General features: G+C 47.3%; 10 protein-coding genes across 10 annotated transcripts in view; 5 read left to right on the top strand and 5 right to left on the bottom strand.

The window, feature by feature from the left end:
- SHISAL2A (shisa like 2A) overlaps window positions 1–14,852 on the top strand; it is a 20,232-nt gene extending 5,380 nt beyond the window's left edge. The window contains exons 2-4 of the mRNA XM_009908043.2: window positions 954–1,093; window positions 9,484–9,562; window positions 14,716–14,852. Coding sequence (XP_009906345.1) covers window positions 954–1,093; window positions 9,484–9,515 — 172 coding nt within the window. The 3' untranslated portion in view covers window positions 9,516–9,562; window positions 14,716–14,852. The remainder of the gene's footprint in view (window positions 1–953; window positions 1,094–9,483; window positions 9,563–14,715) is intronic.
- A 47,247-nt stretch (window positions 14,853–62,099) lies between these two features.
- Window positions 62,100–64,159, bottom strand: LOC104307054 (cytochrome c oxidase assembly factor 7). The gene is made up of 3 exons (XM_054165328.1): window positions 64,025–64,159; window positions 63,805–63,945; window positions 62,100–62,976 (listed from the first exon to the last, which is right to left on the bottom strand). The coding sequence occupies exons 1-3, from the start codon at window positions 64,128–64,130 to the stop codon at window positions 62,528–62,530; spliced, it is 696 nt and encodes a 231-aa protein (XP_054021303.1). The 5' UTR covers window positions 64,131–64,159; the 3' UTR covers window positions 62,100–62,527.
- A 4,335-nt stretch (window positions 64,160–68,494) lies between these two features.
- On the top strand, window positions 68,495–99,846 carry LOC104307053 (protein zyg-11 homolog B). Its single transcript, XM_054165314.1, has 14 exons — window positions 68,495–68,561; window positions 76,808–76,973; window positions 81,777–82,531; window positions 87,021–87,161; window positions 89,031–89,207; window positions 89,983–90,047; window positions 90,654–90,753; window positions 90,835–90,885; window positions 92,300–92,461; window positions 92,800–92,847; window positions 94,259–94,456; window positions 94,552–94,604; window positions 95,376–95,473; window positions 98,252–99,846. The coding sequence occupies exons 1-14, from the start codon at window positions 68,559–68,561 to the stop codon at window positions 98,440–98,442; spliced, it is 2,208 nt and encodes a 735-aa protein (XP_054021289.1). The 5' UTR covers window positions 68,495–68,558; the 3' UTR covers window positions 98,443–99,846.
- Window positions 99,847–103,370: 3,524 nt separating this feature from the next.
- ECHDC2 (enoyl-CoA hydratase domain containing 2) lies at window positions 103,371–114,430 on the bottom strand. Its single transcript, XM_054165316.1, has 10 exons — window positions 114,201–114,430; window positions 112,407–112,474; window positions 111,736–111,823; window positions 110,932–111,018; window positions 108,870–108,962; window positions 107,127–107,183; window positions 106,579–106,766; window positions 106,150–106,200; window positions 105,523–105,570; window positions 103,371–103,618 (listed from the first exon to the last, which is right to left on the bottom strand). The coding sequence occupies exons 1-10, from the start codon at window positions 114,322–114,324 to the stop codon at window positions 103,541–103,543; spliced, it is 882 nt and encodes a 293-aa protein (XP_054021291.1). The 5' UTR covers window positions 114,325–114,430; the 3' UTR covers window positions 103,371–103,540.
- Window positions 114,431–114,535: 105 nt separating this feature from the next.
- On the top strand, window positions 114,536–144,522 carry SCP2 (sterol carrier protein 2). The gene is made up of 16 exons (XM_054165315.1): window positions 114,536–114,608; window positions 119,307–119,361; window positions 121,333–121,404; window positions 122,048–122,179; window positions 122,938–123,002; window positions 124,564–124,690; window positions 126,362–126,425; window positions 126,669–126,755; window positions 128,023–128,173; window positions 129,858–130,005; window positions 134,404–134,511; window positions 136,926–137,079; window positions 140,551–140,644; window positions 141,114–141,243; window positions 142,770–142,849; window positions 143,861–144,522. Exons 1-16 carry the CDS (start codon window positions 114,567–114,569, stop codon window positions 143,954–143,956), a joined length of 1,605 nt encoding a protein of 534 aa, XP_054021290.1. The 5' UTR covers window positions 114,536–114,566; the 3' UTR covers window positions 143,957–144,522.
- Window positions 144,523–150,651: 6,129 nt separating this feature from the next.
- PODN (podocan) lies at window positions 150,652–177,690 on the top strand. Its single transcript, XM_054165317.1, has 11 exons — window positions 150,652–151,414; window positions 153,700–153,953; window positions 155,531–155,624; window positions 157,668–157,732; window positions 162,605–162,714; window positions 165,767–165,923; window positions 167,466–167,581; window positions 170,306–170,963; window positions 173,653–173,801; window positions 175,623–175,830; window positions 177,155–177,690. Exons 1-10 carry the CDS (start codon window positions 151,378–151,380, stop codon window positions 175,795–175,797), a joined length of 1,815 nt encoding a protein of 604 aa, XP_054021292.1. The 5' UTR covers window positions 150,652–151,377; the 3' UTR covers window positions 175,798–175,830; window positions 177,155–177,690.
- Window positions 177,691–189,647: 11,957 nt separating this feature from the next.
- SLC1A7 (solute carrier family 1 member 7) lies at window positions 189,648–257,560 on the bottom strand. The gene is made up of 11 exons (XM_009908041.2): window positions 257,103–257,560; window positions 255,971–256,050; window positions 235,277–235,492; window positions 220,529–220,571; window positions 219,448–219,667; window positions 215,131–215,230; window positions 212,932–213,165; window positions 201,531–201,725; window positions 196,733–196,867; window positions 192,599–192,698; window positions 189,648–190,195 (listed from the first exon to the last, which is right to left on the bottom strand). The coding sequence occupies exons 1-11, from the start codon at window positions 257,241–257,243 to the stop codon at window positions 189,959–189,961; spliced, it is 1,701 nt and encodes a 566-aa protein (XP_009906343.1). The 5' UTR covers window positions 257,244–257,560; the 3' UTR covers window positions 189,648–189,958.
- A 1,308-nt stretch (window positions 257,561–258,868) lies between these two features.
- Window positions 258,869–265,426, top strand: CPT2 (carnitine palmitoyltransferase 2). Its single transcript, XM_054165729.1, has 5 exons — window positions 258,869–259,094; window positions 259,920–260,000; window positions 260,116–260,222; window positions 262,382–263,686; window positions 264,595–265,426. The coding sequence occupies exons 1-5, from the start codon at window positions 258,961–258,963 to the stop codon at window positions 264,924–264,926; spliced, it is 1,959 nt and encodes a 652-aa protein (XP_054021704.1). The 5' UTR covers window positions 258,869–258,960; the 3' UTR covers window positions 264,927–265,426.
- Window positions 265,427–265,883: 457 nt separating this feature from the next.
- Window positions 265,884–273,267, bottom strand: CZIB (CXXC motif containing zinc binding protein). Its single transcript, XM_054165730.1, has 8 exons — window positions 273,061–273,267; window positions 272,892–272,975; window positions 272,230–272,286; window positions 271,480–271,561; window positions 270,958–270,989; window positions 270,455–270,532; window positions 267,335–267,400; window positions 265,884–266,548 (listed from the first exon to the last, which is right to left on the bottom strand). The coding sequence occupies exons 1-8, from the start codon at window positions 273,064–273,066 to the stop codon at window positions 266,471–266,473; spliced, it is 483 nt and encodes a 160-aa protein (XP_054021705.1). The 5' UTR covers window positions 273,067–273,267; the 3' UTR covers window positions 265,884–266,470.
- Window positions 273,268–274,216: 949 nt separating this feature from the next.
- LOC104307016 (mago homolog, exon junction complex subunit) lies at window positions 274,217–276,452 on the bottom strand. Its single transcript, XM_054165265.1, has 5 exons — window positions 276,337–276,452; window positions 276,128–276,186; window positions 275,822–275,932; window positions 275,467–275,549; window positions 274,217–274,379 (listed from the first exon to the last, which is right to left on the bottom strand). Exons 1-5 carry the CDS (start codon window positions 276,422–276,424, stop codon window positions 274,280–274,282), a joined length of 441 nt encoding a protein of 146 aa, XP_054021240.1. The 5' UTR covers window positions 276,425–276,452; the 3' UTR covers window positions 274,217–274,279.
- Window positions 276,453–281,160: the final 4,708 nt, after the last annotated feature.

Here is a 281,160-nt window from a genome sequence, read left to right as displayed (position 1 = left end):
ACACAAAGGCTCAACAGTGTTCACAGTCTTCCACCCTGCTCCACAGAGCTGCCAAAGGACTTGAATAACATGGCTTGCACATCTTGTGTCCTATTTTTAATGGGCATGTCATCTTTGGTGAGAAGTCTGTGACAAATGTATTCTTTGCTTGAAGTACTCTTAACAGGCTCTTCTTGCCATCAAAATGGCATTTCAGCCTGAAAATCCAGCTTTTGTAGTTGTGGTGTTTGAGGGAAAAAGGGCTGCCTGCAGCACTGGGCTTCATCTTTGTGTGTGTGTGTGTGGTAGTAATAGGATTATTTCTGTGATTGTGTTATGCTTATCAGGCAATATGCACTGCCTTGGAGAAGGTTTTGATCTCACTGGTGCAGCTACTGCATGGAGCTGCTTCTGGTTTTCATAAGCAGTTTAAATCAGAGCACTGTTACTTCTGATCTTCATAAACACAGTTTAAATCAGACTCAGGAGTAGCATTCTGAGGTCACATGAAATGACAGTGAGGGTCAGCAATGAAATCATTCCAGTTTCTGCAGTTTAAGTATTAGAATAGAATAGAATAGAATAGAATAGACCAGGTTGGAAGAGACCTTCAAGATCATTGTGTCCAACCTATCATCCAACACCACCTAATCAACTAAACCATGCAACCAAGCATCCTGTCAAGCCTCGTCCTGAACACCCCCAGCGACGGTGACCCCACCACCTCCCTGGGCAGCCCATTCCAATGGGCAATCACTCTCTCTGTGTAAAACTTCCTCCTAACCTCCAGCCTAAACCTCCCCTGGTGCTGCCTGAGACTGTGTCCTCTATTGAGTTCTAAACTTTTGTTTACAGTACAATACAGAGCGTTTCCCCCACCTGACTACAGGTAACCTCCAGGCATCACCCTGACCGTTGTTTCAATGAGTGCCTCAGGCTGTCTGTAGCATCCTTTCTTTGTTTTTCTCTGGCAGTGTTGGAGCACTGGTGGGCCTGTCGATAGCAGCAGTGGTCCTCTTCGCCTTCATCATCACTGTCTGCGTTCTCTGCTATTTGTTCATCAGCACGAAGCCACGCAGCAAACTGGATACTGGCTTGAGCTTACAGATGACAGGTGAGTTGTTACTGACACACATTATCTCCTGCAGAGGAAAAGCCTTTTGCTGTCTTTCAGTGGATGTGGAGGAATCCAGCAGCATTCATTTTCTTTCTAATGGGGGCCTCAAGATACAGTCAAGTTACCCTGCTGCTTTACCTCCTGAATGAAATTTGTAGCAAATTCAAATGATAAAATGAAGACAAGCTCAGTATATTTAGTGGCAGGAAGAATGTAAAACTTTATGAGACTAGTTGAGGATGCAACAAAGAAGTCCCTTTATCAAGAAGAGGCAAAATGAGTCAGTTGCTTGGTATTGCTTGTCAAGGGTACATCATAGAATCACAGAATGGTCCAGGCTGGAAGGGACCTCCAAAGGTCATCCAGTCTGACCTTTCCACAGTCATCAGGGACATCCCCAACGAGATCAGGTTGCCCAGGGCCTCATGGAGCCTCCCCTTGAATATCTCCAGGGAAGGAGCCTCAAGCACCTACCTGGGCAACGTCTTCCAGTGTTCCAGCACCCTCATAGGGAAAAACTTCCTGATATCCAATCTAAATCTGCCCTTTTCTAGTTTGAAGACATTGCCCCTTGTCCTGTCACTGCAAGCCTTTGCAAGCAGTCTCTCCCCATCCTTCCTGGAGCCCCCTTCAGGTGCTGTCAGGCTGCTATTAGGTCTTCTCAGAGCCTCCTCTTCTCCAGGCTGAACACCCCCAGCTCCCTCAGCCTGTCCTCATAGCAGAGGTGCTCCAACCCCCTAATCATTTTTGTGGTCCTCCTCTGACCCTGCTCTATCAGGTCCATATCCTTCCTATCTCGAGGGCTCCAGAGCTGTACACAGTACTCCAGTTGAGGTCTCACCAGAGCAGAGTAAAGTGGCAGAATCACCTCTCTGGATCTCTGGCAGTGCGGCTTTTGATGCAGCCCAGGCTGTGATTGGCCTTCTGTGCTGCAAGCTCACACTGCCTGCTCATCATAGTAGTGCCTTCATTCTAGCAACAAGAATCTCAGAAGATATTTTAAGGGTACTTTCTTGTGACAGGGAGAGATCATTCTTTTTTTTCTTCATGTCTGACTTAGGTCCAGGCTTTGAAATCTGGTAACATTAGTCCCAGCAGTCCATTGCCTTGTGCCAAACTGTTGCTGGCAGATGCCTGCAGGAACAGTGCTTGTAGCCAGCCCTTGCCCACTGGTGTGGCACAGCCTCTTGCTGCTCCTGCATTTCATTACATCTGTGAAATTTTGCTGCAAGTTTTGGTGGTGGTGGTGGAGGGTGATGACTTTGCTGTTTGTTTTCAATTCCCTGAATGTTTAAATGTGGCTTCAGTAGTTTAACCACTAATGTTGTAGAAGGGAAAGGGAATGTTGTACTTATTTAGGTCTTGGAAGTTGAACAGGTTAAGAAAGGGGAATAATTTGTGGAAAGAAATCCCCTCACCTCAAACTTTTTATTTTTAACCACTTCTGCATGGCAATCAGTCACTAATGAGTTACTGTAATTATAGCTTGTTACAGTGCAGTGAGCTCCCTCCTGAGTGTCTGGATAACACAGTCCACTTCATACCAACCTCCCAATGTCTTGTTTTGCTCTCCAGAGAATGAAGGCTTTGGTCTAAAAGTGGCTATGGGGAAATGCAAAGCCTCCCTTTGGAGCTACATAAACTAGGCAACTGCCAAAGTGAAAGTCACACATTCAGCAAACTGCTACTAAACTATAAATTGAAAACTTCACTCCTGTCCGGTAGAGAGAGGGTGGAGATCAGACCTGCTATCTAGAACAGCCTAAATAAGCCCTTGGGTGGGATGAACAAAATGCCTAGTGATCTTCTACAAGATGGTTGTCTTCTAATTCTAAACTGGCATTGTGCATTTGAGTGCATGGCTGTTTAACTGCTTCCCTCTGGTTTTCCTGCTATGGCATCATCTCTCAATCGATTGCCAGAACAGCAGTGCTGTGTTTCTCATGCTTTGTATTTTTGTGCCAGACACGTTTGGCATATGAGGAGATGGGAAGGGGGCAGATGCTACTGCAGTGCTGCTGCCAAGTGATTCCATCTTTCTCTACAGACCTGCACCCTGCTGCAAAGCCACATCATGCTTGGGCATTAGAGATAGTTCCTCTCTTCCTGTCATGATGTGAACAACATCCTGAGGCCCCCACTGATGACCCAGTGTTCACATAGCTGTCTCTCTTCTCAGTCCAGGTGTTAGGACGACAGGAAGCTGAGAGATCTTTGCTTATTCCTAACCATCACATGTGTGTTTTGAGCTTTGCTCAGACAGCTTTGCTTTGTTTAAACTGTTTGGACTTTGTTCGCATCCTGTGTTTTTCACTTCTATTCTTCTGCTTCTTTGAGTGCTCCAAATGACAATTACTTTACACCTAAATTCTGATGGCTTGAGCTGTTGATGAGGTGAGTTGCCAGAAATGGAAAGCCAGTTGCTTTGCCAAGGTTGAGAAACCTTTGGAAACAGTGAAGGATTTCATTGACAAGCCTGAATGCTTGTCTTCATTATACTTGGATTTCTGCTGCATGGAAGTCATGCAAGCTCTGGGTATCTTATGAGATGACTGGTTAGCTGCTTGCAGGCCTGGGGGACAACAGAAACATCTGCTCTCCTCTTCCAGTTGTTCTGAGATTTGAGCATGGTTATATAGAGACAATAAAAATGGATTAAAATATTGGAACAGTTTTATGAAGCTTCAGAAAATGTTAGACCATGAGCTTTAACTGTGAACAAAGTTCAGCTCTGCTTTCTGAGCTAGCACAGTCTTGCCTTTAGATGAAGGCTGTGTAACTTGTTTATGAAAGCAGCATTTTTGTGTTCAATTCCACCATAATACATCAGCTCAGCTGGAGTTTCGTATTTCATTAGGCATACAATTGGTTAATGTATTCCTTTCCTCCCTTGTGTGATAGTAAAAACTGGTCATCCAGTGTGGGCTCATTCTAGAGCTAAACATAGAAATGAAATTAGTTGAGTTTTCACAGCATGTTAGGGGCTGGAAGGGACCTTAGAAGATCACAGAATCATAGAATTACTGAGGCTGGAAAAGACCTCTGAGATCATCAAGTCCAGCCTAGGACCTAACACCACCACAGCAGCTAAACCAGGCCACCACCTGCCACATCCAAGCTTTTCTTAAAGACCTTCAGTGATGGTGACTCCACCACCTCCCTGGGCAGTCCATCCCAGTGCCTCATCAGCCTTTCTGTCAGGAAGTGCTTCCTAATATCCAACCTAACCCTCCCCTGGCACAGCTTCAGGCCATGCCCTCTTGTCCTGACAGTGGTTGCCTGGGAGCAGAGTCTGACCCCCACCTGACTACAACTTCCTTTGAGGTAGTTGTCGAGAGTGATAAAGGCCCCTCTAAGTCTCCTCTTCTCCAGGCTGAACACCCCCAGCTCCCCTCAGCCTCTCCTCATCAGGCTTTCCCTCCAGCCCCCTCACCAGTCTGGTTGCCCTCCTCTGGACCTACTCCAGCACCTCAATATCCTTCCTGAAGTGAGGGGCCTGGAGTTGCGCACAGTGCTCGAGGTGAAGCCTTGAGCCCAAGTGCAGGGGCAGAATTACATCCCTGTCCAACCCCCCTGTCAGAGCAGGATCACCTAGGAACACATCCATGTGGGTTTTTAATATTTCCAGAGAGGGAGACTCCACATCCACCCTGGGCATCCTGTTCCAATGTTCTGTCACCCTCACAGGGAAAACAAATTTCCTCTTGTTTTCATGGAACCTCCTATGCCTCAATGTAGAATCATAGAATCCTAGGAACAGTCAGGGTTGGAAGGGACCACAAGGATCATATAGTTCCAATCCCCCTGCCATGGGCAGGGACACCTCACACTAGATCATGCTGGCCAGAGCCTCATCCATTGGAATGGGCTGCCAGAGGAGGTGGTGGAGTCACCATCATTGGAGGTGTTCAGGAGGAGACTTGATAGGGTGCTTGGTTGCATGGTTTAGTTGGTTGGGTAGTGTTGGATGATAGGTTGGACACAATCTTGAAGGTCTCTTTCAACCTGGTCTATTCTATTCTATTCTATTCTATTCTATTCTATTCTATTCTATTCTATTCTATTCTATTCTATTCATCCAGCCTGGCCTTAAACACCTCCAGGGATGAGGCCTCAACCACCTCCCTGGACAACCCATTCCAGGGCTTCACCACTCTCACGGTGAAGAGCTTCTTCCTCACGTCCAGTCTGAATCTCCCCACCTCCAGCTTCATTCCATTCCCCCTAGTCCTATCACTACCTGATATCCTAAGAAGTCCCTCCCCAGCCTTCTTGTAGGCCCCCTTCAAATACTGGAAGGCCACAATAAGGTCATCTCTGAGCCTTCTTTTCTCCAGACTGAACAGCCCCAACACTTTCAGTCTGTCCTCACAGGAGAGGTGCTCCAGCCCCCTGATCAGCTTCCACCCATTGCCCCTTGTGCTGTCATTGGGCATCACTGAGCAGAGCCTGGCTCCATCCTCTTGGCATTCATCCTGCACATCTTGATAAATATTAGTAAAGTTTCGTGTGTTTCTATTTGTAAGGTCCAAGTATGGGGTGCAGAATGGCTCCCTTATGAGCAAGACAATGTGTACAGGCAAACAAGAGCATCCCATATCATCTGGAGTTTCCAGTCCAGTTTCTTACCAGGTCTAGCATTTCTCAATAGACAGCAGCAGTGGTACTTCACCTCTTTCAGTGAAATCCTTTCCTTCTACAGACAAATTCTTAGCTCTTTATACTCTGTTTTCTTGTTTGCAGTCTCCCTCAGAATGCGGTGTTCACCTAGGATCTGGCTTGTGGGTTAATGGTGTGCCTTACTTCAGTGTTGAAGTGCTTCTCAGTTTTACCTCTCTTTGTCCTCTTGCTGCCTTTCTGAAGTGGGGAGATGCTATTAGCCACATCTCAAAAGGAGACAGAACAGCAGGGAAGTGTCATGGTTTTCAATGCTTTGTGTGTCAGCAGAGACATTAGTGTCCAGGGGAATCTTGAAAGGACATCACTACGCTGAAGACCTTTGTCCTTTTGCTAAACACATGGCTCTAAGACTAGCTGAACAGAAGGATTCTCTGGTACAGAACTGAGCTGTGCCTTTTGAGACCAAGGTGGAATGCAAGTCATGGGAGCACACTTTTTCTTAGCAGAGAGAATTTGCTTTTTAATCGTCCAAACTGCTCAATAAGCTCTTCCTGAAAGAAAGGATTTTTCACTGAACTCATTGTAAGTGTTTCTATTTCTTCCATTTGAAGGCTGGAGAACTGCATAACTGTTTCTTGGTAAATAAAGGCCCCAAATCAATCCAAGCTAAGCAGACATGGATTTTCCCAAAGATTAAAGGGTTTTGTTTGTATGCTTTGTTCTCCTTCTAACCTTTGTGCATGTTTATCCTCTTCTAAATGTGGGGAACTCAGGAGTCACAAGATTGCAGGTGTTTTGTTAAGGCTCAATAACCAATGCTGAAGCATCTAAGGGAGATGAGGAAAACAGTAAATCTTGCATAATTGTTAGGAAAGGAGCAGTAGACAAGCAGAAGGGGAGAAATCTAGAGGCATATCTGCTGCTCAGCCCTGGGGGGAGATGAATGTATGCTTCCTTTGACCAGCAGTTGAAGTGAGAGGTTATCTCTACTAGCCCCTCAGCATGAGTTTTCCAGCTTGGTGACCCAAGCAGTATGCAATCACATTTTCTGAGTTGCCCCTGCATTTCTGCCAGCATTAATTTGGGAAGAGCTCTGGGGCAAGGTGTCCTCATACCACTGTGAAGTGAGAGTAGCAAATAACATACCATGATGGCAACTAACATTTCCCTTTAAGGCTTAGCACAGGAATACAGCTGAGTATTCAGAGTCAGACAACAGGGATGTTTGGGTTGCAGTGTGAAGAGAACTGTGACCTTGCAAATTACTCCTAAGTGCTGGGAAAAAATGTGCTTTAATAGAAGAGATTAATTCCTTCTTCTTCCAAAGCAGTGACACAACAGTATGCAAAAGTTCATGGTTTCATTTCATAATAAGGAAAAACTCAGCTGGAAAGAAAGACAGGTGGCCTTCCTGTCCCTATTTCTCTCCTTAATTAAAGATTCCTCATAGGGCACTATTCAAATATATGAAACATTCAGATATTTAGTGAAGAAAGCACCCAGATAGGATAGGATAGGATAGGATAGGATAGGATAGGATAGGATAGGATAGGATAGGATAGGATAGGATAGGATAGAATAGAATTTAACCAGGTTGGAAAAGACTTCAAGATCATCAAGTCCAACCTATCACCCAACACCATCTTATCAACTAAACCATGGCACCAAGTGCCTCATCCAGTCTCCTCTTAAACACCTCCAGTGATGGTGAGTCCATCACCTCCCTGGGAAGCCCATTCCAATGGCAACCCACTCTTTCTGTGAAGAACTTGTTCCTAACATCCAGCCTAAACCTCCCCTGGCACAGCTTGGGACTGTCCTCTCCTTCTGGTGCTGGTTGCCTGGGAGAAGAGACCAACCACCTCCTGGCTACAATTCCCTTCAGGGAATTGTAGAGAGCAATAAGGTCTCCTCTGAGCCTCCTCCAGGCTAAGCAATCCCAGCTCCCTCAGCCTCTCCTCACAGGGCTGTGCTCCAGACCTCTCCCCAGCTTTGTTGCCCTTCTCTGGACATGTTCAAGTATCTCGATGTCCTTAAATGAAGGAGCCCCGAACAGGACACAGGACTCAAGGTGTGGCCTAACCAGTGCTGAGTACAGGGGCACAATGACTTCCCTGCTCCTGCTGGCCACACTATTTCTGATGCAGGCCAGGATGCCATTGGTCTTCATGGCCACCTGGGCACACTGCTGGCTCATGTTCAGCTGCTGTCAACCAGTACCCCGAGGTCCCTTTCTGCCTGGCCGCTCTCCAGCCACTCTGACCCAGCCTGTAGCTCTGCATGGGGTTGTTGTGGCCAATGTGTAGAACCCAGACCTTGCACTTGGTCTTGTTGAACCTCATGAGGTCTGCTTGGGCTCACCTCTCCAGCCTGTCAAGGTCCCTCTGGATGGATCCCTTCCCTCCAGCATGTCTGCTGCACCACACAGCTTGGTGTCGTCAGCAAACCTGCTGAGGGTGCACTCAATGCCACTGTCCATGTCACTAACAAAGATGTTAAACAAGACTGGTCCCAGCACTGATCCCTGAGGGACTCCACCTGTCACTGGCCTCCACTTGGCCATGGACCCATTGACAGCCACCCTTTGGGTGTAGCCATCAAGCCAGTTCTTTATCCACTGAATGATGGATAGAATGAATCCATGGAACCCATCCTGCACCAGCCTGGAGACCAGGATGTGGTGTGGGACAGTGTTGAAGGCTTTGCTCATGTCCAGGTAAATGATGTCAGCTGCTTAGCCTTCATCTATTAAAACCCCAAACATTTCCTTAGGAGAGAAAGAAAATTCCTGGTTTGGAGCTGTGAATTCAAATTTAGTGACAGTGTATCATTAGCTCAAAGTTACATCACTAGGAAAGATGAAATTTGGCTGTGTTTAAATTGGACTCCATAGCTTTTTCATTTCCCAAACTTTCTTGTAGCAATGAGGGTTTTTTTTTTGCAGCTGATGAAGTCAGGTTTTTTACTGCAAAGATACCCAGAGGTGCTGTAAGCTGGTTAAGATAAGGAATCTAGACAGGCTTCAAAATCAGAGTGCCTTCCTCTACAACTAATCAGGAATGTTTGGGGTTTTTTTATCACTTTTTTGCTCCTGTTATCCCTTTAATGCTTCCAAAAAACAAGGGTGACACTTTTGTCATGCAAAGTAGTGTGTGATCCTCATGCAGTGCTTTGTGATCCCTGGATGGCAGGGGCAGTGAAGGAGGTAGTGCCTGGAGATAGTGTTTGGAGAGGGGTGAATGTCACAGAATCACAGAGCATTATGAATTGGAAGGGACCTTGAAAGATCATCTAGTCCAACCCCCCTGCCAGGGCATGGTCACCTAGAGTAGGTCACACAGGAAAGCATCCAGATGGGTTTTGAATGTCTCCAGAGGAGGAGAATCCACAACCTCTCTGGGCAGCCTGCTCCAGTGCTTTCTGAGGTTTCTGCTCTGTTTTCTTTAATATGGGAACATTTTTGCCATTTCTTTTAGGGACACTGATTTCCTACTATACACCCTACTTACACCATAGTGCTGCTACCTCAAACTACTCTTCACCTTGATGTTTATTGCTTTGTAACACAAGTAAGTTAGTAACTGCAGCTTCTCAGAGGCTCAGGAGTGGAGAGTGGAATGGCTCTGGTCTGTCACATCCTGTAAAAATTGTAGAGGACAATTCCAGGAACATTTTTTCTTGTGCATGGGGCACGTCTGTGGATTCTTACTTGTAACTAAAGCAAGAGTAATCCTGTTGGTTCTACTAAGAATGCTTTTGTTTTACAGACAGTGAGACCAGAGGCAGTTCAGTATGTTAAAAACCAGAGGGACTGGATGGATTCTACCAATGCTGTGATGAAAATAGGTACAGTGAGAACATTTTTGTCATCCTGCCCTGTCGTATTTGTACACTTGCTGCTCTGTTTTGTACCTGGTGATGCATTTTCAAAGTGCCATGGTTCTTCATGTGGGTTTTTAGCTTTTTGAAAAGCACTAGAAACCCCTCTCTGGTTTACTGACATATGCCCTGATGCAGCCCTTGCACAGGGAGGTATCTACAGAGACTTACCAGAGTCCTTCTACAGGGAAAGTTCTTCTTGATTTACTTGTATGTACTTGTACTTTGATTCTCTGGTGGAAGCCCCATCCCTTGAGGTTTTTAAGGCTAGGCTGGATGTGGTTGTGAGCAACCTGATCTAGTGTGAGGTGTCCCTGCCCATGGCCAGGGGGGTTGCAAGTTGATGATTCTTGAGGTCCCTTCCAACCCTGACACTTCTGTCATTCTGTGAATGCTTCATCACTATTATGAGCCAGAGAGGAAGACATTCATTCCCCTTATGCTGTCTTTGTCCTTTCCCTAATGCTGTCTAGGATGCACAGAGCTTGCTAAGGAGGCAGCCATTGCCAACTTTTCATTTAAAACTTCTTTAGTGAAGAGGTGCTAGAAGGGTTCTGTGTGACAAAGGGTAAGAGCAGTGAAGTATCTGGTGGGTAGCTTAGTCATACTCTGTTTCTTGGAGGTGCTACCTTCTAGTGCTGAGTCAACTCTGGTAGAGCTGAGGAGAATTATCTTGCAAAAATAAAGTTTCTTGCGCTGGTTTGATTGACTCTACAACTACCTGAAAGGGAAGCTGTAGTCAGGGGTCAGGCTGTTCTCCCAGGCAATTTGTCACAAGATCAGGGGGCATGTGCCAGGGGAGGTTTAAGTTGGATGTTATGAAGCACTTCCTTGGGGAAAGGGGAATCAGGCACTGGAATGGAATGCCCAGGGAAGCGGTGGAAAGGGGAATCAGACACTGGAATGGACTGCCCAGGGAAGCAGTGGAAAGGGGAATCAGACACTGGAATGGACTGCCCAGGGAAGTGGTGGAAAGGGGAATCAGACACTGGAATGTACTGCCCAGGGAAGTGGTGGAAATAGGAGGAATACCAGGGAAGTGGTGGAGTTGCCATCCCTGAAGGTGTTTAAGGCAAGATTGGATGTGGCACTCAGTGATATGGTCTGCTTGCTGTGGTGGTGCTGGGTCATAGGCTGGACTTGATGATCATGGAGGTCTGTTCCAGCCTCAGTGGTGCTGTGAGTCTGTGATTATGCTGAAATCATGTTTAAAGGTCAAACTTCCTGTGGCACAGGCCGTGCAAAACAGCGTTTCAGATGTATGCCAGTGCAGATGAATTGTACTGCAAAGGAATTTATGAAGAATGCAGAAAACTTCAGATGGCATGAAACATACATTTGATGTTCTGCAGGGGAGAAGAGTTCATGGCTAAGCCCCCACAGAATGTGAAGATAGCCAGAGATCAGCAGTGGCTGTCTTGGGGGGAGCAAGGGAAACCCTGGGCCTGTTTGCTCAGCAGTTACTCTTAGTTGAGCAGGAAAAGAAATGTGTCAGAGTTCCCTGCCTTGTGTCTTTTCTCTTGTACCCTTCAGAAAACCAAACACCCTGTGCAGGGTAAGTGCAAACACATCTTTCCCAGCCTCCTTATTACCAACATAACAGATTAGGTTGAGCTGCTTGTCCTCATGGAATTACTTCAGTTTAACAAAACTCACTTGGAAACTCTTAACCACCTCCACAGTTGGGTTTTTTTTCCCCCCCTTTTTCTGCTGTTGCAAATGAAGTGGCTTGTGGAAGGAAAATGCCATGGGAAGACTAAAAATGATCCTGCAGTCAGAAAGCTTTCTGTAGTGAGAAAAGCCAAAAATACCTGGGAGAGGTGTTAAGCACTGAGATGAGACCCCAGCTCAGGTCTGTGAGTGTGGCATTACTTTCTGAAGGCCATGAACCTCTCATCTCTTCATGCTTCAGTTCACCCACCTTCCACTGTGTTGCAGACACTCATCTTTGTGGAGTGCTCTGAAGTGTAGCCTGCTGAGCACTGTTGCTTACAGGAGGAGAGAAACAGGGAGAGATATGAAAGGCCAGCTGCAAAGGACTTAACAACCTGTAGGGATTGAATCCATGCAAATCCATACAAAGACCAGGAAACTGAGAAGCTTTTTTGAGGGTGAATTAACCAGCCTTGGGTTAGGGATTTTTGGGCAAAATTGAGTTGGCAGAATCATGAAGACTCAAAGTACCTGAGACCTCTTTTTGGGCTCAACCCAGGAGATCTGTGTCCCCAGTCTGTGAGCATTTTTGCTTCCAGATCCAGAATGGAGCAGCTGGGAAAAGTGAGACAAGGATCTTCTCTGAAACTCAACAGATAATGTGGTTAAGTGTAGGTAGAAATTTCAGGGGTTTAATTGCTTTTTGTCCTCTTGCTTTTGATGTTCTCTGCCTGTGGCAGATTGCATGCCCTCACTAGGGAGCTAGTTCACAGTGCAGTGATAAGCCAGAGAGTCTATCACTGGCTTGCAAACCTTCCACTGGTGTGAGGAAGCTACATGTGGCAATTGGATTTGATTTAGTGTGCATACTTACTCAGACAAATTCATTGGGTTTTATTTAGGAACAGGACCCCCTACACCCTTGCAACTGATGTAGTTCAGCATCCAGTTCAAGCTTGTTGCATGCTCTTTTCCAGACAAAGGGCAAACATAGCTCCCAGCTTTAAAAAGGGAAAGGAACTAGGTAGCTGGGGGTACTGCTTCAAGCTGGAAGTGATAATGTATCAAACCATTAAACAAGTAGAGTTATGTGTGAAAAATCTGACACAGATTTCTGGAACAGGCTGCCCAGGGGGATTGTGGAATCTCCCTCTCTGGAGATACTCAAGACCCTTCTGGATATCTTCCAGTGTGATCTGCTCTAGGTGATCCTGCTCTGGCAGGGATATTGGGCTGCATGATCTTTCAAGGTCCCTTCCAGCTGTGATTCTGTGATTTCATGAAGACAAGTCATGACAACCCAGTCTAATTTCTCTTTGTCCAGATAACTGTGCCTGTCAAGTAAGTGGGAACAAGAGGCTATGGCTACAGGTCTGTTGGAAAATGCAAAGTGGGCTTCAGTGGTTCATTCTCAGATGTGATGAGGGAAGCATGTCTACCTCAGTTTTGTCCTTAGCTCCTCCTCACAGGACATGCCTCCCAGCCCTTTCACCAGCTTTGTTGCCCTCCTCTGACCACATTCAGCACCTTAACTTCCATCTTGAACTGTGGGGCCCAGAGCTGCACACAGTACTCAAGGTGCACCCAGGCTAAATGCAGTGGGATCACTTGTCTTTTGACCAGCTGCCTATACTGTGTTTAATGCACCCCAGCATGCTGTCTGCCCTCTTGGCTGCCAGGGTACACTATGGAACACTAAGAGGTTGCTCAGGGAGGTGGTTGAGGCCCCTTCCCTGGGGATATTTAAGGTGAGGCTCCATGAGGCCCTGGGCAACCTGGTCTAGTTGGGGATGTCCCTGCTGACTGCAGGGAGGTCAGACTGGATGACCTTTGGAGGTCTGATCCAGCCTGGACCATTCTATGACTCCTCTTGAGCCTGCTGTCAGGCAGATGCCAATTCTGGGACAGAATACAAATCTGAGTGTGTCTCCTATGCTTTGAGTTCAGGTGGTGAGGAATATATAGCTACAAGCATCCTCAGAGCCCTGAGCAGAACAAGATCCAGCATCTACAAAAAGTATTGCTGGCAACTTAGCTGAAGTGTCACTCAGTCAAGCAGTACTGAAGTGATGTTCTTTGCTGGTTAGGCTGCTCTCTGCTGCTAGATGCCATCTGCCTTGAAATGCAAGATTTCACACTTCAGAACTTCTGTGGCTGAAGTAGCTGAGATTTTCTGGCCAGACTTCAGTGTGTGTCCATTGCTTTTTGCCTGTTCAGACAGGCATCTGCTGCTGAACCCACCTGCACCAGCAGCTGCTGTGCTTTGCCTCAGGAGCCATCCTATTTTAATGAGCAGTGATTTCTTTGTATAGCATTTCTTGGAGAGCGGTTTGGGATGTATGTTGGTATCCTTCATGATCAAAGGCACACAATGTGAGTATGTCTGTAACTAAAAAGGCAAAATGGACCATTTTACGTAGACAGTGTTTGTGCATTTTCCAAGAGACATAGAAGTGTTAGGTGAATGACTCTGTCAAGGATCTGGACATGCTGGAACCTGTCCAGAAAAGGGCCACAAGGATGATCAGAGGGCTGGAGCTCCTCTGCTATGGAGACAGACTAAGGGATTTGGGGCTGTTCAGTCTGGAGAAGAGAAGGCTCCAAGGAGACCTTGTTGTGGCCTTCCAGTATCTGAAGGGGGCTACAAGAAAGCTGGGGAGGGACTTTTTAGGGTGTCAGGGAGTGATAGGACTGGGGGGAAAATGGAACAAAACTAGAAATGGGTAGATTCAGATTGGATGCTAGGAAGAAATTCTTCCCCATGAGGGTGGTGAGGCACTGGCACAGGTTGCCCAGGAAGGTGGTGGAAACCTCATCCCTGGAAGTTTTTAAGGCCAGGCTGGATGTAGCTGTGAGCAACCTGATCTAATGTGAGGTGTCCCTGCCTGTGGCAGCGGGGTTGGCACTGGGTGATCCTTGAGGTCTTTTCCAACCCTAACAACTCTGTGATTCTTTTAAAAACCAGTTCAAACAAATTTGGCTGATTGTCCCCATACACAAATATCTGAGGCTGGCAAAGAGAACATCAGCCTGGCTGGGGCAAGTGTAAGGCCAGCCCCAGAGAGTGGCAACTACTAACAATTCTATAATTGTGTGATTCTATCTGCTAAGCCTTTTTGGTTCTGTTTTAGCACTGTTGAGGCTTGAGTCTTTATCAGCTGTAAGGTGAAATCCTCTCTTGCACAGCAGAAGAGCAACAGCAGATCTGCCCATCCACATACATCCACAAGGAAGCATTTAGTTTTTCATGCCTCCAGTGGTGCCCTTCAGAGGTGTAACTCTTCACATCATAAAGGCTAGCACTATAATGAGATGCTTGAGAAGAAGTCCTTCCAGGGAGGAGCATTGAGCTGTGTGGTATGTTCTGCATTTGTTTGTAGGTTCTCCTTACCAACTCTGCTCTGCAGCAGAGGACAAAAAAATCTTCCTCTTTGATGCAATTCAGAACTGTGATTGGTCTTTTGCAGATAGAGCTGCATCCTTCATGAGGCCCTCACTGAAGCAGGCTGTTGACAGAGCTTCAAGACATTTCCTGAGCCACCAGGATGGACACTGACTGTGAGCCGCTGGAACCTGACACACTTCTCCAGAGGTGGTTCCTGGCCTTTACTGTGGATGACCAGAGGCCAATCTGCAGCTGTGCCAGGAGATGTGTTTGTGTGTGCTTACTGTTCTGAGCAGTGTTTTGATTTGCACATACCAGCTACTGCTGCTAGTTATTTTCCTGTGAATTGTTGCTTTGACTCTGTGCAGTTCCAGCGAGAGGACAGAGTTGTCAAGCAGAGCAGATATTGGCACTCCACATTGTCCAAGCTTTATTTTAAGCTTTCTCTGTGTGCCATCTCAATGTGGTGTCTTCACATGCCAACTGTGGTTGTCTTTAGCCAAATGTGATTGTTCAATGCACAGTGCCTCAATAAAAGCTGGCATTTGTTTGTGTTGGATTCTTCTCAGTTTGCCCTGTTCCCTCCCCTTCATTTCTTCACAGCATTCTCACAGATCTTAAAATCATTTCAATGGAAGAATTTTCCAACCAAAAAGTAAAGTCAGTAAGGAGTGGGATAGGGAAGTTTTGACTTCAGTACCTGTTCTCATAGGAAACAAACACTGAAAGGAATTGAAATGAGCATCCTAAAACTTTGGCAGATTCTATGCTAGAATCACAGAAACATTCAGGTTGGAAAAGACCCTCAGGGTCACCAAGTCCAACCCAGAACCTTGCTCTGCAGGGGTCACCCCTGAACCAGATCCCCAAGCACCACATCCAAACCACCTTTAAACACATCCAGGTTTGGTGACTCTACCAACTCCCTGGGCAGCACATTCCAATGCCTGACCACTCTTGATGGGAAAAAATTCTTCCTAATGTCCAGTCTAAACCTACCCTGTCATATCTTGAGGCCATGCCCTCTTGTTCTGTTCTGTTTTGTTGAAAAGAGACCGGCACCAGCCTCTCCACAGCCTCCTTTCAGGTAGTTGTAGGGAGCCATGAGGTCTCCCCTCAGCCCCCTTTTTCAAACTAAGCAGCCCCAGCTCCTTCAGTTGCTCTTCATCAGATTTATTCTCCAGGCCCTTCCCCAGCTTCCTTGCCCTCCTCTGCACTCACTCCAGCACCTCCACATCTCTCTTGGTTTGAGGTGCCCAAAACTGGACACAATACTCAAGGTGTGGCCTCCTCAGAGCCGAGTACAAGGGGACAGTCACCTCCCTGCTCCTGCTGAACACAGCATTCCTAATCCCAACCAGGATGTCGTTGGCTTTCTTGGTCACCTGAGCACACTGCTGGCTCCTATTCAGCTGCTTGTCTGTTTAGAGCCCCCAGGTCCCTTTGCCAGGCAGCTTTCCAGCCACACTGCCCCAAGCCTGTAGTATTGCTTGGGGTTGTTGTGACCCAAGTGCAGCACCTGGCATTTGGCCTTGTTGAAGCTCAAATGCTTATTTTGAAGCAAACTTTGAAACTTCTCCAGCAGTGCTCCAGTTTGGAGCACTAATTTGGGAGTTGTTGAATTTCCTTCAGGTAATCAAGAGCTCCAAGCACAGCTGATTTCCCCAGAAATCTTAGGAACACAACCAACATAGCTTTAACTGTCATCTGAGTGTTCAAGCCTTCCAAGCTTTCAGCCTCCACGTGGTGAACATCAATGATAATGATTTCTTTGATCTTGGAAAACCCTCACAAGACAAAATGATCAAAAGAATTTCCAAACTACTTAAGCACACTGCTTCTGTGCAGGCAGCAGACAGATTCAATCTTCCATTTGCAAGTGGAGTGCAGCATATTGTCCTACCTGCTTCAATGTTTTAAGGCCAGGTGCCTGTCTGCTTTTTTGGGAGTGACATGTTTGTGTCTGTTAGTGCTTGAAATTTGAAATTGATCTGCAGCTGTCTGGTATTGTGCATCCAACCCCACCCCAAATCTTAAGCTTTTCTTCAGGGTGAAATAATGCACCAGTGCCTCCAAAGGAAAAAAGGAATTGCTGCTGTGCACTTCTAGAAACTAAGACCACAGGGGGTGCACAAAGGAAATACTTCTTATAACAACAGAGCAAAAAGCTGAGCCCCAAGCCTCATAACTTTTTTGATTGGAGCTGCCAGAGGACAGAAGGGAAGATTTATGGTTTTTTGTTGTAGATTCATAGAATGGTTTGGATTGAAAGGGACTTTAAAGATCATCTAGGCCCACCCACCCTGCCATGGACACCTTCCGCTAGACCAGGTTGCTCAAGGCACCTGTAGTAGTTTGGAAATAAAAAAAGGGAGAGCTATTCCCCAGAATTTATGGCATTCTGTGGCTGTAGGGTGTTCTCCCCTCCTCAAGCTTCAACCCATTCCCCCTCATCCTACCCTTACAAGCCCTTGTCCAAAGTCCCTTCCCGGCTTTCTTGTAGGCCCCCTTCAGGTACTGGAAGACTGCTTTAAGGTCTCCCTGAAGCCTTCTTTTCTCCTTCTGCTTTGCTCTGAGGATCCCAGCCCTGAGGTACACATTCTGGAAGCATATTCCTCATTTTAAACCACCAAGAAGAAACTTACAAGCCATGAAAAAGGGAATGGTTTAAGTTCTTTCAACTTCATACAGACTTGAAGCAGCACATTAGTAGTATTTAAAATGTAAAGTATTCTGGTTGGAAAGTTGCAGATCAAAATAGCTTTGATTTTTGTCCCTTGGGCAATCTCTGAATGTTTGGTTCCTCAAGTGCTGAGGTTATTTCTCCCTTTGATATTGGGCCTTCCATTAATTATTAATATTTTAAGATACCAAAGTAACAGAAGGAAAGCAAAACTGGAATGTAAGAAAGTGCTTCCAGCTCGTTCCCTGTGTCTAGTGCCTATTTATGTTTTCTGGTGGTGTTAGGAAACCTCCTAACTTCCTCCACCTGGGTCACAACAACCCCTTGGTAAGCTACAGACTTGGGGATGTGTGCTTGGATAGCTGTGACTCAGAGAGGGCCCTGGGGGTTCTGGCTGACAGTGCCATGGTCTAGTCATGAGGTCTGTGGAGACAGGTTGGACTCGATGATCCTCGAGGTCTCTTCCAGCCTTAGTTATACTGTGATACTGTGATTAACTATGAGCCAGCAGTGCCCAGGTGGCTAAGAAAGCCAATGGCATCCTGGCTTGGGTTAGAAACAGGGAGGGCAGCAGGGACAGGGAGGGAATCATCCCCCTGTGCCCAGCACTGGTGTGAGTGTTGTGTTCGGTTCTGGGCCCCTCACTACAGGAAGGCTATTGAGGGGCTGGAGAGTGTCCAGACAAGGGCATGGAGGCTGGAGAAGGGCCTGGAGCACCTGGGCTGGGGTTGTTTAGCCTGGATAAGAGGAGGCTGAGGGGAGACCTCATTGCTCTCTGCAGCTCCCCGAGTGGAGGTTGGAGCAAGGAGAGGGCAGCCTCTGCTCCTTGGTGGCAAGAGGCAGGAGCAGAGGAAATGGTTCCAAGCTCCCCCAGGGGAGGTTCAGGCTGGATGATAGGAAATACTTCTTCCCACAGAGGGTTGGAATGGTCTGCCCAGGGCAGTGCTGGAGTCACCACCCCTGGGGGTGTTTAAACAGCCTGTGGAGCTGCTGCTTAGGGATATGGTTTAGGATTAACTGGGTTGAAGGCTGGACTGGAGAAATTTTGAGGTCTCTTCCAACCGGATGTTTTCTGTGTGATTTCTGTGCCCTTTCAGCTCTCTATTTTGTAGTGAAGGGTTCTGAATGTTGCCAGAAAGTGCCTCCCACGCTGGTTTGATTGGGCTGTTAGCATGCTGCCCTCAGCAGCTTTCAAACCTAATGTGTGGTCACCACAAGTGTGGCTCCTGTGCTTAAGAGACATAATAAGGCTTAATGTTGTTGTTAGGCACAGCCCTATCTTTTGCCCTAGCAACATTTGAAGTTATTTAAATGCCAGTAGGAAAGCAAATGCAGGGCTGCTCTGCTGCCAGCAGCCATGCAGAAGGTAGAATAGAATAGAATAAACCAGGTTGGAAGAGACCTTCAAGATCATTGTGTCCAACCTATCATCCAACACCACCTAATCAACTAACCCATGGCACCAAGCACCCCATCAAGTCTCCTCCTGAACACCTCCAGTGATGGTGACTCCACCACCTCCTCAGGCAGCCCATTCCAATGGGCAATCACTCTGTGTAAAACTTCCTCCTAACCTCCAGCCCAAACCTCCCCTGGTGCAGCCTGAGACTGTGTCCTCTTGTTCTGGTATTGGTTGCCTGGGAGAAGAGACCAACCCCTTCCTGGCTACAACCTCCCTTAAGGTAGTTGTAGAGAGCAATGAGGTCACCCCTGAGCCTCCTCTTCTCCAGGCTAAACAATCCCAGCTCCCTCAGCCTCTCCTCATAGGGCTGTGCTCAAGGCCTCTCCCCAGCCTCGTTGCCCTTCTCTGGACACGCTCAACCCTTCCAACTCACCACAAATTGTTCAAAATCTATTAAAATATGAAATCTATTTACAGTTCTTCAGGTGAGGAGAAAGTTCTTCACTGAGAGAGTCGTTGGAATGTGCTGCCCAGGGAGGTGGTGGAGTCACCATCCCTGGAGGTGTTCAAGAGGGGATTGGATGTGGCCCTCGGTGCCATGGTGTAGTCATGAGGTCTTGGGTGACAGGTTAGACTTGATGATCTTTGAGGTCTCTTCCAACCTTGGTGATACTGTGAAGGCAGATCCTCCCTTGCCTCCCACCAGGGCAGAAAAAGGAGACTCAAACAAACAGATTGCAGAAGTGATGGAAAGTTTAAATGGAAAAGCAGTGAGTGCTTCACGGAGAACCACAAGCACAGTGACAAAGGAGATCCCAAAGCATACCCAGAAGCCTCCCAACACTCCCCTCTCCTCACCTGAGGGTACACCCAAAACCCCCAGGGATCTTTCTTCCCCCCCTTCACTGTTAGGCTAATCTCAGCTGGCCAGATCTGAGATTGCCCTTCCCCCTTCTTGGCATTAGGCCTAGCCAGGCCTAAGAGGCCTTGAGATAACTGTCCCTCCATTCCCCCATAGGGAACATCTCCCATGGGAGCAGTGAGGGTAGAAAGAGGAAGTGTGAGACCTTGCTGATAGATTGATAGGGAGCAGGACATTATGGATATGAAATGCACAGCTTCCTGTGTGGGCTGGACACCCAGGGCACTGCAAGTGTATCTTATGTGGCAGCAGCAGCAGGAGGCACCCAGCCTAAACTGCCACACAGTTGAATCAAGATTCATTAATGTATTGCAGTAAAAGCAGAGGATCACAGGGTCACAGGAGGTTAGGGGTTCAGTCAGTTCAACTCAGCAGTGTGCCCAAGTGGCCAAGAAGGCCAATGGCATCCTGGCCTGCATCAGAAATAGTGTGGCCAGCAGGAGCAGGGAAGTCATTGTGCCCCTGTACTCAGCACTGGTTAGGCCACACCTTGAGTCCTGTGTCCAGTTCTGGGCTCTTTCATTTAAGAAGGACATCGAGATACTTGAACATGTCCAGAGAAGGGCAGTAAAGCTGGGGAGAGGTCTGGAGCACAGCCCTATGAGGAGAGGCTGAGGGCGCTGGGGGTGTTTAGCCTGGAGGAGAGGAGGCTCAGGGGAGACCTTATTGTCATCTAGAGCTACCTGAAGGGAGGTTGTAGACAGGTGGGGGTTGGTCTCTCCTCCCAGGCAACTGTGAGAGGAGAAGACACAGTCTGAAGCTGTACCAGGGGAGGTTTAGGCTTGAGATGAGGAGAAAGTTCTTCTCAGGAGGAGTAATTGGCCATTGGAATGGCCTGCCCAGGGAGGTGGTGGATTCACCATCCCTGGAGGTATTCAGGAAAAGGATTGGATGTGGCACTGGAAGCCATGGTTTAGTTGTCAGGAGGTGTTAGGTAACAGGTTGGACTTGATGATCTCTGAGGTCTTTTCCAACCTGATTGATTCTATGATTCTATGAAGGGACCTCCGGAGATCATTGAGTGCAACCCCCCCTGCCAGAGCAGCACCACAGAATCTAGCACAGGTCGCACAGGAACACATCCAGATGGATCTTGAAAGTCTCCAGAGAAGGATGAGAGAATTCTGCAGTGGACAGGATTTTGGAGAGTTGGTTCCCAGCTTTATGATGCTGTTTATAGCTCAAAAAAACCCAGAGATCTCTGCTACACAGAGAAAATGAAGAGTTGCAGCCCTGACCTGAGCAAGCACTAGGAACTGTCCGAGTGCCCAAACGTTTATTTCTGGAGCAGATCTTTGGAGACAGGATGCTGGTTTCTGGTGGCTGAAGAGATTATTGTGCATAGCTTCCCCTTTCTGTCATTCTCTTGTTCCTTAGGGACCATGAGAGTGTTATCTGCAGGTAGCAGTAACTAATACATGAGTGTGTGTGACTAATATATTCAAATTTCAATGTTAGTTATGCTTGCCTTTGTTATGTTTAGTTATGTTGTACTTTCAAACAGCTTGTTGGTCTTCTCCATTATTGCTATGTTTGTTCCAGTCCACATCCTGTAGAAAAACTGCTGAAGGTCCCTGCAGAGAACATTTTGGTGGCAACAGCAAGCACAAAGTGCTGGAATTGCTTAGTGGGAACAGCCTAAGCACAAAGAGCTGTTCTGGCAGCTGATGTTTCAGGATACTCTAGCACCTTACCAAACTACAGCTTTCCTTTTTCTTTTGTTAAGAAGAAGCTGGTGGGGATAAGAGTTCAAGGACCAGGATATTTTTCTTTGCACCATCAGCATTACAGCAGCTGGGTCCTGCAGTGTCACCCAGAGATGTTTGGAGACAGTGGGTTGTTTAGGCTTTTGTGGGTCGGACAAAGCTGCACAGGGGCAGGGAGGTGTTGATGGAACAGCATCCTGAGCCCTCATGCACACCAAGTTCTTGTTTCATTTCCCAAAGGGTGTGCAGAAGCAAGATCCAGGATTGGAGGGAAGCAGCAGGGGAGAGCAGGCATCTGGCTGAGGAACATTTTATGTTGTCAGTTCCCATCTTTACTGTGCTCATCTGGCTTCCAGAGACAGCACCTTTAAAAGATGCAGTCCTTTGCCATTTTCTCTGCCTCTGTGTTCTCCCTCTGCTTTCACATAGTGTATAGCAGAGAGAAAGCTTTCAGGTGTTTGTGAGGTGTCAAGAGACTGCCAAAATGGTCACTGTAGGTGACCATAAGACTCAACTCCATCTGAGAACTAGAAAATCCTTGGAGAAACCATGCCATGGGTTAGAACTGTCCCTGTCCAAAGTTGTTACTTTCTCTAGGTTGGGGAAAAGGACCTGGGGGTCCTAGTGGATGGGAGGTTGACCATAAGTCAGCAATGTGCTCTTGTGGCCAAGAAGGCCAAGGGCATTCTGGGCTGGATTAGAAGGGCTGTGGTTAGTAGGTCGAGAGAGGTTCTCCTCCCCCTCTACTCTGCCCTGGTGAGGCTGCATCTGGAATATTGTGACCCGTTCTGGGGCCCTCAGTTCAGGAAGGATCTCAGGGAACTGCTTGAGGGAGTCCAGCACACAGCCACAAATATGATTAGGGGAATGGAACATCTTCCTTATGAGGAGAGCCTGAGGGAGCTGAGGGCTCTTTATCTTGGAGAGGAGACTGAGAGGTGACCTCATTCGTGTTAATAAAGATGTGCAGGGTAAGTGCCAGGAGGATGGAGCCAGGCTCTGCTGGGTGATGCCCAATGACAGCACAAGGGCCAATGGTGGAAGCTGAGGCAGAGGAAGTTCCATGGAAACAGGAGGAATTTATTTTCCTTGTGAGGGTGGCAGAACACTGGAACAGGCTGCCCAGGGGGACTGTGGAGTCTCCCTCTCTAGAGATATTCAGGACCTGCCTGGATGCCTTCCTGTGTGACCTGATATAGGTGATCCTGCTCTGGCAGGGGCTTGGACTGGATGATCTTTCAAGGTCCCTTCCAGCCCCTGAAATTCTGTGATTCTGTGCTCTGATTCTCATGCTCAGTTTATGCCTACAGTACAATAAATCTCCTAATTAACTGCCAGATCAGTGTGGGCTAAGGGGTGTTTCCTTCCAGTTCTCTTCTTAAGCATTTGCAGCATTCCTGCCTCCTGAAAACCTGTGTAATGAAAGGCTGTTATGTGTCTGCACCGTGGGGTCCTGCTCTTCCTAGCCATTAGTCTGGAAAGCTTGTGTGTTAACCAAGCATTTGTTAAAGCACCCATGCTCCAAAACGGTTTCAAATGTGCCCTACAAAAAAACTCAGAGGAGTTCAGGTTCTGGAAGTTACCAAGGATCAGTGGAACATTTTGCAATGAAACCCCAGAGTTTCAGGTGCTGAACTGAACATGCTCTTCCTGAAAGAGAAGGACAAACTCAAAAGTGTGTTAGGGGAGGTAGGAGCCAGAAGCCAAAACTCCCAGTACTTTTCCCTGAATCCTCTTATGCTGTGAGGCTCAAAACTTCACAATCGCTCCTCCTTCCTGAGGCAGAGGCAGGAAGAATTTGAGATCTGTAAGGCTGGAAAGACCTTTCCAGAGAATCTCCCTTACATTTCTGCTGCCATGTTAGACACTAGAGAAATTACAGACGTGTGTGAACACTTGACAATGTATCATGCTGTGGTGTGACCTGCCTTCAAGAGCAAGTCCCAGAGGTGACTGAGAAGCAAGCCTTGCTGAGTACAGCAGCGTGAGCTCTGCAGCTGCTGAATGATAATATGAAATCAACCTGCACCAAATTCTGTTGCTACAGCAGCTCATCTGCATCCCCTCTGGATCACTAAGCCCTGGGTGGAGAACCTTGGGCTCACCTGCTCCTTCTTTCCCTCTTTCTTTACATGCTTTTAAAGCAGCACAAGAACAGATGGTGTACTCTTGGCATTTCACCTCATAACCGTGTCCAAAGCGAGCCTGAACCACAGAATATTTTGCAGATGATGACAGAGCTGGACCTGGCTGTCTACTGCCCCGTGTCCTTGACAACACAATGCTACAGATGTGCTCTGGTGGAAATGATCAGGCAGACTAATACCTTCCAAAGGCCTTCTGTTGTCTGCTACTGCTGCAGAAAGAGTCCTTTCTAACTCCATCCTTCACTACTGCTCATGCTTGTTGCTCCTCTGTTTTCCCTTTCCGGTGTGTTACTGTGTGGGACTGGCAAAAGATGCTGAGCACTGTTCAGATACAGCCCAATGATCCACCAGTGAACTCCTTCTGTGAGTGCTTGGACTCCCCCACTAGTACTTCCAGATTTATTTTAGTCCCATTATATCACTGCAACAGCATCCTGTGCTTTCATTCTTCTCTGCCCTGGGATGTTTTGTGCTTCCCCATGCTATTACAAGAAGATAAGGCAAGCAGCTGCACAAAGCCTGGTGTTTTATAGTGGTTTTCTTCCTGGATAGCTCCCAATGAACAGATAACTGGTGAGTTAAAAGGGTTGCTCCATATCCCCTGTCTAAGGGTGCAGAGCAAGTGCTCGGTGCAAGCACCTTGCTACTATGTTTTATTGTTTAGGATTTGTGGCATTCTCATTAACTTAGATAATTACTGGAGTATTTCCTTCTGCCCAGCCCTTGGTGGGGTGAGAGCCTCCAGCTCAGCACTCAACAAGGGACCAGCATTAAGTGCTGTTGATGTGGGAGATGGCTAGGGGCAAGGTCAGAACCCATCAACTCTTTTGCAAGGGGTGGAAAGCCCTGCTTATCCTTTGCTTTCTCATTCATTTGTAACTAAACCAATGCTAAAATTTAACCTATGCACAAGGTCTCCAAAAGTACCTGGAAGTCTTAAGAACTGGTGTGGCCTCACTGCTGGGCAAGATAAAGAAATGGCCTGGTGGTCATGGAGGTGTTAGGCAGAGGGTTGGACTTGATGATCTTAGAGGTCTTTTCCAACCTTAATGGTTCTGTGGATTGAAATGTTACTGCTACCATTGAGGACTCTTCAGCTACTCACACTGTTGCCAGGCTGAGAAACATGAAACATCATCTATTGATGAGTTGCAGAGAACATTGTTTTCCTCAAGTGGAACAAGCCCTCCAGTTGTGATGCCTTGGAGTGATCTTTACTCCAACTGCCATCCATTAATATGCAACTCAGCAGGAAAGTGAAGAGTCAAAGCCAAAGCCACACACCAAAAACCCATCGAGATTGGAAGGAAATCAGGTGCATGTTACTCACCAGTAAGGCTGGCACAGTGTCTGTGTTTGGCCCACATATGGGGCTAGACTACAGCAGCTGCTCTACTGCCCAGTGACCCCTCCCCAGCAGAGAGGAGGAATCTGGAAAAGGGGAGAAGACCCCTGGGTTGTAATGAACATGAGCCAGCAGTGTGCCCAGGGGGCCAAGAAGGCCAATGGCATCCTGGCCTGGATCAAGAATAGTGTGGCCAGCAGGAGGAGGGAAGTCATTCTGCCCCTGTACTCAGCACTGGTTAGGCCACACCTTGAGTACTGTGTCCAGTTCTGGGCCCCTAAATTTAGGAAAGATGTTGAGTTGCTGGAAGGTGTCCAGAGAAGGGCAAGAAGGCTGAGGAGGGGTCTAGAGCACAGCCCTGTGAGGAGCAGCTGAGGGAGCTAGGGGTGTTTAGCCTGGAGAAGGAGAGGCTCAGAGGAGACCTTATTGTCATCTACAGCTACCTGAAGGGAGGTTGTAGCCAGGTGGGGGTTGGTCTCTTCCTTCAGGCAAGCAGCACCAGAACGAGAGGACACAGTCTCAAGCTGTGCCAGGGGAGGTTTAGGCTGGATGTGAGGAAGAAATTCTTCCCAGAAAGAGAGATTGGCCATTGGAATAGGCTGCTCAGGGAGGTGGTGGAGTCACCATCACTGGAAGTGTTTAAAAAAGAGCCTGGATGAGGCCTTTGGTGCCATGGTTTAGTTGATTAGATGGTGTTGCGTGATAGGTTGGGCTTGCTCTCCAAGGTCTTTTCCAACCTGGTTAATTCTGTATTCAGAAAACACATTTCTGGAAAAGGGTAGAAGAAGACCCCTGGGTTGTAATGAAAACACATGTAGTGAAATTGCCATTGTTGTAGTAACGTCAATCCAGAGCACATAAAGTTATGCTCAGCCCAGCAAAGGTACAGCAGTCAGACTGAACAGGAAGGCAGCTCTCAAGAGCAGAAGGAGCAAGGGGAGCCCAAACAGAAAATCCTGGCAGGAAGCTCTAGCAAGAAGCTCCCCTCTCCCCAGCAACCTTCCCCCTTTACACTGAGTGTGATGATTATGGCTTGGGGCACACTGGTGAGCCAGCTGTCTGGGCTGACTCACAGCTGCTAAAAGCTGCATTCCCAAACAGCTGCCTTCTTCCACGGTCTGCCAAGGCAGAGCGTGCACCTGAGCTGGCCAAACACTGACTCAGAGTCCCGGTCACTTGAAGGCTTAGAGCTACTTATTTTCCACTTATTGCCTTAAAATTTGAGGTAGGGCTGTGCTACAGGCTTGGGACTCATGTCTGAGAGGGAAAGGCTTCTGTACCTGAAGTGGGAGTTTAACTCCTCATGGACAGAACGTAAAGCTTTGAGAAAGGATTGGGTTTGCAGTCCCAGATGTGATGCTGCTGAAGGGGACAGACTGCTTTATGAGCAATTACTCTGCATCAGACAAAGCAAACTGCGTGTGAGACAGTGTGGAGGGTTGAAGTTACCCCCCAACTAATTTGAGAGAATTACCCCCCAGAATAAAATTTCCAGAGCAGCTCAGCTGATGGAAGCAAATGAAGCTCCATTGACAAGCACACTAAAAGCTAGAGATCTGGAATGCAATGAATATGTACCAAATATACAACATTTACGTGTGTTTACAATTTATAAACAACACAAGAACCCCCCTGGACAAACCCAGGGGGTTACCAATAGCTTCCCCCTCTCTGCTCCCTTCCTCCCACCCTGTACAAGGGAAAAGAGAGAAAGAAGAGCAGAGAGTATCTTGTTAGTACTTAGCCACAATAAGAATGCAGCCAAGGTCAGCAAGGTCAGCTACCATCTAGTATCTGCTACAGCAAAGCAGCCCAGAAAGAGCAAGAGTTAGTTTATACAACTAACTCTGTTAGTTATCAGACCAATGGGATTATGTAGACCTTATCATTATTTCCCCTTTACATCCAATGGTCATTTATTCACATTCTACCACTTTGTACTGAATCTGTGGAAAATTTCCTAGGCATCAGCCTAAAACTGCCACGGACAATTAGATCCCTCCTACCACAGGAGGCAAGCTGCTTGCTGGGACCACTGATGCCTTGGGGAGAGAAGAGGAGAGCAGCCAAGGCACAGCAAGCCCAAAGCAAACCACACCAAGAACCCCAATGGAGCATGAGTCTGCATCACGCTCTGGCTGTGTCATGATAGTGCATTTGTCTCTAAACCCACAGTCCTGCTGCAGGACTGTTGTACCTGCTTGTGATTCACCCTCAGGTGCAGAGCTAAGGATCTGTAGGACACATGCACCACTTTATCAGGCTCTTCACTGTATCACAGTATGACTAAGGTTGGAAGAGACCTCAAAGATCGAGTCCAACCTGTCACCACAGACCTCATGACTAGACCATGGCACCAAGTGCCACATCCAATCCCCTCTTGAACCCCTCCAGGGATGGTGACTCCACCACCTCCCTGGGCAGCACATTCTAATGGCAAACGACTCTCTCAGTGAAGAACTTTCTCCTCACCTTGAGCCTAAACCTCCCCTGGCACAGCCTGAGACTGTGTCCTCTTGTTCTGGTGCTGGCTGCCTGGGAGAAGAGACCAACCCCTTCCTGGCTACAGCCACCTTTCAGGTAGCTGTAGACAGCAATGAGGTCACCCCTGAGCCTCCTCCTTGCCAGGCTAAACAATCCCAGCTCCCTCAGCCACTCCTCATAGGGCTGTGCTCAAGGCCTCTCCCCAGCCTTGTTGCCCTTCTCTGGATACGTTCAAGTGTCTCAATGTCCTTCCTAAACTGAGGGGCCCAGAACTGGACACAGGACTCAAGGTGCGGCCTAACCAGTGCAGAGTCCAGGGGCACAATGACCTCCCTGCTCCTGCTGGCCACACTATTCCTAATGCAGGCCAGGATGCCATTGGCCCTCTTGGCCACCTGGGCACACTGCTGGCTCATGTTTAGGCAGCTGTCAATCAGCACCTCCAGGTCCCTCTCTGTTTGGGAGCTCTCCAGCCACTCTGGCCCCAGCCTGTAGCTCTGCATGGGGTTGCTGTGGCCAAAGTGCAGCACCTGGCACTTGGATTTGATGAATGCCATCCCATTGGACTCTGCCCATCTGTCCAGTCGCTTGAGGTCCCTCTGCAGAGTCTTTCTATCCTCTAACTGACCAACATCTGCTCCTAACTTGGTGTCATCTGCAAATTTGCTGATGACTGTCTCAATCACCTCATCCAGATCATCAATGAAGATGTTAAAGAGGATGGGGCCCAGCACTGATCCAGACCCTTGCTCTCCCAGCACCTACCTTCCCATGGCAATGGAGAAAAGACAATCTAGAAAGTAACAGCAAATAAAAAGATAGAACTAAAAAGTAAACAAGAGTAAATATTCACAAATTACAGGCTCCAATGACTTGCCCCTTGCAAGAGGCTCAATGCTCAGGGGTGATCTGTACCTGTAGTTCTGAAGGCAAATAACTTCAGGCATTTATTTCCCAGCTGCACTTCAGAATGTTGTTATTGCCTTTTAAACCCAACGTATTGCACGGATACCAAGTGTATTTCTTGGAGTTACCTAATGGCTCCCATTAATTGTGGAGAGATTCTCTCTCTGCTGTCTCTGTCATAAATAAAGCTATTTATTTCCCTGGAAATATGTGGCTTTTCATTCAGTATGAAGCACTCAGATACAATCTCATGCGACATTAAAGTCATTGCACCTTATCTCCCAGCACCATTAAAATAAGGAATAAGGTACTTATCTCTGCTTAATAATGCAATGAAAAATGGTTCAGCTGCAACACTGTCTCCTCTGCAGGAAAGATTTTGGGGTGACTGATCTCTTTTAATAATGGCATAATGCAAAGCAATATTGCCCTGAAAAAGTAACAACTTTCTTTGCCTGTTTAAAAATCCAGATGCATGAAGTCTGGTTCTTCCTTTCCCTTCCCTCGCCCCTTGCAACTGAAAAGTCTCTTCAGCAAAACCAGTAACAGACTGAGGGGTGCAAGAAGTCTACAAAGCTTAGATGGGGTGCTGGAGCCCTGAAACAGGCTGCCCAGAGAGGCTGCGGAGTCTCCTTCTCTGGAGACTTTCAAAACCCACCTGGATGTGTTCCTGTGTGATCTGCTCTAGGTGATCCTGCTCTTGCAGGGGGGTTGGAACTGGATGGTCTTTGGAGGTCCCTTCCAAACCCTAACAGTCTGTGCTTCTGTGACTCTCTGGAAAGCCAAGTTTTGAAACTTCCCAAGCAAGTTGCTCTGAGTCCATTTCCCCCAGCCAATTCTACACTCCTGACTCTTCTCATTTCCCACAGGCAGTTATGGCACTGGCAATTTGAAGTCATTCATTAATAACTTGCTGGTATTCATCATGTTGCTTTATAGCCTCTCCCATAATTGAGTTGTGCTGGTTTGACATTTTGATTCAGCATTGTAAAAAGAGCAGACTCAATTTACTGAAATTTCTGTGGTTGATGCATTTAGGAACCAAAAAGGGATTCAATTTTGCAGTGCAGTCATTAAGGCAAACAAACTTGCCCTACCTTTGTTTGCAGAATCAAGGGTTAGTCATCAGCAACAGGAGGAACATCTCCCTCTTACAGAATCACAGAATTTCAGGTCACACAGGAAGGCATCCAGGCAGGTCCTGAATATCTCAAGAGAGGGAGACTGCATAGTCCCCCTGGGCAGCCTGTTCCAGTGTTCTGCCACCCTCACAAGGAAAATAAATTCCTCCTGTTTCCATGGAACTTCCTCTGCCTCAGCTTCCACCATTGCCCCTTGTGCTGTCATTGGGCATCACCCAGCAGAGCCTGGCTCCATCCTCTTGGCACTCACCCTGCACACCTTTATCAACATGAATGAGGTCACCTCTCAGTCTCCTCCTCTCCAAGCCAAAGAGCCCTCAGCTCCCTCAGGCTCTCCTCATGAGGAAGATGTTCCACTGCCTTCATCATCTTTGTGGCTGTGTGCTGGACTCTCTCAAGCAGTTCCCTGAAGTCCTTCATGAACTGAGGGGTCCAGAACTGGACACAATATTCCAGATGCAGCCTCACCAGGGCAGAGTAGAGGGGGAGGAGAACCTCTCTCGACCTACTAACCACAGTCTTTCTAATCCAGCCCAGAATGCCCTTGGCCTTCTTGGCCACAAGAGCACATTGCTGGCTCATGGTCAACCTCCCATCCACTAGGACCCCAGGTCCTTTTCCCCTTCACTGCTCTCCAACAAGTCAGTCCCCAACCTATACTGATCCCCGGGGTTGTTCTTTCCCATGTGCAAGACTTGTCCTTTGCCCTTGCTGAATTTCATTCCATTTCTCCCTGAGGATCAGGGGTTAGTCATTATTTTGTGCCAGGGAGGAGCATAAGTTTACAAGGAAGAGCATCTCTTAATGAAGAAGAATGCCATCACAGCCATTGTGTCCTGTTTTAACATATGGAAATAGTGTATAGTGCAATTACATTATTAGAAGCAGTTTAAATGCCCTCTAATTTCCCTATGGAACATAAGTATTATAAGCCTAACAGACCAGGAATGTTGTTAGGGTCTGTTGTAGTCTCACCTTCAAAACACAAGAGCTTTAGACAGCTTGAAACCCTAAGCAGCCCCTAGCTCTGTGTTAGCAGTTTTACAGGAGATCATTTCACTGGAAACTAGAGACAGCTTCCCACCTCACTCCTCCTGTGGTGACTGTGGTCCCCAGGAGCTCTGAGCACATTCTGGAGCCTAAGAGTGCCATCAGACAGGATTGTAGCCATTTATTAGACTTCTGCAGTGTGTGAGGATCTTGTGCCCTTTCTGTGCCTCAGGATCCTTTGCTCCATAAGGAGATGCTGAACTTCATGGCTCATGGGGGTGCACAAGCTGCTCAGCATGGAGAAGGTTCCCCAGCAGCACAGGGCTGCGGGTGGGTTAGCAGAGAAGGGAAGGACACATGAGGTACAGGTTGCTGCTCTGTACTTAGGAAATTGGCTGGACAGAGGGTCAGGGAGGGTGAATGTAGAGCTTTGTGATATTGCTATCCCAGTGGAAGGGATCTGGCTTTTCCTGTGGATCTCTTCTGCTCAGTGCTTTGAGCTGCTTTGAAAGGAGGCAATTGCTCTCTCAGCTGCCAAGGGCCCATAGCTGCAGGTTCCACTTCATATCTGTCGACTCTCTTTCTGCTGCTTGCCCACATCCCTGGAAGATAATGTTTGCAAAGCTGGCTCTGTGGGGAACCATCAATAAGCAGGTCACTGGTGCCAGGAATCAGGCAAAGTGAGAACTGCTCCTCCCCAGGCAGCAGCAGCATGCTCCAGCCAGGCACAGGCTTGCTGCTTGGTGCAGCCAGCAGAGAACCGAGCCCTCACTGAATGTATTCAGATGTTTTCCTGTGTACTGGGGCTGAAAATGCTTATGGACTATCAGGCAAGCATCACATGCCCCAGCCAGATTAATTTCCTCCACTTTCCATAACATTTTTCAGCAGCAAAAAGTACTGAGGAAAACTTGGCTGCTGGCACTTGGAGCTACATCTGTTCGGTCTTCTAGAACAGAATGGGTTAGCTGCATTCAAAGCAAAAGCCGCCTCATCTCTTGGTGCTCTGAGACCAAGCCACCTGGGCTTCTGCTCCCATTAGGAGCTCCTGCAATATCTGTCAGACCTTCTTCAAAGATGTAATTAAACTCCTGGGAAAATCCATGCTTAACTCCCTCTGGGATGGTGATGTGTGGCCCTGAGCCTCCCACTCTGCATCTGTGATTCAGGAATGCTCTTGTCAGGTCACAGCTGCCAGCAGAAGGGCCCTGATGCTGCCCTCGTATGCACCAAAGCAAGTTTATTCTTTCAGAGGCCATGGTATGAGTGCCTCAGCAAAAGACAGAATTAGGCCTTGAGTCTCAAGTATTGTGATCCTTCTGCATTTGTCTCTTTCTGTCTTCTGTGCTTTGCTTTCTCAAATAACCCTCAGCACATATTTAAATCTGGACCTGTGGGTACACATTGAGGTCTGGGACAGAATGTTGTGCTTGGTGCTGCTCAGTCCTTTTCCCCATGCTCCTTTCCCTAGCCCTTCCAGAATGTTACATGAGTAGACAAAGGGCTGCAGGGGTTTTATAAATCCACTGAGTTAGGATCTTTTGGGAAGAGGGAAACAGGAGTTGCTTGAAGTACTTTCATACAAAGGATTCATACTTTTGTTACCAATGTTTGATGCATTGAAAGAGAAACATAGAATTAGTGTCTGGTGCTTAGCATCTACTGACAGAAATCATAGGATGTTAGGGATGGGAAGGGACCCTGGAGATCATCAAGTCCACCCCTCCTGCCAGAGCAGGACCATATAATCTAGCACAGGTCACACAGGAACACAACCAGATGGGTCTTGAAAGTCTCCAGAAAAGGAGACTTCACAACCTCTCTGGGCAGCTTGTTCCAGTGCTCTGGGACCCTTACAGTGAAGTTCCTCCTCATGTTGAGGTGGAACCTCCTGTGCTGGAGTTTCCATCCATTGCCCCTTGTCCTATCACAGGGGCAGCACCAAAGCAGAGGCTGTCCAGTTCCTTTCTGACCTCCAGCCCTCAGACATTTATAGACATTGATTAGATCCCCTCTCAGTCTTCTCCACACTAAACAGCCCCAGGTCTCTCAGCCTCTCCTCATCAGGCAGTGCTCCAGTCCCTTCATGATCCTTGTAACCCTCCATTGAACTCTCTCCAGCAGGTCCCTGTCCCTCTTGAACTGGGGAGCCCTGAACTGGATGCAATATTCCAGGTGAGGTCTCACCAGGGCAGATTAGAGGGGGAGAAGAACCTCCCTGGATCTACTGGACACACTCCTCTTAATGCACCCCAGGATCCCATTGGCCTTCTTGACCACAAGGGCACATTGCTGACCTATGGAAAACTTGTTGTCCACCAGGACTCCCATGTCCTTGTCCACAGGGCTGCTCACCAGCAGATCACCTCCTAACCTGTCCTGCTGCAGTTTATTCTTCCTTCCTAGGTTCAGGACTCTCTGCTTACCCCTGTTGAACCTCATTAGGTTCCTCTTTGCCCAGCTCTCTTGTCATTCAGAACTTCCTATTCATCCAGGGACATCCTAAGTACCTGCCTGAAACTTGGAAGCACCTGAATGATCCTTGTGAAGATACAGAAGGAGAGGTCCACTGGATATCCACAGTATGTGGGTGATTTTGGTGGCATTAACAGCTTATATGCCTTGAGACAGCCTTAGGTGCTTACCTGTGTCCTTCCTGTCTCAAACACACCTTCAGAAACTCCTCTTTGTGAGTGATGGGGTGGTGGAAAATCAGGAAAGATAAAGCTTCTAGTCTAGTAGCTTGAGAAATGGAACAGGACCACTTTCAGAAGATGATTTGGTGGTTTTCTGTGCCCCATTCTCCCCATTTTTAAAGAGGAGTGGTCCTAGGTGCACTGTAGCAGTGATGTTTAGTAGTCAAATGTTGTCTGCTCCCAAGTGCTGCGTGCTCCTGAACCCAGTTGTGGTTGCTAAGTGACAACAACCCATTTGCCTCTCATAACTTTGCCTGAGCCAAGCATTTAAACACGAAGCGAAGTCATACAGGCAAGGCAGCTCTCCTGCTGCCCATCCCACAAACCAGGTCTAGTCCTCACCTGGTTTCTACAGCAGGCACAGGTATGTGTTTGCTGTTCTTCTCCAGGAGATTTACTGCTCTCAAGAGTGTGAGTTACATGACTGCTATGGTAACCACAACAGGAAACAATTACTGTCAGCAAATAACAATTACTTCACCTTCCCAAATTTGAGACCACACCTGGCCTTCATCCCAGGTTTATTCCAGACACTTTTAAGGGAAACTACAAAGGAACATACATTGCTTGTTCTTTGAGAAGCAGGGCTTGCAGAGCTGCATGCCAGGGTTTTATCCCCTGCCAAACCCCAAGGACAGAAACAGTTACTTAAAAATCTCTTCATTTCTTACAGGATCTCATTGTATTGTCAGGGGTAACTTGGCAGTGCTTTTTATTTATGATTGGGAGCTTAGTGTAGGGGAAAAAAAGGCGGGGGGCAAAGTACCTGGAAAAGGCTTGAATCAATCAAAAAAATGGAACCAGCTTAGTTTCACTTGAGACAACCCTCTGTGCTGCTCTTACTTTCCTATCTAAGGCCTTTAAAGAAGGTACCTATGTGAGGATAGAATTAGAGAGAGGCTTAGGAGAAAAGCTGAGAGGGCAAAACTGCTGTTGTGCTAACATCTGGCTGTTACTATGAAGACTGATCAGATGGTGTGGCATTAACAGGGCTGCAGCGCTCCACAATGCCTCACAAAGACATTCAGTGATGTCTAAGGAGCAAGTTCTGAAGTTCTGCCATGTGTTCCTTTCGGGTTTCAAGCATGACTTGTATTTCTTTCTATGCCCAGTACTGCTTCATAAACTTGTTTTAATCTGCTGAGCCTGAATTAGATTGCAGATTCCCATTGACCAACAGCTGCAGCAGTGCTCAGCTATTCACAGCACTGTTTCTCATGCTCATTAAACCTGGTTAATGAGAAATCCCCACACCAGGAACTAGCAACTAGCTCTTACAGATACAGAATTAACCAGGTTGGAAAAGACCTTTGAGATCACCGAGTCCAACCTATCACCCAACATCATCTAATCAACTAAACCATGGCACCAAGTGCCTCATCCAGTCTCTTTTTAAACATTCCCAGTGATGGTGACTCCACCACCTTCCTGGGCAGCCCATTCCAATGGCAAATCACTCCTTCTGTGAAGAATTTCTTCCTAACATCCAGTGAACTGAACCCCAGCTTGTCTGTTACAGACTAGGAAAGGTGGATGGCATTTTCTGCTCTGTTTGTGCTCTACAGTGCAAGACCAGCACTGGAAAATACCCAGGGGTACTGCTTTCATCTAGCCAGATGAAGGTGTAGATAGAACTGGTGCCCTCTTTTCCACCAGGCTTCCACATACAGAAATGTTCTTCAGGGACTCCAGAGATGTACAGTCCACAGCTGGAGGCTGGAGTCAGCACAGCAGGCTAAGAAAACAATAATGAGCTCCTGCTCAGCTGGCTCACTAAAATCTCACATATATACTTGATTGCCCAGGTTGTTTGCATGACCTCATGTCTTGCATTTAGCCTGAGTCCAGGGCTAAACCACAGTAGTGGCTGTGAGAGAGGGCATCAGGAAAAGGAGAGCAGACCTGCAGGCTGAAATGAAAACAGTCAATAAAACAGCAAAACTACTCCCAGTATGAAGTGTGCAAAGTTGTGCTCAGTCCAGTGAATGTACAGCAGTCACAATAAACAGAAACAGTCCTCAGGAGCAGAATAGCAGCAAAGGCCCTGCAGGGATGGGGAGAAGCAGGAGGAGCCCCAGGCCTCAGCAAACCTTCCCCTTGGTACTGAGCATCATTTTTTATGGAGCCAGCTTGTCTCAGCTGCCCTGGCCCTTGCCAGCTGAGGCTCCTGGCTGACTTGGAACTGCTAATAATCACGACTGGTCCATGATTCTGCTCCAGCAAAACCAGGACACACAAGTACAGAATCACAAATCACAGAATGGCAAGGACTTGACTCTGGAGGTGGTTAGCCCAATCCCCCTGCTGAGGCAGGTTTGCTGGATCCATGAGCTGTGTTTCATCCCCTGTACAACTGTATTTCCTCTGGAGAAAGAGCTCTGCAATGTTAAATAATATGGAAGTTTTTCACTCCTTATTTCCAGCACAGTGATTTCTGGTCCTGGACCTGATAGCCAGTCTAAGTAGATTCCCTGTGGGTTTGCTGGGTGAGAACATTTGCTGAGCCCTGAACAGCACAATATGTAAACAGAGTCCAAAAGCCAGATTTACTTTTAATCTCTGCTTTGCTCTGTGTGCCAGCAATTTGGAGGAATAATTGACATTACCTGGATATTTAATGGTCTGCCTACATGTTTTTGTGAGCAGAAATCATCTCACTCTGTGCTTGCTAGAAAACTACCACCTCCAAACAATGGGCTAGCAAAGCCCTGACCGTGCTGATAGCTGCATTTGCCCAGCTTCAGGACTCTGCTGGCACAGCTGTAGTGCTGAGAGCCAGCCTGAAACACAGGCTGAGAGAGCTGGAGAAGAGAAAGATGGACTAGTCTGAGGGAAGATTAGTCAGGTTTATAAATCAGACTGTGTCCTACTTCACCAAACCACGTGAATCATAGAATCATAGAATGGTCTGGGTGGGGAGGGACCTCTGAAGGTCGTCCAGTCTCACCCCCTCTGCAGTCAGCAGGGACATCCCCAACTAGATCAGGCTGCCCAGGGCCTTGTCGAGCCTCACCTTGAATATCTCCAGGGATAGGACCCCAACCACCTCCCTGGGCAACCTGTTCCAGTGTTCCACCACCCTCATGGCAAAGAACTTTTTCCTAACATCCAATCTGAATCTGCTCTTCTCTAGTTTGAAGCCACTGCCTCTCGTCCTGTCACTGCAGGCCCTTGTAAGCAGTCTCTCTCCATCCTTCCTGTAGCCCCCTTCAGGTACTGGCAGGCTGCTATTAAGTCTCCCCAGAGCCTTCTCTTCTCCAGGCTAAACACCCCCAGCTCCCTCAACCTGTCCTCATAGCAGAGATGCTCCAAGCCCCTGATCATTTTCGTGGCTCTCCTGTGGACCCTCTCCATCAGGTCCATGTCCTTCCTATATTGCTCCAGAGCTGGATGAAGTACTCCAGGTGAGGTCTCAACAGAGCAGAGCAAAGTGGCAGGATCACCTCGCTGGATCTGCTGGCAACACTGCTTTTGATGCAGTCCAGGCTGTAATTGGCCTTCTGGGCTGTAAGCTCACACTAAACACTTAGCCTCCAGATACCTGAATGTAATTAAAAATCTTGCTTAATATGCATGAATGTGATTGGAGTCAGAATTCATCTTACTAGGAGTGGGGGCACCTCTGACAGTCACATTCCGACCCTGCTGACCAGAGCAGAGTGATGAGTCACAGAATCACAGCCTGGGCTGGCTTGGAAGGGGCCTTAAAGGTCTAGTTCCAGGCCTGCTACTGTGGGTAAGGGACATATAGCCCAGCTTGCTCAAGGCCCCGGCCAGCCTGGCCTTTCAACACTGCCAGCCCTGGAGTCTCCACAGCTTCTCTGTTCACTGTCCCAGTGCCTCACCATCCTCATGGGCAAGAATTGCTTCCTCATGTCCCATTTCAGTCCAGCTTCTTCCAGGTTGAAGCCATCATCCCTCATCCTGTCACTCGCAGCTTGTCAAAAGTCCCTCCCCAGCTCTCCTGTAGGCCACTTCCAGTCTCTGGAAATGTTTTGAATGCCCTACAAATTCAGGCTATTTTAATGCAATGGTCTGCTTGAAGAAAGAACATTTTGTCCTCTGACAATCACATTCTGACCCTGCTGACTGGAGCAAAACCATTGAGCAAAAGTGGCCTGCATCACTGGGTTGTTTTTACTAGCTCTTGTCCATGACAAATGGACCTCTCACTTTATAGATGCACCTTCCCCTCATTCTTACAGGCCATCTGCAGCTCTCACTGCTGATTGTTCCTCCTGAAAGGAAAAGATCAGGCAAAGAAATGGACAGCACTGGCCAGGAATCCTTCCTCCTTTTCTTTAGGACAATTCTGGAATCAAATGATGAGAACAAGAAGTGGCTCAACGCTCTGTTCTGACAGCTGTCTGTATCAGAGTTAATTAGACTCCAACAGGCAGCCAGCCAGTCCCAGAGAGAAAATCTCTATTTTTAATAAACACAGCTGGCTTGGATTTTGGAACAGAGAATCTAGGAATATCAGACAATAAAGGCCTGGTAGCTGATGTGGGCTTTCTTCCCAGGCAAATCTAACTCTGGCATTTAAAATGCATTAAGTGAGTTTGTCTTTTCTGAAGGCTGACTTCTGACCTGAGGCACAAACTGTGAAACCCTTAGGTCAGAGACTGGATTTGAGTGAGGTGGAGGGAATAGCATCCACTGTATAAGCACAGTTTATGAACCCTTACTTAAACTATCTATTCATCTTCAGAAATTCAAAATTAGAAGCATGAAAACTATTTCCTCAAGCCCCATGGTGTAGTTTAAGAGCTACCAGGTGGGTAGAGGGGGACAGGCTGGAGGGGACAGGCTCTGCTCAGTTGCACCCTGTGATAGGACAAGGGGTAATGGATATAAACTACAGCACAGGAGGTTCCACCTCAACATGAGGAGGAACTTCTTCACTGTGAAGGTCCCAGAACACTGGAACAGGCTGCCCAGAGAGGTTGTGGAGTCTCCTTCTCTGGAGACTTTCAAAACCCATCTGGATGTGTTCCTGTGTGACCTGTGCTGGATGCTCTGGTCCTGCTCTGGCAGGGGGGGTTGGACTCAATGATCTTCGGGGGTCCCTTCCAACCCCTAACATCCAATTTCAGAGATTTTCATCATTTTTGAAAAGTTCAGAATTACTACAGCATGGGGCTGCAGCAGAGAGCTGTTGCTTGTCATCACTGCTTCCCAGTGGGGCCACAGAAGCTGCTGTGCTCTCTGAGGTCAGTACTTTACGGGCTCCATAGGGCTGGCTCTGAAAGCAGATGTGATTAGCTCCATCCAACAGACTAGCACAGAGTCCTGGGGGCCTCAGAGGAAGTCAGTACTTTTAGAAACTGACTGATGCCAGAAAGCAGTCTTTTGCATCCCTTTCATGTTTCCCTTACAGTAAGATAATGACCACTTCTATTATCTGGGATAATGGACAAAAAGGGACTTTTTGCTGGAGGATGCAGTGCATGAGGAAAAATATTCCTTAAAGGCGTTGCAGAGAGCAGGGCTGTGCATGGGCAGGCACACCGCCCTTCAAGCACACTTTTACTGACACATCCTTCCTTAACACCCAGATGTTCCAAAGGGCAAACATTTCCCCAGGCTTTGCTGAGTATTTGCAGCAGCAGGGACCATAGATTCAAGGTGAGTGAGAAGGAATCTCAGCCTTTCACCGAATCACAGAACATTAGTGGTTGGAAGGGACCTCCAGAGATCATCAAGTCCAACCCCGCTGCCAAAGCAGGATCACCCAGGGCAGTCCACACAGGAATGTATCCAGGTGGGTTTTGAAAGTCTCCAGAGAAGGAGACTCCACAACCTCTCTGGGCAGCCTGTTCCAGTGCACTGTCACCCTCACTGTAAAGAAGTTTCTCCTCATTCTCCTCTGTGTTCAAGCTTGTATCCATTGTTCCTTATTACTGTGAAAAGAGCTTGGCCCCCTCCACTTGACACCCACACCTTAGATATTGCCAGACATTGATCAGATCCCCTCCTAGTCTTCTCTTCTCCAGACTAAACAGCCCCAGGGCTCTCAGTCTCTCTTCATAGGAGAGATGCTCAAGTCCCCTAACCATCCTCATGGCTCTATCTTGGACTCTCTCCAGCAGGTTTCTGTTGCTCCTGAACTGGGGAGCCCAAAACTGGACACACTACTCCAGGTGTGGTCTCACCAAGGAAGAGTAGAGGGGGAGAAGGCCCTCCCTAGACCTGCTGAACACACTTTTCTTGGTGCACTGTTACTACACTCATAGGTAAAACGCTGTAACTTAGTAAAATAAGGCCTCAGTTTGACCAACTGGGAGGCCAGATCCCTCAGTCTCAGGTGCTGTGAGAAGATGTTTTTCTCCCATAATCTTTACTCTTTCCCTGGTTGCACACTTTTAATGAGTTTGTCTGGGAGATGCTCCTTGATGAATGGAACACTGCAGCATGTCATAACATACTTCGGTGACAAGAATTGCCAGTCATCCACCACAGACAAACCCTGGGAGGAAGCAGCTTTAGCTGGAGTTTGGAAGAGTGGGACAGGAGGTTGTTGTGATGAAGAAGGATGTAAGGAAGGGCTGTTTGTGCAGCTGCTCCTCTCCAGCCAGCAATTATAGAGGCATTGGTCCCTCTTGAGTAGATCCATTCTTGGGTGACTGTGCAGTTTCCATGGAAGGCTGCTTCAGCGCCCCATCTTCATAAGCAGTGATGAAAGCTTCCCTCACCTGAAGGCTATGCCCGGCAGAATGGTGTTATGAAGTGGTTATTTCTGCAAGGGAAAGGCAAATGGGGTTTCATAGCCTGATTTTAGTCCCATTTCTCAAACTAGGGATCTCAGTTACAAGAACCTCAGCACAAAGTCCTTCTTTCCCCCCTGCACCTAGGCACTGCTGCACAGTTGAGCAGGCAGCAGCTGTGATTCCGGCCCTTCAACACTTTGATTAAAAGAAGGGCAGAGATCTTCTCTGTCAGGCTGTGATGCAGTGTAACAGCACAGCCTGGTTCTGCTGGGCTGTTCCAGCTGAAGTGCCTGTGCACTGTTCATGCCAGCCTTGGCTAGGGAATAACACTGTGCAGCATCAGGAAACATTCCTACATGAAGTCAAACTGTTCTGAAAGCAAAGGCCAAGGTATTCTGAACAGTGTCCAAACAACCAACTGTACTTTGAGATCACAGAGTCACAGAATCAACCAGGTTGGAAGAGACCTCCAAGATCATCAGGTCCAACCAATCACCACCTAACTAATCAACCAGACCATGACACTAAGTGCCTCATCTGGGCTTTTAGGGACCTCTCCCTCACCACCTCCCTGGGCAGCCCATTCCAATGGCCAATCTCTCTTTCTGGGAAGAACTTCTTTCTAAGATGAAGCCTAAACTTCCCTTGGTGCAGCTTGAGACTGTGTCCTCTTGTTCTGTTGCTGGTTGCCCCCACCTGGATACAACCTCCCTTCAGTTAGTAATAGAGAGCAATAAGGTCTCCCCTGAGCCTCCTCCTCTCCAGGCTAAACAACCCCAGCTTCTTCAGCCTGTCCTCACAGGGCTGTGCTCCAGACCCCTCCCCAGCCTTGCTGCCCTTCTCTGGACACATTTGAGCAGCTCAACACTGTCCAGGTGAAAATATGGACCAGGTGAAAAGCCCTCTAGATGGACAAGTGAGAAATCCCAAAGAGACTGGGACTAATTTAAATTCCTGCATGGTAAACCTGTGAAAATGGCTATTGGTTACCATAGTAGTTGCAAAGATGGAGCCAGCTGCAAACTGCAGTGCTGTGCAGCACCTGCCACTGCTGCAGCATGCTCCAGTTTAGCCCATGCAAGGAGCATGCCTTTGCCTTGGCTATTGCAGGGAGCATAGCTGTTGCAGGGTACATGGGTTTACCTGGGCTGTTGCAGGGTGCATGCCTTTGCCTTGGCTATTGCAGGGAGCATAGCTGTTGCAGGGTGCATGGCTTTGCCTTGGCTGTTGCAGGGAACATAGCTGTTGCAGGGTACATGGGTTTACCTGGGCTATTGCAGGGTGCATGGCTTTGCCTTGGCTGTTGCAGGGAGCATAGCTGTTGCAAGGTACATGGCTTTACCTTGGCTATTGCAGGGTGCATGGCTTTGCCTTGGCTGTTGCAGGGAGCATGGCTGCTGCAGGGAGTATGGCTTTGTCTTGGTTATTGCAGGGAGCATGGCTGCTGCAGGGAGTATGGCTTTGTCTTGGCTATTGCAGGGAGCATGGCTGCTGCAGGGTACATGGCTTTGCCTTGGCTGTTGCAGGGTACATGGCTTTGCCTTGGCTATTGCAGGGAGCTGGGGCTTCTGCTTGCAAAACTGGGTTCAGAGTTTACAGCTCCAGACAAAACTCCTCCAAGACAGAGCACAGCTTTAAGCTGAGAGAGATGCTTTGCACTGCGTCAGCTTTCTGTGCTCCCGTGTAAAAACTCTGTCAGATCAGGATGCTCCATTTTGCAGATCCCTGCTGAAGAGGTGAATGATTACATGGAGGGTGGAGATTGAGGCAATGAGGGCTTGTTTTGTTGGCAATGAAAAGGAAAGAGGAAGGAGTCAGGTTTTGAGTGAAGGCAGAGTGGAGAGAGCAGAGAGACTTTACCAGTGCAGGGTGCTCCTGGGCCTCTCCCTTTTGCTGGGAGCTGTAGGGCAGGAGGGTCCACATGCCATGTGTGCTGTGGCAACCTCACACCTTGACGTGGGCCTGGGAGGTGGAGGGCTCACCCAGCTGAAAAGGCTGTGCCACTGCTCACCTCTGCTCTTCCATCCACAGCCACGGTGTGATCTGCTGGGCTTCTTTCCTGCAATTTGTCTTTCTTCTGATTTTGGTTTCTCTTTTTCCTCTTCTGCACAGGGTGCTTCCCAGTGCAGAGCTCTAGAGCAGAGCAGTCACAGAATCACAGAATTTCAGGGGCTGGAAGGGACCTTGGAAAGCTCATCTAGTCCAACTCCCCTGCCAGAGCAGGATCACCTAGAGCAGATCACACAGGAACACATCCAGGTGGGGTTTGAGTATCTCCAGACAGGGAGACTCCACAACCTCCCTGTTTCAGTGTTCTGTCACCCTCACAGGGAAAACATCTTTCCTTATGTTTCCATGGAACTTCCTATGTCTCAACTTCTGCCATTGCCCCTTGTCCTGTCACTGGGCATCACCCAGCAGAGCCTGGCTCCATCCTCCTGGCACTCACCCTGCACATCTTTATCAACATGAATGAGGTCACCTCTCAGGCTCCTTGACTCCAAGCTAGAGAGCCCTCAGCTCCCTCAGTCTCTTCTCACAAGGAAGATGTTCCACTCCCCTAACCATCTTTGTGGCTGTGTGCTGGACTCTTTCAAGCAGTTCCCTGAGGTCCTTCTTGAACAGAGGGGCCCAGAACTGGACACAATACTCCAGATGCAGCTTCAGCTAAAGAGCCCCAGCTCCCTCAGTCTCTCCTCATAAGGGAGGTGTTCCACTCCCTGCACTCTTCCATGGCTGTGCCCTCCCACAGTGGCTTCTTAAAGCAGAAAGTAGGTTTGGCATTCTGAAATCAGGGAAGCTCTCCTGAGTGATCCTGTGCAGATTCCACTGTGTGTGTGTGGGGGGATGGGTTCCAGAGCACAGCTCACATGGAAACGTGCAGCACATTTAATTTGGACACCTTCTCAGAGCTTCTTTGCTGCAGACAGATGTTGCTCAAATGAATGAAGAAATAGTTGTAATTCTTCAAACTTTGGGGAGTTGTTTTGGTAGACAGGGCCATCAGCCACAGCAAAGGTTTCTAATTAGTGGCAATCATGTTGCCTTTTCACTTGCCTCTCACTGAGGACAGTTAATGACTGTGTTTATCTGGTCTGCCTGGCATGTACACAGTGAGTTAATGAAGAGAAAGAACAATAATGGTGCTCAGCACTTACACAGCACTTACTGCATTTTGCTGCATAAATATTAACTAATGAATCTTCACAAGAGCCCCAGGGAATAGATTAACACCATTACCTTTCTATTTTAGGGAAGCAGAAGTAGGGAGGTGAAAGACAGTAGGAAAAGGAAGCAGAAGTGCCCAGATGTACTTTCCCAAGCTTTTTCTATGGCACATAGAAGAGGTCTGTAGGTATTGTTTATAAGTTTGCTCACAGTTTACATTTAGGTGTAACAAGAGTATTAAGTCTTGCCTTCCTCTGACTTACTGGGAACTTGACAAAAGAGGAGCAGAAACATGCTCAGCATTTAAGGGACAGGTGAGAAAGCTAAACCATGAGGGAGGATTTTTTTTTTTCCTCCAAATGTTTTATGCATTAAAGACAACAAGGGCTTGGGAACAGGATGAATAAAAATCACTTCTCTCAGTCAGGCACTGCTTCATTGTCACTCTGCTTTCTTCAGAAGTAATCATCCTGCTCCTTCATGCACAACCCTGCTGCAGTACTTCCTGGGCTGCTTTTGTGTCAGGTGCAGGTGCCCACACCATGGTCCCTGGACCTGTGTGTCTTGGTTTTACAGAGAGCAAGACAGTCTCTCTAACTCTTTTCAAAGTAGTTAAAGAAAAACTCCACACAGGATTGAATAGAAATACAGAACATTATTGGAAGTCTAAATGGAAGTGCTATTCATAACTAATACTACAGTACAAAGCATATAAAATGCAAAGAAATCCATAGGCCATGGTGATCCAAGAACCTCCTTAGGCCAATGTTTGTACAAACCTCCACCAAACCAAGCCAAAATCCCAGGCCTGAATGCCCCCCATACCTCTCTGCCACTGCTGCCCCCCAGCCTGAAATGACTCAGCTTAAATTTGGCTTGGCCTAGGCCACTAGCAGGCTGCTCAAAGCTGAAACCCTCCTCCATACCAAACAGGAGACAAGGGAGCTGCGTGGGGAAGGGAGCAGAGAGAGCACAAGGGGAAGAGGCAGCTGGTGCTGTCCCTTTATAAAGACTAGATGCAGGCATTATGCGAATGAAAACAAAAGATGACAATTTCTTGTCCACCCCTGGATGCTCTGGACCTCCTAGAGGTCCTCAACTTTGTGGTTCTTAAAAGTATCCATGGCACACAGGACCACAGGATGATAGGGATTGGAAAGGACCTCCAGAGATCGAGGCCAACCCCCCTGCCAGAGCAGGAGCATAGAATCTATCACAGGTCACACAAGAATGCACCCAAGTCTCCAGAGAAGGAGACTCCACAACCTCTCTGGGCAGCCTGTTCCAGTGCTCTGGGACCCTCACAGTGAAGAAGTTCCTCCTCCTGCTGAGGTGGAATCTTCTGTGTTGTCATTTATATCCAGTGCACCTTGTCCTATCACAGGGTGCAAATGAACAGAGGCTGTCCCCTCCCTCTTGACCCCCCAGCCCTCAGATATCTATAAACATTGATTAAATCCCCTCTCAGTCTTCTCTCCAGACTGAACAGCCCCAGGGCTCTCAGCCTTTCCTCATCGGGCAGTGCTCAGTCCCTTCATCATCCTTGTAGCTCTCTGCTGGACTCTCTCAAATAGATCCCTGTGCCTCCTGAGCTGGGGAGCCCAAAACCATGGTATTGTGTTTTGAGTCTAAACTGAGCAAGCTAAAGGGAGCTGGTTTTAGACAGATAATGAGCATTGGCTGTTCAGTCATGCAGCCTTTGACAAACTCTCCAGCGTGTCTTTAGTGACACTGCATACATCAGTTCCAAAGAGCAGAAATCAGTCCCTTCAGCATGCAGATACTTTGTTCTCTGCTAGCATTCTTATCCTGGAAGAGACACGGTGCAGAAATTAATTGCACAGCTTGTATTCCTTGAAAGATGCCTTTGTCCTTTCAAAGCAGAGACATTATGGTCTTGAAATCCATTTTTAATTGAAAAGCCTCCCACTGCCTGCATACAGGTATGGATGTTTTCTGATTAACACTAATCAAACTTCAGGGCTGATGCCTTTCTGCCCAAGGGAGAGCAGGATAAACTCATGTTAATGAAAAAGGAGGAAGCAGCATTATTCTTGGGGCTTAAACCAGGAGGGAGTAAAAACTGATTCTAGGTGGAGCATTGTTCAGTTAGATGTACTGTGTTTATCTACAGAGCAGTGGTGGGTTGAAAATTCCCCCCAGCATTGAATTGCCAGCCCAGCCCAGCTGGAAGCAAATGAAGCTGTATTTACAAGCAAAACTACAACTTACAATGAGATGCAATGAATAGGTACAAAATATACAGGATTTATAAGATTTATAGGTACTTACCACTTACAAACAGCACAAGAACCCCCCTGGCCAAAACCCAGGGGAGTTAATAGCTTCTGCATTCCCTGCACCTCCTCCCCCAACCCCCTCCTACGATCAGGTGACCCGCCTGGTGGATGCAGGGCAGGCTGTGGATGTAGTCTGCCTGGACCTCAGCAAGGCCTTTGACACTGTCCCCCACAGCAAACTCCTGGCCAAGCTGTCAGCCCATGGCTTGGATGGGAGCACACTGCGATGGGTTAGGAACTGGTTGGAGGCTGTGCCCAGGCTGTGCCCAGAGAGTGGTGGTGAATGGTGCCACATACAGCTGGTGGCCAGTCAGTAGTGGTGTGCCCCAAGGATCAGTGCTGGGCCCCATGCTCTTTAACATCTTTATTGATGATCTGGATGAGGGCATCGAGTCCATCATCAGTAAATTTGCTGACGACACCAAGCTGGGCGCAGGAGTTGATCTGCTGGAGGGTAGAGAGGCTCTGCAGAGGGACCTCGACAGGCTGGGCAGATGGGCAGAGTCCAAGGGCAGGAGATTGAACACATCCAAGTGCCGGGTTCTGCACATTGGCCACAGCAACCCCATGCAGAGCTACAGGCTGGGGTCAGAGTGGCTGGAGAGCAGTCAGGCTGAGAGGGACCTGGGGGTACTGGTCGATGGTAGGCTGAACATGAGCCTGCAGTGTGCCCAGGCAGCCAAGAGGGCCAATGGCATCCTGGCCTGTATCAGGAACAGTGTGGCCAGCAGGAGCAGGGAGGTCATTCTGCCCCTGTACACTGCACTGGTTAGGCTACACCTCGAGTCCTGTGTCCAGTTCTGGGCCCCTCAGTTTAGGAAGGAGGTTGACTTGCTGGAGTGAGTCCAGAGAAGGGCAACGAAGTTGGTCAGGGGTTTGGAACACAAACCCTGTGAGGAGAGGCTGAGGGAGCTGGGGTTGCTTAGCCTGGAGGAGACTCAGGGGTGACCTTATTGCTCTCTACAACTACCTGAAGGGAGGTTGTAGACAGGCAGAGGTTGGTCTCTTCTCCCAGGCAGCCAGCACCAGAACAAGAGGACACAGTCTCAGGCTGCGCCAGGGGAGGTTTAGTCTGGCTGTTAGGAGGAAGTTCTATACAGAGAGAGTGATTGCCCATTGGAATGGGCTGCCTGGGGAGGTGGTGGAGTCACCATCATTGGAGGTGTTCAGGAGGAGACTTGATGGGGTGCTTGGTGCCATGGGTTAGTTGTTTAGGTGGGTTGGATTGGTTGATGGGTTGGACACGATGATCTTGAAGGTCTCTTCCAACCTGGTCTATTCTATTCTATTCTATTCTATTCTATTCTATTCTATTCTATTCTATTCTAATCTCCCTGAACACAAAGGGTCATGTGAAAGAGCAGAGGGTTGTTAGAACTTAGCCAAAACGATGCAGCCAAGGTCAGCAGAAGCACAAAGTTGGTGTTTCTCAGAGCAAGGTAGCCAAAAGAGAGACATTTAACAAACTAATGCTTATGGTAGGTCTCTCTCCAAAGGGATTGTTTAGAACTATCATTATTTTCCTTTTTACACCCAGTGGTGATTTTTGTACATTCTACCACTTTCTGTTCAAGATCTGTGGATAGTTTTAAAGGTGCAGCCTAAAACTACCACAATAATGAAGAGGGTGTTTCTGTACCTTGTGATGCCTGCACTGCAAGTTGAGTTTGCCTCCTCTGTGTTTGAAGGGCGCTGGTGCAGCATCTTGTGGCTTAGCTTGCAAGAGGCACGGCTGCACTTGGGGCCAGACACGCTGGAAAGATGTCACTGCAGCTGATTTGCCAAGACAGCAAAACGTTTTCACTTCATAAGACAAAGAGGGTGCTGGTGACTCACACTCTCTCTTTTGATTACTTTTATTTGAACACAGAAACCTGCACAAAGTGCAGAGCACTGGAAATGGTTCTTTTGATCTGGACTGACCCCATTCATCTCCAGGCAATCAGAAAACCCACAAACCCCATCACTATGAATTTATTCTCTTAAGGGAGCAAGTGTAAGCATGGCCTGTGTCAGGAGGAAATTGAACTCCCCTGCATCTTCCAGTCCCTTTGGACGGCTCACAGGCAGAAAGCTTTCTAAACCTCTCTTCCTTGCAGAGTCCTAGTGGACAGCAAGTTCTTCATGGGACAACAATGTGCCCTTGTGGCCAAGAGAGCAAATGGCATCCTGGGGTGCATCAAAAAGTGTCCAGCATGTTCTTCTCACAGAATCACAGAATTAACCAGGTTGGAAGAGACCTCCAAGATCAAGTCCAACCAATCACCCAACCGTAACTAATCAGCTAGACCATGGCACTAATTGCCTCATCCAGGCTTTTCTCACACACCTCCAGGGACATTGACCCCACCACCTCCCTAGGCAGCCCATTCCAATGGGCAATGTCTCTTTCTGTGAGGAACTTCTTTCACCCCCTCTGCTCTGTCCTGCTGAGACCACACCTGTGTCCAGTTTTGGGCTCCCCAGTTCAAGAGAGACAGAGACCTGCTGGAAAGAATCCAACAGAGAGCCACAAGGATGACTAGGGGACTTGAGCATCTTCCCTGCGAAGAGAGAGTGAGAGCCCTGGGGCTGTTTGGTCTTGAGAAGACTGAGAGGGGATCTGATCAATGTCTTTCAGTATCTGAGGGGTGGGTGTCAAGTGGAGGGGGCCAAGCTCTTTTTGGTGGTGCACAGTAATAAGACAAGGAACAACAGGTACCAGCTTGAACATAGCAGGTTTCAACTCAGCATGAAGAGAAACTGCTTTACAGTGAGGGTGACAGAGCACTGGAGCAGGCTGCTCAGAGAGGTTATGGAATATCCTTCAAAACCCACCTGGATGCATTCCTGTGTGGCCTACCCTGGGTGATCCTGCTTTGGCAGGGAGGGTGGACTGGATGATCTCTGGAGGGCCCTTCCAACCTCTCATGTACCGTGATACTGTGATACTCTTTGGGAAGGTACATTCCCCAGCAGGGTCTGGTAACTGACTGTAGGTGTGCTGGGGGTCAGTAAGGGCTGATCTCTGGTGTGAGCCCATCAGCTTTTGAGAGAGAGAATTAAGGCAGAGACTGAAACATGTCCAAAGCCCTTGGATGCTAGCAGCTATGGACAAGTTTTCTCATCCCTTTGCCTTTCAGTGGAGATTGCTCCCTCTAATGAATCTGAACACAATGATTTCTCCTCTGAGTCTCCTCTGAGTCCTTCTCGTTAGGCTGCATTTGTTACTTGTGTCAATAAATCACAGTGTTGAGTGAAATGGAAACTATGGTCTGGAACCTCATGGCTCTCTGAGTTTCAGGGGAGCAGCCCATGGTTTGAGATACTTCTTAGGAGCACTCCTCTACCTGGGAGGCCAAAAGCAGCGGGGGTTAGGAGCTACAGACAATCCTTCCTAATGTTTGCTGGAGCTACCAAACTGGCCTTGGGATTTTAGATTATGAGCTCTGAGGCATGAGTGATGAAGTGAATATTAATTCAGGTCTACATATGACTGAAGGTGTTCTGGGGAGGGTGATAAGGCAGCAAAGTCCTGGCAAAGGCAGCTCAGAGTTTTAATGCAAAGAGGAAATGGCAGGACATGCAAATAGGATCTGCTGAGAGAATTTTGGCAGTGAAAGGGGTTTGAGGTCTGCTAAATGAGGTGCTTGAAAAGAAATGAGCCGAGTTGTCAGGTCACACCCAGAGCCTTTCTACTGAGCTGGATGATATCTGTTTTCCTATAGTCCTCTCACTGGGCTTCCTCTCATTTCCTTTGCCTGAAATGGTGTGGTCTGGCTCTACGAAGCCATCTTTGCAAAGGACAGTATCTTATTCTGTGCTGCTCATCAAACAAACCTTTAGAGGCACATTTACCAGATTAGGCCTTGGAAACCATCTCAGGCTGCTTAGTCAGATCAACAGCTTTGGCCTCTCAGCTGGGTCCCCAGGGAGGTGACACAGCAGGGCTATCTGTGCCAGCAATAGACACTGCCATGGGTCCTCCTTTCTCAGGAGCCAGACCAGAGTCACTGGAGAGCTTTCATTTTCAAATAAAAGTAGTTCAAATAAAATGGGGAGGTTAGTGCACTTCATAGCACCTCTCCTAGGACAGAAACTGGGAGCAGCAGGTGTCCACTATTTGCCTTTCTTCTAATTCCAGATATTAGTCAGCTGGCTGGGATTTGTGTTCCAGTCTCTGTGCTGATGTGAAAATAGCAGAGCACCAGACAGCAGGGAAATCTCCCTTCTCAGGAACAACTAAATAAATAAGGCAGTTAATTTCTAGCATGTGATTGCAGTGACAGCACCAACAGCAGCAGAACCCTGACATTTCAACTCAGCTCAGATCTGGGCCAGTCCTTACCCCTAGTGTCAGAGGCTGCTCTCAGTTATTCTGCCTTTGCCTTTCACTGCAGTGAGCTGCACCTTTACACTGACCCTTTGCAAGTTATCTTTTCTTCCTTTCCTTTCTTCCTTTTGCAAGTTACCTTTCCTGAGGAATCTGAGAGCTGTCTGCACTTCTCAGCATGCCAAGGGGACTGTTGTTCTTCACCTGGTTGTAGACAATACCCTACTGTAGTCAAATTGTACTAAATCAGTGCTCAAACCAAGCAGGGCTTCCCTTTAGCCTGCCAGGACTCCTGCATCTGTGCTGCTGGGTCATTCTGGCCTGTCTGCATATTGTCCTTTCACCACATTCATTCCTTGTTTTTGTGGCTGTTGAGGAAAATCAGGAGCTTTCTGCTGGAAAGATCATGAAACATGAGAAAAAATTGCCTGTGGTGATAGTGAAGCCTCCACTAGCAGTTAGAGAGGGCAGAGAGCTGTCAGGTATGATAAACACAGATAATTCAGGCTTGGGACAGAGAAATAGACAGCATGAGCACCAGGCCCCTCCTAGCTCAGTGTGCCCAGGTTTCTTTATAGCACATAGGTCATTAGTGTGCACATTAGTGTCCCAGCATGGGGCCTTTTAATATCACTCATAGTGCAGTGAGATTTGCTTTCCCCAGGAGAGCATTCATACAGCATTACCTTGTGCCATCTGTAGGAATGAGGAGTGTCTGACCTGCCTCTGAACACACTGATCTGCAGGCATGGCAGAAACCTGCTGGGCAGAGTCTGCATTGCTGTGTCCTGAAGGAGCCTGGGGCACACTTCAGAGCAGAGTCTCAGGAGCAAACCATACAGAGCAGAGCCACAGCTCATGGGGGATCACAGAGGACTGGGCTCTGGGGAATAGCCACATAGTCTGCAAAACAGACAGGGGAGCTTTGTAGAGATGAAATCAGCTAATCACCTTCCTCTGCTCTTGAACTAGGCAGGGACACTGCAAATTCCTGGAGAACAGCTACAACTTGGATGCAGCTCCTGCATCAATGCCTCCTATGTTCCTCCTCCTCAGGCTGCCTTCTCTATCCTCCAAGTCTTTCTAGCAGGCAGAGCCAGCAGCACTGCTTCCAAAGCTGGAATCAGTCAGGATGTGCACCAGGTGTGCTGATGAGGTTTGCTCACCTTTTCAGCTGCTGTAACTACGACAGAAAACATGGGGGGGAGGAGGGAGGGAAGGGGAAGAGTGAGAGCAGTCCAGTCTTGCTGTAGTACTACTTTCTTCTTTGTCTCCAGCACAGATTACTGCTGTCAGTCTGTGCTTGGGCTGTGCCACAGGGTCTGCTGGTTACAAATCACCAGGAGTCTTTGCCAGATTGCCAGCTACCTAGCATTCAACCCTTTGTCCACTCAAATTTATTTCTCAGCTTTTGTCTGAGAGCCAATGGTTTGTGTTCACTTGATGGTCCTGGCTTCTTGCTTCCTCTTGGCCCTGTCATTAGACTGGTTTCAATCTTTCTGATTGAAAGCCTCACCTTGCCCTTGAAATCACAGTGCCTCTGTTGTGTTTCATGACTGGAGAAGGATATTAGTTTGTGCCAAGCACTTAAATATAGAAAAAGATGTATTTGATTCCCTCAGCACAGCAGGAATTCAAATGGGAGCAGCCTCAGACTACGAAGAGTCTCAGAGAAAACGTTACTGTGCAAAGGTCACTGCTGGAGGCTTTAATGAAAGGGAGTGTACGGAGCACTGGATGGCAAATGAAGGCAGGACCTTGACATCTCCAGAGAGACAAGACTATTCTCCTTCCCCTGACGCAAAAGCAGCAACGTCCTTAACGCAGAACGGCAGCAAGATTAAGAGACACTGATTGCAGCTTCCGGGCCTGAGCTGCATCTGCTGCCACCTGCCCCTCCTGCCGGCAAGGGACTGGCTGTGCCTGTCATGCCTCATGATGTGTGATGGACGTGGCTAAAGAGAAGGACCTCTGGCTGCAGCAGCCCAAGGGAGAATCTGCTGTCTCCCGTGCAGGATGGCAGAGAAACAAGCCCCGGACCTCACCTCCCCTTGGCACTTCTCAGCAGAAATAAAGACATCTACCCCAGCAGCACCTGTGAGGGAAGGGTGCAGCAGGGCCAAACCGTGTACCTGGATGAGTGGTAGCAGCTGGAGCTGTTGCCTATCAGAGACCTGTCCAGCTGTGTTCTCTGTGCTCCCGCAGGAGCGGAAGACAAACAGAGCAATGTTTTCATCCCGTTAGCTCTGAGTGCCCAAATGCCAACTATTAGAGGCCAGCACTTGTAGCCAAGGGAACAGTCCTCCCACAGGGAAAGAAGAAAAGCAGAGCTGAACAGCATGTGGAGAGGACAGCACACAAAAGGCTCGCCAGATCATTAGAACGCTGCCGTTTTGTTGTGGGGTCAGGTTGGGTTTTTAAGTAGAGATGGCTGCCTCTAATCTTGTGTCCATCCTGAGTGCTGAGACTGCCTGCAACCTGCAGTGCCAGGGCCCTCATCAGCCTTTAATGGCTTCTGGGAATGCTTCACACAACTATTGCAGCCCCATCTAATAATTGCAACCACAGCTTCAGCCCTGGCTGCAGACAGAATGTGAAGAAGCCTGGCTGAAGGACTGTGCTAGTGTCCCCTCAGCTCCTCAGCCCCAGGGGGGTTTAAACTCTGTGCAGGCCCCTGTTTAACAAATGCTCCTTAGCCACAGGGGCAGGGCCTGCTGGGAGTTCCATCCTAGGTGGGCCTAGAGGAATTAACAGAGGCAATCTTGAACGTGTGAATGATCTCTGTTTTGGGTTGTCCAGACACTTTGCAGACACCTAAGAGCTAATTTGGTCTGATTTGGGATTCTGATCCAGGAATAAGCTGTGATCTGGGCCTGGTTTCTTCGTATACACTGGTAAAAGAGGTGCTGGGTCGTGCTGATTCCCTTTAGGAACACATACACACCTGGAATCAGGCTCTGGCAGTTGTTATCTGGCCACTTCAAAGTCAAACAAGGCAGTCCAGCATCTCTAAGGAGCCCTAGCAGGCTTTCTGTTGCACGCTGTTAGTGCAGCTCTTGCTGCACTCTGGAGACATCAGGAGAGAAAACAGTTTGGTCTGATGCTTTCCTGGGATCAGGGGATGCTTCATGGGCCAAATGGAGTTACTTGTCCATTGCTTTTACTGATTAAGCAATGAATAAAAGGTAGAACTCACATTGAATGAATTAATCAGTTGATCTCATTCTGTATGAGAACAGGTGAGTTCTAGCTAGAAAGAATTCATCTGCTACAGAGTTTATCCTAGCTCATTTTTGTTGTGAGCCCTGCCTTCCCTGCAGACTCTCCAGTATTTTGCTACTGGTTTTCTTCAACAGCTCTGCCACGAACTATCTTCTTGGAGTGCCTGGACCAAGCTAAGCTACACTCCAGCAAGTCTTTTAAAAACAGTCACAGGTCCCAGCTGAGGGAAGCTGCTGCTTGATGTGGTGCTGGATTTGTGCAGAGTCCCTGAGGTTTTAATTGTATTCATAGGCTGAGCAGTATTTCACCTAGCAATTTCTAACAAGAAACAACATTTGTGTTTGTCACTTATTAGCTGAAGCCTCCAAGCACAGGGAGTACTCAATCAATGCCTCTCTACACATTCATCTGATCAATTTGCAGCGCCACAACAAGCAGAGAGCTATCCCATACCCCAGATTGCACAAGGGCCTCACAGACAATGTGTAATGCAATTGGTTTTCAATGTTACATGTTTCCCACTCTCACAGTACCTCTGATTCAGCTTACTGAACAGGAACTGAATCAGAAAGCTTTGCTCTTTCATACTTCAACATCAAAAGATGTTACTGACTTTCTTTTGTGTCACCTTATGTATGTCCCCAGGCAACATTAGTGCCCTTTGAGAGCCCAGAGTCAAACTCAGCGGCTTCATGACAAGAGAAACCACCTGCAGAAAGCCAACTCTTCTTCTTGTGAGGAGAGGTTGAGGGACCTGGGGCTTTGTAGTCTGCAGAAGACTGAGATGGGATTAATAAATGTCTATAAATATCTGAGGGCTGTGTGTCAAGAGGGAGGGGGCAGCCTCTGTTCAGTTGCACTCTGTGATAGGACAAGGGGCAATGAATATAAACTACAGCACAGGAGGTTCCACTTCAACATGAGGAGGAACTTCTTCACTGTGAGGGTCCCAGAGCATTGGAACAGGCTCCCCAGAGAGGTTGTGGAGTCTCCTTCTCTGGAGACTTTCAAGACCCAGAAGATGCCTTCCTGTGCAACCTGTGCTAGGTTCTATGCTCCTGCTCTGGCAGGGGGGGTTGGACTCAATGACCTTCAGAGGTCCCTTCCCACCCCTAACATGCTGTGATCCTGTGAGCAGCGTGAAGCTTGCTGCTCTTTAGCAGGGTTAGCAGTAGGCTCCTGAGCACCTGGTGTCCTTGCTTGTCCCTGTATGCCATTTTCTCAGGTTGTGTGCATGATGCTGGTATTGCCCTCTGCTAAAGGACCTCACCTCTGGCTCTCCAGAGGGCAATGTTTTGATTGGTGCTGCTAAGGTGTAAACTTTTCAGCTCTGTGGCTTATTGACTGTTGGGCTGTATCTGCTTGTGGAATGACAGCAAAGATTCTGGCTTGGTACTGCAAAATGCTGAGGGAAAAGCACTCACTACAATCAAGGTTCTTTAGTCATTCAAATCATGCTCCAAACCCTTTTCTTGCAATTGTTTCCCAAAGCTGGGGAAACTATATGTAAATAACAGTCTATATAAACAGTATATATCAACAGTACATATAAAAGAGATGCTCAAGAAGCTGTAGATGTGGCTCTTCAGGACATGGTTTAGTGGCCATGGTAGCTGGATTATGGTTGGACTCAGTGATCTTAAAGGTCTTTTCCAGCCATAGTGATTCTATGGTTCTATGAAAATGTTTCCAGGGCTCTGCTGTGGTATAAGTATAGCCTTAGGGTGCAACTTGGAACTGCACAGTGTCTTAAGGCAAAATCATTCTGCATTGGAAAGGACTGGAGGTAAAGACATTCTTGCCTACAGACCCCTAGGGACACATAGGCATGAGAAAATCCATCCTGACCACAGGCTTAACCTGTTAGGATGGCATCAGGTTAGGAAAGAAGGTTCACAGAGCATTAGAACTGAGTACCAGGAATCACCCAGCTCCTGTCATTTCTAGAACTGCATTAACTAAATTAACTGGGGGTTCATTTTGTTTTGCAGATTAAACCATCAGTGGATCAGCACTGGCACTAGGCTGTGACAGCATGATCTGGAACTGTCCATAGGCTGCTGTGGGAGCCATGAGCAGAGGAGTCAGCAAACATCACACCTAGGCATTTCATGCTGCTATACACAGACAGCAGGTCCAAAGCTAAGTACACTGCAAAGCCATTCTGGCTAACTGGTAAATTGTCTGGGAAGCTCTTTCTGTTCATTGTAACAACACCTTTGTGCTGCTCCTCTAGAAACCATCACTGGTGCTGGATTTGTTCACACGTTCTGTGCCTTTGTAACAAGGTCAGGCCCTGGCATCCTCTGGTGTCAGCCCCTGGGAAGCTCACAAAGCCCATCAGCAAAAGAACTTAGAATAAGGTTGGGGTTCCAAAAATGTCTAAAGCTTTTCACCTCAGCTGACACAACCTCCCTGAGGGGCAGTGTCTGTTCATCACAAATCCCAAGGGGTTTGAGCTGCCAGTCTGAGGCACGGCTGGGACACTGTGACAGCTAACACCACTCTGTTTGCAGCCCATCTGAGAAGCCAGATGCTTTGTGCTGCCTTTGTACCAACCACAGAACAAATGAGCAAAATAAGAGCAGAGAGAAAATGTTCTGCTTAAGAAGGCACACAAAGGAAGTCCCCTGAAGGTAACACAGCAAGGCTGCTCACAGTGCTCACAGTGTCTCAGCTTCTCCTTTGCTCTTCAGAGTTATTAATAACACTTGTTCTGAGGTGGCTGTTGCATCTTTCCAGAATAACACTCCACAAATAGGATCTGGATAAATTCAAAGGCCAGCTTCCCATCTCAGTATTTCTTGGCATGTGAAGAATTGACAAGTCCTTGCCATGATAAATATTGTGTGCAGGATAATCAGTCTGGGCCCCTGTGGACATGGTGTGGTCTGAAATACGTCAGTAGCCATTCAGTGCCTTGTCCTCCTTTCCAACAGAGATAATACAGGTTTCCTTCCCAGTTTGCAGAAAAGGTTGCTGCAGAGCAATGAGTTTCCTAGGCAGGAAGCTCTATAGGAGCAGGGCTCCCAGTGGCAGGAGAGCTGAAAAGAAAACTGCTCCCTTCTTTTCAGTGGCTTTTGTGAGACAATGAAATGCTCAGACCAGGCCACTAAGTGTCAAACGAGGACTGTCAGAGTAGGGAACTTCTAACATAAATAAACTCACCTTCAAGGTGTGAGATTACATCATGGCCAAACTATTAACACTTTTCTTTGATGGCTTTCTTACCCCACCTCCATAAGCAATGGCTCTGGGAGTTGCAAAACAGCTCTGTGCTTCTTCTGATTCCCTGGGAAAGGTAGGCTGCGAGTGACAACTGCTGTATAAACACGCGGGGGTTTCATCTTCCTTCTTTCTTCTGTTTTACCAGAAGCCTCTCAGTTGCTAAGAAAAACCTCTCCAGGGTATGTTTAAAGCACCAGATTTCAGTTTTGCAGAGACAGGATGAGAACTCCCAGAAAACTCCTAGCACACTCAGGAACTGGAGCACATGTGTGCGTTACCGTTATGGCTGTGCACAAGCCCCCAGCTGAAATCACCTCTCCAAAGTGGCTTTAGTTTGGTATTTTCTATATCACACAAATTTCTCACTAGTTGAAAAAAAAAAAAAAAAGGATTCAAACCCAAACTGGGAAAAAAAAAGATTAAAAGCCAAACTGGGGGAAAAAAAATAATAACCCCCAAACTGTGTAACAAACCCATGCTAGCTAATATTACAAACAAGAGTATGAACCAGAAGTGTGTATCTAAGGTAGAAAACATCCCCACTGGAGTGAAAACACCACTGGTAATTGTAGCTGGTGTTTGGGTAGAAGGCAGTAACAGTGCATCAGAAATACATGATACAGTCTGCAATTAGTGCAATAATGAGTGCTTATTGTCTTTGTTTCAAGTGTGGGTACTGACAAATGAAAGCACTGGGAGGATGCAGGCATGGCATGCCAAATCAGACATTGAGAAGTGGGCAGTGGTGATCATGAAAGGCTCAAGAGCCTGGGTTGCATGGGTTCTGGGCCAGGCTACTGAAGGAGTATCTGGAGAATGAGAGCAGGGTGTTTGATGCTGAACCATATGCTAGGGCCTCTGTACAATCATAGAATCATAGAATTGCTAGGGTTGGAAGGGACCTCAAGGATCATCCAGTTCCAACCCCTCTGCCATGGGCAGGGACACCTCACACTACAGCAGGTTGCTCAGAGCCATATCCAGCCTGGCCTCAAAAACCTCCAGGGATGAGGCTTCCACCACCTCCCTGGGCAACCTGTGCCAGTGTCTCACCACCCTCATGCTGAAGAACTTCTTCCTAACATCCAATCTGAATCTAACCATTTTCCTTCCATTCCCCCTAGTCCTATAATTACCTGACACCCTACAAAGTCCCTCCCCAGCTTTCTAGTAGGCCCCCTTAAGATACTGGAAGGCCACAATTAGGTCTCCTTGGAGCCTTCTATTCTCCAGACTGAACAGCCCCAACTCCCTCAGTCTGTCCTCACAGGTGAGGGGCTCCAGCCCTCTGATCATCCTCGTGGCTCTTCTCTGGACACATTCCAGCACCTCCAGATCCTTCCTGTAATAGGGGCTCCAGTACTGGACACAGCACTCCAGGTGGGGTCTCAACAGAGTAGATTAGAGGGGGAGCATCACCTCCCTCGACCTGCTGGCTATGCTTCTCTTGATGCAGATCCTGCAGTGAATGCTGCCATCACTTAAAGCCATGCATTCATGTCATTTCCTTCGTTAGAGCTGGCCACCATTCCTTCTGGAGGACACTGCTGCTTTATTAAAGGAGTTTGGCTTTACCCCTCAGATCAATACAGACAAATGAAAGCTGGCACACGGAGCTTTAGGAGCTACAAAGCTGAGATAAACACCTTTTATTTCCTGGCCAATTCATTGATCCTGAAGAGATCAACAGGTTTTCCCTATTTCCAAGTATGCTGTTATGATCACACATCTAGCACTCTTTCTTTACGACCTGGGAGGTACAATTTTCTTCCCCAGAGAACAGAACATTTGGCCTTTTTACATCAGGTAAACTGAAGGAGCAGGATGCTCTTGGCCTTTTGGTAATACCCTCATGGTATCAGAGTGAGGTGGTGATAAACCAAGACTTGCAGCATGATTTTAGACTGCCGTTAAGTAGAGTCCAGAGTCTCTGCTATCAACTGCATGAAGTACATCCTGAGCCTTATGTGTTGAAAAGTCCTCTGCAGCTGTGCTGGTTCCTGGTACTGCTGCAGATTAGAGGGAACGATGGTGCAAATGTGAGTTTGTAGGCTGGGCTCAAATATTGTGGAGTTTGCAGGACTAGTTCTGAAACAGCAAGCATAGCGATGCTAACTTTGAGGAGAGGCTGAGGGAGCTGGGATTTTTCAGCCTGGAGAAGAGAAGGCTCAGGGGAGACCTCATTGCTCTCTACAGCTACCTGAGGGGAGGTTGTAGCCAGGAGGGTGTTGGTCTCTTCTCCCAGGCAGGCAACCAGCACCAGTACAAGAGGACACAGTCTCAAGCTGCACCAGAGGACGTTTAGGCTCAAGATGAAGAGAAAGTTCTTCACAGAGAGAGTTGTTAGGCTTTGGAATGTGCTGCCCAGGGAGGTGGTGAAGACACTGTCCCTGGATGTGTTCAAAAAGGGATTGGACATGGCACTTGGTGCCATGGTTTAGTAGTCATGAGGTCTGGGGTGACAGGCTGGACTTGATCTTTGAGGTCTTATTGATTCTGTGATTCTATGAAAGAAATCTCAGTCAAGAATTTACTTTGACAAACCACATATCATTTATAATAGGCTGAAATGAGACTGCCTCATCTTTTCCTTCAATGTTTTGCCACTTTGGAAGGAAAGGATTCAAACAGGAGAAGGATTTACCCATCTCAAGCATCTATTACAGCATCACTGACAGCTGTGTGAAAAAAAAAAAGATGCATGTTTATCCAGAACAGGCAGCAAACCATTCAGGGGCAGCTTGGAAACATTTTAAACTTGTTATGATCATGACTTTGTGTAACAAAAGAGCCTTCCTTAATTTGTGTCTGCCTTTGCAACCAGTGGTACAAGATGGGATGATGCCTCATAGGCTTACCCCCACTAACACAGCAGTGTGCCCAGGTGACCAAGGCCAACAGCATGCTGGCCTGGATCAGGAATAGTGTGGCCAGCAGGAGCAGGGAGGTCATTCTGCCCTGTGCTCAGCACTGGATAGTCTACATCTTGAGAACTGTGTCCAGGTCTGGGCCCTTCAATTCAAGAAAGATATTGAGATGCTGGAACATGTCCAGAGAAGGGCAACAAGGCTGGGGAGGGGTCTGGAGCAAAAACCCTGTGAGGAGAGGCTGAGGGAGCTGGGTTTGTTTAGCCTGGAGAGGAGGAGGCTCAGGGGAGACCTTATTGTTATCTACAACTACCAGAAGGAAGGTTGTAGCTAGGTGGGGGTTGGTCTCTTCTCCCAGGCAACCTGTGACAGAACAAGAGGACACAGTCTCAAGCTGTGCAGGGGGAAGTTTAGGCTTGATCTTAGAAAGAAGTTCTTCCCAGAAAGAGAGATTGGCCATTGGAATGTGCTGCCCAGGGAGGTGGTGGGGGCAAGGTCCCTGGAGGTGTTTAAGAAAAGCCTGGATGAGGCACTTAGTGCCATGGTCTGGTTGATAAGATAGGGTTGGGTGATGGGTTGGACTTGATGATCTTGGAGGTCTCTTCCAATGTGGATGATTCTGTGACTGCTGTTATGAAAACAGATCATGTTATATTTAAATCCTGCAAGTCTCCAAGTTCTCAAGTGGTATGAATAACACTCCCTACAACATGCACTTTGACTAGCTGCACTGTGTGTCACTTTTACTGAGGTCAGTCCCAGGTACTGAGTGGAGTTTCCCTGGGGCACCGCTGACAGTAATCCCAGAGGAGGGTAGCCTGCTGCAGCATGCAGCTCTGCTTGGAGCGAGGAGCTGAACCAGACACTCGGCGGCACCGAGCACAAAAGCTCAAACAAAAAGATGAGGGCTTAAAATGTCATCCAGTTCTCCAGTGCCTTGAGCCACCTGCTAGTTGCTTACTTCTGAACACACAGCTGCCAAACTGTTTTATTGCTAGACTGTTACACTCTGCAGGGTAGCATTTACTCACATTTCCCAAGGGCAACAGATGCCCGCAACAGTACCTAGCAAACAGTCAGCACAGGCTCTTCCTCCACAAGAGCTTTGCCCTCTTCAGCTGCCACAGAATATTAACTGTGTTCACAGAAATATTCATCTCACTTGGGTCACCACTATTTTCTTCCCTAGGCTGCTGAAAACCAGTCTCCCAGCCACGGTGAGGAGGAATGGTTTTCATGCACTGCCACCTGCTGTCCCTTTGTCCCCTTTCATCATAGAATGGTCCAGGCCAGAAGGGACCTCCAAAGGTCACCCAGTCCGACCTCCCTGCAGTCAGCAGGGACATCCCCAACTAGAGCAGGTTGCCCAGGGCCTTGTCCAGCCTCACCGTGCATATCTCCAGGGAAGGGGCTTCAACCACCTCCCTGGGCAACCTGGTCCAGTGTTCCACCACCCTCTTAGTAAAGAACTTCTTCCTGATACCCAATCGAACTCTGCCATTCTGTACTTTGAAGCCACTGCCCCTCATCCCCTCACTGCAGGCCTTTGTAAACAGTCTTTCTCCATCCTTCTTACAGGCCCCTCTCAGGTACTGACAAGCTGCTATTAGGTCTCCCCAGAGCCTCGTCTTCTCCAGGCTGAACACCCCCAGCTCCCTCAGCCTGTCCTCATAGCAGAGGTGCTCCAACCCCCTGATCATTTTCATGGCCCTCCTCTGGACCTGCTCCATCAGGTCCATGTCCTTCCATGTCATCCCTTTCACCCTTCTCAAGCAGTCTGTTCAGAGTGCAGTTAGGGTGGCAGAACTCCCTTCCTTCACACACTCTGCCTCAGACAGCATTCTAATAATTCTCTTAGTTGTGGCAATAGCCAAATTAGTGTTGGGGATTTTCTTTTTACTCCCAAATGTTCCAGTAATAAGTTTGTATCTTCAGCCCACAGCCAGGGTATTCACATTCTGAATCAGCAGCAGAAGTACAGCAAAGCATACACACATCACAAACTCTGCATGCAGACACACCAGAATGACAAAGGACCTTGTCAGTGCATTAATACATTTACATATAATGCCCTGCTTATAATTTAGGCAGCTGGTTTGGAACATGTATGTGCAATTATGGTTTGTACAGATTTAAGGTAGATTTGAGTCAAAAAAATCTGATCAGTGAGCACCTTGCTCCTCCCTAAACCTGCATTATAAAGAACAGAAAACAGAGTTTCAGAAGCTGGCAGGAAGGTAAAACAATGTGTGCAATTAAGTGGTGCTCAGCGTGCTGCAGAGCAATTCATGTGGCACTCACGCAATGACAAACCAGTTAACACCTGCTTGCAGGCATTGTCTGTAAGGGCATCTCCAGCCTTGGATACTCATCTGCAATGCAGCAGGTCTAAGCACATTCCTAGTCCTCTTTATTTCCTCTCCGCCCTGGGGCAACTCTCTCACACCCTGTTGCTGCAGCTCATCTGCCCTGCAGAGCCAACGATGGTTCTTTCTTTCCTGTTCCATTGGCAAGATCTGTAGGCAGAGATGCTCTCATGCACACTGCCATACAGGCTTGTGACTCTTTGGGGATTGGCATCATCTGAACATGACTGAAATGTTTCTAGCTCTAAGCTGACCAGGGAAAAGCTCTGTGCTTTTAGAGCCTAAAGCAGCATGTCCCCCTCGACCTGCAAAGGTCACAGACAGCAAGAGGCACTGTCCAGGATCAAGATGGAGCCTGGATAACTTCTCAAGTTTAACAAAGCTGGCAATACAAGCAAAGGACAGTATTTCTATAGCCAAAGAGAGCAAAACAAGCATCCTAGAAGCCTAAGTTTTAGAGTGGAAGTGCTGAGGCTCAGACATCATTTTAAAGCAGGAGAAGAGGAGACTCAGTGGTGACCTTATTGCTCTCTACAACTACCTGAAGGGGGGTTGTAGTGAGGCGGAGGTTGGTCTCTTCTCCCAGGCAACCAGTACCAGAACAAGAGGACACAGTCTCAGGCTGCGTCAGGGGAGGTTTAGGCTGGAGGTTAGGAGGAAGTTTTACACAGAGAGAGTGATTGCCCACTGGAATGGGCTGCCTGAGGAGGTGGTGGGGTCGCCATCGCTGGGGGTGTTCAGGGCGAGGCTTGACAGGATGCTTGGTTGTATGGTTTAGTTGATTGGGTAGTGTTGGATGATAGGTTGGACACGATGATCTCGAAGGTCTCTTCCAACCTGGTTAATTCTATTCTATTCTATTCTAAAATCCACACTTGCTCCAGCAAGCTCAGAAAACGTGGGATTCACAACATTCTCTGAAGAGGAGAGACCTTTACATGAAAGCCAGCTATGCAGCCTGAACCCAGCACACAACTACAGCTCCTGCTGGAAGCATTTGCAGCACAGATGTAAAACCAAAAGGATGTTTGGACCTATTTCATACTTTAAACCGTGGGGACAAACTTCCAAAAGGTCAGGTGTGTTTGCCTTCCTGAAAGAAGAGGAGAAATCCAAGCAACAGGAGGAAGAACTTGTGTATTTAAAAATGCAGAAAGGCACAGCAGGGTTGCTGATGTTTGCTTGCATCCAGGAAAATGTGAGGATTTTGTTTTTTATTGTGACTGCAAAACGTATGCTCATTATTTAAATAACAGCTTCACTTGCCATTGAAAACTCAGTAGCTGCAACTGACAGTTTTACTCTCCAAATTTTAAAGAGCTTGGGGCTTCTTTCTGCTCTTTATGCAGCTGTTTTGCCCTGTTTTTCAGATCCTCTGCCTTAGCATCACTCTGCTCAACACCGTCTCCCAGTTTGTACATTCGACTGGCGTTGGCACAAGCCCAGATGTGGCCGAGCTCACACCCTTTCAGCGAGTACTTCAGAGCACGGGTCATGTCCTTAGGGACCTCAGGTGCTCCTTGCAGGTATATTACACTGAGGTTGAAGCAGCTAGGAGCAAAATTGCCATCACAGGCTTTTGTGTAATAGTCTCTTGCAACAACGGGGTCTGGTTTATCACCATTTACTCTCCCATCATGGGCCAACAGCCCAACGTTGTGGCATGCATTTATTGACTTCTTCCCACCTTTCTCACATGACTTCATAAAAGAGTTGTAGGCAGCTTTCAAATCTAGGTCGAGTCCACCTGTCAGCCAAGAAACCAAAAGATTACTGTAAGGACACACTGGCAGAGATGGAAGCTCTCAGTTTGCAGCATGCTTCCCAGTGCTCTTTGGGCAATACAGCCTCCCTCTTTGAATGCATCTAGGACCTCACAGACATATATCTATGGCCTTCTCAACAGCTTACCTAGGCCAAGCATTCTTTTGCCAGCATACCATCCTGTACACTGAGACTGCTACTGGCTTTGGACTAAACCAACACTATCAAGTTCCTTATGACCACTGCCATTTGGAAGCTGCCTCGCCAATTTAAGTGCTTCCCATCCCTGTACCAGCAGATACCTTTTGGGCAGACTTGGATCTGCTTAGACCCCTTTGCATGCTTGTGTCTTTTTTTCACTTTCTCTAAGAGAGAGCAGTGAAATGAGAAGAAACCCAAGTTTTAAGAACAGGACACACAGCAACATTCAGCCTTGGATGTCCTTAGCACTTACACAGATGTAATTGTAAGAAAATACTACGTGTGTGTGTGTGTGTGTACCTAAAGGTGATTCTCCAGAAGGAAGCAATTTCAGGTTTTCCGCCCTTCCCCAGCTTTTATCATGTGACCATAAAGGGGGCATGATGGGTAGCTCCTCCATCAAGGTCAGGAGGAGCTGCAGGTGCTCAGCACCTTTGAAAGGCCAAGAGCTATGTCTGCCCACAGGCATCTGCCACCCTCCTCGCCCGGAGCTCCTTGCACAGAGGAGCTCATGATGCTGGTAGTGCCACGGCAGAACCCACGACACCGCAACCACTGCCACCAGCAGCGGGCAGGAACGTGACGGGCTCACAGCAGCAGCCCGGCTCACCTTTGCCGATGGCCTGGTAGGCCCCTAGCTTGTAGCAGCTCTCGCTGTGGCCGTGCGCCTCGCAGTTGTCGCGCAGCACCCGCGCCGCCCCCACGAAGTCCTTCCGAACGGCGTCCAGGTAGTCGGCCAGGCGATGGCAGCCTGCAACACAGCGGTGAAGGGGCTGAGGCTCCCGCCGGACCCAGGGGGCTGGCAGAGGGGTCGCGGTGCGGCCGTTTACCGTCTGGGTCCTTCTCCTTGAAGCACTGGTAGCTGTACTCGACGTGCAAGTTCTCCAAGTAACTCCTCACCTCCTCCTCGTCCTCGAAGTTGATGAGCGCGGCCATGCTGGAGCCGCCGGGGCCGCCGCGCAGGCTCGCCGGCCACCGCCGAGCGGTCGATTAGGCTCCTGCCCCGAGCGCCGAGCGATCGATTTGGCGCCAGCCCCGCCGCGCGGAGCGGTCCCTGCAGCGCCGCCGGGCCGCTGTCCGCTCCCCGCTGCTGCGGGGCCGCCTCTACCCCGGTTCATCCTCTCTTGCCCCGGTTCATCCTCTTCTTCAATCTTTTTTTCCCTGTTCATCCTCTCCTTCACCCTCTCTTGTCCCGGACACCGCCACTGCAGGTGCTGACCAGGGCCGGTTCACAGACGGCTCGGCGGGGAAGTCCTGTGTCCGTCTCCTTTCTCTCGTCTCCACCTCTCGGGGTGACCAGAGACTGATGGGTCCGAGGTTTCAAGCAGCAGCACGTTTTTAGTATTTAACTTGCAGAGTTTTGCGCCATCAGATCCGTATTTCTGAGGTCTTCTGTAGGACAAATCCTTAAGTTAATACACATTAATCCAGCACCAGGGCTGCTTCACCAGTTCCCGACCTGCTGCTGGTGTATTTTTGTCTGGGATTAACTGTGAAATATTTTGCAACTCGATTTTAGAACTGGTGGGTTGCTGCTCCTGGCTTCTCCTTTCTGTGGTACAACAAAGGTGTTAGAGATGATTTTTCATGAGATGGGACCCTGCACCCCAATATGTCTGAGCAGGCAGTGCCAGGCGCTGTTGAAATCCCCTGGAAACTGGTATGGAATTAACTGCACACCACAACCCCCAGTTCTCCAGTGATGGCTGAATTGAAGCCAGCCATGATATTGGGGTGCTTACAAAAAACATAGCATGCCAGCTAATTCCAGTACTTCTGAGCACAAATTGAATTTTCTGAGTATAGCAGCACACACTCTGAGACCTCACCTGGAGTGCTGCATCCAGTTCTGGAGGCCTCAGCACAAGAAGGACATGAACCTGTTAGAACAGCTCCAGAGGAGGTCCATGAAAATAGTCAGAGGGCTCAAATACTTCTGTTGTGAAGACAGGCTGACAGTTGGGGTTACTCACCCTTGGAGAAGAGAAGGCTCCAGGGGAGACCCTTTCAGAAGCCTTTCAGTACTTCAAAGGGGCTATAAGAAAGATGTGGGCAGTCTTTTTATCAGATTCTGTTGCATCAGCACAAGGAGTGGTGGTTTTAAACTAAAAGAGGGGAGATTTAGACTATCTAGAAGGAAGAATTCTTTAATGATGTGTGATGAAACAATGGCCCAGCTTGCCCAGACATGACAGATGCCCCATCCCTGCAAAGATTCAAGGCCGAGTTGAACAGGGCTTTGAGCAACCTGCTCTAGCTGAAGATGTTCCTGCTGACTGCAGAGGGGTAGAACTAGATGACCTTTAAGATTCCCCTCCCACCCAAACCTATCATTCTACATTATAGATGTATGTGACAAACTGCTTAGATTTAAATGAATTTAAAAGAACAGTTAAAATTAATTGTAAAGAATACTTAAGAATGCTTTGTCCCAAATTTTTGCAGTAATGTGTGGACGGTTTGCCAAGCTTTGGGGGCAAATAAAACTCGATTAAATCTCGGGCATAGGCCCCCTAAGAACCATTGCTGGCCAAAACATGGCGCCACCTGCTGGAAGATCGGGGTATTGCAGCTCAACGTCTCCGTGGTGGGGCTGGCGTTCACACACATTGTCCTCGTGAAGTTAAAATCTTGCTTTCAAAAGGTATCCACCAAACCCACAGAAGATGCTTGTGAGAAGGCAGGTAAGATTCACGTAGTTTGGCCTCTGCTGACTGCTACCTGAGAGCTTTTGTGTCCTCTGTTCTGAAGTAGGACTGTGGAAGATGAGCTACCTCTGTACCAGCAGTTCTGTTTCTCTGAAAACCTGGCTTTGAAAACTTTCACTTTGCACAGGCTCAGTAGGAACTCTTTGAATTTGTTCATTTCAGTCCCTAAGAGTATGTTCTTCTTGGGATTTTGTCTTTGCTGTTTCTGGTGCCAAGATGAGTCAGTGCCAACTCAACCATAAGGTCTCTCCATAGTAAGAACGTTGGTGCAGTAAGGCTTCCTTTGCCACTCCAGCTCTCAGGTACAGTGAGGCAGGCCAAGAACAGGCACTGAGATAAGGGAACCAGGTTGTTGCTTCAAAAATTTTAACTGTCTGAATCTGGGCAGGAGAAAAAGAGATAGTTCCTATGGTAAATCCTGATGGAATGAGAAAAAGAAGGCAAAGACAGGACAACTGGTGACACTCATTAGAGTGAATTGACTGCACTTGTTAATAGGCATGGAAACAAGAGTCTGGAAGTTCCTAAAGGCATTAGGAGATGGAAGAAACATGTAATGGGCTAACAATAAGAGTGCTAGCCCCTCCTTAATCTAAAATAATTTGTGTCCATAATTACAGAAATTATTTCTTCTAAACACATTAAAGTGGTCAGATTGAGAACATGAGGACTTTTGATTCTGTTCTTGTTAGACCCTGAGCACATAATTTGCTTTCTGTACATCAACATCATCATCTAAAGACTTTGGGCTATAACTGACCTTTGCTATGTAGTCCCTAAACAGGAAGAATGATAACATCTGTAGAATATTTGGCTGTCTTGTAATGATGGAAACAAAAATTCTTTCAGCAGTTGTCTTTAATGTTTATTTGTTTTGCTTGGTTTGCAAACAGACCTTAGTCAAAGCTGCTGTATATGGAACCAGCAGTTCATTAGAAGGTATTACAGTATCACAGTATATTAGAGGTTGGAAGGGACCTCCAGAGATAAAACCCACCCCCCCTGCCAGAGCAGGATCACCCAGGGTAGTCTGCACAGGAATGCATCCAGGTTTGTTTTGAAAGTCTCCAGAGAAGGGTATTCCACAACCTCTCTGGGCTGCCTGTTCCAGGGCCCCAACACCCTCACTGTAAAGAAATTTCTCCTCATGTTGAGGTGAAATCTTCTATGTTCAAGCTTGTACCTGTTGTTCCTTGTCTTGCTACTGTGCACTACCCAAAAGAGCTTGGCCCCCTCCGCTTGACACCCACCCCTCAGATATTGATAGACATTGATCAGATCCCCTCTCAGTCTTCTCTTCTTGAAACTAAACAGCAGCAGGTCTCTGTCTCTCTTCATAGGGGAGATGCTCAAGACCCCTAATGATCCTCGTGGCCCAAAACTGGACACAGTATTGCAGGTGTGGTCTCAGCAGGGCAGAGTAGAGGGGGAGAAGAACCTCTGCAGACCTGCTGCACACACTTTTGATGCACCCCAGGATGCCATTGGCTCTCTTGGCTACGAGGGTACAAGTTTTAACAGTAGTCTTTATGCTTTCATTTTACTTGGGCAGGGTAATTGCATCACTCTTTACTATGTACCCTGAAACAAAAAGCAACTGTGTTCCCTTTACCAACAATATAACACACGTTTGTTGGGGACAGGTTTTCATCACCACTACTGCATCTGAAACCTGGAATGATTTTGTGTGAAAGCTTATGGCAAAGCTCCTCTCCAACTTTGAAGCAGGTGGCAAACCCTGTAGTACTGGAGAAGTCTACCACCCATACTGCCTGAATAAACTAGTTGGGGCAGGAGACTGAAATTACAGAGGCTGATCTGTGAGCAACAAGCATGAAGCTGATGCTGAATTTCTGGCTGTGTGAGGTTACCCAAAGGCAGGGAACTGCCATACAGCTGCTTCTGCTGGTACAGATCTGCTGGGAATCACAGAATCATAGAACTGATAGGGTGGGAAGGAACCTCAAGGATCATCCAGTTCCAACCCCCCTGCCATGGGCAGGGACACCTCACACTACATCAGGTTGCTCACAGCCACATCCAGCCTGGCCCTAAAAACCTCCAGGGATGAGGCTTCTACCACCTCTCTGGGCAACCTGCTCCAGTGTCTCACCACCATTCCCCCTAGTCCTATCCCTGACACCCTAAAAAGTCCCTCACTAGCTTTCTTGTTGCCCCCTTCAGATGCTAGAAGGCCACAATAAGGTCTCCTCGGAGCCTTCTCTTCTCCGGACTGAACAACCCCAACTCTTTCAGCCTGTCTGTGCTTCAGCCCTCTGATCATCCTCGTGATGCTTCATCTCTGCTCCAAAATGAAAGGACCTTGGCGTCAGGGAACGTCTCACACTGTAACAGGCCAGGCCAGTGCGGTTCGTTGTCCTACAGCCCCTTCTTCCCCACACCTGACGCTTTTCGTCCCTAACCTGGACTCGGCGACTCCCGCAGCCCGGGCGCAGGCAGTGTGCGCCTGGCGCGGCCCCTTTAAGGGAGGCGGGCTCCCTATCGCTTCCCGGCCGGCTGAGGCAGATTCACTTCCAGGTCGGGGGAGGGGGGTAAAAAACGGGGGGAAGAGGGGAAGAAAAAAAAAAAAAAGAAAAGAAGCCAGTCTGCCGGGACCCGGTTCGCTGGGCGGTCGCCGCCGGCACCCAGCGCCACGATGGTGAGTGAGCACCGCGGGCAACGCCGGGCCGAGGAGCCGCCGAGGGGATGGGGGATGGAGGAGCCGGTCGGGCAGGCAGCCCTCTGCCCCAGGGTGACAGCGGCCGGCCGAGGGCAGACGAGGGGAAGGGGCCGCTATGGCGGCGCCGCGGGTCCCGCTCCCTCAGGCAGGTGAGGCCGTTGAACGGAGCGGGCCCCGGTGCGCGCCGTCCCCCTTCCCCTGCCGCTGCCGCGGGGCAGAGCCGGCAGCGACCCTGCGGGGGCTGCCGCGGCTCCGTCCCCACACGCGCACACGGAGCCGGGCCGGCAGCTCTCGCCCCCCTCGCCGTTGTGTAACCGGCGCGGCTGCCGCCCTACCGATTATGTAAAAGGACGATCGAGACCCAGCCGCGGGGAGGCTGGAGCCCGGCGCGGTGCGAAGGGGCAGCGGCAGCCCTTCCCCATGTGCCCCGGTATCACCAGAGGGTGATGGCCGGTCCGGCCTGGCTGCCGCTGGCCGGCTCCTCTCAGCAGCACCTTGTGGGGCCGCGGACCGGCAGCTTCCCGCCACGCAGGAGCAGGGGGGCAGCCCGGCGGGCAGCGCTCCTCGGCCGGTGTGAAGGGCAGGGCGGGACGGGGCAGCCGCCTGTGCCTCTCCCTGGCCTGGGCGCAGGGCAGCCCTCACACAGCGCCGGTCCCGCCAGGGCGAGCTTTGTGCGGGGCCGTCTGGAAAGAGCTCTGCCCCGGAAAGCGGGGGGCCTGCGGCACGCAGGGTGCCTGGGCCTCGCTGCCCCGTGCGGTACCGACCGCTCGCAGCGTGGAGCTGGCCGGAGCTGGGGGCCGGGGACTGCCCGTCTGCTGCAGGCAGGCCTCGGAGCGCAGCATGTGGGTGCTGCTTTGCTTGCTCCTCTGAGAGATGAGTGTGCGTATTTGCTTTGAAAGGACTGGCAGGAGCTCCCTGCGTTATCTGCGCTCGTCCCTTGTTATTGAAAGCTCAATTTCGTTTAATCCCCTAATAAACTTTATTTTTAAAGTAGGTCGCTTTTGCCCTGCTGTTCAGCAGACTAGGATAGAATTTGTCTGTTTGGTGGGTTATTTGTTTGTTTGGTTGGTTTTTTTCAGAGCTACTGACATCTGCATTTGTGGCAAAATTCGAGTTCGTGGCATTTTCGTGCCCCCTCGTTGCTGTGCTTCATCTCACTAGCTGTATTTCCATCTACAGCTTTTATTCACAGTACTGTATTTATAGGCAGCCTTTGTATCTCTCGCCTCTTGATCTGCAAGGCTAAGATAAGCAGGGTGGGTTGTTTGGTTTTTGTTTGTTTTCGCTTTTTTCCTACTCCCAACATGATTTCCACCCTCCCTAGAGCATTCTGGTAGCTGTTATGCTCAAGCTGCAGTAGCCTCATGAGATCTCTGTGTGTCTTGAAAGAGGACATGATGCTTCTCCTGATGCCTTCTTTGGCTGTCTCACACTGTTTTCTTGTGGTTAGGCAAACCATTCAGGTTCTTCTCTCCAGTCATATTTCTACTTGCTGAACTCATAGCTGAACTTTTTCGCATTGATCCTGAAATAGATGGCCTTGCTGTAGTTTAGTGTGGCACTATTTAATTTCAGACCTCTTAGGATCCCTGCCAGCTTTGTATCCCAAACAACTTAAGTCGGTGTGTTCCCACTTCTGCTGGAATAGTTAATGTTAGTTTCGGGTTTTTTTGAGCATAATCCAGCCTTGAGCTTTCTTCAGAACATAAGCATTCTTCATGACCTAGATTTTGGAATCGTTCATTTTTCACTGCCTTGCCTTTATGGAAGAGTTTTGATGACCATTCCTTCGGTTGCTGTTTGTTGATCTTTTTAAGAATGCCTGCTTAAAGTAAGCAAAGTTTTGGGACTGTGGAGAGTGGAAAACAGTTAGAAACGTGGTGTGACCAGCACCAAAGACTAAGGCTTTAAATTGCCTCTTCCTTTTCCTGCTTACCGGTTGAGAGCAAGAACTCTCACAGTTTGAAAAGTGCCTCATCCTGTATCCCACCACCTTCTTTGAGACAGGCCTGCATGGAGACCTTCCACCTTTGGATTTTGTCATGCTGAGTCTGCAGTCAGGTATAAAAATGGGTGAGCACATCACAGATGTGGTTCTGTTAGAGCTGAAATGGCTAGTTCTCTTCTAGTGTTTTATACTAAGTTTACTAAGGGAGAAATAAAGCACAACCCCCCTCACCCCCCCACCCCCACCTATGGGGGAAAAAAAAGGTTTGATTTTTAATGAGTGAGACACAAAGCCCGAAGGAATCAATGTTTCAGGCTGGAGTTGGTAGGATCTCGGCCCCTGTAGTGCACAAGGCCCCCACAGCAGTGGGATTTACTTTTTATGCAGTTAGATTGACATGGAAAACTGCCTGGCAGAAAAGGACCTGGAGGTTCTAAAGGACAAACAATTGAACACAAGCCAGCAGTGTGCCCAGGTGGCCAAGAAAGCCAATGGCATCCTGGCAGGGATTAGAAATGCTGTGTCCAGCAGGAGCAGGGAGGAGATTGTCCCCTTGTACTCGGCTCTGGTGAGGCCACACCTTGGGTACTGTGTTCAGTTTTGGATACCTCAATACAGGAGAGATGTGGAGGTGCTGGAGCCAGTGCAGAGGAGGGCAAGGAAGCTGGGGAAAGGCCTGGAGCATAAATCTTGTGAAGAGCAACTGAAGGAGCTGGGGATGGTTAGTTTGAAAAAGAGGAGGCTGAGGGGAGACCTCCTGGCTCTCTACAACTACCTGAAAGGAGGTTGTGGAGAGGTTGGTGCTGGTCTCTTCTCACAGGTCATTAGTGATAGAACAAGAGGGAACAGCCTCAAGCTGTTGACTGGGTAGGTTCAGACTGGACATTAGGAAGAATTTTTTCCCAGCAAGAGTGGTCAGGCATTGGAATGTGCTGCCCAGGGAGGTGGTGGAGTCATCAAGCCTGGATGTGTTTAAAGGTGGTTTGGATGTGGTGCTTGGGGCTATGGTTTAGGGTTGAACCCTGTAGAGTAGGGTTCTGGGTTGGACTTGGTGATCCTGAGGCTCTTCTCCAACCTGAATGTTTCTGTGATCCTGTGACATTTCTGATGGAAAGGATCAGTTCAACCTGTCTCTGTTTTAGTTGCTGCATATGCAGGTGTTTGTGTGGCGATGCTTCCCCAGAGGAACACGGTTTTGTGTTGATACTCACAGCCACTTAATCTAGGCATAGTGTTGGGCATAAGATTTGCTAATTTATTCCAGATACTTTAGTATGTCCCTTGAAGCTCTTGTTTTGTTTAGGTTTTTTCCCTCTCTTTTTATTTAATCTGTGTATTGAAATCCAGATTCAGTAGACTCCAGCAACGTTGAATTCAAGGAGTTTTGAAAACAAGCTGTGGAAGGTAGGGAAGTGCAGCAGTGTTGTGAGCTATGAGCTCACCGGGTGCCATCGTGTTGAAGCAGGTATTGCATTTCACTCCACTCGTGGCTTGGGTTACTGTTAGATGCCAGCGGCCAGGCAGTTTATTCCCAATGTCCTCCTGGATGCTTTGTTTGCCTTGGTTAAACTGAGCACTTTTAAAGCTATCTTTTAGCAAGGATTAATTTCCACAAGGTTTCAAAAGCCCTATCTAAGTGCTTTTTGTACTGGTTTTAGATGTGTCACTCTTCTGATCTGTGTTTTAGCTGAGGGAGATGCCCAGGCTTGCATCATGTCCTGTGCAATTCTGCCTTCTGGGGAATTTCTTTATTTTATTCTTTTCTGAATTTTTCTGGCCACTGAATTGATTTGTTAGAATGGAAGAAACTGAGGTCCCATGGAAATAACCAGATAATTAAGATGGCTGTGAAGATGTCAGCTGGACATAATACAAGTTCTGCTGGATGATCTTTATTGAAAATGAAAAGAAATGCTGTGCTGAGGCTGACACACACATTGGCAGTGTCTCATCAGAATATTGCAGCCAGAAAGTGGCAGGTTTGTTTTTAAGGTGAAGTGCAAAAGCACGGCTAGAGGAAAGAACCACTTTAATGCTAACCTGCTGGGGGCTTGAACACAACAGCAGACTTTTACTGCGAGGTCTTTAACTGGGCAGTATTGTCTTTAAGTAAAGAGAAGCTGAGAAAAGGAATGCTGCTAGCTCACATAAAAGGTTTATAGACTGCATTCAGGCTGCTCTGTTTCAGCAGCAGTCACTCTAGCAAACTGTTTTTATGGTGCCTGTCAGGGGACTTTATTAGATGCAGATAACAGTGTTTTGCTTCTGCCCAGCTTACCTCAGGAGCCTTCCTTAGGTGTTTCTTCAGCCTTCTGGCAACAAGTTCATAGGATCACAGGATGTTAGGGGTTGGAAGTGACCTCTGGAGATCATCAAGTCCAACCCCCATGCTGGAGCAGGACCATAGAATCTAGCACGGGTCACACAGGAACACATTCAGACAGGGCTTGAAAGTCTCCAGAGAAGGAGGCTCCACAACCTCTCTGGGCAGCCTGTTCCAGTGCTCTGGGACCTCTACAGTGAAGAAGCTCCTCCTCATGTTAAGGTGGAACCTCCTGTGCTGCAGTTCATATCCATTGCCCCTTGTCCTATCAGAGGGTGCAAGTGAGCAGAGCCTGTCCCCTCCCTCTTGACACCCAACCCTCAGATATTTATAAACATTGATCAGATCCCCTCTCAGTCTTCTCCTCTCCAGACTAAACAGCCCCAGGGCTCTCAGCCTTTCCTCATAAGGCAGTGCTCCAGTCCCTTCATCATCCTTGTAGCCTTCTGTTGGACTTTCTCCAGTAGATCCCTGTCCCTCTTGAACTGGGGAGCCCAGAACTGGATGCAGTATTCCATGCTGTGTCTCACTAGGGCTGCTCAAACTGATAGAAGTGGAGTTAACACAAAAGATTCTGTGCTGTTTGCAAGTGTAATTGATCCTTGCTTGTGGATTATTGGCTGAGTTAGTTTTTTAATTGTATGGAGTTGTCCTGTATGGGCTTCTAAAGGGATTGCTTTATATGACAATGAAAACAGCATCTCCAAATTACAGATTGGAGGTACTGGCTGGAAAAAAAAAAAAAGCTTTCTGAGTCATATGCTAGGCTAAAAATTGTTGTTGGAGTTTGCTCACTTCTATTTATTTATATATAGATATATATATGAAAGTGTTTTAGCTTTTCTGGCAGAAATTATGGAGCAGTGCCAGAAAGACTGAAGACAGCCAGTCTTTTGTTACATTTAAGCAGCAAATTGGAAGCACAAGCTCTGTTGGGAGGTGAGGATATCTTTGCTTCAGTGGGAATAATTTTCATATGCCTTTGAGCAAGGACTCTGCTTTGTGTTGTGCAAGTTCTGGGTATGGGCATTAATTTCAGGTTGAAAAGAAAATGTTTTCCTCTCATGGAAAAAAAAAAAAGAAAAGAAAGATACACTGTTTAAAAATAATGGTTTTAAAGTAATTGGATATAAAAACAGTTGTTTTGTCTCTTCAGGAGTGCTTCAGGCACTGCTGCAATGTTCTAGAGAAAGCAAAGATGTTCACAGTTCCAAATTCTGTGCTTCCTCTTCGTATCAGGCAGAGACAGGAGGCAACCGAAGTTGTCTCCTGGTAATGCAAGCAAGCAGCATCACAGAGTAACTCCTCTTGCTTCAACACCAAGATGCAACAATCAGGCTTTAAAAAAAGTAATAAAAATGAAGCACTTGGCAAAGTGGAGTCAGCTGTAGAGTTGGAAGCTGCAGAACTGGAATGGTGTGGAGTTCCTAGTTCTCAGGCCTGTACCTAAGTCTTCAGGAGCTATTAAACTGTGTATTGTTGTCAATACATAGAATGGGCTGGGCTGGAAGGGACCTCCAAAGGTCATCCAGTCTGACCTCCCCACAGTCATCAGGGACATCCCCAACTAGATCAGGTTGCCCAGGGCCTTGTCAAGTCTCACCTCGACTGTCCAGGGAAGGGGCCTCAACCAGCTCCCTGGGCAACCTGTTCCCTCATAGTAAAGGCTCCTTACCAATATCCAATCTAAATCTGCCCTTCTCTAGTTTGAAGCCATTGCCTTTTGTGCTGTCACTGCAGGCCTTTGCAAACAGTCCCTCTCCATCCCTCCTGTAACATGACTTGTTAAAGGCAGCTCCGTTCCATCTTTGCCCTCATGTGTATCCCCCCCAGGCTTCAAATACCTGCACTTTGCCTTCTGAGACTTATTTCTGTCATTTTCTTTTCTATGTCTTCTGTTTTGTTCTATTTCTGTGGTGAGCATGCTGGGCGAATGAAGCAGCAGAAGTGAAGTGAGCCAGGAAAGAGAGGTGAATTTCTGCAGAGCTTTCGGCGGAAAAGGCGAGATGGAATTTTTCCTATGGATGAGATCTGGCACCAGTTGATGCTGTTATTCCCAGAGTTGTCTGGGGGAGTGTGTACCAGTCACTTGGCTTGCCCTGTGTGCTGCTGGGATGATTCACAGCGCTGGAGTCATTCTTGGTGTTGATGAATGTGTGTGACTGGAAACAGTGGGCTATTATTAGCCATGGCATCAAAATCCTCAGAGATCCTCCTGTGTCAATCAATACAGTCTCAAACTCTGAAGGGAAAGTTCAAGTTCATGTCCTGCTTGGTCCTTTGTAGCCAGGGTTCAAACAATACACTTTCAAACCGAAGGGAAAATTCATGTTCACATCCTGCCTGGTCCTTTCTACCCAGGGTTGTAATGTGGGTTGACTTCACTGAAAAAGAACTAGCTTCAATCAAGAAGTAAAATCTGACTTAAAATCTCCTTTCAGTCTGTTTTGATTAATTCCTAGTAGACTTCATACATTCAAATTGGAACAGACTGCCTAGAGAGGTTGTGGGGTCTCCTTCTCTGGACGCATCCAAAACCTGTCTGAACGTGTTCCTGTGTGGACTGCCCTGGGTGATCCTACTTTGGCAGGGGGGTTGTCTCGGTCCAGAGAGGGGGAGAGACTCAGTTCTTTTGAATATTCCCATGTTGTGAAATGAGAGGCACAAATGAGGCTGAAATATCAACAGCTAGACTATTTATTACATAAATAAAGTGAATGGATCAGAAGGGGAGAGAGAGAGAAAATAGGGAGAGAGAGAAGAGAGAGAAAAGAGGAAAGGAATTATATTACTACACCCCTCAACCCCCCCCAAGACTGAGTCTGTGGAGGAAAGGTGCTGCAGGAGATGTTGGGTCTGTAGAGAAAGGGTGCTGAGGCCTTGGCTGTAGAAGAGAAGTGGTCCTCTGGGCAGCCTCTTCAGCTCCATGAGTTGCAGCAGACAGAACTTAGGGCTCGAAGAGAGGGTTCTGCTGCTTCTTCCAGGCTGCATGGTGATGTCTCTGTCATTTTTCTTCAGAGCAGCATTGCCCCGAGCATTGTCCTTCTCCTGTGTTTTTCTTCATCTGTGTTTTCTTTCTGTGTTTTTCTTCTACTGTGTTTTTGGTTCTATGTTTTTCTTCTCTTCAGCCAGTAGTTGCTCAAGTCTTTTATACAGTTTTTAGTCCTTAGGTATGTGTCCAAGTGTTGTCCCTCAGGAAATCAGGGGCCAGGTGGTGAATCCATTGTCTCACCATCCTCCCTTGCCGGGGTACTTGATGGGTGGAGATTATCTTGTCTTTGTTGTCAGGCCAGCTGCGGTCCAGTGAGCAATGTTATCTTTGCACCTTCCCAAGAGCCGTTCCAGTGGCTCTGCCCAATACACATCAGCTATTGTCTGGGCAAGCACCAAAGGTGATTTTGTCTTTGTTGAGTCACACCAGGAGAGACAAGCTTTAGTCTCTCACCGGAGTTGGACTGGATGACCTCTGGAGGTCCCTTCCAACCTTTGACGTACTGTGATACTGTGAAATGATTTCACCAGCAATTACTTCTCTTCCTCTGTGAATGCAAGCAGGGCTCAAGATCAACAGACCGGGATGCATGTGGCTCTAGTGGTGACTGGTGAAGGGCACTGCCCATCAGTTTATGTGACCTGACTTGGTGTGGTTCTAAGGGAGACATCTCCTTTTGTAATATTTGCCTGTTGCAGTGAGAATCAGACTAATAAAAAAGAATGCTTTGCCTATAATCTCCCATGAGAGAGCCATGGAAAGGTCTTTTCCAACCTGAATGTTTCTGTGATTCTCTTTGGATGTGGTGCTTGGGGATATGGTTTAGGGGTGAACTTTGTAGAGTAGGGTTCTGGGTTGGACTTGGTGATCCTGAGGCTCTTTTCCAACCTGGATGTTTCTGTGGTTCTGTGAAAATGCCTGGACTAACTCTCCTCTGTTTTGTTGTGTTTTGCTCATGACAGGAGGAAGCTTCTCCTTACTCTTTGCTTGATATCTGTTTGAATTTCCTGACTGCCAACCTAGAGAAGTTCTGCACTGAGAGGCAGGATGGGACGCTGTGCTTGCAGGAGCCAGGAATGTTCCCTCAAGAAGTGGCTGACCGGTTGCTGCAGACGATGGCATTCCACGGTAACAGCCACGCAGGGGGGTGGGCACCAATGCAAATGCATGCCTGGAATGGGAGCTTGCAGTTCTGGTGTCAAAAACCTGCTCCTTACTCTCTTCATAGAGGAGAAGGACCTGGGAGTTCTGGTGGTGCTGCATGGGACAGCAATGTGCCCTTGTAGCCAAGAAGGCAAATGGAATCCTGGAGTGCATTAAGAGGAGTGTGTCCAGCAGATTGAAGGAGGTTCTCCTCCCCCTCTACTCTGCCCTAGTCAGACCTCACCTGGAATATTGCATCCAGTTCTGGGCTCCCCAGTTCAAGAGGGACAGGGATCTGCTGGAGAGTCCAACAGAGGGCTACAAGGATGCTGAAGGGACTGGAGCACTGCCTGATGAGGAGAGGCTGAGAGACCTGGGGCTGTTTAGTGCGGAGAAGACTGAGAGGGGATCTAACCAATGTCTATAAATATCTGAGGGTTGGGTGTCAGGAAGGAGGGGACAGGCTCTGCTCACTTGTGCCCTCTGACAGGACAAAGGGCAGTGGATGTAAACTCCAGCACAGGAGTTTCCACCTCAACATGAGGAGGAGCTACTTCACTGTGAGGGTTCCAGAGCACTGGAACAGGCTGCCCCAGAGAGGCTGTGGAATCTCCTTCTTTGGAGACTTTCAAGCCCTGTCTGGATGTGTTCCTGTGTGACCTGTGCTGGATTCTATGCTCCTGCTCTGGCAGGGGGGTTGGACTTGATCTCCAGGGGTCCCTTCCAACCCCTAACATCCTCTGATCTGTGATTTCAATTATTGTCACTTTGCCACAGCTTCACCCAAGTGTCCCATTGCCTGCAGTTCTGAATAGAAAGTCCCTTGCCTTGGCTCTGTGCTTGTAGTTTAATGGGTTTTTAAGGGAACATTTTTTAATAGATCTTCTTTCAGTCACTTGAAAGAAAGATTTCTTTAATTCTCCTGCTTCTAGCAGCACTCAAATATTTCAGTGTCACAGAGCAATAAACTGAGTTTTCTTTACTGTGTGTCCTTGTGATTAAACTAGGAACTCTTCTGATTTTGATCCAAATAGTTTTTCATCACTTTGAGGCCTCTGTTGAAGGGGGATCCTTTGCTTGAACGCAGTCAGTTTCAGGAGCAGTATAAACATTTGAAGTTCTTGTGTTGCAGGTACTGGCCTGTCATGTTCTCTGCCAGTGTATGTTTGAGGAGAGGGCTGCCATCTCTTGAACCAAATCCTGATTACTTATTGCATTGATATTTGTTTTTTCTGCTGGGTACCCACTGCTTCACCCTGAGTTTTGCTTTCTCTGCAGCAGAGGAATGCCCTGACTGCTTGGTCAGAAAGGTCTCAGCTGTTTGCTCCTTACAACAAAACCAGCCTTGCTTAGTCATAGAATGGTCTGGGTTAGAAGGGACCTCTGAAGGTCATCCAGTTGAACTTCCTCTGCAGTCAGCAGGGGCATTCCCAACTAGATCAGGTTGCACAGAGCCCTGTCAAGCCTGACCTTGGATATCTCCAGGGATGGGGCCTCAACCACCTTCTGGGCAGCCTGTTCCAGTGTTCCACCACCCTTATAGTAAAAAACTTGTTCCTAACATCCAATCTAAATCTGCTCTTCTCTAGTTTGAAGCCATTGCCCCTTGTCCTGTTCACTGCAGGCCTTTGTAAACAGTCTCTTTCCATCCTTCCTGGAGCCCCCTTCAGGTAGTGGCAGGCTGCTGTTAGGTCTCCCCAGGGCCTTCTCTTCTCCGGGTTGAACACCCCCAGCTCCCTCTGCCTGTCCTCCCTTGATCATTTTCATGGCCCTCCTCTGGATCCTCTCCATCAGGTCTATGTCCTTCCTACCTTGAGGGCTCCAAAGCTGTACACAGTACTCCAGGTGAGGTCTCACCAGAGCAGAGCAAAGCGGCAGAATCATGTCTCTGGATCTGCTGACAACATATCTTTGGATGCAGCCCAGGATGTGATTTGCCTTCTGGGCTACAAGCTCACCCGGCCTGCTCATGTCCAGCTTCTCATCCATCAGCACCCCAAAGTCCTTTTCCTCAGGGCTGCTTTCTATCACCTCCTCCCCCAGGCTGATAGTGAGGGTTGTTCTGCCCAGGTGCAGGACCCTGCACTTGCTCTTGTTGAACCTCATGAGGTTCACCTGGGCCCAGCTCTCCAGCTTGCCCAGGTCCCTCTGGATGCCATCCTGTCCCTCTGGGGTATCAACACCACCACACAGCTTGGTGTCATCTGCACGCTTGCTGGTGGTGCACTCGATATTCCTTTGGCCTCGTCACAGAGTCAGTTACTGACTTGTGAATTCAAGCTGTGCTGGAAATGATGTTTGTATTAAAGTCTGTTGCATTTTCACTTTCTTTTCTGTGTTCAGTCTGCTTGGAGATTGGAGATAAGGCCCAGGAGTGGTGACATTTGCAACCCTCTGGAGTGAAATTAGAGTAATGTGTTCCTCCTACTTGCTCTGCATGCAGGCTAGCACAGCTGTGCCCTTCTACAGCTTCTTGTGAAGCAGTAGTCCTGTTGATAGGACACAAATAAGAAACCCTGGTGTTTTCAATTTGTGGAGTCTCCCTCTCTGTAGATATTCAAAACCTGCTGTCTGAGTACAGGCACCAGTACAGGTTAGGGGCTGCCCTGCTGGAGAGCAGCTCTGTGGAGAAATAGCTTGGAGTCCTGGTAGACAGCAAGTTCTGCATGGGACAGCAATGTGTCCTTGTGGCCAAGAGAACAAATGGGATCCTGGGGTGTGTCCAGCAGGTCTAGGGAGGTTTTTCTCCCCCTCTATTCTATGCTGGTGAGACCAAACCTGCAATACTGTGTCCAATTTTGGACTCCCTAGTTCAAAAGAGACAGAGACCTGCTGAAGAGAGTCCAACAGAGAGCCACAAGGATGTTTAGGGGAGTTGAGCATCTCTCCTGTGAAGAGAGACTGAGAGCCCTGGGGCTGTTTAGTCTTGAGAAGAGGGGATCTGATCAATGTCTATAAATATCTGAGGGGTGGGTGTCAAGTGGAGGGGGTGTGCAGTACTAAGGGGGTGTGCTCTTTTTGGTGGTGTGCAGTAATAAGACAAGAAACAACAGGTACAAGCTTAAACACAGAAGGTTTCACCTCAACATGAGGAGAAACTTCTTTGCAGTGAGGGTGACAGAGCACTGGAGCAGGCTGCCCAGTGAGGGTGTGGAGTTTCCTTCTCTGGATACTTTCAAAACCCATCTGGATGGATTTCTGTGTGGACTGCCCTGGGTGGTCCTGCTTTGGTGGGGAGGTTGGACTGGATTATCTCTGGAGGTCCCTTCCAACCTGTAATGCACTGTGGTACTGTGATACTGTGTGACCTGGTATAGGTGATCCTGCTCTGGCAGGGGGGATGGACTGGATGAGCTTTGCAGGTGCCTTCCAGTCCCTGACATGCTGTGATTCAATATGGTTGGGATAATCCTGTGCATGGAATTGAATGTGTTATTTCAGTTAGAATGTTGCCAGTATGCCAGCAAGAAAAGACTGCTTGGGCAGTCTTCTTGTAGAGAGCCAACAAGCTAACAATCTCAAGGCAGCTGGTTGAATTTCCCTTGTTCACTGCTCTCTTTCTTTCCTTCCCACCCCTGCCTTGTCCTCCTCTTTCTCCAATTTGAATCACTTCTTAGGTTTCTTTCTCACATTCAGCTTGTTTCTGAGCAACACTCCTACCCTCTTCATGAGGTTATGGAGAGGAACTTAATCAGCTTAGTTTAGTGTAATGGTCCTGCTTAGGAATTCAGTCAAATACTGAATTACTCAAGTGAGTTAAAGCAAGATGAGAACTGGTCATTGACTGCTGGGGCTACCTTGAGGTTACTGGAGCTGTGACCAAGGAGGAGCTCTCAGAAGTTCTGAAGTTCTGTTTTTAGCACCCTTCTAACCAGTTCAGTCAGGAAATCCAGAAAATGCAGGCAGCAGCCTGGATTGATTGATTTTATTTTTAGTATATCCACACTTTGTTTCTTGTGTGTTCCATGTTGGAACCAGACAGGTACTGTGCACATACTGCATCTGCATTTGTCTTCTTAAAGTGAAGTCATTGCCTTCTCAGTGGACTCTGCTGCAGAGGCTTTGGGGATCACTATATCACAGTACATTAGAGGTTGGAAGGGACCTCCAGAGATCGTCCAGTCCAACCCCCCTGCCAAAGCAGGATCACCCAGGGCAGTGCACAGCAATGCATCCAGGTGGATTTTGAATGTTTCTAGAGAAGGAGATTCCACAACCTCTCTGGGCAGCCTGCTCCAGTGCTCCGGGACCCTCACTGTAAAGAAGTTTCTCCTCATGTTGAGGTGAAATCTTCTATGTTCAAGCTTGTACCTGTTGTTCCTTGTCATATTATTGTACATCTCTGAAAGGAGATTGGCTCCATCCACTTGGCACCCACCCCTCAGATATTGACATTGATCAGATCCCCTCTCAAGTCTTCTCCTCTCCAGACTAAACAGCCCCAGGGCTCTCAGTCTCTCTTCACAGAGGAGATGCTCAAGTCCCCTAATCATCCTTGTGGTTCTCCATTGGCCTACCTCCAGCAGGTCTCTGTCTCTCTTGAACTGGGGAGCCCAAAACTGGACACGGTATTGCAGGTGTGGTCTCAGCAAGGCAGAGTAGAGGGGGAGAAGACCCTCCCTAGCCCTGCTGGACACACTTTTCTTGATGCATCTCAGGATCCCCTCAGTGGCACAATGACCCTATACAAGCCACTTTGCAGTGGCTTTCCTTTGCCAGCACTTTGCAGCCTTAGGCTGGTGATGCTGTGTGAGCCTGAAGCCGAGCACTAACGCTGTTTTCCCCCAGGGCTGCTGAACGATGGCACCGTGGGCATCTTCCGGGGCACCCAGATGCGCCTGAAGAGAGCTTGCATCCGCAAGGCCAAGATCTCTGCTGTGGCCTTCCGGAAAGCCTTCTGCCACCACAAGCTGGTGGAACTCGATGCTACGGGGGTGAACGCAGACATCACCATCACAGACATTATCAGTGGACTTGGCAGCAATAAGTGGATCCAACAAAACCTGCAATGCCTGGTGCTGAACTCACTGACTCTGTCTCTGGAAGACCCCTACGAGAGGTGCTTCAGTCAGCTGGCTGGGCTGCGTGCACTGAGCATCACCAACGTTCTGTTCTACAACGAGGACTTGGCAGACGTTGCCTCCCTTCCTAGGTTAGAAAGCCTGGATATATCCAACACCTCTGTCACTGACATAACAGCACTCCTCACCTGCAAAGACCGCCTCAAGTCCTTGACCATGCACCACCTGAAATGCTTGAAGATGACCACAACCCAGATCCTGGACGTGATCCGAGAACTGAAATACCTGAACCACCTGGACATTTCCGACGACAAACAGTTCACCTCGGACATAGCTCTGCGTTTGCTGGAGCAGAAGGATATCTTGCCCAACCTGGTGTCTCTGGACATTTCTGGAAGGAAGCACGTTACGGACAAAGCCGTGGAAGCCTTCATCCAGCAGCGCTCCTCCATGCAGTTTGTAGGGCTGCTGGCTACTGACGCCGGCTACTCCGAGTTCCTGACGGGAGAAGGAAACCTAAAGGTTAAGTGGGGGTGGGGAGGGGGGGTTGATGTTACTGAAAAATGGCAACCTGCAGGAAAAATAGAGCTGGTAATGTGTAACCAGTGTAGGTGGGTGCCTCAGGAGGAGGCAGTGGATTAATTTTTTGGGTTTTTAGCTGTTAATTTTAATTGCTGCCTTTGTGTTAAACTCTTTCTTCGTTCTGGCACAGAAAGTGCCTGATTTACATAATCCTGTTGCAAAAAGCATCTCTGTTTTCTTTGCCTTTTCAGCGAGCCTTCACATAGGAGATCTAAGGCTGGGGACAGAGTGGTAGAGAGCGGCCAGGCTGAGAAGGACCTGGGGATATTGGTTGACAGCAGCTGAACAGGAGCCAGCAGTGTGCCCAGGTGGCCAAGAAGCCAGTGGCATCCTGGCCTGGATCAGGAATAGTGTGGTCAGCAGGAGCCGGGAAGTCTTTCTGCCCCTGTACTCAGCACTGGTCAGGCCACCCCTTGAGTCCTGTGTCCAGTTCTGGGCCCCTCCATTCAAGAAAGATGTTGAGATGCTCAAGTGTGTCCAGAGTAGGGCAAGAAGGCTGGTGAGGGGTCTGGAGCACAGCCCTATGAGGAGAGGCTGAGAGAGCTGGGGGTGTTCAGCCTGGAGGAGGCTCAGGGGAGACCTTATTGCTTTCTACAACTACCTGAAGGGAGGTTGTAGCCAGGTGGGGGTTGGTCTTTTCTCCCAGGCAACCAGTGACAGAACAAGAGGACACAGTCTCAAGCTGTGCAAGAAGAAGTTTAGGCTTGATCTCAGCAAGGAGCTCTTCCCAGGAAGAGAGATTGCCCATTGGAATGGGCTGCCCGGGGAGGTGGTGGTGTTGATCTCCCTGAAGGTGTTTAAGAAAAGCCTGGATGAGGCACTTAGTGCCATGGTCTGGTTGATTAGATAGAGTTGGGTGATGGGTTGGACTTGATGATCATGGAGGTCTCTTCCAACCTGTTTGGTTCTGTGATTCTGTGTAAAAGAGCTGAACTTTGGTCTTAAGTCAGTCACTGGAATAATGTTCTCTGGGCCCCAGTACCATGTCTAGCATAAGGCAGCGGTGTGTAAGAGGTGGAGGTACAATTTGCATAAGCTTTGAGCAGTTCATGATTAACACAGCAGATACAATAAAATGTAATAGCTGAGCTGCTCTTCTACTCCATCACCGCTTCTGCTTCCTATTACAGTAGTTCTACCCACATGGGAAGGTCTCTTGGTGAAGAACATGTAAGAAGCAATTACTTCCTCTTCTTGAACACCTCCTAAATTACTTAGCCCCTTAAGATGAATTACTTAGTCCCTTAGGATGAGATGATGTTGGCAGGAGGGCATCTATTTATCTTTCAGTGCCAGACAACAAGACCCTGTGCTGTAGTACGTGCATGCACATGCTGGAGAATGAACCTACCCTATCCCTGCTGTGAAGGGGTCACAAATACAGAAGAAAGAATTGGTTGAGACATGCCAGTGTCAGTGCTATATCATCTTGGAGTTTGGTTTTCTGCTTTGGCATGAGGATGACGAAAACAGCAGCTGAAATGAGGAAGAGTTTGCATAATGTGCCCATAGTTTAGTCTGTCTCCTGTGCAAGCTCAGGTTTGCACTTCAGTTCTAAGGTTCAGAATGCTCTTGTTCTAGGCATGTGAGATAACACAGCTATGTAATTGCATAATCAGTTTTTTTTTCCCCTGGAACTTTTGACAGCTGTTACTGTCTGGGTCTCTTGAACATCTTCTTGTCACAGCTTACAGTGATGTATATGAATGCCAAAACACATTGGTGAAGAAAGCAACATCATCCTGTTTGGTGTGATGATGAACACCACCTCATGTTTGGGATGAAACAGTTCAGTGTAATCCTTGCTCTTTCCAGTGTGTGCTTCACACCGATGGCTGTGCAGGGAGGAAGAAGGTTCTGGTGATGGAACTGCAGCAGTTGCAGTCAGTCAAAACCACTTTGCAGTTCTTTCTTCTTCCCTTTTAAAGTGCAGTTGTCAAGAAGAGACTGTAAGGCAGCAAACTGGATTGTTTTGCCTTTTGTTGTTGTCTGTGGCCTGAAATACATTTTTTTTTTTTTAGTGACTGTGCTGAATTATTAATCTGCTTAGTCTGGATGCTATAAAAGAATAATCAGGGCAGAGCAGTCAGGGAGGCAGCAGAGGGAAACTTGCTGTCCTTACAGCAGTCCTGCAGAGTCTGATGATAGAATGAACGCTGGACAGACATGAGAGTTGAGAACATGAAACCAGGTTCTTCACATGAAGCCATATTCTTCATATAGTGTAGAAGTGGCTGCAAAAGCTGTCAGTAAATACCATTGCTCTGCTCTAATCAGTAGAGCATATAAAGCAAAATCCAGGTCAGTACCAGTCATCTCAAGGCTGCCTTATTTTCCTGATGGAGCAGTTTTAAAGGATGTGGCTCTGTATGCACAGAATGTGGCACTTGGATCTCTGAACATTTGCTTTGCCTTGTGTGGTACATAAAGGAGAAGTACTGTATGCTTCCCTTCAAAAAAACAATGGCTGCAGCAATGATTCATTGAGTAGCAGGGCTGAGGAACAAGCTCTCTACACTTACAGAACTGACACTAAGCAAGTAGGTGTAAAATACAGTTAAATATAAACTGCAGCAGATTGGGAAGTGGAAAAATTTGCAGCTGGCTGGTAATATTCTGAACTTCAGCTCATAGCTTCTGATGCAGTCTTGGCTTGTGCTAACTCATTGGTTAGTTTTCATGTGTATTTAAAGTCTGATTTTAAGGGTTCTTGAATACAAGGGCTTGTAGTGATAGGAATTTAAGCTGGAAGATGGTCATGGATGCCCCCTCCCTGGAGCTGTTCAGACCAGGTTGGATGAGGCCTTGGGCAACCCAGTCTAGTGGGAGATGCCCCATGGCAGGGGGTTTGGAACTACATGACCTTTAAGGTCCTTTTCAACCCAAACTATTCTATGAATCAATTAACATGGTGCTGGAAAGCTATTGCTACAGCTATAGCTTTCAGGAAACTTGATGAAGACAAAGAATAGAAATGTTTTCTTTATGGTTAGAGCTAGAACACCTGGAATTCCAGCAAAATAGCCAAAAGCATAGTCAGCAGATTGAGGGAGGTGATTCTTCCCCTCTTCTCCACTCTGGTGAGACCCCACCTGGAGTATTGTGTCCAGTTCTGGAGCCTCTACTACAAGAAGGATCTGGATGGGCTGGAAGGTGTCCAGAGAAGGGCCACGAGGATGATCAGAGGGCTGGGGCTCCTCTCCTATGTGGAAAGACTGAGAGCATTGGGGCTGTTCAGTCTGGAGAAGAGAAGGCTCTGAGGAGACCTTCTTGTGGCCTTCCAGTATCTGAAGGGGGCTACAGGAAAGCTGGGGAGGGACTTTTTAGGGTGTCAGGGAGTGATAGGACTGGGGGAATGGACAAAAACTAGAAATGGGTAGATTCAGGTTGGATGTTAAGAAGAAATTCTTCAGCATGAGGTTGGTGAGACACTGGCACAGGTTGCCCAGGGAGGTGGTGGCAGCCTCATCCCTGGAGGTTTTGAAGGCCAGGCTGGATGTAGGTGTGAGCAACCTCATGTAGAGTGAGGTGTCCCTGCCTGTGGCAGGGGGTTGGAACTGGATGATCTTTGAGATCCCTTCCAGCCCTAACAATTCTACGAAGACGTGATCTTCATCAGTTGAGCAGCTGTATTTGACAGCGTTCCATTGCACACAGTGCTTTCAGGCATTTGCTGCAGCATAAACAGCTTTTTGTTAGTAATGAAGTGCTACTTCTACTTAGTGGTTTCATACAGCTCTACTAAAGAGGTGACTAAAGCCTAATGTTGGCCAATGATGTGGCTGATTCTTCATGAAGAACGTTGGAAGGTTGTGCAGCTGTGGGTTCATTTGCCCAGGTGAAGTCATCAGTTGCTTACTGAAGGTTGTGGCTAAAAATATTACTGCTTTTGAAAGTGCAACTCTGCACTTTCTAGGAATAGATAGTGAGGTGCTGGAGTGGCTGAGTGACCAGACAGGTGAGGGGACTAGAGGGAACATCTGATGAGGAGAGGCTGGGATTGTTCAGCCTGGAGAAGAGGAAACTCGGGGGGGACCTTATCACTCTCCACAACTACCTAAAAGGAGGCTGCAGTCAGGTGGGGGTCAGGCTCTTCTCCCCGGCAACTTGGGACAGGACAAGAGGGCATGGTCTGAAGCTGTGCCAAGGGAGGTTTAGGTTGGATATTAGGAAACACTTCCTGACAGAAAGGCTGATAAGGCACTGGGATGGACTGCCCAGGGGGGCGGTGGAGTCACCATCACTGAAGGTCTTTAAGAAAAGCTTGGATGTGGCACTTGGTGGCCTGGTTTAGCTGCTGTGGTGGTGTTAGGTCACAGACTGGACTTGATGATCACAGAGGTCTTTTCCAGCCTTCATAATTCTGTGGGCAAATTATTTCAAGTCAAGTGATGTCATCCTCAACTAAAGGTGATTGCTGTGTTCACAGGTGTCAGGAGAAGCCAACGAAACTCAGATCTCTGAGGCACTGAAGCGCTACAGCGAGCGAGCCTTCTTTGTCAGAGAGGCACTCTTCCATTTGTTCAGCCTCACACATGTCATGGAAAAAACAAAGCCTGAAATTTTAAAGGTAAAAGCATACACTTTTATTAGGCATTGTTCCTTCACCTGAGCTCATCCCCAAAACCCCAGTGCCATTTTCAAAAAGGGAAAGAGGGATGACCTAGGGAACTAAAGGCCAATCAGTCTCACCTCTGTGCCTGGTAAGATCAGGGAGCAGATCCTCCTGGAGGCAGTGCTGAGGCAGAAGAATAATGAAGAGGTGATTGGGCACAATCAGCACAGCTTCACCAAGGGCAAATCCTGCCTGGCAAACCTGGTGGCCTTCTATGACAGTGCCACAACATCAATATATGAAGGCTGAGCAACTGACATCATTTACCTGGACCTGATCAAAGCCTTTGACACTGTCCCACACCACATCCTGGTCTCCAGGCTGGTGCAGTAAGGGTTCCATGGATGGACCATTCAGTGGATAAATAACTGGCTTGATGGCTACACCCAGTGGGTGGCTGTCAATGGGTCCATGGCCAAGCGGAGGCCAGTGACAAGTGGAGTCCCTCAGGGATCAGTACTGGGACCAGGCTTGTTCAACATCTTTGTTGGTGACATGGACAGTGGCGCTGAGGGCACCCTCAGCAGGTTTGCTGACGACACCAAGCTGTGTGGTGCAGCAGACACGCTGGAGGGAAGGGATCCATCCATAGGGACCTGAACAGGCTGGAGAGGTGAACCTATGCCAGATGATGTTTGGTTTTCCTGCTGGTGCAGCATAGCCAGCAGGTCAAGGGAGGTAATTCTCCCCCTCTACTCTGCTCTGGTGAGACCCCACCTGGAGCACTGTGTCCAGTTCTGGAGCCCCTGTTACAGGAAGGATCTGTAGGTGCTGGAGCATGTCCAGAGAAGGGTCACAAGGATGAGCAGGGGGCTGGAGCTCCTCTGCCATCGAGACAGACTTAGAGAGTTGGGGCTGCTCAGTCTGGAGAAGAGAAGGCTCCGAGGAGACCTTTATGTGGCCTTCCAGTGTCTGAAGGGGGCTACAAGAAAGCTGGGGAGGGACTTTTTAGGGTGTCAGGTAGTGATAGGACTAGTGGGAATGGGAAAAAAATAGAAATGGGTAGATTCAGGTTGGATGTTAGGAAGTTCTTCCCCAGGAGGGTGGTGAGACACTGAAACATGTTGCCCAGGAAGGTGGTGGAAGCCTCATCCCTGGAGGTTTTTGAGGCCAGGCTGGCTGTGGCTCTGAGCAACCTGATGTGGTGTGAGGTGTCCCTGCCCATGGCAGGGAGGTTGGAACTGGATGATTCTTGAGGTCCCTTCCAAACCTAACAATTCTATGATTCTGTGTTGAATAAGTGACCTTGAATGTGCTGGTTTCAGTATCAAAAAGACTTTGGCAGTCAATAACCATCAAGGAAAGCATTTTCTTAGATGAGATCACAGCCAACATACATAGCCAAGAAGGAGGAAGCCATGCAAAATGTCTCCTGAGCCAGCAGCTTAGGATGCGATATGAAATGGCTAGTCACCCAACAGCAAACCATGGCACCATGCTGAACCATGATGCTGCAGAAACTCTGTCCCACCTCCTTCTCTTCTGAAACAGTTTGGTGATTCTGGTCCTGCTGCATAAAGTGAACTCTGGATCTTTCCAGGAACCTCTCACCTTCTGCGCAGCCTCTCCTTTCAGAGGCTGTTGATAGCAGTGCAAAAGGACTTGGGGAGATAGGAGCTGTCAGTTTTTGAATCATTGAGCAGAAGGAGATGTTCCTTCTGAGAGTTAAAAATCACACCAGATGGAGTTTTCACTGAAGGAAAAGGGAGGCAGAAGCTGGGGTTTGAGAGTCATTGCTGGGGCCTCCAGCAGCAGCGGTTTGCTCCTGGGGGGGCGCACGCAAATGTCTAAGTAACTAACGTGGGCCAAACTCTTGTGTTTCAGCTTGTGGTGATTGGAATGAGAAACCACCCCCTGAACTTGCCTGTGCAGTTAGCAGCCAGTGCATGTGTCTTTAACCTGACCAAGCAGGACCTGGCAGCAGGCATGCCTGTGCGCCTCTTGGCTGATGTCACCCACCTGCTCCTGAAGGCCATGGAACACTTTCCAAATCATCAACAGGTAAGAGGTGAAATGGCTTCATTCCCTGTCTGAGAATCATGGAATAGTCCAGGCCAGAAGAGACCTTCAAAGGTCACCCAGTCCAACCTCCCTGCAGTCAGCAGGGACATCCCCAACTCGATCAGGTTGCCCAGGGCCCTGTCCAGCCTCACTTTGAATACTGTTCCAGTGTTCCACCAGCCTCATAGTAAAGTTCTTCCTGATACCCAATCTAAATCTCTCCTTCTCTAGTTTGAAGCCATTGCCCCTCGTCCTATCTCTGCAGGCCTTTGCAAACAGTCTCTCTCCATCCTTCCTGTAGCCCCCTTCAGGTACTGACAGGCTGCTGTTAGGTCTCCACAGAGCCTTCTCTTCTCCAGGCTGAACACTCCCAGCTCCCTCAGCCTGTCCTCGTAGGAGTGCTCCAACCCCCTGATCATTTTCATGGCCCTGCTCTGGACCTGCTCCATCAGGTCCATGTCCTTCCTATCTTGAGGGCTCCAGAGCTGTACGCAGTACTCCAGGTGAGGTCTCACCAGAGAATCACCTCTCTGGATCTGCTGCAAATACATTTCTGATGCAGCCCAGGATGTGATTTGCCTTCTGAGCTGCAAGTTCCCACTGCCTGCTCATGTCCAGCTTCTCACCCATCAGCATCCTCAAGTCCTTTTTTCTCAGGGCTGCTTTCCTGTGGATAGATCTTTTGTAAGACCCACATTTAATTGCGCTGTGGCAATATGTTCATCACTCAGATCTCTGTGTGTCTCTGACAAAGTGACTCTTTCATGTCTCATAGCTGCAGAAGAATTGCCTCCTTTCACTGTGCAGTGACAGGATCCTTCAGGATGTTCCCTTTAACAGGCAAGTTTTCTACCTCAGCTACAATTGGTTCTTGTATTGCAGAAGGTTTTATCTTTGTCGTCTGTTCCTTCAGAAGGTTTGTTGCTGCCCTCAAGTTTTGCTCAGTGTCAATCACCCCAGTGTGCTGAATTTGTCTGGCCTACATTCTGTTGGGCCTGTAATTGACAACTGAATGTAGGAGTGCAAAATCAGCTGCTGTACAGGTGGGGTTTGCTTCACCTGTGTGTGTAATAGAAGTCAAGATTTCTCTGGGGAGCCATGGGACTGCTTCTTGCAGAGATTTTTCTACTTAAATGTTTTGCCCAGATGCTTTGAAATGTGTTGATTTGATGTTTCAGAAGATTGTGGCAAAATTTTCTTCCCTCTTTGGGAGAAGCTCCTATGTGCTTTGATAATTTGGTTAAGAGACCCCAAGGAAACAACTCAAAGCTGAATGAGGCTCACTCAATACTTGTGATTTCACCCTGTATTTCTACTTTTTTTGGGGTACTTCTTCCAGCATCTTTTGTCTTGCCTGAATTTCTATCTGATGTGTTGTCTGTGTGCATCTTCCTCTTACTAAGAGTTACAATGCTTCTGAAAATGAAATTTATTGTTGACTTCCAGGTTTGAAGCAGCCAAGCTTGTTATGCAGTGGCTGTGCAATCATGAAGATCAAAACATGCAGAGGATGGCTGTAGCCATCATTTCCATTCTTGCTGCAAAGGTATGGAGCTGAAGCTTTTTGAGATCAGGTAGTCTTTCTAAAGTCTCAAGAAATCATTGGTATGGTTTTGTTTGTTCACAGCTTTCAACAGAGCAAACAGCTCAACTTGGAGCAGAACTCTTCATTGTTAGGGTAAGTCAGACACTTTTCCTGACGGTTAGAAATAGCTTCCTCTCCAGCTGCTCATGCCAACAGCATTCCTGAAGGTACAAAATAAACTTAAGTAGGTAGAATTCTAAGAACACATTGAATTGGAGAGCTCTTTAGGAGAGAAAAGCCCAGAGAAAGAATTTGTTAGAGATGGTGGCAATGAGATGTATTAGCAGAGATGAAAAGGAGCTGAAGTGGAAAAACTTAACAAAGTAAAATTGTAAAACCAGAAATCCCTTGGTTGGAAATGGATTGTGTGTGAGACAAAAGATGCTCCCAAAGAGAACTTTTGAAGCAAATGGTTGGTGCTGTCAGCATTCATGTGGTGTCCAGAGATCTGTGGATGACTTTGTGCTGTCCAAGTACTACCCAGGTAATGACGGTGAGAAGGGAGGAGTTCCCCTAGCAGGCAGCCATGTCCAAAGAGCAGGTGAAAGGTTTCCTAGCTGGTTTCTTTTGTGTAGTTTGACCCTAAATGTTGCAGGCACTGTTCTGAGCGCAGCTGCTGGGCGTGTGCAGAGTGCAGGATTCCTTAGGTGACCAATTGCACGCTGCAAAAAGCAATGCAATCATATTCCGTGGGTGGCGAGAGCAACGTCCTCAAGTAGGAACCCTTGGATTGGAACATGCTGCAGAAGTTGCCTCCTTGACACTCTGGCACCTCTCCTTGGGAAAAGAGTGTAGTTGATCTATGTGGCTGGGTTTTACTGGTTAAGGGATTGATAACAAAGAGTACAGAAACAGCCACTCTGAGCAAGAGTTGCTGGGGTAGGTCACTCAGGCTAGGAATGGCTTGGCTGGGGTTTAGGGCTACTACGGACTTCTGCTTCTGTTACTTAGCTACTTCTGGCTTAGGGCTTCAGTTTTAGGGATGCTGCTAGGGATATGCTTGGGACTTCTGTTAGCTGCTTTGTCTGTTAAGGGCTTCCAAGACTTCTGCTGCTAAAGACACTCTGAGACTCTATAGTGCAGGGGATTCTACAATGCTGTAATAAAGGACTTCTGGGAGGACTTCTGAGATTAGGTGGTGTTGGATGATAGGTTGGACGCGATGACCTTGAAGGTCTCTTCCAACCTGGTTTATTCTGTTTCTATTCTATTTTTCTATTCTCTGCTCTCTGCATTTCTGGAATCTTGTTGCTACACAGCAGCAGGGTTCATGCCTTCATTCATCACCCAGTGGCACCTCATTATAAGGGCTCTATAATTACATTCAGCTCCCTTGAACCAGGGGAGCAATACCTAAACAAGTAGGCCTTTACTCTACATGTGAATGATAGCTGTGCATCACTCTGGGCAGTGCAGAAAGAAGCAGAGCAGCCACTATGTTGTTTTGATATACAATCATCATTGGGAAGGTTTTTGTTTGATTTTTTTTTTTTTGTTTGTTTTTCAGCAACTTCTGCAAATAGTTAAACAGAAAACAAATCAGAATCTTGTAGATACTACCCTCAAGTTCACTCTGAGTGCACTTTGGAACCTCACTGATGAATCTCCAACAACTTGTCGGCATTTCATCGAAAACCAAGGGCTAGAACTTTTCATGAGAGTCTTAGAGGTGAGGAGTGCAGCTTTTGGTGAAGAACTTCTTCCTAACATCCAATCTGAATCTGCCCATTTCTGGGTTTGCTCCATTTCCCCCAGTCCTGTCACTCCTTGACACCCTAAAAAGTCCCTCCCCAGCTTTCTTTTAGGCCCCCTTAAGATACTGGAAGGCCACAACAAGGTCTCCTTGGAGCCTTCTCTTCTCCCTATGAATGGCCCCAGTGTAGACAATTTCTTTCCTTCTGAGTTTCTGGCTTTACAATGGGAACCTAAGCCTTTATATTGTTCTAAATGTCAGACAATCATAGAATGTTTACCTGTGGTTTGTTTCTTTTCTTTTTTTTTCCACAGTCTTTTCCATCTGAATCATCCATCCAACAGAAAGTTCTTGGACTTCTGGTGAGATGAAAAAAAGAAGAAAAAAAAATTAAAAAGCCTTAAATATATTTTTAAAAACTGATACATTTAAAAATTATTTTTATTTTGATTTGTTTTTTCCCCCCCCTGTAATCTTAATCTGGAAGTTTGCCTCCTAAATTGACATTCCTCTTTGATATTTGTAATGTGCATTATTGACAAGGGACATTTTTTTTGGCCCTGTGTTAGCAGTACTCCAGAAGCACTGCTGAGGTTGAATTTGATGGTTACAGTAAGCACAAAAGGCTGTTAAGAATGGGCAGTGAGGGGATCCCAGAAGCACCAGATTATTGAGGCTGGAAAAGACCTCTGAGATCATCAAGTCCAGCCTAGGACCTAACACCAGCACAGCAGCTAAACCAGGCCACCAAGTGCCACATCCAAGCTTTTCTTAAAGACCTCCAGGGATGGTGACTCCACCACCACCCTGGGCAGTCCATCCCAGTGCCCAATCAGCCTTTCTGTCAGGAAGTGTTTCCTAATATCCAACCTAAACCTCCCCTGGCACAGCTTCAGAGGACACAGTCTCAAGCTGTACCAGGGGAAGTTAGGCTGGAGGTGAGGAGAAAGTTCTTCCCTGAGAGAGTTGTTGGCCATTGGAATGTGCTGCCCAGAGTGGTGATGGAGTCACCATCCCTGGAGGTGTTCAAGAGGGGATTGGACATGGCACTTGGTGCCAGGATCTATTAGTCATGAGGTCTTGGGTGACAGGTTGGACTTGATGATCTTTGAGGTCTTTTCCAACCTTGTTGATTCTATGATTCATACCATGCCCTCTTGTTCTGTCACTGGTTGCCTGGGAGAAGAGCCTGACCCCCACCTGACTACAACTTCCTTTTAGGTAGTTGTAGAGAGTGATATGATCCCCTCTAAGTCTCCTCCATGCTGAACACCCCCAGCTCCCTCAGCCTCTCCTCATCAGGCTTTCCCTCCAGCCCCCTCACCAGTCTGGTTGCTCTCCTCTGGACCTGCTCCAGCACCTCAATATCCTTCCTGAAGTGAGGGGACAACACAGGGCAGAATCTGAAGCAGGAAGCTTCAGATCTGTCCAAATGAAGGAAAAAACCCCAAAAAAGCCCAGTGGAATCCAAAACTGTGCACTGCTGGAGTTTACTGAAATGGTGGCTGGAAATTTGACAACCAGCCTTTTAGTTGGTGTCATCTGCATGCTGATGGCCTACAACTGCCTAGGAGAACCTCTCTGTTTTGAGGCAAATTCCTGCAGCAGCCTGGGAAATTTTCAAAAGCAGAAGTAATATTTGGAGATCTGGTGGTCATCTGAATGCATAATGACCTCCTCCTACCTGTGTTTACTCAAACTCAAGTTTCTCTCCCTTGTGTGGATTTCTTCCTGTTGATACCTTCTCTTTTTTTTTTAACCCTTCCCTTCCAGAATAACATAGCTGAAGTTAAAGAGCTCCATTCTGAACTGATGTGGAAGGACTTTATAGACCACATTAGTAAATTACTGCACAGTGTGGAGGTGGAAGTTAGCTACTTTGCAGCAGGGATCATTGCTCACTTGATATCTCGAGGAGAGCAGGCCTGGACGTTGAGTCGCAGCCAGAGGACATCCCTCCTGGAACAGCTGGTACAGAAGTGATGATGCATTTTTTGTCCTACTCTTTCATGTTTTGGTCAATGTTGGTATTTAACAATGAGTGTTCTTGGTTCTTTGTTTTGCAGCATTCTGCCATCTTGAATTGGCCAACTCCAGAATGTGAGATGGTGGCTTACAGGTAACTATTGCCTTGATTTAAAGTTTGAAAACTAAACTGAACTAGACTTAAAGCTTGTGCCCACAGGGGAGGGAGCTGCTAGCCACACATGGCTTTGGCCAGTGGAAAAAGACCTATTGGCTTAAAATACACAGCATGTGGATTTTCTCTCTGATCAAAGAAGGTTAGAGGCTTCTGTATTGGATTGGATGTTAGGAAGAGGTCTTCTCCATAAGGGTGGTGAGACACTGGAGCAGGTTGCCCAGAGAGGTGGTAGAAGACTCATCCCTGGAGGTTTAAGGCCAGGCTGGATGTGGCTCTGAGCAGCCTGATGTAGTGTGAGGTGTCCCTGCCTATGGCAGAGTGGTTGGAACTAGATGATCCTTGAGGTCCCTACAATTCTATGATTCTATGAAAAGGGAAATGTAATGTTATTTTTCTGCTGAAGGTGTTCTGTAATGTTGTTCTTTTGCTATTTTTCTATTGTTGCTATATTTCTATTTTGCCATTTTTCTGTGCTACTTTTTCTATTAAGGGTGTTCTGCTGCCTGCCTGCCTAGGAGACATAGATGCAAAGATTAACCAGCAAGGTTATATTGGCTAGCATAGGCTGGCACTATCTGTCCTAGATAGAGAAGCTTGAGGCTAAAAAAAAGTGTGCCTGATGCATCTAAAACTCATTTATCAAGTCTCTCTCCCAGTTAAATCTGTAGCTGAGTGGACAATGTGTGACCTTTGAGGTAATAACACTTACCAGTAAAGTGAGCTGCTGTTCCTCTCCTTTTTTCGCAGGTCTTTCAATCCCTTTTTTCCTCTACTTAGCTGTTTCATGACACCTGGTGTCCAGTTATGGGCTGTGTGGGCCATGCAGCACGTCTGCAGCAAAAATCGTATGTATTGAATAACACTGCCCTAAAACTCTTGTTTCTTAGCACGTTACTCACCAGCATCAAGTGGGGAAAAGAACAACTCCTAGGGCATCCAGTTCTGGGGCCCCTATTACAAGAAAGATCTGGACATGCTGGAATGTGTCTGGAAAAGGCCATGGGGATGAGCAGAGGGCTGGAGCTCCTCTCCTATGGAAACAGACTGAGAGAGTTGGGGAGATTCAGTGTGGAGAAAAGGAGGCTCCAGGGAGACCTTCTTGTGGCCTTCCAGTATCTGAAGGGGGCTACAAGAAAGCTGGGGAGGGACGTTGTAGGGTGTCAGGGAGTGCTAGGACTGGGGGCAATGGAAAAAAACTAGAAAAGGGGAGATTCAGATTGGATGTTGGGAAGAAGCTCTTCCCCATGAGGGTGGTGAGGCACTGGAACAGGTTGCTCAGGGAGGTGGTGGAAGCCTCATCCCTGGAGGTTTTTAAGGCCAGGCTGGATGTGGCTGTGAGCAACCTGCTGTAGTGTGAGGTGTCCCTGCCTGTGGTGGGGGGGTGGAACTGGATGATCCTTGAGGTCCCTTCCAACCCTGACAATTCTGAGATTCTATGCTAGTCACTCCTCTGGAGAAATGGCATTTAAGGTTTGACTAAATGGGACAGGAAATGAAAGTATTAAAAGTTCTTTCTGTCCTTTTTATTTACTGAAGTGTAGTGCTAAATGCACATTATTCATTGCAGAGTGTGGCCATGGGTTAAGGACAGACTTGGCTCGCATGGGAAACTTTGTTCAGAAATGTAAATGTTAATAACAGGCAACAAATACATTGTAAATTAAGAGCAGTGATTGCAGCAGGTAGCTGGTTCTTGCTGTCAGAACAGGAGTTGTAGCTAATCCTTGTCTCTAATCAGCTTTTGGGCATAACTTGCTGTGAGATGAAGCTCGGTTTCTTCATCTGTCTTTCCCCATCTGCAAAATGGGAGCACCAATGTCCTGACTGTAAAATGATTTGAGAACATGTGATGGGGGCAGAGAGAAATTCCCTGAGCATACCTGAGTGGAAGAGTGGTCAAGGGGCTTTTAGTGCTCTCTTGTTGTACCACAGATACATCTGATGTGATCTGCCAGATGGAAAGCAGCTTTCCTCTCAACTATTGGAAGTTATTTGCTGTGCCAGTGTTTTAATCTTCTTGACAGCAGTGTATTTGTTTATCCCTGCCCCATAAATCACTGTTTCTACAGTGAAAAGACATCTGTTCAGGACCAAACAGTAATGTGGCATAATATACAACTGCATGTGAAGTATGGGTGTCCTGCTCTTTGTAGAGCTTCAAGTGACTGCCTTGAGAGTGGCCCTGAAGAACTTGGGCTGCTGGTGGATGAGAAGCTCAGTATGAGCTGCCAGTGTGCACTTGCAGCCCAGAAAGCCAATCAGAGCCTAGGCTGCATCAAGAGAAGTGTGGCCAGCAGTTAGAGGGAGTTGATTCACCCCCTCTACTCCACTCTGGTGAGACCTAGAGTACTGTATCCAGTTGTTCAGCCCCTATTACAGGAAGGATCTGGACATGCTGGAAGATGTCCAGCAAAGGGCCATGAGGATGATCAGAGAGCTGGAGCTCCTCTCCTAGGAGGACAGATTGAGAGAGCTGGGGAGATTCAGTCTGGAGAAGAGAAGGCTTCAAGGAGACCTTCTTGTGCTCTTCCAGTATCTAAAGGGGGCCTACAAGGAAGCTGAGGAGGGACTTTTTTGGGTGTCAGGTAGTGATAGGACTGGGGGGAATGGATCCAAGCTAGAGGAGGGGAGATTCAGATTGGATGTTAGGAAGAAGTTCTTCTCCATGAGGGTGGTGAGACACTGGAACAGGTTGCCCAGGGAGGTGGTAGAAGCCTCATCCCTGGAGGTTTTTAAGGCCAGGCTGGATGTAGGTGTGAGCAACCTGATGTAGAGTGAGGTGTCCCTGCCCATGGCAGAGGGTTGTAACTAGATGATGCTTGAAGTTCCTTCCAACCCTAACTCTGGGGAGTTGATTCCAGTGCTCTGTGACCCACACAGTGAAGAAGTTCCTCCTCATATTGAGGTGGAACCTCCTGTGCTGTAGTTTATATCCACTGCTTCTTGTCCTATCACAGGGTGCAACTGAGCAGAGCCTGTCCCCTCCCTCTTGACCCCCAGCCCTCAGATATTTATAAACATTTATTAAATCCCTTCTCAGTTTTCTCTTCTCCAGACTTAACAGCCCCAGGGCTCTCAGCCTCTCCTCATCAGGCAGTGCTCCAGTCCCTTCAGCATCCTTGTAGCTGTCCCTTGGACTCTCTCCAGTAGTCCCTCGTGAACTGGGGAGCCCTGAACTGGATGCAATATTCCAGGTGAGGTCTCACCAGGGCACAGTAGAGGGGAAAGAGAACCTCCCTGAATCTGCTGGGCACACTCCTCTTAATTCACCCCAGGATCCCATTGGCCTTCTTGGCCACAAGGGCACATTGCTGACCCATGAGGAACTTGTCCACCAGGACTCCTAGGTCCTTGTCCACAGGGCTCTAGCAGATCACCTCCTAACCTGTACTGGTGCAGTTTATGTTTCCTTCCCAGGTGCAGGATGCTGCACTTACCCTTGTTGAGCCTCCTTAGGTTCCTCTCAGCCCAGCTCTCAGTCTGTCCAAGTCTCACTGAATGGCTGCACAGACTTCAGGTGTCTCAGCCAAGCCTCGCAGTTTGGTGTCGTCAGCAAACTCGCCGAGCAGACACTCTGTATCTGCTATGTTTTGCTAATTCCCTTTTTTCCAACCCTCTTCCAGCTGCCAGGTACTGCAGCATGCTGATTGAAGAGGGTGGCTTGCAGCATTTGTACAACATCAAGGAGAACGTGCAGACGGATCCCCACGTGCAGAGGATCGCCGTGGCCATCCTGGACAGCTTGGAGAAACACATCACGCGCCATGGGAGGCCACCCCCCTGCAGGAAACAGCCACCCAGCAAACCCAACTGAGGCTGCAGGTAGAGGAGTGTGAATGAAGTCTTGTCTCTGTAGTAACCCCTTCTGGTGTGTGTGTAGTTGGAGTAACTCATAACATAGTGGTCACCATTAAAGTGATTTGCCGCTCAGCCTGGGACCCGGAACCGTCGGCGAACCTCAACTTTAATGGCAACCGCAGCTGCAGTGTGGGAAGGGTCACTGCTTGAGCTGGTCACACCTGAAGGGTTGCTGCTGGCTACAGAGAGATGGGACTTGTACAAGATCCATGTGCACAGCTGAAAAAGGACTCCTAAGGAACCCCCTTGGGTTGTGACTGCTGGAAGAGAACGTTCTTCCACCCCTACGATTGCTGTTCCATAGCACTGGTGCAGTTTGGTGTTTGATTAGAGTTGTGTGGTTGTGAGATTCAACACTTCTGCAGATTAAAACAAGAGTGCATGCATGCAGGTACAGTGAGACTTGTAACTACGGTGACCAGAACGTCCCTTGTCTCATAACCCTTCTAAACACAAATGGGCTGTTGAACTTCCTTTGGCCTGCAAGCTGTGTTCCTTTGTTTTCCTTCCTGCTAGAACAATCCTTTTTGCAGTTCAGCTCTCCCGAGTCCTCCCTGCTCTCAGTAAGGTGAGGACCGACATTGCATCAGGGAAAGGGGGAAACCTGCTAAAATAAAGCAATAGACACAGGATTAAGAGGAGACACACTGCTAAAAGGATCAACTAAGCTTGAGGTTTTAGACGTGGTAACAGGAGGGTTTTGTTGCTGCTTGGCTGCCTTTGGTTGTGTGTGGTAAGTCTCTTTTGTTCTTAGGATACTGGTAGGGAAAGGAGAAGGCTCATCAGAGCAAAACACTGACTTGCCTTCATCGTGAAGGGTATTGCATGTCTTGGGAGGAGGCCCAGGATATTTGGTCACCTTATTTATAAGAGACTAAAGATTGCTCCGTTTTCTGTAAATACTCAGTCAGTATTGTGCAGTGAATTCTATTTCCCAGCCATCACAGTGCAAACTGCTGCCCAACGTTCCCTGTAACCTCTGTGTCAATTGCCTTGTTCTGTGGAGTGTGAACTTTTACATAAAGATCTGTTCTACCAACTCCTCTCTTAGTTACCTGCGGCTTTCCCTTGCACTGCATACAGGTGCCTGACAAAAGTACAAGTGAGGGAAGCAAACTGCATGTCCAATTCAAAATCAGTTTCATTTAAGGGCTTAGGTTTGTTTATCTTGGTTAGTCTCTCCACATTTCCATGGCAACTGACTGCTACTCAGAGACTCTCCTGTAAATAGATTGGTAATTGGGTTTCAGAAGAAAACTACTTTGGTAGCTTACCAGCGGTGATGGCTTCTTCATGATGAGCATATTTTACTATTTTTACCTCCTTCCCTCTCCCAGCTCCCATCCTTCAAATAAAAGCATCACCTCTAATCTTCAGTGATCTACTTACTGTGTATTTCAACAGCTTCCAAGGGTACTGCTCCAGTACTTCAATCACTGTTGTGTCACTGCCTGTTGTATGAAGATCTCCTTTGGCTGGTATCACTTCTTTTATGTGTAGAGCTGGTTCTGCACATTTTCCTTGAGTCAAAGTTAAATTGCTTGGAGCTTTGAATAATGAAGGTGGTTTAAAACATGACAAATGGGCTGCAGGCCTTCGCCCAACGCCCCTGAGATGTCTGCTGTGGGACCTCACACAATGGAAACTTCATAGCAGATTTGGAGCACAAAGGTTGTCAAAACTGCAGGCTGTCAGAAGTGCTGCTGGTAGGATGAAGATAAATCACTTGCTACAAGATTTTGGAATCAAAATGACCACTCTCCTTCCAGCACTGTTTTCTCCTAGTAGCAGGAGAACTTGCTGAAGCATCCTACCTGGAAGTGGGGGGCAAAAGAAATAATCTCCACACAGCACAAGATGAATGTGATAGTGGCATCAGGCCAGCTGGTGAAGGTGTCACTGTCTGTTGGTTCACAGGATGTTAGGGGTTTGGAAGTGGCCTCTGGAGATTGAGTCCAACTCCCCTGCAGGACTATAGAATCTAGCACAGGTCACACAGCAACACATCCAGACAGGGCTTGAAAGGCTCCAGAGAAGGAGACTCCACAACCTCTCTGGGCAGCTTGCTGCAGTGGTCTGGGACTCTCCCAGTGAAGAAGTTCCTCCTCATATTGAGGTGGAACCTTCTGTGCTGTAGTTTGTATCCATTGCCCCATGTCTTCTCACAGAGTGCAACTGAGCAGAGCCTGTCCCCTGCCTCTTGACACCCAGCCTACAGATATTTATAAGCATTTATTATATCCCCTCTGTGGGGGAGGGAAAGCAGAGCCTTTCCTTTCAAACCACCACACCCTCTCAGTCTTCTCCAGACTGAACAGCCTCATCAGGCAGTGCTCCAGTCCCTTCATCATCCTTGTAGCCCTCTGCTGGACTCTCTCATGAACTGGTTGCAATATTCCAGGTGAGGTCTCACCAGGGCACAGTAGAGGGGAAAGAGAACCTCCCTGGATCTGCTGGGCACACAGTCCTCTTAATGCACCCCAGAATCCCCTTGGCCTTCTTGGCCACAAGGGCACATTGCTGACCCATGCAGAACTTGTTGTCCACCAGGACTCCCAGGTCCTTCTCCACAGGGCTGCTCTCCAGCAGATCAGCTCCTAACCTGTACTGCTGCAGTTTATTCTTCCTTCCCAGCTGCAGGACTCTGCACTTAGCCTTGATGAACCTCATTTGGTTCCTCTGCCCAGAGCTTCACACAGATTGCAAATGATTTTTTCCATACCCTTCTTGTTTTGTTCCCCATGCTTCAGGCAAAGGGAGTGGAATTCTGTCAAGCTAAAAAGTACAAATGCATACAAGGTCTAAATCCACTAAATTTACTTGCAGGTGCCAGTTACAGAAAGGTCTCTTCACATTCCTGTACAGCTGCAGGAGTAATTCTGGAAGCAACTTTCAACCCTTTGTATTTCACCTGCAGCATATTTTTCTGAAGGCTGAAGATCCTGACTCTGCTTCACCTTTGCAGGTCTTTACATGGGAAACTTGCACAGGTTTAATCTGGTAAGGTTACCTCACCCACAGGGCTCTCAATTGACTTGTGGCACAAGTGTAACTGTATTTTGCTACAAGCCATGAAATACCCCCCAGTTCCAAATGTCTTGCACATTTTGGAAGTGTATTTTGGTGCAACCAGGTTTCTCCAATGCATTTTTGCTTGAAAGTTCCAGTCTAGGAAAGTAAGATGCCAGAGGGCTAAATGGTGTGGCAAGGCTCAGTGCTGGAGAACCTCTAAGCAGAGGGAGAAAATAACTTCAAAGAGAAAAATAGGTGATGGGACAGAGGTAACACGGCCAAGGTGCCTGAGTGGCACATCTCTGTGCACATACAGGCCTTGCATTTTCTCAGGGACTGATAGCAGACAGCTGCCAGGTCAGTTGCTGGGGTGGGAGCTCAGTGTTTTGCAGCAGCTCCTGAGGGCAAATGAATACATAGAATACATAGAATAAACCAGGTTGGAAGAGACCTTCAAGATCATCGCGTCCAACCCATCACCAATCCAACACCGCCCAAGCAACTAACCCACAGCACCAAGCACCCTGTCAAGTCTTCTCCTAAAAACCTCCAGTGATGGCGACTCCACCACCTCCCCAGGCAGCCCATTCCAATGTGCAATCACTCTCTCTGTATAGAACTTTTTTCTAACATCCAGCCTGAACCTCCCCTGGCGCAGCCTGAGACTGTGTCCTCTTGTTCTGGTACTGCTTGCCTGGGAGAAGAGACCAACATCTGTCTGTCTACAACCTCAACCTACAAATGCCATGGCTCTGTGTGAATGCTGCTTGTTCTGAGGAGTTGGGATAGCACCGATAAAGCAGGCTTGAGAAGGTTTTCTCTTTGTAAGCTGCCTTGCTCTGCAGAGTGTGGTGGGCTCATGTACATTTGGTTTTCAGCCTGTTCTATGGTGATTTTGTGTTCATTTGCTTTTGGTGAGGCAAAGCTCCTCCCTTCTGACCTGACCTCTGCGAGAGCCCTAACTGCTGACTGAATCATAGAATGGTCCAGGCTGGAAGGGACCTCCAAGGGTCATCCAGCCTGACCTCCCTGCAGTCAGCACAGACATCCCCAACTAGATCAGGTTGCCCAGGGCCTCATTGAGCCTCACATTGATTATCTCCAGGGATGGGGTCTCAACCACCTCCCTGCGAAACCTGTTCCTGTGTTCCACCACCCTCCTAGTAAAGAACTTCTTCCTGATATCTAATCTAAATCTGCTCTTCTCTAGTTTGAAGCCATTGCCCCTTGTCCTGTTCACTGCAGGCCTTTGCAAACAGTCTCTCTCCATCCTTCCTGGAGCCCCCTTCAGGTACTGGCAGGCTGCTATTAGGTCTCCACAGAGCCTCCTCTTCTCCAGGCTGAACACCCCCAGCTCCCTCAGCCTGTCCTCATAGTAGAAGTGCTCCAACCTCCTGATCATTTTCATGGCCCTGCTCTGGACCCTCTCCCTCAGGTCTATGTCCTTCCTATCTTGAGGGCTCCAGAGCTGTACACAGTACTCCAGGTGAGGTCTCACCAGAGCCGAACGAAGCGACAGAATCAGCTCCCTAGATCTGCTGACAACACATCTTTTCATGCAGCCCAGGATGTGATTTGCCTCCTGGGCTGCAAGCTCACACTGCCTGCTCATGTCCAGCTTCTCATCCACCAGCACCCCAAAGTCCTTTTCCTCAGGGCTGCTTTTTATCCCCTCCTTCCCCAGTCTGTATTGATAGTGAGGATTGTTCTGCCTCATTGACCCTGCACTTGCTCTTGTTGAACTTCATGAGCTACACCTGGGCTCATCTCTCCAGCCTGCCCAGGTCCCTCTGGCTGCCCTCCCTCTGGTGTCTCAGCACCACTCAGCTTGGTGTCATCTGCAAGATAAGTGCAGGGGGCAAAGATCAGCTATTCAAAGTTCAGTCTTTATTTGTGAATTCAGTGGAGTTTTCATTCTGAAAAGCAGTCCAAGGCACAGAGTGAAGTACCAAGAATGCAGTCATAAAAATAATCCCAAGAAATCAGTGGCTCCTCTTCAGCCCTCCTCAAACCCTCCAGAGCCCAGGGGAAGGCAGGAAGTGTCACTTGCCAACGAAGCGAGGCGGCCGCTTCTCCCTGAAGGCAGCCATCCCTTCCTGGCGGTCTCTTGTGGGAATGTTCTGCATTAAAACAAGAAAATGCTGTTTGCTGGGGACAAATCTGAGGTGGCTTCAAGTGCTGACTACTTTGGCAGTAGGAGTCCAAGCCTGACTGCTGCTTTGTCCAGCAACTGTGTCCAGTTCTGGGCTCCTCAATTTAAGAAGGACATTGAGACTCTTGAATGTGTCCAGAGAAGGGCAAGGAGGCTGGGGAGAGGTCTGGAGCACAAGCTCTATGAGGAGAGGCTGAGGGAGCTGGGGTTATTTAGCCTGGAGAAGAGAAGGCTCAGGGAGACCTTATTGCTCTTTACAGCTACCTGAGGGGAGGTTGTAGACAGGTGGGGGATGGTCTCTTCTCCCAGGCAACCAGCACTAGAACAAGAGGACACAGTCTCAAGCTGCACCTAGGGGAAGTTTAGGCTTGAGGTGAGGAGACAGTTCTTGAAAGAAAGAGTAACTGGTCATTGGAATGTGCTGCCCAGGGAGATGGAGGAGTTGCCATCCCTGGAGGTGTTCAAAAAAGGATTGGATGTGGCACTTGAAGCCATGGTTTAGTTGTCATGAGGTTGGGCTTGATGATCTCTGAGGTCTTTTCCAACCTAGTTGATTCTGTGATATTCTATGATAACATCAAGTTGCACCTTCCATGTCTGGCAGTTAGGAAACTAGGGCTGGGTTGTGGTGTGAATCCCAAGCAAAGCATCAAAGACAAAAGGCCATGGACCAGAAAGCTGTATAAGGAAAAGAAATTCCAGGAACTTAGTATTTTGCCACCTTAAAATGCACCAAGAGGCACAGCACTCTCCGGTTCTGTTAGCTGAGAAAGGTCCATGCACTCCAAGCGTGTCCAAAAGAGTGACTCCAGGAGGAGTCTGATCTTCCATTTGTTCAAACCAAACTCCCTCAAAGCCCATCCTGTAATTCACATATTGTTGAAACTCATAACATACAATTACAGGAGGCTGTTGAAGGAAGGACTTTGGGCCCAGGCAGGCTGAGAAAGGCAGCTACCTATGACAACAATTCTTACTCTGAAATTAAATCTGGAATTTCACTTAAGTGTGTTCTCAGAGCTGTGGATTTAGCTGTCAGTGTTCCCTCAGAGAGAGGAAATCTCAGTATCACAGAATTACTGAGGCTGGAAAAGACCTCTGAGATCAAGAAGTCCAGCCTACAACTTACCACCAGCATAGCAGCTAAACCAGGCCTCCAAGTGCCACATCCAAGCTTTTCTTAAAGACCTCCAGGGATGGCCACTCCACCACCCCCCTGGGCAGTCCATCCCAGTGCCTAATCAGCCTTTCTATCAGGAAGTGCTTCCTAATATCCAACCTAAACCTCTCCTGGCACAGCTTCAGGCCATGCCCTCTTGTTCTGTCACAAGTTGCCTTGGAGAAGAGCGTGACCCCCCCACCTGACTACAACTTCCTTGTAGGTAGTTGTAGAGAGTGATAAGGTCCCCCCTGAGTCTCCTCTTCTCCCAGCTCCCTCAGCCTCCCCTCATCAGACTTTCCCTCCAGCCCCCTCACCAGTCTGGTTGCTCTCCTCTGGACCTGCTCCAGCACCTTAATATCCTTCCTGAAGTGAGGGGTCCAGAGCTGCACACAGTGCTCCAGGTGAGGCCTCACCAGTGCCAAGCACAGGGCAGAATTCCATCCCTAGTCCTGCTGGCCACACTGTTCCTGATCCAGGCCAAGATGCCACTGGCCTTCTGTGCCCCCTGGGCACACTGCTGGCTCATGTTCAGCTGCTGTCACCCAGCATTCTCAGGTCCCTCTCTGCCAGGCTGCTCTCCAGCCACTCATCCCCCAGCCTGTAGCACTGCATGGGGTTGTGTGGTCAAAGTGCAGGACATAACCAGAAAGGGGATGCAGTGAGTACCTGGCTCCAGACAATGTGCAGCTGCTCTCTTCAGGACAACCTACCTGGGCGTAACACATCCCCTCGATGGCCATCCCTGAGGCAATGTCAACCTGGGGAGGAGAGGGAAGAGTGAGACTGCTGTGAAGTGCAGCCCTCAGATCAATGCACACTCACAGGAGTGACCTTCACTCCTGGGTTAGACCTACAGTGTTAGCATCTGTAGAGAGCGAGTCCTGCTGTGTTCATTTTGTCCTTGAAGAAAATTTTAACCCCCCCTGAAGCAGTTTTAAATGCTTTAACTAAACTGGGATTGTAACTCAACATTTTGCTGTAGTAATAGTATCATAGTGTCACTCAGGGTTGGAAGGATCATCTAGTTCCAACCCCGCTGCCATGGGCAGGGACACCCCACACTACATCAGGCTGCCCAGAGCCTCATCCAGCCTGGTCTTAAACACCTCCAGAGACAGGGCCTCAACCACCTCCCTGGACAACCCATTCCAGGGCTTCACCACTCTCATGGGGAAGAACTTCCTCCTCACATCCAGCCTGAATCTCCCCACTTCCAGCTTCATTCCATTCCCCCAAGTCCTATCACTACCTGGTATCCTGAGAAGTGCCTCCCCAGCCTTCTTGTAGGCCCCTGCCTGTCTGCTCTAATTACCTCAGTGTTAAAACAAAACAGTTACCTCCATTCCTCTGTTTATTGCCAGTTTTCCCATTTTCACAGCAAATGGAGCCTTTATGAAAAAACAAACAAACAAATCACACAACACAATGAAACCACACCACACAGTTCACAAGTGGTGCTGTATCCTTACCCTAGCCCCAAACCACCCTTCAGCCTACAGGAACGTGCATTAAGTGGGGAAGTCTTTGGTGGTCTCTACAGTTAATGCAAGGCTTCAGCATGTCCTGCAGGACCACAGCTGGAGGTGAAGCTGTCCTGTGCAGTAAGCAGCTGGATGAGAGCAGTTGCTCCTACAGAAACTGCACTCACAGAGATTGCAGCATCAGGGACCAAGCCTTGAACAGCTCCCAGGAAGGAATTTCAGTTGTTTGCTCGAAGGACAGCAGAAATCCCTCCTTTGCACTGACCACAGGCATCACACACTCACCTGAGGCAGGATCTCTTTAGCCAAGGCCAGTGCCCTCTGGTAGGCTGCATCTCCCTCGCTGTTTTGGGGCACTGTGTGATTGACTAATCCCATTGAGAGGGCTTCCTCTCCATCAATCTGCCTCCCAGTGAAAATCAGTTCCTTGGCAAGACCTATTCCAACGACTCTGGGCAGGCGCTGGGTTCCACCTGAGGAAAGCAGCAAACGTTTCACATCGCTGAGAAATGCCTCCCAAAGGAGGATTCTGTCTCCTTACATAACAAGGAGCCTTGAAAAATCAAGGGCTCAGGGGTTTCCTTAATAACAGCCACTAGCTGAATATGTTCATGTTTTGCAAAGCACCTGAAATGCTGCAGCATCCTTTAGAGTATTCTGGTAAAGAGGAAAAGGTGGAAAGAGACTTTCCTAAATTCACAGCAAGCCTGGGACAAGGCTTAAAGCAGAACTTGTTTGATAGATCCCTTGGGTAAAATGCTGCTTCCAATTCACATGCAAGATATTCCTCACACAGCTGAGAAGTAAGAGACTGAAGGTTTAGTAAGGGTTACCTGCTCCAGGAAGAAGCCCTCTCGTGGTCTCAATAAGGCCCATTTTAGCTGATGAAGCTGTTTAAAAAAGAATAAGAGTTGAAGTCGAGTTGCTCAGGTACTTTTGGATCTGCACAGCTAATGAAATAAGACTACAAAGTGTCAATACTGGATACTACAGTGCTCAGCCAATATCCATCCCAGATCAGTTGACAGATGTGCAGTATGGCTGCTTACCACTGATGGAGATGTTTCTCAGAATCACAGAATGTTAGGGGCTGGAAGGGACCTTGAAAGCTCATCCAGTCCAACCCCCCTGCCAGAGCAGGATCACCTCGAGCAGATCACACAGGAACACATCCAGGCAGGTCTTGAATATCTCCAGAGAGATTCCACAAACTCCCTGGGCAGCCTGTTCCAGTCTTCTGTCACACTCACAGGGAAATATTTTTCCTCCTGTTTCCATGGAACTTCCTATGCCTCAGCTTTCACCATTGCCTCTTGTGCTGTCATTGGGCATCACCCAGCAGAGCCTGGCTCCAGCCTCTTGGCACTCACCCTGCACATCTTTATCAACATGAATGAGGTCACCTCTCAGGCTCCTCCTCTCCAAGCTAAAAAGCCCTCAGCTCCCTCAGTCTCTCCTCATAAGGAAGATGCTCCACTCCCCTAATCATCTTTGTGGCTCTGTGCTGGACTCTCTCAAGCAGTTCCCTGAGGTCATTCCTGAACTGAGGGGCCCAGAACTGGACACAATATTCCAGATGCAGCCTCACCAGGGCAGAGTAAGGGGGGTGGGGGGGGAGAAGCTCTCAACCTACTAACCACAGCCCTTCTAATCCAGCCCAGAATGGCATTGGCCTTCTTGGCCACAAGAGCACATTGCTGGCTCATGGTCAACCTCCCATCCACTAGGACCCCCAGGTCCTTTTCCCCTTCACTGCTCTCCAACAGGTCAGTCCCCTACCTATCCTGCTCCATGGGGTTGTTCTTTCCCATGTGCAAGACTCTACACTTGCCCTTATTGAACTTCAGAAGTTCTTCACAGACAGAGAGACTGGCCATTGAAAGGGGCTGCCCAGGGAGGTGGTGGAGTCACTGTCACTGGAAGTGTTTAAAAGGAGACTGGATGAGGCACTTGGTGCCATGGTTTAGTTGATTAGATGGTGTTGGGTGACAGGTTGATCTCCAAGGTCTTTTCCAACCTGGTTAATTCTGTATTCATTAAATTTCTCCCTGCCCAACTCTCAGGCTTTTCCAGTCTGGCTGAAAGGCAGCACAATCCTCCTGTGTCAGGCACTCCTCCCAGTTTGGTCTCCTCAGCAAACTTGCTGACAGTGCCCTCTGTGCCCTCCTCCAGGTCATTGATCAATATATTGAATAGAACTGGTCCCATCTGCAAAAACCAATGTTAGCTCCAGACTAAGGAAGGAAGGAGGGAAGGAAGTCTTCCAGTCCAACCTGATTTAAGAAAGGAGGGTTGGATCTAGCCAGAGTGCTGACCCACTATTACATGATCATGCTATATTCAATTCTGTCAGTAGGTTTCTGAAGGAAGCTTGTCTGAAAACAGCCTTTGATTTTTAAGCAAGGAAACTGCTTTCGCAGTAGGAACCAAATGTCACAATTTCTGGACAAACCTCCTCATTTCCTGAGCTGTGCAAGTTCCTCACTTAGCCTGCTGGATTCCATTAAGACAGCTGTCATGCATGCAAGCCCTCTTCAAAAGAGTCATTGATGACCTGTATTAAGCAGCACACAAACCTGCCACTCGGAGGTCACAAGCCAGTGCCAGCTCCAGTCCGCCCCCCAGCGCGTAGCCATCGATCGCAGCAATTGTGGGCACGGGCAGGGCAGCTGGGGAGACACCACACATTAGACAGTTCAGTTCCACAAGCTCTGCTCCACTCACTGCTGGAACTTAAATGCTTACATTCACAGGAGCACAGGATGTTAGGGGTTGGAAGGGACCTCTGGAGATGTTCAACTCCAACCCCCCTGCCAGAGCAGGACAGCACAGAGGTCACACATCCAGTCAGGGCTGGAAAGTCTCCACAGAAGGAAGGCTCCACAACTCCTCTGGGGAGCCTGTTCCAGTGCTCTGGGACCCTTACAGGGAAGAAGTTCTTCCTCATCCTGAGGTGGAACCTCCTGTGCTGGAGTTGCCACTTGCCCTATCACAGGCTGCAACTGAGCAGAGGCTGTCCCTTCCTTCCTTACCCCCAGCCCTCAGATATCTGATTGATCAGATCCCCTCTGTCTTCTCTTCTCCAGACTAACCACCCCCAGGTCTCTCAGCCTCTCCTCATCAGGCAGTGCTCCAGGTCCTTCATAATCCTTGTAGCCCTCCATTTGACTCTCTCAAGTAAATTGAAGGAGTTTGGGCTGTTCAGTCTGGAGAAGAGAAGGCTCAGAGGTGACCTAATTGTGGCCTTCCAGTATCTGAAGTGGGCTACAAGAAGGCTGGGGAGGGACTTGTCAGGATATCAGGTAGTGACAGGACTAGGGGGAATGGAATGAAGCTGGAGGTGGGGAGATTCAGGCTGGATGTGAGGAGGAAGTTCTTCACCATGAGAGTGGTGAAGCCCTGGAATGGGTTGTCCAGGGAGGTGGTCGAGGCCCCGTCCCTGGAGGTGTTTAAGCCCAGGCTGGATGAGGCTCTGGGCAGCCTGATGTAGTGTGGGGTGTCCCTGCCCATGGCAGGGGGGTTGGAACTAGATGATCCTTGTGGTCCCTTCCAACCCTGACTGATACCATGATACTATGAAATCCCTGTCCCTCTTGAACTGGGGAGCCCAGAACTGGATGCAATATTCTAGGTGGGGACAGAAGCTCTCAAACAAAATCTTTCAAGAATCCATTTTCTTCTGCCACAAACTTTCTGACTGTCTCTAAACAACAGAACCTGTCTTCACTTCTTTGTGTTCACAAAGTACTGCAACACAACCCAGGATGTATTGTCTTGTTGCAAGTTATGATGTGAATGCCCAGCTTAAACACTCAGTTAAACAACAGACTCCCTTCCTAGTCACTGTTACAAGTAGCTTTTCTGGTGCTGTAGCCCAGGCTCCTGAACTTGGTAAATGCTGATCCTGAGGTACCCCGAGATAAGTTGGTAAGAAGCCTTTTAATACTCTGGGAGCTGGAAGTACTCCAACCTCCCATCCCAGCTGCTGCTGTGTTTTGTGAGACAGACTCATTCTCTCCACACTGTTGTCTGTTTTTTAATTACTATAGTTCTCATGGTATTGTAGTCAGATTCCACTTTGACATTCCTCTCTGGTGAGAGCAGAATAATTCATAAATAGGGGAAGAAAAATCAGTTGAAGCAGTCTCTATTCTTTTGCAAAGAAAAAGGGGCTGAGGGTGGAAGAGTTGTTGGTGCAAAACCTTGGGAATTCAGCACATCCATTTAGCAAACCCACAGATCCAAATGCGTGCTCTTAGGTCAATGCCATATTGTGAGTGCTTCTGAGCATGTATTTGAAGTGGGACAAGCAGCACAGCTCACTTTGTCCAGCACTGTCTCCCAAGGATTACACAGAACTCTCTAGAAAGCTTTGTTACAGCAGGCCCTACACCTGTGTGTGCTGCTCCTCAGCACTGGAAAGGCAGCGCTGGAACACATCTTGTCTGTGGAGGGGCAGCAGGATAGCTGGCATTTAATTCTAGCCATATCTTTGTGTTGGGCACAAGCTGGAACCATTTGGGAAGCTATCCTCAATGGACAACCTGCTGGGGCAAGCATCCTTCCCCTCCTGCAGCATTTCCAGATGGCTCTGCACAGGCAGGCTAGGACACACTTCCAGCTGCAACAATGATTTACCTATTTCATCCATCAGATTTCTCAGCCTTTTAACAAAGTGTCCAACTTCTGCATCATCCATCTGTGCTCGTTCCTTTAAGTCTGCACCTAAAGAGAGAAAAAGGTTAGAATCCAGGAAAAGGAAAAAGACATCTGAATTGTGTTCCCTCCTGTCTCTCTCCCAGGACAGACATTTCAGAAGTCTGATTTGTTACACAAAAGCCACCCTGTTTTCCTCTTAGCAGGCACTGCCAGGTGCTTTTCTGCATAACCACACACCCCCAAGAGCCATCAATTCTGGGCTCCCCAGTTCAGGAGGGACAGGGATCTGCTGGAGAGAGTCCAACAGAGGGCTAGAAGGATGCTGAAGGGACTGGAGCACTGCCTGATGAGGAGAGGCTGAAAGCCCTGGGGCTGTCTAGTCTGGAGAAGAGACGACTGAGAGGGGATCTGATCAATGTCTGCAAATATCTGAGGGCTGGGGTCAGGAAGGAAGGGACAGCCTCTGTTCAGTTGCACCCTGTGATAGAACAAAGGGCAATGGATGGAAACTACAGCACAGGAGGCTCCACCTCAACATGAGGAGAAACTTCTTCCCTGTGAGGGTCCCAGAGCACCAGAACAGGCTGCCCAGAGGGGTTGTGGAGTCTCCTCTGGAGACTTTCAAGCCCCATCTGGACGTGTTGCTGTGTGACCTGTGCTAGATTCTGTGGTCATGCTCTGACAGGGGCCTTGGACTGGAAGATCTCCAGAGGTCTCTTTCCATCCCTAACATCCTGTTACCAGATTGTTTAACAGCAGTCTGCAGAGCCTTTTATCACTTACCAGCACAAAATACACCTTTCACCTGGCTCCTGAACACCACCACACGAACCTGCTCATCGAAGCGGAGTTGTTCCAGAGCACTGAAGAGCTGTGAGGAAGGAAGTGCAAACAAGGCTGTTAAAACTTGAACCATATGGGTGCAGACGCTGAGGTCAGAGCAAGCTCCTAATCTATGGTGAAGGTTTATTTCATCTTTCCCTGCAGGTGCCAGGAATTCCCTGGAAATCCTCTGTGTGGAGCCAGCAAAATCCCTCCGTGACAGCCTCAGAATGATGTTTCCCCATCTTCTTCCTTTCAGAGATGAACCTTTGCTTATACCTCAGACTCCCCTTCCTGCTCAGGCATGAGTCAGACTTGCTCTAGAATGTATAAACCTGCAACAGAAGATCTGCTAAGGTCTGAGAGTAAGCATGTTTTTGATGCCATTATGCAAGTGAAGAGATTAACTTGGGTGTCAGTTAGCTGACTTAAATAGCTCCAGTGTCTCCGTGCAGTCCACATCTGCAGCTCCCACAGCACTGACAGTTTTCTCTGCAGGCTGACCGTGCTCCAGTGCAGTCTCCCACCGACTACCAGCGAGCTGTTAAGCTTTTGTTTCAGATTTCCCCCAACTATCTATTGCATTTGGTTAGTGCTCATGACTCCAAACACTTCCACAGGCCCATACTCACTTCAGCCACAAACACTTTTCCCAATGAATTTCTGGCGTGGGGTCGGCTCATTAGGATTTCAGCAATACCTTAGTAACAGAGACAATTTCAGTTACACTTTGTTTAGTTCTGACACAGCAACTCCCCTGGGAACAACAGCTGCATGTGCTGCATCTTCTCTTTCCTGGAAATGCACATGAAGTATATTCTAAACCCAGCAGTCAGTTGTTTCCAAGGTGGGGGTGGCAGACCACATCTACAAACCCCAGTTAGGCAGCACAACTGGAAAATCCAGCAGCACTGCAAACAGTATCAGATAAGCAGACTTTTACCACATGAACATGACAGGTAAGAATATCTCTTAGAATCACTGCAGGAATGGGAAAAACAGCAAACAAACCAATCCCTAAATGATCCACCTCAGGTTTCTTTTTCAAGCCTTACTCAGTTTTTATTGAGCAGGCCAGGTGTACTCCTCAGTAAAGGAAAGCATCCTCTTGGGATTGCTGTTTGCATGAGAATAGCACAAACTACCACAGTACCACGTTACATTAGAGGTTGGACGGCACCTCCAGAGATCATCCAGTCCAGCCCCCGCTGCCAAAACACGATGGCCCAGGGCAGTCCACATAGGAATGCATCCAGGTGGGTTTTTAAAGTCCCAGAGAAGGAGACTCTACAACCTTTCTGGGCAGCCTGTTCCAGTGCTCTCAGTTCATGTTTTGAAATTGCACCTCCATTTAATTTAAAGTTTAAAAGCTTATCAGCAGAAAGGACTTCACTCACAGTTCCTAAGTCCAAGCAGAAAAATAAGACCACATCTACCTGCTTCTCCCTTTCACTTGTAAGTTACTATCCAATAGTTTCTGTGTGCTCTGGAAAGAGAAAACTTCTCTCCTATTTCTTTGGCTGGACTTCTGCTCACTTCCCTGGCCTTAACCTTGCACGACGCTGCTGCTGTAGGTGCACAGATGCATAGCACATCTTCTGTCCTGCTAGGTCCTCTGTCTTCCTCTGCCAATGGCTAGGCAGTGAACAAGATGCATCACTTAGAAACAGCCACAGGCTAACAGAAGGCACCAGCAAACAAAGCCAAGTCACAATTCAGGTACTACATTTGTCTATGGTGGCCAGCAAATTTACCGAGAGCTGTTCTTGCATTAGTTTACCTTGCCAGAAAGTAATTCCACTGGCAATCTGAACCAGAACTCAAATTGCTCAGTGACCCCTGCATGAAAATGCACAGACTCTGCTCCAGTCCTACCCTTAGCACTGTTACTACTACTGCCAGAAAGAAATCTGAGAGCTGCTTGCATGGAGATCTCCTGTATAGAGAGCTTTAAAAAATAACAGAAAGGAAGACCTCTAGCTATTTATTTGGCAGCTGTGTTCTTGAGGAATGCACCAAGGCACGGGTTAAAGCAAAGAGAATATGAACGACCCGTCTGCTATGGATTCTACCAAGCAATCAGTCTCCTACGCTACGAGGGTGTAAGTGCAAGGGACGATTGATTCGGCCGCCCTGGGACCGGCGGAGCTGCAGGGACAGCGCAGAGTGTTTCCAGGACCTGCCTGGGGACTGCCAGGCCTGGCAGAGCCGTGGTCCAAGGGGCTGGGACACACAGGGTGCCAGTTGCGCCATGGCGGGAGTCGATGTGTTTTTGCCAGCAACCGGCAAAACTATGTAGACCAAGCTGCTTCCGCCCTGCAGCGCCAGAAAATCCGGCCCAGGACGTCAGCTACACCGACCCCTCAACAGCACCGGGGCCTACCCCTGGGGCCCCGCGGGCTACGGGCAGGCCCCGCCGCACTCACCGCTGCTCTCCCCGCCGGCCGTGCCCACCAGCACCTCCGCGCCCCGCCGCGGGGCGGCCGCGGGGGGCCCGCCGCGACCCCAGCGCAGCAGCAGCTCCCGCCCCGCCCGCCCCAGCCGCATCATGGCGCCGCTGCCCGGCTTCCACCGCCGCTGGAGGGGCGGCGAGGGGCCGGGCGGCGAGGGGCCGGGCTGCGGGCGCTGCGCCTTTAAGCAGAGGGGGCGGGAGGGCCGGCCCCGCTCCACCTCCCGCGCCGGCGCCTGGTTCCTCGCTGAGCCGCCGCTCGCAGCGGGTCTCGGCGGCGCCTCAGCCGGAGGGAAACAGCAGCAGCAGGAGTGGTGCGCAGGCGCCCGCCGTCGCCGCCGTCATGCAGCGCCGGGTGTTCGTGGTGGGCGTTGGTATGACAAAGGTACGCAGCTGGTCGCCTCCCCGGCACCGTCTGCGCGCTGGGGCCGTGCCGGAGGGCAGAGCGAGACTTGGCGCCTGTCCGGTGTGGCAGGGTCGGCCCGGGCGCGTCTCGGCTCTGAGGCGTTTGCCCTTCGGACGGCCGCTGCTGGGGTGGCTGCCCGCGGCTGAGGGGTGCCGGTGACGGCGCTGTGGGGGCCGTGCGCTGCCTCCCCTGGCGCCAGGCCCCTCACAGAGTCCCCTCGCAGAGAGGAGCGCTGCGCCCCGCCAGCCGGGCCTGCGGCTCCGCGCAAAGTTCATTTGCGGTCGGTGTGTCCCGCTAGCCCGGTTAGACCTTTGGAAACTACGTAAAGGAGGTCGATACAGCAGGCCGGCAGCGGCCAGTGGCCCTCTTGTGTCACCGCAGCCTGAGGCCGGGGGCTCGCCCCCTTGCTTTGGGGGCCGGGGCTCCAGTGCCCTGGGAATGTTCGCCCGAAGTGTTCCTGCACCCGGTCGCTTCTGTGCCAGCACAGGGCTCACATGTGCCATGTTTTCGAAGAGCAAAAGCTAAAGGAACCTTTTTTCACTTCAGTGGTTGAAACTTAAAAGGCTATTTGCCGGAGTCGTTAGAACCGCCCATCGCTGTGCTTTATTGTCTGTAGGTGCAGGGTGTTTCCACACCGTGCGATTTGATGGGGCAAAACAAAGAAAAGGTGAAGACTTCATTCTGTTAGGTTTGTTTGTTGGACTGCATCGCTGATGAGGGAGCTGGGGGGAAACTCGAGGAGAGGCTGAGGGAGCTGGGGGTGTTCAGCCTGGAAAGGAAGAGACTTAGAGGGGACCTTATCACTCTCTAGAACTACCTCAAAGGAGGTTGCAGTCTGGTCAGGTGGGGGTCAGGCTCTTCTCCCAGGCAACTTGTGACAGAACAAGAGGGCATGGCCTGAAGCTGTGCCAGGGGAGGTTTGGGTTGGATATTAGGAAGCACTTCCTGAGGGAAAGGCTGATTAGGCACTGGGATGGACTGCCCAGGGGGGGTGGTGAAGTTGCCATCCCTGGAGGTCTTTAAGAAGAGCTTGGATGTGGCACTTGTTTGCCTGGTTTAGCTGCTGTGGTGGTGTTAGGTCCTAGGCTGGACTTGATGATCTCTCGGAGGTCTTTTCCAGCCTCAATGATTCTGTAGTTTGGGAAGCTATTGGACATCACCTTAAATTCACATGTGAAGTGCCCAAGGAAGGCACAGTGACGTGGCACAGACAGCTAACTCCCATCAGGCCCTGTGCTACACCTGAAGCGTTTCATTTTGTGAGAAAGACATTGGGTTGCTGGAGCATGGGGCAGCGAAGGTGGTGAAGGGTCTGGAGAAACAGTCTTACTAGGAGTGACTGAGGGTGCTGGGGTTGTTTAGTCTGGAGAAGAGGATGCTTAGGGAAGACCTCATTGCTCTCTACAACTCCCTGAAGGGAGGTTGGAGCAAGGCTGGGGTTGGTCTCTTCTCCCAAGTAAGTAGTGATGGGACCAGAGGAAATGGCCTCAAGTTGCACCAGAGGAGGTTTAGGGTTGGATATTAGGAAACATTTCTTTACTGGAGGTCTGGCCAAATATTAGAGCAGGCTGCTGAGGGAAGTGGTGGAGTTACTGTCCCTGAAGATGTCCAAAAAGTGTGTAGGTGTGGCACTTTGGGACATGGTTTAATTGGTGTGGTGAGTTGGACTTGATGATCTTAGAGGTCTTTTCCAACCTTAATGATTCAATGGTTAGGAGTTCTTTAGGATTTTATCCTTTCTCCTTTTTTAATCATATTGATGTAATATCTGCTGAAAGTTGTTACAGCTTCTCCAAACAACATGCCACATTTCCTGTGTGTGCCACCACCAGTTCCACAGACCATGCTTGCCCTTTTTAGAAGGGGATCATCTCGGTTACCAGTTCAGTGTGGTCTGAGAAACTGTCAGTGCACTTTACCCCGCTTTGATGGCCCAGGTAAATGCCAGTCACTCTGACAGACTTGTACAAGTCATCAGTTCACTGATTTTTCCAAAGGACCTTTACTCTGAAGGGTGTCTGTCTGAATTCAGGCCCTACAGAATGTCCAGCCAAGTGCTGCAAAAGACTTGGGGGTTAGTGGAGGTAAGCATGATGAGTTAGCAAATTTAACTGTGATCTCCTCACAGTGAACATCAAGTAACTTGTAGAACCCAAAGTGGTTACTACAAGGGTTTTTTAAGTTTTCAGCAGTGGTGTGGGTTTAAGACTGGATGGCTTAACCATAGAGAAAAGTCCTCCAGAAGGACCAGATAGTCCAGGAGGTGGACTGGAAACTGTCATCTATGTTACTTCATTCCCATCATGCTGCATCTTCCCTATCTGAAGGGGTTTCCACAGTTCTGCCCTTTTTCTCCCTGCTCCCAGTGCAGACCCTTACCTCTTGCCATGCAGGAGAGGTTTTTGGCCTTGAGCAGCCTTGGCAAAGCCGATTTTTAGCTGTGCCATTTTGGGCCTAGTGTGTGTGTGGGAAAGCAGGGGGGTATGAGGGTGGGCATTGAGGTTTGGTTTTTTGGGTGTGGTTGGGGTGAAGGTTTTGGAGAAGGTTGTTGGCCAAGTGAGGTTTTGGTAAGCTCAGGTTGGAGAACTGGGCTGAGGTTGGTTATAAATTTGTGTGTTTTGTGCTGTTGTGTATAGTTTTGAATGGTACTTCCATTTAACTTTCCAGTTCTGTGTGTGGAGCGTTTTTATTTTACTCCTTTGGGGAGAGGTGACAGAGTCTTCTGTCTCCTCAACCCGTGGCAAGTAGTGACACTTTTTGTTCATGGTGTGAAAAATGCAAGCCACCTGTTAGTTGCTGGTGGACTCCTGAGTCCTATTACAAGGAACATGGAAATACCACCTCTAGCCTACCTCTACCACCTCTAGGTGAGGGATGGAGCCCTTTGTAACAAAGTGAAATCAGGCTTTTGTAGGGAGGCTTGTGCAGAATTCAGTTCTGTGCAAAGTTCAAGTGGTGATTTTGTTAGAGTAGAACAGAATGAAGTGGAGGGGCACTATTGATCAAAGCCTTGGTGAAGACTGTGTCATGGCTTGTAATGAATTGGTGCAAATGACAGTTTTTCTCTGCCCCATCCATGAGCTTTGCACAGGCTTTCTGCCCAGCTGTGGTGGGTTTAGGAAATTACCCTCCAACAAGAATGTTGGAACTTAATGAGGTTCCATAAGGATAAGTGCAGAGTCCTGCCCCTGGGAGGGAAGAATAAACTGCAGCAGTACAGGTTAGGAGGTGATCTGCTAGAGAGCAGCCCTGTGGACAAGTTCCTCATGGGTCAGCAGTGTGCCCTTGTGGCCAAGAAGGCCAATGGGATCCTGGGGTGCATTAGGAGGAGTGTGTCCAGCAGATCCAGGGAGTTTCTCCTCTTCCTCTACTCTGCCCTGATAAGATCTCACCTGGAATATTGCATCCAGTTCTGGGCTCCCCAGTTCAAGAGGGACAGGGATCTGCTGGATAGAGTCCACCAGAGGGCTGCAAGGATGCTGAAGGGACTGGAGCACTGCCTGATGAGGAGAGGCTGAGAGCCCTGGGGCTGTTCAGTCTGGAGAAGAGAAGACTGAGAAGGGGTTTAATAAATGTTTATAAATATCTGAGGGCTGGGGGTCAGGAAGGAAGGGGACAGCCTCTGTTCAGTTGCAGCCTGTGATAGGACAAGGGATAGTGGATGTAAACTACAGCACGATAGGTTCCACCTCAACATGAGGAGGAACTTCTTCCCTGCAAGGGTCCAAGAGCACTGGAACAGGCTCCCCAGAGAGGTGGTTGAGTCTCTAGAGAAGGAGACTGTCTGGATGTGTTCCTGTGTGACCTGTGCTAGATTCTATGGTCCTGTTCTGGCAGGGGGTTGGAAGATCTCTGGAGGTCCCTTCCAATCCCTAACATCCTGTGATCCTGTGGATTTGGAGAATTGTCCCCAAAATAAATCACCAGACTAGCTCAGAAGGATTTGGAAGCAAACAAAGCTGTATTTACAAGGAAAATCAAATCTAGAAAGGTGAAATGCAATGAATCTGTACAATACACATATGTTTACAATTTATAAGCAACACAGAGACCCCTCTGGACACAGCCAGGGGGCTGCCAACAGCCTCTCTCTCCCCTCATCCCCCACAGAAGCGAAAGAGGAGAAAAGGTGAAAGCAGTTCGTATAGCTTGCCCCTTAGCCACAGCAGGGAATGCAGCCAAGGTCAGCAAAGCCAAGCAAAGACACCACCTAGTATCAGCTAGAGGTGAAAGAGTGACAGAGCACTTTATGCAACTAACTTTTATCCTAGTTAGCAAGCCAATGGAATTATTTAGAGCTTACCATTGTTTTTAGTTGACATCCAATGGTAATTTATTTACCTTTCTACCTTTTCCTCTGGAATTTTCCAGGCATCAGCCTGTAACTGTGACACCATCTCCATGCAAGTCATGGATTATCTTTAAGACTGAGCAGAGGTGGTCCTCAGCTTGCATAAGCCTGCACTGTTTTCTGGTTTTGGCCATCACAGGGCCTAGCAGTGGCATGTGGGAACTGTGCAGATTTTGGGCATGCACTTTTGGGTCAATTCAAAGTGTTTGCATTGTTTGAAAGGGATTGTTCACAGACCTGTTTCTAAGCTAAATAGAAAGCTTTTAAATATAGCAAAAGCTGTGCTGAATCTCATCAGGATCTGTCCTTTTGTTTGTTTTTGGCAGTTTACAAAGCCTCAGGAGAATGGTGTTGACTATCCTGAGATGGCTAAGGAGGCAGGTAATGTAATAATGAAGCATTCAGTTTGGCTGCTGACACTTCAGATCTTACAGGTAATCTCTGTATTAAACCTGCAAAGGAGCACCTGCTGTCCCTTCACAGCTATAGTGAGAGGATTGAGAGGACCCTCAGCAAGTTCCTGATGATAGAAAACTGGGGGGGTGGCTGACACCCCTCAGGCTGTGCTGCCATTGAAGGAGATCTGGCCAGGCTGAGAGCTGGGTGCAGGCAAACCTCGTGAAGTTCAATAAAGACAAATACAGGGTCCTGCATCTGGGGAGGAATAACAGGCACCAGGACAGGAGAGGGGCTGCCCTGCTGGAGAGCAGCTCCATGGAGAAAGACCTTGGAGTGCTGGTGGACAGCAAGTTCTGCATGGGACAACAATGTGCCCTTGTGGCCAAGAGATCCAATGGGATCCTGGGGATGCATCAAGAAAAGTGTGTCCAGTGGGTCTGGGGAGGTTCTCCTGCCCCTGTGCTCTGTCCTGGTGAGACCGCAGCTGGGGTATTGTGTGCAGTTTTGGGCTCCCCAGTTCAAAAGAGACAGTGACCTGCTGGGGAGAGTCCAAGGGAGAGCCATGAGGATGATTAGGGGACTTGAGCATCTCCCCTGTGAAGAGACAGAACCCTGGGGCTGTTTAGTCTGGAGAAGAAGACTGAGAGGGGATCTGATCAATGCTTATAAATCTTTGAGGGGTGGGTGTCAAGTGGAGGGGGCTAAGCTCTTTTGGGTGTTGCACAGTAATAAGACAAGGAACAAGAGGTACAAGCTTGAACATAGAAAATTTCACCTCATACATCTGAGGGCTGAGGGAGGGGACAGGCTCTGCTCACTTGTATCCTGTGATAGGACAAGGGGCAATGGATATAAACTACAGCACAGGAAATTCCACCTCAACATGAGGAGAAACTTCTTTGTGGTGAGTGTGATGGAGTGCTGGAGCAGGCTGCCCAGGGGGGTTGTGGAGTCTTCTTCTCTGGAGACTTTCAGGCCCTGTCTGGATGCATTCCTGTGTGGACTACCTTGGGTGATCCTGCTTTTGGCAGGGGGGGTGGACTGGATCTCTGGAGGTCCCTTCCAACCTCTAATCTTCTGTGATAGTAAAACAACTGATATGAAAGAACACTTTTGCAAAATCCATAACTGATCTGTTCAACTTGCTGCCTTCCAGTACTGAAATCAGAAGGGCAACATAAAATGGCATAGGACACTTAAATAATGTCACACCTCCCTGTATTAGCCAAATATACCTTCACTGGGACAAGGGGAAATGGAATGAAGCTGGAGGTGGGAAGATTCAGGATGGATGTGAGGAGGAAGTTCTTCACCATGAGAGTGGTGAAGCCCTGGAATGGGTTGTCCAGGGAGGTGGTTGAGGCCCTGTCCCTGGAGGTGTTTAAGCCCAGGCTGGATGAGGCTCTGGGCAGCCTGATGTAGTGTGGGGTGTCCCTGTCCATGGCAGGGGGGTTGGAACTAGATGATCCTTGTGGTCCCTTCCAACCCTGACTGATACTATACTATGATAAACAGCCTCTGGGCATAAGCATAGGACTGACTGCAAGAAGCATTATGGTAAAGGTCAGAAGTCAAAATGCTGCAGAATTATCCTTGTGAGAATCAAGATGCAAGACTGTATTAACCCTTTGCATCCTATCAGAAGGAATTTTTGCAGCTCTCTTCTGAGTGCACAAATCATACAAATTCCTCTGGGTTTGCCTCTCATGCCTGTGAGTCTTCTCTGGAGACTTTCAAGCCCTGTCTGGATGTGTTGCTGTGCAGCCTGCGCTAGATTCTATGCTCCTGCTCTGGCAGGGATGTTGGGCTGGAAAATCTCCAGAGGTCCCTTCCAACCCCTAACATCCTGTGACCCTGTGAGAGCTGCTGCTTGCCTTTTTTTAATTTTCTTTTTTTTTCTTTTTTTCCCAACATTGAAACTCTTTGTGACTTCTGAATTGTGATTTTTTTCAGGCCAGAATGCTTTAGCTGATGCTGGGATTCCTTATTCAGAGGTGAAGCAGGCGTGTGTGGGTTATGTTTATGGTAAGTAATGTCACTGGGTTGGGATGTGACATGGAGTCACCATCACTGGAGGTGTTCAGGAGACTTGATAAGGTGCTTGGCTGCATGGGTTAGTTGATTAGGTGGTGTTGGATGATAGGTTGGACACGATGGTCTTGAAGGTCTCTTCCAACCTGGTCTGGTCTATTCTATTCTATCTGTGACATGTGCAGGCATCTTTGTGGATGAAGTTTATCCACCTCTCTGTGGATAAGAGACTGAGGGACCCCCTCAGTATCAGGAGATAATATTTAATTGTGTGGAACTGTCTCAAAAAATTATTAGTGACCAGCTATCTCTCTCTTCATTTGTGGAGCTTCCAGTTCTAGTCACAGGTATGGAAAGACTTCCACAGAATTGTCTTGCAGATGTCTTGTATACAAGTAGCTCTTTCAGCAAGATCAGGTGGTGCACACTTTCCTGTGGTGCAAAAGAAGTGTATTAAAATGTTTTTAAAATCCCCTTGTTTTCATCTTGTTTCTGAGGCTCTTGTAGTGTGGATGCCTGAGGGACATATTGAAGATGCCAGTGCAGAAGTTGAAGTGGTGGCATTGCTTATAGCTGGTGGGGTTTCTTTTGCTGGTGAGGTTTGAGCGTGTGGCTCATGTCTGTGGTGTGTTTCAAGGTGACTCAACCTGTGGACAGCGAGCCATCTACCATGGCTTGGGTTTGACTGGCATTCCCATCATCAACGTTAACAACAACTGTTCTACTGGCTCAACTGCTTTGTTCATGGCCAAACAGCTGGTAGAAGGAGGTGAGCTGTCTTGCTGTGGGGCTGGGGAATAGGAATTCTCTATTTCTATAAACAGATCTTGAATGAAGAATGGAGCTAATGAACACCTGAGTACTCTGACTTGTAAATGTTCTATCACTGCAGGCAAGTTGTGTTTTCTGCTTCCCTCAGCTGACAAGGCTGGTCAGTTGCACATACAAGTAGAAAACAAGCACCAAAGGGTAGGACTCACTATGAAGTAGAGCTTTATTCTGCAGCTAAGTGTCTAGGTGTAGTGGTTTGAGCCTTAACTGGGAGTTAAGAGCTCAGATGGGGGCAAGGCTGAGAATCTCTCCCCTGCTCCCCCCTCCTCCCTCCCAGCAGAGAGGGAAAAGAAAGGAAAGGGAAGGAGCAAATCCACCAAGCAATAATTTGGAGTTGGCCTGGAAGTAGAGAGGTAAAGAGTGCTGGGTCATCTATGATAATTGGTGTCAAACAGTTTAAAAGTAAGCCCAAACCCTGCAGTGATGTCTCAATATGTTTGTATCCGTGCCCTTCCCACCCCTATTTCACACCCATGAAGAAAAGAGGGAGAGCAGCTGGTAGCTGCTTATGTATATTTCTTGTAGTTGAATAATTGTTAGTACATAGAATTGTTAGGGTTGGGAGGGACCTCAAGGATCATCTAGTTCCACTGCCCTGCCATGGGCAGGGACACCTCGTACTAGATCAGGTTGCTCAGAGCCAGGTATGATTTGTAATTGCATTGTGTTTTAAACAGCCACAAATGTTGTTTTCAGGTTTGGCTGATTGTGTCCTGGCACTCGGCTTTGAGAGGATGGCAAGAGGATCCCTGTCTTCAGCTGTAAGTGAAACACTTCAGATGTTTCATTCCTAGATGAAATGCATTCCTTGGGCTCTGGGGCAAGTTCTCCTAAACACCAGCTGCTTTAAGGCCTTGCTGTAGGTGATTACAAAAGATCCATGGAAACTCTGACTGAGTTTTCTGATGCTGATTACAGCCATGGTGTACACATTTTGTATGGAGTATTTCAGCAACAATTTTCTGTGGTATGTCGTGCTGTTGGTGTTTTGCCAGGAGTGTGTTAATGGCAGGGTTAAGAGGGAATAGCAAAAAGCAGAGAGGGTGTTGAAACCCTGAGCACTTGAAGTGTCTTTCTCAAAGTGGCTCAGCAAACCAGAGTTCAGGGTCTGCAGCCTTTTGGCTTGATGCTTACCCAGGTGACCAGTTAACCTGAGGCCTTCAATAAACCTTTCCTTCTTGGCCCTTCTTTGTTTTCACTGGAGAAGTATAGGGGATTTGTTTGTATTTTGTGCTGTGACAAAGCAATAGTAGAGCCCATGTAGCACTCAACTCCTCAACTGCCAAACTTGCTAATGCATGCGGAGGTTTGGGTAAAAACATTGAGACTCACTCACTTCAACCCATTGTTAGAGTTTTCTTTGACATGCTTAGTGATATTTTGTGTGTCCAGCAGATCCAAGGAGGTTCTCCTCTCCCTCTATTCTGCCCTAGAGAGGCCTCACCTAGAATAATGCATCCAGTGCTGGGCTCCCCAGTTCAGGAGGGACAGGGATCTACTTGAGAGAGTCCAGCAGAGGGCGACAAGGATGATGAAGGGAGTGGAGCACTGCTTGATGAGGAAAGGCTGAGAGACTTGGAGCTGCTTCATCTGGAGTGAAGACTGAGAGGGGATCTGGTCAATGTCTATAAATACCTGAGGGCTAGGGTCAAGAAGGAAGGGCACAGACTCTGATCACTTGTGCCCTGTGATAGGACAAGGGGCAATGGATGGAAACTACAGCTCAGGAGGTTCCAACTCAACATGAGGAGGAGTTTCTTCACTGTCAGAGTCATAGAACATTGGAACAGGCTGCCTGGAGAAGTTGAGAAGCCTCCTTCTCTGGAGCCTTTCAAACCCTGTCTGGATGCATTCATTCCTGTGTGACCTGTGCTAGATTCTATGGTCCTGCTCTGGCAGGGGGGTTGGACTTGGAGATCTCTGAGGTCCCTTCCAACTCCTAACATCCTGTGAAAACATGAATGCATTAGTGATTTCATAATGTGGGACTGTATCAGCCACAGGAGTTTAAGATGAGGGGAAAAATACTTGAAGTCCTCAAAGGAAAAATTGACTGTAATAGAAATCACACAAGAGTGACCCTTGCCTTGAATCACTGCAGTGATCATAATATTAAGCATTTCCTGCTTATTTGCTCTTTCTTATAGTTGGAAAACGATGCATGCTTCAAAACACATCACAGGAGTGCCACACACTGTCCAATGGAACTGTTAATATACCAGAAAAAAATTGGGTTTGCTTGAAACCCATGGGGCATTTGTGGTGGTGGTGGTGTTAAGAAAAGGAAACGATGACTTGCTTGATAAATACTTCTCTTATTAGTTTTCAGACAGGACTAACCCAATGGACAAACATATGGAAATTATGATCAACAAATATGGCTTAGCAAGTGCTCCAGTAGCACCTCAGATGTTTGCCAGCGCTGGGAAGGAACATATGGAGAAATATGGTATGTTAGAGTGCAGCTTTTCTTTATCCTCTCTTAATGAACTGATTGAAAAAAACCCACAAATTAGGCTTTTGTTTCTAAAACATAGCAGCACTCAGTGGCCTTCCTTTTTTACCCAAGTACTGCAAGGGAATTGCCCCAAGGCTGGCCTGTTGAGTATCATAGAATTGTTGGAGTTGGAAGGGACCTCAAGGATCATCTAGTTCCAACTCCCCTGCCATGGGCAGGGACACCTCACACTACATCAGGTTGCTCACAGCCACATCCAGCCTGGCCTTAAACTCCAGGATGAGGCCTCTACCACCTCCCTGGGCAACCTCTTCCAGTGTCTCACCACCCTCATGGGGAAGAACTTCTTCCTAACATCCAGTCTGAATCTACCCATTTGTAGTGTGTTTCCATTCACCCTCAGTCCTATCACTCCCTGACACCCTAAAAAGTCCCTCCCCAGTTTTCTTGTAGGTCCGTTCAGATACTGGAAGGCCACAACTCTTGTTGGCTCTCCTTGGAGCCTTTTCTTCTCCAGACTGAACAACCTCAATTCCCTCAGTCTGTCCTCATAGCAGAGGAGCTCCAGCACTCTGATCATCCGTGTGTCTCTGCTCTGGACACGCTCCAGTGCCTTCAGATCCTTCCTGTAATAGGGGCTCCAGAACTGGACACAGTGCTCCAGGTGGGATCTCACCAGAGGGGAGTAGGGGGAGAGAATTGCCTCCCTCGACCTTCTGCCTGTGCTTTTCTTGATGCAGCCCAGGATGTGATTGGCTTTCTGGGCTGCAAGTGCAGGTGGCTCATGTTGAGCTTCTCATCCTCCAGCACCCCCAAGTCCTTTTCTTCAGGACTGCTCTCAAGCCAGTCCCTGCCCAGCCTGTATTGGTGCTTGGGATTGGCCCAACCCAAGTATCTTTTGTTGCACTTAGCTTTGGGCTAGTATATGGAAAAAACTTTACAGACTTAGACTCCCCATATTTCACTGCAGCTGTTTTGCACTGATGGAAAAATGTGCATTCAGGTTTCAGCAATAGAATAATCCCCCTAGTGAAATGCATTGGTTTCCTGTTCTTTTGGTGTTGGTAAGTGTTAAATATCCAGCTGCAAGTCTCTGTTAGCTAAAACTCAGCTATGTTTAGTAGTCTTTAATTATTAGCAGCTAGAGTTAGGTTCAATTATGAATATCAGTGGCAGATGTTCAGTTTAACAATGATTATTCCTGAATTAAAGAATTGTTGCCCTAGTTTACACCCTAAGCACCCCTACAAAATGTGAAAGTTTGTACAATTAAAAATTAGGAAACATTTCCTAACTATTTAGTAAACTAAAACTATCCTTATTCAGTGTGTCTTTTTCAGGTCTGTAGGTGGTTGTAACAATTGTTGCTCCCTCCCTGGAGGTGTTCAGGGCCAGGTTGGATGAGGCCTTGAGCAACCTGGTCTAGTGGAAGCTGTCCATGCCCATGGCAGTGGGGGTGGAACTAGATGGTCTTTAAGGTCCCTTCTAACTCAAACCATTCTATGACTAAACCTAAGCTGAGCTCTAAGAAGAGCCCTAATAACAGTGAGCCTCTTGTCAAGATGCTTCCAAAGATCAAATTCTTATGACATAATATCTATAGTGCTGTTTGGGTAAACAGTGTGTTTCAACACAGCTTTTTTTTTTCCTTCCCTTTTCAAGGGACAAACCCTGAATACTTTGCAAAAATAGCATGGAAGAATCACAGCCACTCCACTAACAACCCGTGAGTAACGTGCTCTGCCTCTGTGCTGATCATAACTTCCTGTTGAAATGGTGCAAAGCTGAGTATGAGTTTTACAAAGGCTTTGCAGAATATGGGTGGAGAATCATACCCACCATAAATTCTGTATCCAGTGCCTTGTACTTTGTGAAAACAGCTCTGTAGCTGCCTAGCAGTGTGATTCTACTAGCGTGTCTGCTGCTAGGGGCTGTGTAGGGCTAAGGTACAGCTCTATGTTCTCCTTAGGTATTCCCAGTTCCAGAAGGAGTACTCCTTGGATGAAGTTCTGCAGTCTCGCAAGGTTTTTGATTTCTTGACTGTCCTACAGTGCTGGTAAGGAGAGGACTTGCTATTGTGAAATGAATCCTAGTCATAAGGCATATGTGGAAGGGCAGCTATTTAAATAAAACTCTGTGCAAATTAAGATTTACACACAATCAAGGGAGGTTTTCCTCTTCCTCTTCTCTGCCCTAGTGAGGCCCCAGCTAGATTGTTGCATCTTGTTCTGGGCTCCCCAGTTCAGGAGGGGCAGGGATCTTGAGAGAGTCCAACAGAGGGCTACTGGGATGATGAAGGGATTGGAGCACTGCTTGATGAGGAAAGACTGAGAGACCTGGGGCTGTTTAGGCTGGAGAGAAGACTGAGGGGATCTAATCAATGGAGGTGTTTAGGAGGAGACTTGATAGGGTGCTTGGTTGCATGGTTTAGTTGGTTAGGTGGGTTGGATAATAGGTTGGACACGATGATCTTGAAGGTCTCTTCCAACCTGGTCTATTCTATTCTATAAGTATCCGAGGACTGGGTGTTAGGAAGGCAGGGACAGGGACAGCCTCTGCTCACTTGTGCCCTGTGATAGGGCAGAGGATATAAACCACAGGACAGGAGGTTCCACCTCAACATGAGGAGGACCTTCTTTACTGTAAGGGTCAGAGAGCACTGGAACAGGCTGCACAGAGAGGTTGTGGAGTCTCCTTTTCTGGAGACTTTCAAGCCCTGTCTGGATGCATTCCTGTGTGACCTGTGCTAGATTCTGTGGTCCTGCTCTGGCAGGGGGGGGTTGGACTGGAAGATCTCCAGAGGTCTCTTCCAACCCCTAACATCCTGTGATCCTGTGATTTTAAGTAAAAGTTTCTATAAACAAATGTGGGGTCTTTGTCTTGACCAAACAGTAGCTGGGGACTTGTTCACAGTGACACTTTTTGTGCTTTGGGGCTCTTGCTTCTTCCTGAATCCTGTGCAGATGTGCATCCCTTGCTGTCCAGTGTTCTTGAACCTTTCCTATGCTCCCCTGAAGGCTTCTTGTTGGCACTGTTGATAGCCAACCAGAAGCCTGCATTTCTTTATTTTGTTTCTAAACTGAAAAATGTTAATGGTGCTTTTCTTGGTTTGCTCTCATGCTTTGCAAAAGCCTCTTACAAATACTACTGCAAGAGTCCAGCAGTCGCCGATGGGATTTGTAGTTTCACTGGCATCAGCCAAATAAAGTGGTTTTTCATTTGTCCTTTTTGGGTTGTTTTTTTACTATGTAATGGAAGAGAATTTTCTGAAGATTGCCATGACTGACTTAGAATGATGCCATTATTATTTTTCTCTCCATCAGTCCCACATCCAATGGTGCTGCAGCTGCAATTTTGGCTAACGAGGAGTTTGTGAGAAGGTATGGGCTGCAACCAAAAGCTGTGGAAATTCTGGCCCAGGTGATGGCTACTGATTACCCAAGCACATTTGAAGAGAACAGTTGTATGAAGATGGTAGGTTCACAGTTCTGTGTTCCCTGCTACCCCTCAGGGTGTGCTTGTTTTAATACCTGCAAGTCCTAATGATGCTGTAGGCATTTGTGTCAGTAAGCAAATGAGGTGTGCTTTATGGTGAATGTAAAAGTGTCTTCATTTGGGCAGGTGCAGGAAGCAAAGAGTGTGGTTGTGGAATAACAACCTGGGCTGCATCAAGAGAAGCATAGCCAGCAGGTTGAGGGAGGTGATTCTCCCCCTCTACTGTGCTCTGGTGAGACCCCACCTGGAGCACTGTGTCCAGTTCTAGAGCCCCTATTACAGGAAGGATCTGGAGGTGCTGGAATGTATCTAGAGAAGGGCCATAAAGATGATCAGAGGGCTGGAGCTGCTCTGCTATGAGGACAGACTGAGGGAGTTGGGGCTGTTCAGTCTGGAGAAGAGAAGGCTCTGAGGAGACCTAATTGTGGCCTCCCAGTATCTTAAGGGGGCTACAAGAAAGCTGGGGAGGGACTTTTTAGGATGTCAGGTAGTGATAGGACTAGTGGGAATGGATCCATTCTAGAGGAGGGTAGATTCAGACTGGATGTTAGGAAGAAGTTCTTCCCCATGAGGGTGGTGAGAGACTAGAATAGGTTGCCCAGGGAGGTGGTGGAAGCCTCATCCCTGGAGGTTTTTAAGGCCAGGCTGGATGTGGCTCTGACCAACCTGATGTAGTGTGACGTGTCCCCACCCATGGCAGGGGAGTTGGAACTAGATGATCCTTGAGGTCCCTTCCAACTCTAACAATTCTGATTCTAACAGAATCTATTTGTGTAATACTGAAGCTGAAACAAACTGTTTGGTATAGCCACAATTGATTAGAATCATGGGAAAGATCTAAACTACAGACTTTGGATCTCACTGCAAATTGATTCAGATAATTATGTGTAAGTCAAGATGTTGGAATGCCCAATAGTGCCTGCTGCAGTCAAGTTCTGTTTCATTTTCCAGTAGAGCTCTGGTCAGCTGGCTCAGCAAAAAGGGAGCACCACAGGCTGAGGATTTCATAGAATCAGTAAGGTTGGAAAAGACCTCAGAGATCATCAAGTCCAACCTATTACCTACCACCTAACACCTCCTGACAACTAAACCATGGCTCCAAGAGCCATATCCAAGCCTGTTTTGAAAACACCTCCAGGGATGGTGACTCCACCACCTCCCTGGGTAGCACATTCCAATGGCCAGTCTCTCTTTCTGTGAAGAACTTTCTCCTCACCTCCAGCCTAAACTTCCCCTGGCACAGCTTGAGACTGTGTCCTCTTGTTCTGGTGCTGGGTGCCAACCCCCACCTTGCTACAACCTCCCTTCAGGTAGCTGTAGAGAGCAATAAGGTCTCCCCTGATTTGTTTCAGGGCTGTTGATCTGAGTCATGCAAAGGAGCAATATGACATGTGAGCAAGTGTGAGAAAATAGAGGATATTCCCCAGGAAAGCTTCCTTTTGCCAACAATGAGACTGCAAATGCATTAGGTTCTTTCTCTACAGTTTGTAGTGTGTGAATATTAAACTGTGATGTGTAATATTGAAAAAACCAATTGGAATGCCACCTGCCACAGGTTACTGTCACTTCCAGGATATACAGAAGCACAGTGAAGAGTATAGAACTGAAGTTGCTAGTTCTGTCTCTTTAATGATATTTAATGCACACTTTCTTTGTCTTGCAGGTTGGCTATGATATGACTAAAAAAGCTGCAGAAAAATGTTTTGAAAAGGCAGGCCTGAAGCCTGCAGATGTTGATGTGATTGAACTTCATGACTGTTTCTCAGTGAATGAGTTCCTTACCTACGAAGCTCTGGGACTCTGTCCGGAAGGTAACAGCATCCATGCTGATGTTTGGCTTATTAAAATGGAAAGCATTACAAATACAGTTCTGGGCTCCTCAGTTTAAGAAGGACATTGAGACACTTGAACATGTCCATAGATGGGCAACAAGGCTGGGGAGGGGTCTGGAGCACAGCCCTATGAGGAGAGGCTGAGGGAGCTGGGGGTGTTTAGCCTGGAGAAGAGGAGGCTTAGGGGAGACCTTATTACTCTCTGCAGCTTCCTGAAAGGAGGTTGTAGATGGGTGGGGGTTGGTCTCTTCTCCCAGGCAACAGTGACTGAGGAAGAGGACACAGTCTCAGGCAGTGCCTGGAGGTGAGGAGAACGTTTGTCACAGAGAGTGAGCCATTGGAATGTGCTGCCCAGGGAGGTGGTGGAGTCACCATCCCTGGAGGTGTTCAAGAGGGAATTGGATGTGGCACTTGGAGCCATGGTTTAGTTGTCATGAGGTGTTAGGTAATAGGTTGGACTTGATGATCTCTGAGGTCTCTTCCAACCTGGCTGATTCTACGATTCTGTATTTTTATCTGCTCATGTGGTTACACCTTTGAGTTTTCTACTGGGAATATCTATCTTGGATGACCCTTGAGGTCCCTTCCAACCTGGTAGTCTATGAATTCTGTATTTGAAAGTTATTGTAGTAACCTCCTAAGGGGGAAGATTTTGCTAGTTATCACTAGAGTAACACAAGGAGGACCTGCAAACTCTGACAATGGTTTGACACATGACTGTGTTGCTGTGCTCTCTGAACAAACACACAAGGCAAATTGTTGGAAGGCTACCTGAAGTCACACAACTAACTTGTGTCATGAAGGCTCATTGAAGCAAGCAGAGTAAGGACATAAAGGACTCTTGTGGTCTTGCCTAGTACTATGCCATGGGTTAGTTGTTTAGGTGGGTTGGATTGGTTGATGGGTTGGATGCGATGATCTTGAAGGTCTGGTCCGGTCCGGTCTGGTCTATTCTATTCTGGCTATATGCTTGCCTACCCCAAGATTTCCCTCTAGCTTTGTATTTCCTTTGAAGAAGATAAAAATGGGACAAGTAGAGAAGGCACTTAGTTGTTTTTTCTTTGTTGTTAACTCGTGTCAAAGATTACTGGAACATCTTTGCCTTTGATAACAGAGTTGTTGGCAAGTTGTGAACATGCCTCTAAAGTCAACTGCGTAACAATGCACAACCTGTCCAGATTTGTTTCATTTAAGTGGATTTACCCCAAGTTAAATGGCAGTGGAGTTTAGTTCTCTGCAAGTCAAACCACTAAAAGTTCTCCTGAACAGGTTTTTGTTTGATTTCAAATAAAAAACGTATTAAGCCTCTACTTCAGTGCATGATCCATTTAGCTTCTAGGTGAATTCTTGCTTTGCATTTAATAATCATTTGATGTGATCTTTCTCTCAATTTGTTCTAAGAAATGTTGAGAGGATGATCAGAGGGCTGGAGCTCCTCTCCTACAGAGACAGATTGAGAGAGTTGGGGCTCTTTAGTCTGGAGAAGAGCAGGCTCTGAGGAGACCTTATTGTGGCCTTCTAGCATCTAAAAGGGCCTAAAAGTAAACTGTGAGGGACTTCTTAGGGTGTCAGGATTAGGGGGAATGGAGCAGAACTAGAAATGCATAGACTCAGATTGATGTTAGGAAGAAATTCTTCCCCATGAGGGTGGTGAGACACTGGCACAGGTTGCCCAGGGAGGTGGTGGAAGCCTCATCCCTGGAGGTTTTTAAGGCCAGGCTGGATGTGGCTCTGAACAACCTGATGTAGTGTGAGGTGTCCCTGCCCATGGCAGGGGGGCTGGAACTGGATGATCCTTGAGGTCCTGTTGTAGTTTGAGCTGGGTGCCCCCCTGGTGCATTCACTTCCTGTGTCCAGAAGTCCAGCCCAGAGGGATGGACACAGGAAATTGTGTATTTCCTACCATAATTCTTTGCACCACTATAAGATCCAGTGCGGAGTCTGGCACTTCCTCTTTCCTTCCCTCTCCGAGACTTGGTAACTGGGGGAGAGATCTCCCGGCCATGGGCCTGATTGGGCCCAAGGCCACAGGGGGATGGGCAGTCTCAGGCCTGGCCAGCTGAGACTAGCCCAGCAGAGGGAGGGGGAAGAAGGAGCCCTGAGGGTCTCGGGTGTACCCTCAGGTGGGAATGGGATGCCTCTGGGTTTGTTTTGGGATCTTTCTTTGTCACTGCGCTTTGGGTTTTCTGTAACATTCACTGCTTTCTATTTAAACTTTCATCACTTTTGCAATCCGTTTGTCTGAGTCGTTATTTCTGCCTGTGGTGGGGAGGGGACCTGCCCCAACCCATTACAGGTCCCTTCCAACCCTGACAATTTGAGGATTCTAACTATCCTACTCTATCACTAGATGGTGCATTGGATCAAGTCTAAGCTTTTTTTCTCAAACAGGAGTCCATAGATCTCCAGGAAGGCTTTTCATGTGTTTGTAGATCCTCAAACGTTTGCCTTTGAATGCTTGCTTTTGGCTGTCTGTTTTGCTGTGTTTTGTTGGTATCTGCAGTAAAAAATGGTAGATGTTTGTTAGAGTTTCAATATTTCAGCTTCATTCCCTTAATTGAAGATACAGAAGAATCCTAATTGTACTGAGACCAGTCTTGTTTAATATCTTTGGTGACATGGAGAGTGGCATTGAGGCAGCCTCAGCAAGTTTGACAGCACCAAGCAGTGTGGTGCAGCAGACAAGCTGGAGGGATGGGATGCCATGCAGAGGGACCTTGACAGGCTGGAGAGCTGGGCCCATGAAAGCCTCGTGAGGCTCAAAAAGACCAAGTGCAAGGTCCTGCATCTGGGTCGGGGCAATCCCAAGCAGCAATATAGGCTGGACAGGGACTGGCTTGAGAGCAGCCCTGAACAAAAGGACCTGAGGGTGCTGGTGGATGAGAAGCTCAACTTGAGCCACCAGTGTGCACTTTCAGCCCAGAAAGCCAATCATATCCTGGGCTGCATCAAGAGAAGTGTGGCCAGCAGGTCGAGGGAGGTGATTCTCCTCCTCTACTTCGCTCTGCTGAGACCCCACCTGGAGTACTGTGTGCAGTTCTGAAGCCCCTATTACAGGAGGGATCTGAAGGTGCTGGAGTGTGTCTGGAGCAGAGCCACAAGGATGATCAGAGGGCTGGAGCTCCTCCCCTGCAGAGACAGACTGAGACAGTTGGGGCTGTTCAGTCTGGAGAAGAGAAGGCTCTGAGGAGACCTTATTGTGGCCTTCCAGTATCTGAAGGGGGCCTACAAGAAGGCTGGGGAGGGACTTTTTAGGGTGTCAGGGAGTGATAGGACTGGGGGCAATGGAAAAAAACCTAGAAATGGGTAGATTCAGATTGGATGTTAGAAGGAAGCTCTTCATCATGAGGGTAGTGAGCCAGTGGAACAGGCTGCACAGGGAGGTGGTGGAGGCTCCATCCCTGGAGGCTTTTAAGGCCAGGTTGGATGTAGCTCCAGGCAAACTGCTCTTGTGTGAGGAGTCCGTGCCCATGGCAGGTGGGTTGGAACTAGATGATCCTTGGGGTCCCTTCCAACCCTAACAATTCTATGATTCTATTATTCTCTATTTGACCAATATCTTGTGTATGGTAATTGAATGATGCAGTTCTCAGCACCCTGCAATCAGTCTGACCTTAATGAAACTTATCATGGAATGGTACTAATTGGACCAGAGTGATTAGTGAGATGGCATAAGCTGCATTGTGGATTTAGATGTGCAAGACTAAGCTGGTGTTTTCATTCAATGGCAGAAGGAAGTTATCAATAAGGAGGTGCAGCAGATGCCAGTGTTAACAACAGAGGCTGAAGAAGCTGGTAAAGAATAAAGGAGTAGGGAACTGGTTAAAAGGGAGAACTGTCAGCTAAAAGCATGGCACTGAAAGCTAAGCAATGCCAAGCATTAATCAGATGAGTGTGTTTAATTACTATTTTAATGTCTTAATGCAGCCCAGGGTACTGTTGACCTTCTTTGTGGCAAGGGCTTAGACATTCAACTTGGTGTTTACCACAACCCCATTTCCTAGGGGGTCACAAAATATAACTGCCCCCCTCTTAGAAAAAACACAGCTGCCACTGCAGTTTCATTCCTGAAACAATGAACAGCTTTATTGTACTGATTAGATCATAATCCTGTATATCAACAAAGCAGCACAACAGCACACTTGAAGAAGCTTTTGTGTCCAACACTAGCTCTTTTACTTCTTTTCTGTGTTCTGCTTTCTCCAGTGGTAGGAGCAAGTCTCATTACTGTAGCTTGGCTAATTCCAGGCTGCTCTTGATAAAAAAAATCTGTTGTGGTATTTCCTAGTTTTTGGCTGACATCTTTGGTAAGTGACAGTAGAATTGAAAAGTCCTTCAAGAGCTAAAAGGCAGACTGCTGTCCATGCTGTTTTATAGGAAGAGCTTGTGACCTGATTGACAGAGGAGACAACACTTACGGAGGAAAGTGGGTCATCAATCCCAGCGGGGGCTTGATTTCCAAGGGACATCCACTTGGTGCCACAGGTATGCAAAAGCATTTAATTTATAGGAATATAGGAAGGATGTGGACCTCATGGGGAGGGTCCAGAGGAGGACCGTGAAAATGATCAGGGGGTTGGAGCACCTCTGCTGCGAGGACAGGCTGAGGGAGCTGGGGGTGTTCAGCCTGGAGAAGAGGAGGCTCTGGGGAGACATAATAGTAGCCTTCCAGTACCTGAAGGGGGCTACAAGAAGGATGGACAGAGACTGTTTACAAAAGCCTGCAGTGATAGGATGAGGCTTCAAACTAGAGAAGAGCAAATTTAGACTGGGTATCAGGAAAAAGTTCTTTTCTATGAGGGTGGTGGAACACTGAAACAGGTTACCCAGGGAGGTGGTTGAGGCCCCTTCCCTGGAGATATTAAAGATAAGACTTGACAAGGCCCTGGGCAGCCTGATCTAGTTGGGGGATCCCTGTTGACTGGGGAGGTCGGACTGGATGACCTTTGGATGTCCCTTCTGGCCTGGACCATTCTGTGATTTAGTCATGCTAGCTATGTGTGAGACAGCTCTGCAGCAGGTAGATGCTTCCTACTTGTGTTTGCTTGTGTGAAACAGGAGGCTTTGTAGGACTGGAAGGCATCCTGCAGCTGATTCTCATTTGCAACTAAGGCAAGCATTAGGGCAGGTTGGCCAGATAGGATTGCTCAAACCGAAAGACTTGGAGTGTAAATTGCATCATTAGCACTTATTTAATTGTATAGTGTTTGTTTTCCTGTTGTTATTAAAAGCAACCTGCCAAACAGCTTGCCTTGTTTTCTAAGTAATTGCTCAATAGCACAACTTCTTCTGAAAGCCTGAGTAAGTATTTTCATATGTTGTCATCCTTTTAATATTTTGGAGGTTTTTGCTGCATCTGAATAGCTTGTGTCCTTGTTAACTGCAGAAAAAGGTATCTGTGTTAAGCCTTGGATGTCAAAATATTTATCTGATGTTTAGAGCAGAAGCTGTTAGTCACTGTTTCCCAGCAACACAGGCTTGCCTTTCTTTGTTTTCATTAAACTGCTGCACTTGCTTCCAAATGAGATGGCTCTTGGATAAAATGTGTTTGGGTTTGTGAAGATAATTCACCTTCCTCCTATGGAAATGAGAAGTTGTCAGAAAAGTGGAGAAGAGGAAATTTAAAGCAAGAAACTAAACTAGCAGCTGTAGCAGCTGGATAATATGTAGTTAGTGTAGGAGGGGAAAATATTAGGAAACTTGGGAAGAAAAACTTTGCATACTGTGGCCATCTGTAACAAGATTGGAGTATTGCATTGCTAGGTTTGTGTGAAACTTGTGGCAGTTACACAGTGATAAAATGTAAGGGCAATTGCTGGTATTCATGCCATGGAGTGGGGGGAAGAGTTGCTAATGACACATCTACAGGCTACTCAGCTTAATTTCACTGTTGAAACAGTTTTGAGGGTGACTGTATGCCAGTCAGATGTCATGTGAGTTGTCTTAAATTTCCAAACCATTTCGGGGCAGGTTGTATCATCACACACATTCTCCTTGAGCCTGAGGGAATTTAAATGAAACCTGTTAATTCTCCTCTGTGACTGGAATTATGGTACTTCACCATGGCTCACTTAGCTGTGTGAGACTCGGTGCATGAAATGTACGTTCTTCCCCTGCCTTGCCCAAAGGCCCACACTGTTGTCTAAGGGAGGGGAGAGGAGAGGGTGAGAGAAGGATGGAATTCTGTGGATGATTGGGGGGGAGGGAGGAGAATAAGTGTGTGTGTGTGTGATGGAACTGGATCATAACTGCAGAACCAGCTGGTTGAGTAGTCAAGAGAGACTGAGGGTGAACCTGAATGAGGACAGAGGGAGCTGGGGCTCTTCAGCTTGCAGAAGAGAAGACTAAGAGGTGACCTCATTTATGTTTATAAATATGTGCAGGGTGAATGCCAAGAGGGTGGAGCCAGGCTCTGCTCAGTGATGCCCAATGACAGCACAAGGGGCAATGGGTGAAAGTTGAGGCAGAGGAAGTTCCATGGAAACATGAGGAAAAATGTTTTCCCTGTGAGGGTGACAGAACACTGGAACAGGCTGCCCAGGGGGTTGTGGAGTCTCCCCCTCTGGAGATATTCAAGACCTGCCTGGATGTGTTCCTGTGTGATCTGCAATACGTGATGCTGGTCTGGCAGGGGGGTTGGACTGGATGAGCTTTCGAGGTCCCCTCCAACCCCTCACATTCTGTGGCTCTGTGAAATGAGGGGTTGTGCTGAAAAAGGATTCACCATCATTGCACGCCTCCCAAGAAGACACGTCTAGGTATCCGAGCAGCCGTGAATGAAATCCCTCAGCTCCTCTGGCTTGTATTCACCGCTGCCGTGTTAGGGACGCCGGCTTGTGGAACGTACCTGCCGCCTGCTTCTTCCTTTAACCAGCTGCGCTCTGTGCTCGATTTTTCAGGCCTGGCGCAGTGCGCCGAGCTCTGCTGGCAGCTGCGCGGCCTGGCCGGGCGGAGGCAGGTCCCCGGGGCAAAGGTCGCGCTGCAGCACAACTTGGGCCTCGGCGGAGCCGTGGTGGTGACCCTCTACGGCATGGGCTTCCCCGGAGTGACCAGGTGAGACAGCCCGCGGCGCTGCGGCCTGCCGCCGCGCTCGGGCCGCACTGGACGGGCCGGCGCTACGGCGAAGACGGGGGAGGCAGCTGATGAAGGGCTGCCCTCCGCGCCCAGCTGCCCCCGCTGTGTATACTGAAGGAGCATACAGAAGAGAAACCTTTAGGAGTCACCCTTCACACCGCGTCTCTGTAGAGCACGAAAATGCCCTGCTGAGTGGAAATGTACGTTCAGCGTTGGCGTACAGGTCCTGACTATAGCGGCCTTGGAAACCTCCAGTGTGGGCTCAGCGGCCGTGCAAACTGAGCTCATGTTGTGCTGACTCTGCTCCCATATCTTCGCGTTTCAAAGTTTATTTAAAATAAAATAAAGAAAAATATTCCTTGCCTCTGCAAGGAAGGAACTGCTCTGTAAGCTAAAACTTGCTCAGCAGTTGGAACTGTTGTGTATCTACAGGTGCATAGAGAGATTATAACTTCATGTCTTGTAACTGCCAGTGTATTTACCAGGAACACATTGCTGAAAAGAGCTGACTGGCCCATTAAAATGGCTCATGTGACTTTCTGGAAGGAATATAATGTTTGGAGGGGGGAAAAAAAAGCCAGCAAACGCTCCCAAACCCTTCCAAAACCAAAACGGGCCCCACTAACATGAATTAATTGAAACTAGAGACTTGCCAAAGAAAGCAAGACTTCAAAGGGAATGGAGATGCCCACTGCTTTCACTGCTAAAACTGTTGCTAGTTTGGTTTCCTGAAGAGTTGCTTTCAGCTGAGTGTGCTCCATGTGGTATTCTGAGCACTCTTTAGGATTCAGGCATGTTACTTGCCCAGTCTTGGCTGAAGAATTTGCACTTGCAGTTGTAGTATATTTTGGAGTGAGAGGAGAAGGTTGCGATGAAGCTGTGTTGTAATCTGTTGTCGTTCTGTGGCATCCCAGGACAGACAGGAACCGAGAGGAAATGCTTAAAATGTGTAAATATAGCAGAATTTCAGGAGAGGCTTTTTGAAAATGTGCAGTTCCCTTTGTGTTTTCACTTTCAGCTTTGTGTGGAAAGATTGAGCTCCCCTTTGTGAGTATTCTGGTTTGGGTTTTAAAGCTGGATGCCAGTACTTTTCCATTTGCTCTAAAAAAACTGTGAACAGGAAAACTTATCCTGTACTGGACTTCCAGAAAGTAATAGTCCTGTCCCAGCTCATCTTTCTAATGTCTGTTTTGGCTAGACCTGCGTGGTTCCTGACAGTGTGTCTGTGGAGGAGGTGATGAGAGAAGCAATTGAACCTTGAGGGGCTACAGCAGTACCTGTTGGTAGTATAGTGTCAGCCATCTGCATCTGAGATGGGTGAAGTTCATAGTCCATTCTGCCTATTTTTGCAGATACTGTTTTAGATTAGGTGGACAGTATTAGCAACTGAGGGAGAGGTTTAGGAGGAGTACATTGTGCTAGTTTTAGGCTATGCCTTTAAAATTTTTCACAGATCTTGAACAGAAAAGTAGTAAAATGTAAATAAGTCACTATTCAGCAACAGAAAGGAAAATGAAGAGAATTCTACACAAACCCACTGGAGAGATACCTGCCATAAGATTGAGTTCCCAAACCAATTTATCTTCTCATTTTTTTTGCTCTGGGAGGGATACTAACTTGCTTCTGCTTGACCTTGACTGCATTGTTTTTATTAAGTCTGATGTCCCTCTGCTCCTTTCTCTTGTCCCTTTTGTCCAGGGGAGGGAGGGGAGGCAAGGAGGGAGAAGCTAGTAGCTTCCCCTGGTCTTTGTGCTGTTTATTAATTGTAAATATCTGTAAATATTGTATATTTTGTACATATTCATTGCATTCCATTGTAGAGTGTAGTTTTGCTTGTAAATCCAGCTTTCATTTGCTTCCAACTGAGCTGGTCTGGCAAATGTAAAGTTGGGGGGGAAATTTCAACCCACCACAGAAGTGATAGTCATGTTACTCAGTAATCTCTAAGAGGTTAGACCATGTGAGAAAACAGGTGTGATACAGGAAAATCATATCCCCTCAAGGAGTCTCTTAGAGTGTGCTCTCAAGACCTGACTCCCTAGAGGGGGAACAGACTTAGAGGGGATGCAGTATTGTGGATGGCTTTGAGCTCTATCTTTCCACATACTGTAATTTTGTGGAGCAGGGAATCTGTTGCTATTGCTACACTGCTACCCCTGAGGTCCTGCTAGAAGCAGAGCCTCCTGTCAGAATCGGCTTTGCATGGGTAGGTGATATTTCTCTTGAGTAAATTAAATCTAGTTTACTATAGCTCATTTCACCTTTGACAGCATTGAGAGTTTTGAATATTCTTTGAGGTGCAACTCATGACAGAAATCTTAGCAACACTGGTTTCATCTTGCATGAGACAAGCTTAAAACCCTTTAGTTCTTCCAAAGGCTGTATGTGGGAGATCTCTGACCCAAGGAATTGCGCTAATATCTATCAGACTTTGGAATGAGCCAGCATGGCTGTTCTGTTTAGACACTGCTTATGTAACTGGATGATGTTGTGTAATTAAGGGAAAGGTGATGGCACTTCATATTTATGAAGATACTTCACACCATTTTTTTTCCACAGCAGTGCACACAGGCTTAATCACTGGGTTCAGCTATGGCCTGTAATTAGTATCCTTTGCCAAGAAGGTGCATCACGGTGAACGGCAGCAAGACTTGACCCATCCTGACTCAGTCTGTTCAGTGGTTCTGCTTTATTTCAACACTTCACACTTTTATATACTGTTAGTGCAGCCTTGCTTTGTTAGCAAAATTGATGTCCTCTTAAGGTGAGACAAAGCCTCCCATTGCCACTGTAGTGCACATCCACAGGGCAGTGTTAGCCCCACACAAGTAAGTTCCAGCAATCTCTCTTAGGTGGTTCTGTCACTTTATCAAACCTGACTGCAGTTTTGAACTCCACTGCCAAGAGATAGTGATGATTGTAAACTTGGTTTCCCTGCTGCCTCATTTGCCATTTCTTTGGACGTCTTTATACTTACTTTGGCTCTGAGTGCCTCTGCAGAAAGGAAGTTTGGCTTCTTGCTGCTATCAGGCTGTGCAGGGTGACTGCTCCAGAGAATCAGGAGCGATGCTTAGTACCTCTAGTGACAGAAGTGAAGAGAACCACGTGAATTGAGAGTTAAAAAGGGGATATGTTTTACCCAAAAAATGAAGGTATTTCTCTGAGGTGGTGCCTGTGCTGCTTTCTGCACACAAGGTATGGCAGCAGTGTTTGCTGATTTATCTTAAGGAGACTAATGATTGAATTTCATTATAAAAATGAGTGTTGAAATATCTGGGCACATGGGCCAGGATGTCAAGCCCACCAGAGACCAAGCTTCACTTGGATATCATCTTAACTGCTCTGTACTGCTGTAGTGTTTGAGTGTGGCTGTCCCTGCTGGGGTTAGCCCTGCTGGCAGTGCCATGGAGGTGGTGCAGGGTAAGTTAATGAAGGGCTCTTTCCTTTCAGTGCCCGCCGGATCACGGCTATGCCTCTCAGCGCGGCTCTTGATGGATTCAAGTCCCACTTGGTCTTCAAAGAGATAGAAAAGAAGCTTCAAGAGGTATTCAACTGCTGCTTTTATCTGAGTTTTTAACTTGTGACAGAACATGTGTGAAACCTGGTGGGAAGGAAGTGGCATCAAACAGTCCCCTCTGTACTGCTCGTGGAAATAAGTGGCAGAGCTTTGAATGTCGGTGTCAGGAAGCCTTCTACGCTGTGCCATGATGGGAAGTGACTTCTGTCAGACCATTCCTACCTGCAGAGGGGTATTTCAGTAAAGGCACAGTTCAGCTTTTATGTGAGGAGCTTGCTAGCTAACACAAAAACCTCTGAAGCTTGTGTTTGTTTCATCATTGGTAAGTGTGATTGCACTTTGTCAGACTTACACCAAGTCCAGGCTGTTGGCACAGTGGTCATTTCTCTTGGTTGGTGGATTTAAATGCAGTTAGCCAGAGTGTCTTTGTTGGGTTGGGTTTCTTGAAGGTATTTTGAAGTAAATGATTAATTTGCATCTTCCATGGTCATTACAGGAAGGAGAGCAATTTGTCAAGAAAATTGGTGGGATCTTTGCCTTCAAAATAAAAGATGGTCCTGGTGGGAAAGAAGCAACTTGGGTAGTAGATGTGAAAAATGGTAAAGGCTCTGTGGCAGCTAATTCAGGTCAGTGCTGCTTTCTTGTGTCATTGCAGAAAACACATAAGTAATGAGAAGACTATAAATTCATCTTCTGGTTTAGCAAAAGTGGTGTAGAGCTACCTGCAACTTAAACTTGTTACTGATGCTTTTAGTCCCTGTTTCAAAGAATGAAACTACTTCTACTCTGAATTCTGGCCAGACAATTGCATGTTTTCTTAAGGGCTCCAGACAGATCTGTTAGATGACTATTACAGGAATCAAAATTAAGAGGGGGGAAAAAAATCAGACCTCAGAGGTTTTGGTCTCACCTCAACATTTGGGCCATAAATGTAACTGATGGCTGCTTCTTGAGCTGTTTTGCTGGAGACACTGGTAGGCGATAAGCTGGTCTGTCTCGTCAGGCTACTTCGCTGCAGCTTGTTGAGCAATACAATTTGCTCGACTCCACTACTGTAGCAGCTGGAATAAACAACTTCTATTTTAACACAGCCTGGGTGGGTTGGGGGGAACCCTGTAAAACTTCTGGAATAAGGGGTTTGTACCCTTCCCAGGAAAATACTGTCTTGGATCTAGTCTAAGGTTGTAGGAGTGGATGAGCCTCTCGGAAGGATGCATTCAGCACCGTACGTAGCAAGGAAGTTAATTTACTGTCAAAACCACAGTTACTCTTCCACTGTTTCCTGAAATATGTATTGCAGTGGCAACTACAGTGGATAAAAAACTAATTTTGAACATTTCATATAATTCACTATTTCATGAAGAAACATTCAAGGCCATTCTGCGATGTCGTGTGTCCAGCGTAATGTAAGCAGAAAGCCAGCAGTCTGTCCTCAGGATCTCAGCTGCCCATCAGCATGCAGCACAGAGTTTCAATTGAAAACATGGCAGGAGACTTGATTTGGAATTCATTGATCTAAGGTCTCACAAAAAACCAGAAAAGCACCACTTTCTGTTGGATGCACAGCATCTGTCAGTGAAGTGTAATAATAAAAGGGGTGTAGGGGAGGTGTGCAAGGGTTTAGCCCTTGGTACAGATGCTAATGCTTGTATCAGTGCTCATGAAAATAAGATTTCAGCTTATTTCTGGGTTTGACTTAAGGCAAGCTTTTAGAGTGCACCTGTTGTTCCCATTGAAGGAAGGCAGGAAATGCCTGGACTTTCAGTGATGAATTCTTCCAAGTGTCATGGGGGAAAGCACATTTATTATTTATTCTGAGTTCTCTTAATGCTGGCAAGTTTCAGCTTGACAAAACTTCAGATGATGGTCAGTTTGTGTTCTGATTGCAGGGGATTATTTCTTTTCAAGGACTGAGCTTGCTTAGCACCTTTCAGACCGGTCCCTCTTCCTTCAGTGCTGGGATGGGCTGTGCTGCAAGGTGGCACAGATGCCTGTGGGTTATTGGGGGATCCCTTGATACTTTCAGAATGGCTCTTATCTGAAAGTACTTGAGGTACCATTTTGCTAGCCTGTAGTACCTGCAGATTCCATGGAGCTGCAGCTTCTGTTACTGTTTGATCTCTGAATCCTCACAGTCTACTCTGTCCTACAGATAAGAAGGCAGATTGTACAATCACAATGGCTGACGCTGATCTTTTGGCTCTGATGACTGGCAAAATGAATCCTCAGACTGTAAGTATAGCAAAGGAGAAGTGACTTGTCTGTTTTGAGAGTGTTTAAGTTGAAGTCATCCAGAGGGACCTGGACAAGAGCTGGGCCCAGGTGGACCTCATGAGGTTCAACAAGAGCAAGTGCAGGGTTCTGCACCTGGGCCAGAAGAATCCTCACTATCGATACACACTGGGAGAGAAGGTGATAGAAAGCAGCCCTGAGGAAAAGCAGTCAGGGGTGCTGATGGATGAGAAGCTGGACATGAGCAGGCAGTGTGAGCTCGCAGCCCAGAAGGCCAATTACAGCCTGGGCTGCATCAAAAGATGTGTTGCCGCAGATCCAGGGAGGTGACTTTGTTACTTTGCTCTACTCTGATAAGACCTCACCTGCAGCACCTCTGCCAGGAGGACAGGCTGAGGGAGCTGGGGGTGTTTAGCCTGGAGAAGAGGAGGCTCCAAGGAGACCTAATAGCAACCTGCAGGTACCTGAAGGGGCTGCAAGAGGGATGGAGAGAGACTGTTCACAAAGGCCTGCAGTGACAGGACAAGGGGCAATGGCTTCAAACTAGAGAAGAACAGATCTAGATTGGGTATTAGGAACAGTTTCTTTACTGTGAGGATGGTGGAACACAAACAGGTTGCCCAGGGAGGTGGTTGGGGTCCTATCCCTGGGGATATTCAAGGTAAGACTTGACAAGGCCCTGGGCAACCTCATCTAGTTTGTTAGTCCCTGCTGACTGTGGGGAGGTCAGACTGGATGACCTTTGGAGGTCCCTTTTGGCCTGGGCCACTCAATAAATCCCCTCCTCAGAAACTGCCATGGCCTGTCTGCAAACTAACAGTTCTTAGGTTAATCCAAGACAGGCAGTGTCTGCTCTGCTGCATGGCTCCCTGCTAGCTCAGGCAGCCTGGAGGTGACCCAGAAGGGGATGTAGTAGTGCTGGGTTTGCAGAGCACAGGGGCAACCTGGAAGGGTGCTTTTGGGGTAGGACACTGTGTTGCACTGCATTTCACATAATCTTTCTCTTTTTAGGCATTCTTTCAAGGCAAATTGAAGATTTCTGGAAACATGGGCATGGCAATGAAACTTCAGAACCTGCAGCTTCAGCCAGGCAAAGCTAAACTTTGAGCTCAGTAGAGGAAACAGTCAGCACTTAATATTCTTGACAGAAAAAGTAGAATGAAACTAGACATTATCAATAGTGTGGTGCAGGCTGGGTTTGATTGGACCTCTCTCACCTAAATCATGTGGTTAGAGACCTTAATTCTTTTAAACTCCATCAGTTTCTCTGTGGCAAGGATGCATTCTAACAAATAGTGCTGCTGCTTATTCTAAAATGATCTTCCAAAGGGGATCTCTAAGAGGTTTTCAAGAATGGCCTTTAGGAATTTGCTGTAAAATACCTTTTCTTATTGCTACTTTGGAATTCAAGTAAAATATCCAGAAATAGGATCTAGAAGGTTGCTTCTAGAGAATCATAAGATTTGATGATATTTTACCTTGAGAAAAAGATTAGGTTCACCAGAAGAACTGAGAGGGAGTGGGACCAACATTTTACCTACTTTCTCCTGAGAAAATCTGGTGTTGATCTGATGAAATTCTTACCAGTAATGTAAAAAGCTTTTAACTTCTGTTTGGTGAAAATGTATTCTGGTTGGAAGTTTAATAGAAAATTAAATATACTTTTCCTGTTCTGTGTGTCTGTGGCTTAGATTGGTAACCAGGGATTTGTGTCCCTGTGCTGAGTGGACTATTTTGGGCAGGTGGTCATGAAGGACCAGCTGCCCCCAGACCATTTTGTCAGCAGGTACTCCATGAACTACCCCTCAGTCCAGTATACACACCACAGATTCACACATGGGCCGTGGCTGAGGCACTGCTGCATAACCTTTCACTTCCCCGGTTTAACTACAAGCATTAGGAAAATGAACTAAATTTAGCCCAATGATTCTGCTCTTCAAGTGTGAATGGTTAACAGAATGGCTGTACTGCATTAGACCAAAAACCCACCTACCCCACTCTGGTTTTTGAGTGTTGATACCTTGGAAGGAAAATTAAGATAGCCCAGACATAGGTGGAATCATTTACTGTAGTGACAGAATGGTTAGAGTTGGAAGGAGACCTCAAGGATCATCAAGTTCACCCCCTTCATGGTCAAGAATTTCTTCCTAACATCCAATCTGAATTTTTCTAGTTTTGCTCTGTTTTCCCCAGTTCTGTCACTCCCTGACATCCTAAAAAGTCCCTCCCCAGCTTTCTTGTAGGCTTCCTTCAGATACTGGAAGGCCACAATAAGTTCTCCTTGGAGCCTTCTCGTCTCCAGATTGAACAACCCCAACTCTCAGTCTGCCTTCACAGGAAAGGTGCTCCAGGCCTCTGATCATCTTTGTGGCAGATTTTGACATAATTTCTAAGTTGACATTATTTCCAAGTTCTGTTGACTTATTTTTGCATAACCCAAATAAAGCATTACCCTAAGCTTGTACCATTCTACAATCTCTTGACAAAAGTTTGCTTTCTTGCTCCATTCTGCTCTTGACCAAGCAGCACCTCCTCCTGCCCAAATCCTTTGGAGCCAAATCGGACCTTGTCACTAAGCTGATGTTACTGCACTTCTGTTAACCTGAACACACATGAGAGCAGCATTGGGCAGCTCCAGAGGTGTCCAGTTACTCAGCACAGCAAAGGTTAAATGTTTTGTTAGAGACAGCCTAAACCTTTAGGCTGAGAGTTTAGTGTTCTCAGACTCACATCAAAGGATATCTCAACTTTAAAATCCTTAGCAGGGAGGAGGGTTTCTTCTTCCTTCCCAGACCCTGGTGGCTGTCCTTGGCAGCTGTTGGATGTTCTTTACCAGTGGTGATAAATGTGTGATCATTTGGCAGCCTGGGCTGCCAGCTTGGCAGGTGTGCCTTAGCTGTCCTTTCTTCTGTAAAATTCATCTTGTTCTTTCAGATAGGAATTTTCATCATGAAGAAACAAAGTCAAACGCAATCCTTTGCTGGAAGAGAAGCCAATAGGTTTGTTGGAGTTGGAGCCAGTGGGGAGGGCAGAGTGCTGCCTGACTCAGCAGCTGTGGCCTGCAGGAACTCGGGTGAATGTTTGGGGTTTGGAGCACAGATTTTTATTTTTAACTTGGACTTGGGTTTTGTGTTTCAGCTCTGATGCTTTGCCTGCTCAGGGGTGGGTACAGTGCACACATTTAGACATTTTATACATTATGTGCTTTCAAAAGTGATTGCTGCTTTTCTTACAACTGATTCTAATTAGAAGAGAAGCTGAGGGTCAGAGAATTGCTTCTTTCCTTCAGAAAATGTGCTGCTTCAGGTACCTCAGCCCCTGTGCAGGAGCAAAATAAACAGGAATTGTTAGGGGATTCTGCTTTTGGAGTATTGGCAGGATGGCTCTGTAGATAACTGAGAGCAGATCCACAGGAGCTGAGGCAGGCTAGGGGCAGTGGAGCTACTTCAGATGTCTGTTATTGTTTGAGGCTGACCCTACAACTACCTGCAGGGAGGTTGTAGCCAGGTGGGAGGCCAGTCTCTTCTCCCACTCAGCCAGTGACAGAGCAAGAGGACAGTCTCAAGCTGCACCAGGGGAGGTTGAGCCTGGATGTTAGGAAGAGATTCTTCCCAGAAAGAGTGATTGGCCATTGGAATGTGCTGCCCAGGGAAGTGGTGGAGTCCCTGTCCCTGGAAGTGTTTAAAAAAAGACTGGATGAGGCACTTGGTGCCATGGTTTAGTTGATTAGATGGTGTTGGGTGATAGGTTGGACTTGATCTCAAATGTCTCTTACAACCTGGTTAATTCTATGATTCTACCTGTTGAATAACCACAGGGAAGTGACACAGGCTGCTCAGGACAGGTGTCTGCAACTGCAAGGAATGGAGAATCTGGCAGGTGGCTTTGTGTAAAGCACATCCTAGTAGTGCAAGGTAATCTGGGATCCCTTTAGTAAGCAGAGAGAGTTTAATTTGTTTGCGTGAGGATCCTTTTAGTAAGCATCAAGTTTCACTGCTTGGGTGAGGATCCCTTTAGGGAGTTTAAATGCTCTTGGGGTGAGGAGGCCATGAGCAGCCTCGTGTGGTTTGTGGCAGCTGGGTGAAGGAGCTGATCTCTCAGGTGATGGAACACCTTAGGATGCAAGAGGATGGGGCAAAGGGATTTGGCTAAGTCTTCCCTCTCCCAATAGCAAAACTTTGAGATAATTGCAGGGCTGGACCTGTCCATTTCCCATGTGTGCAATTCATCTGAGGTCAGTTTAAACTGTTGCCCCCTTGGAAGAGGAAGTGCATTGCTTCCTGTTTCATGGAGCACTGAGCTGGATGCCAGCTCTCCTAAACAGAGGAGAGAGTAAGAATGCAATTAGTCTGGTGGATAAAAGGCAGGAAAAAAGTCTCTAACTATGAAAAATCAACACTCAAGGAAGCAAACCACATGTGGAGAACAAATGCTGGAAAACCCCCAACTGTTTGGAACAAATTCCTTTATTACTTAAACAAACAGCAGCATAACTTGTTGGAGTGACAGTGTGAGCTCTTCTCTACCTTGTGTCTGTAAGAACAGCTCACTGCTAACTGAAAAGCAGGTGGCTTTCTGTGGCCCTGGGTGAGTTCTCTGGGACATGTTATGTATTGTGATACAGGAACAGGAATATCTGAAAAAGTGGAGGCTGAGGGGAGACCTCATGACTCTGTAACTACCTGAAAGGAGGTTGTAGAGAGGCTGGTGCTGGTCTCTTCTCACAGGTCATTAGTGATAGAACAAGAGGGAATGGCCTTAAGGTATGACTGGATAGTTTTAGACTGGATATTAGGAGAGGTTTTTTTTTTCCCAGCAAGAGTGGTCAGGGTTTGGAATGTGCTGCCCAGGGAGGTGGTTGAGTCACCATCCCTGGATGTGTGTAAAGGTGGTTTGGATGTGGTGCTTGGGGATCTGGTTTAGGGGTGAACCTTGTAGAGTAGGGTTCTAGGCTGGACTTGGGGATCCTGAGGTTCTTTTCCAACCTGACTGTTTCTGTGATTCTGTGATAATGCTGCAGCATGGATATCCAGGGACATGGATAGTATAAAACAAGTACAGAGTGCACTGTCTGTACCTTGTGTTTCAGGTAGATGAAAAGCAGCCTTGTGGGGGTTTTAATGATCATTTTTTAAGTAGTACATGTCCCCTGGGAGAGCAGACGTCTTAAGAGTTCATTCAGATCGAGACACAGATGCCAGCAGGCTCATGGCCAGGCTCTGTTGTGCATTCTTAGGTCTGAAAAATACTTCTCTTCCTGCTTTGGAGACAAAAATCTCTTTTTATTCTTTCTGGTTTGATTATTCATTTTTGGAAGCAAATAATGGCAAGTTGCTTTAAAAGAATTTTAGTGGGCTTTTTTCTCTCCTTTCAAACAAAAGCATAGTGGCAGCACAAAGCAGGGGACACTTCAGGAAAGCCACTCTTTCTGCAGAGTCTTATTTAAGAGATGAGAACACTGCAGTACCTTTTAATCTACAAGTAAAACCTGAATCTCCTGAAAGCCTCATGCCTCACTCCATGCTCCTCAGAAGTGAGCTGATGCCTCTACAAGCACTGTTCATGGAGCTCATGCTTCACTAGATCTGCTTATGCCTTTTGTCTTCTGCCATGTGGGTGCTTGACTGAGGTGTCTGTTATTTGAGTTATTCATACCACATCTAAATTCAGCCTAAAATCTCTTTAGGACAGTGAGATTAATTGCAAAGTCAGAGCCAAGCAGGTCTCGTGGACTGGAGCTACTTCTGTGTTGTCCTGATCCAACGTGGTTCCACAAGGCAAGTGCAGCCTCGGTGCAGCTTAGGTAAGTTGTCCATCTGTCTCAGGTACAGCAGTGCAATGCAGTGTGCTGCATGCTGCAGCTTGGCCCAGGGCATGTCCTGAGATCTGCAAGAGATCTGGAAAATGTAAGCTCAAGCTAGCAAGGTCTGTCCTTGATCAGCTTGGGGTGTTTTCTCTGCTGGAACCAGTGCAGAAGGTTTGGTCTTGCACAGTGCACTGTGTGCCAGGCCCCTTGCAAAAGGCCTGTGGTGCGCTGTGGGCATGTTCTCTGTCACAGCTGCCAGGTGCTCAGTGAAACACCTGGGAAGTTGCTTGCCCAAGGACCTATTTCTCTGCCATCTAGGCAATCAGAAGAAGTGATTGCACCAAAGCTGAGTCTTCAGCTTCATTTTGTAAACCTGAAAACATTTCCTCAGCTAGGCTGCAAACACCACTCGAACCCATCAGAAGGGTACATGCAAGAGTGTAAAGACCTGAGTTTGACTGAAAATGTTTCCTGCAACTAGTTCTATGTGGTGAGTCTTGTACTGGAAGTTCTTTCCTCTGGCAGCACCAGAAAGCTGTAGGGAACAGAAGCAGCTTGCCTGAGTCCACATACCATGCCAGGGCACAGCCTTTGGCTTAGTGCTGGGTCAGAAAGCCCTTAGATGGGCTTGGATCCAGCTGTGGGTTTCTTGAGGATTTGGGTGGAGATGGGGAGATTGTCAGCTTGGGATATGTTGATAAGAAGATGAGAAGGAAGTGAAAACTTGGCCAAGTCCAGGCTCTCTAGGTAATTTGTAGCATAGTGTAAGGGCAGAAGTGTCACCTCCCTTTGCATGTGAGATGTCTGGTTTCTAGTACAGGCTCTGTCCTGCTGGATAGTCCTGGGTTGGCTGTGACCCTTGTGTGCCTCTGTTTCACCACCAAAGGAGGTATGTCCCTCTTTATAGTATCTCTAGAAGCTATGTGACAGCTAAATACTAGGCTTATACAACAAAAATGCACTGCTGGGGAAGAGTGAATCCTGCTTTCTTCCCCTCTCTTGTGGGCTGTTCTGGCATCAGTAGTGAGCCAGCCCTACTCTTCCTTCTCTCTGCACACTGGGGTAGGTGAGGTGGTCCCTCAACATGAGTGCCAAGAGGCTGGAGACAGGCTCTGCTGGGTGATGCCCAATGACAGCACAAGGGGCAATGGTGGAAGTTGAGGCAGAGGAAGTTCCGTGGAAACAGGAGGAAAATTTTTTTCCTTGTGAGGGTGACAGAACACTGGAACAGGCTGCCCAGAGATTTGTGGAGTCTCCCTCTCTGCAGATGCTCAAGACCTGCCTGAACATGTTTCTGTGTGATCTGCTCTAGGTGATCCTGCTCTGGCAGAGGGGCTGGACTGGATGATCTTTTGAGGTCCCTTCCAGCCCCTAACACTCTGTGATTCTGTGGTAAGCACAGTATTTTTCTCCTCCCTGCAAACACTGCATTTTGCTGCATGGACTCAGGCTGCTGTAATAGAGAAGGAGTAGCAGGCAAATGCATCTCTGGATCTCTGAATCAGTGAGAAAAAGCAGCCAGCTTTGCTTTGGTTTTGTTTTAGTAAAAAGACACTTCCCACACTAACTTTTGAAACTCACACGTGGCACAGAGAGGGATCCGTTCCAGTTGATAGGAGCCTGGAAGAAAAGAGGGAGGAAATAACTTAATTGCTTTAGACTTGAGTTCAGCTGGAGTCGAGAGGGAAGAACCAGTGTGCCTTCTCTGGAGTTTAGCAGGAAGGTGGTGTTCTTGGGGAGGGCAGCCCCTCTGCAGATGTGATAGAGGTACTGTATGGAGCACTGCAGGGCACTCACAAATCGGGTGGCTTTGCATTTGAAAGAACAGCTCTGCTGTCGGTGACAAAAAGCTGTGCTGCTGTTTGGAAGCGTTGCTGCACTTAGAGCATGCTGTGCTACAGACTGCTCCTTCTCTCCTGCACCGAGAGGGGACAGATAGGAGATGTGAGGCTTCTGGGCTGACTATCAGCAGGGCTGGAGTGTGCGTGTGGGGGGTGTTTGGTGGAGGGTTGTTTTGATGTTTACTGCTGTGAAATAGAGCTTAGCAGTTAAGAAGGCTTGGCTAGCTGGGGTATTCTATCAAATTTGGGCACTTTGCCTCTAAAACATTTGCAGTTTCAGCCTATCAGTCCCTGGTCTCTGAAGATCAGTTGATGGGTTGAAAACCAGGGGGAGTTAAAGGGGAGGGAGATAAATTGCAGGAAAAACTGCTGATTTGTCTGTTGCTGGCTAATGTGAACCAGATCCCCAGGGAAAGGGAGGCCATTCCCACCTGGAATTGAGCTTTTGAGCTGAGTGCAGATGGAAGCAGAGATGTGGTAGCAGCTGGTGCAGCTCCGGTGTCTCGCAGGGAAATGCTCAAGAGCACGCCGCCTCTGCTTCTCCTCTGTCAGTTCCAGCATGCTTGCTTTTGGCATCTCTTGTGGGTCTTGCAAACCCTGTTGACAGAAAGCAATGGGAGATCGTTGCTTCCCCAATTCTTTATGTTCAGACTATAGCTGCTTCCTCTTTCCTGCTCACATTTTCCCATATGGTGACTTTGGAAAATTCCTCTCCGATTCAGTTGAAAGTGCAGGAAACTCGTTGGTAGAGGGTTGCCTGTTGCTCTGATCCTGCTGCTCACATCTGGAAAGGATCTGACTTGGAAAGGGGAGACTCACTCTGAGCTCAGCGCGTGTAACTGACATGGCATGAGCTGAGGGAGCCTGTGGGGGCCAGAGAAATGTTCTTCTCCATTCATCTGATTTCTGACAGCAAAGGTGAGTTGCTCAGCGCTTCATGTTTTTTGTAGAGCTGGATTGTCAGCATCCAGCAGCCTGTCCTTTCAGCTGCAGCTTTGGAAAGGGAATGCAGTGTAACAAGCTCAGTTAACTTGTTGATAGTGAAGAAAAAGATGTTTTCCAACCTGTGTGTCTTGTGAGAATGTGTGTGGGGAATAGGAGATCCAAAGATGAGATGTTTGGAGCATGAGGCTGTCGTTTGTTGAGATAACTGTAACCATGCAGAAGCGTGCAGTGACTGCTGAAACTTCGCCTTCCTTCTCGGGACTGTGCCTTCTGTAGCACCCTGTCTCTGGTGCTGTGTGGCAGCAAAGTGCAGAGATCAGTGGTGCCTCTGCCTTGACTCAGAAAGATGCAACCACAGAAAGCCCTGAGCGCTTTTCAGTCCAGTCTTTGGGTGGAAGGACCTGATCCACTGACAGAAAGGAGGAGGACTGGCTCTTCCTAGGGGGGTTTTGAACTATTCCTTTAGTGAGGTTTCTTAATAAGGCCCATGGGAATGAGCTGAAATGGAGAGAGTTACTTCAACTACAAGAAAGTGGGAATCATGCCTGGGTTTGCTGCCTGCATTCCAGATGGAAGTAGATGTTTCTGTATTCAAAGCATCTCTCTATGGCACCAGAGCAGCATTCACTTCAAAGGCATTGCACACATTGATGACAAGGAGGTGAGGTTGCCTCAGAAGTTTTAGGGTGCAGTAGAAAAAAGGTCAGACATGAATTTTTTTACCATCTTTTCAGCTACATTTGTGGAAAGGTCAGCCTGTTGCAAATCTGTAAGAGCCCCATACCAACTGTGCCATAGCTGTGTGCTGAGGGAACAATGGTGGTTTTCTTACAGCAAGGCTGCTTGTGACCTGCGCAGAAGGTTGGGGTTTGTTTGTTGTATCATTAAGAGTAAGCTGTTATGTGGGAAAAGCACTTTGTTGGGGATCTGTCATACTTTCTGAGCTTATTTTCTTGAAGATTTCTGAAATATTTTCTGAGATTAGGTCACCAAATCCTAAGGATTTTACTAATCTGCTGTTGGCATACTCGTATGGCCAGTTTTGATCCCACTATTGATACCTATCTGCTGCATGAAGAGCACTGTCTGACCTCTGGAATGTTTTATGGAAGAGTTTTCATTTCATTATATGCAGTTTTCACAGATTTGGAACCTGTGGAATAGTGAGGCAGGGGCAGAAGGGCTCACCCAATCAGTGTTAAATGCTTAAAATCACCCAGCATGGTGACAGCAAGGACCACAGCAAAACCATCCGTGTCTCGGGATGCTCTGTCCTGTGGTCTCACCTTCTCCCATTCCTTCAAGTACGAGTTAGTGTTTAAAGGAGTTATTTAGGGTTTTTTTTGACTGTGACTGAGAGCAGAATCTCTCCAATGCTTCCCCAGCACCCAGAGTCTGTGAGAGGTTGGAATGGGCTGGTTCAAAGCAGCAGAACCCTGTGGATGCAGATAGAGGTATGCCGGTTCTGAGGGCTGCCAGTCTGGCTCTGGAGGTGGTGGTGGTGGTGGTCTTGTTTCTGATGCAGAGAAGGAACCTGGTCTGGCAGAGTGGAACAGACTACTTGGAGATACAGCCCTTACTCTTTTTCGCCTTAGGAAATCAGCCTGTAGTGTTGAGCACTTGTGTGAACAATGGCCGAAGGATAAAAGAGAAGCCATTAGCAGCCCTCCTGCAGATCATTGTGTATGGAATCTCAGAAGGGCAACGAGTGAGACCGAAGGGGCTGGATTAGGGCCGGCTGGCTGGTGCAGGAGATATTCAACCTGTTTGCGTTATTTTAACCTGCTGCCAGAAGGATAAAAACCGAGCGTTAGCCAGGCCTCTGAGGTTCAGATCAGCACTGTCCAAAATCAATAGGAAGCCCATTTTGTTTTCAGTAGCCATGAGATTATGGTATTGTTCGATGCATATCGAGCTGCCCCTGCTAGAGCCATCCTGACAGCCTGACTCACTCCGTGTTTTCTGTTAAGAAGTTTCTTTCCTATGCAGAACTGTGAGAACCAACAGCTACATACAAGTAACACTGCATAACCTGCTCTATAAATCTGCGGGATCGTCTGGCACTGCTCAGCATGAGAAAAAAAAAAAAAAAAAGATTAAAAAAAAGGCAATAAATAACTTGAGGAGCCAGGGACGGTGCGGCGGATGCTGCCAGGCCATCGGCTGTAGCCAGGGACCCGCTGGGCGGGAGGTTGCGGGGGGCTCGGCCGGGCCCCGTCCCGTCCCGCCGGGGCCTGACCCTGACTCCCGGCTTGCAGGGGCGATGCCCGCCGGCGGCCGGGCGCTGCTGGCGCTGGGGCTGCTGGCGCTGTGCTGCGCCGCCGCCCGTCCGCCGTCGGCCGACAACGACTTCCCCGAGGGCGGCCCCGAGCGGCGGCGGCCGCCCGGCCCGGGCCCCGCCTGCCCCCGCGACTGCGGCTGCACCCAGGAGGGCGTCGTGGACTGCGGCGGCATCGACCTGAAGGAGTTCCCGCTGCAGCTGCCGGAGCTGACCAACCACCTCTCCCTGCAGGTAAGGGAGCTGAGCCCCCGGCATGGGCTGCCCGGCTCCCACAGTTGCCCCCGGGGTCTGTCCGGGTCGTGCAGGTCCCTACCTTCGCCTTCGTCTAACCCGACTCCTTCCCGCCTCCTTCCGCGGCTTCTCGCCTTGGCCTGGAAGCAGGAGATGCAGCAGCCCAGGTGCTGCCGGGCAGACCCCTGGTGTGCAGCATTAGTGCTCTCTGCACATGTCCAGGGGAGGAGAAAAGATAACTTCTCTCCCAGTTCCAAGAGAAGAGCTTTCAGCCAAACCGAGAGTTATTTTGTGGTGGCGGCCTTTCCTTTTGAGGTGTCTTTGAGAAGGGTGGCCTGAGGTGCTGCACTAGTGAGCATTTTTCTGGCACCACTGTCTTAGTTTTGTAAACATGGCATACCCAGTCCAGACTTAGACCCCACCAGTATCTCCAGTGCCCTCTCTCCCTGCAGCACATGGGCCCAGCAGGGAGCACACACAGCAGGGCTGAAGCCATCCATCACTGTGAGTAGCACTGCCTGGCACTGGGCTGCCTGCAGCCAGGACCTGATGTCGCACCTGCAGCAAGTGGTTCTGCTGCAGGGACATCCTGTCCAGTCAGGGCATGGGATTGGAGCTGCAGGTAGAGGCAGCAGTCTGGCCTGCACCATCATCAGGTTTCTGTGCTCTGACATGAGTGAATTGATCCCAATGACCAGCATTCAGGCAGACATCCTTTCCGTGCTGCGCTCTAATACCTGATGAAGTGGCCAGGGCTGGAGCGTGACAGCCCCACAGCCACTCCTCTGAGTGGCTGCAGAATTTGCAGGGTTCTCAGTGCTTTTTTGACCCTCATCCAACTGCTTTTTGTTTACTGCTTCTAGTTGCCGGTTCTGTTCAATGGATGAAACACAGATTTGTTCAGAGCTTAGCATCAGAGTGCAGCATAGTTAGAAAAACTGTAATGAGCTGTCCTAGGCATCTGCTAGCTGTGGCTCCTGCCTCTCATGTCAAAAGCAAAGGAGCTTTCTGGAGCAGCAGCTGTCACTTTCTGTGTATTGGCCTGGCTTCCACTCCTCGGTGGTCCCCTGAAATCACTCATTAGTGGTCAAAATGTGAGCTAGCATGCTAATGAATATCTGATGGCAGTCCTCCTGACAATATTACTAGAGATAGCAAGCCCAGTTTAACTCTCCCTGGCCACAAAGAGTTGTTTTTAAAGCATCCCATAAATGACAGAAGTCATGAGCTTGGAAGTCCGTGGTGCCAGCCTTGGCGTAGATGCTCTGCTACAGCTACCGGGTCTGGCTGTGGGTTATTGGCCTTGCCAGGCAGTCACACACTTGGTGTGTGACCATTGCATAAGCTGGATATTTCTGGAGATGAGACAAGCCAAAAACTTGGTTCAGATCTTCAGCTGCTGCTGGGTTTGGATGGCTTCATTTTGAGATCTGAGTTTGGCTCATTATGGAGAGAAGTCTTGACTGTCATTTGACATGGTGGGTTCCCTTCCAAACTTTACTGGAATTCACAGTCTGGGTTTATTGGGATCCTTCTTGGGTTGCTTTTCTGATGATTAATACTCTCCATTTTCATAGAATAACCAGATAGAAGAAATCTTTCCAGAAGAGCTCGCTCGACTTTACAGGCTGGAAACTCTCAATCTGCAAAACAACAGGCTGACTTCAAAAGGTAAGCCAGCAGAGCTGGGACCTGGACACAGCTTGTTGCCTCCACAGCACCAACTGCTGCACTGAGGCCAGTGACAGCTGATAAGGAAAGCCACAGTGTGATAGATTTCTTTGGTTGGAGTGGTTAGGCATGAGTTTCACTCCTCCGGCTGTCACACAGATGATGGAGCCACTTTATCATCTCAAGCCTAATACTCAGTGTATAAGAATGCAGCCTCAGTGAACCAATCCTGGCAGCAGCACTGTGTTCTGTGGCGTGAGATCCCATCCAAGAAACTCCCTCTGGTCCCACAGGCACATCAACACAAAGCACTTGAGAACCAGAAATGTCTACATGCTGAATGAATTCCTTCTGACTGACCTTGTTTCTTAACCCGCTGGTTTAGCTCATCCTAGTCAGTTAGTGTGGTTTAGTCCTGTTCAGTCCTGGCCAGTTTGGTACAAATGCAGATAATCTGTGTGGCAAATAAGGCAGCTCCTACCGTTCTCCAACTGGCTGGATTTTTGTAGGCAGGCTTTGATTGCTAAGTTACTGCCTTACTGGAGAAACTTTGACAAGGGGTTAGGAAGGAAAGCAAAAGAAATGTAGGAACTGGAGTAAATGTTTGAGAGGAGGATATGCAGTATAAAAGGTAAAACTGATTTTAACCTGTGTGCCACCCAGCTGCTCTGAGCACAATCCTCCATGCTCCAGTGACAGGGACCAGCCCTTACTGAGAGTGTGGACATGTTATGTGCAGGCCCCAGACACAGCACTCTGACATAGCACAGGGAAGGTGCTTAGTAGTTTCAGACCTTGACAATAACCCCATGCAGACTGGGGGATGAGTGGCTGGAGAGCAGCCTGGCAGAGAGGGACCTAACAGTGCTGATTGACAGCAGCTGAATGTGAGCCAGCAGTGTGCCCAGGGGGCCAAGAAGGCCAATGGCATCCTGGCCTGGATCCGGAACAGTGTGGCCAGCAGGACTAGGGATGGAATTCTGCCCTGTGCTCAGCCCTGGTGAGGCCTCACCTGGAGCACTGTGTGCAGCTCTGGGCCCCTCACTTCAGGAAAGATTTTGAGGTGCTGGAGCAGGTCCAGAGGAGAGCAATCAGACTGTTGAGGGGCCTGGAGGGAAAGTTTGATGAGGAGAAGCTGAGGGAGCTGGGGATGTTCAGCCTGGAGAAAAGGAGACTTGAGGGGTGAGATCCCACTCTACAAGTACCTGAAGGGAAAGTTGTAGTCAGGTGGGGGGTCAGGCTCTTCTCCCAGGCAACTTGTGACAAGATGAGAGGGCATGGCCTGAAGCTGTGCCAGGGGAAGTTTAGGTTGGATGTTAGGAAGCACTTCCTCATGGAAAGGGGAATCAGACACTGGAATGGACTGCCCAGGAAAGTGGTGGAGTCACCATCCCTAGAGGTGTTTAAGGCAAGATTGGATGCAGCACTTAGTGACATGGTCTGGTTGCTGTGGTGGTGTTAGGTCCTAGGCTGGACTTGATGATCTTAGAGGTCTGTTCCAGCCTCGGTAATTCTGACTGTTCTGAACTCAGTAGTTCTGACTGTTACCTTTGGGGCTTGGTGTTTCTTTCACAAGCTTCAGTACAGCCCTGAGTTTCCAATATGTGTTGACATGGGAAATAGCTTCACCTTTGACTTGTGGCCAGGTGAAAATGTTATTTGCAGCCATTCCATTGTGGCAGCAATTGTGTTTGTGTGGTCAGCTGGATGTGGAGTGACTCAGATGAGAATTAATAATTATGGTGGGGGGTAAGCTCCCAGTGGATTAGCTCCCTGAACTGGTTACTGTGTGGCTATCTGGATTGTGGGGAGCAGAACAAAGGCTGGGTATTGTCCCACACATACTGATGTTATTTTGGCAACATCATGGCCATAGATGAGATTGATCTGATCCTTATACAACCTCAGATGGTGTCCTTCCATGAAAAATGATCAAAGCTGACATTAAAGACCTTTTCTGAGAGAGAAAGCAACCCTTTGGTAATGTCACTCAGAGAGGCAATAAGGTGCCAGTGGCACTGATTAGTTATTCCTGTTTTTAAGGGTTGCCAGAGGAAGCATTTGAGCATCTGGAGAACCTGAATTACCTGTACCTGGCAAACAATAAGGTAAGAGGCTCACAAGGCTTTCAGAGTTCTTTTCCCAACCAAGTTCTGAGAGTTACACAAGCAAGTCTTCAATTCTTTTAAAACAGCTGTCCTACATAGGTAAGAGTGGTAAGGTGATGTTCCAGTGCAGGTTCACCTAAGGTCAAGGCAATCAGTATGCTAAAAATCAGAGGGTGCACATATTTGGAACATTTTTTCATTTGTGCAGCTGGTACAAGGTTTCCCTTGCATGTGGAGGGAGGAGCAGAGAGCCCTTGCACTGGCCTCATTCATGCTGATAAAGATGTGCAGGGTGAGTGCCCAGAGGATGGAGCCAGGCTCTGCTGGGTGATGCCCAATGACAGCACAAGGGGCAATGGTGGAAGCTGAGGCGTAGGAAGTTCCATGGAAACAGGAGGAAAATGTTTTCCCTGTGAGGGTGACAGAACATTGGAACAGGCTGCCCAGGAGGGTTGTGGAGTCTGCTTCTCTGGAGATATTCAAGACCTGCCTGGATGTGTTCCTGTGTGACCTGGTCCAGGTGATCCTGCCCTGGCAGGGGGGTTGGACTGGATGAGCTTTCAAGGTCCCTTCCAACCCCTACCATTCTGTGAACATTCTGTGATTTCTGGCTGAGCACTGTCTTCAGCAGCTGTATGCAGATTTGGTAGCTGCCTGTGTGCTAATAAGCTGTGGGGTACTGATGTGGAATGCTGCATATCTCATCAAGGGAGGCTGGGTGAAAGATCTGTGAACAAACCAGAGGAGGCTGGGTGAAAGATCTGTGAACAAACCTATCCTAACACCTGTGTTTAGTCATCAGGATCTGGAAAAAGCTGTCCAGGTTTCCCTGAGTCGTGTTCTTGTGGATGCCCACACAGAGTGAAACTGCACAAGTTATGAATTTCTTCTTTTAGCTGCAGTGATGGTAGCTGAATTCCCTCTTTAACTGAGAAGATCCTAAGTGCTTTCCTATTAAGGACCCAAACTGGATGCCATGACAGAAGCACATCTTTCCTTGCCAAGGCTAGGAGATGAAATCACTTCTCACATACCTTACATCTGTGTGGCTCCCATTATGGCTTTCTTTATCCCCAGTGATTGTCCACAAATATTTGCTACAGAAAAAACTAAGGAAATCTAAGTAGAAACTTCAGGCAGAGCTTTGTTTGTCTCCAACCCCTGCCCTTCCATGCCTCCCTCTCCCTCTCTGTTTATTTCTATGCATGTCTGTATGTGTACTTTATTATCCCCTTAAAATCTCTGACCTTTTGGTGTTTTGTTTGTATACATGTGGCCACTTTTTTGGCATCAGTCAGGCCAAGACATATCCAGAATCACTCCATGGATTTCTGTATGGAGTGATTGGGAATAGAACCCATTCCTTAGTACAGTAACATTGTGTTCTTGTCTCCCTTTCAAACACCATTTCCATAAAACAATCTTGGCAGTTAAGAACTCCATAAAAAGGAACAAGCCAGACTGTGACTAATATTCCAGAACTTTGCACTCCAGTTTTCCCTGTGTGACACAACAAAGTGTTTGGCTTTTCTGGCTTTACTGCAGAGAGAAAAGGATCCCAAAAGAAAATGCAACCATCAGCGAATGTCAGCAGCAGTTCCAGTGAGAAGTTGTGGGCCCACAGAAAGAGCACATTTCTTTAGAAAGCACAGGCCAGGACAAACCAGATTGGCTTCAGGCTGCATCACTGCAGATCAAGTGACTGCGGTGTCTGGAGGAGAGCAGGGATTTGCTGGTGGTTTGCTCCTTGTTTTATGGATTGCCTTAACACTGCTTTATCCTCACTTGTGATCCCTTTTGATGGAGTTAAATTGTCTTTCATTGAATGAGCACTGAGAAAAGAAATGGCACAATGGACTAAAAGCCTTCTGTGGCTTGTGAGGAACCAATACTTCAAGTACAGAATGGATGCTAGAATTTCCTTTTTGATCTTTCCCCCCAACTCTTGTCATTTGTATCTGTCTCATAGTATCCACAGCAAACCTTGAGTACTGTGCCCAGTTCTGGGCCCCTCAGTTTAAGAAGGGCATCAAGACACTTGAACGTGTCCAGAGGAGAGCAACGAGGCTGGGGAGAGGCCTTGAGCACAAGCCATAGGGAGAGGAGAGGCTGAGGGAGCTGGGATTGTTTAGCCTGGAGAAGAGGAGGCTCAGGGGAGACCTCATTGCTGTCTACAACTACTTGAAGGGGGGTTGTAGCCAGGAGGGAGTTGGTCTTTTCTCTCAAGCAACCAGCACCAGAACAAGAGGACATGGTCTCAAGCTGCGCCAGGGGAAGGTTAGGCTGGAGGTGATGAGAAAGTCTTCACCGAGCGAGTCATTCGTCATTGGAATGTGCTGCCCAGGGAGGTGGTGGAGTCACCATCCCTGGAGGTGTTCAGGAGGGGATTGGACATGGCACTTGGTGCCATGGTCTAGTCATGAGGTCTGTGGTGACAGGTTGGACTCAATGATCTTTGAGGTCTCTTCCAACCTTAGTGATACTGTGATACTGTGAATAACAGAAACCTCCCCCACCAAACTGTAGGCCAGGCCCTGAGCTGTCATTATTTACTGTAAGCTGGTGGTTTTGGTGACAGTAGGCTTTACATTTCCTCTTATCTCCAAAGTGAAAAAGGGTTCACCTGCATCCAGTACTTCTGATGATATCAAACCTGGTTATAAGCAAGGAAACTTGTTCCAAATCTGGTCAGAACTTTCATGTCATCCTGAGTTCATTGCTCAATTCATCAGCTAGCAGTGGAGGAACACCACCCGCCTCATGGGAAGGAAGATCCAGGACTAAGAGCTGCAAGAAAGTTGCAGCTGGAGAAATGCAGGCTGATAATTAGGCAATATACCAAAGCTACTCAGTGAACTTTATTGTTGCTAAGTTACAACAATCCAGCATTAATCCTTCAAGCAGTCCCCCAGCGAAGGTCAGTTAGTCTCATGACTAAGTGCCGAAATGCCAAAGCAAATTCCTGAGCAAGTGAAAATTCTTTTTGGATGAAATTTCTTTTCCTTTTGCCTCCTTTCTTGTGGTTCTGGTGCCTCTCATTTCACATATCTGAGCCATGCCCTGTGTTTTGTACAGAAGTTATGACCTAACAGCCTGTGTTGCAGGAGAAAAGCTTTACTGTGCCACAGGAATGAAAATGGTGAGGTCTGTTTCCTGTGTCTGAATCTCCAGCATCATGTCGCAGTGCAGGCTCATTGCTTTCCGAGGCTCTGTCAGACCTTCCTAGTCAGATGAGTGCCTGTTTTCCACTGCCCAGAGTTTCTCATTGTGATCTGGGTCCCTCAGGTCAAGAATGACCTTAGGGAAGTGCTTGAAAGAGCCCAACACAGAACCACAAAAATGATTAGGAGAGTGGAACATCTTCCTTACAAGGAGAGACTGAGGGAGCTGAGGGCTCTTTATCTTGGGAAAGAGGAGACTGAGAGGTGACCTTATTCCTGTTTATAAAGATGTGCAGGGTGAGTGCCCAGAGGCTGGAGCCAGGCTCTGCTGGGTGATGCCCAATGACAGCACAAGGGGCAATGGTGGAAGTTGAGGCATAGGAAGTTCCATGGAAACATGAGGAAGATTTTTTTTTTCCCTGTGAGGGAGACAGAACACTGGAACAGGCTGCCCAGGGGGGTTGTGGAGTCTCCCCATCTGGAGATATTCAAACCCCACCTGGATGTGTTCCTGTGATCTGCTCTAGGTGATCCTGCTCGGGCAGGAGTGCTGCACTGGATGATCGATCTTTCAAGGTCCCTTCCAACCCCTACCATTCTGTGATCTCCAAGCTTTATGTGACAGAGACTTGGGCATCTGCCTACAAAAGCTGTTCTCTCCAGAGCCCATCAATACAATATTGTAAGAGTAAGCTCACTGGTGCTGTAGTTAACACCTGTAACCATGGGGATGGCACCTGTCTCCTGCAAGTCAGTAGTCTTCTGCTTTTGTACTCAAGGATCGTATCTACTACTGCATTGTGTTCAGCAATTGTTTCCCAAGGGCTTCAGCTCGGTGCATAGATCTTCTGTGTTCATGCTTTGCAGAAGCCTCTCCTCCAGCCTGTGTTGTAACTCATATTCTTGGCTCTTAGATGAGGGACTTTGCTGTTAGCAGCCACTCACTGTTGTATTATTCAGCTACTCTATACAACTGATCTTCTTTGATCATTAGTTTTTACCTCACTGATTTCTGGTCAGATGCAGATGTTCCTAGCATTACTTTTTTTTAAGTCACTCATAAGCCCAGCAATAGACCAAGAGCAAAACCATCAAATCCTACACCTCCCATCAACTATAAAGTTCTGGAGACAGGACCTTTCTGTATTTTGTTTCTGGCACATCACTTGTTTAATGAACAAAGTATCACTGTACAGTAGGTCTGTGCTTGGAAGTCCTATCTGATGCTCCATCATTTGGCTCAGAAGCATCCCTGCCCTCTCCTCTGTGGAAAAGATGGCTGTAAATGGATGCAGTGTTGGAACAGACACATGAAGTGATACTTCCTCCTGCAAGAGGCTTCCATAAGAGAGCAGCAGGCCACTGTGAGGTGGTTGGACCTTTTTGGCACAGCAGGCTGAGGAACTAGGAACAATAATAAGCAAAATGTTTGCTCTCTGAATAACAATTTCTTGTTTTCCTCCATCAAAAGGGGACAGGACTCTTCCAACCAAAGCAAACACTCGCATATCTCTGAGCAAAAGTCTGTCTCCTTCCTGGAGAGATTAGCGAGTGTGGACAATTTGGTTTTGTTCATGCACTCTGCATTCAGTTTAGTTTATTTTTACCTCTTTAGAGAAAATAAATTCCCAAGTGTTTTGTTGCTGATCTAATACTTGGTTAAAAGGTTTGTTGCATTTAATTGGAATGGCCCTGTGTGTTTCTTTTGCAGCTAACAGTGGCTCCAAAATTCCTACCAAATACCTTGATCAGTGCAGATTTTGCAGCCAATTATCTGACTAAGATATATGGGCTCACCTTTGGACAGAAACCAAACCTGAGGTAAGGGGCTGGGAAGTGCAACTACAATAGAGTTCTGTAACTGCTTGGGTGCAGTTGGTGGCTGATAAGAAAATAGCTGATTTAAGCCATGTCATTGCCTGCTTATGTTTTTTGGAAAGAAGCAGACTGTTTGTTATTCTCTGCATGAGAGATCAAATAAGCTCTCAGGCAAACACATTCCAAGGGCTTTTACTAGCTGCCAGACCCTTTTGCACAGATAAAAATGAAATGGTCTCCATTTTTTACTGTGTATCAGTTATGAGTGGAAAGGAGCAGCTTTGGTTTCTCAAGATGGAGGTGAACTTGCTTAGAAATCCCTGATACTGTTACAGTCCACTCACTGCAAAAAAAGGAAACCAGGCTGAGAGTGCTCAGTGCAGTTGAGTAGAACTCAGCTAGATTAAAGCTAAGCAATTTAGCCCCTTCAGAAGGGGTTCATACCCCCAGGTGTGGTGGTTTAAGGTACAGGTACCTTTAAGAAGATCACAAAGGCCTCCAAAAAGATAAAGAGTCCTAAGGGACAGACCTGGCCGTCCCAGGATATTGGGATTTCATACTGTGATTTCTCAGCTGGATCTGGTGCAGCACCTTGGTCCATCTCAGATTCACACAGACCACTTCCTGTGAGATGATGCTTTTTTCCCCAAAGTGTTTTAAGTGATCTATACAGATGCTGCAGATGCTTTTTTCCCCAAAGTGTTTTAAGTGATCTATACAGATGCTGCAGCATCTTAATCCTGCAAAGACATCTCAGGCTTTACTGGTAGCAATTTCTGCATCCAAGTTTGGAAGTGGGTAACCATAGCTAACCCAGCTGGGCTCCTAGGGAACTCTCCACTCCCACTGAATTTACTGAGAGCTGAAGCTGCTCTGTACTTATCAGGCTTTTAGTCGTGTAGCTGAAGGCTGAGTCACTGCCTGCTTTCTGGCAATGTCTCACCATGAAAGAGCTGGATCTATACCTGCAGTCTTCCTTAAAAGCTGAGCTGCAGAGGCTGCTGTGTTTTGATTTCTTTCATATTAAAATCCTTGCACTTTTCTGAAGTGGTTTTCATACCCTGCTATACCACTGCTGATTTTAGTCAGGGTAGTAGTAACTCATTTGGTTTCCAAGATTGCTGTTTCCAAAATCCTAACACAGTTGTGTCATTTGGTTTATTTTCCCCCAGCAGAGTTCATGGTCTCAGCTGAGAGTGGTTAGTTGGAAAGCAAGGTTTTGAGAAAGGCAAATATTTGTGAGTTAAAAGTGCAGCTGAGATGCAGGGTGAGCAGCATTTTCAGCATGGCTCTGACCTCCCTGCAGTGTGTGATCACGCTGCTGTGTTTCCATACTGAGCTTTTCCTTCCTTGCTTCCAGAAAAGTGTTGCCAAGTTCTCTGCAACTGGTGGAGAATGCAAGGGCAAGTTAGCCAAGCACACTTTGATAATGCTTTAAACTTGTCAACAGTTTTAGCTGCCTGCTGCACCTTGGGACAAACACAGGAAAGGAAGAGGGAATCAAAGTCAGCAAAGTCCTGCATCTGGGTCGGGGCAATCCCAGGCACTGATACTGGCTGGGCAGGGACTGGCTTGAGAGCCGCCCTGAAGAAAAGGACTTGGGGATGCTGGTGGATGAGAAGCTCAACATGAGCCAGCAGTGTGCACTTGCAGCCCAGAAAGCCAACCACATCCTGGGCTGCATCAAGAGAAGCTTAGCCAGCAAGTCGAGGGAGGTGATTCTCCCCCTCTACTCCACTCTTGTGAGACCCCACCTGGAGTACTGTGTCTGGGCAGCAGGAGCCCCCACTACAAGAAGGATCTGGATGTGCTGGAAGGTGTCCAGAGAAGGGCCACAAGGATGATCAGAGGGCTGGAGCTCCTCTCCTATGGAGACAGACTGAGAGAGTTGGGGTTATTCTGTCTGGAGAAGAAAAGGCTCCAAGGAGATCTTATTGTGGCCTTCCAGTATCTTAAGGGGGCCTACTAGAAAGATGGTGAGGGACTTTTTAGGGTGTCAGGGAGTGATAGAGCTAGAGGGAACAGAGCAAAACTAGAAATGGGTAGATTCAGATTGGATGTTAGGAAGAAGTTCTTCCTCATGAGGGTGGTGAGACACTGGAACAGGTTGCCCAGGGAGGTGGTGGAAGCCTCATCCCTGGAGGTTTTTAAGGCCAGGCTGGATGTGGCTGTGAGCAACCTGCTGTAGTGTGAGGTGTCCCTGCCCATGGCAGGGGGCTTGGAACTTCATGATCCCTGAGGTCCCTTCCAACCCTGACAATTCTATGGTTCTAATACTCTGTCATTTCTTTTGTTAAAAAGAAGTCAAATGAGTTCATTTAGCAGCTAAGGCAATGGGAATAACTTCACAGGGGTCCATTGTTTGATACAGAATCAAAGGGTAAAATGAAAACAATCTATATACAGAACCTGATTGGAGAAACTCTTCTATGGATACTAAAGGCTAAAAGGAGGAAGGACAAAGGGAAAATAATAAACTGTCTGTCTTGAGCCCAGAGGTTTGTTAACACCAGATTGAGTGTATCTGCTGTCTTTCTGTTAGTCTTCCATCTCTAAGAGTAGGAGAGAAACTGTCGTCTGAGGTGTCTCCAAGCCTTCATGGGAGCACAAAGAATGGAGTGGTGAGAGAGGGCCTTGTCTGAAAAGATCTGCAGGTCAGTTTTGGAAGCCCAAGGAGCCCAGATTTGATGCCAAATATAAATTAAACATAGCTATCAATCAGTTCAAAGGCCCTGGAGTGAGGCCACCACACTGACACGCTTTGTTTCAAAGCACTGCACAATCCTAGACTCAGTTTCATGTTAAGAAGATGAAGGTCCTTGTGAAATGTGTATTCACAGGCAGGTTTGGAGTTTGAATAGACTCAAGTTTCAGAGAGAATTTGGACCAACCATTTGGGTTTGCATCTAAATGAAAGGACACGTGTTTAAAACAGGTCTTAATTTTCTAAGGGAAAGAAGAAAAAGATTGAAATATGTTTTTAAGCAGCTTTCTCTTGGCAAACAGCCCCCCCCAGATCTCACAGTCTGATTATGTTTTGTTCTCCTCTGAACAGATCTGTGTATCTGCATAACAACAAGCTTTCAGATGCTGGGTTACCTGACAATATGTTCAATGGTTCTGGTAATGTGGAGATACTCATCATGTCCAGCAATTTCTTGAAGTATGTTCCAAAGAATCTTCCTCCAGCACTCTACAAACTACACCTAAAGGTAACAGCAACAAGTTTCTTTATTCCTTTAGGGCTGTGCCAAAGTGCTGTGGAGGTGGATGGGAGTGAAACCACAGAGCCAAGCCAGTTCAGTGAACTTGGAAACGCTCCTAAGCCCATCTCTGTTGGTGTCTCGAATGTCCCTCCTTTTCTGTTCACAAGTAGCAGTGTGCTTCTGTAAAACACCAGAAGTTCTCACAGTGATCAAAAATGATTTTCTGTGCTTTCAGAGGAGTGAATTGCAAATACCTATATGGCAGCATTGTTGCTCTCCCCCCTGCATTAATGCATTCATTGCTACAAGGAGGTAGATCATTCTCCATGGCCATCCAGGGACTGGCCTCCCAGTTCTGTTTGCCACCGGGGATGCTGGTTTTCCTGACAGCTGCTTACCCACTATGTGCAGGCTTTGCTCTCTGACTCCTTTCACACAGACAACTGTTTCCTAGGATCAGTGATTACTGTTTGCTACTGAGCTGGCAATGCTGACAACACAGGGAAAGTTTGGATCTGTGATGGTTTTTGACTGCTACAACTTCTCCAGCCACAGTGCAGTAGCAGAAGTTGTGATATTAGCTAGTTTCCAGCATTTTTAATTCCACATCATCTGATTTTGATAAAAACACTTCATCATGTCTGTGTTGGAGATCCCAGCCTCATTAACAATGGGAGAGCTGCAGTGGCAGGGAGTCCTGGTTCCGCATGCTCCTGGTGTTGACAGCTCCTTGGATGTCTGTAGGCTGGAGCCTGTTATCAGCCCCTGGACTTAGGCAGCACTGTGTTGTCTCCAAGCCTTTCTTCCCTTGAAGATTTCATTGGTAATTCCCATTAAAGTCTTGTAGAAAAAGGGTTTCTCCAGCTTTGAGAAAAGTAAAAGCAAACAGCCTGATCCTGCAAACATCTGGAACTTCTCTGCAAAGTGTGAAGTTACTGTTCCCCTGCATTTTTTGGCCATTTGTAGGTAATAAATATCTCCCACAGGGGTTTCAGACTTTGAGACTTACACTTTGGTCCTTCCCTGCTGTCCCCAGCTATGCAGAGGGCAGGATAGCTCAAGAGAGAAATGAGCATTTTGTTGTCAAGTCACCACCTGTCAGTAGTAGCCTTTACCTTGGTGTTTTGGCTGGGGAAAAAGCAGGACAATGAGAAATGACAGCCAGTAGTGGACCAGAAGTGCTCCAGAGGTGCACTTTAGATGTAAAAATATACATTTTAAATTATTTTTTCCCTTTCACTATTCATTGAGGGCTCTCAGCCAAATGTGACTGTGGTGGTATCCACTCTGTATCAGTTAGCACATGAGTCTGGTCCAGTCCGGCCATCACTTTACTGTGTGTGTGGGGGGGGACTGTGGGAAGCTTAACCCATCTACTGTGAATGTTTCAGCTGTCCTGTTAGAATTCCTAGTGCTTTACCTAGCCTTTTAGAATCCCAGCAGTTTCTGGGGGGAATGTACACATGGAGTTTGGGTTTATGTTTGGTTTGTGAACATCCTGTGCGGTTTCATGCCAAATAACAAGCTCTGTGCTTCTGCTGACTGTAGAACAACAGGCTGGAGAAGATCCCCAAAGGAGCCTTCAGTGAACTCACAGGTCTGCGGGAGCTGTACTTGCAGAACAACTACTTGACTAATGAAGGGATGGACAATGAAACCTTCTGGTGAGCCTGAGCTCTGTGGTTGGTACCTCTGTCTGTCTGTGCCTCTTCTGGCACTGACTGAACAAAGCACGCAGTAAACCATGCCTATGAGATTTAACACATCTAAGTGTTCTGCACTTTGGCCACAACAACCCCATGCAGTGCTACAGGCTGGGGACAGAGTGGCTGGAGAGCAGCCAGGCAGAAAGGGACCTGGGGGTACTGGTCAACAGCAGCTGAACATCAGCCAGCAGTGTGCCTAGGTGGCCAAGAAGGCCAATGGCATCCTGGCCTGGATCAGGAATAGTGTGGCCAGCAGAAGCAGGGAAGTCGTTGTGCCCTGTACTCATCACTGGTTAGGCCACACCTTGAGTTCTGTGTCCAGTCCTGGGCCCCTCAGTTTAAGAAAGATGTTGAGATGCTGGAAGGTGTCCAGAGGAGGGGAACAAAGCTGGGGAGGGATCTGGAGCACAGCCCTGTGAGGAGAGGCTGAGGGAGCTGGGATTGTTCAGCCTGGAGAAGAGGATGCTCAGAGGAGACCTTATTGCCATCTACAACTACCTGAAGGGAGGTTGTAGCCAGGTGAGGGTTGGTCTCTTCTCCCAGGCAACAGTGACAGAACAAGAGGACACAGTCTCAAGCTGTGCCAGGGGAGGTTTAGGCTGGATATTAGGAAGAAGTTCATCACAGAAAGAGAGACTGGCCATCAGAATGTGCTGCCTGGGGAGGTGGTGGAGTCACCATCTCTGCAAGTGTTTAAAAAAAGACTGGCTGAGGCACTTAGTGCCATGGTTCACTTGGTTAGGTGGTGTTGGGTGATAGGTTGGACTTGATCATCTTGAAGGTCTCTTCCAACCTGGTTAATTCTGTATTCTATATTAAAAGTCCCGTGACATTGTGTGTTTCTCTGCTGTGTGGGAAGCCTTAGTTGCAGGTGCTGCCCTTCAAAAGCAAAGCTCTAGGTGGGTGGTTTGAATTCGTGCTGCAGGATACTTTTATACCGAGGACACAACAATGAACATCAGACTGCATCACTGCCTGATTGCCACAGACCAAATCACAGCAGGTCCTAAGTGCCTGCTGGGAAAAGGCCACCTAGAACAGTGGTGAAAGCTGGCCTCTGTTCTTCCACATCAGCCCAAAGTTGAGGGTACTTGGGACTCTCCAGTGTCAAGGGTGGTTCATTAGGTATTAAAACCAGGCCTCCGTCTTCACCAAAGCCACATCTGTGTTTCTGTGGAGGTCACTTGCAAGCAGTCACAGATACAGAGGTGTGAGTTCCTGGCACAGCTGTACCCCAGTGCAGATGATTACTGCAGTAAGCAGAGATGCAATGGTTCTGCTCAATAGCCAGATGGCTGCAAAAGCTTTGCTTCAAACTCCTGCAGCAGAAATAGCCTTTGGCTGTCCTAAATTTAGCCTGGGACTTAGCCCTTCAGAAAGTTAGCATTTGTGTCTCTGCTTGCACCGAGTGCTGCCCTTTTTCTGCCTAAGCACCCAGAGCACAGAACCTATCTTTCCTGTGACTTAATTCTGTGAATACTTCTGAACTCCAGACTTTGCAATATCAAACTGTGCTTTGCTTTTCCACTCCCAGAAACCTCCCTTAGTGATTTACCATAGCTGCATTGTGTCCACTCCAGCTCACATGGTGCATATGATCTCTGTTTAAGATTTGGATTGTAGGGTACAGAGGCTATGGCTGAGGCACCAGGCACAGTCAGCAGAGGGAGTGAATATTGCTCCTTGCTCTTGTGCTGCTGTCTGTACAGCTCAGTACAGCACTGTTGGGAGGTACCCAGGCTGAGGAGATGTTACACCTTGCAGCAGTGAAGTGCTTTTGCCCACATAGTAGACTTCCTGGTTTAGAGCATGCTTGGGCAGCTGTGACTAGCAGTTTAGTAACCAGCTATTAATGTCTGTAATGCATCATTAGTTCTTGTGAGTCCTGAAAACTTCCTAGTCATCTGCAGTGGGTTATGTAGTGCCATGAAGATGAAAAGCCTCCATTTGAACTGAGAAACTGACTTGAATTCCAAGGCAGTACAGGGCTCCTCAGTCTTGGCATGTAATACCATTGATCCACATCCAGTTGGTATAAGTGGCTGGTCTCAGGATTTATTTTAGCTTCAACTGAGTCCATGGATTCCAGATTCAGTAGCTTACACAAAGCAGCTCTAGCCCTGACTCACTTCCATAATGCTGGAGGGTCAGGACAAGTTCACTGCCTTAGCCTAAGACACTGAATTAGCATTTCTGCTTTTCACAAGAGCAGGATTTTATAATCTAAAGAGCAGACCTGCTTTTCAGCTTCACTAGATACTTCCAGAGAGACAGAATTAGTCTGAGAGCTGAATTCTGTGCTGTAATGGTGCTCCTGTGGCATCTTTCTTGTGCTCACTGAATTTCCTCATATGCTGCTCTCTGTGATGTCAGTTGAGATGGTATCAGACTGCAGAACCAATATCAGGTCTCAGCTGATGACAGTTTGGATGTCTGTGGGCGCTAGCAGGTTCTCTTGCTAGTGTGGCTGGGGAGCAGTAGCAGTGCCCAGCCCTAATCCCTGGAGCTCCCTGCTTTGCTGTCCATGTCAGTCATATCATGAGACAAAAAAATGGTGGCAGTAGAGGCTGTGTTGGGTAGAAAAGACTCTAAAGCAGAGATTGTGAAGTCCTAGGGGAAGTTGGTGGTTGTTTCCCCATGCAGAATCTAAATGGAGAGTGTTTTCTTTCCTGCTTTCCCAAGGAAATTGTCTAGTCTGGAATACCTGGATTTGTCAAGCAATAACCTCTCACAAATCCCAAGCGGGTTACCTCGGAACATCGTCCTCCTCCACCTGGAGAAGAACGCAATTAAGGTGATTGGCAGAGATGTCCTGACCCAAATTAAGAACCTGGAGTACCTTCTGCTTCACAACAACAAACTAAAAGCCCGAGGCATTCACCCCTTAGCCTTCCAGGGCCTGAAGAAGCTGCACACTGTCCACCTGTACAATAACATGCTGGAGAGGATCCCCAGCGGGCTGCCTCGGCGAGTCAAAACGCTCATGATCCTTCACAACCAGATCTCTGAGATCAACAGGAATGACTTTGCCACCACCTACTTCCTTGAGGAGCTGAACCTGAGCTACAATAAGCTCAAGAGTCCCCAGATCCATCGGGAGGCCTTCCGTAAACTGAGGCAACTCAAGTCCTTGGATCTCTCTGGGAACAATCTCCACACTGTGCCCTTTGGCTTCCCAAAGAACGTGCAGGTTCTGAAGCTGAAGGAGAACGAGATCAGCGTCATCCCCAAAGGGACTTTGTCTGGGATGACAAAGCTGCGGGAACTGTATTTGAGCAACAACAAACTGAAAATAAGTTCCATTTATTCAAGAGCTTGGAGAGAACTCAGCAGTCTCCAGGTAGAAACACTCCCTTCCCTAACTGTGTTAGTAGTGTCCATGTGCTCCTCTGGCTGGCTGAGCCCATTTGTTTAGCGCCAGTTCTAGATGTGCGTGGGCCTCCTGTTTTGGGTCGCGTTGTGAGTGCTACACCCTCTGGATTTTGAAGCTGGGTGCCTCCCACTGCTGGCCAGGGTGGTGCTCCACCGTGTACTACTGATTCTAGGAAATGTAAAGATCTCTTTTTCTGAACCCAAAACTGTATCCTACAATTTCAGATAAACATTAGAGGATGTTGTCATTAAAACTGAATTTATGCCTTTCAAATAGCTTGCCTCCCAAAAGATTTAAAATCAGCTCTGAAGAGAGACAGCAGGAGGAAGGAATGCATAAACAAAACCACTCTTAATTCTCAAAGCCCCCACATCAGCTTATAGTCAGACAGGCCAAGCTGTAGGATTTAGCAGCTCAGCTGGCTAAGGCACCTGGATAGCAGCTAGGAGGTCTGGATTCAATCAGCAGTCTTCTCATTTGCTTAATTGTTGGAGAAAGTTAAACACAAACCATAAGGCAGGCAGGAACAATCACATTTGTACTGTGCAGGATGACCTTTTGGAATTGTTAGGCTGTCTGAAGGATTTGTCTGCATTTCCTTCTAGTCAGCAGCCTGTTTCCTGCAGTAAAAGCTATTACCTGGGTCATATGGCAACCAGCTAGGGTGCATCTGGTTAGGTCACTGCATCTCAGAGCAGATCAGGGCCAAGGGACACAGAGCGTGTGTCACACTGGCCCCCAGGTTATCTGTGTGAGCATTTCCATGCCTCTTGTTTCTGGGAATAAACAATGGCTGGTTTTCAGTGAAAGTGAATCAGCAGTGCAGCAGCAGTGTCTGTAGAGCTGCTGGCTTGCATCAGCTGCAGATTTGCCCCGTGGCTCTCCTAATACACTTGGCATTTGCTGGGTGCTTCCCTGTTGTGTCTAGGTACGTGTATGTGCACAGGCACTTTTACCTCAGATCAGCAGCAGTCTGGAAGGAAGAGGCTGTGGAGAATGACAGCTGCTCAACTGCTTCCCTGCAGCCCCTTAATCAAATGTAGACACTGTCATCTGCCTTGTTGTCATTTGCAAGCATGAGACCTGATAGGCAGCTTTAGTGTTGGCTGGAATGAGATACTTACTTTCTGGAAAGGCCTGATTCAGAGCTACTTCCCCTTGCTTTTGTTCTACTGTCAAGCCAGAGTAATGCATTGCTGATTCAAACATTGGCCCTTCAGTGCTACCTACCCACAGGAAACTCTGCTCCTGTTAAGTGAGGTTAATAGCACTTAGTTAAAATTCTGTGGGACTAACTGCATTGGTGGCTGCTGCTTTGTTCTGGACCAGCACTGCTGCTTGTTAGTCATTTCCATGGCAGTGTGTATGTATCTTTTCTTTTTTTTTCATCAGTAAGTGCTTAGCTGTGCAATTGGTTGATGTGTTGGTGCACTGGAGGGGATTTGACAAGTCACCATCACACAAGACCCTGATTGTGCATGTACTTAGCACAGCCTCCAGTCCACACTGTTTCCATGGAAATCACTAAAGGCTGTCTGCAGTTGCCAAGCTGGATATTTACACAGTTCTGCCAGACTGGGAGTATGTGGAGAATAAACAACTGAAATCATGACAATTGTTTGCAGAAGTGTAGCTTTGAATAATGTGTAACCAGTATGTCAGCCTCATGCTGTGGAAGTGCTGCCCTTCAGGAGAGCAAAACACTTCTCTTGATCCATTTCCTTGCGTAAAATTAACCTGAGAAGTGATCGTGGCCTTCAGTCCTGATGTCTTTGTACATTCTCTCTGTTCAAGTGTTTCCAGGGGCCTCTGACTAGTCACTAACCTTAGCTGGTGAAGTGTTTGCAGTAGCAGCTTCTAGGGAATTCTTGTGAAGTCTGCCTCCTGCAAACTGCTAGTAAAATGTTTGTAACTTGCTTGCACACACGTGCAGAGCTGCCCTTGCTACCATCTTATGGCAGAAGCCAACACCTGCAGGAGAGGAAAGAATTAACTTTAGATTGTGCTGAATCTTGCAGGGGCCAATCTCAGGTGCTTTGGCAGCTCAGAAAAAGACACTTCATTAGCCTTGTAATGCAGGGGCTGAAGCCTGGGGACAAAGGTGAAGAAATGTTGGAGCTCCTAGACAAACCAGTGTGATATCTCATGTGGAACAGCTATGCTAGATAGTAGTGTGAGAGACCAGAATTGTCATGGCCCCTCTTCCCTTGATGCAAACTAGAGGGAGATCAGATTGGCTTATGCTATAATAAATATCACTTCAGGTTTTCCACCACAAACTCAAGCTGCACCTTTCTGCCTGGCTGACAGTTGGCAGTTTCCACCCTGCACACTGTGTTTACCACTTACCTGACCTCAGCAGAAGGGAGACTCACCAAAGTGAGAGAAACACAACCTGTTTCCAAACACAGCATGTCTTGGATAAGCTCTGCACAAACAGCCTGCCTCTGCACTGCTACCATACAGAGTGTTTTAGAAGAGCACATGCATGTGTCTGTATTTTCACAGACCTGGGTGCACGTGTGTAGATAGAAATCAATGGATACACTCCCAAAGGAAGAGAGGGTGTGTATAGAACTGGCCTTTGGAAGCTCATCTGTTAGCAGATCTCTTTTGGAAGTTACTTATTTCCCCCCTTATTTTCTCCTCCTTGCAGTTATTAGACATGGCTGGCAACCAGCTGACTTCTATCCCCCCAGGCCTGCCAGAGTCTCTGGAATATCTCTATCTCCAGAATAACAAGATCACAACGATTTCAGAGAATGCTTTTGAGTCCACACCCAATATAAAGGGGATTTACCTCAGGTAAGGTCAGGTTTCCATGTCAGCACACAAGATTTTGTCTTCTTCAGCCATTTTATAATTGTTTGTTTGTTTAGAAGGATTTGCAATCCTAACCTTCTAAATAAGAAACTTTGTTTTATAGTGATGTACATGAAGCCATGTTCAGGACAGATGTGGGTGTGCAGAATGAGCTCTTCCTGCTGGGAGAGTTTGCCTTCTCTGTGCTTATGGGAATGTGTTAGGCATGTTGGAGGGTCTGGGAAATGACTGTTTAACATGATGGCATATTCCACTGTTCCACTGGGAGCTAGAAGTTTCCAGTCCACTTGTAGGACTAGAGCTTTGCCTGTGTCTCTTGGCCCTGGGTTGTGACAAAATCTCCCTGTGGTGAGGTGTGCAATGACTCATCCTCAAGTTGTATGCCTTCCTTTGTAGCTTTGTCAGGAGCAGATGGCAAGTTACAGCTGTGACAGTTATGTCACCAAGTATAGAAGCTTTTCTGTGGCTTCTTTCTTACCTCATCAGTTGGATGAGGACTTTGTTTATATAGGTGGCAGGTCCTTAACTTTTCTGCATGTAATGTAAACTTGTCGTGATGTAGCTGATTTAAGCAAGAGGTGTCTACCTCAAGAAGTGAAGCAAGAATCTGGCCCAGTAATATATTCAGCTTTAATGTGATGGAATGTTATTGAAAATACTACTCAGAGTAATTTATGAACCCCTACAGAATATTTGGTTAAGCTGATCCAGTGGATCTGCCCAAAAAGCCTAGGCTGCCTGCTGCACGAGACTAAATATGGCCTTATTTTGTCTGTATGCAGCTCAGCTCTTCTGTAGTGCTGCACACTTCTAAGCATACCTTTTTGGATGAATTATTCCATACCAAGCAAATAAAATTGCAAAATCTGGTGTAAATTAGAGCAGTCTGTCTATTCAGCTGCTCCCATTTATGAGATTTTAGTGAAAGCTTGGATGCCAACTAGAAGCCACAGACCACATTCTGTATTTCTGTACAGAGAGGAAAAAGGAATTTCAAAGCTGTTTTGCTAACATATTTTAGAGGCAACTCCACCTAAGTTGTATTTCTTAGTGGGAGGCTCATGGTCAATGCAGCACCATGGAATAACGATGCACATCTGGAATATTAGACAGAAGATGATTGTAAGCATGTTCAAGGTTAAGTAGTATATGGGAGAGCTTCTTAAATTGCAGGTTAATTTATTTATGTGCTTGGAAACTCAAATAACAGATGGAAGGTTAGTGCATGCTGCTTGGTTTCTAAAGGAATACTTTGTACCAGGATTTTAAGTTTTGTGGGAGAAGAATGAATCTGTCAAAAGATAACACAGAATCTGATGAAAAATCAAGTTACACTTGGTCATGTGGGCTATGGAGCAGGGACCTTTCCTCTCTGGGAAAGAGAAAGCGGAATACTAAGAGAAAGAATTTGGGGGAGGGAAGAATTCTAAGGTTATGATTTATTCCCTTGCAGAGTACAGTTATAGAAGGGAGAAGAGGGGAGAAAAGTAGAGTGGTTTTCAAAGCTTGGTCAGTGAAGTTGAAATCACTGGGAGATACTTCATGTTAGGCAATATTTTCTTGCAGGGTGCTTTGTGATGGTAGGAGCAAGCTTTGTTCACTGCATCCGCCTGCTCCCTGTCCACTACCTGCTCGCCCCTCTTTTATCCACTCAGAGGAGTCTGCACTCCTAGAGCGCTGTTGTGGGTCAGTGCAGAAAGTTAGAGTGACTCTGTTCTATGGTTTCCTCCTAGTCTCCTTATTTCTGTGCTGGATATAAAACTGAGTTTATTTTAACGGGAAGGTCCTCTTGTTTGTTTAAAGGTTTAATAAGATTGCGGTTGGAGCACTGAAGGAAAGCACCTTCCAAAACCTACAGCACTTGCAGGTGCTGGATATTGAAGGGAACCTTGAATTCAGCAACAGTTCTAAGAATAAGGATGACTCAGAAGAGGAAATGGAAGATGAGGAAGAGGAAGAGGAAGAAGAACTGAGATAAAATGTGAACTCACACAGTCACATCATGTGGGAGGTAACAACTGAAGTGCAGTTAAATCATTACCCAGCTCTCAGGCTCTCGTGTGAGTAATTCTGATGTACAAGTACAGCTGAAACACAAGTTGGTTTCTGAGCCCTGGACTCTAAGGCTGCCACTAAAATGTGTCTAGAAATTGCAGAATCCAGAAGGGTGGAGAATATATTCCTCTGTCCAAGGCAGCAGTGAGTGTAGTCTGTGTTTAGTCAGAGGCAGTGGGCTGCTCATTGTGGCTTCTGCTCACAGCCACGGCAGACACCACAGGTGAATGTGAAGGTCATTATTTACTCATTCTGCTAACAAAAAATGAAAAGGTATTTCAGGTGTTTTTATACAAGTAGTTCAAAAGGAAAACAGAAGCAAACTTTGAATCTTACTGATGCAGAACAACATGTGAGCTGAGACTGGCTAAAGAAGTCAGACAAATTAAAGGAGGGTAGACCCAACAGCACCCATTAAACCTGGCATTAAGATCAGAGCTTCTGTCTCAAGCAGGGCTTAAATCGCTGACTGCTCGGAGTGCAGGGTAATGCTATATTGAGCATACTTCTTATGGAAAGAATATCTGCTTATGGTCACTTCTGGAGAGGGATTGACACCTTGTCCAGGATAACCACTTCTCACCCCAGCCTGTGCTTTTGACTGCTGCTAGGGCTTCTTGAGGGTGCATTGCTCACTTCACCCAGATTCACTGAAAGGCCCCTGTCCAGTTACAGATTGTGACTGCTGCTGAGTTTGATTGCAGACTCATAACTGAAATTACTGTTTCAGTATTCCATAAACAATCTGGCCAGCCACTCAGTCTTTCCAGCTGAGCCTCTTCTCAGAAGAGACAAAGGGAGGATGATGTTTGAAGAACACACATTTTTCCAGGAGACTGGACAGCGATTTACTTAATGCATCTCTTAAGCAATTTATATTCAAAGGTTCAAGACACTGCTCTCTGGTTTTGGAGACCTAAACTCCAAGATTTGAAAAGTAATAATAATGAAAAAAAGAAAAGTTGATTTTTGTCCCTAATCAACATTTTGTCATGGAGAGTGAATTGCTAGGAACTGTGCTAATGTTCTGGAAAGATGATGAGGCTTGAAATGGGCAGAAGCTACTTGGAAAATCACACATTAGACCTCCTAGCTGGGCTGTATGAAAGAATTTGTGAGAGAAGAAGTCCTTGATACCTACAGACTTAGAGTACACAGAACTTCTGAATCAACACATTGGATTTGGGGCATGAGCCACATGTCAGCAGGTACTAAGTTTAGCACGATCTGAACGCTGTATTCCCTTATGTAATGGATTTTGTTTCTGTGATGTTTTGCAGGGAGGCATATGGAAAATTTCCCTCTCAGCCTGTGTGTACATATCTATAGAGAAACACAGAGAACACTTAGCAAAATGTGCAATGAATTCTGCAGGAGCTGTCGTGGCACTGGGCCAGGCTGGTGGAAGACAGTGTGTTACAGTGCCTTATCCAGGGAGAGACCCTGAATGCCTTTCCAAAGCTTCCAAATCATCTTATACAAGACCCAGGATCATAAGGGATTGCTCTGGAACTCACAAAAGCTGGCTTTTGTTTCTTCTGTTTCTCTTCCTTCACTGCTACCATCTGTAATAACAATATGGGACTGTTTTGAGCACATGCCTTCAAACGCTGGTTTTGTCACTGCATTTTTAGTGACCCCTGTATATGCTGCTTTTCTTTCCCTCCACCCCAGAGAGGCTGGTTTTGATCAGGCAAGATGGATATTTGCAGTAGTTTTGTATGTGGAGCAGTTATAGGAGGCACTTTGGTCACCAAGCAGCACTACTAATTGTGGATGCAATTGTTCCTCTGTTCTAACAATGTGTATATTTGGAGAAGAAAAACAAAGTAAGGCTGGATCCCGTAATATTTTATCTCTGCTGCCAAAGCCTGCAGTGTATGCCTCTTGTAGGAAGGTCTGAAGACTAAAAAATTGCTCTTGTGAATATATATATATATAAATATATATAAAAAAAAGCCCTGTCTGCCTTGCAGAGTTTAGTAAAGTTTATGTCTTGCTGTTGCTTCCCCATGTGGCAGTTCTGTGAACGTCTCCAAAGGTCTATCCAGAAGACTGAGTAGCAAGTCTGCTCTTGTAATACCTGTGCTAGAATTTTCCACATCTTGTGTGGAATCCACACTGAGAGTCAGAAGGGAGTCTGACAAAGCAAAAGAGAAAAGTGAGTGTGGGGTGTCTTAGGAGAAAACTCTTGAAGCATCAAGAGAAATGTCGTTGTTTAGCTTGTGGAAAATAAGGAAACCATGGAAAGATCTACGGAGGTACTTGGGTGGCAGGTTGCTGATTTGATTATCATGTCCTTGACCTGAGGGAGCCAGACTGCTCCATGGAATGTTGTCTTTTGAGGATTTCTGGTTGAACACATGTTGTTTTGCATGCTGCATTCCAGGATTCACTTGGAAACAACAGTTGGCTTAATTTTCTGCCAGCTGTTTTTCCTGCTGCAGAAGATCTAGTTTTGTACTCTCCCTTAGGGTTCCCATAGCATATGACAGTAATTTCAAGCTGGTATTTCCTACCTTGGACAATTCAACACCATCACAAATCATAGAAGGAAAGATTGCTTCCCAAAATACATAAAAGCTTGGCACTAAAAGTTGCCTAACCTCCACATTTTTTAATGTCAGCTGTACAGCTGAGCCATAAAATAGCTTTCCAGCTGACTTTTGGGATAGGTCTGGGACTGCCCCTCCCCCTTCTCCTCCTGGCATTAGGCCTAGACAGGCCTAAGAGGCCTTGAGATAACTCCACCACCATTACCCAATAGGGAGCATCTCCCACAGGAGCAGAGAGGGTAGAAAGAGGAAGTGAGACTTTGCAGATGTGTTTATAAGGTGCAGGACATTATGGGTATGAAATAGGCTGTTTCCTGTGTCCACCTACTGGGCTGGACACCTGGGACACTGGAAGTGTGACTGATGTGGCAGCAACAGGAGGCACCCAGCCTAAACTGCCACAATTGCTGTATAAAATCAGATCAGTTTGCTATCTCCAGCATACCCCAGTGGAAGCGTTGCCTCACTTTGGTGAAACAGACAAGTTTATTCTACTCCTGAACAAGCTGAGAATATGTGGATTTTTATGGCTTTATGGAGAACTGTTGAATTATCTTTAAACTTCAGTCCCTTGCATTCTGATTCTGTGAGAAATCAGGTGCTCCAGACCCCACTTGAATCCCTTGAGTGTCTGTTGCAGTAAAGGACGTTCCTCTTCCCCAGTAAAAGCTTCCAGTATCTTAAGGGGACCTACAGGAAAGCTGGTGAGTGACTTTTTAGGATGTTGGGTAGGGATAGGACTGGGAGAAATGGAACAAAACTAGAGATGGGTAGATTCAGATTGGATGTTAGGAAGAAGTTCTTCCCCATGAGGGTGGTGAGACACTTGAAGAGGTTGCCCAGGGAGGTGGGGAAGCCTCATCCCTGGAGGTGTTTAAGGCCAGGCTGGATGTGGCTCTGGGCATCCTGCTGTAGTGTGAAGTGTCCCTGCCCATGGCAGGGGGGTTGGAACTGGATGAGCCTTGAGATCCCTTCCAACCCTGACAGTTCTCTGATTCAACCCTCCCAAGAGGAATGCTTTTTGATTGTCCTGTAAGAGACTGATGAGAGAGAACCAGAAGCAAACAACTTAGAATCACAGAATATATCTGGTTGGAAGAGACCTCCAAGCTCATCCAGTCCAACCCTCAAACCAGCACTGAAGGGTCAACACTAAACCATGTCCCTAAGCATCAGGTCCACACACTGTTTGAACACCTCCAGGGATGGTGACTCCAGTACTGTCCTGAGCAGACCATTCCAATGTCCTAGAACCCTTCCAGTGAAGAAATACTGCTAACAGCCAGCCTAAACCTCCACTGGAGCAGCTTGGAACCATTTCCTATGGTCCTGATGCTTGTTATCTATGAGAAGAGGCTGCCCCCTCCTCACTCCAGATTCCCTTCAGGAAGTTGTGCAGAGCGTCTCCCCTCAGCCTCCTCTTCTCCAGGCTGAGCAACCCCAGGTCCCTCAGCTGCTCCTCATGGGCCAGGTGCTCCGGCCCTTGATGAGCCTCACAGAGGGCCTTGGCTGGCAGTGGGAGGCCTGTGGGGCCTAGGCCACAACAAGCGGGAGGGGCCCTGTGGTGCCCCTCAAGGCCTGGGGCCTGGCCCCGGGTGCAGCTGCCACAGGTGCAGATCTTGGTGGCAGCAGTAAATATTCAGAGGAGAGTTTTGAAGGCTGAAGTGGAACACAATCATTGTTTTCATGGAAGTTTCTTCCTGTGGACTGCTTGGGTTTGGGAAGAAGAACTGCAAGGTTTTAAGGCTGAAACAGAGGTATGGATATTGAAAACCTGCAGTCTAAAATACTCTCCTTGATGACGAGAGACAGGACCACAGGAAATGGTTCCAAGCTGCCCCAGGGGAGGTTCAGGCTGGATGTTGGGAAATATTTCTGCACTGAAAGGGTTCTTAAAATTGGAATGGTCTGTCTGGGGCAGTGCTGGAGTCACCGTCCCTGGGGGTGTTCCAGCAGCCTGTGGAGCTGATGCTTGGGGCCATGGATTAGTGCTGACCCTTCAGGGCTGGGCTGAAGACTGGAATGGATGATCTTGGAGGCCTCTTCTAACCAGATATGTTCTGGGATGCTGTGATTCAGCTGGCAACTTGATTCCTCAGTATCCATTTTCACATGCTGGGCACTCATCTGTGGTTTGCATGCAAGCAGGCCGAGTGCATTTGCTGCTTTTCAAGGCCGTGCTTCCTCATTACAAAGGATACTGCACAGAAGGAGGAGAAAGGAGATTTTTCTGAGATTGGATATGATTTCTCACAGCAGCAGGACCAGCAGTGTGCAGCCTCAGCTGTCAGGAGGGGTGAGTTGTGGGGGATGTTGGCTGGGGGTGGGAGGCAGAGTGAGGGGCTGTGTGGGTACAGCACCATTATGGTGTGGTGAGGGGGCTCTTGCTCTGTCTTGAGGGCCTGGCCACAGCATGCTCTGCTACTTGGGGTGTGTTATGCTTAATGAAAAAGAGATGCTTTACACAATGAGATTAAAAAGGAAGAAAACAACCTCTAAAGGAAGGCTTTTGATCACATTTGAACGGGGATGTGGTGGGGCAGGAGGAGGCCGCAGAATGCTCCTCTGGGGGAGCAGCAGCAGCTCCTAGCAAACCACCAGCTGTTGAGCTCTGGCATCTCTGTGGGGCTGCGTTTCCCAAGAGTTTCCAACCACCCTCCTTGCAGGCAGCTCTGGGTCAGACAACCATGCCGAGGTGAAGATCTGTTGGATCATCTGAACAAAAGAATATCTGCTTTGGGGACTTGGAGATTATTTGCCTTAGCTTCCTGCCATAAATACTACAGGGTTGTCCATTAAAAGGACAGCTGGGGAAAGGATCCTCTAGCTCCTGCAGGTGCTGAAGAGTTGGGCTGGCAGGCCTGCTCCTAAAGACATCTGTAGGACAAATGACCTCCTCTTCTTGTGCTGCTTTGCAAGATGAACGGGGGACTATTTCCTGAAAAGACTGGGAGTCAGGAGTAGCAGCAGTTAGGTCTGTTCAGGAGTGAGGCTCTGGACCTGTATGGACAAAAGAGATGAGAATGGGAAGTGCCCAAGCTGCCATTTCTTCTGCTCCTCAGTGGTCCCCACAGGACAGGGAGACTGGAGAGGTATGATCAAAACTTCGTAACTGTTCCCTTTTGGCAGTGGTTTCTGAGGAGCAGTAAGAGTTTATGCTGCTCTTTGTCACCATCTTGACTGAGCCCACAAGCAGTTTTACAAATTTTGCTTGCACAAAAGTACTAAGAACAAAGACATATTTTACAAATGTGTTTGATGGGAAGCAGCCTCTTGGAAAGCTTCTGTAATATAGTCCAATCTCCTGTGAGTTGATTTCACTTCACAGTCTAATATTGCTGAGTCTTTCTTCCTGGGTTTGGGAATAGTTGTCCTAAAAACTTAAACATTAGAGAGTTTTATACAATAGGAATTTAGCCTTGGTTGTTGGTTTTTTTTTCCCCCCAAGATATTTCGTTCTCCAATGGAAATAATTTATGGAGGTCATTGTCATTGCTTTATTATGTTGCTAATATAAGAGCAGTGAGTAAACTCCCCAGAGAACTCCACTTCCTTCAGTGAGGAAAATATTGGTGTGCCCTGTAGCTCTGATTCATGCTGCTATTGTAAAGTCAGCCAGCTGTGAGATATATGTGCAGTCAGTGGATGATAAATGTGTTCTAATAATCCAGAATATAAAATGTTTCCATAAAAATGCTGCAGTAGTATCCAAGGATGTTAAACAGGCCATCAATAAAATCCTTCTTTAAAGGATTTTGAGGCAGGCAAAGGCTGGTTTAATGCACAGTTGTCCAGGGCTATCTCAAGTTTTCCCCATGGTAGTTCCAGAATCTGGTTTTTTAGCAGATGTTTATGATATTGCTGCTGCTGAAAGTTTCAACTGATTTGCAGTATTTTCAGCTCCCAGTTGCAGACAAGAAATGAATGAGTCTCTTGCTTTTATTACTTGAGCTATAATTGTGTGTTTGTGGACAGCCATCAAAGAAATTAACAAATCTTAACCTAGAGTGTATCTTTTATACAGGATTCAAATTAACTTTGATTCCTTACACACCACTCTACATCTCTCCCCTGCTTTGTAGTGGGCCTCTGTTTCTTTTAATTCAAATGCAGCAATGGGATAAAACTCAAAGCAGTTTACTGATGTGCTGAAGACAGTAGAGTTGCTGTACCAGAAGGCACCCTCATAATCCACAGCTTAAAGGATTTGGCACTGGGAGACTCACTTTGGTTGTTCCTCCTGTCTCTGTAAAGCAGGCAGGAAGAACCACAGTGAATCTTGCAGTGTCAAACCAGGCAGGAAGACCTCAAGTGAGTCTTCCAGATTGTTCCCATCTTCTTTCAGAGAGGGGATGAACCAAACATCTGGGGTGCAGAGCGTCTCTAACAGCTTTTGTGAACTTTACTCTGCAGACTGCTTGTGCAGAAAGCGTGGCATGGAGCTGTGCATTAGTTCTGTGCACAGCACCTGTGAGAAAACAAGAGGGAATGAGCAGTCTCAGTAGAAATTCCATCACACGGCTTGCAGGCTTCCTTTCTGAACTTTCTGCTAGAAGTAGCTCCAACAACAGGGCTGGGCTGCTACTCTCCTATCCATCCTATCACAGTATCACAGTATCACACAGTATCACAGTAACTAAGGTTGGAAGAGACCCCAAGGATCATCAAGTCCAACCTGTTCCAACAGACCTCACAACTAGATCATAGCACCAAGCGCCACGTCCAATCTCCCCTTGAACACCTCCAGGGATGGCGACTCCACCACCTCCCTGGGCAGCCCATTCCAATGACGAATGACTCGCTCAGTGAAGAACTTTTTCCTCACCTCGAGTCTAAACCTCCCCTGACACAACTTGAGACTGTGTCCCCTTGTTCTGGTGCTGGTTGCCTGGGAGAAGAGACCAACCCCCACCTGGCTACAACCACCCTTCAGGTAGTTGTAGAGGGCAATGAGGTCGCCTCTGATCCTTCTCTTCTCCAGGCTAAACAATCCCAGCTCCCTCAGCCTCTCCTGTGTCTTCCCTCCCCAGATATTTGGTTAAGAAGGGTTTTGTGTCAGAGAAATGCTTTCTTCCACTGAAAAACCTGAGAGACTTGGATGATTTGTTCTCAAACAAAGATCACAGGTATACTGATTAAGCTATCAGTAAAATATAGACTACCCAAATCTCTCTGCTTTGAGTTTGTTTTCAAGAAAACTCATGAACTATAGAAAGGAACTGTTTAAAGTATGTAAATGGAAAAGAAGATGGAAGATTAGGGTTTAAAATGCTCGGTTTGACTTGGTTTTGTATAATTGCCACATGGTTTTAATAGCCTAGTGGTAAAACCCAATAAAGCCACCAGAAGCAGTGAAATCATAATGAAACGTCTCAAGGTCAATCTTGTTTTGCTTTTGGTTTTGCCATTCAGCCCATAAAGTGTTTGTAGCAGATGTAATGTGAGATATCTGTGAACATAAAACACTTCTTGTTTTGCTTCCCTTGTTTTTCCATGTTATTAAAATACCTTTCTTTGCTGGGGGAGAGGGGGGGGAAACTTATTAGGAAAGTTCAAAAGGAACCATTAACTACAGTGAGTTTCAAGTGGTGGGTCAGCTGCTGGCTTTCAGCTGGTGTTGTGTGCAGCCTTCATGCCTAAATGGAGTGCAGACACCTTTCTGTGGTGACAGATGACTGCTGTTAGAGCAGCAGATGTAGAATTCTGTACCTTACAGAAGGAAAACTGCTATGATGGAACCTGAAAAGCAGAACTGAGACCTACCCTGAGCACATCTATAGCTCCCAGTGGCTTGGGAGGTCTAGAGGCTTGTAATACCTTAATAATTAAGGAACAATATTTCCTTGTTCTGCTGGTCTCAATGCTGGTTTGGAAGGAAGGACAGCATGCCCTTACACTGGAAGTCTCTCTAGGAATACAACAAGCTTCTATCATATCAGGAATAGGAGAATTAACTGTCCATTAACTGCAGTCTCTTCCAAATCTGTCTTAGTGGCAGAAGCTTTGTGAGAAGGGGGATGTCTTGCTCCATCCCTACATCTCCAGCTATTGGTGCCTTCTCAGAGCCAGCAAGCAAAAGAGGTTTGGTTCTATTGCAGGAGAAGTGATTAACCACTTCACCTAGCAGTACTCACCATCCCATCATCCTGGAGCCATCTTTATTTGTTCCCTGCAGCACCACTCAGTAACAGACAGCTGTGATTTTGCTTTGACAGCCTGCCAAATACTATCCTGTGACCCAAATCTGCCAAAAGACTCAGCTGTGCCAAATCCATTCCCATAGAACACCTTCCAGAATACGGAGGTGCAACCATTGCTGCTTTCTAGCTGTTGGAATCTGAGGCTTTGTCACTTAAACCAGGAGCCTGGCAGTTCCCGTGAATATTATGAGCAGTGATTCTGTGCTTCCAGAGTGGCAGAAGTAGCTAATCCAAGGTAATCATGAGTCCCCCTTAATATGTTATGTAACCTTCTCAGTCTTCAGATGATTTATCCTTACCATGCAGCACCATGTTGAATTAGAAAACTGCTTTTGATTTGTTTATAGACAGGAGGCAAACCCTGCATTCTTGTGGTCACTTGGCCGTGAGATCACAGGCGAAGTCCGAGACAGTGCATAATGAACTGAGCTTAAGCACTGACCACCCTTCCTGTACTATTGATCTCATCCATTTGGGGGTTTGTGGGACAAACCCTTTTATAAGTCGCAGAAGTATCAACCAGTGTGTTCCCAAGTAGTTAGGAATGCAATTTTATTTATTGCCTCCTTAACTGTATGTGAAATCAGAGGCTACAGTAGGGAATTCATTGCATAAATTCAATTTGCAGCTTGGTCCTCAGTGAATGGATGGAAAAAATGAGTCTGTTGTGGAGCCTCTTTCCCAAATGCAGTGAAGCTGGGTATTTCCAGTTGTTATTATTGCAAAGGGCTGTGCTCCCCCACTGTAAGACATGCATCCCTGTAGAAAAACCTGCACTGCTTTCTCTCCTCACTGTATTTAGTCCTCAGTTGGAGGGCTGTGATCTTAGCCAGCTTAGTGCCTGGGGGGGTGGTGGTGGAAACCAGCAGCTCCTCATTTCCACTGTGACTGCAATGAAAGAGAGCTGTCTTGATGTGAAAATGCACCTGGTCCTTAGAAGAGGCACACAGAGGAGTACTTAGCACAGGGCAAGATCAAAGGCAGCCTGAGCTTTCCAAATGCAGTTCAGTTCCCAGGTTACACATTTTGCTTGCACACATCAACCACCTCCTGCTAGTAGTTACCTCATTCTTATGGAAAGCACAGAAAGGACTGAGTTAGTTTCCAAGACTGTCCATCTGGCTCGAAGATGAAGCTTTCTGTCTGCTTTGCGAGGATTAGAGATTGCTTTGCTGTTGTTAAAAGGGGACTGCAATGAATATTGGTTGTAGAATGGAAAGCAAGAGCTCATCAGATGGGGACCTTACAGAGTGACTGTTTTCTAGGTGCTTTAGAATGGCTGCTGCAGCACAGGGGGAGTCTGCAGTTCAATGTTTTGGCTCTTTATTTAGATCATCCTTTATTTTTTATATTGAGATGTATTCAGCTGACACATAAACTTAGCTGCAATTAAGTGATTTAAATAGCATCCATTAAGACTAGCTGAGAACATGAGTAACTGCATTAGTTCCACAGGCTTCTGCAGTTGGGCTGGCAGACAAAAGCTCTGCGGAGTTTGTGGGGTGCAAAAGTGCTCACGTTGTGTCTCATTCTCCCAGTTATAATTCCTGCACAAGGATTTATGACAGCAGTGCACCACTTCAAAACCTCCTTGGCATTACCAACATCCTCAAGAACGTTTTTAGGTTCTCTTTAGTGATGTTTCATGACACAACGATCTGCAGTGGCTTCAGTAGCGTCTCTAGGGCAAGGCAGTTGCAAACTAAGCAACACAAGGTAACTGTCACTGATATCTGTGTGTTAATTTGGGTTCCTTGCCAAATGATTTCTTCCCTAGCTGTATGCAGTGCACCACCCTTAATTACCTTCTCTTCCTCCTCAGCACTCTCCCCTAGTGTGCATGCTTTAATTGGCTGCGTTCCCTTTCTTTTTAGCAGGGGGAGGCAACGTCAAAATAAGGTTGACTGTTGCCAGTTAAGAAGTATGTGCTTTCCACATACACTTCACAGTGTTCTGTGCAAAAGTTAGAGATTATTTGATTGATTTTTTTAATATTTATTTTTTTTAATATGAAATTTTGAGACTGTAAAGTCTCCTGTTTGTTCTTATGCTCTGCATGCAGAAGCAGCTTATTTACCAATGCAGGTCTTGCACTCTGACTTGACAATTAACAGCTTCATTATTTCTGATGGAAGGAAGTGTGATTATAGCTGGAAAATGGGAACAGCTCCATGCATGCAGATGTGGTATGGAACCTGCTGCTAGCCTATCATGAAGCTGCTTGGCAGCAAACACCATGAGACACAGAAAACAGCTAATGTGAAGGAATCCTCACCATGAAAATTATTTTAACTTCAGTATCGCCTCTCCCTAGTTAACAGTGGTGCCTTGTGTTCAGTACAGCATGACTGCATGTGGTGGGTTGAAATTCCACCCTCCCCAGCATTAACTTTACCAGACCAGCTCAGTAGCAGCCAGGTGCTCCAGTCAAGGTTACACTGTCCTGAGCAATGTGTAGTTACCAGAGTGAAGACCTGAAGTGCTGTAGGGCCTCTATTTAGCAATAGTTGGTACCACATATGATAGAGGGCAGGTGAGAAACTGGTGTGCTGTGTTCCTCCCAGCTGAAGGGGGAGCACATATTGATTAAACCCCCGAGTTTTAAAGATCTGAACAGTATAATGGGAAAACAAGAAAGCACTTCAACCTTGGAAAGCAAAACTGGGCCTTCTTTGAATAGGGTTTGAATGCAGAAGGTTTACTTGAAGCCAGCCTGTTGATTCCATACAATATGCCTTCACACATGAGACTTCCACATTCTCTACTTGCCAGAGTGGGGCAAAATTATGATTTTTCTTTGTTCTGTAGGGCTTGTGTGGCACAACTGGCTGCTGCTTCTGGTCTTTGATGCTTTATCTCATCTGAAGTTCTTAGCGCTGGAGTTGGCTTAGACCTCCTGAGACCTGACGAAGCTCAAGAGTGTCAGACTGAGTAAGCTGGCAAAAGGATTTGCACTTTGTAGTTAGCCAGAGGTTGTAGGTGGCTGAAGAAGGCGGCAGTGGTAAGGTTAGCAGCACGTTCTGTTTGTCAGACTATGGCACCTTGGCATGGTGTGTGGGCAGACTCATCCAACACCACTTAGTTTGGAACTACTCACTCCAAATCTTGGATCTATTTGGTGTCTTTCACCACAGTTTTGATGTATGTACAGCAGTTGCAAAGTGGTAGGTGACTGGTAGGATTTTACTGTCACTTCAGACAGTTGTAGCTGACTGTGGAATTGAAACTTCATGCTATGGTTTATTTGCTGGCAAAGCCAGCATGCAGATCCTGCCCTCTCCACATGAACCTACCCTGCTGCTTGCTCTTGTCCCTGTGTGACCCCTTCCCTTGTGTTGACACAACTGTCTCTTGGGACTGTGCTAAAGCCATATGTGAGCTGGTTTGGATTAGAAATACTTCTCATCTGATTCTTCTTCTGGCCTCTTAAATAACTGGGTCTGTACAGCTGGGAGAGGAGGGGAGGCAGTGCAGGAAGGAATGGGCAGCGGGAGAAGAATGAAGGGGACCTCCTGGAACTGCCAGTGTTCCTGAAAGGAAAGTATAGGATGCTGTGTTTGCCAGCTGTTGCTTCTGCCCCTTCAGAGAGGCACAGAGCAGCCCCAGCTCTCTCAAACTGCTCAGTCTGCAGAGCAGGTCCATTCTAGGACTTGCTCAGGAGCAAATTGTTCTGAATAATTTCAGTTCTTTCCTGTTCTTTGTGTTCTGTGTTTGTTGTTTTCTCTCTAGAATCAAATCAGGAAAATAGTTACCAACTATAGGTATTTTCAAATCAATACCTAATTCCTGTGGACTTATAGGCAGTAAGATATATGTTTGTTCCTTCTGGCTTTACTACTCCGTAGTTAACTACCCATAGTGCAGCCCTCTGAGGTGAGTAAGCAGGCCATGGCAAAAGAAATAGTCTGAGCAGGAGCCCTCAAAGCAGAGGTGCACATCCCAGGAAACCTATTGATCATGTGCATGAAGCCCTTCTGCTTCTGGTCAGTGCAAAAACTGTCCTGGGTTGTTTTGTCTCTGAGAGGAGCATGTTACAATGCCAGGCACGCAGGATCTGAAACGGATGTGCCACAAGTATGTAAATGCAGTGTGTCAAGTGCGTGACCTCTTGGTCAAATCCCAGCTTCTGGAAGGTTTTTTTCACTTCCACTCTGCATTTTGGCAGAGAAACGAGAAGACAGCAGTAGCAGAAGTGCACAGCCAGCCTGGGTTAAATGGCAGCTTTATTACAAATGTTCTCTATCACAAACATTGGAAACACACCCAGCAGATCTTATTGTAATGACAGATTCAGTAGAAAAGGAGTGCCTGTCACTGTAGGGGAACCACTAAATTCTGAGAGAGAACTGTCCAGTTTCCACAGCAGACTCCTCACAAAGCCCTCCAGCATTGCTCAGCATCATCGGGTTCCAGTTCGTGTTCGGTCTGCCCTTAGCACGAAGCCTCTGGTTCACAATCTTGAGCTTTGGGTTTGCACATATTTACAGGAGGACAGATTACAGGAAGAGGACACGTTAGCACCAGTGCCTATGGATTAGGGCTCACATTGCCTCTGCCACTGCCTGTGCATGGTGCTGGCTCTGCTGGAGAGTTAGGTTAAAAAAAAAGGTTATAAGTCTGGCACTTGGAAGGCAAACTGCTCCGCAGTGAACTAGGAACTCTGTGCTATGGGTCACATCTGACTGCCTGTCTCTGAAGGCTGCCCATCAGAGTTACCTTTGTGTGCTTTCTTGCAAGGATGCCTAGCTTGCTTTATCTCTGCTCAGTGTGTTAGGTGGTAACATACATAACCCCCCGAGACCAGGAAATCAGCGTGATTTTCTTACTGCTGTTCTAGAGCTAAGCACAAACTCTGTATTTAGCAAACAGTGTGCAAAGTGAGTATCTTTAGCAGTTTTGGTCAGCCTTTTTTAACCTAGCAAAACCTCTACATAAATACAGTGTTCAGAATTGTTGATATTCACACACACACACACACACACACACACACAAAGGCTTTGGTTAGAAAATTAAAGAAAACACATAAAAAACAAGCTTATAAAAAAAAAAATGGAAGCCAAAGGAGTGTCAAACACTATACTGGAGTAAAATGAGTGCAGAATGAACCAGTTGTCCATTAGATAGTTTCCAGAGTTCAGATCTTTCACATAAGAAGCCCGTGCCTCCATCAAGCTGTGCGCCTTTCCTGCTGTTCACAGCCGGTCTGCTGGCTCCGGTGCAAGCAGGGTGGTGAGGATCCCACGCTGTGCTGTCCGAGGCAAGGAGTCCCTCTTCCAACTGGGAGGTAGAGATCGGGTGTCAGGGTGCGAGACACCGCCGAGTGCAGCAGTCACACGTTTGTCTCTAGTTCATTTATTTCAATAGTGCAGTGGTCTTTACTGTTGGATTTCTTGGTGTGGTTCTCCACTGGGCTTTCTTCTTGCTCCACTTGTACAGGGATGTGCTGCTGAAACCCTTTCACTGTGTCTGGTCCGCGAGTTTCGGTCATGGTCTTCACGCAGCCATTTCTCTGGTAAGCCACAATCTGATGGATGTTAATAGGCTTAGTTTCACAGATCAATGGCACCTATGTGAAAAGCATTAAGAGCTGGAATACTGCCACTCTTTGCTGTATATGACAGGAGAGCAACTTTGACTTTGAAAGCCTGTGGACTGTTTTACCTTCTCCAGGATTAACCAGGGCCTCCACAGACTTCCAGGGCCTGTTTCTCATATACATTGGGAGCTACAAGACTGGTGAGGGGGCTGGAGAGAAAGTCCTCTGAGGAAAGGCTGAGGGAGCTGGGGTTGTTCAGCCTGGAGAAGAGGAGACTCGGAGGGGACAACTACCTACAAGGAAGTTGCAGTCAGGTGGGGGTCAGGCTCTTCTCACAGGCAGCTTGTGACAGAACAAGAGGCTCTGCCAGGGGAGGTTTAGGTTGAATATTAGGAAGCACTTCCTGACAGAAAGGCTGATTGGGCACTGGGTTGGGCTGCCCTGGGAGGTGGTAGAGTCATCCCTGAAGGTCTGTAAGAAAAGCTTGGATATGGCTCTTGGTGGCCTGGTTTAGCTGCTGTGGTGGTGTTAGGTCATAGACTGGACTTGATGATCACAGAGGCCTTTTCCAGCCTCAGTAATTCTGCCTGATTCTGTGATCTTTGCACCATCTGGACAAACTGAAAGTGTCCTCTGAGTACATGAACATGTGAACTCATACAGTACTAACTCCTTGTGTTAGTAAAGTGATGTTAGTAGGGTAAGTAAAGACTAGACTTTGAGGGCTAAGTGTGAAAGGTAGAGTCTTAATGGCCACTGTGCTGAGCTGGGGGCACTGCTCGTTCCTGAGTGCAATAACACAGACTGGTAGGACATTTGTTGTTGCCTTCGCCTTCCTTCTAACCCAACAAGCTAACACCTGTCTTTTCAGTCTGCACTGGTTTAAAATAAACATAGAGGGTTTTATTGACTGATTCATAGGTTAAATATTGCCAGATGTTCTGATGGGGAAAATAAGACACAAAGACTGGCAGAGGAAAAAAAGGTAGACTTGCAGCTGAGACAATTTGGCCTTTGGGTATCCACTGCTAAGGCCACAAGGTATGGCAGCCAAAAGGTATGGCAGAATAATGGGATATTTTAACACAATTATAGAGCATGAGGCAAAGAAAAAAATCTCATCACAGATGACTAAATAATCCCATAGGAGGGATTATATATTCTTGGAACATCGCTTCCTGAGTTCTGAGCGAGTGCTAAATGCAGCAATGAAATGCAGGAGGCCTGTGTTATGCAGGAACTCAGGCTACACCTCTGGCTTCACAACAGAAGACATACCCTACCATTTCATGGGGTGTTCAGGGGGGTTTCTAGATACCTACATGTGCAGCACCCACATTCAAGCCTAACCTTGTCATCAGGTACTGCAGGTGCTAAGTAACTCAGAGGATAAGGCCTTGTTACATAAAATGTGAAAGAGCAGCAATTGTAAATGCATCTTGCAAGAAAGGCCTGAGAGTGGGAGTTACCAGAAAGATTCTCTGTAAAACAGGAGGAATAATAATAATAGGAATAACACTTAGCTATTAATACTGTTGTCCTTTGCTGAATGCTAGAAATTATGCAGAGAAATGAAACATGCCCTGTGAAAATCAGCCCTGGTGAAGAAACATTTCCTGCATAAACTATTCTGTCTTTGTGGAAAAGAGCTGGTGAGAGTCTGCCATGAGCTGAAGTGGTTGGAGATTAGCACCTCCAGGTGTGATGGGCTTGTGGAATTAGGAATCTCCTTTGTCAAGGATTTGCAAGAAGAGCATGAGGAGGAGTTCCTGGTATAAGGAAAGACTGAATGATGCATGCCCAAGAGGAAGGAAAAAAAGAGGGAGGCGGAGGCAGAACACCTCTGTATGTGTGGTGTATGGAATGAGATCTAGAGAAGGAAAAACAAAGATGTAAGAAGGGAACCATATTAAATGTAGAAGGCACGAAGGTGCCTGCGAATGCACTCTAGAATGGAGAGGCAATATGCTTCTGCCAGTCCAGAAAGGAAATTGGTGCAATGGTGGCTTCTGGTTATGCTAACAGAGAGGCTTGAAACACCCAGGGTAGCTGCTTTTGTTGTCTTACAGATACCTTTATGTCCCCCTACACACACATTTGTCCTTGCTCTGTTGCTGGTAACATTTTCAGAAGGAGGACAGCTTAGTGGCCTGTCAGGGTTGGGTGCTGTGGGAGACCCAGCTCCAGCTTCTCCTGCATTTGCAGGGTGGTGCAGCTGCTTCTCCTGCTGCCAGACACAGCTGGCTGGGAAGATTGGAACTTGAGTGGCTTTTTGCATGACCTCATGGAAAAGGCCCCCTCCACCGTGCCCAGCTCTTCTCTGTCTCTGAATCCCCTTTCTAAACGGGGTGAAGCGGCTGTGGGTGGCCCCGAGGTGGCCGGCTGCGTGCCGTAGCGTGGCACTGCTGGCACCCCTGCTCCTGCATTAGTTACCTCGTCCCCGTCCTTGATGAACTCCTTCCGGCAGATGTGGGCCATGATCCCTGCGGCCAGTGCATCCCCCAGGACATTGATCATTGTTCTGAACCTGTCTCTGGAAAATTAAATGGGAAAGGCAAGTTGCTGTTATTTGGGTACATTCACAGGGTCACACAGGATCACAGGATGGGGCTGGAAGGGACCTCTGGAGATCATCGAGTCCAACCCCCCCTGCCAGAGCAGGACCATAGAATCTAGCACAGGTCACACAGGAACACATCCAGATGGATCTTGAATGTCTCCAGAGAAGGAGACTCCACAGCCTCTCTGGGGAGCCTGTTCCAGTGCTATGGGACCCTCACTGGGAAGAAGGTCCTCCTCATGTTGAGGTGGAACCTCCTGTGCTGTAGTTTATATCCATTGCCCCTTGTCCTATCGCAGGGTGCAACTGAGCAGAGCCTGTCCCCTCCCTCTTGATACCAGGCTCTCAGAGATTTATAAATATTTATTAAATCTCCTCTCAGTCTTCTCCAGACTAAAAGGCCCTGGGTCTCTCAGCCTCTCCCCATCATTGCAACAGTCATAGCTGAGGGCCAGTTTTGCTGGCTTTGAGCCAATGAGCTCAGGAGCAGTAGTGAGGAGTTTGGCACCAGACTGCCACTAGTTCCTCAGCTGCTCAGTTGGGTTTTCCAGTCTCTTCACCCTTGCCACATTTTTAGCTGAGCTAACCAGAGCAGCTATGCCTCCTTATACATGCAAGCTCAAGACTGCACTGATGTCTGAGTTTTTATGTTAAGGTCCACTATTAAGGCCTGATTTGGAGGCTGGTGCTGCAAACGTCTTGATGCAATGAAAGTAGGGGGCAGCCAGTGCAGGCAGAACCTTCTTTTAGTTATCACAGTCCCAATCTCAGTAACCTCCGATTTTTGCAGTGGTAGCATGTGCAGAATACAACCCAAATTATTCAGAAGACTACTAAATAACCCCACTCACAAAGTAAGCAGGCCCTGACCATATTTAAATCATGTTCATTGCTGGCAAGGTTATGGTTGCTATGGCCACCAGTGGCCCTTAAAGATTCTCAGCTTTTCCCATGTAAATATCTGTGCCTGACAGAAGTTTGTATGTACACAGCTTCACTATATTTCAAGTATTCATTTAGGGGATCATTTCCTCCCTGCTTACACCCACTATTCATATACAGGCTGCAAATGCACAACAGTAAGTGGCTGTCACAGGCAAGTGTTGTGCTTGAAGCAGCTTGGACTCTGTTAGTGAAAATGGATGAGGTTTCCAATGGCCACTGCCTCGTTCAAGTGAACTCTATCACCTCTGTTCCAAGGAAAACATACACCTCTGAAAACTCTCTCAGCTTGCTAACTTCATTTATAAAGCTGGCTTAGAAAATGGAGGGTCAGAAGTCTCTCCAGATGTTTGGCTTATTAAAGTCAGTGGCAGTCCAACATCAACAGTGCCCAGATTTCTGATCCTGCACCTTAATATAGAAAGAATTGAAGCTCTGTGCCCATTCTTTTTATTTTTCAGACATTTTAGGCATGTGCTCTTGTGCATGCAGGAGTGGAGCAGCTGCTTGCTTAATTGCCATGCAAGTTCCTGCATGGAAGGTTATTTACTGTTGCAAGTACCCTCAGCAATAATATTCCACAGTCTTACACCATGGCTGTTGACTCCAGGACCCAATCCTGCCCTTGTTTGCTGAGTCCATTTTTCTCATTCCTGCTGTTCTGACTTTGGATTTTGCTTTCAGGAAAATTCCCACAAGAATATGTTAAGCAGGGAAAAAACACCATTACAGCAAACAAAAACAGATATTCCTGTTGCACACAGGCTTTTTTTTCACTTGCTTGATCATCAGATTTTGATTCTTGGAAAGACATTCTGAGTTGTTCATTTTGGATTGTGCCAACAGTCAGCTGTTGTCAAGAAGAAGCTGTAAGAGCAGAACTCAAGAGTTTGGGCTCCTTCTTGGGCTCTGATGAACATCTCTTGAAGACAGGATTGTTCTGAGGAATCAGTGCACCACACTGAAACCCTTAAGAACATGACCTGCCTGGCATGGTGTTTGCTCAGCTCTGGTTAGTCCATGTTCCTGTGTGCACAGAGTTATCTGCACCACCCACCACTGCCATTTCTCCACTAAGAGGCCAAGCTGCTGGCATTTATTTCAGTGCAAGCATGTGAGTCAGGTGTTGCAGTGCTATTTTAGCTTTAGATTGTACTATTAAAGATGCCAACATTTTGCCTGCTGTTTAATAAACTCTCTGAGAAACGGTGTGATTTCCTCCTCATGTCCCCCAGCACCAGCTAAAGGTAGGAAACTCATGTGCCTCTTATGGCTACCTAAATGAGTTGCAGCACCTGCAGTGCACTGTCATGGGGACTTCAGTCTCATGAGATCAGCCTGCTTCATACTCCAGCACTTCCAAAACCAGTCCTGAAAATACTCATCATATCAACCACGCTGACACTTTGCATCTGCAGGCTCTTAAAACCATCAAGTGCCAAAATAGAGAAATATACTTTTGGTATGAAAGGTCACCTACAGAAGACAGAAAATTGGATCTCTTCCTTGCTCACTTTTTAATACCATCTGGAACTATAGCCTGAAAAAAGTTCTTTGTTGCTCTGAGGAGTTCTGTCAAACAAATGGGGGAAAAAAATAGCCTCATTCCCATATATGCTGGAAGGTTTGCTGGCAAAACAAGGAAATGTTGATGGTGCAAGAGCTGGGTGAAAACTAAGTGATACAGAGGGAAAGGATTTTGCAATACATCTTGAAATACTTTGATTTTGCTGTGCTGCATTAACTGTTGAGCTTCAGTGGCTAGCAACGTGTCCAGAGAAGGGCCACAAGGATGAGCAGAGGGCTGGAGCTCCTCTCCTATGAGGACAGACTGAGGGAGTTGGGGCTGTTCAGTCTGGAGAAGAGAAGGCTCTGAGGTGACCTAACTGTGGCCTTCCAGTATCTGAAGGGGGCCTACAAGAAGGCTGGGGAGGGACTTCTCAGGATATCAGGTAGTGACAGGACTAGGGGGAATGGAATGAAGCTGGAGGTGGGGAGATTCAGGCTGGATGGTGAAGGAAGTTCTTCACCATGAGAGTGGTGAAGCCCTGGAATGGGTTGTCCAGGGAGGTGGTTGAGGCCCCGTCCCTGTTTAAGCCCAGGCTGGATGAGGCTCTGGGCAGCCTGATGTAGTGTGGGGTGTCCCTGCCCATGGCAGGGGGGTTGGGACTAGATGATCCTTGTGGTCCCTTCCAACCCTGACTGATACTATGATACTATTAGAAAGGCTGCTTCAGCAAAATCTGAACTGCCATTTCCAAGTTGAGGTGTCCACAGCAGGTGTTATTTAGCCTTCACAGAAGAATGTTCCTGATAATCCTAAAGTAAAATGTCTTAAAATATGCATACAAGACAACACTCATGGGTAATAATAATAATAATAATACACTGAACAGGAAAGTAAATAATTTCTTCCCACAATTCTTTGTACAAAAATAAATCAGTGGCTTGAAGTGGAATAAAATAGCTGTAGCAGAATGGAGGTTTAACACACTGTTATATTATAGACAATGATATACAAGTTAAGAGTTCAAATCAGCCACTCCTTATGAACTTTGAAAGTGACTCTTCTCATGGGTGACCTGATTCTCTTCTATTCTGTGTTAAGTTTTAGCCTCTGCCTCTGCTGGTCAATCCTCAGTGATTAGCCTCCCTCCAGAATGGCTGCATTTGCCAAGTGTGGAGCCACTTCCCTTGCCCAACTGTCCTTCTGGATAAAAACCTTTCTTAAATCTACCTGTGATCTGCCTTAAGGTAGTTCCTTTGCTCTGCTTCTTCATCCTCCCTTATATCAGAAACTGCTTTGGTGACCTGTTTAAACCTGCTCTGGTTTTAGGCTAAACAGACTCCAATGCTTTAGCCTTCCCATGTAGGTCCCATTGTCCAAGTCCCATCTAGACTCTCATTTGTCTGCCTTTTTGCAACATAATTACCACTTGGAGTATTTTATCTGAGGCCACATTAGCATCATTTCAAACCAAGAAATTACTTCCCATGCCTTTTATGCATACCTGTATTACTACAGCCCTGGAGATAATTTGCCTTTTTAGCTTAATGTTACTTACAGTGCCCAGTCAACAGCAATAATCAGTGTGATGTCATCTGTTGGGAGCCCAACCGAGGTCAGAACAATCACCATTGTCACCAGGCCAGCTTGGGGGATCCCTGCAGCACCTATGCTGGCAGCTGTTGCTGTGATACTTTAACAAAGAAAGAAAGGAATGAGTGTTACCTTGGCCTGCAAGAAGCCATGCCATGTTTCTGTTGGAGCTTTTCTAAACCATAATCCTTCTCCATGGGACAGCAATGTGCCCTTGTGGCCAAGAGAACCAATGGTATCCTGGGGGGCATCAAGAAAAGTGTGGCCAGCAGGTCTTGGGAGGTTCTTCTCCCCCTCTACTCTGCCCTACTGATACCACACCTGGAATACTCAGTCCAACTTTGGTCTCCCCCACTTCAGGAGATTTGCTAGAGAGAGTCCAGTGGAGAGCCACAAGGATGATTAGGGGACTTGAGCATCTCCCCTATGATGTGGGCATCTCCCCTATGAAGAGAGAGACTGAGAGAGCTGGGGCTGTTTGGTCTTGAGAAGACTGAGAGGGGATCTGATCAATGTCTATCAATATCTGAGGGGTAGGTGTCAAGTGGAGGGGGCCAAGCTCTTTTTGGTGGTGCACAGTAATAAGAAACAACAGATACAAACTTGAACATAGAAGGTTTCACCTCAACATGAGGAGAAACTCATGAGGGTGACAGAGCACTGGAGCAGGCTGCCCAGTGAGGTTGTGCAGTCTCCTTCTCTTGAGACTTTCCAAACCTGCCTGGATGCATTCCTGTGCAGACTACCCTGGGTGATCCTGCTTTGGCAGGGGGGTTGGACTGGATGATCTCTGGAGGTCCCTTCCAACCTCTAGCATTCTGTGATTCTTACACAAGCCACTGCACACAAGTGCCAGTGATTTGTGAACAGAGGCCAGGTCAGAGAGCAAGAACAGGCCAATCTGTCTGCCCAGTGCTAAACTCTCATCCTGTACCTTTGCTATGTTGGCACTCGTGGGGCAGTTCTGTTATCTTTTACTATCCCAAGTGCAGAGAAAGGAGGGCAGCCAGGCTGTGGGCATCTCTGAGCTATGTCAGCTTCTTGTGGGCCATGGCACCAGGCAGCACTGCGTGCCATGAATCTGCCAGCACTCCTCATCGCTGCTTCACCCTTGGCAGCAGAGCTCCCAGCAGACACCTCTGAGTCAGCAGCAGCAGTCCTGTGCCAGGCAAATCCACTGGCTGCAGCTAGGGCCATTAATGCCAACCCATCATCAAGAGGCTGGGCCAGGGGTGAAGGCCTTGCATAGCATGTGCTTTGCATGCTTGGATCTAAACATGAAGCGTGTGTGAATGTGACTGCATCTCTTCAGTGTCTGGAAAGTATTTTTACTTGACTTTCACACCGTTTCTTCAGCCAGGCAAGCAGAAATGAAGGGAGGACCAAGGCAAGAGTGGACCTGGCAGGCTCAGCATTTTTTCTCACAATGCTGTTTCTAAGGGAGGGATTTCATTCCTTTTTCCAGGAGCAAAAGTGACTTGGATATATTCATTTCCACCCATCTGGCCACTTGCAGGAGCTCGGCCATGCAGCAGAAAGACAGAACCTAAATGCTGACAAATGTGAAAGGATGACATAAAGCACACACTCTGGTAGTCCACTGCACCCATCAGTCACAGTGCTAGAGCTTTTGGCAGGCAGATAGGTCTCATTCACCTGCTATGATGGAAAAGGAGGGTAACAGGATTCATCCACATGGAAACTGAGACACAGATACCCAGTACCCTGCTCACAGCTGTACAAAGTGCCAATAGAGCACATCAGCATATATAGCCAGAGGGAGAACCAGATTTGTGTGTGGGTGTGATGGGGAATGAGTAAGACTCAACACTGCACTTTGAAAAAGCCAGCTTGTATAGTATTGTAAGAGAATACAGAGAGAAAGGAAGGGGCAGAAGCTCAGTAGTTGAACAAGAGCCATTAAGAGGTTCTTCAGTCAGTGCTACATGCTCACTAGGGCTGTCTCTGCCTCCCAAGTCAATTCAGGCCATAAATTCTCATGACTGAATTGGGAGCAAACCCAGGAGCGTTCAGCTAAGATTGTACAGAGAAGCTCATCTACTATTCCATTCAATTTTGACCTTAATGTAGCTGTTTCTTTGCCTTGATATGCTTAATTGATGGGAATAGGATCTTTACTCTCTTTTTTCTGCTGCATCTGGATTTGCATAATCACAGGTCTCTGGGTCCTAAACTATCAAGCTCTGGGGCAGCTTTGGCCCATAGAATACAGTTAGAGCTTAGCTTCAGGTATCCAAGGTACTGAATTCACTGTGATTTCCTATTTACCTCCTTCTTTTGCAAGTCTTTTTATTTCTTTTCCTTCCTTGGATTTTTCCAATCTTCATTTGTATTTTCCTTCAGCTATCTTTAATCCTCTCTGGTCCATATGTACAGGCAGTTAACATGGGGAGTGAAAATGCAGAGATAAAATAGGGTTCTGCTGAGAGAAATCTTCCCATTTGCTATCACCCTCCTTCTCTTCCATTTCTCAAATCCCCACTCTCCACTTCAAGATGTGTATAATGTCTTCCCATGCTCTGGACCACACAGTAAAAGCATCTCCACATTCCAAAGCAGCAAAGCCCACATTTTAGCACGGTATTTTTCAGAGAGAGATTCTGAAGCAGGAGCTCATATGGCCACAATTTATTTCTTCTGCTTCTAGTCTAACCAGATCTTGCCAGAAGCCCATCAGCAAACAGCTGTCATCTGGGTTTAGTGTTAGGACTCTCCTCTTCTTGTCATGAAGGTTGTCAAGTCCAGCAGAAGATGGGCAAGGCCCAGAACTGTAAACAGGGCAGTGATGAGGTCACAGGGTGGGTAGGTAAGCAGATCTCAAATGTGTTGCACAAGGCTCTGGCTCTGAGCAATGTCTTTCTAATCATTTGTTCCCTGCTGGACACCTGCAGGTCTCAGACCCTGGGGCATTCTTTGGCAGTCCCTGGAGTTATTCTGGCAGTGAATGTTCAGCTGGATATTCTAGTCCTTTGGAGCCATTACAGGCTTTTGAAAGACAGAGCATGCAGTTCCAGCACAACCCACTGCAAGCATGGTTGCTTACGAGATTTTCTGCTTAAACAGCAGAGAAGACATTCAAAAACTGAGTGAAATAACATCTGTATAAGAACTTGCCCTGACAGGAGCAGGTGTCCTCCTTCCCTGTTCCCCTGCTCCTCCAAGGTTTGACAAAGAGCCTCCTAACACACACTAGTCCCTGTTATCTGATACAGGATCACACAGGATCACAGGAGGTTAGGGGTTGGAAGGGACCAACAGAGGTCATCGAGTCCAACCCCCCTGCCAGAGCAGGGCCAGAGAATCTAGCACAGGTCACAAAGGTACACATCCAGACAGGGCTTGAAAGTCTCCAGAGAAGGAGACTCCACAATCCCTCTGAGCATCTCCTCATCAGGCAGTGCTCCAGTCCCTTCATCATCCTTGTAGTCCTTCCTCCCTTGGACTCTCTTGAGTAGATCTCTGTCCCTCTTGAACTGGGGAGCCCAGAACTGGATGCAATATTCCAGGTGAGGTCTCACCAGGGCAGAGTAGAGGGGGAGAAGAACCTCCCTAGATCTGCTGGACTCACTCTTCTTAATGCACCCCAGGATCCCATTGGCCTTCTTGGCCACAAGGGCACATTACTGACCCATGCAGAACTTGTCCAGCAGGACTCTCAGGTCCTTCTCCACAGGGCTGCTATAGTTTTGCATTTTTTAACCTTTTCCTCTCATATAAAAATGCAAAACAGATTAAGTGGAAAACAATTTTGACACTTAAAATAGTGTTTTAAACATCAGTAATAACAATAGCAAAATGTCCCTGTGGGTTGCCTGAAAGTAAAAATGAGGCAGTTGTCCTCCAATAGAAGCATATTTCCTGGTGCCCACATATTTCTGTTGAACAGTGACTGGCTGGAAAGCAGCCCTGAGGAGACTTGGGGGTGCTGGTGGACGAGAAGCTCAACATGAGCTCTCAATGTGCAATTGCAGCCCAGAAAGCCAATCAGATCCTGGGCTGCATCAAGAGAAGTGTGGCCAGCAGGTCAAGGGAGGTGATTCTCCCCCTCTGCTCAGCTCTGGTGAGGCCCCACCTGGAGTACTGTGTCCAGTTCTGGAGCCCCTATTACAAGAGGGATCTGGAGGTGCTGGAAAGTGACCCAGAGAAGGGTCATGAGGATGATCAGAGGGCTGGAGCTCCTCTCCTATGAGGACAGACTGAAGGAGTTGGGGCTGTTCAGGCTGGAGAAGAGAAGGCTCTGAGGTGACCTAATTGTAGCCTTCCAGTATCTGAAGTGGGCTACAAGAAGGCTGGGGAAGGACTTCTCAGGATATCAGGTAGTGATAGGACATGGGGGAATGGAATGAAGCTGGAGGTGGGGAGATTCAGGCTGGAGGTGAGGAGGAAGTTCTTCACCGTGAGAGTGGTGAAGCCCTGGAATGGGTTGTCCAGGGAGGTGGTTGAGGCCCCGTCCCTGAAGGTGTTTAAGCCCAGGCTGGATGAGGCTCTGGGCAGCCTGATCTAGTGTGGGGTGTCCCTGCCCATGGCAGGGGTCCCTTCCAGCCCTGATACTATGAACAGCACCAGCACGATTTCTCCTTGTGCAGTCCCTGCTCTCTGCATTACTTGGAACTAACTGTCCTACAAGGGGTGCATCCTTGGAGAACGGCAAAGCTGGACTTTGTTCTGAGCACTGCCGCACACAGCAGTGTCAGGCCCAGCAAGAGCAGCAAACAGCAGCACATGGAGTCTGATGCTCTCACCTGATAGTGATGATCTGCCCAAAGTCCAGCTCATAGTTGTTCACCTGGGCGATGAAGATGGCAGCCACGGCCTCGTAGAGAGCTGTCCCGTCCATGTTGATGGTGGCTCCCACGGGCAGCACGAACCTCGCGATCCTCCTGTCCACATGGTTGTTCTCCAGCAAGCACTTAAAAGTGATAGGCAGTGTGGCTGAGCTGCAAACCAGCAGAGCAGTGCACAGTGAGTTGCTTTTACACTGGAACAGGCTGCCCAGGGAGGTGGCGGAAGCCTCATCCCTGGAGGTTTTTCAGGCCAGGCTGGATGTGGCTGTGAGCAACCTGCTGTAGTGTGAGGGGTCCCTGCCCATGGCAGGGGGCTTGGAACTAGCTGATCCTTGAGGTCCCTTCCAACCCTAACAATTCTATGATTCTGTTTTTGGGGAACTGAACAAACTGCAAACCCTTTCCAGGGAGGGTAAGTTTTACACTAAGCAGCTGAGCACTGCTGCTCACTCCTTGGTCTGCAGATGTTCTCACTCGACCTGGAACTTACTTTGGTGGAGGATAAAGACAGTTACATTTGCAGATGTTACTGCAAATGTTTCTTTCTCAGAATTAAGAATGTCTTCCTCGCCTCCCTCCTCCTAAGGGACAGAAATCCCTCAGGGGCACACTCACACATGAAAGGAGAAACACCCTGTGCACCTGATTAGTAAGGCCTCTGCAAACTGTTCTACTTTCATGGTTTGTAAACAAGTTTCCTTCCAGGCCTTCTGAAACAGAAACCCATTTTTAAATAGCAAGAGTAACCATAAACCAAGGAAAGGTACAAAGCAAGAAAGGCTCTTAACTCACTGTAAGGAATTGCTGTATAAAGATTTGTCCTTAGAGGCTCTTCCAGTTCTTAGTGAATATTGACAGTGAATTGATGACTGATTTAGGCATTGGTGGCAGTGAGACCTTACAAGAGCTTGGAGTGCTGCTTGGGTTGAACTCTAAAACACCCCAGTGGGAAACAGCTCTGACCAAGGAACTGTTCCTTCTTTTGCCACATTAATACAGTAACATGCACCTCACCAAGAAGCAGTTTAGGGAAAGACCTCACCAGCAGCGTGGCTAGACAGAAAACCTGCTGACCATACTCCTGCATTCAACTGTTTACAACCCCATTGCCTCTCAGGGACAGAGCTGCCAATGCCCCTTGTGTGATCAGACAGCAGCCAAGTGATTGCAGGTCATGTCATCATGTGTACAGATGCAAATGAGATGTAACTATGTATGTGTGTGAAATGCAGTGGAATTCCAAGTTTCTTTAAAGACATAAGCAGTTCTGGGGCAAATATCAGCGTCATGATACTGAGGTCTTTAGTTGTATTTTATTCTCTTGTGATCTGAATGCCCCAAGGTGGTGGAACACTAGAACAGGGTGCCCAGGGAGGTGGTTGAGGCCCTTCCCTGGAGATATGAGCCTGCAGTGTGCCCAGGTGGCCAGGAGGGCCAATGGCATCCTGGCCTGCATCAGGAACAGTGTGGCCAGCAGGAGCAGGGAGGTCGTTCTGCCCCTGTACACTGCACTGGTTAGGCCACACCTTGAGTCCTGTGTCCAGTTCTGGGCCCCTCAGTTTAGGAAGGATGTTGACTTGCTGGAAGGTGTCCAGAGAAGGGCCACAAAGTTGGTGAGGGGTTTGGAACACAAGCCCTGTGAGGAGAGGCTGAGGGAGCTAGGGTTGCTTAGCCTGGAGAAGAGGAGACTCAGGGGTGACCTTATTGCTCTCTACAACTACCTTAAGAGAGGTTGTAGACAGGCAGAGGTTGGTCTCTTCTCCCAGGCAACCAGCACCAGAACAAGAGGATACAGTCTCAAGCTGTGCCAGGGGAGGTTCAGACTGGATGTTAGGAAGAAGTTCTACACAGAGAGAGTGATTGCCCATTGGAATGGGCTGCCCAGGGAGGTGGTGGAGTCACCACCATTGGAGGTGTTCAGGAGGAGACTTGATGGGGTGCGTGGTACCATGGGTTAGTTGTTCAGGTGGGTTGGATTGGTTGATAGGTTGGACGCGATGATCTTGAAGGTCTCTTCCAACCTGGTCTATTCTATTCTATTCTATTCTATTCTATTCTATTCTATTCTATTCTATTCTATTCTATTCAAGGTGAGGCTTAACAAGACCCTGGACAACCTGATCAAGTGGGGATGTCCCTGCTGACTGCAGGGTGGTTGGACTGGATGACCTTTGGACGTCTCTTCCAGCCTAGACCATTCTATGATTCTAAATGGTGAAATCCAGCCTCTGTCCACTAGTTTGAGCAATTCAGCTTGCTCACTTGCTGTGTGTTGTCAGCCTCACATCATCAATCCGGCTCTGTCATCTGCATCTTCTAATAACCATTATCTTTTCCTTGTTGAAGATAGAATCATAGAAGGATCTGGGTTGGTTGGGACCTCTGAAGGTCATCTAGTCAAGCCCCCTCTGCAGTAAGCAGGGGCAAGATAAGACATTTGATATACCAATGAGTTCTCAGTTGTTACAAAGGGCTTTCAAAAGCACAGAGAGATTCCAAAACCTTTGCAGTTACAGCCCCCAGTTTGCAGGAACACATTAGCAAAATGTTCCCGTGAGTAGGAGTTGGCATTTTGTGTTTGTGCAAGCTGTTGTTTGAGGAAAGTAGCAGTGCTTTGAAAGGAAAAGCAGCTTCCTGCAATAGAAACATGGAAGGAAAAGGCAAGCCCATGTTTTCATTATGGTATCTCTGTTTTGTGTAACCTCTCACAGTCTGGCTGGTGAATGATTTACTACCGACTGGCAGTCACTGCTCTGATAATCTGGACAAAAAGTAATTCTCTCAGTATGCAAATAAACTGAAAGGGCAAAGAAGCAATTGAAATCTCATAACCTCTGCTCCCTGAAGTATATTAAGCTTTTTCTTTCCAACAGTCCTAATATTGAACCAGTATTTACTTTGAACAGCACAGACAGAGCAAAGCATAAGCTCCCAAGCTACCTGTCAGATGGCATTTCTCTCTTGGGCATGCCTATCATGCTCTTCTCAGTTGTTCCCTGTGACAGGACAAGGGGCAGTGGATGTAAACTACAGCACAGGAGGTTTCACCTCAACATGAGGAAAAACTTCTTTACTGTAAGGGTCACAGAGCACTGGAACAGGATGCCCAGAGAGGCTGTGGAGTCTCCTTCTCTGGAGACTTTCAAGCCCTGTCTGGATGTGTGACCTGTCCTAGATTCTATGGTCCTGCTCTGGCAGTGGGGTTGGTGTTGAAGATCTCCATAGATCCCTTCCAACCCCTACCATTCTGTGATCCTGTGATCGTTTTTTAGACATTCTTTTGTGAATGACTGAAATCCTTTATGCCTTGTTTACCTCAAAATGTTCATAAAATACAAGGGTGAGCCTGAGGCTTACAGATAATGTAGAACTGAAAACCCTGGAATAGCTGCAGCAGGGAGCAGACTGCTACAGGAACACTTCTAGATGTTCCTAAGTATGGCCATGGCAGGGAGCATTCACTAATCTTACTGCAGATTGCCTCCCCTCCCTGCAGCTGTGAAGGGTTTGCTTCTTACTGCTTTCACAGACTTTCCTCAGCCGTTTGTTTTTCTGTGATGGAATCCTGTCTAATTTCTTTGGGGGAAAAAGAGGAGAAAAAGGTCATCTTGCAAGTCCTTCCCACCACAGAATTTTAAACCTCAGTGTCTTAGAACAAGAGGGAACAGCCTCAAGCTGTGACTGGGTAGGTTTAGACTGGACATTAGGGAAATTTTTTTCCCAGCAAGAGTGGTCAGGGATTGGAATGTGCTGCCCAGGAAGGTGGTGGAGTCACCAACCCTGGATGTGTTTAAAGGTGGTTTGGATGTGGTACTTGGGGATCTGGTTTAGGGGTGAGCCTTGCAGAGTAGGTTTCTGGGTTGGACTTGGTGATCCTGAGGGTCTTTTCTAACCTGAATATTTCTGTAATACTGTCTTCCTGGTCTGAAGCTGTGAAACAGGCTGATCTTCTGACTTGGTTGAGGTGTGACAAGGACTATGTCAAACGATCCCAGAACACCACAGCAAACTCTGTGTCTGTTTCACTGTTGCAAACAGAAGGTGTGATGCTTTTTGCAAGTATTCAACTTCTAAACCTCTGCATTGTCTCACAGAGTCAGGTGTGTCTTTCACTTGAATGTGTTGTTAGAAGAACAATTTCTAAGGCATGGATCTGTATGGAGCCAGTCCAGAGGAGGGCCACAAAGATGATCAGGGCCCTGGAGCAGCTCTGCTATGAGGAGAGGCTGAGGGAGCTGGGGTTGTTCAACCTGGAGAAGAGAAGGCTCCAGGCAGACATAATAGTAGCCTGCCAGCACCTGAAGGGAGCCTGCAAGTAGGCTGCAGACGGAGTGTTTGCAAAGGCATGCATGATAGGACAAGGGGTAATGGTTTGAAATCAGATTTAGACTGGATGTTAGCAACAAGTTCTGCACCATGAGAGTGCTGGAACAGTGCAATAGGTTGCCCAGGGAGGTGGTTGAGGCCCCATCTCTGAAGAAATTCAAGGGCAGGCTGGACAAGGCTCTGAGCAAGCTGATCTAGTGGAGGATGTCCCTGCTGACTGCAGCAGGCTTGGACTAGATGACCTTTGGAGATCCCTTCCAACCCAAACCATTCTCTGATTCTATGTTGGTTTGATTGTTTATTAAGTGTTATAATGTAAGTGCAAGATGATGGAAACCACTGTGCAAGATCCTGAAAGGAAGCACATTTGCAGGTCACAGATTCTTGCACCTTCCTTGCACAGAAAACTGCTACGTCCAGTTTCACTCCAATTTCTGACACCACATCTTTCCGAGAGCTAGCAGACTCTGGCCTAACCATTCCTATTGACAGCCTTTCCAGAACTCATTGTTCAGATGAGAAATCCAAGTTGTTATCCAGAAATATTCATTCCACTTTCCACTGCATTTGCTTGTATGTGCTCTACGCCCTTCTTCAGCTGGTACAACACACATTGAGTTTTGTCCCTTCTCAGCCTGGCTCAGACTTTTTAAAGTCTTCTCTTGCAAGATTGCTGCTTTACATCCCTGATTACCCTTTCAGAAGCACCTGCTTCAATTTGAATGAATTTTTTTCCTGAATATAGGTGCCAATAGCTGTGTGGAGCATGCTAGGCAAGGCTGTCTGCCCAGCCATGGGTCATTTTTACTCCTGAAGTGTAATCTGGCACACCTCAGAGAACAGTGTCATACTGGCTACTGGTGACTTACAGGTGGCAGTGAAACAAAAAGGTTCCTGATGTCATTTTTGAGTTATATTAATACATAATTTCAATGCCTGAAGAACAAACACTCTCAGACAAATACTTCAATTTTCTTTCCAGTTCAATTAGGTGAAGCTTGTTTTCATCTCCTGGCATGTAACATTTATTAGGAGGGGAAAAAATACTCTGAAGCACTGATGCTAAGCTGTTCTTTTAAAAACTGCCCTCAAGCTTTCAGCTAAGAGCAGAGGTATCTTCTCCCAGCATTCACTCTAACAATTAAAAAGACATTTTAAAGTCTTATCTCAATTTTGGGATAAAAGGCTGCAGCTGAAGAGACTAAGCATCAGCTAATGCTGGATCAGGCCAAGCTCTTACTAGTGTGAGCCACAAAGCCAGCAAGTCACCATGAAGAACAGCTGTTCAGCCTGTTCTGTTTATCTTACCACTCAAATGTATTTTGATATTTGCTCCAAAAAATCAACAAACTGATCTCATCTCCCTTTGCCTAAATCTGCCTTTAATTTACACCGTGCAAGAGCCAAGATCTCAGTGTTTCATAAGCAGCAAACCCCTTGAAAAACTCACAGTGCATTGTTTGTCTTCAGAGAAGGTAACTGCTTCTTTTGATGGGATTGTGCCACTGAGAAGATGCTGCTTTAATTCACTAATGATATGGAAAGATGACCTAGAAAAATAACATTCCCTCTTGCCACTGGAATGAGGAAAGATAAACTCCAGAGGAATTTTGCCTGCAGGCCAAACCATGCATTTGCAGTAGAGTAAGAAGTGACAAGACCAGGAGGATGGGCAGGAAGCAGCAAATCTGGCACCCACAGCTCTGCAGCCTGGACACCAGAGAGCAGGGCAAGGTGGGCAGTGGCAGCACATGCTGAACACATCTTGCTGAGGTAGTGAAGAGGAGCTGTGTACAATGCCCTGGATGCCTGCTGCCAACTCCAGCCCCTAATGAGGCCAAGGGCTTGGCTTCAGAGGCTGGCTGCACAGGTGATGGGTGAAGGGATTGGTATTAGTCATAGGGAACAAGCTCATTGTGCCCTAAACGGTGCACCACAGCAACAAGAGGTCTTCTCCTCTGTCCCTGCCTCTCCAGTCTGTCCAAACTGAAATATTACTGGGGCTGAGATTTCTGGAGAAATACAAGTCAAGTAAAATGGGGTCAGAACCTTTCACTACAGGGAAATGGGTTGAAATAATGTTCAGGTTCAGCGAAGTCACTGCCATGAAAATGGCTGCATAGTGCCTTTCAGGTTCCCTTGTGTTACAGTCTAGTTTTTGTAAATAGTATTATTTTTGATTCTTGCAGTTTGACTTTTAGCTGAAAACCAAAGCCTTCCACAGGGACAGACTAGCTGGGATGAATGTCAGGATGCTGATCGGTGGTCTTCTTTCTATCTTTAGATGTAGACATGAACCAACACAGAAGCATCCCCAAGAAACACAGCAGTATGCTTAAAACCAACTCTGTTCTCCTCTAAGATGATCTGAAAATCCAATACCCACATTGTGAGTGTTATATAATGCCCCTGTGGCAAGTATTGTTTAACCAAATGCAGATGTGTTGACTGTCAGGAGAAGCAGATCTTCTGTCCAGCCCTGATTACTTGTGCATGTTCTTTTGGCAACAGCTCAGTTATGTGCAGTATCCATTCCTTTCAGTGTTACAAAGGTGAAAAGTTCAGCTATCTCTAGGCAAGACACTACTATTTGAGCAGAAAAACATTAAAATTGTGTTGGGCCTGTGTTAGGCTTGCAAAAAAACCTCCTAGGATGGGGTAAACAGTGCTAAATTCATCCAACATATTCAAACCTCCAACCCATAAGTTGAGAGTCTTTCCTCAGGACTCACCTTGACTTTGGTGGCACAGTAGCTTCTGACAACAAAGACACTAAACTGGGTTGCAAGTCCTGCTGGTGATTCTTGGCAGGCTAAGCTGCCACCTGGTGCCACAGCTCTGTTCCCAAACTGCACCCTCTCCGGCCCTGTAAATATGTGATAATTCCTTGCAGAGTGGAAGGGGAGAAAAGTGCTAGCTCAGAGTACCCAGTATCAGGAGAGGGGCCCTCTCCTAGGAGTCAGAACCCAGGAGAGTCAAAGGCAGCACTGGTTTAAGGGAATGCTGAGTTCCCAGGGTATTCCCCACTGTCAGTGGGCACTCTCACATCAGCTTGGGGTAACAAAATGGGCCTGGAGAAAACTCTGTTAAGGACTGCTTCACCTTGAAGAGATTCAACAGAGACATCTCTCCCTCATCAGTTCTGCAGGCTGAGATATTTTCTTTACAGCTGTGCCTGATGCCTGCTTAGCTTTCCTTACCACACTGGCTTTTGAGTCTCTTTCCTAGGAGCCCAACTCTCTCAGTAAGGAGTTGAGTTCCAAGACGAGCCAGAGGCATCCTACCTGGTTGAAAGTTGCCTAAAAATTAAGCTTTGCAGTGCTGATCTCTGTGGTATGCTCACACAGCCTGTGAGCCAGCTCACATTTACTAGAGCCAGCTCACATTTGCTAGAGGATCTCTATGCTTCTACAAGTAACTGAGAGGAAAAAAATAACATCATAGAATCATAGACTTCTCAGGGTTGGAAGGGACCTCAAGGATCACAGTATCACAGTATCACTAAGGTTGGAAGAGACCTTAGAGATCATCAAGTCCAACCTGTCACCACAGACCTCATGACTAGACCATGGCACCAAGTGCCACGTCCAATCCCCTCTTGAACACCTCCAGGGATGGAGACTCCACCACTTCCCTGGGCAGCACATTCCAATGGCGAATGACTCGCTTGGTGAGCTTGAGCCTAAACTTCCCCTGGCACAACTTGAGACTGTGTCTCCTAATATCCAGTCTAAATCTCCCCTCTCCCAGCTCAAAGCCCTTGCCACTCATCCTATCACCAAAGCATTGTAAAAAGTCCCCTTCTGGCTTTCTTGTAGGCCCCCTTCAGGAACTGGTAGGCTATAAGGTCTGCCTGAAGACTTCCCTTCTCCAAGCTAAACATCCCCATCTCTCCCAGCCCCTCCCCACGGCAGGGGCGCTCCAGCCCTCTCATCATCCCCATGGCCCTCCTCTGGACCCACTCCAGTATTTCAATGTTCTTCTTGTGCTGAGGGCACCAGAATTGGCCACAGTACTCCCAGAGGGGTCTCACGAGAGCACAACAGAGGAGAAGAATCACCTCCCTCATCCTGCTGGTCACACTTCTTTGGATGCAGCCAAAGTAGCAGTACAGAGGAATCACTTAAAAGGCTGTTCAAGAACCTCTCCCTATTAGAGTTAATGGAAAAGAACTGAAGTACTCTTTGAAATTTGTTGTTTACTACCTATGAAGTTAATGTGCACATAGAAGAATCAGCCAGTTCCAACCCCCCTGCCATGGGCAGGGACACCTCATGCTACATCAGGCTGCTCACAGCCACATCCAGCCTGGCCTTAAAAACCTCCAGGGATGAGGCTTCTACCACCTCCCTGAGCAACCTGTTCCAGTGTCTCACCACCCTTATGGGGAAGAACTTCTTCCTAACATCCAATCTGAATCTACCCATTTCTGGGTAGAATTCTTCAACCAACCAATGCTGGACTTCTCCAAGCAGTAACATAACTTAGGTACTCATGTAGGACAGGGAATCAAACCTCTGCATCCCTTTCTAGGTCTTTGATGACTACATATCATGCCTGTCTTTTTTGCTTTATTACTGTGATTGATGGTACTAGAATTGGAACATTTCTAAGCCCAAAATACACCCCAAGCAACTTGACCTGAATATAATATAAAGTGCAAAGAGGGAACCCCATGACTGTAAAGTGGCTTGGTAGAGCTAGAGAGAGAGTGAGGAGAGGAGATCCACTGACGAAACGATGAACTGCCTTGATAGGAATGGCAGATCAGTAATTCACAGTATCACAGCACATTAGAGTTTGGAAGGGACCTCCAGAGATCATTGGGTCCAACCTCCCTGCCAAAGCAGAATCACCAAAACCACAAGCCCTGAAAGCTGCCAGGCCAGGCCAGGCCTAGTACATTGGTTATCAGATCAAAGTGAGGTGCTGGTGCAAAATAACAAAAAAATTAGGAGAAGTCATTTGTTTTTTAAAATGGTGGAGTATCTGCTGATCTCTTAGGTCTTGATTAGACCTCCCTTAACAGAGACACCTCTGGTTGGGAAAAAGTTGAGGAGTTTTGTTGGTTATTAAGAGTAAAGAAGAGACGAGGACAAACTCCTTTACAGATGCCAAAGGGTAAAATGAGGAATGGAGAATTTGCTCTGCTTTTCCTAAGAAGAGAAAAGTTCAGCTTAGGGTTTTCAGATCAAATCTCTTTTCCCAGAAAAAGAGAATGAATGGAATGGCACAGATGAAACCCCTGAGCTGTCAGAAATAGTTCTCTTGGAGGAGCTTGATAAACCTTTTCCAATGCTAACATCTTTGAGTGTAAAATCAGCCCCTTATTGAAGCTGGAGCTACTCCAACTTCTCAAGCTACAAACTTCTAATGTTCTAATAAAAAAAAAAAAGCTTGCCTTAATTGTTTAAGCCTAATTTGAGTTTGAAATGCCACCCAGCACAAAATTTTGTCTTGATTAAGTATCTCACTGTATATTGCTCTTTATAGGTCATTTTGGAGCGAACTTTTATCTATGAAACCACCTTGTAGAATAAAACATAGTGGAAGGCCACTACCTTCCAACTGTACTGAAATCATCCTTCCCTGCTCTCCTTTCTTTGCATCCCTATACACTCCTCCTGCTCTGCTGATTCTTGCCCTAGCTTCTGAGTGTATGTTCACAAGAAACAGCCATCTGCATTTGACCTTCCTGCCCCAGATTACCTTGTCAGACCTCACTAGAACTACAATGAGCTGGGGAGAAGCACTTTAGGCTCTTTTCCCAGGTCTGGCAGCACAGCTGAAGTCTTCAATTTGTCATAATCCCCTTAGTAAAACAGAGATTATTCCTCTTTCAGCATTGCTGCTAATTGAAGATTCTGAGTTCAGGGAAGCTATGTTGTTACTTCTCTATTTATTTATTAACTTAGAACATCTTCAGAAGAGTTCCAGGTTTCTGTAAAACTCTTCAGAATGACTTACCAGTGATGATGCCCTACACAAAGCCAGATATGCTGATTACATAAGGGCCTGTGTTTGACTGTTACATGTAATTCCTGCCTTTTCCTTCTAAAATCCCACCAATGCACTTCATTTCTAAGGGGGTTACTCCAGTGCAGGAGGGATCAGGTAAAATCTTCCTCAAGATGTTTGGGAAGTTGTAGGGAAAAATAAGATTCGAGGCACAAAGGATACTGGTACAATGCTACTGCCTGCAAGGGTATTTTAGTCATCAGAGCTAAAGTTATTAAGGACTTGTGGGTGCTGGCAGATGAGAAGCTCAACATGAGCCACCAGTGTGCACTTGCAGCCCAGAAAGCCAATCACATCCTGGGCTGCATCAGGAGAAGCTTAGCCAGATTGAGGGAGGTGATTCTCCCCCTCTACTCTGCTCTGGTGGGACCTCACCTGGAGTGCTGTGCCCAGTTCTAGAGCCCCTATTACAAGAAGGATCTGGAGGTGCTGGAAGGTGTCCAGAGAAGGGCCACAAGGATGATCAGAGGGCTAGAGCTCCTCTGCTGTGGAGAAAGACTGAGAGAGTTTGAGTTTGGGGGGTTTTCAGTTTGGAGAAGAAAAAGCTCCAAGGAGATCTCATTGTGGTCTTCCAGTATCTGAAAGGGGCCTACAAGAAAGCTGGTGAGGGACTTTTTAGGGTGTCAGGGAGTGTCAGTACAAGGGGGAATGGATCCAAGCTAGAGAAGGGGAGATTCGTATTGGATTGGTCAGGAAGTTCTTCCCCATGAGGGTGGTGAGACATGGGAACAGGTTGCCCAGGGTGGTGGTGGAAGCCTCATCCCTGGAGGTTTTGAAGGCCAGGCTGGATGTGGCTGTGAGCAACCTGGTCTAGTGTGATATGTCCCTTCCCATGGCAGGGGGGTTGGAACTGGATGATCCTTGAGGTCCCTTCCACCAGGGAACCTGACACAGCCCAGTGTGCAGATGTAAAGGTGTCTGCTCCAGGACAGCTACAGGGTGCTGCTCTAAGGAGAAAACTGGGGGAAGGAGCTAGCAAGTATTTTGCTGTGTCTTCCTAGAAACTGCATAATACCTGGAAGATGTAGCCAGAGCAATGAGCAAGGCTTGAAGAATCCCTCTGATGAAGACAATGGGGTTCTTCTTGGTGATAAAGAAGTACATCATTGGCAGGATGAACAGCCCATGCACCACCAGGCCACAAACCACCGTGATGGCGTAGAAACCCAGCTTCTTCCCAATGGCTGAAGGGTCATCCATTTCCAGGATTTTACCAGCAATTAGGAACACAATTCCAAATGGGAAATACCTAAGCAGAAGGACACACAGACACTATCAGCAGAAAGCTCCCAATATGAGCTGAGAAGTCCTCCCAGTAGCAGCCTGTCTGGGAGAGGCACAGCTTGGTTCTGTTGTTTCATGAGACTAAACCCCTCTCTCCTGCTCTTGAGTGTGCCTGAAGTACTGGGCTGAACAAGCTTTTGTGTGGGCTACTCCTCAGCACAGCTGAGGTTATGGTGCTGGCCAGGAATGAATTTAGGATGTTTTGGTTCAGAAAGCAGCTCTGACTTTTTAGCTTAAGGCAGGTGATTTACTGGGGAGAGGAGAAATGAATTCTAAGCTCTGCTTGTGTGTTTGTGCTCAGGTAACTGCTCATGGATTTTAGTTGGAAGCTGTTAAGTAAATGCTTATGTTGCCTTTGGAAGACATAGGAGAAAAAACAACAAGCATTAGACATGCTCTTGAGCTGCCTGGGAGTTTGATGTGGGACAGAGGGATAAGCAGAAGAATAGTTAGTTTCTGAACCCCCTCTGGGCTGGATGTGGGATAGGTGCTTTATCAAAGCTGTGGTGCTTCCATGTATGGCTGGACACAAAGCCATGGGTGCCAAAAGAGCTTAAGGTCAACCAAAAATAGTAATAAAAAACCTGGGGGCATCCAACCATCTCCCATCAGCAGCTGCACCATCTCCAGAGACTTGCCACTTCCCCCACATCCTTCCAGAAATTACTACCCCTTCAGACTCATCTAACCAAGCAATCATTCCCTGACCCAACTCAGTCAGACTGGACCAGGTAGCTGGAAACAAAGCCTGAGTACTGGTAGAGGGATCCTCACCATGGGCTCAGCCAAGTAGGGGACCTTCTGCATCCAGTTCTGGGAAGGATCTGGACATGCTGGATTGCATCCAGAGAAGGGCCACAAGGATGATCAGAGGGCTGGAGCTCCTCTCCTATGAGATCAGACTGAGAGAGTTGGGGCTGTTCAGTATGGAGTAGAGAAGACTCTGAGGAGACCTTGTTGTGGCCTTTCGGTATCTGAAGGGGGCTACAAGAAAGCTGGGGAGGGACTTTTGAGGGTGTGAGGGAGTGATAGGACTGGGGGGAATGGAAAAAAACTAGAAATGGGTAGATTCAGGTTGGATGTTAGGAAGAAGTTCTTCAGCATGAGGGTGGTGAGACACTGGAACAAGTTGCTCAAGGTGGAAGCCTCACCCCTGGAGGTTTAAGGCCAGGCTGGATGTGGCTGTGAGCAACCTGCTGTAGTGTGAGGTGTCCCTGCCCATGGCAGGGGGGTTGGAGCTAGATGGTCCTTGAGGTCCCTTCCGACCCTAACAATTCTGTGATTCTGTAATTCTGAAAGATGGGGAAGTTGCTAAGGTGATAGATTTTTGCTGATGGCAGTCAACTACTGCAGTCAACTACTGCCAACACCTTAGTGTAATGTAGGACTGCTCTGAAGGCTTTTCCTAAGTAACATAGCCTAGGATGCCTCTTTGAGGGCTCTTCCAACTGGAGGCATCCCAGTGCCAAGCACTCTGGGTATAGATCTCCACTGTGCTGTTCAGTGCAGAGACAATCATGCTAATGACAGGAGAGTGACAGTAGCACTAGAGCCCAGCCCTCTCCTGACCAGGCTGAAGCCACCCCAGAATTTCTAGTGGAGCAGTGCGGGAAGGGCTGGAAGCAGCAGCCTGAGCACCTCACCTTATGTGGGCTGGATGTGTTATAATCCCTTCAGCTTGCCCAAGGCATGCAGTGCACACACCCAGCAATGCCATGTCTCATTACTTGGCAGTAATCTACAGGATGGCTCTGTCAAGGTGACAGCACAGGCCAGGAACAGGATCTGTGTGGCTGCATCTCCTCCAGACACTCAGGCCCCACAAAGCCAAGGATCATCCACCCTCAGTTATTTAGTTTAGGAGACTTCTGTTGGATTTTTCTTGCTCTTTTATAAAAATACAGACATTCTTACTAGAACAGTCACTTACCAAACAGCAACTGCCACTATCTTCATGACAGACTCGTTTAAGCACTGGCAGAAGCTGACTAGAGGAACGCCACTGTTCCCCATTCTTCCCAGCATTATACCTGCAAGCAAAGGCATTCAGGGTCAGTTTCTCAGTAGCCTCCACACCAAGCCCCACTGCTTTCCCTCCCTGCTGTCATTCCAGGTGAACTAAGTGGGAGATGACAGGATGGATCTGGACACGCTGAAGCGTGTCCAGAGAAGGGCCATGAGGATGATCAGAGGGCTGGAGCAACTCTGCTGTGACAAAAGACACAGAGAGTTGGGGCTGTTCAGTCTGGAGAAGAGAAGGCTTCAAGGAGACCTTATTGTGGCCTTCCAGTATCTGAAAGGGCCTACAAGAAAGCTGGGGAGGGACTTTTTAGGGCGTCAGGTAGTGATAGGACATGGGGGAATGGAACAAAACTAGAAATGGGTAGGTTTAGATTGGATGTTAGGAAAAAAATTGTTCCCCGTGAGGGTGGTGAGACACTGGCACAGGTTGCCCGGGGAGGTGGAGGAAGCCTCATCTCTGGAGGTTTTGAAGGCCAGGCTGGATGTGGCTGTGAGCAACCTGATGTAGTGTGAGGTGTCCCTGTCCATGGCAGGGGTGCTGGAACTGGATGATGATCTTTGGGGTCCCTTCCAACCCTGACAATTCTCTGATTCTATGAGAATAGATCTTTCTGGTCTGTGGAGTCATTCTATCTGAAAATCTCACCTCACAGCATGGCCATGTGCTCTGGTTCCATACTGGGCACTCTTCCCTAGCTGGGTGGGCTTTCATTTGCAGTGCCTTGAAAGTTTCCCTGTGGAAGTGCTTTGGTGCTGTACATCTAGCACCCCTGGTAGTAAGTCTCTTTCCTTAACTATCTTTCAGAGGACCCTGAGAAGGTTTTACCTGCTCTGTGGGATCCATGGAAGACAAACTGAAACCCACTCTTCTAGTGAAGGAAACTGTCTTTGCCCACAGTCTGTCTGCCTTGCTGCTGGGCACTGTGTACAACTGGGCACCATCCACGAGACACTCCCAGGGCAAAGCCAGTATCTGAGGTTTGTTCTGGTAGCAGAAGGTCTCCATCTTATTTTCACTTGTTATCTGTCTCCATAACAATAACCAACCCTCAATCAGGGGGGCTTTGCAGACTTGGCAGAGATAAGGAATTGCAAATCAATGTGAAGAAAAGCCATATCAGTCTGCACAGACTAACCAGCAAAGAAGAAAACAAAGCAAAGCCATTGGTGTGCATCCAGTGCTGAGAAAGGGAGCCATCTAACCAGGTATTCTCCAGGCAGTGCTAGTTTCCAATAATGCACACAAATAGACATCATTTTCCTAGATTGTCAGTTTTCTGCCACCATTCCCTAAAAGGCTTAAAAGTAATCAAGTTAACTGCTCAAGGAAGCACTTTAAGAGCCAGCAGCACTAAGTGAGGCTGACTTGGGAGGGAGTTTAATGAGGGAGCAGGGGGCTGTGAGCAGGGCGCATGCTGCCACATGCTCTGGCTCTGCGGTGTCCTTGCTGTGAGCAGCAGCCTGGGCTCTGTCCCTCAGCCCACAGCTGTGCCTGTGAGCTGGGGTTCTAGCAGCAATCCCCTGGGGAGGCAGGCAGGGAGTTTTACTCAGGGATTTCACAGCAATGCATTCAAGATGTGGGTTTGTAAGCCTGTTAATATTCATCTAAGCTGTAACTTTTAGGCCAGAAAGCAACATTCTTTTATTAAGCATGTTGCTCTTCTTTGGTCATTAAACACAGCTCAGCTCTTCTAGCCTCGTCAGTGGCAGTTTTAGAAGAGCCTTGGCTTCCAATTCTAATTCTAAAAAAAAAAAAGCAGCCTTCTAGAATAACTGACATTTGCTCTTCAGAACACTGACCCACCTAAGCATGAAGCTATTGGTGGGCAGAGGTGGGAGCAGGCAGGACTGGGGCCTTCTCTCTGCAGCCCTGATATCCCAAGATCCATTTTAGTGCAAACATTTTCCTTATAATGAATAAAGAGTGTGTGTTCTGCCAAGAAAGAAAGATCAGATACCTCAGCACTTAGCCACTCTCATAATCTCAAACAGAAATCCTTGCATGCAGTGGGAGAAGAGGTAGTACAGCCAGTCACAGCTGAGCCCAGCACCGAGAGTTTTCACCTGCCTTGACATCACACTACACCTGTCAACTGTTGCCCACCTTAATGCATGCCTGGGTACAGAAGCTCAGTGTTCATGCCAGGACTGATTCCTGGACTGAGATTACTCAGCAATTTGCCTCCTGCTTCAGAAGAAGTTAGGAGTTTGAGCATTAGCTCAAGTCTAAATTCTCATCCCTTTATGCTATTCTTATGCCATTCAAGGACATTAAAGAAGCTATAAGAAGAACCCATACCTAACCTAATATTGGTTTCCTGTGCTGAAGAGCTGTAAAGAGACTTTTGTGTAAATAGGACTCAGCCAAAGTGAGCAAACCTGTGGCAAAGCACCAAGGCCTGTCGACATGTTTTTGCAGGACTGGCACAACTGGCAGGACTTTTTCTGAATGACAGCCAGCTCTCAGCTTCTATCTATTGAGCTCCAGGCCAGCAAGACTTAGGGGCATGGTAAAACATTCAGTTCTGGGAGCACAGTGGACCATCCTCTGTATAAAATTGCCCTTGATCCTAATCAGCACCTGTAATTGAGTAATTAATTTCCCATACTTTCTGACTGGAATAGTGTTTGCTGTGCCACCGTACTTTTGGGAATTGACTATAAAATCCTCCAAACTGAGGGAACAGTCAGTCTCCAGCAGTGTTGCACAGGGAACACCACCCACTGAAGAAAGCAAAAACCCTAAGAGATACAAATCTGCTCATTTCAGACTTGAATTTTGAGCTGGTAGGAACCATAAAATGATAAATACAGTCAAAGACATAACTTTTATGTAGCTATCTGTGCTGCCCAGATTAACTTCAAATAATAAGCTTAGATAAGGAAGATTTGATCAGTATTTCCTTGTAGAAATCATCTGAACTCTATTATTAACCAGGGCATGTTTGTTTCAAGTTCCTCTTCCAAACCCACACACATAATGGGACACACATGGCACCAAAGAGTTCCTCCAGCAAGTGAGACCAATTAGTTTGGCCAGGCAGAAGCTCTTAGAGCCCACTGGGATAAGTTGTTAGATTGTATATAATACCCACATTGCATGATGCAAAAAAGCAGGAGTTTCAACCAAAGAGAAGATCCACAGATTTAAAGCTGATAAGAGGATGTACCTCTGTAGCTCACTCATCTGAGATCTCACCCAGGCTCCCTGTGCGAGTTGGGCTCTTGCTCAGGTGAGAGTTATGTTCTACACTAATAATGTGGTAAAAGGTGACTAAGAACAGGCAGGTTCCAGGGCTCATTTTCTGCCTGATAGAGGGAACTTTAGCCAGAGAGCTGGTATAGGGGCAGGTTTTTCTTGGCCATGAGAGCATGGAACACCTGGGCCTGTTGCCACCTGGACTGAGAGAAGTGTGGGAATTTCTTTGAGCGCAACACCTGGAGCTCTGGGCATTGGAAGTGTGCTGACCTCCTGGGCTTTGGAAGGAAAGTCTGCCACAGACCTGTTTATTTCAGAATTCCTTGAAACGTTCTCTTGGACTTCTGCTACTGACCAGAGTGTGATACAGTATTGGCAGAGAGGCCATGGGTCGGCCTGGTGTAGCAATATCCACCTCTTTCAAGCACATGCTATTAGTGTTTCTTACAGTCAGGACGAAATGGTACATAATAAAAGCTCAAAATGATCCAGAGAATAGAATAGAATAGAACAGAATAGACCAGGTTGGAAGAGACCTTCAAGATCACCGTGTCCAACCTATCATCCAGCACCACCTAATCAACTAACCCATGCAACCAAGCACCCCATCAAGTCTCCTCCTAAACACCTCCAGTGATGGTGACTCCACCACCTCCCCAGGCAGCCCATTCCAATGGGCAATCACTCTGTCTCTGTAGAATTTCCTCCTAACATCGTCTGAACCTCCCCTGGCACAGCTTGAGACTGTGTCCTCTTGTTCTGGTGCTGGTTGCCTGGGAGAAGATGAACCCAGAAGCATGTAAGTGCATGAACTGCATGGAACAGAAGTCACCAAGGGTTTTGGAGTTTTATCTTCCAAAGGCTGGGAGAACAGCTCTGTGACAGACTTGCCTTTCCCCCCATAAAGTTTAGCTATAGTTAAAGTTGAAAAAGGTGAATGAAGAAACCAAAGCACCCAACCCCTATTTTTTCCCCCTGTTAAATGGCTCCTTGGGCTGTTACAAACCAAAGACCCCTGAGCCATACCCATCGTGGCAGAGAATATCACAATCCCCAGCACGTTCATGCCGTCACTAGTGCCTGGCTCTGATTTGTAGATCACTTCAGGGGGAGGAGTGATGTCCAAGGCAAAATTCTGGACATTGGATCCATTCTCATCCTGGATTCCATAGATGATGATGCGACGGGAGGTGCTTTCTGGTGATGCTTTGTTAGATTTAATGATGGGAATGCTCTTGGTGCGATACTGAAAGAGAACAGAAGGGGTTTGTTAGCATAGCCCAGCAGGAACTGAGAGAATAGAATAGAATAGAATAGAATAGAATAGAATAGAATAGAATAGAATAGAATAGAATAGAATAGAATAGACCAGGTTGGAAGAGACCTTCAAGATCATTGCATCCAACCCATCATCCAACACCACCTAATCAACTGAACCATGCAACCAAGCACCCTATCAAGCCTCCTCCTAAACACCTCCAATGATGGTGACTCCACCACCTCCCCAGGCACCACTCCTAGAGGGACAAGTATGAAAGGAAGAATGACATCTCCTGTCTCTGTCCTGCTAAAAATCTGTAAAAGCAGCTGAAGCTTTGGGGAAGCATAACAAAACCAGAGGTTCCTATAGAAGAGTTTGGATTGGGAGGGACATTTAAAGGTCATCTAGGCCAACCCCCAACTGTATTTATATAATCAGATCCTTGTGCACGATGTTTCTCTGTGTTCTCCAAGAGATTTCAGCTACTCTGTGCCTGCAGTCCTGTGTTGAAGGAAACCATGCTCTAGGCACACCAAATAAATTGTTCTGCTGCTCTACAGCACCCTTCTGAAGCTCCTCAAAGGTATGGCCTCAGCTGGAGGTGGAGCTGATGCAGATAGGCAGCCCTAGTCACATTCTGCATTTTATGCTTGTTTTTGCCCTCATATACCAAGGCTGCTGAGGCTAATGGAAAGGGAGTTACTGATTGCTAAATGCTGAAGGTACCAGCAGTATCTCAAGGACTATGCAATGTGTGTGTCTGGGTTCTGGTTTATGAAGATAATGTGCTTTATGTGATGCCAGCTCATCTTTTTCATCGGCAGCAAAAGGATTGTAGCCACTTACCTGTTTGAATGTGGCCTCAACAAGATTGGCTGGAAACATGTTCCTAAAAATGAACAAAGAAAAGAATCATTTCTGTGAACCTGAAGCCAACTTCTGTTTCCTATGTCCCTCCTAGAGAGCAAGGCCTGGATGGGTGCATGTCTGCCACTCTCTCCCACTCATGGCATGCCACTGTGGAAGGCTCAACAGTGAGACATTTCCTCAGAATTCAAGTCTGGGGACTTGCTTATAAATATTTGAGGTGACACTCAGGACACCCTAGTTTCAAGTACTGGCTCTGCCACTGTCTCCCTGTTATAACTGGGACAACAAAATTGCCATCATTCCCCTCTCCATCTGCTAAGTAAGAAGAATATTCCTTTATCCCATAATTTTCCTTCCCTACTTGGATCTGTTCAAGACAGAGTCAGTGGTTCAGGGGTGGATTCCTGAGACCTCTGGGTGCTGTAATCTACCTTGAGACTTCCAAGTACTCCTGTGATGTGACTCAGAGTAACCTCCTGATGCACTTTCATCACTAAAATTACAGGTTTGACCAAGAACAGTTTGCTTTTCAAAAAGAGGATCTCATCCCTGTCTAAAAGAATGGAGATCAGAGCTGCAGAATCTCTGCTAAATTTTATTTTACTGTATCTCTGAGGCTTCAGAGCAAAGAGACTGAAGTGAGGTGAATAGAATAGAATAGAATAGAATAGAATAGAATAGAATAGACCAGGTTGGAAGAGACCTGCAAGATCATCGTGTCCAACCTATCATCCAACACCACCTAATCAACTAAACCATGCAAACAGCTTCCTCTTTGCTCAAGGCTGAGCTCTGGAGGAGGACAGTGACCACACACTGAGATGTGCAGTGGTACTGACAGATTCTTAATTCCAAAAGTGACCCTTGTCATCTTTTCTGACCTTCCCTGTTGCTCAGCCCATAACATTTCACCCAGTAATATCTGGAGCTAATGTTTAAGTGCTGTTTGAGCCAGCTTGCAGAGAGGCATGCAATCCCAGTTTGAAATGGAGAGCACACCCTCTACAGGCTTCCAAGAGGAATCAGAGCAGAGTTGAGGAACTCTGCTGCTTTGTGCAGCATTTGGAAATCAAGATTTGTGTGATGATTCTAACAGGATTGTCTTCAGAGCTGATTTATTTTGAGCCCAAAGCTTCTGAACCTACAGGCAGAAGGCAGTGCCAGCCTATCACCCAATTCTATGCTTTTCTACACATAAATTCTTGCAAGAAGAAACTCCTCTAACCAGCTATGGTGGGTTGAAATTACCCCCAAAATAAAATTGCCAGACTAGCTCAGTGGAAGCAAATGAAGCTCTATTTACAAGCACACTAAAATCTAGAAATGTGAAATGCAATGAATCTGCACAAAATATACAATATTTACAATGTGTAAGCAACACAAGATCCCCCCCCTGGAAAAAAACAGGGGGCTACCAACAGCTTCTCCACTCCCTTCCCCCTGTACAAGGTGGGGGGAGCAGAGAGAGAGAAGGGCAGAGAGTAGCTTTTTAGCACTTAGCCACAGCAAAGGAACACAGCCAAGGTCAGCAAAGCCAAGCAAAAGCCACCAGCTGGTATCTGCTAGTGTAAAGAAGCCAAGAAAGAGGAGAAGTTAGTTTATACAGCTAACTTTATATTAGTAATCAGACCAACAGAGTTGTTTAGACTTTACCATTATTTTCCCCTTTCACATCCAATGGTAATTTATTTCCATTCTGCCACTTTTCTACTCAATCAGTGGAAAATTTTCCTAGGCATCAGCCTAAGACTGCCACACCAACAGATGTTTTATCCAAAGTGCAGCTCAAGCTCCAAGGCAGGACAGCCCCCAAGTCTGTGTGAAAAGCCCATTCTCATTGCAAAGAGAACTGCTGCATTGGGAACAGCTAAATGCAGGCTGAACCGAGACCTTCTCCAGCCCTACTCTCTCCTGGCAGCAGCAGGTACCTGTGCTAGGGGAGCCCTGTGCAGCACTGGCTTAGAAAACCCAATGTTATAGCTGTTTTAAGTGGTCATTATGTGACATTATGGTTTTACATGACCATTAGCACTTAAAACCATGTCACATAATGATCACTTAAAACAGCTATAACACATGATGGCATTTAACAAGTTCAAGTGCCAGGTTCTACACTTTGGCCACAACAACCCCATACAGCACTACAGGCTGGGGACAGAGTGGCTGGTGAGCAGCCAGGCAGGAAGGGACCTGGGGGTAGTGGTTGACAGCAGCTGAACATGAGCCAGCAGTGTGCCCAGGTGGCCAAGAAGGCCAATGGCATCCTGGCCTGCATCAGGAATAGTGTGGCCAGCAGGAGCAGGGAAGTCATTCTGCCCTGTACTCTGCATTGGTTAGGCCACACCTTGAGCACTGTGTCTGGTTCTGGGCTCCTCAGTTTAAGAAGGACATCGAGACACTTGAATATGTCCAGAGAAGGGCAACAAAGCTGGGGAGAGGTCTGGAGCACAGCCCTGTGAGGAGAGGCTGAGGGAGCTGGGGGTGTTCAGCATGGAGAAGAGGAGGCTCAGGGGAGACCTTATTGCTGTCTACAACTACCTGAAAGGAGGTTGTAGCCAGGTGGGGGATGGTCTCTTCTCCCAGGCAACCAGCACCAGAAGAAGAGGACACAGTCTCAAGCTGCGCTGGGGGAAGTTTAGGTTTGAGGTGAGGAGAAAGTTCTTCACAGAAAGAGAGATTTGCCATTGGAATGTGCTGCCCAGGGAGGTGGTGCAGTCACTGTCCCTGGAGGTGTTCAAAAAAGGATTGGATGTGGCACTTGGAGCCATTGTTTAGTTGTCAGGAGGTGTTAGGTATTAGATAATAGGTTGGACTTGATGACCTCTGAGGTCTTTTCCAACTTGGTTGGTTCTATGATTATGTGACTGTATGGTTTTAAGTGATCAGTATGGTGACACCTCAAATGATGAGGTGCAATCTGTTTCAATAGAATCAGGCACTGAGAGCAACTGCTATGAAGAAATGACTGATCATCCTCTTCAGGGCAAAGCAGAGGGAGAAGGATTTTAATGAAATGGCAGTGGTACTGTGTGATGATGGGAACAGAAGACTGAAAATGAGAGGATTATGTTGGACCCCTGTGAGGGACCAGACAAGCCACAAAAGGCCATTGTTGGTCTTTTTGCTAAGGCTGATGCTTTAGGGCAAACTGGTGTTACACAGGCAAGTTACTACCAGGGAAGTTACAAGGGTGATATGCAGCACTTTAGTTACTCTTCTTTTAACTCTACCCTTTTCTTGGCCTCAATGCAGACAAGACAGTTCAATTTACCTACCCCTTGAAGCCTGATGTCCTCCTCTGTAATCCTTCAGGATGACAGTGAGCATGAGCTGTGCTGGACACTGCAACATCTCCTTCCATCTTATCAGCCCTGCTTAAGAGCCCCAGCAGCTTTGGCCATATAAAGACATAGAATGGCTTGGGTTGGAAGGTACTTTTAAAGGTAATCCAGTCCACCTTTCCACAGGGCAGCATTATCATAAAGCAGCAAGGTTTAGTTAAAGCAGTGCAGTCCCTTGGTACATGCTTTGATTTTGTTGGGATGCTTTACCTTAGGACACTGTGTAACGATGTGGGGAGCAGTGAAAGCAAGGGCACAAAGTATCAAGTTGCCTCTACAAACCATCCAATAAAGCTGAGGATGGTGAATCTGTAGCCAAAGCAAGACACAAAAGCAGCCAGCTGTGCATTGCTTTCCTATCAGATGCAGACACAACCTTCTGCCTCAGCACCAGGGGCCTAGCTGAAGAACAGGTGGATGGAGCTGGACCTGGGAAGATGGAGAGGATGTTTGTAGGAGCTGGAAGCACTGGAGAGACAAGATAATTACTGGCGTTTTGTGCTTGTAGGATTCTGCTTCCAGGTTGTTAAAGGCTTCATTATTATTGGTCTTTGTTCTGTGATCTGAGATGATGAGATGAAAGGCATTGCTGGAGCGCTCTGTGATGGTCGTGCTCTGCCCTGCTGTGTGAGTGTGAGCTGTTCTCTGAGCACAGATCCACAGGCAGGGCTGCTGCCCAGCTCAGTGTGAATGAGCTCTAGGAGTTGCAGCTTCACAAAGAAATGTGAATTTAAGTGCTGATGAGTTCCACTGAGCTTTATAGTCCTAATTAGTAGAATTAAGAACAATTAAGACTGCTTGAGAAAGGAGGTATCATATGGTTAGTAGCTAGATTAAATGTTAGACAAATTTGTGGAGGATTAAAGCATTTTGTTTCTTTATCATTCTTTATCCTGTGGGAATTACAACTCCCCACTTAATGCTGGATGCTGGAATTCTCCCAGTGGTTTTTTTAATATATTATGCACTGTGATCCAGCCTTTGAGCCCAGACTTACCAAAGCCACACGATTCATCTAGTGAGGGGCTGACCTGAATGTGTTTGCCAGAGTGTCAGCTTATTTTTGATTTTAAGCTGGTTTACTTGGATTGAAAAAATCCAGTATTAGCCAAAATTGAGGTTTGTTAATTAAAAACATTCAAGAGAGCAACTGGTGGATGGGAACTCCAGTGAGCTGAAAACAGGCAATGAGCAGAAAGCATCAAGCTGGGAGGTGACTGGGAGTGGTTGTTGGCTCAGTCAGGCCTCTCCAGAAACGCTTGAGAAATCCTTGCTTTAGAGGTATGTCTGCTGCACGTTGCTGCTCCCAGCTTTGTCACTGCAGTGACACTGGTGCTGGAGGATTTCACTTTTCCCCATGGAACTGGAATGAGGAGGGATGGCAGGGGCATGGAATCAATAAGGTTGGAAAAGACCTCAAAGATCATCAGGTCCAATGTGTCGCCCAACACCTCATGACTACCAAACCATGGCTTCACTGCCAGCCAGTCTGGCTGCCTTGTGGCAGCCCACCTGTGGGTCTTTGGCCCACCAAAACTGAGCTCTGGGGAGTGCCAGCTGGGGAGGGAGCTTCAGCCTAGCACAAAATCCAGACATTGCATTTACCCAAACACAGCACAAGACTGACAGCAGGGAGCTGCAGCCTGTCAGTCTCTGCCCACCTATCTTCCAGACATCCACCCTGCAATCAGATCGGCCCCCTGCAGACCTCTGCTATGGATTTACTGCAGTTGTGCACAAGATGAAGATCTGGGATCAGGATCATAGAGTGAGGTTGTCTCTCTGCTCAGAGCAGGCACTGTGCCTATTGCTGGCATATACTGAATTAAAGACACTGCCAGTGCTTACAAAGCAATAATTGCAGCTGAGCTACTCTGCTGTCACCACCTATAAATGCTGTTGTGCCTACTCAATTAAGAAACCTAAGCAGATAACATGCTTCTACACTTCCAGCATTACTCTCAGATTGCTTACAAGGTACAGGACACAAAACAGTACAAGAAACATAAAGCTATGTGGGATTCATTTCCCTAGGAGAAACAACCTTGTCTCTAACCCCAGTGGCACAATTCAGCATTCCTAGCAGAAATAATTCCACATGATAATAGGGAATTAAATGTGGTGAATCACAGTGAGTGAGGCTGGTGTGGAACACAGATAAATCTAGGTCTAAGACAAAGATATGATTGTAAACCAGAAACTCAGACATATGGTTTCTGGCTACATAAAAAATTAAGAGCTAAACACTGTCTGCCCTGAGGAAGAACATTTCCCAGAGCATCTCCTGCTTCAGGAACTCTGCCAGAGAGAGCAGGAGAGCACAACCCAGGCTAAGAGTAGATGTGCCTAAAACTTCACTATCAGCTCACAGACTCTTCTACAGACGGCGAGCTCTCAGCACAGCACCCCTGGCCTGGGTTTGCTGTGACAGCAGCATGTGCACACAGGTGACCTATTAAACACCTCCTCAGCTACATCCTGCTGTCATGCACAGGCTTACTCTCTCTGCTAGCAAGTTCTGGAGTCCTTCCCCAATTCTGTCCAGGATGAGAGGATGCAGATGTAAGAATGTATGGAGCTAGAAATGTGTGCTGCATGACTAAGGCAGTGTGTGTTGTACAGGCTGGGAGCCATGGAACCTGAAGAGAGTCCTAAGGACTTTTGTCATGCACAGATAGCACCTAGTCTAAGGAGCAGCTCTGAGGGTGTAGCTTCCTAGACCACAAGTGTCAGGTCCTCTTTCCTTCTCCATTGTCTCCCAGCAATTAACCTACCCATTAGCACTACTTGCCTGTTTCAGCTGCCCTGGATTTCATTTGCTTTAGGAAGCTGAATTGTGTTTGGAAGCTATTTTTCAAGTCAGGGCATAACTTGGGTGTGGGAGCCCTCTTGCTCTCTTCAGCAGGCTGCTGACTCAGAAGTACAGCAGTGATATGACCTGCAGCACTGCTAAGGTGTTTTACTTCTTACGCTGTTAGCTGACCTGTCCACACGCTATTAGCTTACAGCTACTGGGATAGGCGATCTAAGGGATAGCCTCTAGCAGAAATAACAGGCCAAATTCTGGTTGCAGTTGTCCTACTGCCTATCTGAAATACTCATTCAGAGCCCTGACTACAACATCTGCTAACTCCAAGCATTCAGCCTTTGCAAATCTTTTTAGCAAGAAATGAGAGCAGCTGCTGTAGCGTAAGAGCAGCCACAGGTGGGGCAGATGTTGTTTCCTTCCTTCTGGGGCACACTCTGCTCTGCAGCAGCAATCTGGTTTTGCTCTCAGACTTTGATGTTATCAGAACCTAATCCCTGCCACACCAGACAGTCTCCCACGCTGTGGAATTAAAGCCACCAGACTGGGGTTTTGCTGCATGCATATCCTCGTGATACTTTATCAGCCTACATTTGCACAGGGCATAAAGCAGCTGTGGGCACAGCTTCCCTGCTGGAAATCTTACTCTGTCACTCTGCACTGGAAGGGTAGAGAGAAAGGAAAAACTTGAGTAGCTTGATGTGACAGCTGTGTACTGGTTTTACAGCTGTGCACAAAAAGGAAGAGCACTTTGGTTTCCATTTACTATAGGCTGAGGCCCTTCTCCGTGTCACCATCTTGTCTCAAAAATTATGCAGCTTTTGCTGACCTCTGTACAATGGCATCAGCAGCTGTGTAGCCTCCTGACTACTGTTACTGTACCACCAGCCACAAATCCTGTCCTGAGTCACATGGGTATGCATCTGAAATACCTTCCTCCTGGAGTCAGTGGGCTCCATCAGGGTTTGCTCCCTTGAACTCAAGGGTAAAATGTAGATTCAGTAAGCCTGAACAAATTACCTATCTCAGGGCCCATGGGACAATGCACTTCAGCAATCACCTCCACTGTCTTATCTCATTTCTCAGTATCAGTCCTGCTACCTCCTGCTGAAAGGACCAAAGAAGGCTTTTGCAGAATTAATGAGGCATTTGAATCCTCATTATTGTGATCAAAGATACTAACAGCATGCAAAAATCACCTCCTGGGATGAAGCCACTTTGTCTTGCATGGTTTTTTTGCAAAGCAGAGCATTCCACTTTTTCTCTGTCCTGAGGATGGCCTTTCAGTTCCAGAGAGGGATCTGGAGGGCAAACCTCCTTACCCTGCTGCTTCTGAAAGAAAAGCTCCAGACACAGCCCCAGCAGGGCTGTGGCTCTCTTGGCAAATCACTGAGTGGAAGCACAAGCACAGCTCCTCTTTAGGAATCCTGAAAAGGCAGAATGGTATCAAAGGTCCAGGATATTTCCAGTGTGGCTCTGGCAAGACAAAGTTAATTCACACACAGTGCACATTTACACTGGAATATGTCCAGGGCAATTCTCAGGAGGATGAACAATTTATTCCCATGGAGGGTTAATGCAATTTAACTTGGACACTTTTTCCTCTGTGCCTCAGGCCTCCCGACCAGAAAGCAAAAGCTACTTAGTAGTTCTTCTGTCTCCCCAGTGTTGTTTTAATCATATAACTGGGGGGGGCAGGGAAATCATTCTCTTCTCTTTTTTTCCCCATGTTAGTTTCCTTTTGTGCCAAGTAGGAACCACACATTTTAGGGGCATCAGAGTCCTCTGTAAATGTTTGCAGTTTGGGCTTCTGTGCAGCTTGGACTGCTTAAAAATTAACCAGAAGAGAACATCTGGTCACGTACAGTGCTTGCACCAAGCTGATTTCATGAGATAAAAGAAAATTGATAGTCTGAAATGAGTGGCAAATGGTAGTTTGTGGTAGGCAGCAGGCATTTGGCAAGAGATGTAGGAATGGAGGGCAAACTTATTTTAATGACTTCTTCCATAGTTTAAACCCTGGATCAGTTAATGCACTCTTCAATAAATTATTGCTTGTACAATTCAGTCTCAAGCTGTAAACTTTTTAGAGTGTGATTTCTGGTTCTGCACAGCCTGGACTTTTTCCCTAGCTACAGCAGATAGGGAGTTTCTTCTGCCCCATTTTCAAGAAACACGATTTCAATAAAATAGAGCTTGAAGAGAAGGAAAGGAAATTATTTCAAAGAGTGCTTAGGATTCCCATGAAAACATCAATCCTCTGGTGTTTATATCCTCTTGTAACTATTAATGGTATAAACCCCCTTCCTTTCCTGCTTAAGCCAGATGGAGTTTCCTGCTACCTGCTATTAAACTGGATGCAATCCTGAATAGTCAGTGGTAAAAAGCTGTGACTTATCCTTCCAGCAAACTTTAGAAGTGTGCAGATGTGTGCCACGAGCTAGGGCATGATTTGTTTGTGTTTAACTCATCAGCCAGCTTGTTTCCCTTGGTGACAAATGCCACGGAGCATGGTTTAAATTGCAGCAAGACTGACCCTTCTAAATCCAAAGTATTTTGATCATGGCAGCAGACTGTGGTGGAAACAATAACTGCTAACGTAGACAGAGTGGTCCTGAGTCATGCATCTTGTTTTACTAATGTTTGCCCTCAGATTATTAGCATCTTCTATCTTGCTTGCCAAGTGACTATCAGATACAATGTTAGGGGTTGGAAAGGAGCTCTGGAGATCATTGAGTCCAACCCCAACTGTATGTTGCAGAGTTCAACAAGTGTAATATTTGAAACTGAACACTCTTGCTGTAAATATGCCCCTTTTGGTTCTCTGGGAGAAAACTCTCAGTCTGAATTGTTATATTAGAAACTGCTATCTTGCCTTTCTTCATCTTAACTCACAAAAGGCTACTAAAAGGCACTTTTCTGTTTTTAAGGGATATAGAACTGAGTTAATGTAGGTAATTCACACTGGAAAAAAAAGGTAAAGCTGTGTGTTGATTCAGTGCTGTTACTTCTGTTGAGGTGCCCCAAAAGCCACATTCCTAGCACAAGGCCCTACTAGGTCTTGCAGGAGTTATACATACAGAATTAACCAGGTTGGAAAAGACCTTTGAGATCTTCAAGTCCAACCTATCACCAAGAACCATCTAACCAACTAAACCATGGCACTAAGTGCTCATCCAGTCTCTTATTAAACACTTCGAGGGATGGCAACTCCAACACCTCCCTGGGCAGCACATTCCAATGGCCAGTCTCTCTTTCTGTGAAGAATTTCTTCTTAACATCCAGCCTAAACCTCCCCTGGCACAGCTTGAGACTGTGTCATCTTGTTCTGTTGCTGGTTGCCTGGGAGAAGAGACCAACCCCCACCTGGCTACAACCTCCCTTCAGGCAGTTGTATAGAGCAATAAGGTCTCCCCTGAGCCTCCTCTTCTCCAGGCTGAACACCCCCAGCTCCCTCAGCCTCTCCTTACAGGGCTGTGCTCCAGACCCCTCCCCAGCTTTGTTGCCCTTCTCTGGACACATTCCAGCATCTCAACATCTTTCCTAAACTGAGGGGCCCAGAACTGGACACAATGCTCAAGGTGTGGCCTAATCAGTGCTGAGTACAGGGGCAGCTGAGAATATTTCCCTTGGCAGCACAGGTTTTTAGGAGCAGTCCTCAGTGAGGTAATTCCTTTTCCACGTGTCTTGGTTCTCTCGTGGTAAGACAGGAAGATGCTCCTTGCCTTCATGACAGAAGTGTTATACATCATAAGAATAAATCCATTCACATTCATAAGGCACTGGGTGCATTAAAGAGAACAGGATAATCCTTAGCCTGAGGATTTATAGTTTTAAGTATGGCAGAAACTATACTTTTGTGACCCTTGCAGTGCTTGCACCAGAAACCATGAATATAATTAAGGCAGGTTTGTATCTGTCTCAATGTAGCAATAAACTGGCAGCTAAGGAGAGGAGGCATCACTAGAACAGCATCTCCTGCAGACACACAGCTGCCTTCTACATTCCCTGTCCTTAGTCTGGATCCTGGCACACTGCTGGTAGAGGGGGGAAAGTTATGCAAAAGGGGGAATTCCTGCACAGGTTCCAAGGTCAGCTGCCTGGTTCAGTAGGTCTCTAGCATGGACAGCAGAAGGTGCAGCTGAGTTGAAGCTGGATCAGACTAAAGCAAAAACTGATACCTAAGGCTAAAGCAGCACTAAAGATTCTAGGTGTAAAGACTATAAAGAATATCTGCATCACCATGCCAAGAGTGATGCCTTTAACGTAAACCCCACAGTTATCTCACATATATCACACTGTGTTTAGTGGCCTCTTGGTCCAGACTGAGGACGGGAGGAAATCCATATAGGGGCAGACTCACATCCACAGATTTTGTTCCCCAGGTTCTTGGGGTTCCCCTTAGATAGGATGTCTTTCAAGTAGTGCTGTTTAGTGCAGCAAAAATTGGTTGACTGAGCTGTGGATACAATTTTTGAGGCATGCAATTCAGTATTGTTACAGTTTGAAGGGGGAACTTTAGCCTAGTTCCTGACTGCAAAGACTGAAAGTAAAATAAATTACCATTGGATGTAAAAGAAAAATGATGATAAGGTCTATATAATTAATTGGATTGCTAATGGGCATACAGAGCAGAGGCATAAACAGTTCTTGCTCTTTTCTTCTCCGGTTGCTTCTGCTTGCAACTTGCCTTTCTCTCTTCCATGGCCTTGCAGGGGGATCTCTGTTTTGACTACTGTGAGGTAACAGGAAGGAGAGAGAGAGTGGGGAAGGAGGTGAACAGGTCTTCTGGATCTGTCCAGGGGGGTCTGAGGAGTTTCTGTGTTGTTCATAAATTGTAAACATATGTATATGTATAGTACATCTACTGCATATTTTGTACCTATTTATTGCATTTCATACTTCTAAATTGTAGCTTGCTTGTCGAGAGAGCTTCGTTTGCTTCCATCCCAAACTGAGCTGGGCCGGCAATTTTATTCTGGGAGGAGTTCTCCAAACTAGCTGGGGGGTAATTTGAAGCCACCACAAGTACTTTAATTTCCTGGTGGCTGCGAGATTTAGAGCCCTTTCAGAAACCCTGCAGTGTTTGGGGTTGTTTTTTTATGAAAGGGACAAACACACAGAGGAAGCACCCTCTGCAAAATAATGCAGAACAATCATGTGCTGGCTGATTAATGTTGTAGGTGTTTAGGGCAGGTCTTGGTTCCACTCACTGTTCCATCCACACATCCTTTTAATTTCTGATTAAAACTGCTTCTAAAAGCAAAATCCTTGCCCAAAAAGTCAAGAAATGGAATTTCCAGCGATGTCCTTCTTGCCAAAACTTCCAATGTCATGCACATAACTTCACAGGAAATAATAACAACAACATATTTCATCATTTCAAAGTGCCTTCAGCTCCGAAATCAGTGAGGGTGAATGCGTGCCTTCACCATGCCAGGACTGGTGCTTTTCAAATAAACCCCACAATTATGTCACATTTATCCTCTGCCCACTTGGACATGTAGCATTCTTCATTTGCAGCATCCCAGATGTCTCCTGTGTAAACTTCTGTGCACATATGCAATTGATAAATGGGGAGGAAATTAATGAATTGAGAAGATAAGCCAATCTGGGCCGAGATGGTCTCCAGCTGTGAATGGAAGTGATTTATCATTGAGCTAAGGATCAGCTTGTCTAGCTCAAACCAGCAGCTACATCATTACATTTAATCCAGGCTTCCACACACAGATATTTAGGAGTTTTGCAATTGACTTCTCCAGAGCCAGGATTTCACCCACAGTGTTTGCCTAGGCTTAAAGCCCACTCCCCTCAGTTGGGTTGTTCTGTTTATTTAGTAAATATGGTTATTTCTGTAGCGGAGGAATGAAAACCAAGGGTTTGTGCACTCAGAGGAGAGAGGCTGCAGCTGTGACTGATGCTTAGCACAGTGAAAGGAGCCTGAGCCTTATTCTCTCTTCCTAAGCTTCAGTAATGAGAGTGGCTTGTTGGCCAGTGGCTGCTGACATCTGCCCACACCAGTGGAGACTTTAGGGGTTTGCAGATTAAAAGCTCATGCCTGGCTGGTGACACGAAACCCTGAAATGTGCATGCAAGCTACTCCAGTGTGCTCAGGTAAATATTTGTGGGAAGTGGCAGTCTAGATGAGACTTGCCCTGTTTGGATCAGGAGACAGCATGTCACCTGCAGCAAGGCTCAGCAGAATAAAGTGTTCCCCAAGCTCCCCACTAAACCTGTGGTGTGTGGGGACTAGCCAGACAGAGCTGAAGAGATGAGATGGTGGCTCAGACCTCGGGTTCCAGTCACAGACACCTTTGGTCATTTTATGCATGCATAGTACTATCAAACTGAATTTAGATCCTGCATACCAAAATGCCTTTGCATCTGACTCATCCCAGCTTACTCTGGGTCTCAAAAAGCGACTGTGCTGATGTGAGGAAGGAGATGGGAACCTATGGGAAGGCAGCCCCTTTTCAGAGGCAGATTTAAGGTCAGTTTGAATGTAAAACTGCACCATATGTCTCTCTATGCCTTTGTCTGTCTGAGATTAAGGCCTTAAGAAGAGCTTAGCAGGACACAATGAGTTTCCCACCATTGCCACTGTGAAGACAATCATTAAAATTACACTTTTCTTAAATTCCCTTTTACTTCTTATGCTACTCTGTTGCACTAAGGGACTCAAAGCTCCAGTAACTTGCTCAGTTCCTTCCTCTTGGTGTAGGGATTATAGTCCCTTATGCAGCAGAAAGAGGATAATGTGGCTTAACACTGCCACAAACACACATGTGCATGAATTCCACTGCACATACTTCATGGGGAAGTCACTGAGGAGACACAGACACCAGGAAGTGGGCATCTTCCCACCACGGATGAAGATGGAGGCTTTGTGAACAGCTGCAGAAGAGAGTGCTCAGATGCTGCCCCATGACTGACATAATCTGACCCATTCTCAGCAAGGCATTGATGAAACAGGAAAACATGCAGGTTTCAGATGGCCTGGCTAACTGCATGTTGGAGGAGGAAAATAAAGCTTTGTAGAACCATTTCATGCCAGTTCTTTCTGATTTGAGGTCCCAGTAGCTCCAAGTACTTTGTGTGCTGGCACCCAGTCAGGGTCAGGAATTTGGGCTTTTGAAAGACAAACTGTGCAACATTTTTAATTTGAAGAAGCCCCAACCTTATTGATTCTATGATAAGTCAAATTGCAAAGAGAACTCTTTATGGCTCAGATACACCCTTGGCTAAAAGCCCTTGCCCAATGGAGTATGAGACCACCAACATGAGGAACTACTAACCAAAGGCAAAGCTGAGTCTTTCTGCATGAGCAAAATACATCTGAGGCACATGCTGTGTTCAGTCAGGAAACTGATCCCACCAGCACCTGGGATGCTGACCCAACGAGGGAAATTCAGACAAAGCTATTAGATACTCATTAGTGCTATAATGCAGCTCTCAGGGAACAACTCTCCTTTCTGCCAAAGCAAAACAAGGAAAGACCACAAAGCAGAGCAAATAATATGACAAAGACAGGAAAGAGCAAGATCACAAGAGTGGTCTTTCTAACTGTGTCCTTTACAGCTGCTCACAGCAATGCTCAGATGACAGCACCTTAAAGAATTCTTTCCCGAAAAATGTGGATTTCAGGCCTTCTATTTAAGGTTTTGCCTATGACAACTGCCTGCCCTTATTTAAATTAACATCACAGTTTAATACTCCCTTGACCTTAACGATAGACTTGACGGTGAAGTCCACAGGCTACATGCAATTCAGCGGGGATAAAAACCCCTTCCCCAAGTGCTATCAGTGCTTCTGAGACACTTGGTGGCCATTCATTTAAATTTTACCAGAAACAGCCAGGAAAACATCAGATATCTTGAAAATCATCTTCTGAAATTCACTTCTGCTCCAGATCAAGGGAGGTTCACCTCCCCCTCTACTCTGCCCTGGTGAGACCACACCTGGAATATTGCACCTAGTTCAGGGCTCCCCAGTTCAGGAGGGACAGGGATCTACTGGAGAGAATCCAATGGAGAGCTGCCAGGATGGTTGAGGGACTGGGGCACTGCCTTGTGAGGAGAGGCTGAGAGCCCTGGGGCTTATTAGTCTGGAGAAGAGAAGACTGAGAGAGGATTAATCAATGTTTATAAATATCTGAGGGCTGGGTGTCAAGAGGGAGGGGACAGGCTCTGCTCACTTGCACCCTGGAATAGGACAAGGGACAATGGATATAAACCACAGCACAGGAGGTTCCACCTCAATGTGAGGAGAAACTTCTTCAGTCTGAGGGTCCCAGAGCACTGGAACAGGCTGCCCAGAGATGCTGTGGAGTCTCCTTCTCTGGGGACTTTCGAGCCCTGTCTGCATGTATTCCTGTGCAACCTGTGCTAGATTCTATGGTCCCACTCTGGCAGGGGGGTTGGACTTAATGATATTTGGAGGCACTGTCCTAAACCCTAACATCCTGTGATCCATTTAACCCAAATGGTCACCCTTAGGTTCAGAGCTTAGCCCCAGCTCCAGGTGCAGCTGTGTATGAAGTGGTACCTTCAGAGGGCAGAAAGAAGGGGGTGCAGTTACCGGATTAAGTCAAGCAGTGCATCTGCAGAGCTCATGATGGGCTTTCCACCGTCTTCAGTGATCTCCTTCTGTGCTGCTCCACCAGGATGGATGATGGAGACCATAATTATTCCCACGACCACAGCCACAAATGTTGTCCACAGGTAGTAGGTGACAGTTATGATACCTAACCGACTGGAAGTCTTGGCATCTAGGGCTGCGAGCCCGGACATTAAACTGTGGAAAGAAAACATCATTGAGAGTTTCTTTTGCATAGCATTAGTGCAGCTGACAGCCTCATCTCCTGATGAGTGTGCTTTACCTCCTTCTCTCAGGATTGCCTACACAGCAGTATTTTCAGAAGCTTGCCAGCAACACTAAACCTGTAGTCTGTGCCTGAAGGGTTGCTTCCCTATTGCCCTGTGGGATCCTGGTAACATAAAGGACCCTGCAAGCTCAGGCTGCACATGGGGAGACTGAACCCTGCTTCCTGTTCCCTGAACTTTGACAGACAGCTCTGCACAGCCTTCATGTGTGACTGCTCAGTTCACCAGAGCAATATCAATGAGTAGCCGTAAAAACCTAGAGATGAAACTCTACATGTAATTTTACAGCATCCTGGGTTAATTCAGGTTCTGAAGGGACATCTGAAGGCTCTAGTCAACCCTCCCATTCCTCCCTGTGTGAGCAGGACCACAACTTTGAAATAAAACCCACCAAGGGGCAGTTTTGTCACAGGTTGGAAGGGACCTCAGAGATCATCTGCTCCAACCCCCTTGCCAGGGGCAGGGAAACCTCTTAACCAGACTTGGCTGTTCAAGGCCTCATCCAACTCAGACTTGAACACTTAGAGAGGAGGCAGCCTCCCTGGGCAGCCTGGTTCTGAGTCTCACCACTCTTGCACTGAAGAGCTTCTTCCACAGATCCAATCTAACCCTGCTCTCCCTCAGCTTCAAACCATTCACAGAATTGAGGCTGGAATAGACCTCTGAGATCATCAAGTGCAGCCTATGACCTTTTTCACACCAAAGAGTACCATTTTTTTTTCCTTCCCCCTTAAATCACTACAAAGCACAGTTTATTTGTGCTTTATCAGGGGTACACTGGGGAGCAGAGGGTGATTGAGTGTGCCCCCACCAAAGTGGGGACAGTGTATAGCCTGCAGAGGAAACTCCTTCGTGGGCAGCTGTAGCTGTAGCAAAGTACGTACTATGGCCACTTCAGCCTTCTCCTCCCTCTCCAGCTCCCTGCCCACCACTGCCAGAGAATGACCAGTGTCCACCCTCTTGTTTGTATAGCTTGCCTCTACTAAGCCATACAACTCTCTACCAAGTCCTTTAGCTCTCAGTGACCCTCTTCTATAGGCAAATTAGACAGGGTGCTGGTTGGTCCCTGAATTGGCTCCAGGCTGCTCAGAGCTAAGACTCTGGCACTGTTTCTAAGTGACCTAAAATTTCCAGTGAATCCAGGTTTGCAGGGGTCTTAAACATTTGCTGCTTGGTGTGCAGCAGTGTCTGGCCTTCTCATCAAAACAGAACCAGTTATCAGCCCTTTCCTCATACCCAGTCATTTACTAAGCTGCTCCTCTTTGAATGAGATGCCCTTGACCTCACTGCAGGGCATGGCTGTCTAGAGCCAACGCTGAAGTGCAGCTTAACCTTTAGAGTTGATTCAATGAAATCAAATGGGTGGGATTTAGTGCTCAGGTTCCTGCTATCCACTAGATTAATTAAGAAAATGTATTGCTTTTGTGCACTGCCAGCCTCTCAGCTACCATGGGGTTTGTTAACACTATAGGAGCAAGAAGGAACACTGATTGCAGTGTAACATGGCTTGGTGAGAAAATCAGCATCTCAGTCTCCCTCACTCTTGTGACCATTGCTCTTCCCTCTCTTTTAGCATTGCATTTGTCAAAAATCCACCTTCTTGTGTGTCTAGGAAGCACTGTGTGCCAACACAGCACTGCAGATTACAAACCCAGAAGCGGTAATGGTACTCATCTCCTTGGCACTTCCCTTGGGTGGGTCCTTACAGAGGAGTAAATACTCTAAACCATTCTCAGAATCAGCCAGAGACCTCCATGAAGAAATTCTCCACCATGAGGGTGGTGAGGCACTGAAACAGGTTGCCTAGGGAGATGGTGGAAGCCTCATCCCTGGAGGTTTTTAAGGCCAGGCTGGATGTGGCTGTGAGCAACCTGCTGTAGTGTGAGGTGTCCCTGCCCATGGCAGGGGGGTTGAAACTGGATGATCCTTGAGGTCCCTTCCAACCCTGACAATTCTACAATTCTATGATCACCCAAGCCTATCTAATCAACTAGACCATGGGTTTTCTTAAGCACCTCCAGGGACATCAACCCCACCACCTCCCTGGGTAGCCCCATTCCAGTGGCCAATCTTTTGATAGTACATAGATCTCAGATCAGTGTGTTAGCTTCTGTAAAGCACCTTCCATGTTGTTATTAGATTTCTAGGCCTGAGGTCATTTCACAGGCCACTGAGACAGTTCAACACCTCGTTGATGCCCAGAGAAGGTGCCTATACTGTACTAGCCTTCAGCACTCTTCTACCTCCCACCTTAACCTTCCCAGAAACAAAAGAGGAAATGGACCCAGGTTGAGTTTTACCTAGCTGGCAGTTTTTCGTGGTAATCATTTTCGCTGTTCTTTATAAATGTATCATGCAGGGAAGCAGCTGGCAGTGGTATGAAGATCTGTGACTTGTAGGCTGACACCATGCAAAGGGATTACTTGGAGAGGGCTCCACCAAGGACACAGAGAGTACACTTCTGTCCTGGCACTGCTCTGAAGCCACAGTCTTCCTGTTGTCCTTGATATCACTGCATTGTGTTTGCTCCACAGAACAATGGAGAGGTGGACCCTGCACACAGCTCTTGGACTGTCTTGACTACTCACCTGAGAAGTGTGTCCAGAAGTACTCAGGGACAAAATCCTAATTAACTATGTCCAGTGGCTCATGTGCCTTTGAGGGTGCTACCTCAGCCTCAAGATGTTGGGCCATTACGATCTGGGAGGACATTGTGCAGCTATAATCATACATTGGCTCTTAGGTGACAAATCCTGAGGGGGCTAATAATGAGATTGCTCTGTCTTGGGGATATTCATTAACAAGATCATCATCTGTAATGAGATTATCCTGTCACCAGATAAAGTCACGCTCAGTTCATGCTGTGATGAGAAAGTTCTCAAAAGTAATTAACTATGGAGGTGCAGCAGGGATGACTGTGGTGTGATGGAAGCACGAACCAAAGGTCTGGCTTCAGACAAAGCCCTGTGGTCTTCACAGCCTGCAATGCTCAGTTCGGAGCAGGGACCAGTGGAAGCAGTCCCCAAAGGCTGTGGAGTAACACTGGCCATGTCATTTTAAGCAGTTGCTGAGAGTCATTTTCAGACAGAAATGCCTTGTAGCTAGGATGAGACAACAGTCATGAACTGTTTCCATCTGACCTCCTATGCTTGATGTCAGAGGGAAGAGGGTAGGAGACATAAAGGTTAAGAGAAATAGTGACGGCCACAGTTCTTGTGTTAAGGAATCCAGTGTTGCATCACACTGATCTCTGAAGCTCAAATGTTCCCATAGTGTAACCAAAGAAAGAGCAGACAAAAGGCTTCTCTTGTTTCTTAGGGCATAGGGAAGTTGGGACAAAATAAGCTTCCAGATGTCACTGCATCATGTGCAAGTTTTCCTTTACATCTAATTTTCATTACACACTCCTGGCTACACAGACTTCTCCCACAGTTTCCAAAGCTGCTTCTAAACCTGAACAAAGATGTTCCCAAGCCATCCACTGCTAGACTCTCATGAAACAAAGTGGAAGGAAAACTGGTGTACCTTTAACTCATGTCAAGCCTCAGAATCTGTCAAGCCTCAGAATACAAGTCCAAGTGCCGGGTGCTGCACTTTGGCCACAGCAACCCCATGCAGCGCTACAGGCTGGGGTTAGAGTGGCTGGAGAGCTCCCAGAGAGGGACTTGGGGGTCCTGATTGACAGCCACCTAAACATGAGCCAGCAGTGTGCCCAGGTGGCCAAGAAGGCCAATGGCATCCTGGCCTGCATTAGGAATAGTGTGGCCAGCAGAAGCAGGGAAGTCATTGTGCCCCTGTACTCTGCACTGGTGAGGCCACACCTTGACTATTGTGTCCAGTTCTGGGCGCCTCAGTTTAAGAAGGACATCGAGACACTTGAACGTGTCCAGAGAAGGGCAACAAGGCTGGGGAGAGGCCTTGAGCACAAGCCATAGGGAGAGGAGAGGCTGAGGGAGCTGGGATTGTTTAGCCTGGAGAAGAGGAGGCTCAGGGGTGACCTCATTGCTCTCTACAACTACCTGAAGGGTGGTTGTAGCCAGGAAGGGGTTGGTTTCTTCTCCCAGGCAACCAGCACCAGAACAAGGGGACACAGTCTCAAGCTGCACCAGGGGAGGTTTAGGCTCGACGTGAGGAGAAAATTCTTCACCGAGAGTCATTCATCATTGGAATGTGCTGCCCAGGGAGGTGGTGGAGTCACCATCCCTGGAGGTGTTCAAGAGGGGATTGGACGTGGCACTTGGTGCCATGGTTTAGTCATGAGGTCTGTGGTGACAGGTTGGACTCGATGATCTTTGAGGTCTCTTCCAACCTCAGTGATACTGTGATAATCTGGCCAGGCTTGAAATAAGAGGACAGATATTTGGTTCACAGATCGAAATCTTTTGACTTCCACACTTGTGTTTCATGGGCAGCCTCCATAACATGTTTTAGTGACTGCCAAATGGACAAAACAGGATTAAGACAATGGCAAACAATCTGCAGCTTTCCTGAATATTTACAGCACATCTTCTTCCCTTAACCCATCTGGGAAAAGACTTTAAAATCCACAACACTGTCACTTTGTGTTCAGGGACCATTTCCATACTGCTTGTATAGGAAAGAAGAGAAAGGAAAAAAAGATGGCAAGCCTAAGGCTTCCAAAATACATTTTAATGAAGCTGGAATTAGATATTAAACCTTGTAGGGCAGGATTTAAGGGAAATCTCTGATTGCTGTCATTTGAGAGGTTTCTTGCACCTTGCTTTGGAATATCTGGTGCACCGTAATCAACTAAACTGCACTGACTGTTCCAGGCACATATAAAAGCCACCTTTCTGTGTCTTTTCTTTCTCATGCCTAGAGCAGTCCTGCTTCATTTTTGGTTTACTTTTATCTTGTGTGCACAAGAAATCTTGGATGAAGTTGTGCATCCTTAGAGACTGAAGGACAGCCTCCCACATTGCTGTAGCTGCTGTGTATCTTGGTAAATATCTGTCCCACGGTCCTTAGATGTCTGTGGCTTTTAGCCTCTTCAAAGCTGCACTTTGATAACCTGAAGATCTCTACACAGTGCAAACCTGATGCACCATCATATTTTCAAGTTTCAACTCTTTCTAAGGTTTGCATTTTTATTCTTAATAAGCAAAAGTTATCTGGCTTTTTGGGTTTTTTTTACCACAGCTTACACAGAATCACAGAAGGCCAGGGGCTGGAAGGGACCTTGAAAGATCATTCAGTCCAACTCCCTGCCAGAGCAGGATCAGCCAGGGCAGGTCACACAGGAACATATCCAGGCAGGTTTTGAAAATCTCCACAGAAGGAAACTCCACAACCTCTCTGGGCAGCCTGTTCCAGGGCTCTGGCACCCTCACAGGGAAAAAGTTTTCCTTTCTGTTCCCATGGAACCTCCTCTTGCACCCGTTGCCCCTTGTCCTATCAGTGGACATCACAGTGCCTGGCTCTGTCCTCCTGGCACTGCCATTCACATCTTCATAAACATGAATGAGGTCACCCCTCAGGCTCCTCTGCTCCAAGCTGAAGAGCCCCAGCTCCCTCAGCCTTTCCGCAGCAGGGAGATGTCCCACTGCCTTCAGCATTTTTGTAGCTCTGCACTGGACTCTTTCAAACAATTCCCTGAGGTCCTTCTTGAACTGAGGGACCCAGAACTGGACACAGTATTCCAGATGTGGCCTCACCGTGACAGAGTAGAGGCACATCAGAACCTCTCTGGACCTACTAACCACAGCCCTTCTAATCCACCCCAGGATGCCCTTGGCCCTCTTGGCTACAAGGGCACATTGATGGCTCATGGCATCCTGTTGTTCACCAGGACCCCCAAGTCCCTTTCCCCTACATTGCTCTCCAACAGATCAGCCTCCAACCCATCCTGGTCCATGGGGTTGTTCTTTCCCAGATGCAGGACCCTACACTTGTCCTTGTTGGATTTCAGCACTGTAAATTTAGCCTAGGAAATTCTAAATCTACTCTGCTTTGGTTTCTTTGGGCAATGAGGCATTCTGAAGGAGCCAAACCTGTATTGTCTCTTCTGTGACATTATCTAGCCACATTTGTATTGCAGAAAGTCAGAAGGGCAGCAAAGCAAATGGCAGCATTCTGAGCAAAAGCTGCATGTGGCCAATAATTGTTAAGTTTATTTCTTTGCAGCAATTTATTTAAGGCATTATTACAGTGAGACTTTAAGACATTATTTCAGTAAGACTTTAAGACATAAATTCAGTAAGACTTCAATTGTTTCATTGCTGTTTGTTAGTAAAATACATAAAATTAAATCCCAGCTAGGTTATTTCACCTAGGATGGCTTGGTTGAAGTTAATTTCCTTTTCTGAGACAGTCTCCCTGGGATTTATGAGAGGTTACAAAAGATTATTTCTTTATGGGGATCTTCCTGGGGGAGGAAGTTGAAGAGCACAGCCATCATCAGGGGAAGATCTAATGAAACCTAGATTAAGCTTTTAAGGGGAAATTGGAAGGGAAGATGAAGACCTCAACAGCTCCAGGAATGCAACTCATTAAAAATGTGAAGTCAGTTACTAGGTTGTTCAAAATATTGGCAGTAGTACAACCCAGTGAAATCATGACAGAGTAAGGTTCATTTCTGCTTTGAGGGGAATCTGTGTAAAGCTGACAAAAGGGCTACAGCAGTTTTGATGTGATGAGGAAGAGAATTCTTTCAATATCTTGGCAATCTGATTAGTCCCATGCAAACAAGTAGCTAAACCCTTATGAGCACCTCTAGGCTTGTTCTGGCTGTCACTGCTTAAGTACCAGAGTACTTATGAAGTATTTCATTTACAAGTACAGACAGAACTTTCTACCTTCTCTGCAATTCCTTAGTTTTTGTGTTGCTCTCTGACAAAAGCATGTGGTTTTTTTATCCATTCTCAAGATCATAAACCTACATCCCCTCAATGGGAGGATACGAGAAGCTGCTACTAAGACCCCATTCTGCATGTTTATTTGGTCTTCCTCTCCACCAGAAGCCATCTGGATGTTGCTTTGAAATAGATGGATTATGGATAAAGTTATCAGAAAGGATTAGTGTGATTAGAAAGACATTAATCCTGTCAAGAAGTAATGGTCAAGTATTAACCACCAGCAGTTGTTCCTAGAATCATGTTTGTTTTCATTCATCCGGTACCCTCCCTCCCATTCTCATTTTGTGATTGCATGCTGCAGAAAAGTCCTTCCTAAGCAAGTTCTCCCAGGGAGGCTGGGAAGCTCCTCTGACAGCTACATTAGTGATGATTACAGTGCAGCTGAAAGTAGAGCACCATGAAAGTGAAGTGCTGGCTTCACTAATGCTGTTTGATCGTGCAGCCAGCCTGGCGCTTACCTTTCCATTGAGGTCAGTGCCTGCAAGTTCCAATCTGGCAATAACCTCCATTTCCATGGCACAAGCCATTTCATCAGCTCCAAATGCTCTTGAACATAACCTGCCACCACACAGGAAGGCAGCAGTTCTGTTTCACAGATGAGGAAACAGAGAAATTACTTCTTTAAAGACAAACAACTGACAGTAAAAAAAGATATGCTTGCAGTGATCTCTGTGCTGCAGCGAAGCCTCAGGCTTGTCTGCAGATGTGCCTGGCTATCTGTGCTTTTATGGCAGGCTGCTTCACTGCCATGGAGACAGTATTTATGGAGGAACAGTTTACACTAATGAGAGAAGGAGATAAGAAACTTCCTCTGTTTCTTTCTATAGTCTGATCCTTGATTTTGCTTAGTCTCTAGTGTGGTTAAAATTATTTCATCAGTGAGAGAGGGATCAGAATGACTTCTGCTTTTTAGGATATTCTGTTGCTTTCTTCTGAGATGACAGAATTCCTACAGAGCAAGACAACACCATGGCTGTGCCAGAGAAGCCTGCTGCTCTTACTACATGCCAGAGTGACAGCAGTAACTGTGGGAGAAACATAGCCTGTCTCTACCTGTTTCACCCTACATGGTCTGGCCTTGCAGCAAGTTTTGGGTTTCTATTTCCTAATGTCACACTACACTGCACAGGAGAAAATGCCTCCTGCCCATACCTGTGCCCAAATCTAGTTAGCACATCTGTTGGGCTGGACCTGTACACATATACAAAGATTCAAGTAGCATCTTGGTTGGAAGCTGGTGCCACCTGACACCTCCACTCCTCACATCTAAGTGATGCCAGGACTGCTCCTGTGGCATGACACCATTTGTCTAGGTACAGAGGAAGATAAAATCCTGCAACAGTCCATGCTCACCCTGCAAACCAAGCCAGTTCAGGCACATGTTGTGCACCCGCAGACAAGACAGCCCATGCTGTGCTACAAGCTGGGGTCAGAGTGGCTGGAGAGCAGCCAGGCGGAGAGGGACATGGGGGTGCTGGTCGATGGTAGGCTGAACATGAGCCTGCAGTGTGCCCAGGCAGCCAAGAGGGCCAATGGCATCCTGGCCTGCATCAGGAACAGTGTGGCCAGCAGGAGCAGGGAGGTCATTCTCCCGCTGTACGCTGCACTGGTTAGGCCGCACCTCGAGTCCTGTGTCCAGTTCTGGGCCCCTCAGTTTAGGAAGGAGGTTGACTTGCTGGAGCGAGTCCAGAGAAGGGCAGCAAAGTTGGTGAGGGGTTTGGAACACAGCCCTATGAGGAGAGGCTGAGGGAGCTGGGGTTGCTTAGCCTGGAGAAGAGGAGACTCAGGGGTGACCTTATTGCTCTCTACAACTACCTGAAGAGTGGTTGTAGACAGGCAGAGGTTGGTCTCTTCTCCCAGGCAGCCAGCACCAGAACAAGAGGACACAGTCTCAGGCTGCGCCAGGGGAGGTTTAGGCTGGATGTTAGGAAGAAGTTCTATACAGAGAGAGTGATTGCCCATTGGAATGGGCTGCCCAGGGAGGTGGTGGAGTCACCATCATTGGAGGTGTTCAGGAGGAGACTTGATGGGGTGCTTGGTGCCATGGTTTAATTGATTACATGGGCCGGATTGGTTGATGGGTTGGATGCGATGATCTTGAAGGTCTCTTCCAACCTGGCCTATTCTATTCTATTCTATTCTATTCTATTCTATTCATTTGTATAGTGGACACTCCTTAAATGTCTGTTTGTGTACAGGCCAGACAGGCATCAGCAGCACATGCTGGACAAGGGGGTTGAGTCTACCATCAGTTAGTTTGCAGATGACACCAAGTTGGGAGCAGGGTTCGATCTGCTAGAGAGCAGAAGGGCCCTGCAGAGGGACAGGTTGGATAGATGGGCAGAGTCCCAGGGCATGAAATTGAACAAGTCTAAGTGCTGGGTTCTACACTTTGGCCACAAGAACTCCATGCAGTGCTACAGGCTGGGGTCAGAGTGGCTGGAGAGCAGCCAGGCAGAGTGGGACCTGAGGTTACTGGTCGACAGCAGCTGAACATGAGCCAGCAGTGTGCCCAGGTGGCCAAGAAGGCCAATGGCATCCTGGCCTGCATCAGGAATACTGTGGCCAGCAGGAGTAGGGAAGTCATTGTGCCCCTGTACTCAGCACTGGTTAGGCCACACCTTGAGTCCTGTGTCCAGTTCTGGGCTCCTCAGTTTAAGAAAGATGAGAGGCTGGAACGTGTCCAGAGAAGAGCAGCAAGGCCGGGAAGAGGAGGCTCAGGGGAGACCTATTGCTGCCTACAACTATCTGAAGGGAGGTCATAGCCCGGTGGGGGTCGGTCTCTTCTCCCAGGTAACCAGTGACAGAACAAGAGGACACAGTCTCAAGCTGCACCAGGGGAGGTTTGGGCTGGATGTGAGGAAGAAATTCTATACAGAGAGATTGGCCATTGGAATGTGCTGCCCAGGGAGGTGGTAGAGTTGCCATCCCAGGAAATGTTTAAAAAGAGACTGGATGAGGCACTTAGTGCCATTGTTTAGTTGGTTAGATGGTGTTGGGTGATAGGTTGGACTTGATGACCTTGAAGGTCTTTTCCAACCTGGTTAATTCTGTGATTCTGTGATTGAGGGTCTCCAGGGATTTTATCCAGACTGCTGGTGTACTAACAGGCTTCTGCTCATCTCAACACAACTAAACAATTATCATGATACCCCTGGAGGTGTTGAAGAAGCATGTAGCTGTGGTGCTTCAGGATATAGTTTAATGGCCATGGTATTTGGGTTATGGTTGGACTCAATGATCTGAAAGGTCTTTTCCAGCCTTAGTGATTCTATGATGACATGTAGTCAGTGGAATGCTCCCTAATGTCAAGTTTTGTTCTGGAAGTTTCCTTTGAAAATCAAGTAACAACAAACAGCATTTTTTAAGTGTAGGCATCTTGATGTAAATGCAATAGTGTCAAAACTCAGAGCCCACCAAACACAAAAGGTGGCTGCTGTCCTACAAACAGGACTGCTGCAGCAATTTCTGCATGGGTTAGAATGCCAGCTGTAAACAGCACCTGAAATGGGAATTAGCTTTGCAGAGAGCTTCAGAGTGTAGCTATTTTACTACACAGTGGAAGCTCAAAGGTGTTAGGATCTTAATCTTCAAACACTAAGCAATATCACAGAATCACAGAAACATTCAGGTTGGGAAAGAACCTCAGGATCACCAAGTCCAACCCAGAACCCTACTCTACAAGGTTCACCCCTAAACCATATCGCCAAGCACTACATCCAAACCACCTTTAAACGCATCCAGGGTTGGTGATTCCACCACCTCCCTGGGCAGCACATTCCAATCCCTGACCTCATGCAGGCAAAAAACTTTTCCTACTGTCCAGTCTACACCTCCCCAGTCACAGCTTGAGGCCATTCCCTCTTGTTCTATCACTAATGACCTGTGAGAAGAGACCAGCACCAGCCTCTCTACAACATCCTTTCAGGCAGTTGTAGAGAGCAATGAAGATCTCACTGCTAGCTATACAGTGTTTGCAGTGATTGTGTTTAACTTTACAGCTAGGCTGCTGGAAAAGAAAGTGAAATCCATAACCTCCCAATCTACATTTCCAGTACATCAGAACAGGCAGCTTTCCTCTGCTTGTTAAATAAGGCTTTAGAAAACAGTAAGTTCTTTTTTACCCAGAATGTTGAGATCTTTTCCTTATTCTCCAACAGTTGTAACTGTTCACGACAAACTGACACACATAGCAAAAGTCCTGCCAGAAACTGACATCATGCACTGTGCATGATGTGTGCAGTAGGAAATCTGGCTTTATGGACTAAAGCAAGCAAGGCAGGATTTTGTACAGCACACAGTGGAGACTGATGTCCAACAAACGCCCTGTCACTGCTTCCTCCCAAATAGCCCAATACATGAGCCTGCTGTGCTACAGCTTTGAATGTTGGAGGGCATGAACAGCAACCTTTGATCCCTGACTGATAAAGGGGATCTGAGCCACTGCTGCACAGCTCATGCAGAATTCAGGCTGGCTTCTTGACTTCAGCTGTTTTGAGTTAAATAAATAAATAAATAAAATCCTACATTCAAAGGTCAGGATGCAAATGAAAGCAAATTATCTGTTACATATGAATGTGCAGCTTCACAGCTGGGGAAAGAGCCAAGACTCTTCATAATGCTTCATTTGGTTTTGTTCTGCCAGTTCTTTCACGTTTTCCTAGATTAAGAAAAAGGTAAAAGGACTTGAAACAAATTTGGATTATAACAAATGTCAGATTTATTTGGCTGTTTATAATTCATACATGTTCCTCTCCTAAGGAAACAGAGGGAATCCATCCAGCCCCTCAAGCCTAACATCACTTTAGGAAGGATGTTGACTTGCTGGAACATGTCCAGAGAAGGGCAACAAAGCTGGGGAGGGGTTTGGAACACAAGCCCTATGAGGAGAGGCTGAGGGAGCTGGGGTTGCTTAGCCTGGAGAAGAAGAGGCTCAGGGGTGACCTTATTGCTCTCTACAACTACCTGAAGGGAGGTTGTAGACAGGCAGAGGTTGGTCTCTTCTCCCAGGCAGCCAGCACCAGAACAAGAGGACACAGTCTCAGGCTGCGCCAGGGGAGGTTTAGGCTGGATGTTAGGAAGAAGTTCTATACAGAGAGAGTGATTGCCCATTGGAATGGGCTGCCATTGGAGGTGTTCAGGAGGAGACTTGATGGGGTGCTTGGTGCCATGGTTTAGTTGTTTAGGTGGGCTGGATTGGTTGATGGGTTGGACACGATTATCTTGAGGGTCTCTTCCAACCTGGTCTATTCTATTCTATTCTATTCTATTCTATTCTATTCTATTCTATTCTATTCTATTCTATCACTGCTGTTTCCTTGTGAGGCATGGTTTCAGAGCTCTCAAAGGACTATGAACAATAGTGATGTTACAGATGGCAACACAGGGAAGTTGCTGATGATGTCTGAGGCATGGAGGAGGAGGGATCCTTAATAAGGTTTCCTAAGAAGGTAGAACAGAATTTTCCTTTACAGTCTCAAGCAATCTTAAAACATCCTTTGGGGAATTTTAGGGATAATCTGCCTTTAGTTCTTCAATATAATAGTGCTATGGATAATTTAAAGTACCATAGTGGTGTCAAGTGAGATTGTTCTCTGACCTACTCTTGCTGCTGGGTAATGCTTCTCTTTTAGTTACCTCCATGTACAGTTTTCCTTTTCACTCTGAAAGTAAATATACTTATCCTCTGTAGTTACCTCCTTAAAACACATCTCTAGACTGTCTCCACAATCAAAGCTGTAGATCACATATCCCAGGAAAGGGCTAACAGCTTGTTCTCACTGAGGTGAAAAGAATTTATTATTACTTCTATTATAGTGCTACCCATGACAGGCAGTTGAGAAATGGGACATCATGCACACTCTAGCCTTATCATTCAAGTACCCCACAGGTTTTCTCATACTAACCCAGCAGAGGTTGTTTCACCTGTCCCTGAGTGCCAATATTTTTCTATTGGCAAGTTAACAGAGGTGAAATAGAGGGAAAAATCCAGAGCCTACCAATATGAAGAAAAACCTCTGTGTTTCCAAGTGTTATTTAATCCTAGGTGAAAACACAGCTGCTTTGGCACCTTATAAAACACTGTTCTGAGCAGGCTTCTCAGAGAGCTGTAGGCTCCTCAACACCTCACTAAATAACATAGAACATAAATTTGATTCCCCTTGAGTACGCCCCAGTTTGGCAGCTGCACAAGCTGCTATCTAGGAAAGAATGACCAGAGGGAATAGTTTAACTCCTACACAGCAGAAAAGACTAAGCCAGAACTGACCAGGAGCTTATGCTGCCTATGTTTTTCCACGTGGTCTTCAGTTAAATTATGTAAATTTGTCAAGACAACACAGAAAGTCTCTCTCAGTACCAGGGGTGAATTAGGAGAACTAGCCCAGCACATCTTGTCATTCGCACAAAGCCATTATTATTCAGTGAATTAACTTTGGCTCTTCTCTTGATTCAGATTTAATGATAAGTAAGCAAAAAGATAGATTTCAGAGCCTTTTAGAGACCTGCAATTTCCTGCTGCATAGACATTATTTCACAGAAGGTTGGAAGGGACCTCCAGAGATCATTGAGTCCAACCCCCCTGCCAAAGCAGGATCACCCAGGGTAGTCTGCGCAGGAATGCATCCAGGTGGGTTTTGAAAGTCTCCAGAGGAGGAGACTCTACAACCCCCACGGGCAGCCAGTTCCAGTGCTCCATCACCCTCACTGGAAAGAAGTTTCTTCACGTGTTGAGGTGAAACTTTCTGTGTTCAAGCTTGTATCCATTGCTCCATTGTCTTATCACTGTGCACCACTAAAAAGAGCTTGGCCCCCTCCACTTGACACCCACCCCTCAGATATTTATAGACATTGATCAGATCCCTGCTCAGCCTTCTCAAAAATAAACAGCCCCAGATCTCAGTCTCTCTTCATAGAGGAGATGCTCAAGCCCCCTAATCATCCTCGTGGCTCTCTGTTGGACTCTCTCCAGCAGGTCTTTGTCTCGCTTGAACTGGGGAGCCCAAAACTGGACAAGATACTCCAGGTGTGTTCTCACTAGGGCACTGACTTATGATCATAGTAGAAGATTTTGACTGCAAATTTCAGTACTGGCCTCTGAGGGGTTCACATTTTACACCCCTAACAAAAGGTAAGCAGTAAAAGAGACAAACAGCCTCCAGTTGCTGTCTTTTACCAGTCCCACCTTCAGCTGAAAGCAAGCAGACCAGTACCTGACACAGCTTGCCCACAGCGTGTTTTGAACCAGCCCCAAACTCCCAGGGAATATGCTGATGCTGAGAAGTTATTTAGGGGCTGCCTGCACAGCCAGCTGCAGCCAGCCATGAACTCGCTCTGCCTGCGCTCTGAGCTGCCAGGGCTGCTCCGGAAGCCACAGAGCCACATTAGCCCTTCGCAGGAGCCTGGGCGCAAAGCCGCACTAATGCGGCTCTGCCGCTTCCGGCCGGGATCTGCCACCAGCCTGCCCACTTTGGCTGCTGCCCTTAAGGGGGTTCACATCTGCTTGCACCCGGAGCATCCCCACATCTTCGTGCACACTTTATACACTTGGCAGCTCTTCAAATGTAACTCCCGAGTCCTGAGAGGCAACATTTGGTATGGCACAGTGTAGCTGAAGGACAGAGTTCCATCAGAAGAGATGGAGCGATGTTCTTCAGGAGAGGGTTGTTAAAACGCCAACCCCTTCTTAAAACCAGAAAGCTGTGAAAGACAATTATGTGTCCTGTAATGAAGTAGTTTGCAATGAAATACAAGGCTTTAACAGTATGAGTAAGAATGACACACTCAGGAATCTGAGCAGAAGGATAAGGGATTACCAAACTGATGGCATCATGGACAGGAATCCCCTTAAAGAAAGACACTTCTATATTTAGCACAGCGTGTTTAACTCAGCAACAAACCCCAGTAGTAACAAAGATTTATTACTGCCCCCAAAGGAGACTTGAAATAAGTAAAAAAATGTTATTAGCAGACACTTTCTTGTGTCAGGCACAGCATGTTCAGAGGAACAAGCTTTATGATTTCAAAACCAGAGGTCAAAAGAGTTATTTAGCTTTGCCTACACAGGGAACAAACTTTCTTTCACAGATTCCCTGCATGGAAAATGATCAAATTTCTGCTAGTCTTTGTTTCTTAACTGTATATAAAATGGTCAATGATCAATAGATACAAAAGGCAATAATTCACAGAATCACAGAAACCTTCAGGTTGGAAATGACCCCCAGGATCACCAAGTCCAACTGATAACCCTACTCAACAAGGTTCACTCCTAAACCATATCTCCAAGCACCACATCCAAACACATCCAGGCTTGGTGACTCAACCCCTTCCCTGGGCAGCACATTCCAGTGCCTGAGCTGCAGGGCAAAATTTTTTTCCTAATGTCCAGTCTAAACCTATCCAATCGCAGCTTGATGCCATTCCCTCTTGTTCTATCACTAATGACCTGTGAGAAGAGACCAGCACCAACCTCTCTGCAATGTCCTTTCAGGTAGTTGTAGAGAGCCATGAGGTCTCCCCTCAGCCTCCTCATTTCCAAACTAACCATCCCCAGCTCCTTCAGTTGCTCTTCATCCGAGTTATTCTCCAGGCCCTTCCCCAGCTTCCTTGCCCTCCTCTGCACTGGCTCCAGCACCTCCACATCTCTCTTGGATTGAGGTGCCCAAAACTGAAAACAATATCCTAAGCTTAACCAAACCAGACTGCTTTTAGTAAAGGATAACCAGTCTGTTGTAAGAGCTGAAGATATAAACAAGGAGGGTGAAAGAAAAGATGCAATTTTCTGTTACATACATAGGTAGACATACAATGACAACAGCGTTTTTTCTCTCAGGTTACTCAGAAGGGGTTCAAGGCTCAAAAAGAGAGAGTTAAGTCCTGTAAGGTCAGTGAAACTATATGGCTGAACACAGGAAATAAAGAATCTGTGAGTTTCTAGCACTACCTTGTATGAGAACCAGGGGCTGCAAGCCCTGCCTCTTCTCCAGCCTGCCTTACAGATCTGCAGCACACACCTTTCAAGATGTGGTGCCCATAGTGGTTTGGCCAGCCCAGGGCACTTCAGCATGCTGGGCGCCAGACCTCCTCCTCCCCTGTGAGCTCACTGGCACCTCTGCATTTCAAACAGGTAGGGAGAGCTGAATTTGCTCTCTGGGGTGTCACCAGACAAACAACACCTCTGCATTTTGAACAGGTAGGGACAGCAACATCAGCCACCAGCATGTGGTTGCAGCCCAGAAAGCCAATCACATCCTGGGCTGCATCAAGAGAAGCATAGCCAGCAGGTGGAGGGAGGTGATTCTCCCCCTCTACTCTGCTCTGGTGAGACCCCACCTGGAGTGCTATGCCCAGTTCTGGAGCCCCTGTTACAGGAAGGATCTGGATATGCTGGAATGTGTCCAGAGAAGGGCAATGAGGATGATCAGAGGGCTATGAAGACAGACTGAGAGAGTTGGGGCTGTTCAGTATGGAGAAGAGAAGGCTCTGAGGGGACCTCATTGTAGCCTTCCAGTATCTGAAGGGGGCTACAAGAAAGCTGAGGAGGGACCTTTCAGGGTGTCAGGGAGTGATAGGATTAGGAGGAATGAAAGAAAACTAGAAATGGGTAGACTCAGATTGGATGTTAGGAAGAAGTTCTTCCCCATGAGGGTGGTGAGACACTGGAACAGGTTGCCCAGGGAGGTGGTAGAAGACTAATCCCTGGAGGTTTTTAAGGGTAGGCTGGATGTGGCTGTGAGCAACCTGATGTAGTGTGAGGTGTCCCTGCCCATGGCAGGAGGGTTTCAACTAGCTGATCCTTGAGGTCCCTTCCAACCCTGACAATTCTCTGATTCTATGATGTCACCAGACACACAGCACCTCTGCATTTCGAACAGGTATGGAGAGCTGAATTTGCTGTCTGGGTAAGTGCCACCAGACACCCAGGTCCTGCCTGAGCACTCGCAAACGCTCCGGCAATTCGGTCTGCCCGGCATCGCCATCTGCTGGCCACAGGCTGCAGCGCAGCCCGAGCCTCCGCACGCACTAAGTGGAAGCAAAAGTGGTGCACCGAACCTGAGCACCTTGGGCCAGCTGATCAGCATATGTCTGTCTGAAGGCCTGGCGCCTTGGCTTTTTAAGCATTTCAGAGGACTCAGGGCAGGATGTACTGAGTTTCATCTCTGTCATGCCACGTATGTGTGTATGTGCCTGTTTGAAATCCTGAGATAGAGAAAATACATTGTTTGCATTGCAGTTATCAAACAAAACCTCTTCCCCAGAGAGAATCTAGGAACTTTAGATCTCCTGCAGCAAATCTTTCTGGCTTGTTAAGGATATCCCCTATGAAGACAGATTGAGAGAGTTGGGGGCTCTTCAGTCTGGAGAAGAGAAGGCTCCAAGGAGACCTTGTTGTGGCCTTCCAGTATGTGAAGGGAGCTACAAGAAAGCTGGGGAGGGACTTTTTAGGGAGTCAGGTAGTGATAGGACTGGGAGGAATGGAGCAAAACTAGAAATGGGTAGATTCAGATTGGATATTAGAAAGAAGTTCTTCACCATCACTGGAGGTGTTTAGGAAGAGACTGGATTGGGCACTTGGTGCCATGGTTTAATTGATTAGATAGTGTTGGACTCGATGATCTCAAAGGTATTTTCCAACTTGGTTATTCTATTCTATTCTATTCTATTCTATTCTATTCTATTCTATTCTATTCTATTCTATTCTATTCTATTCTTACTTGTATTTCCTTTATCACGAGGGTGGCGAGGCACTGGAACAGGTTGCCCAGGGAGGTGGTGGAAGCCTCATCCCTGGAGGTTTTTAAGGCCAGGCTGGATATGGCACTGAGCAACCTGATCTAGCATGAGGCATTTCTGCCCATGGCAGGAGGGTTGGAACTAGATGATCCTTGAGGTCCCTTCCAACCCTGACAATTTTATGATTCTATCCCCTTACCTAAGTGCTGAGCTTGGGTGTGTAACTATGAATTCAGACTGGGGCCCTGTTTTCTCCGAGCTCTCCTGGGTCTAAACCCAGTGTCCAATGTTTATACATATCATTAGGTGCACATCTGGTGACTACAGGGTCTAAAACTGGATTTTGTAACCCTCCATCTCCCAGGGCAGAAACAAACTGTCAGATGATTGCCTGATGGTTATTTTTTTCTTGCTAATAGAAGTGGCACCCTTTGCTGTATGGGTGCTTGTTCTCATTACAGAGAAGAGCAAACTCTACACGCAACACACAGGGGATGCTCCTAGGTACAAGCAGGGCTAAATCTCAGGCAGAGGTTGGGGGCAATAAAGAGATACTTGTTTTAGAGTCATTGTATAGTGCTCTGAAGCTTGTTTATGTGATTAGGTAGCTGCAATAGTATCAGTCCCCACCCTTAAGGAAGGTCCATGTCACAACAAAAACAAAAGCTCATGCAGGGCTCAAAGTGGCAGGCTAGTGGCTGGTGGTAGCTGACTGATTTCTTCTGCATTCAAGGAACTTAAAAAAACACTGCTCAGAGACACCTGCCCATGTCCACAGCTTCTCATTTCCAATGGATACAATCTGTACAGTCCTGGTTTTAACTCTGTAACTATCATGCCAAAAGAGAGCTAGTACAAAGTTTCAGCTATTTCTGCTGAAGGCTGCATTTGTGCAAGTTTTTCTAGTCTGCTGAGCCACGCGCTTGCCACCTTTTACTTCTAAAATGCTTCAAGATGGACTCTGGATTTGGAGGCAGGGCATTTTGAGCCTCTTTTAGCTGTCCCAGCTCACCTTTTCTTTATGAAAACTGGCATTAAACCAACCAGGAGGGTAAGATTTAATGCTCTTTTTATGGTGCTGTACCCCTGACTTTTGTAAACAAGGATAGCGAGTAATTTAAAAGATCATTTAAGTGCCATTGCTCCTGCAGGACAAGTTGGGAATTCCAAAAGCCAGACAGAAATTCAGTTTAAATGTGCATACAGATGAGTAAAAAAATCCCAGAGCATTGCTTTACAGGTTTTTTTTTTAAATACATATGTGGGAGATGCTGTGTTGCTTGTAAAAACCCAAGGAGGACAAGAATGCAATTACATCTGCAGTATGTTTTTTTCCTGTAAACCCCTGGAATTTCAGTTTGCAATAGCAAGTGCTGGATAGTTTGTTAACCAGGGAGACAGGCTCAAGGAGAGTTAATTCCTTTGAAGATCTGCAAAGTTTTATTTCTTTCTCAGAGGATGGAGTGCATCAGTAACAGTGCAGCTCAGAGATTCACTCCTGACACTTCTGTAGGTAACCCAGAGGTAGCACAAGCTGTGCCATAGCAGCAATTCCCTCCTGACATCTCTTAAAGACCACAAAAGGATGTAAAGAACCATTCCTGTTAGGGAAGAGCACATGATTCAAGAGCAAGGGCTACAACCCTGTTCTGTCCTCCTTACCACGTCACTTCCTCACATGAGAGTCTAATTTTCCTTGGAAAACTCTTCTTCCAACTCTCAAAAAGATCTCTTATCTGTTCTGTTTTGATGTTCTCTAGCTGCATGGGACAGAAGCAGGTGTGAGTCTCTGATCATATGGCCAGCTGTAGGCACAAGGCACCACGACTCAGCTCCATTCTGTGAAAAACTGAGAAGGCTGATGTAAAGGTATATGATTTACAAATACCCTTAGTGCAGGACCATGTTAATTTTCAGCACCATACAGCAATTTCAAGCCCTAAAAATGGAAGATGAGGGTATGAGGTTCCAGAAACTGAGGCTTCCAAGGAAAGGCACCAAGTATTGCAAGACTTTTCGCCCACATCTGGTAAAGTTAGCTTTGTTACTGTCCATCTCTCCTATATCCTGGGCACATGAGAGAGCTTTTGGCCACCCAACTGGTATCTTTTTGTGACTTAAGCCATTGGAATACAGTCAAACTGAAGAAAACCCCTTCCTAAGTTATGCCCATCCACTGCAAAGGCAGCAACCATGCCCCATCCATCAGTACCAGGATCTAGACCATTCATTCTGCTGCAGATGGAGTGTCACCATTAAAGGTTCTGCCATTATTATACTAAGGGAACACTTCCAGCTGAAGCCAAGCATGTATTACTAGTTCACTGGAGGCAGTCTTCATCAAGCTACAGCACACCTCTCCAAATTCTGCAGCAGAGTCTAAACTAAGGGTGGTTTCATGATACTTGTATAGGATATTATTTCAATTGTTTAGATTTAAGGGAGGCTTTAAGATAAGGTGGGCTGTTTATTCCATATCTTTAACTTCTTGTTAGCTTGAGGGAAAAAAAGTCCTCCCATTACAAGGAAGGAAGAAAATATCATTGAAAAAACACCCCCCATTATTTTTTTTAGCAAATAATACTTCTGTGAGGTGTTGTGGAAATGATGCTGTTGACTAAAAGCCTTCTTCATAGCCCCACCATAACTGCAAATGTACAGTGGGCAGCAATGCCTCTGACACTTTGACACTCATTCAGTTAAAGTTAAAGCTAAAGCAGTGGGGATGATTTTGTCATTTAAGAAAATTCCAAACCATTAGGACAATTATTGTCCTCACTTACCTTGAAACAACCAGTGGGAGAATCAACATTTTCAGCATCCTCATCAGTAACTCACCAGGGAACTGGAAGTAACTAATTTCCTAGAAATACATGGAGAGATTCTTATTGTTTTGAGACAAAGACTATCTGTCTTCATGAGTGCTGCTAGAGCTAACACTGGGAGAACCTGCAACTTTTGGTGTATGAGGTGGCAAACACAGGAGGCTTTAAAAGGTCATTTTAAAACTAATTACACTACATACTGTGTTGGAATTCAGCAAACACACTGCATTGTTCGTTCCATTACAAAGGAAGACAAGCACTAAATATGCCATCCTCTGGGGCTGCTGTTAATAGGCTGCCCTGAATAATCTTTTCATTCTGCATTTTTGTGTTCTCCTGGATGTTTATGAAGCTGCTGCTTGGACACAAAAGGTATTCAGAGAATTGTTTTCATTTAGTTACCAAGTGCCATACTTTTAAACCGATATTCATACTTTGTGCTCAGACAACACATTTGGCAACACCTGTTACCCTCTCTGCTTTGTCCAACTAATACAGCAGAAAGAAATGATACCTACAAAGAGCTTAGCTGAAGTACTCTGGGGGAGGAATCCCCAAGTGATTTTAAAAACATGGTCTGCTAAGGATGGGAAATCTCCATTTTATTAACACAAAATAATACCATTGGAGTAATATTCGTATCTGTGCCCCTCTACACCTAGTGATGAAAAACATTCCCAGGGGTTTCTTTAAAGGCAGATGTTCCAAAGGAACATAAAATCCAATGAACACAATGAACACATCCAATGACACATTACCAGTTCTAACAGCTCTCTATTAGTTGCTACATTGCATGCAGCTTAAACACCCACCATCATCAGGCATAGTTGCAACATGACAATGTGCTTATGCTAGACTTGGTTAGTGTCTTAAAGACCAGAATCTCTCATAAACCTATTGTTTGAGAAGGTGGGAAAAGACCCCCAAGAAGTGCAGATTAACAATCAGGTGCAATTAAACAAAGGTACCAAAGACACACACATGCTCTCCAGCTTCAGAAGTCCACTCTGAAGTTGCCCAAGTTGCTCTGGCTGTGGTTACATAAGCACAGTATGTTCGCTACAGTGACACCCTCCTGTGCCGTGCTTACCTGCTGGGAGAGCCGCCTCGTCCTCAGGAAGAAGCCAAGAAGACAGCCAATGGTGACTGACAGCACCGAGAGAATAAGCAAACCATTCCTTTTAAAAACATCCTTGATCCGAGCGAGGATTGCATCCAAAGCCACCGCCATGCTGTCCTCCCTGCTCTCTGGAGAAGAATCAGCATCCCATGGAGAGAGAATTCACTTGCTCCTCTTGCCCGAGTAGACAGATCTAGCTCCGTATAGATCAGATCAAAGCACTTCCAGCTCTGCTCAGCTGACCTGCAAGGTCACCCCTCTACCAATAGCCACCAAGCAAGCAGCTGGCATTATTGTTCCAAATTAATACCAACAATCCTATTATCAACTACATCATTAAGAGCCTGGAAGAAGATTAGGGGGCTCTGGAAAATTAGAACAGAATGCAGTAGTATTTCTAAAACAAGACTGGTTCAAAACAAAGTGACACTCCTGGGAGAAAGATGGTGTCTGAGAGCACTTCTTGATCTCCCCAGTTTGGGGTCTGGACACCCAAAACGAGTAAGGGCATAGTGCGAGCCATGCATTCATACAGGTAAAGGCAATGCCACTGCAGTTTTCCTAAAGGGCAGAGCAGGTAACATTCTGAGATGGACTATCACAACAGGGCAAGCTAGGTGAAACTGCACTTCATTAATTGAAGCAGGCTTGTGTTCTTCAGTTTTGGGATGCAAAAAAGGCTGAATGAGTAGCATAAGTGACACATGTTGAACAGAAAATAGCTTTATACTGAAGCATGCCAGGACAGATGGAATTTGGCGTTTGTTATCTTGCAAGTGAAATGATTTCACTTTTCTTCCAACCACTATGTTGATTAGAGTAGGGCCAATTTACTTTCAGAGGATTATCAGACTAAGCCATAGGGATTGCTTTCCTTTGCTGTGTCCGCATTCAATCCCAGTGCTGATTTTCATGCTAGTGAGCATCTGATAAAAATACACCACTGGGACTGTTCACTGTGCCACCATTTCTTACCATTGCAGGGGGTTGGAACTAGATGATCTTGAAGGTCCCTTCCAACCCAAACTATTCTCTGCTTCTGGGTCAGTTTATTATTCAGTGTTTCTATGGAAAATATTCCATGCAGTACAACCAAATCCTGTGTTTGCAGTATTTTATCCTGTAATGCAGTGTTTGTTGTGACATGCATGAAGCGGTTCCTTGGGGAGGCAGGATCTGAATACTCTGCCGTAAGATACATGGGCACACACCAAACACAGGAGAAACGTATGTATGTGGAGTCTTTACGTTGAACAAAGCACTGTCACAAGAGGATCACAGGAAATGCGGGGGGAGGCTGCACTAATATTGAATATCCATATTCTAATATGGATATTCTAATATCCAGGTAACTTCTGCCTCGATAGGGTGCACCCAATGTGCTCCCCAAATGAACTGACAGTGAGAAAGGCTTCCCGCAGCCAGGCCACGCGGCCACGCCGGCTGCCCTCCCTTACAGCTGGCCCCTCGGTTTTACAGCGGCGACTTTTCGCCCGTGTAGAGCGGAGGAGCCGACGCCGCCCGAGGCCCACCCGGGCAGGGGAGGACTCAGGGAAGCCTGTAGGGTCGCGGGGTATACATCGGAGATCCAGCCCCAGTTCTCCGACGCGCCGATGCGAACGCGCCGATCCGAACGCTCCGCGGCCGCCTCCGCCCCGCCGCGGGGCGTTGCGAGCTCATCCCGAACGGGGCTGGGCGCTCGGCAGCAGCGGGCGGAGCGCAGCCTGCAGCGGCAGCGCCGCGGGTCGCAGCGGCCGCTCCCTCCGGCCCGGGCCAGCGGAGCGGCGGCAGGCGGGCGGCTCCTGGCGGCCTGTGACGCGCGGGCATCATGGCGGCGCGGCTGCTGCTGCTGCGGCGGCGGGGGGCAGCGGCGCGCTGGCGGCGGGGCTACAGCAGCGCGGCTGCCGAGTACCTGCACCGCAGCGTCGTGCCCACCATGCACTACCAGAAGAGCCTGCCCAGGTACGGCGGGCCGCGGCCACGCTCCCTGCTGTCCCAGCCGGCCCCCTTGGCCGACGGGTCCGTCCGCCCCGCGGCCTTCCTGAGGCGCCGCCGGGCCGGTGCCGGGGCAAGGCCGGGAGCGAGCGTCCTCTGGGGAGCGAGCGGCACCGCCAGACCCCGGGGCGGCCGCCCCAGGCAGCCGGTGGGCTGGGATGCGGGGGGCCGCGGGTAGAGGTCGGTGGCGGCTGGTGGCCGTGTGGGGCCGTCCGGTCTGGGGTGGCGGCGGTGAGGAGAGGGCAGAGGAGAGCCCCGTTCCGTTTGCATATTGCCGCGCTCGGGCTGCTCGCTTCTTGTGTGTGCTCTACCGAAATCACAGCGGAGGGGAACGATTCTGGGGTTTTAAGAGTAAATATGACTGTAAGCCCACTCTCTTCAGGTTGCAAAGTAACCTTCGCTGATGTAGTAAAATTACTTTATACTAAGGGGAGCAAGGGAGAGTAGGCAGCATGTTCAGCACCCGGCAGTGAGGTGAGCCCCGGCGCAGGGTGGCTGCTGAATTCTAAGCCTTCCACCTGTATCCCTGCTGCTCCTTGCAGCGCTTCATGTCACTGCATTCCCTGGAGTCAAGTTGATATTTCACCTGGCTTTCCAAACACCTTACGCTGACTTATGCCCACCATTTGCTTTTTACTCCCACAAACAACTTCTCAGCAGTTTGGGTAAAGTGAGATTGAAGGAAGGATAGGGAAGAGGGGAGGCAAAGAGGGACAACTGTGTGAGAAACTCAGGCTTCATTAGTACCATTGCTCACAGAGTGTGTGTCTCTCTCTGTTCCTCTTCCTTCAGATTGCCAGTTCCAAAGCTAGAAGATACAATTAGGAGATACCTGAATGCTCAGAAACCACTTTTAAATGATGACCAGTTCAGGTATGGACAGACAAGATACTCATATTGCAGTGTTCTGGGCTGCTTCTAAGCCCTGTGTTACAGATAAAAAGTACAGCTTGTGACAGCATTTTGACTCTTTTACTGGTTGCTGTAGAAAAACTGAAGAACTTGCTCATCACTTTGAAAAGGGGATTGGAAGGGAGCTGCATGAGAAACTGGTTGCCCAGGACAATCAGAACAAGCACACTAGTTACATCACAGGTACGTTGGCCAACTGGGTATAGAAGGAGTCTGTGCATAGGTAGATAAGTTCCTAATATTGCAGTTAAAATAGGCTGAAACTTGTTTTCTGCTCCATAAACTTGGAATTACATGCTGTGAATGCTGCCTGTGGCTGTACTAGAGCAAAATCTGAGTCTCTGGTGGGAAGAATGCCCACTATCTAACTTTCATGTACTAGAATTCTGGATAGATTGATACTGTAGAAGCTTTTTGTTTTCCATGAGCTACTGCATTTAAATTTGAGTTATGAAATTAATATTTGTGAGGTTTTGTATTGCTCTGTATTTAGGTTAACAGAGGAGCTTAACTGGTAACTCCCTTCAGGAAAGTACAGCAGTCATTCTCAGATCATTTCACATTGCTACCAGCATGAAAAGTGAACTGTGGGGAGGGCTTCAGAGCGTATGGCTAAGCTTTGGGCAGTGAAGTGGTCAGTGCTATGGTCTTCAAAAAAGCCCTCTTGAAACTATGAAACCCTTTTCTTGTAAAGAGCAAAGGAAAAGGAGAGACAAAGAGGAAGGTGAGAATAAAAAACTAATTATAAGAGGGAGAGTATACATATAGTTTGGGGCTTTTTAATTATTATTCCTTATTGTTGCTGCCACTGACTCCCAAATAAAAGTGTCTGCTTTTGAAAGTATGGGAAGCAATAGAGGTGGAAATATTGAAACAGCTACAGAAGTTTGCATGGTGCTCAGTGAATATACTTCTGCCCTGCTTTCTGTTGAGATGACCTATAAGGGTGTTGGCTACCACAGATACTGCAGAGAAACCCAGATGAATTCAGCACAGCTGCTGTTTGGTTTGTTACCCTTTACTTGCCATTCACTTTGAACAACACCTCTTTTAAACTGGTGCCTTATGGTGTGTGTGTGCTAGCCAGCATGCTGCTTTTTGTCTGTGAGCTGTAGGATGTTTGCATTCCTTTTTTGGTTAGTTATTATTCTTTATTAGACCTTACAAAAGACCTGTTCTGCTTGAAATTGGTTTCTGAAAGTATGTATAGTTGCCTCCACCCTGGACTTCCAAGTCCAAAGGTAAGCAGCTACGTGATGATGACAGGTGTGGGTTTAGAACCAGATGAATGCAAGTTACTCATCTGTGAGGACCTGAAATGAAATTGTAACTTAGGTCATTGAGTTACCCATTGCCCTTTTACAGCTCAGCCAACAGCTTCAACTTGGGACTGCTCCAGGCTTGTTAGTACCTCAGCTGCCTTGAAATGAAGTTGGTGTGCACTTGTGTCCTTGGTCTGCATCTCTGGTGTGCAATACCAGAGCGTGGTTTGAAGCTGATAATGATGTAATAGAACCTGCTTTAAATCGCCCTCCTCTGCCTCTACTCTCTGGATTTTCATTTGCTCAGAGGCAGGTGTAAAGGTGTGACTGCCCTTTAAAGCTGTTACTGATCCCCTTGGTTTTGGCAAGCACAAAACCTTTGGGTCACATTCATGCTTTTTGATACGTTGACAGACTGCCCAGAAGACCTATGGGTGTCAAATGTAATTCTGCTTCCAAAGTATGTTCTGGCACTGGGAGAATACCTGTGAGGTCCAGTCAAAGGTTGGCTTTTTGCTGGCTTGAGGGATGGGTGGTCATGCGTCAGTGTCAGGAGGTTGTGCCCTGTGCTGATCGTTTCAGTGACAGAAACAGGAAGGAGGTGGAAATGCAAGACAGCACACGTAGAGAAACACTGGAACAGAAATAAAGGTTGTCTGAAAAGAAGCATGTCCTGGGTGATAGAGAGTTGCAGAAATCAATAGTTTAAGACAAAGGCATGCTCCACTCCAAATGTGAGGTGTGCAGCCAAAGACGGTGCTGGGGAACTGCATTGTATGTCGTGGGCGTTGTGGCTTATCACAGAGCCAGACAGAAAACATGGAAATTTGCCCTCATTGCTAATGTGATTGACACTTGGTGTGGATTACTCCAAACACAATGTTTTTACAATTAGCCAACAGTACCTTTGTTCATAACTGGAGCTTGGGAGAGTCCCTGGGGGGATTACTGCTTATGTGTACCTTGTTCGGTTGCACTTCAGTAGGTGTTTGTTCATGAACATTGGAGACGGGGATCCTCTGGGCTGACCCAGTAAGCTGCTTTTATGTTCTGACCTGTTTCTCAACTCTGTATTTTCAGGTCCCTGGTTTGACATGTACCTAAAAGCACGTGAACCTGTTGTTTTGAATTTTAATGCATTTATGTCTTTTAATCCTGATCCAAAACCTGAATATAACGATCAGCTCATAAGAGCTACCAACATGACTGTTTCTGCTATACGTTTCATGAAGACCTTCAGGGCTGGTTATCTTGAACCAGAGGTCTTTCACCTCAACCCAGAAAAAAGTGACACTCAGCTCTTTAAAAACATTATCAGATTTGTGCCTTCTTCAATTTCGTGGTTTGGTGCCTACATGGTCAATGCATACCCCCTGGATATGTCTCAGTACTTCAGGCTTTTCAATTCTACTCGTCTGCCCAAGCTCAACAGAGATGAGCTGTACACAGATGAAAAAGCAAAGCATTTGTTAGTACTGAGAAATGGGAATTTTTATGTATTTGATGTCATTGATAGAGATGGAAATATGCTGAAGCCTTCAGAAATACAAGCACACTTGAAATACATCCTTAGTGACAACAGTCCAGCCCCAGCCTTCCCTCTTGGCTACCTCTCCAGTGAAAACCGAGATACGTGGGCATTGCTGAGAAAGCAGCTCCTGGAGAATGGCAATGAAGAAGCTCTTCAAAAAGTAGACTCTGCTGTGTTCTGTTTAAGCTTAGATGATTTTCCTGTTAAAGACTTTGTGCACTTGTCCCACACTATGTTGCACGGAGATGGTGCTAACCGCTGGTACGACAAATCCTTTAATCTCATCATAACGAAGGATGGCACAGCAGGAGTTAATTTTGAACATTCCTGGGGAGATGGTGTGGCTGTGCTCAGGTTCCAGAATGAGGTTTTTAAAGATAGCACCCAGACACCAGCCATCAGCCCCCAGTCCCAGCCTGCTTCAGTGGACTCCTCTAGAGCAGTGCAGAAACTTGACTTTAAGCTGAATGATGCCTTAAAAGGAGGAATTACCAAAGCCAAACAGAAATTTGATGCCACTGTAGAGTCCCTGTCTCTCAATCTGATTCAGTTCCATGAAGGAGGCAAGGACCTTCTGAAGCAGAAGAAGGTGAGCCCAGATGCTGTGGCTCAGCTTGCCTTCCAGATGGCTTTCCTTCGACAGTACAATCAGACTGTGGCTACCTACGAGTCCTGTAGCACTGCAGCTTTCAAACACGGTCGTACGGAAACCATTCGTCCTGCCTCTGTGCATACAAAGAAGTGCTCAGAAGCTTTTGTCAGGGGGCTGTCCAAGCACAGCACCGAAGAGCTTCAGAAGTTGGTAGAGGAGTGCTCCAAATACCACGGGCGTTTGACAAAGGAAGCGGCTATGGGTGAGTTGCAGTGTGTCTAACACTCTTGCTTTGGCACAGAAGTGTCTTAAGGGTGTTGTGAAAGTGTACCTGAGACCTAATTAATTTAATTCTGATGGAAGGGTAATGTTAATGTAAACTTCATGAAAAACAGAGCAGAGGGCTGCAGTTCAAAATTCATTCTCTTGGCTCATTTCTTGATGGAGGAGAATGCCTCTACGCTTACCACTTCACTGGTAATGTGTGGAGAGTTTTCTCCAGGTTAGTTTTTGTCCTGAGAGCAGCTGGGCTGTTTGTAGATTTGGTAACTCCTTAGTGCATGTTGTACTCCCCAAGGCAAGTAAGGACTTGGTGTTTATGCCTGAGGAGTTACTGTCTTATCACTGCAGGGCATAAAGGCTTTAACAGCTTCAAAATCAAACTGACTCTTTGGTTGTGCTACTCCTGGTATAAGTGCTTTCATTTGAATTGCCCCTTCCCAGAAGCATAACTTGCATTGTTTCAGTAAAACTGACTGTAGAGCATCACCCCCCAGTCTAAAACTGGCTTCTGTTGTTGGTGCAAGGTTCTCTTCCTCTTTAGATTCCTACATCTTAGGAGAGCCTTTCTCTGTTTGAAACAACTTGGCTATGTTCAGCTAAATAAAAGAATGCAATGCATTATTAAAATGGTCTGATAACACTGTGCTTCAGTTTACTCTGATGATTGCTGGCTGAGGCTGGCAGTAAAGGAGCAAGCCCCTGTTGCCAAGGATACCTGCATTGGAAGTGCAGAATGTGTGGGATCTGAAAAAGAATACCTGCTGATGTGAAAGTAAAGCCCAGTTCTACAGACACCTTCTATGGCTGAACAACAAGGGGATGGCAAACTAAGTGAGCTTCCTTCCCCCAGAATTAGTCAGCCCTCTAATGCTTGTTTTGTTTTAACAGGTCAGGGATTTGACCGGCATCTCTTCGGCTTGCGCAACGTGGCCTCATCCACAGGGATTGCACTGCCTGAGTTCTATCAAGACCAAGCCTACGCTCGGCTTAACCACAACATCCTCTCCACAAGCACACTGGTGAGCCCAGCTGTGCAGCTGGGAGGCTTTGGCCCAGTGGTGGCTGATGGCTTTGGAGTAGGGTATCAGGTACATGACGATTGGATAGGTTGTAACGTTTCCTCTTACCCAACTAGGAATGGTAAAGAATTCCTTCAGTGTGTACACAAGTCCCTAGAAGATATCTTTAATGTTTTAAAGGGCAAGAAGATTAGTAGTTAAGAGATAAAAATCATTGGAAGACTTTCTAGTTGCAGTACAAAATGCAGCCTGTGTCTAATTGGCACACTAATCAGCATTCAGTGGGACTGAGACTGCCCAGCTTAATTGGCTTAATTTATCTTCACTGAACTTGAATACTGTTAGATCCACTTGGAAATTTGTATCTATTTTAAAGTATAGACCTTGAATGCCTGTTTCAGGAATACAGGCACTCAGAGTGTCAAAGGATAGACCTTGAATGCCCATTTCAGGAATACAGGCGCTCAGAGTGTCAAAGTCAAGTAATGGATCCGTCTGTTCCAACAGCTCCACGTGTTCTTAAAAGCTGTTAGTTAAGACAGAAAGTGGTGCTGAGTTTATGAGCTCAGAACATGTGTTCTGAGAGTGTTCAGGCTGACTGCAGTCCTGTGATAACACTCTTCAGCTGATTTTAATACCCCTCACACAGTAATTTTAAGTAAGAATGGTTTCATTCGTGTTCTTGCCACCCTTATTATTCTCTTGAAGCAATATCAGAACAGACTGTGCCTCAACTGCTTGAAGCCTTTCTACTTTTAACCCAACAACTAACTCCTGAGAGGCTTGAAGTAACCTGCAATCACTGTGTTGTTAAACTGACTGGAAAACACTGTACTGTAATAAAGCTATTGAGAACAACCAATTCTTCTCTTGCTAGATGGACAGTGTACAGCATGGCTGGCCCCTTCAGCAATAGTTCAGGCATCTTACAAAGGTTGAAGAGAGTACTGCTGAAAGCATTCTGCAGTCTTGGCTCTCCCCTTTTGTACATGCTCTGTCCAATAATCTGCTTCTGCTTTGCGGTGTAAACCTGTGCTCTTGTGCTTTGAAAATTACTGAACTTTTATCTTTTGGAGGTGTGAAAAGGCTGAGAAACCTGGGGCTGTTTAGTCTGGAGAGGAGAATGAGAGGGGATTTAATAAATGGTTATAAAGGCCTGGGTGTCAGGAAGGAAGGGACAGCCTCTGCCCACTTGTGCCCTGTGATAGGACAAGGGGCAATGGATGTGAACTACGGCACAGTAAGCTTCACAATGTGAGAAACTTGAGGGTCACAGAGTACTGGAATAGCCTCCTCAGAGAGGTTGTGAAGTCTCCTTCTCTGGAGACTTTCAAGACCTGTCTGGATGCAATTCCTCTGTGACCTGCACTAGGTTCTATGGCCCTGCTCTGGCAGGGGGGTTGGACTCGATGTTCTCCAGAGGCCCTTCCAACTCCTAACATCCTGTGATCCTGCGAAGCTCCAGTCCACCACAATCTATACATCCCCCAAAAGACAACATGAAGACAATGGCACAGTGCAGCCAAGAATACTGCTTCCAGTAGGGCTTTGAGTTTTTACTGAGGCTGACTCCAAGAGCTCTGTGGAAAGTATTTCAGTAGGGCATGCTGGGGACGGTTAAGCACAACGTAGGATCCCATTGGTAAAGTAGAGCAATCTGCGAAGTAACTCCCAGGAAATTGTGTCTGTGATGGTTACAGCTCCTTCACCAGCAAGCAGGTCAGGATTTATTTGGGGTATGAACTTTAGCATTTTACAAATTTATGGGTAACTTCATAGATCCCAACAGATTCCTTTGTTTTTTCATCATAGTCATTCCAATCCTGTGGGAAGAAAATTTTCACAGTGTTACTCACAGAGGACAGAATGCAATCATGTTGAAACACAGACTGGAATTCAAACTGAAGCTAAACCTTACTCAAGATTAGGGTCTTGAGACTTCTGTGGAAAGCACTGTGCAGTCTCTTAAGCTAGGTGCTGTTATCTGAGAGGAGGAAGAGCACTACCCTGAAATTAAATTACTTCCAGTCTCAGTGATTTTAACACTTCTGTATTTATTTTTTCATATGTAGTTCACAAGCTGCAGTGGACATGACAGCAACCATGGCAGATGAAAGGATTAGCTATCATTTACAATAACCCAGTCAGGTGGGTAAGCAGACAAGCAGATCCCTGCCAAGTAGGATACCAGGGAACAAATTTGACCTTGAGATTCTTGCTCACAGCCAAGAAGATTTGCAGTGCTGGAGTCATTAACCTGAGCTCTGAAGGACAGCGTCTTCACCTTATTTGTGAATATCTCTGCACACAGGAAAAGGTGCAAGCACCTTCCTGAAATACCAGTTCACCACTCTTGAGTAACTCCAGCCACATAGTACTCCAGGTGGGTGCTCTCTGGAATTCCTGAGTGACTTAGGAAAAAAGTTGCATTTCCTAAGCTGACCAAATAACACTGTTGGCAATGCTGGTTGCTCACAGTTGATCTAGTTCCTCTCTTCAGCTACGACCTACATGAAAGCAAAACCAGTCTCTTGTGTGTGCAGTGTGTGTATTTTGGACTCAGGGGCAGAAAGGCAGGTAATTAGATTTACTGAGGAGGCACAACTTACCTTTTCTACCAAGTTGATGTCATTGAAAGGCGTGCCAGATTCTGCACCTTCAGCAGCGAACCCTGCCTGCAAACACATTTGCAGGAAGTCTTTTAAAATTAAATTGTACCAAGGAAATAGCAAATCTGGTCACTGAAACATGATTAAAGAACTCAGCACAAACTTCTGTTCTCTTTCCAAGTAGGTAGGAAGAATGCTCAAGCTCTTTCCTGGTGAAGGGTCAGTATAAGGTTGTGATCCTGTGTGTGAGTTGGGAAAATTCAATCTGAGCAGCCAGAGAGTAAAATGAGGGAACACTGCTCCTCTATTTTCCCTGCCCAATGGGTATTTCCAGGTATTGTAGCTAATGTCAAACCTGACTTTCCAAGTGGATGTGGCAGTGTCTAACTACTAACAGCTCTGTGTTCAGAATCCCCACAGGCATCACACAGCTTCATAATAAACTTACACCGCAAGAAAACAACAGAAAGAACATGTGGAAGAGTGTTAACAGTTTTGGCTTGAATATTGCCAAAATCCACACCAGAGAAGGAGAAACTTGCATTGGATTTAGGTAGAGGAGTGCCTAGCTAGCAAGCTTTATGTGAAGGAGGATGGAGGATCAGCTGGCTGCAGGAACAGGTTAGTAAACCCAATCAGAGGTCTTCATGGTTTTACTGTTGCTATTTTGAAAGAGTTGGAAGAAAGGACAGCACTAGGAAGGGAATAGCAGTGAGGTACAGCACAAAAACAAGGTGTTCTGGTTAGATCTTCTACAGGAAGAGCACCCCCATTCTAGGGTTGAGTTAGCAAACTGTAAATTAAGTTTTATTCATTTTGAAAGTAAATTTTAGTAATCTCAGTGACCTCTGTAGCATACAGGAAGGTTTCTTACACTGCTAACTACAGAATTTTATTAAGCAGGTAAAAAAGCAAAGGTAGCTTCCTCCTGGTTATCTGCAAGGGATATGCACCTGCATTTTTATAAAGAAATCTCCACTAGTGCCAGTCACTTCATGTGTAAAAAGGTGTGAAGTAAGCCATGTGATTTTAAACTACTGGAGGATTTGAATGGAGGGTTAGGCACCTGGGAGTTAAATAAACCCTGGAGTGTAGCAGACAGAACAGGAGAGCTGCCTATGTGCAAGGCACAGTGGCAATATGGCCTTTATGGAACTGGCAGAAGCCCATCTCAAGGGAACTGCTAGAGGTGCAGAGGATCAGCATCATGCCACAAAATGCAGAGCTGCAGGACAGAACAAACACTGGAGATGTTGGTCAGCTCTCCAAGGAACAAGAAGCCCTGTGGCTGCAAGCAGCAGCCTCTGTAGCAGCCCCTCTGCACCCTCGGCTCAGGGCAGGGCCCCGTTTCATCTGCAAAGTGAGATGCGCCGGGCAGTGACTTGTGCGCCCTTTGCTGGCTGCCGAGGGGCCGGCAGCGAGAGCAGGAACACTGGAGAGGCAAAAACGACAACTGGCTTTACAACACAGTGACCTGTCACACTTGTGTCACCGTGGAAACTACTGGCTGTGCCTCAAGGCAAAGAAACTTGAGAAGGTTTATGACAAAAGTCATAAAAACCCTCCAGTTTTCAGCTGAAGCATTCACGTGGGGGCCAAAGACCTGAACTATCCTCAAGAAAAGCCCCAAATCATCTGTCAGATTGGCAGCAAGGTGTAGCTACTCAAGTGCATTGAAGAAGAAAGGGAAGTAATTGGGGGGGAAAATTGCCCATTATTGGACCAGACAAGTTTTAATTTGCTGCTGCAATTAGGTAGGAAAAGAAGGTTTATAGCAGAGAATCAGAGGGTACTTTCTCTCTCAGGCTCAAGTGAATTCTATTTTTAGAACACTGGTGTAATTTAAATCAGACATGTATGTATTAAGCCACTCTAAACTGACTTCAGGTATGGGTGTGCTATGTCTATAAAACACACAGAGAAAATTCAGTAATGCCATAGCCAGTCGTGCTCGGTGCTGATCAAAAGCCAGATGTAAGGGTGTGGAGAAGGCAGGGTGGCTTGGATCATGTCAAATACAAAGCAGGTTATAGAATTGTTTGGATCTGCAGAAGTCCATCTGTTAAGTATCAGAAAATTCATTGAAATGCCTGCTCAGGGATTGAAGAATACTCTCCAGTATAGTGCACAGACAACACTGAGAGAGTATTAAAGTTTTATCACAGCTGTGAAGTCCGTTCTGCAGAGGACAATAAAATCAACAGTTAGGATGCAGAACTATAGACAGTTTGCAGTCTTCCTAGATTTTTCCTGGAAGTGCAAGTTCCTAGGTCTGGCTGCAAAGCTTTCACACGGGAACAAAGCAGTAGCCTTTCTCTTCCTCCCAGCGATGGACTTCACTTACATAAATAAAAGATGAGCTCCTGCAGCAGGCTGCAGTGGTGACTTTATTTATACCAAATTCTTTGTAGGATCAGCTGTTTTGGACAGTTTCTTAGCAGAGTGTCACAGTCTGAGGGAAGGATAAGACAGGTTTATATTTGTCAGTCTATTTACACCTAATCCACTGGCATAATAGGCTAAATATAGCAGGGAGTTAGCTCGCATACAGCATGACCGTGCACAAGCAAATGAGTCACCCAAGACTGGCTTGGCCCTGAAGAAAGCCTTTCACTGTGACCTCTGAGGTGAGCTTTACAACAGCCTTTAAGTGCCATCCATCTGCAGCCTTTATCTGATACAAGTTTCAGGTGGAAAAATGCCAGCAGTGTTCACTTCTCTCTGTAACGCACCAAGAAGCCAAGTGTTGCTCCCCTGAAAGCAGCTACCTGATGATGCACCTCACAATTCCCCCTTGGCAAAGACTCCCTTTTGCAATAACCTGAGCACTGAGGACCTTCCAAATGAGCAGTGCTGAGACTCCTTAAAGGCAATTTGAGTGTGACTGCAAGGTGTGTTTCATTTTAGACTTTGATGGCACAAAGAACACCAGAGCCATGGTAAATGTTTGTGGGGTAGCTTTTTTGGAAGCAAATGAAATAACAGCTGTGGAGAGGATGGAAAACTGGGAAGGTCTAAGACATTCCAGGAAGAGCAGTACCATTTCAGTGTATGTTTTACCATTCTACAGGCTGTAAGAAGTGCTTTTAAAAACCTCAGAAATCACAAATAAGAACTCACCTGTGGTTGAAAGTCAACTGGCTCCAGACCTCGGCATTCAAACTCCACTATAGTTTTGAATTTCTCACTGTCTTCAGCCTACAATTGAGGCCAAATACCATCAGTTGTCATCTAATCCAAACAGAGTGACAGGCACTAGTCTAGGAAAGAACTGCTTTAAAGGCAGGGCTATCAACTCTGCTGTCCCAAGTGACAGCAAAATCCTAGGGCTCATTTAATAGGTGGCAATTAACTAGAATTTCTTAATCTGACACAAGGAAGCCTTGAAAATGAAACTAATACATCCCTAACTTGAGTGATACAGCTTTGAGCTTTGCTTATGAAATGTATCAGATTATTCTACACTTGAGACTGTGTGCAGGAGCCTACAAAAGACAGTTTTATGTCAGAGGAGAATACTAGCTTTTTGTGTTCTTGAAAGGGAAGTGATGATAGAGCAAAAGCTCAAAATACTATTAATGCTTATTTATTTGTCACTCATAGAAAAGAGGAAGCAAACTTACGTTGTAAGGTTTGATTGTCTGGCTTAAAATCTCTGAAAAAAAACCCAAACAGATGTGTAAAAGTGAGTGGCATTATTATGGCTGCAGTTTTATTCAGCACTAACCGAGCATCAGCTGCTTCTTTCAAAGGCATGTCCTTATACAAAGCAAAAAGAAGCAAAGTACCCAAGCAGTTCCTGCAGATGGCCCTCAAAAGGTAGAGTTCAATTTTTCTCACTTCTAAGAAGAGCATTTTGTTACCCACCCAATGCACAAAAAGAAAGAAGTGTGCCTTTGTGAAGTGACGTTATGGACATGAGTTTTGGTCACGGGGACCCCTAAGTTCAGCAGGAGGCCTTGCTGTCTCCTCCCGGAGCATTACAAGAAGTACGTGCTGCTTGTGAACTCAAGCACCAGTACACAAGGGACAGAAACCCCTGGAGAATACTCTTTACAAACAGTGTCAAGCTAAAATGGGGACTGCAAAACCAAATGGAGCAAAGTGTAACACGGATGATGCCCCCTAAGTTTCTAAGCACATACCGATGGAGTTCTCCCTGGAGCACAGCTTGCACTTCTGCACCATAGTGGCACTTCCTCTGCCTCCTTTCAGGGGAGCACTGTCCTAAAAACCATGACAAGAGAGAGAGAGATCATTTCTAATTGCACTCTAGCTGAGCCACTGGAAACCTCTACAAAGGTGAAGTAACTTTTACATCAGTGGCCTTTCATGTTTTATAAACATTGCAGCGAGGCAGCTTGTCTTAAACTAGAGATCTGTGCTTGTCAAAGTATAATTCTGTTCTACACTTATAACAATGTTTGGTAGTTACATCTTAGCCACATAGGCATGTTCCATTCATTGCTCAAAATGCATTCTTACCCTTCAGTAGTACGCAACAAAAGGGAAGGATTGTTCACAAGAATAAAACCTCCTCTTACACCTGACAAATTTGCTCCTGCTTTGTCAGTTTCCAAATGCTACCTTAGCATCCTTAACTCTGAATCACCTCAACTTCTCCAGAAAGATTCTGTCACATCATAGAAATATACTACAGGCAAACCCTTATTCTGATACCACTTCAGGTTTTGCTTCCCAGTGGTGTTTTTACAGAAAGGTGGCTTTCCCAAGCAGATGTCAACTGTGACCAAGAGCCACCATTCCAGTGGCATAGATTATCAATCTAACAATTCAAATATCTCATCGGTGCGAGCTGTCACACCCCTGATGCATTCTAATATCCCTTGTGGGTCTGCTTTCTCCTTGCTGTTCTGCTGGAGGTTCAGACGTACCATCAGGCGCAGGTACTGCCACTTCTCAGAAACCTCACCGCAGTTCCCACATTTCAGCTGAAAAATAAACGATCAGAAAATATAAAGCAGTCAGTAATGGGCGATTAAATGGCTGAAGGAGCTAACAGAGCCCTCCACAATCCCCACTGTTCCCTAGTGGATAGGAGCTGGAGGCAGGTACCAGTTGCCATCTATCCCAGCAGGCCCATGAGCTGAGTGGTCATGGTGGGAATGCCTGCTGCAGAGGGTCTGCCCTTCACTGGGTTAGGTGGCAAAGTGGTCAGGAAAAAAAGTGCAACTTCAGGACATAGAAGATGGGAATGGCTCATTGGTTACCTGCCAGTGGTTCTGAATTACCAACTACCTCACCAATGGAGGCACCGAATGCAAGACTTTTAGTTATGCAGGCTCACGTGTGGTGCCGTGCATGTACCAATGTGTGCTGTTTGTACGCCTCTGCCACCGCGTTCACTGCTCACGAAGCGGCCTCCTCGCACTGTGCTGAAACAAACCCCACAGCGCTCTTTGAACCCCCTGATGCGACATTCACCGCTGCAGTCCTTGTCGCCAGCGGCCCGGCTGGACAGCCTCGCAGTCTCTCAGCGCCGAGAACGGCGCTTCCCAGCTCCCACAGCCCCCGGGGCCGCCCCGGCGCGCCGCACCTTGAGGTACCAGCGGAAGTCCTCCCCCTCGGCCCGCAGCCGGGTGATGTTCTCCAGCGTGGCGCGCAGCTGCAGCCCGATCCTCTGCAAGGCAAGAGGCAGCGAGAGAGGCCGTCAGCTCAGCTCGGCCCGGCCCGCTTCTCTGCGGCCCGGCCCCGGTCCTACCTACCCCCATGGCCTCGCAGGCGCCCCGAAGGCGCGGCGCTCCCGGGACGCTGAGGGCCGGCGGGCCTGCTCTCGCGGGAGCAGTGGCAGGTTTCCAGCCACTCCTGCGTGGGTTTAGTGTTGGGCTGTTTGTCCACCCTGCATCCCGGCACCTTTCTGCCCTCAGCCAAGCTGGCGGCCGCCTCCTGCTGATGACGGGCTGAAGCTCGCATAAGGACGAAGCTGCCCTCGACCAAGATGGAGCCGGCGGCGCGGCCTGGCACCGCCCCGCCGCAGCGCCGCGGGGTGGGCCGGGCCGGGCGGGACGAGGCGGGCGCTTAGTCGGGTGTAAGGGTAAGGGTGGTGAGGAAGCGGAGAGGCGTGGGGAAGGTGCGAAACGGGTATGGTGCCTGCGGCTTCAGATGTGTGCAGAGCCTGTAAGAGTTAGATGGTTCCACCTTTTCAGAAGTCACTTAGCCACAATCTTCTTTCAGTCACGGCAGCTACTCTTTTAGAAAAACTAGGGAGGTGCTAGAGAAAGCAAAGGCGTGATTTGACAAAGCTGCCAAAGGGAACAGCCCTGGAACCTGCAAGGAGCCTCAGACCACACCGGGGGCCCCCCAGAGTGCCTCACAAAACACATTGTGGAATGTTTGGGCATTCACATTAATTCTGCTCATCTAGAACTTAACTAAATATGTTCTATATTGCTTTTAATTTCAGACTCCCTAAAGCTGGATGGGAGCATCGGTGAAGATTCTGCATGGCTCCTGGGAAGCAAGTTGTCTCCTCCTACTCTGAAGGTAAAGGGGAAGGCACAGCAGCAGGTGCTGGGAACAGTTAGGTGCAGTCAGAGCAACAGCTGTTTGGCAGATCTGAGCTGTACAACAGAACATCCCACTCAGGATAGTAACAAATGTTTCAGTTCAGGGAGTCAGCTAATTCTAGGTTCTACTCCTGCACAGGGAGTGGCAACACAGCTTTGCGTGATGCAAGTGAAGTAACAGACCCCGAGTCTACCGTGATCTAAGAAGTGTTAGGAAGTCAGTTAATCACTAGAACTCTGAATTAACACGTTGGTCAGATTTGTTTTTATAAGACAGTCACTGACAGTCTGTAAAAAAATAAATAATACAAAAGTTAAGCTTCAGGACAAAACCAGTGAGGAGTTAAAACAGCATCCTGCCCCACCCCCACCCCGCCCTCCATACAGACACTGGCATACAAATTTCAGTTTATTTGCATTAAATTGGCTTAATCTTGAAGTGTAGTCCAATAAGGCTGAAGACTAGACACTTCAGGTCCTGCACCAGGTAGTAGAACACTCTCAAGCCTTCTGGATCCCTGCAACGCAGAACAGAAGGACGAGAAATAAAAGTTAGACTGATGCTCTACGAGCAGCTTACAGAACTAACCTGTTAGAGAAAACCCAAACACAGGGACTGTAGGGAGGCTTCCCAGAGGTCATCTCTGACATTAAAGGGTTTGTTTAATTCTGCATTGATTGCTAAAATAGCCTGTGCTCCAAGTTTGGACATTTACAAACAGAATGTTCATTTTTATCACATCACCCTAAATTCACAAAACTTGACTCTCAGGTCAGCTTAGGTGAAGTCACAGTATCACAAAGCACTAGAGGTTGGAAGGGACTTCCAGAGAACATGCACTCCAACCCCCCTGCTACAGCAGGATCACCCAGGGTAGTCCACACAGGAGTGTATCTAGGTGGGTTTGAAAAGTCTCCAGAGAAGGAGACAGCACAACCTCTTCCTTGTGTTATTCCTTGTGCACCGCCTAAAAGAGCTTGGCCCCTCCACTGGACACCCACCCCTCAGATATTGGTAAGATATTGGTCAGATCCCCTCTGTTTCTCTTCTCCAGACTAAACAGCCCCAGGGCTCTCAGTCTCTCTTCATGGGGGAGATGGATTCTCTCTAGCAGTTCTGTGTCTTTCTTGAACTGGGGAGCCCAAAACTGGACACAGTATTCCAGGTGTGGTGTCAGCAGGGCAGAGTAGAGGGGGAGAAGAACTTCCCTAGACCTGCTGGCCACACTGCTCTTGATGCACCCCAGGATACCATTGGCCACAGGTACAAATTGTTGTTCCATGGAGAAGTCATAAGGAAGTCTTGGTTCTCCCAGAGACAGTGGTGTGGAGAGGCCAGCGAGAGGTGAGCTCAGGCTCTGACTACACCTACCAGGGCTTCCTACAGCAAGGTCAGCTGCTGGGCAAGTTTGAAAGCACTGTGTGTAATGACACAGCCTGAAAGCTTCTGGTGCCTTACACCAGAAGGCAGAGTCCTTGTGCCCCCAAGAACTGGTGTGTGCTTTGAAGCAGTATCAGACACAAATAGCTGGCAATCAAATAGCAAGTTCTACTACAGACTGCTAGGTGAAAACAACAGCCACCTAAGAAATGCAGGGGACCTACTTGGACTGATTGACATCAATGAGGGAACCGATTTTGGACGTGGTAAAGGAGATGTGCTCATCACCGATGACGATTTCAAGCTCCTGAAAAGGAAAGATGGCAGAAAGTCAAACCACTGCTTTATGGCATTGGTGGCAGAACTACTGAGCTGATGGCTTTTGCAGCTGTGCTACAAAGGTGTTAAACACAGCAGTCTGTGAGTCACAAACTCTCAGCACTGAGCTGCCATGTTTTCAAGCAGTGTTTGTTTCCCGCTTGGCAAGAAACAATACTGACTCGAAGTAGTTCAGTTATGCTTCTTGTCAGCTAACTTCAAGAATCAGAGCAGCAGTTAGAAGAGATACTGCACACCAACCTGTCGACCAACTCTGTCGGGGGGAGGCCACAGAGCATCATCTTCTTTTGTGATTTCACTGTCGTCGATGATCCTCTTCAGCTCCTCCATCACGCTTTTATGCACGTAAGCCTACGAGCAATAATCCAACGTGACAACGCAAGCCCTGGCGCTCCCCAGCGCGCTGCCCCGGCCTCTCGGCGTGCACAAACCATCGCACGACTGCTTCGCGTTGCCCACTGCCGACACGGCACCCACTCTGGGCGCACGCCGGCACAGGCGCTCCCCCGCCAGCCGACCGGTACCGCCGCCTTAGGCGGCCCTTACCTCCTTTCGGATCATCACGTCGTTCTTGTAGTTGCTGTTGTTGGCGTAGCGCAGCTTCCCTGCACAACAGAAGACGCGGTTTAAGCCGCCGCCAAGGCAGGGCCAGACAGGCACAGCTCCGCCACGGCCCGGCCCGGCCCCGCACCCTCCCGGGACTGTGCATCGGCGCCCCCGCTCCCCCCCTCCGCCGGTCCCCCTTCGCCCCTCACCGTCGGGCCGGAACTCGAACTCGAGAAACTCGTGGCCGAACTTGCCCTTATGCCCCACGTAGTAGCGGAGATAGAAGTCGCTCGCCATGGTCCCGCCACCACCGCCCCGGCATGCACTGCGGCGGCGCGCTCGAATTGCGTCACCCCCGCGCCGGGCGCCCTGAGCCAGAGCAGCCGCGGCAGTGACTGCGGGCGCCCCCTGGCGGGCCGGCAGGGCAGGGCAGGGCTGTCCACGCGCTGCCTCTGGGCGGGCGGAGGAGGAGGGCAGGGCGTCAGCCGGGCCGCAGGCGGGGAAGCGGCGGAGCCCCGCAGCGACGCGCAGCGACACGCAGCGAGGCGCAGCGCTCCAGGTGAGGGGAGTCTCTCCACGCCGCCCAGCCCTGCCCATCTCCTGCAGGGCACGGGCCTTGGGGGGCTCGCAGCCCGGTCATAGAATCACTCTGGCTGCAAAGGCCCTTTGAGGTCACAGAGTCACAGAAATTCAGGGGCTGGAAGGGCCCTCCAGAGATCATCCAGTCCAAGCCCCCTGCCAGAGCAGGATCACCTACAGCAGCTCACACAGGAGCACACCCAGGCGAGTTCTGGATATCTCCAGAGAGGGAGACTCCACAGCCCCCCTGGGCAGCCTGTTCCTGTGCTCTGTCACCCTCACAGGGAAAAATTGTTTTCCTCACGTTCCCATGGAACTTCCTCTGCCTCAGCTTCCAGCACTGCCTCTTGTGCCGTCACTGGGCATCACCCAGCAGAGCCTGGCTCCATCCTCTTGGTGCTCATCGCGCCCAACCATAGCCCAACTGCCATGGCCACTAAACCCTGCCCTGGAGTGACACATCTACACCTCCAGGGGTTGTGACTCCACCACCTCCCTGGGCAGCCTGTGCCAATGCTTCACCACAGTTTTCCCTGATGTCCAGTCTAACCCTCCCCTGGTACCACTCAAACCCATTTTCTCTTATCCTGTTGCTGGTTCCCTGGGAACAGAGGCCAACACCAGCCTCACTCTATCCTCCTTTCAAGTTGCTGTGGAGAGCAAGCAGTAAGATCTCCCCTGTCATCCTTCTCCAGTAAACAAGCCCAACTCCCTCAGCCTCTCCTGGTATGATGCCCTCCAAACCCCTCACCAGTCTTGTTGCTTTTCTCTGAACACACTCCAGCACCTCAATGTCTTTCCTATCCTGTGGTGCCCAGAATTGAACCCAAGCTGTGGCCTCACCAGGGCCTAGCACAGGGGCACCATCACTGCCCTGCTCCTGCTGGCCTCACTGGTTTGATCCTGGCCAGGATGCCTTTGGCCTTCTTCGCCACATGGGCTCACTGCTGGCTTGTGTTCAGCCACCCACCAGCACCTTGGCCCAGATCCTTATCCACAGGGCTGCTTTCCAGCCACTCTGTCTCAAGCTTGGAGCATTGTTTGGGGTTAAAGACTATTAAAGACTGAGGCAAAGAAGGCTTTGAGTACCTCAGGTTTTGCCTCACCCCTGATAGCCGTGATCCCCCTTGATAGCAAAGTTAAGTCTGGCAATATTTGCTGTTAGGAGCTGAATGCAAACAGTGGAACTTCCAGATCTAATCTGTCCATGGGAATAACATGGTCTTTGCTATGGTATTGTGCAAAGAACCAAATAAACCTTTTGATCTCAGTCAGTTCTGTGTGGAAGAAAGCCCTAGGTGTCCACATCTGGACATCATTCATACACAAGCTGACTAAACCTCCCCACTGGCTGCAGTTTATTTTTCAAGAGCTCTGCATTTTTTTGTGCTGTAGCTTCCTCTCCTGCCTGTGTAGGAGCTCTGAGCTTTCACTAGCCCAGCCTAAACCCAAAAGTGTTTGGGCTGGTGGTTGGTTTCTTTTTACAGAGAGAGGCAACACTGTGTGTTTCTGGAAAAATACAAGTGTTTAAATCTGGGCACTCAAACAACAGATGTCAGTCCTTCCTTTAATCCAACGTGTGTCTTAACTATCCTATTGAATCTTGCACCAAATGTGCTCTACAAATGTACAAAAGTACCTGTGTATCAGGAAGGCAGTAATGATGCTAGCCTGATTGCTGGCATCAGCCCAGCAGTTACTGGAAGATCAAAAGGAGGGAGTTTCTTTAATCCTCCTGACCTTGACTCACTGATCACTGGTCAGATCAAGCTCTCTGAAGTGTTAACCACAGTTTCCTGTCCTCCAGTTCAGAAGTCCAGTTCTTTGGGGCCTTGGAGGTCTTGATTTGGGCATGATGAGTCCACGTGTGCTCAGCTGTCTTGACTGCTGTTCCTGTGTTTAACAGCACTTGGTAGGGTACACGCCACACTGCCACCAACGGTGCTTCCTTCCATTGTTCAACAGACTTCTGGTTGGATGTTTAGAACAGCAAAATCCAAAGGCAGGGTCAGTGCCAGCCAAGCTTCCTCTCAGAGAGATTTCACAAGACACAGTATCCTGGTCACACAGTGTTTTAAATACACATATTTCTACTTCCCCACTGAGAGTTTGCAGGATAAGGAAATCTGAACATTAATTCAGAGGGGGATAGCTGTATATCCCTTCTAGGTCTGGCTCATATTTGAGCCAAAGCTAATGGTAGAAGCTGTACCCATGGCATTTTGGTTTCTAATCTCAAAAGATGGTTCTTGATTTCACCCTTCATTTCTTCTACCCAGCCTCCACTATTCCATACCTTGAAACTGTTTGTTCCAGAGTCACTTTAATAGCTGATCCAGTGGTTGCTGAAGCAATTGGAATAGCTTCTGGCCACCCTGTTATGTTGCCATACTATTACCAAAGATACTTAAACCTTCCCACTCAGGGCATTTCAGTAAAATTCACCTAACAGCACTGGAATGGGTGTACAGCCCGGGGTTGCCCTCCCCAGGCAACTTCCCATGTAACACAATTTTTGATCTTGGCACAAACCAAGCAGCCTTCAAAAGCTCTCTTTGCTAGCCCACAAAGACCCAAAGCAGTGTACACCTTGAGGAAGGCTTCTGGAGAGCCCCAGTGGCTCCCTTAATTGATTTGCTTCGATATTTGTAGAGCCAAAGCCTTTGGCACATGTTAGTTACCAGTTATGCCCTCTTTCTTTCACACATTGTTTACCAATTATCCCCTTTCTTCTGCCCCACTATCTTTAATTATCTCCAACTCCTCTGGCAGAAAAGACACTTCCATCAGTGGCTGAACCACTGGGAGCAAAGGGAGGGTTTTACATACTTCTGACAGAGGTGCTGCTTTCCAAGCTTCTTCATCTGCCAATTGATTCCCTATTGTCCCCTGCAGTGTCCTGCCCGATGTCCCTTGACATGTCTTATTGCCACTGCATCTGGCAAATTCATCACCTCCAATAGGTGAATAATTAAGTCCTCTTTCTTCCCCCAGTTTCCCAAATGCATGAGCCACCTCATATGCATATTGTAAATCTGTTAATATGTTCACTATTTTTCCTTGATGCAATTCACAGGCTCCAATTAATGCATACAGTTCTGCTGTCTGTGCTGACCATGTAGAGGGTAACTTCCCTTCCTCTTGCATCTCCCTTCCCTTTATCATAGCATACCCTGTAGCCCTTTTGCCTTCTATCCCTCTGGAAGATCTGTCAATAAGCACATTTTCCCCACCCGGCCAAGACCTATCCTGTAGCCCCTCCTTGGCTTGGATTTGAAGGTCTGTTACTTGAATACAGCCCTGAATTTCCCCCAAGTCCCTCCCCTCAGGACCACTTAAACAGGAGGCTGGGTGAAACAAACCCTTCTCCACTTCCTAATTCTAAATCCTCTTGTTCCATTAAGTTTCATACTGTAACAACCTAGAGCTGATCATCCATTTAGAAGCCCTTTCAGTTAACAACGCCTCAATTTGATGTGAGACCTGAACAACGAGAGATCCCCCAGCTGTCAGCCTTTGGGCCTCAGCTACCATTAAAGCTGTAGCTGCACAATTTTGCAGGCAGTGAGGCCAGTTTGGCAAAGTAAGCCACCAGTCTTCAGCTCCCACTGTGTTCTTGCATTAGAATTCCTTTAGCATGGCCCTGTTCAGCATCCACGTATAACTCAAATCCTTTTTCCAGGTCTGAAAGGGAACCTTCAGTTAACCTGCTTTTTCACACTTTAAAGCTCTGCTTCCCTTCTGGTGCCCACAATATAACATCAGGGTTCTCTTGTGTCAAAAGGGCATATAGGTGTCTGGCTAGAATGGAAAAATCCTCCATCCAGGTCCTGCAATACCTTACTAGTCCTAAAACTGTCACAACTCTTCCTGGTTTAGGTACTGGTAGTTCTAAAATTCCTCAGGCTCTTTCTGGATCAATACACTGCAAACCTTCAGTCAAAACATATCCCAGCTATTTAACCTTCTTTTCCACCATTTGTGCCTTCTTTTCAAATACCCTAAGCCTTTTTTCACCCCCACCCCCGCCCCAGAAAATTAAGCAGTTCCCCCATGGCTTCTTCTACCACCTCCTGCCATTCCTGTGTGGTAGCAAATCCTCCCCATACTACAGTAGCCTCATCCCTGGGGATGGAGCCAATTCTCCCAGTATCCCTGGCAAAACATTCACAGAATCACAGAATTGTTTTGGTTGGAAAGGGCCTCTAAGATTATCATGCCCAACCATCAGCTCAAGGCCACCACGGCCATTAAAGCATGACCCAAAGTGCCGGATCCACACGTCTCAAGCTGGTACCTGGCAGCTGCTAGAACGCAGAAGCAACAAGAACCAAGGCAGCTGTATTGACATTTCCATTTCTACTCAGTAATTCTGAGAATCCCAATGGAAAAGTTGAGTGAGAGTAAGTGCAAGTCCTTTGCCATGACCACCAGGAGCCCACCTAGCCAGTTCA

The sequence above is a fragment of the Dryobates pubescens genome, chromosome 11 (assembly GCF_014839835.1).
Source record: "Dryobates pubescens isolate bDryPub1 chromosome 11, bDryPub1.pri, whole genome shotgun sequence".
NCBI lineage: Eukaryota > Metazoa > Chordata > Aves > Piciformes > Picidae > Dryobates > Dryobates pubescens.
This window is presented reverse-complemented; position numbering and strand designations above follow the sequence as displayed.

What these genes read in the sequence shown, in the direction of transcription:
- LOC104307053 (XM_054165314.1), top strand. An exon ending in CAGGATGTTCCCTTTAACAG is followed by an intron (nt 90,048 to 90,653) that starts GCAAGTTTTCTA and finishes GTTGACTTCCAG; the next exon opens with GTTTGAAGCAGCCAAGCTTG. An exon ending in TGTGAGATGGTGGCTTACAG is followed by an intron (nt 94,605 to 95,375) that starts GTAACTATTGCC and finishes CTTTTTTCGCAG; the next exon opens with GTCTTTCAATCCCTTTTTTC.
- PODN (XM_054165317.1), top strand. Translation starts at nt 151,378, where the DNA reads ATGTTCTTCTCCATTCATCTGATTTCTGACAGCAAAG. An exon ending in GGACAGAAACCAAACCTGAG is followed by an intron (nt 162,715 to 165,766) that starts GTAAGGGGCTGG and finishes TCCTCTGAACAG; the next exon opens with ATCTGTGTATCTGCATAACA. An exon ending in TCTACAAACTACACCTAAAG is followed by an intron (nt 165,924 to 167,465) that starts GTAACAGCAACA and finishes TGCTGACTGTAG; the next exon opens with AACAACAGGCTGGAGAAGAT.
- SCP2 (XM_054165315.1), top strand. Translation starts at nt 114,567, where the DNA reads ATGCAGCGCCGGGTGTTCGTGGTGGGCGTTGGTATGACAAAG. An exon ending in AGCCACTCCACTAACAACCC is followed by an intron (nt 126,426 to 126,668) that starts GTGAGTAACGTG and finishes TGTTCTCCTTAG; the next exon opens with GTATTCCCAGTTCCAGAAGG. An exon ending in AGAACAGTTGTATGAAGATG is followed by an intron (nt 128,174 to 129,857) that starts GTAGGTTCACAG and finishes TTTGTCTTGCAG; the next exon opens with GTTGGCTATGATATGACTAA.
- LOC104307054 (XM_054165328.1), bottom strand. Translation starts at nt 64,130, where the DNA reads ATGGCCGCGCTCATCAACTTCGAGGACGAGGAGGAGGTGAGGAGTTAC. An exon ending in CAAGGAGAAGGACCCAGACG is followed by an intron (nt 63,946 to 64,024) that starts GTAAACGGCCGC and finishes GCTGTGTTGCAG; the next exon opens with GCTGCCATCGCCTGGCCGAC. An exon ending in CTACCAGGCCATCGGCAAAG is followed by an intron (nt 62,977 to 63,804) that starts GTGAGCCGGGCT and finishes CTTGGCTGACAG; the next exon opens with GTGGACTCGACCTAGATTTG.
- LOC104307016 (XM_054165265.1), bottom strand. Translation starts at nt 276,424, where the DNA reads ATGGCGAGCGACTTCTATCTCCGCTACTACGTGGGGCATAAGGGCAAG. An exon ending in GTTCGAGTTCCGGCCCGACG is followed by an intron (nt 276,187 to 276,336) that starts GTGAGGGGCGAA and finishes TCTGTTGTGCAG; the next exon opens with GGAAGCTGCGCTACGCCAAC. An exon ending in ATTGATGTCAATCAGTCCAA is followed by an intron (nt 274,380 to 275,466) that starts GTAGGTCCCCTG and finishes TCTGCGTTGCAG; the next exon opens with GGATCCAGAAGGCTTGAGAG.
- CZIB (XM_054165730.1), bottom strand. An exon ending in CTCCAGGGAGAACTCCATCG is followed by an intron (nt 270,990 to 271,479) that starts GTATGTGCTTAG and finishes GTTTTTTTTCAG; the next exon opens with AGATTTTAAGCCAGACAATC. An exon ending in AGACAATCAAACCTTACAAC is followed by an intron (nt 270,533 to 270,957) that starts GTAAGTTTGCTT and finishes CCTCAATTGTAG; the next exon opens with GCTGAAGACAGTGAGAAATT.
- ECHDC2 (XM_054165316.1), bottom strand. Translation starts at nt 114,324, where the DNA reads ATGATGCGGCTGGGGCGGGCGGGGCGGGAGCTGCTGCTGCGCTGGGGT. An exon ending in GAAAAGTGTTTGTGGCTGAA is followed by an intron (nt 111,824 to 112,406) that starts GTGAGTATGGGC and finishes CCTTCCTCACAG; the next exon opens with CTCTTCAGTGCTCTGGAACA. An exon ending in AGGGCTTCTTCCTGGAGCAG is followed by an intron (nt 106,767 to 107,126) that starts GTAACCCTTACT and finishes TGCTTTCCTCAG; the next exon opens with GTGGAACCCAGCGCCTGCCC.
- SLC1A7 (XM_009908041.2), bottom strand. Translation starts at nt 257,243, where the DNA reads ATGGCGGTGGCTTTGGATGCAATCCTCGCTCGGATCAAGGATGTTTTT. An exon ending in CTCCCACTGGTTGTTTCAAG is followed by an intron (nt 235,493 to 255,970) that starts GTAAGTGAGGAC and finishes TTCTTTCCACAG; the next exon opens with TTTAATGTCCGGGCTCGCAG. An exon ending in GATATTCTCTGCCACGATGG is followed by an intron (nt 215,231 to 219,447) that starts GTATGGCTCAGG and finishes CTTTGCTTGCAG; the next exon opens with GTATAATGCTGGGAAGAATG.
- CPT2 (XM_054165729.1), top strand. Translation starts at nt 258,961, where the DNA reads ATGGCGGCGCGGCTGCTGCTGCTGCGGCGGCGGGGGGCAGCGGCGCGC. An exon ending in TACCAGAAGAGCCTGCCCAG is followed by an intron (nt 259,095 to 259,919) that starts GTACGGCGGGCC and finishes CTCTTCCTTCAG; the next exon opens with ATTGCCAGTTCCAAAGCTAG. An exon ending in GACAAAGGAAGCGGCTATGG is followed by an intron (nt 263,687 to 264,594) that starts GTGAGTTGCAGT and finishes TTGTTTTAACAG; the next exon opens with GTCAGGGATTTGACCGGCAT.